This window comes from Salvia splendens, chromosome 7, assembly GCF_004379255.2.
Source record: "Salvia splendens isolate huo1 chromosome 7, SspV2, whole genome shotgun sequence".
NCBI lineage: Eukaryota > Viridiplantae > Streptophyta > Magnoliopsida > Lamiales > Lamiaceae > Salvia > Salvia splendens.
In genome coordinates, this window is record NC_056038.1 from 500,989 (window position 1) to 763,163 (window position 262,175).

At 37.7% G+C, this 262,175-nt stretch overlaps 35 protein-coding genes, 3 non-coding genes and 1 pseudogene across 75 annotated transcripts; 20 read left to right on the top strand and 19 right to left on the bottom strand.

The window, feature by feature from the left end:
- Positions 1 to 3,073: 3,073 nt before the first annotated feature.
- On the bottom strand, positions 3,074 to 3,993 carry LOC121811400 (dehydration-responsive element-binding protein 3-like). The gene has a single exon (XM_042212252.1). The coding sequence runs from the start codon at positions 3,804 to 3,806 to the stop codon at positions 3,222 to 3,224; it is 585 nt and encodes a 194-aa protein (XP_042068186.1). The 5' UTR covers positions 3,807 to 3,993; the 3' UTR covers positions 3,074 to 3,221.
- A 10,450-nt stretch (positions 3,994 to 14,443) lies between these two features.
- On the bottom strand, positions 14,444 to 16,313 carry LOC121741626 (annotated as a pseudogene).
- A 774-nt stretch (positions 16,314 to 17,087) lies between these two features.
- On the top strand, positions 17,088 to 20,475 carry LOC121811247 (protein NRT1/ PTR FAMILY 1.2-like). 3 transcript variants are annotated; one of them, XM_042212064.1, is made up of 5 exons: positions 17,147 to 17,166; positions 17,392 to 17,517; positions 18,278 to 18,495; positions 18,617 to 19,164; positions 19,247 to 20,475. In XM_042212064.1, the coding sequence occupies exons 2-5, from the start codon at positions 17,418 to 17,420 to the stop codon at positions 20,115 to 20,117; spliced, it is 1,737 nt and encodes a 578-aa protein (XP_042067998.1). In that variant the 5' UTR covers positions 17,147 to 17,166; positions 17,392 to 17,417; the 3' UTR covers positions 20,118 to 20,475. The 3 variants fall into 3 exon arrangements, with proteins under 3 accessions (XP_042067999.1, XP_042068000.1, XP_042067998.1); XM_042212065.1 differs by having other exon boundaries at positions 17,088 to 17,517; positions 18,217 to 18,495; XM_042212066.1 differs by having other exon boundaries at positions 17,088 to 17,517; positions 18,223 to 18,495.
- Positions 20,476 to 21,345: 870 nt separating this feature from the next.
- On the top strand, positions 21,346 to 22,845 carry LOC121741276. The gene is made up of 2 exons (XM_042133985.1): positions 21,346 to 22,006; positions 22,563 to 22,845. Exons 1-2 carry the CDS (start codon positions 21,401 to 21,403, stop codon positions 22,725 to 22,727), a joined length of 771 nt encoding a protein of 256 aa, XP_041989919.1. The 5' UTR covers positions 21,346 to 21,400; the 3' UTR covers positions 22,728 to 22,845.
- Positions 22,846 to 35,940: 13,095 nt separating this feature from the next.
- Positions 35,941 to 41,518, bottom strand: LOC121741256 (protein EMBRYONIC FLOWER 1-like). Its single transcript, XM_042133965.1, has 8 exons — positions 41,253 to 41,518; positions 40,145 to 40,322; positions 39,292 to 39,566; positions 39,101 to 39,205; positions 38,908 to 39,015; positions 37,806 to 38,821; positions 36,579 to 37,569; positions 35,941 to 36,482 (listed from the first exon to the last, which is right to left on the bottom strand). Exons 2-8 carry the CDS (start codon positions 40,309 to 40,311, stop codon positions 36,184 to 36,186), a joined length of 2,961 nt encoding a protein of 986 aa, XP_041989899.1. The 5' UTR covers positions 40,312 to 40,322; positions 41,253 to 41,518; the 3' UTR covers positions 35,941 to 36,183.
- Positions 41,519 to 43,754: 2,236 nt separating this feature from the next.
- Positions 43,755 to 43,950, top strand: LOC121742798. Its single transcript, XR_006038134.1, has one exon. It is a non-coding gene; the product is annotated as a U2 spliceosomal RNA (small nuclear RNA).
- Positions 43,951 to 48,035: 4,085 nt separating this feature from the next.
- Positions 48,036 to 50,213, bottom strand: LOC121811194 (protein PEROXIN-4-like). The gene is made up of 6 exons (XM_042212000.1): positions 50,043 to 50,213; positions 49,882 to 49,937; positions 49,683 to 49,802; positions 49,448 to 49,576; positions 48,496 to 48,625; positions 48,036 to 48,291 (listed from the first exon to the last, which is right to left on the bottom strand). Exons 2-6 carry the CDS (start codon positions 49,885 to 49,887, stop codon positions 48,203 to 48,205), a joined length of 474 nt encoding a protein of 157 aa, XP_042067934.1. The 5' UTR covers positions 49,888 to 49,937; positions 50,043 to 50,213; the 3' UTR covers positions 48,036 to 48,202.
- Positions 50,214 to 53,275: 3,062 nt separating this feature from the next.
- Positions 53,276 to 57,526, bottom strand: LOC121811179 (TOM1-like protein 9). 2 transcript variants are annotated; one of them, XM_042211979.1, is made up of 10 exons: positions 57,290 to 57,526; positions 56,413 to 56,491; positions 56,080 to 56,178; positions 55,879 to 55,992; positions 55,644 to 55,786; positions 55,133 to 55,229; positions 54,918 to 55,003; positions 54,635 to 54,826; positions 54,100 to 54,551; positions 53,276 to 53,992 (listed from the first exon to the last, which is right to left on the bottom strand). In XM_042211979.1, the coding sequence occupies exons 1-10, from the start codon at positions 57,388 to 57,390 to the stop codon at positions 53,448 to 53,450; spliced, it is 1,908 nt and encodes a 635-aa protein (XP_042067913.1). In that variant the 5' UTR covers positions 57,391 to 57,526; the 3' UTR covers positions 53,276 to 53,447. The 2 variants fall into 2 exon arrangements, with proteins under 2 accessions (XP_042067913.1, XP_042067914.1); XM_042211980.1 differs by having other exon boundaries at positions 55,133 to 55,214; positions 57,290 to 57,524.
- A 5,263-nt stretch (positions 57,527 to 62,789) lies between these two features.
- Positions 62,790 to 67,348, bottom strand: LOC121810261 (beta-adaptin-like protein A). Of its 2 annotated transcripts, none has more exons than XM_042211037.1 (11): positions 67,157 to 67,347; positions 66,224 to 66,740; positions 65,876 to 66,000; positions 65,595 to 65,793; positions 65,237 to 65,465; positions 64,959 to 65,125; positions 64,630 to 64,839; positions 64,257 to 64,367; positions 64,014 to 64,190; positions 63,453 to 63,896; positions 62,790 to 63,208 (listed from the first exon to the last, which is right to left on the bottom strand). In XM_042211037.1, exons 1-11 carry the CDS (start codon positions 67,207 to 67,209, stop codon positions 62,918 to 62,920), a joined length of 2,523 nt encoding a protein of 840 aa, XP_042066971.1. In that variant the 5' UTR covers positions 67,210 to 67,347; the 3' UTR covers positions 62,790 to 62,917. The 2 variants fall into 2 exon arrangements, with proteins under 2 accessions (XP_042066971.1, XP_042066972.1); XM_042211038.1 differs by lacking the exon at positions 62,790 to 63,208 and adding an exon at positions 63,213 to 63,351 and having other exon boundaries at positions 67,157 to 67,348.
- Positions 67,349 to 74,730: 7,382 nt separating this feature from the next.
- LOC121740897 (protein ALTERED PHOSPHATE STARVATION RESPONSE 1-like) lies at positions 74,731 to 78,325 on the top strand. Of its 4 annotated transcripts, XM_042133549.1 has the most exons (6): positions 74,731 to 74,794; positions 74,887 to 74,945; positions 75,228 to 76,296; positions 76,735 to 76,910; positions 77,038 to 77,261; positions 77,366 to 78,325. In XM_042133549.1, exons 3-6 carry the CDS (start codon positions 75,318 to 75,320, stop codon positions 78,171 to 78,173), a joined length of 2,187 nt encoding a protein of 728 aa, XP_041989483.1. In that variant the 5' UTR covers positions 74,731 to 74,794; positions 74,887 to 74,945; positions 75,228 to 75,317; the 3' UTR covers positions 78,174 to 78,325. The 4 variants fall into 4 exon arrangements, with proteins under 4 accessions (XP_041989483.1, XP_041989482.1, XP_041989485.1 ...); XM_042133548.1 differs by having other exon boundaries at positions 74,780 to 74,945; XM_042133551.1 differs by having other exon boundaries at positions 74,780 to 74,945; positions 75,283 to 76,296.
- Positions 78,326 to 78,931: 606 nt separating this feature from the next.
- On the top strand, positions 78,932 to 84,276 carry LOC121741462 (transcription factor MYB3R-1-like). The gene is made up of 12 exons (XM_042134222.1): positions 78,932 to 79,155; positions 79,636 to 79,843; positions 80,004 to 80,058; positions 80,171 to 80,228; positions 80,483 to 80,577; positions 80,686 to 80,789; positions 80,894 to 81,022; positions 81,145 to 82,810; positions 83,019 to 83,347; positions 83,423 to 83,540; positions 83,614 to 83,805; positions 83,974 to 84,276. Exons 2-12 carry the CDS (start codon positions 79,761 to 79,763, stop codon positions 84,091 to 84,093), a joined length of 2,949 nt encoding a protein of 982 aa, XP_041990156.1. The 5' UTR covers positions 78,932 to 79,155; positions 79,636 to 79,760; the 3' UTR covers positions 84,094 to 84,276.
- A 317-nt stretch (positions 84,277 to 84,593) lies between these two features.
- On the bottom strand, positions 84,594 to 88,658 carry LOC121741463 (aspartate aminotransferase, cytoplasmic-like). Its single transcript, XM_042134223.1, has 12 exons — positions 88,420 to 88,658; positions 87,914 to 87,985; positions 87,780 to 87,841; positions 87,616 to 87,699; positions 87,218 to 87,317; positions 87,005 to 87,125; positions 86,373 to 86,536; positions 86,151 to 86,288; positions 85,539 to 85,660; positions 85,292 to 85,386; positions 85,071 to 85,191; positions 84,594 to 84,848 (listed from the first exon to the last, which is right to left on the bottom strand). Exons 1-12 carry the CDS (start codon positions 88,606 to 88,608, stop codon positions 84,764 to 84,766), a joined length of 1,353 nt encoding a protein of 450 aa, XP_041990157.1. The 5' UTR covers positions 88,609 to 88,658; the 3' UTR covers positions 84,594 to 84,763.
- A 955-nt stretch (positions 88,659 to 89,613) lies between these two features.
- Positions 89,614 to 93,378, bottom strand: LOC121742108 (eukaryotic translation initiation factor 3 subunit L-like). The gene is made up of 8 exons (XM_042135147.1): positions 92,908 to 93,378; positions 91,974 to 92,132; positions 91,307 to 91,638; positions 90,706 to 91,045; positions 90,396 to 90,544; positions 90,208 to 90,301; positions 90,045 to 90,116; positions 89,614 to 89,923 (listed from the first exon to the last, which is right to left on the bottom strand). Exons 1-8 carry the CDS (start codon positions 93,268 to 93,270, stop codon positions 89,879 to 89,881), a joined length of 1,554 nt encoding a protein of 517 aa, XP_041991081.1. The 5' UTR covers positions 93,271 to 93,378; the 3' UTR covers positions 89,614 to 89,878.
- A 544-nt stretch (positions 93,379 to 93,922) lies between these two features.
- Positions 93,923 to 97,468, top strand: LOC121810863 (pentatricopeptide repeat-containing protein At5g25630-like). Of its 7 annotated transcripts, none has more exons than XM_042211584.1 (5): positions 93,923 to 94,060; positions 94,153 to 94,439; positions 95,150 to 95,313; positions 95,388 to 96,281; positions 96,363 to 97,468. In XM_042211584.1, the coding sequence occupies exons 3-5, from the start codon at positions 95,230 to 95,232 to the stop codon at positions 97,275 to 97,277; spliced, it is 1,893 nt and encodes a 630-aa protein (XP_042067518.1). In that variant the 5' UTR covers positions 93,923 to 94,060; positions 94,153 to 94,439; positions 95,150 to 95,229; the 3' UTR covers positions 97,278 to 97,468. The 7 variants fall into 7 exon arrangements, with proteins under 7 accessions (XP_042067518.1, XP_042067516.1, XP_042067522.1 ...); XM_042211588.1 differs by having other exon boundaries at positions 93,925 to 94,060; positions 95,150 to 95,253; XM_042211582.1 differs by having other exon boundaries at positions 94,153 to 95,313.
- Positions 97,469 to 97,600: 132 nt separating this feature from the next.
- On the bottom strand, positions 97,601 to 97,684 carry TRNAL-CAA. The gene has a single exon. It is a non-coding gene; the product is annotated as a tRNA-Leu (tRNA).
- Positions 97,685 to 97,821: 137 nt separating this feature from the next.
- LOC121741296 (probable E3 ubiquitin-protein ligase RZFP34) lies at positions 97,822 to 102,089 on the bottom strand. 5 transcript variants are annotated; one of them, XM_042134010.1, is made up of 12 exons: positions 101,755 to 102,089; positions 99,866 to 100,126; positions 99,694 to 99,781; positions 99,522 to 99,581; positions 99,334 to 99,366; positions 99,137 to 99,214; positions 98,989 to 99,032; positions 98,781 to 98,821; positions 98,612 to 98,694; positions 98,437 to 98,528; positions 98,248 to 98,359; positions 97,822 to 98,148 (listed from the first exon to the last, which is right to left on the bottom strand). In XM_042134010.1, the coding sequence occupies exons 2-12, from the start codon at positions 100,081 to 100,083 to the stop codon at positions 98,029 to 98,031; spliced, it is 969 nt and encodes a 322-aa protein (XP_041989944.1). In that variant the 5' UTR covers positions 100,084 to 100,126; positions 101,755 to 102,089; the 3' UTR covers positions 97,822 to 98,028. The 5 variants fall into 5 exon arrangements, with proteins under 5 accessions (XP_041989944.1, XP_041989943.1, XP_041989940.1 ...); XM_042134009.1 differs by having other exon boundaries at positions 99,866 to 100,320; positions 101,755 to 102,087; XM_042134006.1 differs by having other exon boundaries at positions 99,866 to 100,450; positions 101,755 to 102,087.
- Positions 102,090 to 104,790: 2,701 nt separating this feature from the next.
- Positions 104,791 to 108,175, top strand: LOC121740803 (neurofilament heavy polypeptide-like). 2 transcript variants are annotated; one of them, XM_042133430.1, is made up of 4 exons: positions 104,791 to 105,093; positions 105,216 to 105,663; positions 107,097 to 107,352; positions 107,504 to 108,175. In XM_042133430.1, exons 2-4 carry the CDS (start codon positions 105,352 to 105,354, stop codon positions 107,884 to 107,886), a joined length of 951 nt encoding a protein of 316 aa, XP_041989364.1. In that variant the 5' UTR covers positions 104,791 to 105,093; positions 105,216 to 105,351; the 3' UTR covers positions 107,887 to 108,175. The 2 variants fall into 2 exon arrangements, with proteins under 2 accessions (XP_041989364.1, XP_041989365.1); XM_042133431.1 differs by having other exon boundaries at positions 105,223 to 105,663.
- Positions 108,176 to 109,832: 1,657 nt separating this feature from the next.
- Positions 109,833 to 117,378, top strand: LOC121811368 (polyadenylate-binding protein-interacting protein 6-like). Its single transcript, XM_042212214.1, has 3 exons — positions 109,833 to 109,986; positions 116,092 to 116,524; positions 116,980 to 117,378. Exons 2-3 carry the CDS (start codon positions 116,102 to 116,104, stop codon positions 117,130 to 117,132), a joined length of 576 nt encoding a protein of 191 aa, XP_042068148.1. The 5' UTR covers positions 109,833 to 109,986; positions 116,092 to 116,101; the 3' UTR covers positions 117,133 to 117,378.
- Positions 117,379 to 117,906: 528 nt separating this feature from the next.
- LOC121740926 (dnaJ homolog subfamily B member 1-like) lies at positions 117,907 to 120,197 on the top strand. Its single transcript, XM_042133585.1, has 3 exons — positions 117,907 to 118,245; positions 118,743 to 119,023; positions 119,562 to 120,197. The coding sequence occupies exons 1-3, from the start codon at positions 118,081 to 118,083 to the stop codon at positions 119,998 to 120,000; spliced, it is 885 nt and encodes a 294-aa protein (XP_041989519.1). The 5' UTR covers positions 117,907 to 118,080; the 3' UTR covers positions 120,001 to 120,197.
- A 586-nt stretch (positions 120,198 to 120,783) lies between these two features.
- On the bottom strand, positions 120,784 to 124,355 carry LOC121741942 (E3 ubiquitin-protein ligase At1g63170-like). 2 transcript variants are annotated; one of them, XM_042134926.1, is made up of 5 exons: positions 124,229 to 124,355; positions 122,674 to 123,478; positions 122,158 to 122,283; positions 121,673 to 121,949; positions 120,784 to 121,246 (listed from the first exon to the last, which is right to left on the bottom strand). In XM_042134926.1, exons 2-5 carry the CDS (start codon positions 123,327 to 123,329, stop codon positions 121,043 to 121,045), a joined length of 1,263 nt encoding a protein of 420 aa, XP_041990860.1. In that variant the 5' UTR covers positions 123,330 to 123,478; positions 124,229 to 124,355; the 3' UTR covers positions 120,784 to 121,042. The 2 variants fall into 2 exon arrangements, with proteins under 2 accessions (XP_041990860.1, XP_041990858.1); XM_042134924.1 differs by having other exon boundaries at positions 124,149 to 124,315.
- A 2,062-nt stretch (positions 124,356 to 126,417) lies between these two features.
- On the top strand, positions 126,418 to 129,895 carry LOC121742576 (serine/threonine protein phosphatase 2A 57 kDa regulatory subunit B' kappa isoform-like). Its single transcript, XM_042135758.1, has 2 exons — positions 126,418 to 128,331; positions 129,256 to 129,895. The coding sequence occupies exons 1-2, from the start codon at positions 127,210 to 127,212 to the stop codon at positions 129,592 to 129,594; spliced, it is 1,461 nt and encodes a 486-aa protein (XP_041991692.1). The 5' UTR covers positions 126,418 to 127,209; the 3' UTR covers positions 129,595 to 129,895.
- A 1,108-nt stretch (positions 129,896 to 131,003) lies between these two features.
- LOC121810300 (T-complex protein 1 subunit eta-like) lies at positions 131,004 to 135,711 on the top strand. Its single transcript, XM_042211097.1, has 14 exons — positions 131,004 to 131,124; positions 131,862 to 132,122; positions 132,362 to 132,487; positions 132,580 to 132,783; positions 133,075 to 133,244; positions 133,336 to 133,471; positions 133,695 to 133,811; positions 134,016 to 134,135; positions 134,222 to 134,320; positions 134,409 to 134,498; positions 134,775 to 134,862; positions 135,007 to 135,095; positions 135,173 to 135,247; positions 135,355 to 135,711. The coding sequence occupies exons 1-14, from the start codon at positions 131,110 to 131,112 to the stop codon at positions 135,445 to 135,447; spliced, it is 1,683 nt and encodes a 560-aa protein (XP_042067031.1). The 5' UTR covers positions 131,004 to 131,109; the 3' UTR covers positions 135,448 to 135,711.
- A 2,720-nt stretch (positions 135,712 to 138,431) lies between these two features.
- LOC121810301 (probable indole-3-pyruvate monooxygenase YUCCA4) lies at positions 138,432 to 140,507 on the bottom strand. Its single transcript, XM_042211098.1, has 4 exons — positions 139,695 to 140,507; positions 139,326 to 139,574; positions 139,128 to 139,250; positions 138,432 to 138,722 (listed from the first exon to the last, which is right to left on the bottom strand). The coding sequence occupies exons 1-4, from the start codon at positions 140,334 to 140,336 to the stop codon at positions 138,516 to 138,518; spliced, it is 1,221 nt and encodes a 406-aa protein (XP_042067032.1). The 5' UTR covers positions 140,337 to 140,507; the 3' UTR covers positions 138,432 to 138,515.
- Positions 140,508 to 141,293: 786 nt separating this feature from the next.
- Positions 141,294 to 143,711, top strand: LOC121742499 (N-alpha-acetyltransferase 50-like). Of its 2 annotated transcripts, none has more exons than XM_042135652.1 (4): positions 141,294 to 141,406; positions 141,500 to 141,701; positions 142,752 to 142,874; positions 143,218 to 143,711. In XM_042135652.1, exons 2-4 carry the CDS (start codon positions 141,545 to 141,547, stop codon positions 143,433 to 143,435), a joined length of 498 nt encoding a protein of 165 aa, XP_041991586.1. In that variant the 5' UTR covers positions 141,294 to 141,406; positions 141,500 to 141,544; the 3' UTR covers positions 143,436 to 143,711. The 2 variants fall into 2 exon arrangements, with proteins under 2 accessions (XP_041991586.1, XP_041991585.1); XM_042135651.1 differs by having other exon boundaries at positions 141,295 to 141,429.
- Positions 143,712 to 143,925: 214 nt separating this feature from the next.
- LOC121810886 (probable histone H2A variant 3) lies at positions 143,926 to 146,010 on the bottom strand. Of its 4 annotated transcripts, none has more exons than XM_042211611.1 (2): positions 145,851 to 146,010; positions 143,926 to 144,414 (listed from the first exon to the last, which is right to left on the bottom strand). In XM_042211611.1, exons 1-2 carry the CDS (start codon positions 145,965 to 145,967, stop codon positions 144,118 to 144,120), a joined length of 414 nt encoding a protein of 137 aa, XP_042067545.1. In that variant the 5' UTR covers positions 145,968 to 146,010; the 3' UTR covers positions 143,926 to 144,117. The 4 variants fall into 4 exon arrangements, 3 of the variants coding, with proteins under 3 accessions (XP_042067545.1, XP_042067544.1, XP_042067543.1); XM_042211610.1 differs by having other exon boundaries at positions 145,638 to 146,010; XM_042211609.1 differs by having other exon boundaries at positions 145,614 to 146,010.
- Positions 146,011 to 146,981: 971 nt separating this feature from the next.
- Positions 146,982 to 152,567, top strand: LOC121742072 (probable 1-deoxy-D-xylulose-5-phosphate synthase, chloroplastic). Of its 5 annotated transcripts, none has more exons than XM_042135101.1 (11): positions 147,264 to 147,401; positions 148,447 to 148,517; positions 148,647 to 148,766; positions 148,870 to 149,031; positions 149,152 to 149,296; positions 149,423 to 149,691; positions 149,775 to 150,057; positions 150,220 to 150,512; positions 150,597 to 150,875; positions 150,981 to 151,265; positions 152,206 to 152,567. In XM_042135101.1, the coding sequence occupies exons 2-11, from the start codon at positions 148,464 to 148,466 to the stop codon at positions 152,353 to 152,355; spliced, it is 2,040 nt and encodes a 679-aa protein (XP_041991035.1). In that variant the 5' UTR covers positions 147,264 to 147,401; positions 148,447 to 148,463; the 3' UTR covers positions 152,356 to 152,567. The 5 variants fall into 5 exon arrangements, with proteins under 5 accessions (XP_041991034.1, XP_041991035.1, XP_041991038.1 ...); XM_042135102.1 differs by having other exon boundaries at positions 147,276 to 147,401; positions 148,407 to 148,517; XM_042135103.1 differs by having other exon boundaries at positions 147,324 to 147,401; positions 148,447 to 148,563.
- A 4,094-nt stretch (positions 152,568 to 156,661) lies between these two features.
- Positions 156,662 to 163,479, bottom strand: LOC121811265 (potassium channel AKT1-like). The gene is made up of 12 exons (XM_042212091.1): positions 163,185 to 163,479; positions 159,724 to 160,080; positions 159,591 to 159,648; positions 159,180 to 159,497; positions 158,846 to 159,091; positions 158,662 to 158,760; positions 158,534 to 158,566; positions 158,274 to 158,456; positions 157,989 to 158,183; positions 157,846 to 157,921; positions 157,190 to 157,780; positions 156,662 to 157,018 (listed from the first exon to the last, which is right to left on the bottom strand). The coding sequence occupies exons 1-12, from the start codon at positions 163,397 to 163,399 to the stop codon at positions 156,753 to 156,755; spliced, it is 2,637 nt and encodes an 878-aa protein (XP_042068025.1). The 5' UTR covers positions 163,400 to 163,479; the 3' UTR covers positions 156,662 to 156,752.
- A 2,282-nt stretch (positions 163,480 to 165,761) lies between these two features.
- Positions 165,762 to 167,880, top strand: LOC121811114 (cytochrome b-c1 complex subunit 7-like). Its single transcript, XM_042211910.1, has 4 exons — positions 165,762 to 166,001; positions 166,072 to 166,229; positions 166,778 to 166,825; positions 167,480 to 167,880. Exons 1-4 carry the CDS (start codon positions 165,905 to 165,907, stop codon positions 167,546 to 167,548), a joined length of 372 nt encoding a protein of 123 aa, XP_042067844.1. The 5' UTR covers positions 165,762 to 165,904; the 3' UTR covers positions 167,549 to 167,880.
- A 149-nt stretch (positions 167,881 to 168,029) lies between these two features.
- Positions 168,030 to 169,355, bottom strand: LOC121811113 (transcription factor PIF5-like). The gene is made up of 4 exons (XM_042211909.1): positions 169,251 to 169,355; positions 168,740 to 168,805; positions 168,538 to 168,603; positions 168,030 to 168,468 (listed from the first exon to the last, which is right to left on the bottom strand). The coding sequence occupies exons 2-4, from the start codon at positions 168,776 to 168,778 to the stop codon at positions 168,109 to 168,111; spliced, it is 465 nt and encodes a 154-aa protein (XP_042067843.1). The 5' UTR covers positions 168,779 to 168,805; positions 169,251 to 169,355; the 3' UTR covers positions 168,030 to 168,108.
- Positions 169,356 to 179,452: 10,097 nt separating this feature from the next.
- On the top strand, positions 179,453 to 181,593 carry LOC121742710 (GTP-binding nuclear protein Ran-3-like). Its single transcript, XM_042135944.1, has 8 exons — positions 179,453 to 179,591; positions 179,712 to 179,781; positions 180,311 to 180,367; positions 180,469 to 180,586; positions 180,676 to 180,765; positions 180,839 to 181,018; positions 181,105 to 181,182; positions 181,263 to 181,593. Exons 1-8 carry the CDS (start codon positions 179,589 to 179,591, stop codon positions 181,330 to 181,332), a joined length of 666 nt encoding a protein of 221 aa, XP_041991878.1. The 5' UTR covers positions 179,453 to 179,588; the 3' UTR covers positions 181,333 to 181,593.
- A 626-nt stretch (positions 181,594 to 182,219) lies between these two features.
- On the bottom strand, positions 182,220 to 186,122 carry LOC121742572. Of its 9 annotated transcripts, none has more exons than XR_006038077.1 (7): positions 185,933 to 186,116; positions 184,934 to 185,284; positions 184,280 to 184,585; positions 183,387 to 183,501; positions 182,830 to 182,960; positions 182,485 to 182,611; positions 182,220 to 182,397 (listed from the first exon to the last, which is right to left on the bottom strand). XR_006038077.1 is itself a non-coding variant. In XM_042135752.1 (4 exons), exons 2-4 carry the CDS (start codon positions 185,249 to 185,251, stop codon positions 183,487 to 183,489), a joined length of 639 nt encoding a protein of 212 aa, XP_041991686.1. In that variant the 5' UTR covers positions 185,252 to 185,284; positions 185,933 to 186,116; the 3' UTR covers positions 182,220 to 183,486. The 9 variants fall into 9 exon arrangements, 2 of the variants coding, with proteins under 2 accessions (XP_041991686.1, XP_041991685.1); XR_006038078.1 differs by having other exon boundaries at positions 182,220 to 182,403; XR_006038073.1 differs by having other exon boundaries at positions 182,220 to 182,611.
- A 7,978-nt stretch (positions 186,123 to 194,100) lies between these two features.
- Positions 194,101 to 201,171, top strand: LOC121741477 (peptidyl-prolyl cis-trans isomerase CYP95-like). 2 transcript variants are annotated; one of them, XM_042134239.1, is made up of 14 exons: positions 194,101 to 194,189; positions 194,986 to 195,089; positions 195,209 to 195,263; positions 195,576 to 195,664; positions 195,964 to 195,988; positions 196,072 to 196,110; positions 197,544 to 197,661; positions 197,969 to 198,096; positions 198,304 to 198,658; positions 198,965 to 199,062; positions 199,150 to 199,345; positions 199,429 to 200,205; positions 200,288 to 200,353; positions 200,640 to 201,171. In XM_042134239.1, exons 2-14 carry the CDS (start codon positions 195,015 to 195,017, stop codon positions 200,965 to 200,967), a joined length of 2,349 nt encoding a protein of 782 aa, XP_041990173.1. In that variant the 5' UTR covers positions 194,101 to 194,189; positions 194,986 to 195,014; the 3' UTR covers positions 200,968 to 201,171. The 2 variants fall into 2 exon arrangements, with proteins under 2 accessions (XP_041990173.1, XP_041990174.1); XM_042134240.1 differs by lacking the exons at positions 194,101 to 194,189; positions 194,986 to 195,089; positions 195,209 to 195,263; ... (1 more) ...; positions 195,964 to 195,988; positions 196,072 to 196,110 and adding an exon at positions 196,328 to 196,404.
- A 574-nt stretch (positions 201,172 to 201,745) lies between these two features.
- LOC121740874 (CRC domain-containing protein TSO1-like) lies at positions 201,746 to 207,604 on the top strand. Of its 2 annotated transcripts, none has more exons than XM_042133522.1 (13): positions 201,746 to 202,004; positions 203,090 to 203,226; positions 203,338 to 203,878; positions 203,956 to 204,024; positions 204,452 to 204,740; positions 204,838 to 205,057; positions 205,137 to 205,205; positions 205,286 to 205,475; positions 205,549 to 205,647; positions 205,746 to 205,812; positions 206,010 to 206,178; positions 206,291 to 206,883; positions 206,965 to 207,604. In XM_042133522.1, exons 1-12 carry the CDS (start codon positions 201,933 to 201,935, stop codon positions 206,865 to 206,867), a joined length of 2,499 nt encoding a protein of 832 aa, XP_041989456.1. In that variant the 5' UTR covers positions 201,746 to 201,932; the 3' UTR covers positions 206,868 to 206,883; positions 206,965 to 207,604. The 2 variants fall into 2 exon arrangements, with proteins under 2 accessions (XP_041989456.1, XP_041989457.1); XM_042133523.1 differs by having other exon boundaries at positions 203,341 to 203,878.
- A 1,599-nt stretch (positions 207,605 to 209,203) lies between these two features.
- On the top strand, positions 209,204 to 209,303 carry LOC121742791. The gene has a single exon (XR_006038127.1). It is a non-coding gene; the product is annotated as a U6 spliceosomal RNA (small nuclear RNA).
- A 9,421-nt stretch (positions 209,304 to 218,724) lies between these two features.
- Positions 218,725 to 219,753, top strand: LOC121741627 (F-box/FBD/LRR-repeat protein At3g52680-like). Its single transcript, XM_042134477.1, has 3 exons — positions 218,725 to 218,775; positions 218,855 to 219,489; positions 219,609 to 219,753. The coding sequence occupies exons 1-3, from the start codon at positions 218,725 to 218,727 to the stop codon at positions 219,751 to 219,753; spliced, it is 831 nt and encodes a 276-aa protein (XP_041990411.1).
- Positions 219,754 to 234,407: 14,654 nt separating this feature from the next.
- Positions 234,408 to 240,505, top strand: LOC121740969 (endoribonuclease Dicer homolog 3-like). The gene is made up of 19 exons (XM_042133640.1): positions 234,408 to 234,453; positions 234,564 to 234,716; positions 234,939 to 235,062; positions 235,129 to 235,231; positions 235,305 to 235,497; positions 235,579 to 235,736; positions 235,923 to 236,141; positions 236,221 to 236,564; positions 236,657 to 236,928; positions 237,019 to 237,524; positions 237,602 to 237,696; positions 237,798 to 238,027; positions 238,109 to 238,318; positions 238,411 to 238,887; positions 238,954 to 239,223; positions 239,299 to 239,625; positions 239,728 to 239,857; positions 239,965 to 240,076; positions 240,160 to 240,505. Exons 1-19 carry the CDS (start codon positions 234,445 to 234,447, stop codon positions 240,350 to 240,352), a joined length of 4,125 nt encoding a protein of 1,374 aa, XP_041989574.1. The 5' UTR covers positions 234,408 to 234,444; the 3' UTR covers positions 240,353 to 240,505.
- Positions 240,506 to 241,094: 589 nt separating this feature from the next.
- On the bottom strand, positions 241,095 to 244,522 carry LOC121811147 (3beta-hydroxysteroid-dehydrogenase/decarboxylase-like). The gene is made up of 10 exons (XM_042211948.1): positions 244,163 to 244,522; positions 243,831 to 243,920; positions 243,604 to 243,737; positions 243,206 to 243,376; positions 242,754 to 242,879; positions 242,560 to 242,639; positions 242,154 to 242,352; positions 241,979 to 242,057; positions 241,391 to 241,475; positions 241,095 to 241,269 (listed from the first exon to the last, which is right to left on the bottom strand). Exons 1-10 carry the CDS (start codon positions 244,392 to 244,394, stop codon positions 241,254 to 241,256), a joined length of 1,212 nt encoding a protein of 403 aa, XP_042067882.1. The 5' UTR covers positions 244,395 to 244,522; the 3' UTR covers positions 241,095 to 241,253.
- Positions 244,523 to 246,229: 1,707 nt separating this feature from the next.
- On the bottom strand, positions 246,230 to 248,423 carry LOC121811148 (39S ribosomal protein L41-A, mitochondrial-like). Its single transcript, XM_042211949.1, has 4 exons — positions 248,338 to 248,423; positions 248,074 to 248,250; positions 247,086 to 247,150; positions 246,230 to 246,471 (listed from the first exon to the last, which is right to left on the bottom strand). Exons 2-4 carry the CDS (start codon positions 248,216 to 248,218, stop codon positions 246,418 to 246,420), a joined length of 264 nt encoding a protein of 87 aa, XP_042067883.1. The 5' UTR covers positions 248,219 to 248,250; positions 248,338 to 248,423; the 3' UTR covers positions 246,230 to 246,417.
- Positions 248,424 to 251,621: 3,198 nt separating this feature from the next.
- Positions 251,622 to 252,815, bottom strand: LOC121741628 (putative F-box protein At3g16210). The gene is made up of 2 exons (XM_042134478.1): positions 251,961 to 252,815; positions 251,622 to 251,630 (listed from the first exon to the last, which is right to left on the bottom strand). Exons 1-2 carry the CDS (start codon positions 252,813 to 252,815, stop codon positions 251,622 to 251,624), a joined length of 864 nt encoding a protein of 287 aa, XP_041990412.1.
- Between the last annotated feature and the right edge of the window lie 9,360 nt (positions 252,816 to 262,175).

A 262,175-nucleotide genomic window follows, 5' to 3' on the forward strand; every position in this document is an offset into this window, starting at 1 on the left:
AATATGGACAATTGGAAGTAATTTTAGATTATTTTTATAATTATTTGGATTTGCTAGCCGACTCAATATATATATATATATATATATATATATAGTGTTGTTGCATAAACTTCGACATAAATTATCAGAACAACAAGTTAAATGTACATCTAATTAATTTTTACTTAATACTTTTGGCATCTAATTGTTCCATTATTAGTAAAGCGAATCTTAACTGAATCATTAGGGACATCTTAGCCATTTGATAATTCAATTGCTAATGTAGACATTTTGTTTTTATTCATTGATTAAAAATTATAGTACTAGTATATGTGTGTGTACGTAGTCCTTTTTGGGTTTGTGGTATCAATATAGTGGTATTTCTTACATTTTCGGTGTTTAAAAATAATAATTAATGAAAAATTTAAAATTAATTGTTGTTCAATTATGTAATTTCGAACATTCAAAATAAACTGAACTCGTTCTATATATGTGAAGCTAACGAGAGCGCAATATGTAGCATTAATTAGCATTATTTGAAATATAATATTAATTTTTTTCGAAGAGTAGTCTTTATGCATGTGAAACCTTTTTAAAAAATATAATAAATGTGCAGCTAATTATTAATTTATTTTATTTTCATAGATCGATAAATAGTTTATAAGCTGAAGCATGCTAGTACTAGTAGTATTAATTAACAAGTTTCACAACAAACTAAAAATATATTTATTCTTAAATTACACCTGTAATTATTTTATTGCAACTTGTGTTTTTTAATCACCTACTATTGCTAGAAATAACTTGCCGACTTCAGTATGCTTTCCAAAGTAGTATAGTAATACTTTTTTTATAATCTGTGGATCCTACTATTTTTATTATAACTTACTAATATTTATTTCTTTAATCTAATGAAGAGTAAGAAAAATAAAAAAAATAGGGAATATTCGAGCAAGTCTTATTCGTCATTCAATCAGATTTTAACGGATAATGATTAGTTAGAAAACCTAACCCTATCTATAAAAACCCCAATTAAAAAACTTTATGTAAACTCAATCTAGCATTACTATAATTTTTATTGTAGAAAGAATTATGACTAGCTAGTTAGTTAATCATGTCGATCGTCAAATAAGATCATTCAAATTGAGAAATTAATTAGATAAAATATCTAAGTAATATCAATTTAATTGACTGGAGACAAAATTTAAAAACTGGGAAATACAATATTTGATTTGGTTTGTCTTTTAGCTTTATTATTTGTGTGGTGTGTATTGGACTTGAAAATTATGTGTACACTAGCTAATTATTAATCACGAAGTTAAAGTTGATAAGAACTTTGATATTAGGGCGTTTTGCTTTATGTCCTTTTTCATATTTACATATTACAATCACAAGTTCGAAGTTTAGCTTAATTAACTATATATTAGACTTAATTATCATACTAATTATGATTAGATAGTTGGTTAGACTTTGTTTACATTTAGTAACTATCAAATCGTGCAGATAATAAATAACAATAATATTATTATTATACACAAAGTTACAAACCGTACTAAATTATGCAATATAACTTACAAATCGACTTATCAAATATTGATGAGATTCGAATCCGAGATAAGACATGAGTGGATAGAGTTCTATGCATAAACCCTAAATTATGATTCCTTTTTTATGTAAGTCGTTTTCAAGAGGTCATTAATCCACTGTCTTAATTATAACTTTAGTTAAAAAGATTGTCGGGTAGAATGATTAATTGGTTGATTTTGACTAATAAATTTTATTAGGAACGAATGTTGGAAAATGGTGCGACACAAGGAATTTCGCTAATTTGATTAACACCATGAATATAATTAAAAACATGTGATAATCCATATAATATAACGTACTTAGTTATCGATCTCACTATATTATTAGTACAATATATAGGAAAATAAACATATTCCATTGCTATGAATATACCCATTAAATCGAGATTGAATAAGTTTTTATTGAGTTATTAGTTTTATAAAATAAAATACATTTGTTGAATTGATCGGCAATCTGGCTGCATAATGAGACAACTCGCCAAATTTTATGTGAAAATTTTGCTCCTAAATATCAGAATTGATATAGTTTATGTGTAGTTAAAAAAATATCTTCGAGTTATCCTTTATTTAAAATAATATTAAAGCTCGTACAAAATCTCGAAATTGGACAATTATTTTGATAATAGAAATTATATATACAGTGAAAATTTTGGACGTTATAGATAGACGAATTCCAAGGTTGCAGTAGTAATGGAAGTAAATTGGTAAAATATACGTATGCATATTGCATCTATATATGTGGAGTATTCTTTTTAAAGTACTTTTTGGACCCTCAAAATGTATTTTGTCTGGAAAATAGATTTGATTCAACAATGTCGACCCATTGAGTTTATTTCTAAAAGGGTGGATCGATTCTTTTTTCATATTAGTGTCCTTTTTATTGTCGGAATGTCTTATTCTCGAATTTTACAATAATAATAATAATAGTACTATATGGTTGTAATAATAATAATAATAATAATCAGTATAATTGGAAATAGTATAACAAAAGAAAGAAAGAAATTACATGAGTTAAATTGATTATAAATACTACCAAAAGCTTACACACAATAATTATATTCCATGGACAAGTAATGTAAAATTAAATAATGATTGCATGTGCCAAGTAGCAAAATGTAACGTTCTTATTCATGATTGAGAATTCGACTTTCTTAGTTATCAAATGAACCACATCGACTCTATATGGCAGGTAAAAACAAGTAACATGGTTATTTACGATTGGGTTTCGAGTTTTGATGTTAATGAATAGACCATGGTCCCACCTTAAAATCAAACAATCATTTTAAAAAGAAAAATAATGAAACAATAGATTATAGAGAAGAATAATTGGCAGTCCCATATGGAGAAAGTTCACTATAGTACTCTAGCTTCGTAGATTCTCTATCACCTAATTAGACATAAGTCTTACCTAGGTCACTTCAATGTCATATGCCCTGCAAAGATGAAATCTTACTCTTGAGACTTTTTACATATTATTGTGGTTGCTCTAGCATTTTTTATTTAAAAAAGAGTAAGAGAGAATGTACAATAGGATTGATTTGAGACAGAAAGAGAAATAGAAGCCCTTGATTAAAAAATAAAAAGGGCTACAATTTCTCTAATTACAGAAAAAGAGAGTACTCCACAAAAGAAAAACTCATGTAAAATGCACAATTAAAATCAATAATTCCACAGCAAAGTTTCGAAGCAGCTCGAAATCACAGCATCCGCATCGCCGCCCCACAGCGGCGGCGCGTCGAACCACCCCTCTACCACCGCGTTCTCCACACACACAAACTCATTCCCCTCGAAACACGGCGGCCCCAAACTCGGCAGCTCCACGATCTCACTTAACTCCTCCTCCTCCGCCGATATGTCGAGGCACGACACCAGCGACGCCAGTGACGGCGGCGACGGAGAAACATCGAATTTGTCCATCGCCGCCGCCTTCGCGGCCGCCGCCTGGACGTCGCGCGGGCTGAGGGAGGCGGGGCGGGGGAGCGCCGCGGCGATTTCGGGGAAATTGAGGGCGGCGGAGGCGCCCTTGATGCTGAGCGCGGCGACGTCGTGAGCACGCGCCGCCATCTCGGGGGTGGGGAAGGTCCCCAGCCAAATCCGCGACTTCTTCCGCGGCTCCCGGATTTCAGACACCCATTTCCCCCAGCTCCGCATCCGGACGCCGCGGTAGACCGGGTGCTTGGTGTTGGCGGCGCGAGCTCGCTTGATCTTTCCCTGCGGCTGCGAGGAGTGTTGATCGGCATTCATGATTTTTTTAGATTTTTATTTTTTAATTTTTTTCAATGGAATGATTTTAGTGACAATTTAGTGTGAGAAAAATGTGCATGTGAGATTTTAAACCTTTCCTAACTAGGAAATAGGAATGCGTGGTAGAGACAGTGTGTATATATATATATATACACATACGTTATGCGAATATAGTTATCCTGAAATCTTTTTTTTTCTCTATAATTAGGCACTAGAAAAAGTTCGAATATTATAAGTTAGATTAAATTAAGAGAAAATTGACTGCATAAAGTTGAATTAATGATTTCAGATTTTATATACATTAAAGTTATATATCCCTCGACCTTCCCAGCAGTCGCCACTTGTATTATTCTTATTTCTCTCACAAAAGGTAACCTTCGTTTATTGTCTTGAGTTTTTTCTCGCATATTTTGGTTTATAAATTTTGAGCTTAAAATATTTTATTTAAAAATACTTCCCCATTAATAATTATACAGTAGTAGTAGTATTTTTTATTTTGAGTGATCTATGAGATTAGTTACGTTATCTTCAATTTTTATTAATATTCTAACTATTTTCCCTTTTATTTCTCTTCTACTGTTTCAATTCTATACTATTAAAGTTTTTATCGGTCATTATAAAATCATCGGTAGAAAACGATTGCATAGTATAAGCTAGTATAGTATTTAAAGTCTAGATTAAGTTCCATTTCCTTTAATCATATTTAACAAGTTAGGTCAGTGGCGAACGAAGAAATAAACGTAAGTAGGGGCTAATTTTTCAAAATTTTACTTCAAAATAGATTTTTATGTGATTTAGATTATTAATAGGGGCTTTTATATAATTATATGTGTAAAATATGAATAAATTTTAAAAGTTTATATAGAAAAAAATTAAAAAATCAATTCATTAGGGGCTAAAGCTCTCCCCAATACATCAATACATGTGGTTCCGCCTAGTGGTGGGTCGATACTATATATCGTATTGAAAACGTTGTATCGTGTATCGTATCGAAAATATCGGTATGAAAGAATTTTATATCGTTATCCTATCGAAAGTTTCGATATATCGAATTTCGATATGGATAATATCAATATCATTACCGTATCGATATTTCGATATATCGTACCGAAATTAGATATACCGATCAGAACGATATATCAAAGATCAATACTTCAATATCGTATCGAAATTTCAATATATTTCGATATATACCGTATATATCGATAATTCAATATGTATTGATTTTCAATATAATTCGTAATACTAAAAATATCGATATAGATCGTATATTCGATATAAAACGATATATCGCGGTATAAGGAAATTCATATCGTTATCGTATTGAAAACTTACGATACAGTATTGTATCATATCGAAAATTACGATATACCGAAAATTTGATAATTTTTCTATATTTTTCAATACGATACGAGCGATATATCATTTTTTCGGTATTTTTCCCCAGCCCCTAATTCTGCTAGTGATTCAGGTTATCTATATATTTTATTACTATAAGTAAGCGTAACTCTCTTGTTTTGGACATTTATCTATATTTAAAAAAAGAAATTGAGTTGATTAGGAAAAATGGGCTCCATTGACCAATTCAATTCGCCACGAAACCCAATCATTTAATTCTCCAGCTTCATTTCATCATTTCTTTTGGTTATATATTAATAAATAAATGACAACAAAATTTTCCAAAGGTTACTCGAGAGTATATTCGGGATAAATCCTATTATTATGTAACACGGTAAGTTTTTATTCTTGAATAATGAATAAATTAAGGACTGCATTTTTTAATAAATCATACATATAGCTAGTCAAATTGTAGCCTTAATTTGGAATATAAATATCGGCAGTACTTGTTTTTCCAGCATTATATATAGTCTTGGTTTTTCAATTTATATATGGATGACAAAATTTCATGAGATATTTAAAAGTATTTGCAACTTCTTTGAAAAAAAATATAGGTGTGCACACTTATTGCAAAAATCAAGTGAATTAAAAATTGTCGTTTCAATAAATATACGTGTATATTTTGAATATATACACGTATACAAATCAATATATACATGATATAAATAAAGACTACTACTAGTATATTAAGCCACCAAAATATTGCCAAGATTCAGTCGAATCTTTATATGATCAGCCACTAACGAAAGTCGCCACGGCTTTTATTTTTCAATAAATGTTACTACTATTATTATTATATACTCCATGTAGGGCTGATAACCCATTTCTAGGGTTTTCTTGTGTGGTCAGTGTCATAATTAAGTTCTTTTTTTCCACAAAGTTATGTTGGTGGGTTACATATCTATATAAATATTTATATGGTAATGGGATATGAGGTAGCTAATATCAGTATTATGATCATATATGGTATTTAGCCATCAACAATAAGACGTACCTATTTAAATTCTTGAAATTGAATATTTTGCTATATATTTTTGTGTTTGTTATTTTGAAACCACACCTCTCTTGTAGGTTAATGAATGGTTTGTAGGATTGTATAGAATGATGGTGTTTAGTTTACTAGATAAAATAGTGGCAAGATTTAATCCGATTAAGTTGTGAGATTATTTAGTAGAAGAGGGTTGACTGTGATTAATTATCACATGGCTATCCGTCTAGGATTAATTAGTCATGAGATTCAATCTCATGAATAAAATATAATACAAAATTTAATCATGAGATATAATATTGCAAACCGAACACCCGCAATGTGTACTCTTTTAATAATTTTGGATACAATAAATATTTTCGTTATTTTTTATATATTGTTTCTATTATAGAAGTATTAATTGATGATTAAAATGTACATTCAATGATTTTTTAGAAATCACACTAGAAATAAAAACTATTAATTGATGATTAAAATGTACATTAAATGATTTTTTAGAAATCACACTAGAAATAAAAATCGGCAATAATTTGAAGTACTTTTACAACGTGAATATGTCTCTGATAATATGTGGTCTACACGTAAACTTGGCCAAGCACGATATCTGCGTAAGGCCCACTTCAAAAATATTTGTATTAGTAAAACATATTTCTTGAATAAATAATTATTTATACGTGTATATTTCATGACAAGATGTTTTGTCTTTCATTGTAGCAAGAGAGAAACTAGTATATTGGTTGTGAAAAAAACAACTAAAATCAAGATATTTTGTTTGCTTAAAATAGCTCTGCATTGAAGCGGAATTTTAGTTTGGATTTTAATACTTACATGAAATAGCTCTGTATCGACGTTGACGTGATAAATATTTCAGTTGTTAAAAAATTCATGCTAGGTGAAATCTACTTACTTTTAATAGATTATAAAAGAGATTTTGGTCAAAAATTAGAGACCCACTTATTTAACTTGTATTATTAATTAATGCGGATGTATCAACGAAAGAAAATTATAGAACAGAATGATGTTAAATCCGACGTAGTTTAGGTCCCATTTTTGTAGTATTATAGTAGTATATTGCAAATTGCGTGTTATTAATCACGATTTGATACTAAATTCCTAATTATAATGCCTATGTGGGGTGCTATAATTAGGCATAGCTCTTTTATTTATCTAATGTATTTTGTTATAATTTTTAGTTTGTACCTGTAGGCTTATAAATCAACAATAGCGTTAATAAACACCATTAATATAGTTGAATGTCATGACTATAAATAGTGTGAATATAAGCCAGACGTGCTAGGTAGCTAGATTTTTAGCTGTCACAATTAAACAGAAATATCCTACTACTTCATAAATTCTATGAATTTAAGGTTTAAATTTTCTGACTTTAGAGATAGTCATATTTAATTACTTACATGGTTGTTATATACAGTTCATGCGACAATATGTATATAAATGTTCGTCCCTCTGTCCCAGATAATTTGTCTCACTTTGATCGGATACGAGTTTTAAGAAATGTATTGAAAAGTGTGTTGAAAAGTTAGTGGAATGTGAGTTATACTTTTATATATTAGTTTTATAATAAAATGTGAGTATGAATAAGTTAGTGGAATATAATGTCCACTAAAAAAAAATGGTAAAAAGTGAAATGAGACAAACTATGTGGACTAGATCGAAATGGAAAAATAGGACAAATTATCTGCGACGGAGGGAGTACTATAAATTAATTATCCTAACCGGTGTTATGTCGCCTCAAAGTACTTGTCAATTACTTAAAACAACATATATCAAAATGGTGTTTTATAAAGGAAAATAAGAGCTTAATTATGAAGAAAAATACAATTTACCAGAAAAGGACTAATATGTGGTCACTTAAATATTAAGATTTCGATAATGACTCTTTCTTATACTATTATATATGTATATCCCTTAATTATTGGGGTTCTAGTGTTATAATTAGATTCATTAATATTGGAAGAAAAACGTCTTTCGTTTCAAATCAGTTAGATGTGATGTATGCGTTTATCAAATCTGATAAAATCCTTCTTTAGTTATTGAGATCCCAATTTCAAGCAAACCTACATTACATCTAACTAAATATTTGTAATATTTTTGAGCCATGAAAAAATTCTTCAAAGGATTTCTGACAAGAGTATGTAAGAAAATAAAAAGAGACAATAGTAAAATGAAGGCATAGTTTGACCTGTGCCCTTTATTGGTAGCAGAATTTCAACCAATTTTTGTGTACAGTTTGTCACACATGTCAGTAAATAACCATAGATTTTACTGCAATAAATGTCCTCGTTATGGGTTTGCAGTAAAAGTAACAAAATGCATGTCTAGTTTACGATTTAATGATTTAGATAGAAGTTGAACGTATAATGGGTAATTAAATAGTACTTCCTCCGTCCCTCAAATTTTGTCATAGTTTGATCGGGCTCAAGTTTTAAGAAATGTAATAAAAAATGAGTTGAAAAAGTTGGTAACATGTGGGTGAGAATAAGTGAGTGAGAATAAGTTAGTGGAACGTGGGGTCCACTACAAAAAATGGTAATTAATGAAATGTGACAAATTTTATGGGACGATGAAAAAATGTGATAAAATTTCAAGGACGGAGGGAGTAATAATTTATTTTATGTACAACGTCACTGTATTAGTATATTGTTAATTATTGTTACGGTGATTTGAATTGTGGACTAGAGGGGAGTGTCCGATGTTCCATTTCTATTCATGAGTTTCATTGCATGTGGTGCATTGCTTTTTGAGATGCTATTCAATGGGTGTATTTTTTCCATGTGTTTGAATTGCAAGTTTGTTTTGTGATCTCGATGTGTATATGTGTGTTTGGATGTTATACTTTTTTTTTTATCGATATATATATGTAGTTTGGTGCTAGGTAAATGTTGTTAGTCAGGGGCGGAACTACCAGCGGCCAAGCCACCGCTCCAGCGATGGCTTGGCCGATCCCGAAACCTCCTTACCCATGATCGCCCTCCACCCCGGCGCCCCAGCGCCACGACACCGAATGCGAAATGTGTTCAAAGTTGAGAAGCTGCTTCGCCAGATTTGGGGAAGAAGATGAAGGAAAATGGGCTTGAACTCATGTTGGAGTATTAATTTTCTATTGGGCCTTAAATTTTATATAATATTTTTGGACTGTTTGTATTGAATATTATGATAATAAAACAAGTCCAAGTTTAAACAATTAAACACATAAACAAAAAACACAACAATTAAATCCCACATGCTATGCAACCGAGCATAAATTCTTTTTCACAATTTTGATTTCTTCTTTTAATTTACTTTTTTTTTCATCCCATTTTATTTTTCTTTTTAATCATGAGCGGGACACTTGTCACAAAATTGTCCAAATTTTAATTCTTAAAAGAATATAAAGTTTCACAAACTATATTTTCAATATCCTTACCTTTAATTTAAAATTTCATAGATAAATTATTTTGAGTACAAACATGATCTAATCATCAATTTCATAGACTTTGTAATTTGAATTATTTTAGTTATTTGAAAAAACATAAAATCCAATTAAAACATACCTAAATAAAATACATCTTAACTTAACTTTTTATTTTTAATATTTCTTTTGTACAGATACATTAGTTTTTATTCTAATATTCCTTTATAGATATATTTTGATTGTAATACATATTTTAACTTAACTTTTTACTACATGATCACTTGTTTTCGGATTTCAAATAAAATATTAGGTTTTCTAAATTTGATTGCATATTTTTTATTTTAAAAAAGAAATTGAATGAAACAATAAATCAAACGGTATAGTATATCAATAAATTAATTTTCAATATTATTATTATTTTAAATAATATTATTTTTTATTAAATTTTAGCACCTGCTAATTTATATTTTTGGTTCCGTCCCTGTTGTTAGTGCTTGTTTTGTATGATTGTTTTGTTTGTTCTCTTGAACGCTATTGCTCGTTATTATTTCGTGGCTTTGAGCATTTTAATCGATCTGAAAAAGTATACATATATTAATTGTATACAAATCAAATAGGTCAAATCTCATGTTGTTTTTTTGCTTTAAGTTGGAAACAATGGATAATGTGTCCAAATATTTACCCTAAATTCAATAGTTAGTCATTGTGAATGCCTCAATTCAAAGAATCAAAGTTCATGGTATATATAACGACGAATATGCCAGCTAATTAAATCTTTGTTTTCCAATTACAATAATTTTGATTAGATCAATAATCCTATTTTTCACTTTGATCGAAATCTGATTAGATAGTTCAATAGTCTTTATTACACAAAACCCTACTATCTTAAAGTGCCCTTTTACTTACAAGCATATATATCTATAATTGCAACTTCTGTACAATATTCATAAATGAGCCAAAGGTTGAGGAGGAAATAACACCAAACAATAATACAAATAAAAATATAGTGGTGGAATTGGAAGTCATTATTTTTCTGATATAGTAGTATAGGTTATACCTAACAATAATATCAAGTATTATTGCAATTACTATTATTTATCTTATATATATATATATACTACTATATTTTATACCCTAATAAAAGTTGGCTTGTTTGTCCTATTCTTTTGGTCATGAAAGCCTTTAATGCACCCCATCACTTTCTTGTTTCTCCATATTTACTGTACTGTCCAATTTTGGTAATAACAAATATCTGTATGTGGCCTACAATTTTCTAAGTACGTCCCGCGAATAATTTCACTGTTTCCATAAATAATAAAATTATTATTACCTAATGGCTAATGCATCATGTTTAAGATTTAACAAAAAAAAATGTACCATAATTTTGGAATAAATGTACCTCTATTTTTTCTATGAAGAAAAAAAGCTCAAACCACTAATAGTAGTGAGCTAAAGTTCCAACATAACATAACAAACAACAAAAGAATATAGCAAGAAATAAGGTTGGGGGACTTTGGGCACCGGCCGGCTTCTCATCCACGACCTAAGTAGGGGGCATTCCATTTTTTTTCTTTTCGAGCTCCCAGTTTACCTATAATCAATCGGTAAGTCATTTATTTCTGATATTTCAAATCGACCATGTAATGGCGTAAACTATAGAAATCCACACCCATTTTATGAAGAAGCATCATCAATAATAACGATTTCACAAATGAATAATCCGACTTATATATTTACAAACAACTGTAACATCTAAGTATCTTAAATTTGAGAAAAATGATTCACCAAAGTCTGCATTTAATGGCGTCACATGACCTAACTCTGATTCATAGACATGGATTTTAAATTTCAACATCAACTAACAGAACAGTAGGCCCCCATTTCAGTTCGATTTTTATTTTCTTGCTTGCTCTCTCAGAAACATATATTGATATTGTATAGTATATGATTTGAAATTGCATGCATGTGGAGTCCATGAAATCTAAATCTAATAATCGAAACATAATGATCTGTTATTCATGCAAATATGCAATAACATTATATAAAATAAATCATTCATTTATTAATTGATGAAATCGCTATAAATTTGTTACGGACTCAATTCCCACATCGGTTGTGAGAACAACTGATGTGGGGTATATAGACTAAATGAGTCCTCTCTTCTCAAATGCTAGTCATTTGGGATGAGTTCTCCTGTTTGGTCGGTATCAAAATTTCTTATTGGGAAGTCTCCCAACACACGGATATATATTTCAAGTTTATGGGTTTTACTCAAACTTGAGCGTCAGAGTCTCTTCCTAACCTTCGTGGCCGGAATCCTTACTCAGTGAAAGAAGATTTACTGTTACATCCACAAAGAACGCCTTGAACCTCACCATGACTTCTAGGATACTGAAGAGAATTCAAACTAGAGCTCTTCAATTATGATTTTAGTTGCTAAAGAAATAAATATAGATCTTTGAGATATGATATCTGTTCAAATTGGTGAAATACATTTGCCCAGCGAAAATCATAGTACTACTTATTTATATTTCTATTCTGATTTTATTCTGTATATAGACTACATGGTATTTAACATATCTAAAATTATTGTTTAACAATGCACGTGTATTTCCAACTAAATTAAAAATAGGCCTAACATGTTAGCCCAATTAAACATATTAAAATTGGACCACCTAGATCAAGGTAAGTGTATGTGGGCCCAATTGATAAATTCTTCAAAGCCCAAATATACTTTATTTTAATATGAAATTTAAGATATTCATTAAGAGCATCCGCAACGGTGGCGCTGCTCGCCACCGCCGTCCGCGCCGCTGGCACGGACGCCACCTGCCGCTGCTGCGCTCGCGCCGCTGGCACGACGTTGCTCGATGCATCGAGCAGCGCCGTGCCAGCGAGCAGCTGACGTGGCGCGCCCTCATTCGTCAACGACATAGACGTTGGGTTTAAATAATTTTTTTTTAAAAAAAATCGGTTTTTAATTTAAAAAACCGATAAAAAAATAAAAAAAAAAATTTCACTTCCCCAAAAAATTATATCCATTTATAACCGTTTTTTCCCACTTTTTAATTTTTTTTTAATTTTTTTTACCCCAAAAATACACACTTTCATCTATAAATACCCCAAATTTCACTTCCAAAAATTCACATCAAACTACACAATTCTCATCATCATTCTCTCATCTCCATTCTCATCTTCAATCTCTCATATCCATTTTCATCTTCATTCTCTCATATCCATTTTCATCTTCATTCTCTCATACCCTACAACATCACTATGTCCGGCCAAACAACATCACTATGTCCGGCCAAGGCGATAACCCTACGGGCTCCCACGGTTGGAACCTCGAATGGTTCGGTTCACAACCGTTTCCTAGTCCGGAAACGGAATATTCGGCCCCTCCTCAAACCCAAGATTCGGCCGTTCCGGGTGGCTACCGTCCATACCCAATTGACGACCAAGGTGCCTCCGAAGGACGATACGGGTGGACACCGGAGCCTAGGCCGACCGCCCCCTCCCAACCTCCGCAAGCTCCTACTCGCGGCAGCGGTGTCCGCACACTGTACACGCCGGCGGAGATGGATAAATTGTTCAAGGCGTACTTCGAAATCTCCGAAGATGCGGCGGTTGGCACGAACCAATCGGGCGATCACTTTTGGTGGCTCGTATCTCGCCGGTAAAATGCAAACCGGCCGTCGGGAACGATCGAGCACAACGAGAGTATGGTGCGCAACTGCATCGGCCGAGCCAATGACGAAATTGGCAAGTTCAATGGCTATTTCCTCCAGGAGTCGCGGAATGCCGGAAGCGGCCGGAGCAAGGTCGACATCATCGCTGCGGCGCTGAGCACATACCAATCCATGAACGGTAAGTCGTTCAAGTACCTCAACGTTTGGCAGGAAACGCGGTTCCACCCGAGGTATCTGGGAGGCGTAACATTCTCCTCTAGCGGCTCCTCCAAACGGTCAAGGTCGGTATCCCTATCAGACTCCGGCTCCGAAGAAGTGGCTAGCCAACTCGCCGGAGCTAACTTGGGTAGCCCCGACGCCGGACCAAGCGGTTCCCAACGCCGACCGCAAGGAAGGAAGAAGGCGGCGGCCGAGCGCCGGCGCTCCGCGACTCCATCGGCCCCCGCACCCTATGTTCCACCTCCACCCCCGAACAACTCGTTGTGGGCCCTTTTGGCCCAACTCAATATGGCCGATAGGTCAACTATGACCCCCACGCAACTTCAAACGCACGAGGGCATGATAGTGGGTCTCCAAAAATAATTGGGGTTGTTGCTGCCGGATGAGTAGTCTTCCTCGGGTAATATTAGCCAATAATTATGTAATTTTTAATTTTTAGTATTTTAATTATGTAATTTTTAATTTTTAGGATTTTAATTATGTCTTTTTTATTTTATTTGTGTTTTACAATATTTATTGTGATTTTTTAATGAATTTTAGTATTATGGAAATGTTTATGTTTAATTGAATATTAAATTAATTGTGCTCGTCCTTACGGAAAAGCACAGTTGTGGGTGTTGTGCTCTTGCCAGAGAGCAGGCATGAATAGTACCGCCCGAGCCCACAACCGTGCCGCTGGCAAGAGCACGGTTGTGGATGCTCTTAGGCACTCCCTCCGTCCGCCATTAGGAGTCCCGATTTACCATTTTAGTTCGTCCGCTATTAGGAGTCTCGGTTCACTTTTATTATAAATGGTAGGTACACCTCAATTTCCACTAACTCATTCCACTCACATTCTATTATAAAACTAATATAGTATAAAAATAGGCCGCACATTCCATTATCTTTTCTCATCTATTTTTCTTTACATTTCTTAAAACCCGTGCCGAACTCAAATGAGACTCGTAATGGCGAACGGAGTGAGTAACTGATTAGTGACCAACATGAAATGCTTCCTCACCTGCCGTACCCGGTGCTGCATTACGGCGTACCTCGTCTCCGAGATCGAGACGAGGATGTTCTTTAGGTTCGGGATGTCCCTCTCGAGGACAAACACCGCAAAGGCCTCCCAGTTCAGGACGCCGAAGAACGGGGGGACGAAGTTGTCTGAGACGATCACGGGAACGCAGCTGTAAAGGATCGCCTCGACCACCCTCGGGCTGTTCACCTCGTACCCCTTGGCGCACACGCAGTACTTGCTGTTCTGCATGTACCACGTGTACCCCTTCTGTAACGGCCCTGATATTTGCATATCCGGGTCCTTGTTCTCCCAGTGCTTGACCAAGATTGACCGGACGTCGCCGTGCATGTTGCCGGCGAAGAAGGCGAGGGTAGTCCGCTTGGGGCTGCCCCCGGTCACTCTCATTGGATTTTGAGGCGACTGGACGTTGGTTTCGGGCAGAACAACATCCTTTCCGAAGTGGAACCCTTCCTTGACGTCCGAATTGCATAGCGCGCGTATGCACTTGGACATGTGGTGCTTCGTCTCGTACGTTGCCTGAAAGTAGACATAAATTTTTGTTACAAATCTCTTCGAGAATAAACTCTTAGTACTTAGGCTAGTTTTGTCTACCTAAATTTTGTTTGCGGTACTAATTCAAGAATCTATTGTAGTGTGATTGAAGTTATTGAGGTTATAATCTTGTCACAAAATTCTCCAAAAATTAGATTATTGTACTAAAACTAGGTTAATCTACCTAAATTGTGTTTTTTTGTGTGTGTGTGTTAATGTAACAATTTATCCACTTAACAAAATCAAGAACTTTAGTGGTGTGATGAAGTATCCAAGCAAAACTTACCCAATCATGACAACCGGCGAGGAAATGATCTGCCCCGTCTGTTCTGTTCCAGAAAGGGTGCTGAGTCTTGATTGTGTCGACGTAGTTTTTCAAGAACGCAATTATGTGGTCGAAAGAATGAGAGTCTTTAACGTAGACGTAGTCCACGAGAAGCTGAGAGCTAAAAGGCAAGTAGAACAAATGAGCTTCATCCGGATTGCTAGTCACATACTGGCTACTCGCTTCCATGTGTTTCATGAACCATCCCTCGGAGGCGTATATGCCTCTCAGCCTCGGGTTATGGAACACAGGCCCCGTCCTTGTAGACGTAAACCTTGAGCTTCTGCTCCATGATTTCATAACTCCTGCACAACAAATCACCCAAGAGTCGAACCAGAGTTAAACTTATATCCAATCAAGTACAATCATTTTCAACCTAAATTTGTTAGACATGGCAACAATTGTAAGATTTCAACAGATTGGAAGGTTACTTCACAAATGTTGTAAGATTCCGATAAATTGGGGCGTATAGGGCCGGATGGTGGCTGATGATCGGTGCGTGCCCGATTTGGAGCCTTGCATCTAATAGGTCTTGATCAGCAGCTGAGGACCACAATGGAGTCTGCAATAAGTATTTTTATTTGCGTTATGTTTGTACAATCTTTGACATAGTTTGAAATAATGATTAATTCCCAATAATTTATCTATATAACTCAGAAAACGACGAAGCCCGGCTGCGAAGCAGCATCTCATTCATGTCTGATATGGTAGCTACAGAGGGATTCTCGGAGATCTTGGACTGTTCCACGGGAGGAGGAGGGCTGTTTACTGACGGGGGCTGCACGTTGCTCTCGTTCCTAGAGGCCCCGGGTTCAACACCTACATCACTTTCCGTAGAGAGGCTGATTCGGATGGAGCTGATACAGTAGATGACGAAACATCAGAGGCGATCGGGGTTGGAGCAATCCTTGCATCCGCGCCCATCACTAACACTGCACAGCTATTCGAGGTTGGGACACTAAACTTCTCGTGTATCGCCTTATAAGGTGGCGGTGCAACACTAGCCGTAGCACTAAATTTTGAAATTCGATTCGTTTTTTTTTTGTTTTAAAAATACAAAAATTTCAGTTTTTTCGGTTCAGTTTGGGCGAAAAAAAATAAAAAAATCGAAAAACCGAATTATATTTTAAATATAATATTATATATATCTATTATATTAATTTAATATATTATATCATATATATTCTTTTAATATATTTTATATAATATGTATTATATATATTCTATTAATTTTATATTATATATATTTATATTCTATATATATAAAATAAAATAAATTATATATATAATAAATATATACTCCATATTTTTTTCGGTTTTGTTCGGTTTTCGATTTTTTGGTTTCGGTTTTTCAGGTTCGGTTCAGTTTGAGTTTTGAACTAAATTCGGTTTTTTTGGTTTGGTTCGATTTTGACAAAAAATCGAACTGAAATCCGAATGCTCACCTCTATGACTTACTAGAGTAAAATTTATTTTTCTATTGATTATATTTTAATTAAATTTACTATAATATGATGGTAACTATATACATGATTTACTACATTGAAAATTAATAAAAATAGGAATGATTATATAAGTATAACCCTCCCTATGCCAAACAAAGGAAATTATTTTAGACTAAAGTAAAAATAGTACTACTATGAATGAAAAAATGTCGTCACCATTCTTAATTGCTATAGGCTATAGCATTTTTTTAAAGTCTTGATCGAACTTGCTAACAGCTGGGGGTTCTGGAAGCTCTGCCAAACTCAATCGCCAGATTTTCAAAGTGTCAAACGTCAATCCCAATCAGATAAACCTTTTACAATTGTTGAAATTCATAAAATTCATAAGAAATCGACAAAAAATGATGTTAACTTGTTGAACGTGGCCGACGTGAAACTCCCTCTATATTCCCGTCCCCATTTGCTTCATCATCTGGAGCTTTCCACCACTTCACACTTGTCTCTCACTCTCTGTGTGTGTGCTTATATATAATTTGCTTGTGTGTGTATTGTGACAGGGCATCAATTATCTAATCAATCATCAATGGAGGATGGGAGGAAGGAGAAAGAAATGGGGGTGGAAGAGCCTTTGTTGGAGAGTGCTCATGAAAAGGGGGGTTTTAGGACTTTGCCCTTCATAATTGGTAATCTGCGTTTCATCTCAATTTAGTTTTACACTCTTGAGTCAAATTTAATCCCCATGATTATTGAAGATTGATGTTAATGTTTTTTTCTTTCTTTTCTTTTCATCATGTTCTGTTTTTCTTGATTATTGATTATGGTCTTACATTATTGGATGGAAACCTCATGATTCTTAATTATGGATGGTATTGTGTTTTAGTACTTGATTCATTATTATGGTGAACAATGTATTTCTTGATGTCACATGCTTAATTTAAGGTATCTGGATTCTAGTTTCTGGTATTGTTTTTTCCCCTTTTGTTCATCTTGAAATGATTCTCTTTTTATTTATTCTTGATTATGGTAGTGTGTGTATAGTTTTCTTACTTTCTTGATTTAAGCTCCTTGGGGTTATTGATTATGGTCCTTACATTCTTAATTAAAAACCTCATGACTCTTGATTATGGTACTGTGTTTATTCTTGATTCTTGATTGTGGTACTATGTTTTTCTTGATTTTTGATCGTGGCGAACAGTGTATTTCTTGATCTCACATGCTCAATTTAAGCTATCTGTATTCTTGATTATTGAATGAGGTACCCTCTCTAATGATTTTTTGACACAAATTTCAATCTGGACATGCTTGAATCTCTCTTCGAAGTCAATAATGGTTGAATTTTAGGCAATTTATGAACTAGGCTTTTATACTTCTCTCTCTCAAAGTTGCAGTGTAAGCACACGTGTGGTATGTGTTTGGCTTTGATGAAACTAGAGGTTTGAACAGGGAACGAGGCACTGGAGAAGATGGCAACTTTCGGGCTGTCGCCAAACATGACTCTGTATTTGATTAACGAGTATCATATGCAGATGACAACCACTGCAAACGTGTTGTTTATGTGGTCGGCCGCAACAAATTTCATGCCACTTGTTGGAGCTGTGGTTGCTGATTCATACTTGGGAAAATTTCATACAATTGGATTTGGATCTATTGTCTGTCTCATGGTGATTCGAACTCCTTTTTGTCGTTGTCGTCTGAATTCTTCTACTTAATAGCCTCAAATTTGATCCGATGTGTGTGTTTTCTGTCCTAAATCGAACATGACAAGCTAACCTTTGATTCCAGGGGATTATTATCCTATGGTCGACAGCAGTGATCCCACAAGCGAGCCCTCCGCCATGTGATCAGTCGAGCAACGTTTGCATCTCTGCAACGACCTTCCAGATTATGTATCTATGCCTCTCGTTTGGACTAATTTCTATCGGGGCAGGAGGAATTAGGTCGTCTTCCTTAGCCTTTGGTGCGGATCAGTTGGAAAAGAAAGGATTCCACAAAAGCCCTGGTGTCAAACAGAGCTACTTCGGCTGGTACTACGCTTCTTACACGTTGTCTGTCCTTGTTGCCCTAACTTGTGTCGTATATATTCAAGAGAACTTGGGATGGGGAGTCGGTTTTGCAGTTCCCGGTGTGCTCATGCTAGTCTCTGTCACCTCTTTCTTTCTGGCATCCCCCTTTTATGTCAGATTCAAGATTAGCTCGAGTTTGATCACCGGCTTCGTTCAAGTGGTCGTAGCTGCTTTCAGAAACCGGCACCTCAAGTTGTTGGACAGCACGAGCGATGTATACCACTGCAAGAACGGCTCTGGCCTTGTGATCCCTAGTGAAAAGCTAAGGTACAGCGTACATTATGTGCTCGTTGTCTATGTTTTAGTCGTACAATATAGTAACGAAACACTAGTTTGTCGATGATGTTAGGTTTCTGAATAAGGCCTGCGTTGTAAGAGACGCTGAGACAGAGTTGACAACTGACGGGAGGGCCGCAAATCCATGCCGGCTTTGTACGGTTGAACGAGTCGAGGAGCTCAAGGCACTTCTGAGAGTCGTCCCGATATGGTCCTCAGGGATGATCATGTCGATAAACCTGAGCCAGAGCACTTTTCCGTTGCTCCAAGCAGTCTCAATGGACCGGCATATAACTTCGAGTTTTGAGATCCCGGCAGCCTCGTTTAGCGTGTTCATGATCGTGGCTGTTATCCTATGGGTCATTCTCTACGACCGCGTGTTTCTCCCCTTAGCATCCCGCATCAAGGGGAGACCCGTTCGTGTGAGTACTAGAGTGAGAATGGGGATAGGGATCTTCATCTCGTTCCTAGCCATGATCGTCTCGGCCACGGTGGAGGCCATCCGTCGATTCGTCGCCATCAAGAATGGAAAAGTTAACAACCCACAGTCCGTCGTGGCCATGTCAGCACTATGGCTCCTCCCACAGAACTTTCTCACGGGGTTTGCAGAGGCCTCCAACGCGATTGCACAGAACGAGTTCTACTTCTCCGAGCTACCGAGAAGCATGTCGAGCATAGCCTCCACGCTTCTTGGGATTGGGATGTGCCTAGCGAACATCCTCGCAAGCTCGATCATGAACATGGTCGACTACTTTTCGAAGCAAGGCGGGGGCCAGAGCTGGATCTCGAGCAACATCAACGAGGGCCGCTTTGATTACTACTACCTTGTTCTTGCTGGTTTGAGCATGGCTAACATGATGTATTTTCTCGGTTGTAGCGCCGCGTTCGGGCCATCGAGGGATGACGGAAAGCCGCCGGAGGAAGAGGATGAGTGTGACTTGTGAGTTTCTTATCTTTATGTGTCTATATTTACAATAAAAAGTGATGATATGAAGACTTGCAGAAGTTCTTGACATTAAGTACTCATATGTTTTAGGGTTTATGAGGTTATGTATGTACTTCTCACTATACATAGGTCAAGTTCCGAGATTTATTTGAATCTTGGAGTTTTGTTTTCTTGAGGCACCATCTTTGAATTTTTATGCCAAAATATGGTGCAAAATGTACTTTTATTTCACTATTAGGGTGGGTTATCATGTATCGAGAATATCGTTGTTTTTTGTGTAAATCTGACTTGTGAAGTTGTACGAGTTGTAATATAGAATGTGCAAATGAAAGTTTGTTCATTTGTTTATGTTTTAATCATATATTGTATTTCATCATGAAATGGTATATCGGCGTTTTTTTTGTGTATATCAACTTGTGAAACGCAAATTCATTCATTTGTTCATGTTTTGATTTCAGATTTGACTTGATCATGTAACGACAATATCATCAATTCTTTGTGTATGTTGAGTTGTAAATGAAAGTCCGTTCATTTGTTTATGTTACGATCTCGTATTTTATTTTAGCACGTAACGGGAATATCTGTTGTGGTTTATATCGAGTTGTAACATAATATGTGCAAATTAAAGTGGGCTCATTTGTTTATGTTTTGATCTGGTATTTTATAAAGTAGTGTAATAGGAATATTGTCGTTTGTTTATATATATTGAGTTGTGAAATATGAGCGGTGACAAATAATAGTACTCCTCTTACGTGTTTATCAACTCTTATAAGCTATTATTAATAAAATTAAAATTGAAATTGAAATTAAATGCTAAACTAATCAATAAACACAAACCGGTTATGCACCGCGATCGATCTACTTGGAGAAAGCGACCGGAAATTGATGAAAGGGATTCTCTGCTGGTGGGCCTTCAAATGGGCTCAAGTCGTTGATAGATTCTATTGAAATGCCCAAATTTTAGAAAAAGAAGCCCGTGTTTTGATAATTAAACTCAACTGAACCCGGCCCACTATTCACAGCCCGAAAATCTGTCAACACTTCAATGCTCAATCAAAAAAGTCCCCACCCAGTCCACTATACTGCACACACTCCCCCCTCTCTCTCTCTACATGCAAAATAAAAAACACTCGCTCACTCACTCAGTATCTCTCTTTCTCTGTACATGCAAAATAAAACACACATTCACACACAATATCTCTCTCTCCTGAGCCAGTCAGCCGCGACCATGAAAACAAACCTAGCGAAGCTCAAAACCACCACTCGTAGCCAGCTTTTTACATGCGGATTCTTCCGCCATTGCACTCAAACCGCCCTCAGCCCCACCAGCAGCTCCACCGCCCCTCCCTTCCCCCACCCCCGCCGCAGGCCGAATCCTCCTCCAACACCTCCCAAAGCTTCACCCAGTGGCGCTTCCCACTCTCCAACTCCCCCATGGCCCACCAACCCTACTCTCAACCCAAATCCGACCCCGAATCCGAACCCCTACCCGACCCGGAACCCGACACCCCTCCACTGACCGCCGCCGCCCTCGAGGAGCTCTTCCTGGCCGCGGAGATCCGGTTCGGGTCGGGTGGGAGCGGTCCACCTGCTGGAGCGGTCGCTGGTGTCGAACCCGCCGCGGTGGAAGGGTGCTGCTGCCCGGCGGCGGTGGTGGCGTGCCTCCGCGAGGGGGTGGCACGGAAGGCGGCGAGCAAGGTGCTGCTGGCGCTGTGCCTGGTGGAGGGGAACCGGCTCGCGGCGGTGGCGGCGGTGGTGGAGGCGCTGGCGGACGCGGAGAGCGCCTTGGCGGAGCGGTCGATGGCTGCGCTGGAGCTGCTGTGCACGACGGCGGAGGGGGCGGAGGAGGTTCGGGCCCACGCACTGGCCGTGCCGATGATGGTTCAGGTGAGGGATTGAAGGTCTATTAATAAATGACATTGTTTCGTTAATATAACCACATTATTATATTGGTAAAAACTAAAAACTAAAAAACATCAATAGGTAGGCGATTGGATTTGTTAGTGGTGGTCAACAATTAGTTAAAAACATTAATAACATACTGTATATGTAAACGTTTAGATTTTTGGATTTATTTGACGTTATTTAATTAAAAATATCAGTATACGGAGTACTAGACAATTGGGTTTTTGATAGATGTAAATAAAATTCATAGACTCACCAAAAATCTCGATTTTACAATTTTATTTGCCATATTCGTTACTATATTTATGCTGCATTTTCTTTGTAATAGGATGATTGTGAATAAATCAAATGATTATGGTCTCATTTACTGATTTTTAAATGGCTGAATGTACCAAATTCATGATTCTTTACTTTGCATTTTCTTTTCCTCGATTTATTTTATTTTTAATACAGTATAATAAGACTATACTAGTAATTCGGTTACAATTAAGTTTTATTCTATATATTCCGTATTTATTAATTTTGTGGTTGGTTGTAGTTGATGGGCGAGATGGAAGGCGGTCGGGGTAAGGAGCACGCGATCAGCATGTTGGCGGTGATCTACGGCGGGGCGGAGGAGGGAGCCGCGGCGGTAGAGGTGGCGCGTGCAGGGAGAGTGCAGCGCGGCTCAAGATTCTGCACGACAACGGACAGCTGGAGATGACTGACGAGGAGAGATGAACGGCCATGATTTTTCTCTTTCGATTAATGTTTCTTACAATTCCAATAATTACTGTGCCCCACGTGAATAATTTTTTTCTTTTTTCTCAATTTTGATGCCATGTCCCTTGATTATTGATGTATTTTTATTTTATTTATTTTCATGTTTTATTTTTTGTAAATAAAACTGGTTTGTGCCTTTGAAGTATTTAGAATTTTAGATTGTAATACACTAAAATATTCTGGTGAGACGGTTATCTAAAAGTAGTACGTCAATCATGAAATCATGCATGAACATCTAATGTGGAGTTCGAGTGTTAATAGTATGAGCTATAAATCCTCGCAATTTTATTCTTGAGGCAAAATCATGCATGAACATAGTGGTATCAGAGTCATGGTTCGGGCCAGACTCAGCTCTTGGTTTACTCAATTGCTTTGCACGTTTCCCAACATTTAAGCCCAAGCTAGATCAAGACATGTGATGGCTTGTGATATGTGTGGTCTTAATCTTGTGGTCTTGGTTTGAATAGAAGCTTGTTGGTGTTCAAACGATCACACAATAGAGAATTAGAATTTATATATTGGAAACCCCTACACTATTAGTATGAAGTGTCCCACAAACAAAATCCTAGAAACTTAGTCCAACGTTGATAATATTGTATTGATGTTGAGTTTAGGTGTGCATGTTTAAACCTTTACACGATTAATAGGAGTAAAAAACAAAAATGGGGTGTGATGTACAATTTTTTGTATTAATATGTGAATAGTTAGTTTGTTCAGAAAGAAGAAAGAAAACAGTGAGGCTAAACTATGGTTATTTCACAATTTATTTTTGATTTCTCAAGTTGGCTGACCACCTATGTTGAGTAGACTCTAGATTGCATACCAAACCCTAGTTTTGCTAAACTAGGGTGATTTTGAATAATATGGGACCTTATATAAATGCATAAATATGTATGCGTTGAAGTTTGAAGATGTTGAACGTGAAAAAGTAGTGATGAATGTAGGCGGGGTCGATTATATATAAAATCCCATCCCAACTATATATCATATTCGATGTCACAGTATATTCTCCGGTAAATTTCTCTTATAGAAACTTTAATGTTATCGTGTAGTTTAGTGTAGTGTGTTATGAGTACTATTGTTGACATGCTTAGTAAAAGAGTGGTGAGATTGCCATTAATTTGTCACGTCCATGATACTCTTCTGCATAGTCACAAATTCTATTTCCTAAATATGTTCATAATCAACCACTAACTCACTCACAAACGACAATCCCTCTTCCAACAACATCTCCTTAGCTTCATCCCAACAATACTAAAATTAGTATAGTTCTCTGTCATATCACACTAAAATAGGAGTAGTAAAAGTCAAGACGAAATCCTGGGATTTCCCTAAAAGGCTTCGGATAGTTTAATTTTAAAGCATACGAGGAAATTACCGTTGTACATGTCGGGTAGTTTATGCAACTTTAATTGCAGTAGGAAATTAGCAATAATATGTATGTATATTATCTATAAATATTTTTACAAGTGTATCTCGTGGTAATGTCCTTTAAAAGTGAGACATCATCATGCTAGAAAATTCCATTTTCCTCCTCTCAATTTGTAAAATGAATTGTAATAAAAATTCAGAAAATATCCAGGTACTAAAATATAGTCAGTGATGGATCCGCGAATTTCTGACGTTAGTAAATGCTGGTAGAGAATGAAGATTATGACACAAAGAAATTACGTGGTTCGATTTACTGAGGTAAATCTACGTCCACGGGAAGAAAAGGGGGCAGAGTTGTATTGCTTGATCTGTTTTCTACAGCTTACAAATACCAACTTGCTATTTGCTATATGGTCTTTTATCTCTAGAGAGCTTAACCCTCTTCTATCTGATCTAAGTTCTATTTATATCTTGAACTAAGATCGTGGCTTGCATCACCACCCTAAGTCGTGGATGTCGTGTAGGTCATGGCCTAAGATCGTGGATGTAGCGTAGGTCATGGCCTACGATCGTGGCCTGAGTTGACACCACGTGGTAGTGGGTGTGTTGGACATCCTGTATGGGTCCACTAACTCCTTGTTCGGTCGAATACTGAGACCGAACTGCTTTGGTTGCCGATCTGAGAGTAGAGCTTGATGCCGACCTGAGAGCAGAGCTTGATTGGATGGCTTTTACCGAGCTGTAGGCTGAGGCCGAACTTTTTGGTAATGCCGAACTCATACTCCTGCTTTGGTTGCCGATCTGAGAGCAGAGCTTGATAGGTTGGCTTTTACCGAGCTGTAGGCTGAGGCCGAACTCTTTGGTAATGCCGAACTCATACTCTTCCTTGGGCTTTGGGCTGATGGGCCGTCATTGCTGTTGGGCTTGTTTAGTACGCACCCCATCACTACCCCTCCCGAAAAGCGAAGTGAATCACTTCGGCGAAGCGAGTCACTTCGGCATTCTGGAAAAGGGTACGGGGGAGGCTGAAGTCAGGGGACGTGCCCTGCGCGTGACTGCATTAAATGCGGCATTAAATGCGACAGTAAAATCCGGCCGTCGAATCCTGAAAAGGTGGAATATGAAACGGTGCGATGATTTGAAATCTTTTCCAAATCTGATAAATACCGCCTTTCTTCATCATTTGAACACCTTTGCTATTGGCTTCTTCTGCACTCTCTATCTTTTGCGTGAAAAATTTCCTTCCGCTTTCAAAAATTTCCTCAGGATTTCTTCAAACTTTCAAAGAGTAAGAACCATGTCTGCTTCTTCTTCGTCTGAGTCTGGTAGCGGTAGAAAAGGGGGTAAGGGGTCTTCTAGCCGGAAAGAATCCGGGGAGAAGACCGTAGAGTATTTTCACAGTATCTTGAGTAAGGATACTGTGATATCCCTTTACGAAAAATACTCTTTTCCTGGGGGGAAGGCGGTGGTTCCCGACGATGATCATAGGGCTAACGACCCGCCGGAGGGTTATGCCACCGTTTACGAAGCCTGCTTAGAATGCGGGCTTCGTTTCCCTCTTCCCCCACCTTTTGTAGAGCTTCTTGATTTTTTTCAACTCCCTTTAGGTCAGGTGACTCCGAATTCTTGGAGGCACTTGTCGGCTTTTGCTGCCGAACTCCGTAGGTTAGATAAGGATCTGTCTCTGCGGGCAATCCTTAATTTTTTCCAATTTAAAAGGAAGGGATCTTGGTTTTACTTGATCCCTTTACAGCCTTTTAGGGCATTCTGCAAAACCAAGTGGCCGAAATGGCAAAACCGCTTCTTTTTTTATAATAGGACAGCGGCTCCGGGCTTCCCCTGGAGAGGGCCGAAGTCCGTGATTCCTCATCCTCGGTTAGAACCATTGGCCGAGCTCGATGGCGAGCTCAACAAGATTCCCATAGTTAGGAAACACTACACGGAGTCTGAGCTCGTCAAGGGCGACGTCGTGTTCGACATCTCGTCTTCGGACGAAGAGGCCGAGGGTGAGGAATTCTCTTTACCTTTATGTTCTACTGCTTTAACGAAGAAAACTAACCTTGCTTTCTTGCTTTTTGGCAGTGTACATGCTGAACAAGGCTACCCGAAAATCTTCGGAGTCCAAGGAGCCGGAGAGGCCGAAAACCACCAGCTCGGCGTCTGATGCCGAGAGGACTCCGAAAAGGCAAAAAACCTCTTCGGATCCGAAGAAGCCGGAGTCAACTTCGGCAAAGGGGAGGGGGAAGGCCCAGAAGCCCCCGAGAGCGCCAGAGAAAGACGTAGTCTTGGCGCCTCCTTCGGAACATATCTGTGAGCCGTTTTTATGGCCCACGGACTTCGCCGAGGTGAATTCTCTTCTTGATTTTCTGGCCTTGCTTTTTTCCTGTATTTGTTGTGGTCCCTTTGTTGACTTTTTTCTTTATTCATTTTCAGAGGAACGATATGCTCTCCAAGCTCGTCGCCGTCGAACTCTCCAAAGCGTCCAATGACTATGCTGAGATGCAGAGGAAGTTGGCGGCTGCTTGTCATCGGGCCGAACAGGCTGAGGCTAACTTTGAGAAGGCCAGAGCTGCTAGGATTTCGGCCCAGGATGAAGCTCAGTTTGCCAAAAACCAGCTCGTCATCCAGCGGGAGCAGACGAAACGGAGGGATGCTGCTGCCGTGGTTGCCCAAGGGGAGGCTCTCCGTGTTTACACGGAGAAACTCTTTTTGAGCAGCCAGTTCTCGGCCTTTGTCGGTAGTCTGGTAAGGCTAATTGCCGATAAGGGCGAGCAGGGGGCCGACGTCGTGCTGCCTCTGTACAGCCGAGAGATAGCGGCTCGGCTTCAGAATCTGCCGCTCCTTGAGGAGCTCGCTTCATCTTCGGTCCTGCTTTCTGCAGACCGAGTCCGGAGTTGTCGAGCTGATCGGGACGAGAACCTGGAGGCTATCTTTGCCTCCGTGGGACCCGTTTCACCCGCTTCGACTTACCACGGAGAGGGTGAGGCCGAGCCGCTGGAGCGGGAGGCCGAAGTCGATCAGGCCGGGCATCCGGAGAAGGAAGCCGATCAGGAGGCGGAGGCGAGGCCGGCAGGAGGCGAGGCTGAGGCTGAGGTAGCCCAGGAGAAAGAAGCTGTACCAGACCGAGGAGCCGGAGACGAAGCTGGCGGAGTATGATTTCGTCTCCCTTCTCTTAGTCTAGTTTCTTCCTTGTAAAATGGCCTTGAAGCCCTAGTGTAAAAAATTTTCCTTGTGAATGAAAAATTCTCTACACTTGTCTTCGTATAGCTTTTCGTACTCGCCTTTATTCCTGTTGTATTTTACTATCTGCTCGGTACAGCTGCCGAACTAATATAGCTGCTTTGTACCCAAGGAGATGGAGATACTTCACTGGAAACGGCTGTACTCTTCGGCTTTGGACGAAGCTGAGAGAAGAGCTATAGCCGATCAGACGAAGAATGACGAGCTTCTGGCTCGTTTAGTGAAGCTGGAGGCCGATATCAAGGACTTAGAGTCCGATAAGAAAGATCTGGAGGCCGAGCTGAATACGGCCATTGCTGAGAGGACTGCGTATGAGGATTACATCCGTGTGCGCGGGGGAATGACCATATCAGATGTTCAGAGTCGAGTTGACGAACTGTGGGAGGAATATCATGTACTCCGTATGAACAATGTGCTGGAGAGCCCGGCTTGCCAACAAGTTGTGACATCACTGCGGCGTTGGGCTTCTCGGTACAACATTGTTCTTTCTCGGCGCCCCTCCATAGAAAGATTCCTTCGGCATATCGCGCCAACAGATGCTCGCACTCCAGATCAAACCTCTGGTTCCCTTGTTCAAAATCCTACTCCCAGCCAACAACGAACTCCGGAACAGCCGGAAACGTCAAGACGAGAACGGGCTCAGGAGCAACCGGAATCGTCAAGACAGGGACGGACTGAAATTCGCCGAGGAGTTGTGACTATGAGCGAGCAAGATCAGCAGATGATTATTGCAGAGACTCTTCATCGCCGAGGTGTTAGGACTTCTCGGGCTCGGGGAAGAGGCGTTGGGTCGAGGATAGCATCTCGTCGACCTGCTTATTCTTCATCTGCTCGGAACAACCGAACTCGGCTTCCAGAGGATTTTGCAGATAGGTGGCTTAACTTCAGCAACCCTGGACAGTAGAATAGTCCTTTGTAATAGCGTAACGCCATTTTGTAGGGTAGCTGAGTTGTATGCCGAACAAGATTTGAAAAAATGAAATTTTGTTTTCGCTTCTAACACTGTATTTACAGCTTAGCGAAAAAATTTCATCGTACTTGTCCTCGGTCTTATGAAGTAAACTTCTTTGACCGGACTTGGTCCTTGGTCTTATGAAGTAAACATCTTTGACCGGACTCGTCTTTGGTCTGATGAAATAAACATCTTTGACCGGACTCGTCTTTGGTCTGATGAAATAAACATCTTTGACCGGACTCGTCTTTGGTATGATGAAATAAACATCTTTGACCGGACTCGTCTTTGGTCTGATGAAATAAACATCTTTGACCCGACTTGGTTTGTGTTCTAATTTGGCGATTTTTGTCGCCGGGATCGAACTTTCCCTTGTCCTAATTCGGCGAGTTTTATCGCGTGGATCGGACTTTCCCAGTTAACCGAAGTGGTCTTATGCAGTAAACCTCTTTGACCAGACATGGTCGTCCCCGGTCTTATGAGGTAAACTTCTTTGACCGAACTTGGTCGTCCTAATTCGGCGAGGTTTATCGCGTGGATCGGACTTTCCCTTATTGCAGTTCGTTTCAGACGAAGTGCTTGTTAAGCTGAATTGCGGTCTTGTATCCTCCTTGGAAGCTTGGACTCACAATCGTTGGCTTATTGCAGTTCGTTTCAGACGGACTGCTTGTTAAGCTGACTTGTGGTCTTATATCCTCCTTAGAAGCTTGGACTCACAATAGTCTTTAATAATCGATCTAAAAAGGGGATCAGTCTTTAAAGAACGATATACCTTGGTACCATTTGTAAGAGACGACAAGCACATAGAGACAAAACACATAGGGAAAAAATGAAAAAGACGAAAGAAAAAGACTTTAAACCTTTTATAAAACGACAAGTAAAAGGTACAAGTAAAAAAAACAAACAAATAAAAACACATACCCCTATGACCGAACTAGACACGAGACGGACTGACCGGACTTTTGTCTCTTACAAGTGGAACTTCTTGAGGTTGGAGACGTGCCATGTTCGGGGTACTTGTTCTCCTGACATGTGAGTCAATTTATAAGACCCTTTGCCGAGGACTTCTGACACCCGATATGGACCCTCCCATGTGGGTTCGAGTTTGCCCAGCTTTTCTGCTCGGCTTACTTCGTTGTTTCTCAAGACGAGATCTCCCACTTGAAATTGAAGCTTTTTTACCCTTTGGTTATAATACCGGGCTACTTGCTCCTTATACTTGGCTGCTTTTATGCACGCCAATTCTCTTCTTTCTTCGGCGAGATCTAGTTCTGCTCTCAGTCCGTCGTCATTCATTTCTGAGGAGAAATTTAGAGTTCGGGGACTGGGTACGCCGATCTCCACTGGAATTACGGCTTCAGTGCCGTACACCAGACTATACGGAGTTTCACCGTTGGAGGTTTTGGGTGTAGTTCGGTAGGACCATAGGACTTGAGGGAGATTTTCTACCCATTGTCCTTTGGCTTGTTCTAACCGAGCTTTTAACCCTTTCACCAGAATCCGGTTCGTTACTTCCGTTTGTCCGTTTGCTTGGGGATGGGAGACCGAAGTGAACCGCTGTTGAATGTTCAGCTCTTGGCACCAATTCTTGAACGTCTTGTCGGTGAACTGAGTCCCATTATCCGAGATGAGGATGTGGGGTATGCCAAATCGGCACACTATGTTCTTCCAGACGAAGTCCAATGCCTTTGAGCTCGTTATTGTAGCTAATGGTTCAGCCTCCACCCACTTCGTGAAGTAGTCCACGGCAACGATAAGGAATTTCATTTGCCGAGGAGCTTGAGGAAGTGGTCCCACTATGTCTATGCCCCATTGCATGAAAGGCCAAGGGCTTTGCATAGTGTATAGATCGGTCTGCGGCATCCTTGGGACATTTGCATGAATTTGGCACTTCGTACACTTCTTGACGAGCTGCACTGCCTCTTGTACCATGGTTGGCCAATAATATCCCCATCTCAGAACTTTTTTAGCTAAAGCTCTGGCTCCGATGTGGCTACCGCACGATCCTTCATGAACTTCCCTGAGGATGTAGTCCGTCTCTTCTGGTCCTACGCACCGCAATAACGGCTGGAGGTAAGACTTTCTAAAGAGGACTCCTTCATGAAGTTCGTACCGAAGTGCTCGGCACGTAATCTTCCGAGCTTCTCTCTTATCCTCGGGCAATTGTCCTTGATCCAGATACTGCAAGATCGGCGTCATCCAGTTCGGCGAGCTGGATACTGAATGTACCTCGGCTTCATCAATGCTTCGATGCATTAATTCTTCCGCCTTTGAGCTCGGATCTGAGGCCAACTTACTTAAGGTATCTGCTCGGCTATTTTCCGCTCTGGGAATACGGATTATCCGAAAATAGGAGAAACTTCGGCTGATGCTTTGCGCTTTGTCCAAATACTTCTTCATTCTCTCGTCACGGGCTTCACTTGTACCCAACATGTGATTTACTATGACTTGTGAATCACAATGGACTTTGAGAGATTTGACGAGCAGACTTTGCGCTAACTGGAGTCCGGCCAGGAGGGCTTCGTACTCGGCTTCATTATTAGTAGTGGGGAATAGGAACCGAAGTGAGTAGGTTACCTCGTGTCCGTCGGGAGCGACAAGTAAAATTCCAGCTCCACTTCCCATTTTGTTTGAAGCTCCATCTACGAATCCGCTCCAGCAGTCCGGCGGCTCTACTTCGGATTCCAAGGGCTGTGCTAGCTCGGCATTGGCAGAATTCTTCTGTTCGGCAATAACAGGAATTGCTTGATCGAACTTTGCTTCTGCAAGAAAATCTGCCAAGGCTTGTCCCTTGATGGCTTTCCGAGGTAGATATTCAATTGTGTGCTCTCCCAACTCTATAGCCCACTTGGCGATTCTGCCTGATGCTTCTGGTTTGGTCAACACTTGCCGAAGTGGCAGATCAGTTAAGACGCATACCTTGTGAGCATAGAAGTATGGCCGCAGTCTCCTTGCTGCATTTACTAATGCTAGAGCAATCTTTTCCAGAGGTTGATACCTGGTTTCTGGACCTCTTAATGCTCGGCTTGTAAAATAGATGGGAAGCTGCTTTAGGCCTTCTTCTCGTACAAGCACCGCGCTGATGGTTTGATCCGATGCCGCTAAGTATAAGAATATTACTTCGGCTTCGGTTGGAGCAGAGAGAATAGGAAGCTCGGCTAGATAACTTTTGAGCTCGTCAAAGGCCCTTTTCTGCTCGGCTCCCCACTCGAACTTTGGTGCCTTTTTCAACACCTTGAAGAACGGCAGTTGCTTTTCGGCTGCTTGGGAAAAGAATCGATTCAGTGCGGCTAGACATCCGGTTAGCCTTTGTACGTCATGTATGGACTTCGGCATTGCCATGTTCTGAACGACTTGAACTTTTGAGGGGTTTGCCTTGAGTCCATCCTTTGAAACCCAACAACCCAGAAACTTTCCCGAATCTACCAAAAAGGTACACTTTTGGGGATTAAGTTTGAGGTTGGCTTTCTTGAGCACGTTGAGAGTGGACTTGAGGTTGTGCTCGTACTCCGAGGTGCTTTTGCTCTTGACGACTATATCGTCAACATACACTTCGACCTCCTTTCCAATCAGGTGCCGAAAAAGCTTGTCTACCATCCTTTGATAAGTGGCTCCGGCATTCTTTAAACCGAATGGCATCTTTTTATAAGCGAAAATGCCGAAATCAGTAATGAAGGCCGTTTTTGAAGCGTCAATCTCATCCATTAAAACCTGATGGTATCCTTTGTATAGATCAAGAAAACAAAAAATTTCAAAGCCTATCAGAGCTTCTACTTTTTTATCTATGTTCGGAAGGGGATAGCAATCTTTGGGACAGTGCTTATTTAGATCGGTGAAATCTATGCACATCCGCCATCCTCCTTCCTTTTTCTTGATCATGACAGGATTGGCCACCCACGAAGGATACTTCACTTCGAATAACACATCCGCCTTCAATAATTGACGGACTTCGTCATGGATGACTTGACTTCGTTCTGCCGCAAAGAGTCTTTGCTTCTGTTTTATCGGCCGGACCGAAGGATCAATATTTAAACGATGAGTGATTACCTCGGGGGGCACTCCGGTCATGTCCAACGGAGACCACGCAAAGACGTCTTTGTACTCCTTGAGGAGCTGGATGGTTTTTTCCCGAAGTAGAGGCGTTCCCGCGAAGCCGATCTTAACCGTTCTGGATGGATCGTCTTCGTACAGCTGAACTGTCATCGAATTCGGCTCCGGTATGACTTCGGTCATTGCCTCTGACTCCGGCTGCTGTGATTGCTATGCTTGGTGGTGCCGATCTGACTGCTCGGCACTTCTAAGCGCAATTTGCAGACATTCCTTTGCTCTCTTTTGGTCACCTCGGATGACCGCTATCCCTCCCTTAGTAGGGATCTTGATGGTGAGGTGATAAGTGGAGCAAATGGCCCGAACTGTGTTGAGCCAGTCTCTTCCCAGGATGACGTTGTACGGGGACCGAGCTTTCACCACGAAAAACTCAATCATCGTACTGGAGCTAGTAGGCGCTTTCCCCACCGTGATCGGAAGGCTGATAATACCTTCAGGGCGGGTGTCCTCCTGGGCGAAGCTCTTCAGGGGAAGCGGAGCCGGGCTGAGCCGAGCTGGGTCCACTTCTAGTTTGTCGAAGCACTCTTTAAAAAGAATGCTGACTGACGCTCCTGTATCCACAAACACCCTGTGGATCAGTTTGTTTGCCACTCCGGCTTGGATGACAATGGCGTCTTGGTGAGGAGAGATGGCCGGGACGGGATCAGCATCCGAGAACGTAATCACTTCGTCCTGCTTCAGCCTTTTATGCGTTGGCTCTTCTCGATTGGAGCCTCTGCGCTCTGACTTCAGGGACGACTTGGTCTTCCCGGCAGGGAGAGCGTCAATAGTCAGGATTACTCCATCATATTGCGGCTCGTCATCGTCTTCGGGATCCGGCTGCCTTTTCGGATCCTGAGGAGCGCAGTTCGCACCTCTCTGCTTCTTATTCTTCTTTGACTGCTTGCTTTGGTATTTTTTCAATGTCCCTGCCCTCACAAGAACATCGATACCTGCAGCCAAGTTTCTGCACTCCTCGGTATCGTGACCGTGGTCTTGATGGTAGGAGCAGTAGTTATCCTGGGGTCGGCGCGCGGCAGATTTCGTCATCCGCTTTGGCTTTTCAAACAGGTCAGAGTGTAGTTCGAAAATTTCCGCTCTCGGCTTGTTCAGCGGTACGAACTGAGCGGGCGGCTTCTCGGGATTGAGACGGGGTCCCAATCTGTCTTGCACCGGAGTCCTTTGAATCCTTTCAAAAGGAGTTCGGCGAGGATGTCCCTGATCGCCAAAAGGAGTTCGGCGAGGATGTCCCTGATCGCTATGATCGGGCTTCCTCCTGTCTCCTCGGGACGATGAGCTGTCTAACGACCGTTTGCGACGGTCTGCCTCATCGGCCCGGGAGTACTGGTCCGCAATGTCCCACATTTCCTGAGCTGTCTGCGGACCGCACTCGACGAGCTTCCTGTAGAGAGCTCCGGGCAGGATTCCATTTTGGAATGCCGAGATGACAAGCAGATCGTTGAGATCGTCTACTTGCAGGCATTCCTTGTGGAATCTTGTCATAAAGTCGCTGATTTTTTCGTCGCGACCTTGACGAATGGAAAGCAGCTGAGCCGAAGTGATTCGGGCTTCCGCTTTCTGAAAGAACCTCCTGTGGAAGGCATCCATTAGATCTCGGTAAGATCTGATGCTGCCCTGGGGGAGGCTATCGAACCACCTTCTCGCGTTCCCGATGAGCAGCTCGGGAAACAGCTTGCACATGTGGACCTCGTTGAGACCCTGGTTCGCCATGTTATACTGATAGCGCCCCAAGAAATCGTGAGGGTCCACGAGCCCGTCGTAAGTCATCGACGGAGTTCGGTAGTTCTGTGGTAGGGGAGTTCGGGTGATGTCGTCCGAGAACGGAGTCTTCAGTGCTCCGTACACGGCGAATCCGATATCTCGTCGGTATGGAGGAGATTGAGTTCTCCTGTGATTCCGGTACCGAGGAAGAACAGGAATATGTCGGGGTTGAGGATTCTTCTTCCTGGAAGACACGGCACTACTGCGGTAGTGACTTTCATGTCTGGATGAGGAAGGAGAATCCTCCGCTTTCGTCTTCGGCTCTTGGCTCTTTTGCAGGAAGGCTAAGAACTCATCCTGCTTCTCAGCCAAGAACAGCTTGACAGCCTCATTCAAATCAGGCTGCTGGGAAGACTCAGTGGGACGATTTTTGGAGCGGCCTGTTCCTTCGCCATGAGAACTGGTGGTGGATTTATCCCTAGGCTGTTTTCCAGACCTATGGGATGGATTGGCTTCCTCCTGGTTCTCACGGGCAGGAATACGGGTACTCTGCGATCTGGTATGCATTTTTTGGGTGGAAAAAAATGGATCAAAAATTCGCTTTATCACAAATTTTGTTCTCTGTTTCCCACAGACGGCGCCAGTGATGGATCCGCGAATTTCTGACGTTAGTAAATGCTGGTAGAGAATGAAGATTATGACACAAAGAAATTACGTGGTTCGATTTACTGAGGTAAATCTACGTCCACGGGAAGAAAAGGGGGCAGAGTTGTATTGCTTGATCTGTTTTCTACAGCTTACAAATACCAACTTGCTATTTGCTATATGGTCTTTTATCTCTAGAGAGCTTAACCCTCTTCTATCTGATCTAAGTTCTATTTATATCTTGAACTAAGATCGTGGCTTGCATCACCACCCTAAGTCGTGGATGTCGTGTAGGTCATGGCCTAAGATCGTGGATGTAGCGTAGGTCATGGCCTACGATCGTGGCCTGAGTTGACACCACGTGGTAGTGGGTGTGTTGGACATCCTGTATGGGTCCACTAACTCCTTGTTCGGTCGAATACTGAGACCGAACTGCTTTGGTTGCCGATCTGAGAGTAGAGCTTGATGCCGACCTGAGAGCAGAGCTTGATTGGATGGCTTTTACCGAGCTGTAGGCTGAGGCCGAACTTTTTGGTAATGCCGAACTCATACTCCTGCTTTGGTTGCCGATCTGAGAGCAGAGCTTGATAGGTTGGCTTTTACCGAGCTGTAGGCTGAGGCCGAACTCTTTGGTAATGCCGAACTCATACTCTTCCTTGGGCTTTGGGCTGATGGGCCGTCATTGCTGTTGGGCTTGTTTAGTACGCACCCCATCAGTCAACCATCCACCCCAAGAAAAAAGAAGAATATGGTATTATGCTTAGGAAGAAAGGGGAGTAGTATATGCATATTCTATTCTAACAATGAATTTAAAGAATCTTAAACATATAATCATGTACTAGTTCTGTTAGTTTTGTAGTGTGTCCAAAACCAGATAAGTCCTACCAAAAACATACTAGTGTTTTACCGGCCGAAAACGACCAGCAGTATTAGTGGCGGATTCCCAGTGTACTTTTTTGAGTTTACGAGTGGATTTGTCCGTCGATAAAACGCACTTCTTTTAGTAGTGTAGGGAACTGCATAAGATAAAGAATCTAGAATGATACCTCCAACAAAAACAATCAAACAGGAGCATTTCTTGAGATATAAAACTATCTGTATATGCTTCAATGCCAATCTAACAAGACTCACAAAAAAATACACACACGGCGCTAACTTTGATGTTATTTATGCAAATTTTGGATATGGTCTGAATCTGAGTAACATGTTCTGAAAAAAACAAATCACCTAAAAGGAAACAAAACTAAAGAGATCATCCATCCCATAGAAAGAAAAGCATTAACTCTGTCTTACTTCACCAACTCGCGAAGCATAATTAACTTTTAACACAGGGAGGAGGAGCAGACGGGACGCAAGAACAATGCCATAACGTTGTCTCTAGCTATTCTCTTGAATACCCTCTACCGGGTGCATATTTTCTCGCTCTTCCTCTTTTCAACCCCTCCAAATTCAGGCCCCGAGATCTTTGCTTCAGAGAATTCCCTTTTTTTGCTTTCAAATCTTTATAAGATATAGTATACTCATTCTTTGCATCAGGAATGCTGAAATCAGCAGGGTTCCGGTTGAGACTGCAAATTTCCATTTCCATTTCCATGTTGCCTCTTGATGGTTGAGTTAGGGGATTATCCAAGCTGTCCGGGTTGAAGACATTACTGTTTCCTCGTGGTGGAGGTTTGTTTCCTAAAGAAATCATGGATCATTTTTTAGAAATAAATGTCAGTTAAAAGAAAACAAATGAAGTAATTACTATCAACTTCTGAGGCAAATGGTATTAACCTTGAGCATAGGTTTTTTTCCAGCTTGAGGTTTCACCAGGAAAACGGACACTATTGAGTAATGCAGGGAAGTCTTTATTACTGTGGCTACCTTGTGAGAAGAAAGATCTATTGAGGAACGAGTCGTTCTGCTTTTCACTTAAATTAATCCGTGGATGGTGGTTGCAGGGAGTGAAAGGTTTGTCAAGAAAACTATTTGAACCAACTTTGTACGTAGAGCCTGATTCAGTTCCATGATCCATCAAGGACAGTAACTGCATAGCTGGAATTGCATCATTTGTATAAGCATCCATAGATCCTGCAGACTTGGTGCTCGACCTGGTTATACCCTCTTTCTCTGCAGAAGCATCATGTGCAGCTCTTCTTGAATTATCCTTCATTTCACTAATAGTCTTCCCCTTGTAACTTTGGCTGGGGAATGACTGCATATCCATGCCATTATGCTGAACAGAGTGGTTCTGTCGAACATCAAGATGAAAAGGCACATTCTTCCTCCTTGGAGCCCATAATAGGTCAGTCCCTTCACTAGGTCTAGATCCTGGATAGAGAGAATTTGAGGCCGAATACTGTGCTTTCTTCAGGTAGCAAGGTTTAAATGAGCTAAAAAGGCTGAATTGGTTCTCCTCCATGCTGCCTCTGTCCAACTGACAATTTTTCACCTGCGGGAAACTCAAGCTTCCTTGGCCGGGCCCCGTCTTGCCACTTGTAATACTAATACCACTTCTTGCATTAGCTAGAGGAAAATTGATGATGCCCGGACGTCCATCGGTGTAGACGTGGGGAGACCCTCTAACGGAACTGTTGGTGGTAAAATCAAGGAGATGGTTCCTCGAATTTCCGAGTGTCCTTTCATGTTGATTCTTGGCCAAAAGCTCGACTATATCCATAGGTATATCATCTGAAGTCCCACCAGATTCTACATTGCTATGTCTGTTTTGGATGGCCTGTGTCTCAGACACTCTGAATTGTCCTTTTTCTTCTCCAGCCATATCCTGAAGATTCAAACAACTACTTGTTAATATCAAATGAAATTTCATACAAAATTACAACAGTAATTAGTATAACCACAAACATCAGAGATATTATACCCCAAGCAAGTAGAACAAAACAAAACTGTCAAGCTGGTTTACCCCAGAAAGACTAATAGCTGTCGAAATCTGAAGTGTAAAGGTTGAGTAACTTAATAAGAGAATAGTAATGCAATTTATCAAAACAAAACTTAGCATACCATGTACTCAGGTGAACACCTATTCTCAGAAGTTAACATCGGATTCCATTGAGTTGAAGATGATTTTTCCGTAAACGACTCGTTCAGATCCGGAATGGCCCTATGCTGCCTGTCAGACATTTGGTTGTTTGAGTTTTTTTCAGCATGAGCATAGCTGTTCAGTGAAAGCTCCAACACAACTTTCCCTTGAACGTTGCAATCTCCTGTAAAGCTATTTCTTGGAGGCACGAGAAGTCTATCAACTTCGCCTTCATGTCTCTTACTTGTGGACTTATCAGAGGTTCTATCCACTTCTTTTCCAGATATTGAATTATTCAAAAATGGTGCAATTTCTCGTCTTATGGCAGGAGGGACATTCTCCATATTACCACAACCAGTTTTTTCTGGATCACAATGCCTCTGTGTGTTTTCCAGGAACTTAGCATTTGTCACTGGCGTCAAGTCTCTTATCAGCATTTCGTTGTCACCATGAATATGATCCATCGTTCTTTTGATTCCAAGAGCTCTATTTCTTCTGGGCTTGTTCTGTTGAGTCTTTGCACTAAGTTGCAAATCCGACTGTGGAGAGCCATCTCCTTCCGACTCTGAATCAGATTGTAGAAGCATCCTGCGTTTTTTATCTGAACCTGGAATCGGACATTTGAATCTTTTAGCTTTACCAAGTGGATTAGTTACTTGAGGAGGTCCTCTGTCTTCTTCTGCAGCAATCTTTCTTCTCCTATGAGGACTTATAGTTACAGTTGCCATCTCTGCAGATGTCTCTAACTCAGAATGACGATGGGAATCATCTTCCTTATCCGTAGACGTGACCTGCTTCCCACTGGACAAAACAGACCTAACTTTAATGTGTTCCCTCAATGAATTATTTTCTTCCTTCATTATATCAGCCAGATAGCGCAGCTTCAGTTTTCTCCTACGTGGTAACACACCACCTGCAGCATCACTCGGGAACGATACATCATCTGGCTCATCAAGTCTGAATGAAGCATTCTCAGCAATTCTTTCATCAGACACATCTGAAACACAAAAACATGACCATTATATTATTCAAACACCTAGAGATAGCAAAAACTCGAAGATGGCAATTAATTCTGCCAGACACCTGCGTTGTTATTGTTTCTCTCCACAATCTGGATTGGATTAGCTTTTTTTATATGAGCATATGAAGCCCCATATTTGTCATTCCGGACATCTGTTTTCTCTTTGCTTCCTGCAGACATATTCTGGGCGTTAATAAAGGACTACATAGAATCTACAGGTTGGAAACTTGGTTAATATAATATATCAAATCTTACTTGTGCTAGCTTTATGATCCTTGCACTTTGAATCAGCATTTTTCATTTTGTTATGTGGATTGTTTTCTTCCCCATCTATAGACTTCCTTAAAACATGTGACTTGCCTGCAAAGCAGATTAGTAAACACAAAACAGATGTTAGAAGACTTTGCCAGACCGAATATTCCTAATTTGAGAGTACATGTATGTACCTATATTTCGTCTGCTATGAGAGAACAAAACTTCCTTTTCTCGATCAACATGCAGACAAGAACTTGTGCCAGCATCACTTCTGTCTGCAAGCACCATCTTTAGTCCAGTGCTCTCAGCAGAGAAGTCTGAGACACAGGCCGGACACTGCCACCATCTGAATTTGGGAACAGATAGTGGAGGTAGTAGATTATCGACCAAATCATCATTTACACCTTGTGAAGTAAAGGGAAAACACGTCTTCGGGTCTTTTTTCCGCATTCCAGCAACAAAGCCACTGTGCATCCACAGACTCAGTTACTGTTTGATGAATTCTACAATCTCTAACATATGTATACTGTATATTTTAGCTGTCAACTCAGCAAGTATAAGTCAATGAGAGTGTTAGTACACCCGTCTTTGTAATGAATATGAAGTACAGTGTTAGATCACATCTATAAAGAGCATTATAAAACTTCTAAAAGCTACTCCTATAATGTGAAACATCATGACTGTGCACGGAAAATTAGAAACACAAAAAATTTTATCCAGAAGCAAAGAAGCTCGAACAAATGTACACTTTACAGCACAAATCACTAATACTCTTACATGCTTGCTTGAAAGTTTTTAAGAAAATATGCTCTAACACCAATACATCACACATTCATAAAAGAAACAAGTTATATTTCCATCTATGTTTCAAATCACCACAAGAAGATACAACATCAATGAAATTAACTGCAGACAATATCATATTGCAGCATGCAGTTTATATCTCCCTTCACTTGCCACTTTCCGACAATAATGCGCAATGGAGAAATGATCAAGTATTGGCACGACTGTAAGCAGTTTAAGATATAGTGCAGAAAGACTTACCGTATTGAAAAATGCTCGTGCAACGGTGACTCGGTCTCTTCCATGGCACAACTGAGATCTATAGCTATAGAGTTAATCTGAACAAATGATCCTAAAGACTTTGATGCAGAAACCGGAGAATCATTTCTTTTGTGACTTTCTTCCATCGCCACAATACTATTATCCATTTCAAAATAACCTAAAAGCATCACACCAAAGAAGAACTGAAGATCAATGAACCACTCGCTTGCAATCGCAACTCGAGAGCTCAAAGCACAAATAATAAATCAGCATAAGGCATGCAACAGATAGGAATAGCAAGACTATGATCATATACTTATATCACATGCGATATAAAAACTAAAGTGAAGATCCGAAGTTCATTAGTGATGTAGAATCGATCCAAAACTAAGGTAAACAGTCACGATGCAAAGTCAATACAAAAGAAGAAACCAAATCTCAGCATCAAGCAACGGTAGCATGTAATGCTGCAACTATATGGAGAGTTAGAAACCCTAATTTCACAATCAAAGTAATCACATAGAGCTGAATCCAGTCAATGTTTAGTAGTCGAGACCGTTATATTTAACACAGCTGAACTTACCGAATAATAAGCAAAACGAGTAAGAAGATAAAAAAATAAAGGTAAAGGCAATTCTAGGGTTTTCTTTAGGGGGAAAAAGAGATGCTGATTTGATTGCTCACCACCACAGTGAAATCAAAGATGCATCGATCGACGGCTCACAAATTAGCTCGAAACCCACATAAACTCTGGCAACCGTAATCAAATAAAAACCCAAATAAATCTCATCTGACTACATAAAATTAGGGTTTATCGGAAAAACGAAGCGATGTCCTATCCACTACACTAGCTAAATCAGTAGAGATTCAGCTTAAAACCAGCATAAAATAACGATAATGTGAAGCGGAATTGAACCGGAAATAAAAAAAAGGAAATAAAATAAACCGACGCCATAGAAATAAATGGAAAGACCCACTTCAGATAAAGAGATATTTCAAAAAAACAAAATTAAAAAAAAACAGCTCGAAGTCAGCTAAGACCTAAGTACGGAGCAACGAAAAAAAAGGAGAAATTCAGCTGAAACAGTAGAAAATTCAAGGAACTCACCTTAATCGGAAATCGAAGGAGAATTTTTTTGTAAATCAGATCAAAAAAGCCACCGCTGATTTATTGACCCAGCAAAATCCTTCTGCGCCTCAGCGAGATCAAACAGTCTTCATTCGATCGATGAGAAGCTCGCGAATTCATCGCGATTGGGCGGGGATTGGACTTGGGAAGAAATGGAGGAGAGCTCGCTTTTTTTTAGGTCTGAAATTCGGAAGAAAGTTAGAGAGAGAGAGGAAATGAAATAAAAGAGAGAGAAAGTGCGCAAATTTTTTTAATGTCAGTTTACTGTCGACACATACGAAGTTTTCGTATTTATACTATTTTTTGTCGTAGAATGCATGTGTGAGGCCGTTTCTAGAGAGAGGAGTGAGATGGGAGAAGGGGTGGGGGCCGGCCAATGGGATTACGCCACGTAGCGCGGTGGTGGGATTGGTTTGCACTTTCTGAAAATGCCGTTTCAGGAAACCCTAGCCAGACGAGGGGTGGGGCGTGGGGTTGACGCGCCGCTTTTGGATGGCGGCTGGGGCGTCGTCGAACGTCCACGTAGTTCGGTGCGGTATCATTGGTGCGTGGGGGGAACGCGCGGGGTGGGAGGGTGGGGTTTTTTTGATGGAGAAATAAAAGAGAACCCTAAATTTTGTGTGGTAATAAAGAAGGGAGAAGGTAAAGGTGGGGATAACCCTAAAAGGGTGAGGCAATTTCAATTGGGGGAGTAATTAATTTACCTATGTTTATATTTGAATATTGAATGGAAATTAAATTTAGTTAGGTTTGAAAAGAGTTTTTTTAGGGTAGGTTTTTCTTAAAAATTTTATTTGGCTTGGGAATTTGTTAGTGAATGCATAAATGGGACCTTAATTCTTTCATATTTCGTATGAGAAAATGTTTTATGTTCTAAGTTAAACCCGATTTATATATTAAATGGAAGTGGGGATAATTTGATTCTCTTATCAAATATATATAAGAAATGTTTTTTTATTAGTTTAGTTTGAGTAAAGAACTGCATGCATTGATATGATGGGCCCCACGTAATGTGGATTCATGTAAATAATATTTTTTGCACATACCAAGATTTGAAGGAAAGTAAATATAAATTTTGAGTTCATTTCATGAATTTCGAAATCTCATGAGAGCGTAGGGCCATTTATAGATGTCACTAGATGAGGCTCTCTTATGTGAGGGTGTAAATTTAATTTCGTTTTTTAAACCATATAGTATTATTTATATGTATTTATTTTTTAGATAGACTATGAAAAACAATTTACATAATTTTATATACTAGTATTTTTTAGGGGCGAAGCAATATTTAATATACTATCACTACTATTGATTTATCTTTTTGGCTTTTTTGCTTCATAGATATGGCAGTGCGATTCATATGATAAGAATTGTACACCTAGTCTCCTAACATTTCTACACATTTAATTTTTTAAGTGGCTCTTTATAATTATTTGCAATAGGTATATTCATGTATATGTGGAAGACGACTTGAGAGAACCAATTCATACAATATTGAGAAAATATATATCAAGTAATCATATGGTATTGTTAGTTTAATAGTACATAAAAAGGAATGTAATTAACGATATTAATTAATTAAGAAAGATAGACAAAGATATTTAATTATATATGCCGTGTACATATAGAAGGGAAAAGTATGATTAATATCTCTTTAGCCATTCAAATCTCTATATATTGGCATGTACTAGTAAGTCAACACCGACTTATATTTACTAAGATAATATCTGGCGTTAGTTATTATAAAAAAAATTCCATGTTATCATGTGTATACAAAATAAATATAAATATACATATATAATGTGAGAGAAGGGTGCATTAATTGAATCTTATATTGCATATGTTCCACTATATGCCCCTACTTGCCATACGCATCAAAATTGTATTTAAATTATAAAAGTAAAATTACATTCCCTCAAAAGAATAAATAAAGTGAAATTACATATTCCTACTATTTTCCTACCAACATACCTTATTACAATAAAAATTGTTTTCAGTTTTCAACTAATATTATTAGAAGTAATATTAAGTAAAATAAGATCTGATGTGCAACTTATTATTAGGTAAGTGCATTATGTATAATTTTGGATAGGCTAGAGTTGACAAAAAAGTTTAGCATTATGTATAATTTTGGATGGGCTAGAGTCGACAAAAAAAATTAGATATCATCTCGTAGTTCATCTGTAATAATCAAAATAAGATAACATTGCAAGTATTCGAATCAAACTACCCTTCATAGGGCCTAATGAATGAAGAATATAGTGAGCAAGAATTGATGACAAGTGAAACTTCAGAGATAAAACCTGATTAATGCAGGTGAATTGTCTTCCTTCTTCTCTCGATTTGGTAGAGATATATAAAACTCAATGGATGCATGTGAATTATCTCATGTCTTATCTTATCTCGATTCGTACAACAACTGTTGGTACTATACTGGTTCGATGGAATTTGATATATCTGGATGAGAACGCCAACTTGAAGTCAATACCTTTCTCGGCCTTTTGGCTAAGATCAAGTATAGTATCTGTTCTTATCAGTTTAATATCTGATATGTGGACCATTGGTCCACACGATATTAAATTTATTTTTTGAGGGGGAAGACCTGTAAAAGTAGCTTGCTACTTGGGTCTTCAAGTGTCGCCTTTGTGTTGCACTATTGCATTGGCAAGGTACACCCTACAAAAAAACGCCAACTTGAAGTCACAAGCTTATTTTGGTTTTGGCATTATTGTTTCTACTTTTATTTGACTTTGAATTTATTTTGGTTTTGATTTTTTACTTTGTTTATGTTGTGAGTGTAGCCATGTTATTTCGTTGGATATTTGGTTTGTCATTTTAACGGTTTCAACGGTTTCTCTTTATTATAAAGAGAAAGTTAAAAATATTGTACGGTTTGTATACAGTATACCATCCAAAACACTATAGTAAAAGATACTAGTAATATTTTCAAAGTTGACATACACTCTTTATATACACTCATATTTGAAATGTTTTTTGAAATTAATACCACTGTAAAATTTAAAACCATTGTACATTTGCATGGTATTATAGGCTGCCTAAAGTTAGAGTAGAAAACAATAAATTATCGATTGAATGCTCATTTTCAGACAATGAAATTTCAACGGTTATATACATTACCCCATGGGTAAAATTGTGTTCTTAAAGTAGCTCTAAGAAATTGTACTCTTAAATCATATAAAGTCACGAAAACCCTATCCAGCTACATATGTAGTCTAAACTTAGAAAAGTTAAACTTTTTTATTTTATTATATTTTTTAAACTCAAAAATTCTACTTTGAATTTTGAACTATAAATTTTATAGAATTATTTTTTGTTTATAATTTTTCGAAATAAAACTAGAACTTTATTTCAGACGTGATCAAATTGACGTCTAAAACTTACACAAAATCAAGTGTTCTACGTACATATAATTAAATATTCGATGTCTGCAAGGAAGAAGTCTTCCCTAAAATTCTAAAATACAATTCTCGAAATTTTAAAATTACTAGTATAGTAGTATTACTCTAAATTTGTCCACGTAACACTTCTATAAGTGTTTCACTATTCTATAATGAAAATTTTGGAAATAGTCTATTTCCAGAAAAAGACCAGGAATATTTTAATATGATCATTATTATGTCCATGAGAATATCCATTCAATTTTGTACAACAGTAATAATAATATCTTCATCATAAGAATATTCAATTTTTCAAAAACTTTTCTCATCTCTTATATAATATAATATTCTCTATTTAGTTTCATTTTAATGTAATTTCCTTATTTATGAAGATTGAATAGTTACACGGTTTTGGAAAATGACATTTTCATAATTAATGTCTCTCTCTGTGTTTCCTTTCCTTATCTCCACTATATTACAACAGTAATTTAAACAATAATTAAAATTCTCTCTCTTCAAATCATAGTAGTACTATCTTTCTTAGAGAATGCAAAAAGAGAACCCACAAGATATACTAAGATTCCTCACCTTTTTTTATACTATGTAGGATATGTGTATAATGAATGATGATTTACCAATTAATATTATCAATTTGTTGTGATGATTTGCAAATTAGCATTAAATTAATTGTGAAATCTCAACAATTTCATTATACATATACATCTATAGAAAAAAAAATTACAGTATTTGAGTGAAAGCCATTTACAACATTGAGATATTATTGAGAATTTGGACATAGTGCTACTATATACTAGTACCAACTAAAGAAAAAATAAAGGAAACTAAAATAGGTCTAGATCTTTCAGCAGTAAGTGCTACATGCAAATTAATTTATCAAATTAAATCAATAAGTTGCAATTGGTCTTTAGTTTAACTTCACACGTTTATAAAACTAGGTTTTTTTACGTCCTCACATGCTATGCACCCGGTTAATGACTCAATTAGTAGTATAATTCAAAAACATAAAAATAGTAAAAAATATTACTCCTTGTTTTTCTCAGAAATTTTTGGTAACGAAATGCTGAAAATATTTATAACCAACACAAAACCAAAAAAGTACCATCACATAGCTATACTAAAACATCAAACAAATTTTACATGACATAGTTTCTATACTTATTTTAATAGTATATTTTAAAGAATACAAAAACTTAAATATTATACATATGATAGTTTTGTAATGAAACATACAAAAGATGACAATCAATTGAATCTAATACCATAAACTTCCATAACTATGCAACAAAATTAAACATTGTGAAATAAAATAAAAGGCAATGAAGTATAGTATTAGTATTTTTTAATGGAAATAACTATAAATTTATTTTCAAATATAAAAATCGCATAGTACAAAAATTTAGATTTATAACTCAAGTCCCAAAAATCTTTTGCAATTATTACCTTAGTGAATTTTATGTAAAGTTGTCGACTTGAAATAGGCGACATTTTAAAGTGATCATGACCCCATATCGATATACATTGATAAAATTGCGCTGATAAAATATATGTCTACGGTCATATTCATTTCCAATGACAATATAAATCGATGACCAAGTTCGATTTGGTAACAATTTAACTAAAAAACATAATTTCGTCGATTTGGTAACAATTTCACTAAATAAAACACAGTAGTATTTTTTTTCAAAACTCGACAAAAATAACTTCAGTTTATAGTACTATATGATCGATTAAGCTTAATTAGATCCAGAACTTATAAGAGCATATATATATATATATATGTGTGTGAAATCTTATTATATAGTCATATACTCCATTTTTTTGTACATCTGCAGTTACTATATAATACTCCTACATTTTTATCTGAAGTCACCTAATATTAATTTTATATTAGCCACGAATATTTTGTGGTTAGCTGAAGATAAATCCATGCATAAATCTTAACAAATATTTTCACACCCAACGTGAAAGTTGGATCCAAATTTAAATCTGAAGATAAAGAATTCAGATTTTTTGTTTTTTTTTCTTGGAGAGATGAACTATTTGTATTTCATTATCTTCATTTCTCTACATTCTTCTGAAACCATTAATTAACATGTACGTGGTCAAGATGTTTAATTTTTTTATTAATTGGCCATATATTAAAAACTTGTATTATGCATAATCCAAAACACAAAATTAGGCATATCCACAACATAAATACTTATTATTATATAACAAAAAAAGCATTGTTAATATGACACCATAAAAAGATTAAATAACCCTTTATTTTATTATGATTATACATGTAAGATGTTGTACTTGAAAATAATGGACTGTAAGAACCATTCTAATGAATTTGGATAGAAAAAAGCACAACACAACACACATAGACTGTAAATTTATATATCATCATTTATAATTTGATTTTTTTTCTGATATGAATTAAAAACCCATCATTAAATGAGCTAGGGTCATGATTGAAAGAGAAAGTTTTGTGTACCAACAGCCAGTGCAATGCTGTATTATTGTTGCATAAAAAGTTCAGTGGTCCCAAAATTATTTTTTGTTGAGAAAAGTTATAAAATTTAGGAGTTTGCTACATCAAAAATAGTATCTTTTGAAAGCTTGTCGAAATTTCTGGCATATTGCTGAAAATTTTTAAATTTTAACTCTTCAAATTGAATGTACGTGTATGTATAATGTATATATGCGCAGAAGAAATCCTATTTGTTCAATATATACAAATATAATTGTATTTATTCTTTTATTTCATTCCACCAATACATAATCTGGAGATGTTTTATAAATGAATTTTAGTGTAGCATGCACGACCTTTCAATTTGTAGCGATATAAATACGAGTAAGATGATGTGAAAGAAAATGTATCATGTCACTAGAGGTGAGTAGAATATTCATAGTCGAATAACCAAATCTAATCAAATTGAAATATCGAATTTTCGGATTGAATCGAATTTATTTTTATTCAAAATACAGATTTTCAAATTAATTTGGATTGGTTTTTAAAAAATAAAAGAAAAATCAAACATCAGAAATATATCTAATATGCATAAAATATCATTTCAATTAAATATCAACAATAATATTTATTTAAATATTCTTAACTTAATATATGTAGTAACAAATATACTAGTGAAAAACTATTTGCAATTTCTCAATTTAGGATTTAATAATTTTTCGGTACAGTTGGCATAAAAAGTTTAGAATTTTGGATTTGAATTTTCGAATATTTATAATTGTTCGGATTTTTATTATCTGAAATTTCAGATATTTCGATTGAGAAATCGGTATTAGGCGAAAAGAATTCCGAATTCAACCCACACTTCACCAGTGAAAGAATTGAAATCAATTACACAAAGCGTAATTTTATTCATAAAAAACAGTAGCTGGTGTCACTATTTTGGAAAGCAGGATCTTAACGTACAACCTAGATGCATGGAAGTACAACAGGTTACATATTTGTATCTGAAGAATAAATGAGTTTATTTCAAAGAAACAAATAGGAAGGAAGACTGATCACTGCTTCTTGGGCATGGCAGCAAGTCTTGTATACATCCTAGCCATCGACTGGTAGCCTCGGATATCGCCTGACCGGAGAAGGTTACCTTTGACAAAATGACAAAACGCATCAACCACAATAGCTATGGAATCGGAGAATGTAAAAACAATCTTAACGAAAGGAACAACGCGACTACACAGAGAATAAATCTGACTGCAAAAACTTGTGCACATCCGGATATATGGTGTATCCACTGTAAAACTGAATTGAGCAGATATGTAACGTATACGGGTATCACAAAGTTCGATACCTGAATCGCAGTTAAGTGGGCTGTCGGGCTCTGGATGACCCATCAACGCAATTATAGCCCTACAGACGGACTGCAATGTCCAGGCGGGGCTCCAAGCATTCTTCAAGATATCAAGGCAAATCTCACCTGTCTGCATAAAATAAAACGGAGAAAACAATATTATAAGTATGGGGATAAACTAAGACGTCTTCAGATTATAAAACCCAAGCATCACAAACTATGGAATCAACAGGCACAAAGAATCCAGCAGAGTGCATAGATGAGGAAAACTACACATCAACGGCATAGGAACTGTGTGTAAAGTCATTCCTTTGTCTTTCTAGCATCTATAGGGATGTCCTAGTCGTTTTTCATGCCGGGAGGCCAAATCAACCAGCAAAGGTATGGAAAAATAAAATTGGCTATCGACTATTTAAGTTATAACCAAGACATATAGTACCATCATACTGAAAACGAGGGATTCGTTTCACACTTAACCCCAAATCCAACCTCTAATTCGGCACTTTCATTCAAAATATACAAGTTAAGCCAACTACGTACAACTTCACAAAAACCAGTACACAAACAAACAAAAACTTGATTAGGAGCTCTGTCAAGTGCTCCATTTCAGCAGTTTCACTTCCATCATTAGTTAGAAACATCACTTCCACAACAAACTCTAATACTAACATTACTCTGTTAACAAAAGACTTTAAAAACTACAGAAATCATCACACATTTTGCTCTTCTTGTCATACAGCAATCGCACGACACAATAGCAAGAAATAGATCTCTCGAACTATCTAACGAAATCAGGACATCCTACAACAATCCAAGACTAATGCTAACATTACTCAATCAACAAAAGACTTTGTAACTACAGAAATCATCACACATTTTGCTCTCCTGCCATTCTACAATCACACGACACAATAGCAAGAAACACATCTCAATTCAAGACAGCATTAACCACCTTGAAATGCACATTTGGATGGAAAATCTTGGTCAGAAATCGAACTTGAGGCGGCTGCAGAGGATAATGCTCAGGCACAGTAAATGCAAGCTGGAAAACTCCACCTTCGTAAGGAGTTTCTGATGGCCCCTATGCACATTAACAAAATCGACAAAATTAATCCAAATAATCAAATCCCCAATGTTTTCCCCCAAACAAATCACACACGAGCTCAAAACGAGAAAATCTAAACCACCTTTACAAGAGCAGTCCATTTAAATATGTTGGAATCATCACAAACCAATTGAATATCAGGATCGGCCGCTTTCTCTCTCTGCACTTCTTTGTACTCCTTGAAAAGCCTAGCCCTAGACGCCTAAATCCCAAAAATTGATCAAATTCACCAAAACACAAATAAAATGAAATAGATTGAAGCTCAAGAGAGCGAAATTAACCTGCATTATAAGCCCTAATAATTGGAATGAATGCCGCCTCGATGACTGAATAAGAACTGCATCAAGTCGAGATTATCACATGTGAAGAAAAAATAAATAAGAAAAAAACTGAATAAGGAAAATTTTCAGAATATAAAGAGAGATTCCAGAAGCATTAATACCTAATCCTTGAGATTAGCAACAAATTGGTGGAAGGGATCAATAAACTCAAGGAATTTTCAAGAAATGGAGAAGTAAATCAGTTGCAGGATGAGGAATTAATAATCACGACGAAGTTTCCGATAAGAGAAATTGGTGTTGAATTCTAAGCTCATATTCATTTCTGTTTTTTAAAAGCACTTTCAATAATATTATTTTATTTTACTTCCGGTCAATAAAATCCTTCCTATATTTCTCTGTTTGTGATTTTCTCAATCCATTATCTGATTGTCACATCTCTAAATTATTCATGAATTTAACTTTTTATGTTTTGTCATTTATTTTATATTTTAATTTATTCATGTCAATTTAATTAAATAGTAGTATGAAATTTATCAATATTGTAATTAAATTGAATTTTGTTTTAATTAAAAATATAAAATATATCCAGGAAATAAATACTCACTACGCTTCACAGTCAACATTTTAATTAAATGGTGGGCTCGAAAAAAGGCAGCCCAATTCTAAGAAAAATACGCTGAACAGATTTGGGCCTTTTGTTTTATTTTACTTAAAATTATTATATTGATTACTGTTACATGTAACCATCATTATAGTCTGAACATTATGTAATTTCAAATAATCTTCAAATACGAATTAATTGAAATCAAATTGTGTATGCAATTAATCGAAAAAATCAATATTTTTATTGAATAAGGTAGTTCCTCCACCAATAACTCAAGGAGTTTTATAAATACAATTTGCAGCAATTTATTGCCATTTTTGGTAATTAATTTATGCAGAATTAATAATAACTAAATCAGTAAAAGTGATCAACATAAGTAATTTACAAGCCCTATAATAAGAAAGAAAATAAATTTATAAACTAAAATGAGATTGAGACTTCATCCTTCCTACCTAAAATTCTGAAAGAAAACTTAATATAGTAGTAACAATAATCCTAGCTGAACAACCAATTAATAATAGCTAACTTAAGTAAATTTACAAGTCCTGTGATAAGGAAAAAAAATGTATAAACTAAAACGAGATTACATTCTTCATACCTAAATTTCTCTTAAGCGAAAGAAAACTCAGAGTGAGAAGAACGGAGTTGATGTAGTAACAATCACTATCCATTTTACCAAACAAACCAGTTTCTCTAACAGTTCTCCTATTTTTAGAATAATATTGAAAGAGCTTCTCATCAAACAATAGCAACATGTCACCATTTCGGTAAACATTGATAGGCCGAAGACGTTTGAGTAAATCTGGACCAAAGATCATATCATCCACACGGACCCTTAAATATTCTCCTCGCCAGACGATGCAATCTACCTTGCACCAACATTTCTCAACTTGTTCGTATTCTTTCAACAACCAAAGTTGATTATCATGGGAAGATGGTTCTTCATCACAAAAACACAGACAATCCCCCCAAATATACAATATTCCACACAAACTTTTAACAGGTACACCAGAGAATGTGCTAAAACTTTCGGTCTCATGATCAAAACAACAAACGTGAGGAAACCAATGCTTGGTTGTAACTGACCAATGGAGATTGCCACTAACAAATACACCAGCTGAACTGAAGCAGCGACAAAATGAGGGGGCAGCAGCTTTAATGCGCCTCCACGAAGATCTAGTTCCAAGAGTGTATACATGACATTCACCGTACCTAGGGTCAAGATAGACAATCTTATGTTGTCCGCTTATTTTGCTCACTCCAAATCCATAACAATCTCCCATCGAGTAAGACGCTCAACAAATTCACGGGTGATCGGATTACATACATAAAGATGATCAAAAAAAGGATTTTTAAGAAGAAGCAATTCGTTGGCTGAACCCTCTATTCTTGATGCTTGTGGGAAATTAAACTTGGTGATTGGATCCTGTTTGTGCGTGTATTTGTGCTTGTCTTCCAATTTGAATCTGTAGCCGGCATCGAGATAACTAGGGCGGGAGCGGACATAGAAAGATGGGACTTAAGAAACGAGTCACTCTCGATCAGATAGAGCCATAATTTGCAAACGCATTTGCAAGTTGCAATGTTTTCGAGCGAGAGTCTCAATAGAATATCGGTAAAAATATCTGATGGAAGGTATCTGAACAAATCTTGGGATGGATTAATTTTAAGAGATCACTTACTAACTTCTAACATGCAGAATCACATAAAAATAAAATATATATACAAGCATACAAATATGAATAAAACTTTAACTAGTTGGATTATTATAAACTTCAACCAAATCCTTGCATACATAAAGATGATCAATAAAATGATTTTTTAGAAGAACCAAACCGTTGGCAGAACTTAGTGATTAGATCTTGCATGTGCTTGTGCTTGTCTTCCAATTTAAAAATGTTAAACCAATTTGAATCGTGTGAAATATGATTAGGGGAGAAAACAGTGATTTTATGTGTGAAATTCATATTGTTTTGAAATTTTCCCAATATGATTAGAAATTTTGAAAGTGAAAAACCTCAAAATCTCTATCTCTGAATCCCAATTCGCTTAGCCAACTGTCAAATTTTCGATTCATTTGACTGAAGTTGCATAATTTAGGGGAGAAAACAGTGATTTTTCGAGGTAATTATATGCAATGGAGGCGGAGCTCAAAGGTTTGCTGAGTGATCATCCCAGTTTGAAGGATTCTATGCCTGATCCTTCTCATAAAGATTTAATTGATAAGGTTGTTGAAATATATCGAGCTAGCTGGAAGTGTGATGAAGCCAAGAGCAGCTGACCGTTGGAAGATATTTTGAGTCAGTTAGTTAGTTTGATAGTTAGTTAGGAATGAGCTGGCACTTTTTCCCTCTTTTCTTCTTCTTAGCTGAACTATAAAAGGAAGCTGTAACCGTGTGTAAATCATTGATTGTCTCGTTTCATCTTTTCTCTCTTTAGTTCCTCTGTTTGTGTTCATATCGGTTGGTATTAGTTCATATTGTTCAAGTGTGGTTTGTGTGTTCAATCTGATTTCTCAGTCTCTGTATCCAGTTTCTCCATTTCTACAAAGGTAAAGTCCCTCTATATATGTATATGAATAGATATCTGTTGCTGGAACTGTTGTAGTAAATCATGTAGTAGTTTTTTTTTTAAAGCATGTTTCAATATAATACTATCTAAACAATATTTATTTTATTATTTTATAGAACGGTTACAGTTTTATCAATTATACTTTTGATCAAACAAAGTCCATTGATCTAAGAATTTGGGATGTAATAAAAGTAGTGGACACTTAAAAAATATATAGCCTTGCCCAAAAAGAATGGCCTCTTACCCTTTATTTTATGTGTGAGAGAGAAGGGTTATTTTTTGCGTATGAGAGCGAAGGTGTGAATGCAATGATACACAGTCCAAACAAACAAATTTACAAAAAATGCATATGGAATTAAGAGGTACCAACGCACAAGAAGCAACTCCCAATTCAACCTGCTCTTGCTTTGGCTGGTTTGAATTTGGTGATGTCAACCAGGTCACCGAAGAGCTTGTCCTCCGGTTTCGTCGGCTTTCCAGACGGCATGTACGACGGTACCGATGCTGAGTAAGAAGAAGATGCACCACCATCCCTCATTGACAAGCCAGACATATTCTGCTCGAGATACTGGGCGTTGTGCATTTGCTCCGGGCTGTAACCGTAGGCATAGCCATAGCCGGCCATTTGGTTGTTGTGCATATGCTGGGGATACGCATACCCCATCTGGTCGGCTTGCATTGGTTGATGATACGCGCCTATGGGTTGTTGCATAGCCCCCATCATCTGGTTGCTGAAGTGGCTTGGATACATATAGGGTCCTACCACCTCTCGGATGTTTGACTTAGTTTCGGGTTGTGGAATGTAAGCCCCACTTGGCGATGGCTGGAAGCCGTTGGCTGCTACTTGCGATTCTTGAGGTTGGCTAATGGCTGACATGCTGTTATCCAGCTGGGCTTCCCATGGGGGAGGAGGAAAAGCATTGCTACTTTCAGAACCTACCGATAAACAAGATTGCATCGATCAAAAAGTTTAGATCATGGGCCGTTAGATTCACACGATGGGATCTTCCAAAAGACGGAAGTTAAAAAAAAAGGAGACGTACCATAAGTTGGTGAGTCTGGCAGTTGTTGCTGGTTCGTCTGAACATTCCACAGGAAGGCAGGTTCTTGCAAGTAAGTCGACTGGTCATGTTGCGGTGCTATCAGGCTCGAAGCGATTCCGTTAGGGAGTAGAGATGGCTGTGGAGATTGACCATTACTTTGTTGCTGAATATGAGGTAATGAAGAATAGGCTTGCCCATTGGAATTTGAGGATTGAAGGTTACTCGGTGGATACATATCAACCAGAGCGAGAATATTCTGCTGGGATGCAGCTGGGCTCGTCGGCTGAGGATCCGACAAAGGAACAAGTGCCAGAGAGTTTGCTGCCGGCGAGTTGAAATCATCTCCGCTCAAAAGATCAACTTTTGCTGTGGTTGTCAGTTGTCCATTAGTTGCCGGAGGAGCAGCGGCCGTGAGTAGCAACTGTCCCTCTAAACTAGTTTCAGACGTCGATCTGAGAGTGATGTTGTACAGCCAATTCAAGCACAAACAAGTTGAGAAATATTGATATCAGTATATTTCATGAACAGGAATTACCCATTTTCTGATTGTGTATCACCAGTGTCAATGAGGGGAGCATCAATGTTGACCAAGGCTCGAGCAGGTTTGGATTTTTTGGTCTCGGGTTGAAGAACAGGGATAGAGCCGGAAGAAATTGATTCGTGTCTAGCCAAAATACGTTGCAATTCATCATTCAGAGCCAGTCCTTGACATAACAGTGATTCATCCCTACATCACATAAAAATGGAAAGGGCCACTTAACGGATAAAATGAAGAGTAGAGAATAGACATGAAACGCAGGATGGTGGCGAGCCCTTACGTCGTTGAGTTAACAAGATGTACCACTCTAAGCTTATACGCACTGCACTTTTTCACCAGATCAATAATGATATCTTGCTTTACTTCCTGCCACCAAGAAAACACAGTTTTAAAATAGTCTGGGTAGCGGCTAATCCCGAAAAGTATATACAGCCAATTTTAACTTAGGCTATGCCTTTAATGGATAGAAACTTCAACATTCTGTCATCGTAATACCTCTTTGTTATCAGGACCTATAGCATTCAGCATCTCGGCAAGGACATCCATAACACCACGTGCATTTTCCATTACTGTCGGGCTAACACAGAAAGATCTATCATCAAGGATCATTTCATTCTTAGTAAAGCATTGTTAACAAAATTTATTACCTTAGAATGTATCCGGTTTCAATTCTAAAGAAATCAAATAAAGCTACCGGGTATTTAATGATTAGTTAAAAGGGGTTGGTTCCAGTGAGAACTTTTTTAAATGATAACTTTGAGAACTGAAAATCATACGAGTTCTCTGATGCGTCACAAAACATATCAGGTCATGATATTGGGTCAGGAAAATCAACGAACTGATATTGAGTCAAAAAACTGGTGCGTATTGTGATGTCCACTGATATTCATGTATTTGCGGACTGATATAGTTTCATGTTCCGACTTTAAGAAAAGTATTGAAATGACCCATCTCCGTAGTTAATATGTACAATTCATAACATAGTGAGAACTTAAGAGAAATGCACCTCAATGTTGGAAATTCAGATTCAACGGATGAATCAGCAGGAGGCAGTCTAGACTCAGAATCACCGAGATTTTGTGGGTAAGATGGTGATGCTGAAACAGGTTTTGATGCCTCGGAAATTCGGGGGAAAGCTGCTCCAGCGCGCTGACAAAAATGCCACAGGAAGCAGAAATAAGCGACATCTAGATATGTTGAACATGAAAAAATGCAAACCAGCAAATAATGTATATACTAACCAGCAACTCCTGATAAGCTGCAAAGTATTGGGTATATCTTGCCCTTGGCCCTCCAAAGGCATCTTGCCAAGTATTTATCAATATTAATATCTTCTCTTTCACACGAATATCCGGCTGCAACGATAAAGTTTGCGTCGTTAGAAATTCAGGTAAATATTTGGAAACAGGATCTAATTGGTGCCACAATTGTGATTAGACTACCTTCTTCTTTGCAATTTTCACCATCTCACGCGGCAACTCCCTCTCAGCAACAAGCACGTGGACAATATCACCACAGTTCTTCACAATGGTCTCCAATAGCTAGAACACAAAACAAACCCTGATTTAACATTTCATGAGGTGCAGAAAATCGGTTACATTTCCTATGAAGGTCTTTAGTTGCGGACATTCGTCCAACGCTTCACGTTATAGAGTGGGAACTGCTAAATTTCATTAAAGGAACGCTGAATAGAAATCGAAATGTGAGTTGTTCGAATCAAGTTTATTGTTACTACAGGACCAGCAAAATGTTTATGCACAAAATATCACACTTACGGTCAGGGCAAGGAGCTGGACTTTGGGCCGTCTGCTACGTATGCGATTCTTTATACCTTTTACAACATCTTTTGCTTGTCTAATACAAACAAGAGAGACCATTAGCTCACAGAAGGTATGTGCTATGCTTTCTCGAGATAAACAACCATAATGCAGATACGAATTTCCAACATTCCGTATGAATGAAAGAAGCTAATTAGTCCGATTAACATGGAGATATAAATCATCCCATAGGTTACTCCTTCCAACAAAATTACCTCATACCTCAGTTTTCCTTACACACTTTGTGATACACAAACCACTAAAGGCATCATAAATTTTACTCCTTCTGTCGCCGAAAATAAGCCTCATTATTTCATTTTTGTCCATCTGCCAAAATTAGTTCTCTATTGTATCTTTTTTTTTTCTCTTTCACTTTCCTACTTTACCGATAGCACGTTAAAACCAGTGTCCTCAACAACTGAGACTATTTTTCTTGAACGAATTGAGTATAAACTTATCATTAAAAGGAAATATTGTCACTTAATCATCTATCCTCATCAATCTGATACAAAATAAACTGCTGCATAACATGATATTGTATGCTAATAAACAGTTAACAATATGTTCAAACTGCAGCTCAAGTCAGTGACATCCTAAAATTATCAACTAGATCGTCATGATCACAACATCAAAGCACTTCTTCAGCTCACCGACATTCCAAACTACCATTGATCATTCCAATCACAATAATCATTAACCAGTTAACTACATAAATAAAAAAAATAAAATCAAATGCAAACTAAAAAGCATAGTGTAAAAAAAGAGGAAATGCAAGCAATCATCAAACAAAATAAAAGATTAAAAAAAACTTGCAACTTGAGAGAGAATTAATTACGCGGGATCCGAGTTGCACATATCGCAGATCTCGATATTCCTCGCCCAATCTGGACCAATCAGCATATCGCTTGTAGCTCTTTGCACCATTGCATTCACCATTTTCGCTCTCTCGCCGGATAAAAATCAGTGATCGAAACCAGAGCCGCCGCAACGCCGCGGGGGAACCAATCAGGAAATTCCGGCGAGATTAGCTAAATTATTTCTTTTGTCGGGAGGAAAATAAGTAGTACTAGAATTTTTTTAATATATTTGTATATATAAAAGTGAAGCTTTTAATGTTTTCGCTGTGCTTTTATTATTTTCTGCAATGATTATTAATTAATAAACATTGCCAAATGGATAGTTGGATTGTTGAAATGTCGGTGTACTATTATAGTGTATGTTAATTTATTACCGAATTTATTATTGAAAACAACATTTCATGGTAATTAGAGATTATATTTCAATGCACAAATAGCATTCAAGTTAAAGGTGTCAAACGAGGGAAATTTTAATTATTTTTAATATTTGACATTATAATATAGTACTTTATTATATTTATTAGTACCAAATAAATATTATTATATTTATAATTAACTAAATTTAATTATAATGTACAACTAACTAAAATTTAAAATTTTAGTTTACATGTATCTTTAATAGTATATATTATATATTCCATAGAATTATAATGTAGTAATATTCTATGCATATTATAGTCGTATTTAATTTCTTTATCATTTATTATATTATAATTATATTTTATTTATAATACACAATGAATTATATCTATAATTTATTAGTATATTTTACTTATATTTTAAATTTTGTATATGATTGGTTCGATCATTTATACTGTTAACTAGGAGTAATAGATTTGTCAATTTACTTACCAGGCTGAATGTATAATGATGTCTAATCATTTAATCTTCGTAACTAAAAACACATTGTCATAGAAATATATCTATAAAAAGTATAAATATAAACCAAAGACAAGAAACAAAATACTAGATTCCATGATTTGATCATCAATTCATAATTTGATTTCTATGAGAAAACTAGTCAAACACTAAAAATTTAATAAAAACTCATGGTTATACTCAATTGTCCATTGTTGTCGGTCTCATCCGTGCGTACTGCTGCTTCTCTTGTGTTTTTAAGTAATTTTCATATTCGTAAAAAAGATCACAATTGCTTAATAATTTTTCGTTAAGAGATGGTTTAATTGTTAATGTCTCACCCAACTGATCGAAATTAGTCAACCAATCGGATAGAGGTTATTACATAAATCTGCAGATTATTTCATCAAATTGCATGGAATTTGGTAACAATCTCACGCAGCCGCATGAATGCTCATCACTCATCACACATCAAAATTTGCTCTTTCTTGTTACTACAATTTTGTCGTATTTATTTATAGTACGATCATACAAAATTAATTGACCTAAGATTTGGGGAAGAAAGCTTTTTTTCCCTACAGAAATATTACCATGTTTGGTGAATAACACAGCTGATTGAATTAACGGGAAAAGCATGCTTAGATTGTGGAAATGGTACCAGAATTGTTTAGCGATTCATCCAGGTGATCAGCTCCGGCTTCATTTGGGGGTTGGGCGATATTGCAGCTCAAGCAGTCACTCACTCCAACGCCATGCCGCAAAAGCACGTGCGTCGTCATTCTTATTGTTATTGTTCTGTTTTGATGATTTAAATTGCTCGTTTTCATTTGAATTTCGCCTGCATTTTCAGGATTTGTCAATCATGCTCTTTATGGTATGCTGCTGAAGCTTGAATTCGTACATTGTGAAATGCCTTTGCTAGTAATTTGATCGGATATGAATACATGTTCTTGTGCATCTCATGACAATTGATGATTCAGTATTTATGATGCTTGCAAGAATATATGTATTGTGATGGAATACTCCTCTTCATAAATGGCCTCTTTCTTCATAAATGGCCTCTTTCTTCCTATTGCTTCTAAAATACAATAGGTGGAGCAGCCTTGCGAATTCGGGTTTTTGTTTTATGTTTGATGATCCTTGCTCACTTCTCCAGGAAGAACATAAAGAGTTGGAGACGAGTAGCAACCACGACTATGTTTGGTCTTGGATTTGTTGGTCCCGTTGGCCACTATTGGTCGGTATCTTACCTTACCCATTTCTGTTCTAGGAAAATTGTGACCTAACTATTGCCATATTTGTTTCTATTGCATTCAAGTTCCAACTAGAGCGATGGTTGAAATCTAGGCTCTCTTTCAAGGAAGAAGGTCAAGGCGGCTGATTTCTTTCGTCCTTTATACAGCTTCTCCTCGAGCTTTCTACCAATGCACCATTTTTGTTGATGGAAATTGAGCATTAATCCAGTTAGAACAACACCTTTTAATGGCGGCTCGTGTATTTGAAGTGGGCATTCATAAAAAAGATTGTCCCCTCCAACATGAAGACGATGTCCAAGAGTTTAGTTCCCTGTCTATTCTTGTTATTTCATTTTTCTTTTATATTTTTTTCGTTTTTCCTCATAATTAATTGTTAAACATGGTAAGGAAAGATTTGGAATTGAGATGAATTCATGTTTTTTTTTTCCTTTCAATTTCCTGCTACATTATTTCCAGAAATGGGATTTACTTCATTTCAATCTCCTAAGTTGCTAGAAAAATGAAAAACTAACTCAGTCCAATAGCAAATTAGTTTTGTACACAAATCAAATTTTACAAGACAAAAAAAGAAACTAAAATGGTCGATTTAAAGCCTAAGCAGAACCGAATCGGAGAATGCCTGTGATGTTGCGTGGCCATCAATTTTGATCTTTAGTTGCACTTTACACGACGATGAGTTGATGACAGTCCACGAGATAAGCAAACGAACCCTCTGCCTCCTGTGCGAAGAAAAAAAAGTTGAAATTGGGGGGCTTGGTCGCCTGATGCTATGCAGTTGATGGAGTGGCCTTGCATATGCTGAGGGGGCGGCCTGGGGATTCGTCATTCCTGAACGAAATACAATGAAAGGGTGCCGTCTAAGATCCTCATGTCGTAAACACTGCAATCGGATATTATGAAGGAATGTAAGAAGAGAGGATGTTCATGAAATGCTCGTTTCAAACCCGTGATGAACATTACTTTTGCCGTGGCAGTCAGTAGTAAATTTGTATGCAATTAATCGAAAAAAATCAAAATTTTTAGAGTGAATGATACCTGATCTTTCACTTTCACACATAAATGGTACATGATCTTTATTATAGTAGTTATATTATTTTTGGTACCACAAGACAAAAATAACCTTAGGTACTAAACATGTTATTTTTTTGTTATAGAAGATATTTTTGGTAATTTCAATTAAATAGAATTAAATATGTGATTTTTTTTCTACCTTTCTTATTTCTTTTTTTCTTCTTTAGTTTATTCTTCTTTCTTTTTTCTTCATTGTCTTCTTTCTTTTTAGTAGTATTTTATAATTTTATCTTCACTTCTTCTTTCTTTTTTCTCCTTAGTTTACGTTTCCTCTTTTTTCTTTTCTCTTCTTTTTCTTCTTTCTTTTTTAGTGTTTTATACATACATCTAATTGCATTCATAATATAAATCAATAACAAAACACCTAATTAAATTAATTATTTAAAATAATTAAATCAATTGAATATTTTTAATTAAATTATTTATACTCATTTTAGGGTTGAAACACCTAACTAAAAATATTCTAACTCTTTATCATTATGAATACAATTCACAATTTTAAATTTTAATTAAGAGTATATAGATTAGTTATTAATTTGATATAAAATAATAATTAATATTTATTAATTACTACTACTTTTTTACTATTATAACAATAATATTATTATAATAATTAAATATAATTATAACTATAATTATGGTTAAGTATATTTAAATGATATTAAAAAATAAATTAATTATTAATCTATAACATCAAAATAATAATATTAATATTGATTAATAATAATAGTACAAAGAGTGAGTAGAATGAGAGAAAATACTATAATATCACTTTTGGTACTAGTTTTGTCAATGCTCAAAATATCCTTTATGACACAAATGGAAAAATGAATTTGTTTAGAGGGTATTTTGGGTGATAATTGCATCAGGTACCAAAAATGTGATTTACAGGTACCAAAAACGATATAAAATAAAGATCATGTACCATTTATGTGCGAAAATGAAAGATCAGGTACCATTTACGTACTTCACTCAAATTTTTAAGTAGTTCCTCCACCAATAACTCAACCAGTTTTATAAATACAATTTGCAGTAATTTATTGACATTTTTGGTAATTAATTTATGTAGACTAGCAGAATTAATAATAGCTAAATGTATAAAAGTAATCTAAACTCTAAAGTAAATAACAAGTCCTATAATAAAAAAGAAAATAAATTATAAACTAAAATAAGATTGAGACTTCATCCTTCCTACCTAAATTTCTGAAAGAAAACTTAGAGATATAGTAGTAACAATCATCATAGCTGAACAACCAATTAATAATAGCTACATAAGTAAATTTTCAAGTCCTGTGATAAGAAACAAAATACTCCCCAGGCCTAAAACACAGCAGTGCTGCAGTGTGATTTGGACAAAGAGATTAGGAAAGAAAAAGAGAAATTCCAACCCAAGTCTTCTTCTTCATCAAGCTCCATGGTTTCAAGGGTTTCATCAACATTTATCTTTGTTCTTAGTCTGATCATGTTAGGCTAAGAATATTTTGTTGCTAGGCTAAGAATATTTTGTTGCTCCAAACATGTTGTTAGACAAATTAATTTCATGATTTTTCCTATGTTCATTTCTATCTTGTGTTCATTGAATGAAATCATTACTTAAGATGCATCTTTAGTGATAATTCCTTAATCTTAATTTAATGCTTCTTTAGCTTGAATTAAGATAGATTTTGGTAGTAATGATTTATCAATTAGAATTGTTTTGATGACAAATTGATAATGGATGTTGGTCTTAATTGAAACCGTTCTTTGAATCCCACGCTTCCGTATGATTTTTAGAATTGTGGAAATTGATTCTAAGAATATGTGTTTTTTTAACAGTATGCGGCGCGATTTGGGGTTGGGAGACATGGCGAAGCGTGGCGACGAGGGGACTACCGGCGGGGACGACGAAGGTACTGGCGGCGAGGAATCCGAGGAGTGAGACCGCGGTTTTTTTAACTATGTAATTTTTTTTTAATAATTATGTATGTTTTTTTTGTACTATGCATATTTTTTTTAAATAAAGTGCTTGCAATTTCTCCATATTTATGTCGTAATTTTAATTCTGTAAATTGTTTAATTCTGTAAATTGTTTAATTTGGTGAATTTGTGAATTTTTATTATTGTGGGAAGTTCGTCGGGATGTCATTGGGATGTCCGCCACTGTGCAGTGGGATGTCCTTATGACGTGACAGTGCAGTGGGAAATTCTTATGACGTGGCAGGAGGTGTTTTTGGAAAGTCCGCAGGAATGTCCGCCGGGACATCCGCACCACTGCGGATGCCTAAAGTTATTGGAAAAAAAAAACTCAGTACAATAGCAAATTAGTGGAAGCAGAACAGACAATAAGACAACATTTTGTACACAAATCAAATTTTACAAGACTTTTTCCACTGTTCATCGATTTCCAGACAAAAATGAAACTAAAACCCGGCAATGTAAACTCTAAGCAGAGCCGAATTTAGACAGGGCAGACTGGAACAGCTCGGAGAACGCCTGTGATGTCGCCTGGTCATCGGTTTTGATCTTTAGTTGCACTTTACACGACGATGAGTTGATGACACACTCCACGAGATAAGCAGACGAACCCTCTGCCTTCTGTGCAAAGAAAAAGAACTTGAAATTGGGGGCTTGGCCGCCTGATGCTATGCAGTTGATGGAGTGGCCTTGCATATGCTGAGGGAGGGCATGAGGATTCGTCATTCCCGCCACTCCTTGTGGATCTATAGAGGTTTCCTGAACGAAATACAACAAAAGGGTGTCGTCTAAGATCCTCAAGTAGTAAAAACTGCAATTGGATATTCCGAAGGAATGTAACAAGAGAGGATGCTCATGGATTGCTCGTTTCAAGTCCGTGTTGAGCATTAATTGTGCCCGGGCTGTCAATTTTTGACTTAAACCTGTTAATAACCCACAACCAAACTTCTATACCCTAATCACAAGCTTATTAGTAAATAGGCAGCTATGGAAGTTCATAAACCTGGGATAAAGATACTGGTAGTTGGCGCCATTTCTGCTGAAATGCATTCGGGTCTATGGCAGCTTTGGCGTTAAGCAGCAACACAGGAGGAGCAGAACTGGGTGCGGCTGGCATTCCAAGACCGAGTAGATCGTCAATGGCAAAGCCAGAAGGTGGATGTAGTGTAGATGGTTGGTCTATCGATACGAGGTCAAAGTTGCCCTGAGAAGCACCAGCTGTTGTCGAGGCATCGTAAGAAGGGGCACTGTATGCAGAACCATTGTTTCCATAACCATGACTCTCTTCCTTCTCAGAAGTACCCAATAACAAGTCCTTGTCATTTGCCTCAACTCTCTGAGCCGCAACTGCACCATCTGAGGGCTCGGTGCCAATAGATAGAGTACCGAGTTCCTCTGAGAAAGCAAATGGGCCTCTGTGTTCCTTGTCAGTGAACATGTAGGATGGCTGAAAAATATGTCACTTCATTAGTTAATATGAACTGGCTCGATACATGCTACGTTTATGTGTATATACACAGATTGATAATGTAAGCATTTGGGCATCGACTCAAACCAGAAATACCTTTTGGTACACAACAGATAGACTGTTGAATTCATCGAAGATGCGATCTTTCATTTCACTACTCTGTGTATCTGCAAAGACTGAAACAGCTTGTTTTGGAGGGTTTACAATGCGCTCAGCAACAGAAACATCATACTTTAGAAGCCTATAGTACAATAGAGCTCGATCGTGAACATCCTGCAGTTAACGAGGATTTAGCAAGCATTCTAGCATCAACAAAAGGATCGTAAGCTTGAGTTAAACCTGATGAAAATCAGCAACACCAGCTGCTAGAGCATCCCCTAGTGCCTTTTGAGTCTCTGGTGCTCTTCTCAAGAAGCACTTCATTACTGCTGTAAGAAGATGTAGACGAACCTGCGTATATCGTATAAAAGTTAATTACTAGAACATAAGCTAAGAACTATGAATTCACCCATTACCGCCAAGCAAATTAATCTATAATTGCATTTAGATTTTTTCTTAGTTTTGTCCTAAAAGCATAAAATTTTCAGGATGACATCTGTAATTACAGTTTATACTAGAAATAAGAACCTAAAAGCAACGTTTGAAGCAGGCAATATTTAGGAACTAAATGAAAAATGACGACAAAAGCAGAAAGAAAGTGATTTCCAGTAACCTCGGCAGAGTTCTCCTCGTCCCAGTTCTCAACAAGGCCCTCCAGAATATAAGGACTATCTTGCATATCTTGAGCATATTCTCCGAGCATCCAAATGAGAGCAGCTTTGGCTTTTGGTTCCTGAACATTTTTACTACTGATATTCCCAACAACTGCTATGCAGTCATGGCTCCACTGCGGATATTTTCTAAGCAGGTCTTTAACAAGAACCTAGAAACAGAACATGTTTACCACAAGCTTCTCCATGGTGACATAATTCAAGGAATTGGCTACGGTACATCTCAAGATCGGCACACCGGTGTAGCCTAGAAAAGAAACTAGATACTTACAAGAGTTTCAGCAGTCACATGCTCCTTTTCCATTTCCAAGAACTGGAGCAGTCGGTCAACTATGGCATTCACATCATATTGTTGCAAAGCAATTTTACCCACAGCTCGAATTGATTCCCTTGCCATTGGAATATCAACATTGGCAACATATTCACAAAGTTCGGTCACTGGAATAGAACCAAAGATTGGCGATGAGCAGTGACTAGAGTATATAGGGAAAACCGACTATGTTAAATTTCATAGCAAAGGCTTATGCATGCATACAGAATGAAATTCACCTATCTCATACGTATTGCTCTCATTTGCCACAGCAGTTAACATATCAAGCTTTAACTTTTTGACATAAAACGGCTCATTATACTGGCAGTAGAAGTGCTTGTAGTCCGAAGAGAAAATGTATGGCGCACGCATCACAAGTAAATGAAGGTGGCTAAGGACTGCATACGATTGTTCGGGACTTCCTGAGCTTACCAAAGTGAGCAGAGGAGCTTTAATTCGCTCATAGACCTGCAGGATGTATCAGCAGTTTTGTATCAGACGATATTAATAAAACTTTACATATGAGGTACTAAAAGTCATGCTAATGTTCACCAATATTCATGAAGCTATGGATAATAATATATATCGATAAAGTACCTGTTGGTGAACATCGGTCATGGATAGCGTCATATGTAAAAAGACCTTAATAGTGGCCAAGACGACTGCACCATTTGCATGTTGAAGTCTATCTTCAAGAAGATTCATTATATCAAAGATTTCTTCACTATCCACAGGGACATACTTAGAAACCAACTCTAAGACAATACACTGTGCCCATTCACTGAACTCTTTCATCCTGAATACGTAGGAAGCCAAGTTAGGGCGTTTTACAAGATAGATAAATGATTTCAAGATAGAAAACTTTGCAAACTCGATACCTATTTAAAAAGTAATATACAACTGGCTTGCTAAGCAACATTTCTCTCTCTCTTGCTGCTTCCTCGGATGTGCTTGCTTCGAGACTCCAGATCTCTTGCAGCGAAGTTAAACAGTTTGCAACAACCTGTTTAAACAAGTTCAAAATTAGAGGTAGATGACTGAAATCGTCAGTCCGATGACTTGTACTAGCCAGCATCCGAGCCAAGCTCAACTTTTGTGTAAGAAGTCATACATTTTGTTATGTCATGAAATCAACAATCTTTATAATGAGATGTGATATTTTAAGATTAAAGGTTACATCTATAACTAAGGATCAAGGTAATGGAATTAAGGGTGCATAGCCTGACCTGTGCATCTTTGTCTTTGAGCATTAATTGCTTCAACAGAGGCGGAAAATCAGCATCCAAGCATGTTGACGCCGATAGGTGGTACAGCTTGAGCACACCGACAGCTGCAACCATCCTCACGTAGCTATTCCCGTCTTTTAGCCCATTACCCAATGGCCCCACCAAGTACTCCACCAAATTCGCCACACCAAGTGAGCACAAACTCCTCAGAGCCAACCCCCGAATCATGGGGTCCTCATCCTTGCAATCTCTTTGAAGAAAGTTAATAGTCAAAAGCGCAAGATCCGGATTGTGCTTTGCGTAGTTTCCAACATACAAATAACACATCTTTTTCAGCACAATGTCAGAGGTAGCCGAGCACATAACCATTTCACTAAAAACTGAAGATACATCGATCCCAATAGTCATGTACGATATAACCTTCTTGAACAACTCTCTCTTCGTGTCATCGGTTCCAGGAGCTCGGCTACCTGCCAACTGCCGTAGCTGCGTTTTAAGATCCGAAACCTCACCCTTTCTGATAAAAGCAGATAACAAGAATCAGATGAACTGCAATTTACTCTTCAATATAATCCAGCAAAAGACTATTTCCCTTCATTTCAATTCAGCAAAAATTAATTCCCCAAGAATCACAATTTCCTCCCTAAACACACACACACACACAAGAGCCACATAAGACCTCTAGAAAAAGTGGCGCTAAATCTAGCTGTGAGCATGACCCATTCTCATTAAATGATACAGCAATCAAGCATCTTAAATTCACCGATAGTCAGAAAAAAATAACTCATTAGTTTTTCACTTCACTTCTTTTTCAAAACGAATGGATCAAAATGAAGCATTTTTCATATAAATACTCAGACCATTCCCCAAGAACAATTATCAACACACTAATTCACTCTCTCAACACTATAAATTATGGAATCAGGAGATTACCCGGACGGCTGCGATGGAGAAGGGGATCGATGAGATTGAACTGGAGGTGCCATGGATGATTCTGATTTCTTCAAATTCACGTCGCAATTCGCCCTAATCTGAGATTTAGGTAAGACTCACTGCGATTTGAGTAGAAAAACTAGATCTTGTTGAATCAGAAGAAGATAGTTTGATCTCTGTGTCTTCCTATTTTTATTTATTTATTTATTTATTTATTTATTTTCGATAGACGGGCGGAGTGTTCCAAAATTCTTTAAATCCGTCATAAAAAAATACTTTAGTCTATGTCTTCAAATTTCTACTATAAGATTAATAATGCATAAATGAGTCTCATTATTCACAAATCCAATCTTAAAGATCGAACTAGAGGCCAAATTAGGGCCTTCAGATTTAGTTTTTAATGAATGAGATGAGATGATGTAGTGAAAATTTCCGTCTTCATTAGGTAGCCAAATTACTCCAACCGAGAATATTTTTGTCAAATTACATTTATAGTGTATTACTTCATTCCAATAGTTAATTACTTTATTCCAGTAGATTATTACTTCATTCCACTTTGAATTTGAATTTATTTAACATTTTTACAAAATTTAAAGTTAATAGACTGTGTGAAGTGTTTTCAAAATGAAGTATTTATTATTTATTATGATGTATGTCAATGTTGATGAAGTTATAACCTCATTTAATAAGGTAATGGTCTGAAGTAATAGCCCAATTGAAGTTCAACGAAGTAAAATCCTATTATGATGAAGTGGTATACTTGTTGAATGAAGTAAATGCAAATATGAATGAAGTAGTGATCACTCTTCCTCATATGCTCAATAATCCCTTGAAGTAATAACCTAGTCGAATGAAGTGATAAAACTATTTGAATGAAGTAATAAAATAGAATAAAATGAAGTAGTGATCTAGTCAAATAAAGTAATATAGATAGTTAAGTAATGAAGTAGTAATAATCTAGGTGAATGAAGTAATAATGTAACTGAATGAAGTAATAGTCTAGTTGAATGAAGTAATATAGAAATCTAAATAACGATGATTTTTATACTTTTTCTTCTCAAAATTCGTAGCCAATAACAATACAAATTGAATAAAATAAAAAAAAGGAGAGTGTGCTTAGTTGCTTAGACCATCAGCAGTGGGGCGCCCTAAGGCGCGCCCTATGCCGCGCCACGTCAGCATTTTTATCCTCCTCCTTTTCCACCTGCAGTGGGGCGCCCTAAGGCGCGCCACATCATCAATTTTGTAATATTTACAAAATACATACGAATTAAAAAAAACTAAAATACATTTAAAATACGAATTTTAAAAACTTCATTCATTTAATAAAAATTAATACATTACAATGCGAAATAATAAAAAACGCAAACTCAGCGACGGCGGTTACGAGCCCACACTTCTTCAATCATGTCGCTCATGAGCTGCGCATGCTCCTGTTGGTTGCGCATTGAGGCCTGCCTAGATAAAACCTCATCGAAACCTAACGGTAACCCTCTATCGGGTGTCTCGGTCGATGTGCCAGCAGAGCTAGATGCACGGTCGTCGTCATTCCAATCGGTGATGCTTCCGCCTTCACTCTCGACTATCATGTTGTGCATGATTATGCACGCATATATGACATCGACGATGACTTCCTTGTACCAGAAACGAGCAGGCCCTTTCACAATTGCCCAGCGTGATTGGAGCACCCCAAATGCCCACTCTACATCCTTCCGCGCCACCTCTTGCTTTTGCGCAAATAAAACCCTCTTCTCGCCAATCGGGCAGCTGACCGTCTTTAGGAAAACTGGCCACCGTGGGTAGATGTCGTCGGCCAAGTAGTACCCCATATGGTATTGGCGTCTGTTGGCAGTGAACTCTATGGCCGGGCCGTTGCCGTTACATTGGTCGGTGAAGAGGGTGGATGAGTTGAGGACGTTGATGTCGTTGTTCGACCCGGCTACGCCGAAGGTAGCATGCCAGATCCAAAGCCGATAGTCAGCGACGGCTTCGAGGATCATCGTCGGGTGGCTGCCCTTGTATCCACTTGTGAATTGGCCTCTCCACGCCGTCGGACAGTTCTTCCACTGCCAGTGCATACAGTCGATGCTCCCGAGCATCCCAAGAAACCCGTGCGCCCTCTCGTGCATCTGCATCAGACCCTGGCAATCAGTGGCTGTCGGCTTGCGCAAATATGTGTCGCCATAGGCCTCTACTATCCCCCGACAAAAGTACTTCAGACACTCTCGGCCTGTAGTCTCCCTACAGTGGAGGTACTCGTCAAAAAGGTCCGCCGTGGTGCCGTATGCCAACTGACGAATAGCAGTCGTGCACTTTTGCAATGGTGTAAGGCCGGGTTTCCCGATGCCGTCATCCCGAAACGTGAAGTAATCTTCACGTGAAGACAATGTACGAACAATGCTGAGAAAAAGGTACCTCGACATTCGAAACCGGCGGCGGAACACAGTCGGGCCCCAACGTGGTTGATCGGCAAAATAGTCTTCAACCAGACGCCTGTGAGCTTCCTCGTGGTTGCGTCGGACATACGTCCTATGTCGAATAGGACGATGGACTTGCTCAGCCGCCGCCTTCTCGCGCTGCATTTGTGAATAGCATGCCGCCATGGCTTTTCAACGGCTGCATCTAATGCTTCGTCAATCGAACGACCGGAATCAGACGAACTAGAACTATTGGTGTCTTCGCCGGGATTCATTTTCGTTGGATGTTGAGAGAGAATATGTTGAGAGATAGTCGATATGTTCGTATGCACAGCTGAATGAGAAACGAGATTTATATAAAAAAACGAAACCGCGTGCCATCGTCCGCGGTTTAAGTCGCGCCCGAAGCATAGGCCGCGACTATCGTCCGCAGCCTATGCCACACACCCACAGTGGGGGCGGACGATGCGCGCCATCGGGCGTGCCATCGTCCGCCCATTGCGGATGGCCTTATAGATTCAAATTACCAAACAGAGGATCCCACACGCTCAACTTCAACTTCTAATATCAATTTCAATATTATAATGGCCACTGATGCCTTACAACACCATAAAAAAAACACAATTTACACGTAGAGTCATATCTAATACAAACCTACAAGAATTACTATTCATCTCCACGCAGAAGCTGTAGCTATATTCTCCGAGCTCCGCATCATCGCCGAGCTCCGCAGTTCTGTAATTGGAGCTATATTCTCTCAACATGTCCCTCACCGGCCATCTTCAGTCGCATCATCCACTTACCGAACACCTCGTGCCTTTCCACCCTCTCAACCCCCTCACAGGCTATTATGTTGACGCTGTCTGTCGTCCCTTCAGGTCCAGCCGCCGTCGAGACTCATGCTACGCTTTGTCACACGCCACCAGCGTCGTAGCACTGCCGGACGTCGTTCGCCGTGATGCAGCGCTGCTGTTCGCCTCTATCCCGCAGCCGTCTGCTGTTGTCCGCCGAGCCATTCGTCACTCCCACCGCTCGGGCATCCCTCCATCGCTAGCTGTCAGCAGCCGTCGCTGCACCGGCATGGGGCGAGATGAGAGTTTGGAGTCGTTCTCGCTGTGGCTGGGGAAGAGCTCATGAACAAAATGAATTTTTCCAATTTTACCATTTTTATATGAATCAAGCAATGAAATTTGGTAATTTTTGGATGAATTATTATGACCAAAAGATTATAAAAATGTATCTATCATCTCTAGTTCGTCTTTAAAATTGGTTCGACATTGATCATAACTCAAATTTATTAATTATTTAGATATTCATGATATCTCCATAATAAGTACTTCGTCTAACTCAAGTTAATGGCTTTGTATTCTATTTTCTTGGCGGCCGAATCAATTGATTCATTCATTTTTTGAATAATATAATTATTACTATATTTTACTTTGGTATTTCTTATCTCATAGTAATACTTTATTTTATCTTATAATATTCATTTTATTTTATTTTTTCTTATCTTTTCTTCTTTAATCGATCCTCTATATTATTGTAATCTCATTTAACTTAATAGACATTTTTTTATTAATTCATATGCCATGTGAAACATCTCTGATAAATCAGGATAAACAGTGGCGTATCCAGGATATTTGATTCGGGAGTGCGGAATACATGACCAATAATTATGTAACTCATTAAATTAAGATAAAGAAAGAGAAATGGAACATAAAAAAATAAATAATGAACCAAAACTTGAGAGTGGTAGGACTTGATATTTGGCCTACCAAGTGAAAATGTTTTTGCTCTGCCCCTGATCTCTTGCAATTTTAGTTACTTATACCTCAATGCTAGTGTTAAGTACGAAGTTTTTGGGTTACAACTGTACCCCCAAATTACCCCCTGTATACGCCACTGAGGATAAAGAAAGTGGAGTATAAAATTATCTAAATAGTACGCTCGATTATTATATTTTTATCATTTGTGTTTGGATATATATTTACAATAAGCCATTTCCTGAAAATTATGATAATAATATTAAAATTATTTCCTTTCAGTCCAAAGTCATGGTTTTTTAGTTGACCATTTTATTTTGATAATTATTAGTGTGTTTTATTTTTGTTTCATTAATATTTAATTATTTAAACTAGGAGATTTTAAATTACACAAAAGGCCCATAAATATTCGAACCCCATTCCAAATGGGCTAAATCAATTGGGCCTATCTGAATTTAATTCAACATCTCCCCTAAAAACAATTAAATTACCAATTCCATTACGTAACTCAAAAATATCATTCCCATAATCACATAATGATACATTTATTTTCAATCTTGCACGTCATTCCACTTTGGCAAATCTTTATAATCTATTGTATAATCTCTCAGTGTGTCTGTGTGTGATAAAATTCCCATAATCCTCTCAACATCTTTAAATTACCATAATCTAACTAAAAAAATAATTCCCACATCATTTCACTTTGGCAAATCTATTATAATCCCTAAATGTGTGTGATTAAAAGTGCAAAAAATAAAAAATAAAGAATAAAGAATTGATGCATTGAAAAAAAAGGCAATAATTCTATAACCAGCCATTACATATGTGTTAGCTAAAATGAGATGAACAACACAACGCATGACTATATCTTAATGGCAATTTGTCGGAAGAATCATTAAATTTGGTTAAATATTAGTAAGTCATGCGAGTTTTAATAATAGTTGATTATATCATAACTTTCACAATGTTGTTAATCGTCTCATGTCAAATGTATCAGACATTCCCGTTTCTTATTTTTATGACTTGGCGATGATGTGCATTACAAACATGATGCGACATCGTCTACTTGGTAATTACATATCCCAAAAAAATGTTTTCATGCAGAAAATATAACGTGTTGACCTGATTATCTGTTTGTAATTTAGGGGGTTTAACTTCTTTTTCCTTCACACAAAGAACTGCACTCTTCTCGAAAAAAACTACTCACTCCTCCGTTCCGCGGTAGTTGAGTCATTTCATTTTCTACACTCGTTTTAAAAAAATTATAATAAATAGTTAAAATGGAGAGAAAGTAAATTAAGTGACAAAATAAGATAGATAAGAGTCTTATCTACATTAGGCCATCCGCAACGCTATCTCTTACCCGTCTCTTAACCGTCTCATCTCTTAACTATTTATGGCCCCACTGTACTTTCCACTCCATCTCTTAACTAAGAGATAGCACCTGCAACCCTCCATCTCTTACCCGTCTCTTAACCATCTCATCCATTAACTATTCATTCAATTTCATTTTTTATTTTTATTTCCAACAAATTCAATTAATAAAAACACACTTCATTAAATAAAATAAAATTACAACTTAAAATCCTTAAAAAAAATACATAATTAAAAATACTCCGCCGGCGAATCATCCCCCGAAGGCGGTGGCGGTGCACCGAATGGAGGCGGAATACCAACTTGTCCCGCCAGATACACAATGCCGGCATGGTGGGCTTGATATTGGGCGGGCGTCATCCAGGAAGTGTCCGCCATCGTGGCGGTGAAGTACATGGACATTAGGGATGAGGGCGGCCCTTGGGAACCCCGCTAGCCCACCTTTCGACGTCTTTGACGGCCTCCCAAACATCGACATGTTTGAATTCTTTGCTGTTGTCGTCGAAATAGACTCGCAAAGACGATCTCAGAATGCCGGCTCTAGTGGCTCCGCCTTGGTAATGAACCGCTTCATTCTTGTAGATGATGCAGAATTTTTTGACCTCTCTGTCGACTCGGTCAAAATGACTTCGGAGCATCTTCAATGTGCGGCGGCGGGACCCCTTCGGCTTAATCTCGTTGTAGGCCTCGGTGACCTTTTCCAAAAAGCACTTCCCGGATTGTTGATTCCCGACGATGGGATCGTACGAGACGTTGATCCAGGCATTGTACATAGCCATCGTGTCCTTGCGGCTGTACGGATGACGACCTACATCCTCCTCCTCGGCCGCCTCTTCCTCCACGGCGCCGAATGCCTTGGAGCTTCCACCGCCTCGTCCTCCTTCCAGATTGGGTTCATCCGGATAATTCTCCCTAATTTGGAATAATCCCTGCGAATACCTCGGGGCGGAGGGACGAGCGTATGCATCCACATCAAAATGGGGTGGTTGGTACCCCATTGTACATCCCCCCCGGTCGCCAAACGCGTTGATGTCAAACCCGTCGGAGCCGCCAGAGTTTCCGCCGCCGGATATTTTGTGATGAAAATTGGAGAGGAAATAGATATGATTTGGAAAGAATAGATGTGTGGTGTGTGTATAATGAGGATGAAATATGAGTATTTATAGAGTAAAAAAAAAGAGAAAAAAAGATCGAAAACGGTAACATTACCGTTTGAATTTTTAATTTTGTTATTAAATTTGAATTTTTTATAAAAAATGATTTATTGCGTTAGCGTGACGAAGCCCACTCGAGGGCCGGCGAGTGGGCGTCACGCCTAGCGCCAGCGCGCGCCAGCCGTCTCGGTGGGACGGGCGTCTCGGCGAGACCGGGAAGAGACGGGACGCTGAAACGCATCTCGTTGCCGTCTCGTCTCAGAGGGAAACGAGACACCCGCGCGACGCGTTGCGGTTGCTCTTATTCTCTCTCTTAGTTTACTTTTTTCCACTTTAACTATTTATTATCATTTTTCTAAAACGAGTGCAGAAAATAAAATGACTCAACTACCGCGGAACGGAGGGAGTACTATATTTTCTTAATGACATACACAATTTGCTCTTAATTCAACAATTGAACAAATTGTGAAACTTATAACTAAAACACAACTATTGTTGAAAGTTGCAAAATTGGCAAAAATTAGACTAAATTTAATACTCCTATTTTCTGGCAATTTGCTTTATTTTATAAACCATGTGCAGCATTAATTATTACGTACGCCCACAATACAAAATTATAGAACAAAGAAATTGGGAAATGGGGGTGGAAATAAATATTTTCCCAAAAAGCCCAATACGACGCCGCACCACCTCGATTGTTGTGACCGTTACTCCTTCCCTCTTTTTTGAAAACCGTAGTAGCTATCGCACCCACACTCACTCTCAATAAATCGTGTAATCAACAAAACTCGAACCTTTAAATCGCTAGTCCATCTTTTTCAAAAAGCACGCGACTGCAGGAAACCAAACCGGAGACCATCCGGCCCATCTATCTCTCTGTGGCGCTTTGTACCTCTCTGGTGCAGTGTTGGCTCTCTGCAGAGAAATTTTGTCCGTTTCTCCTTTCTTTTCACATCACCGCAAAATAAAAAAGGAGAATTTTTTAATCATTCCTGTTTATGAATACATATTTTCTTTTGTAGTGAGGAAATTTTCAATAATTTATGCTCGAATCTCGCTGGAGCTGCTGATTTATACGCAGGTGAGGTGGTGCTTTGCATTTTGTGTGTGTGTTCCTTTCAGACCCTTTTTTGGAACCCTTTTGCTTCGAGCGCTTTTTCGGAAAAAGTAGAAATCATGCTAGATTCATCTGTTTTTAGGAAAATGGAAGCATGTTCTGTGTGATTCATGCTGTGATACGTGTGTGAGCATTTCCAATTGATGAATCTGTATATGTGGTGAAGTCACTGAAAAATTGTGTTTTTTTTCAGAAAAAAGAACTGATTTTTTTTTTCTGTTTTGTTAATTTGTTTCTTGTGTGTAGGTGTGATTTTAGTTTGAAATCCAGCTCGTAATTTTGTTATTCGGTAAATGTGAAGGCTCGAAAAATCCCTAATTCGATTGAAGATCGAAAATGGGGTGTGCGCAATCGAAAATCGACAATGAGGAATCGGTTTCTAGGTGTAAGGAGAGGAGGAATTTGATGAAGGAGGCTGTTGTTGCGAGGAATGCTTTTGCCTCGGCGCATTCCGGCTACTCCGTCTCTCTTAAAGACACCGGCGCCGCCCTGAGCGACTTCGCCGGCGGAGAGGTCCCGCCGCCGCCGCTGGAAGCGACGGCGGCGGATCCCCCGGTTGTGGACCTGCCCCCGCCTCCCCCTCCGTCGGCGATGGGGTCGAACCTCCCGCCGCCTCCCCCACCGCTGCCGAGCTTCTCGCCCATGCCGACGCCGCTGCTCCAACGGGCGGTGACCATGCCGGCATTGTCGGAGTCGGTTAGGAAGGGGAAGATGAAAGGGGTGGCCGTTCATGAGGATGATATCTACGAGGAGGACGAGGTGGAGGAAGAGGAGGATGGGGAGGATAGGTTTCGTAGGAGGAAGAAAGGGGTTGAGGAGACGGAGGTCGAGACTCCGATAAGGCCGCCTCCTAACCCCTCCACGACTCCCTCAGAGATTAGAGGGATGGCGTGGGATTACTTCTTCATGGACAACACACCCCACTCGAATTTGGATGAGGCCGTGGAAGGGGTCGATGGTGGCTATGGCGAGGAAATGAATGGGAATCTCGACCAGGCGTTTGAGAATGTGGCCGGAAATGATGAGTTCAAGACTCCAGAGAAGCAAGCGGGGTTCGAGGAGTTCAAGACGCCTGAGGAGACGCCAGCGTCCATGCCAGCCCCAAAGTTTATGCACTCCAACACCGCGCCTCCTGCGGTGAGCAGAATCGTTATGGGTGGTAATGCGGCAGGAAATGATAATGGTGTGGATTTGTTGAAGGTTTTGAGTGAGATCGACGATCATTTCCTTAAAGCTTCCCAAAGCTCGCAAGCCGTATCAAAGATGCTCGAGGCCACGAGGTTGCATTACCACTCGAATTTCGCTGATAATCGAGGTGATCATCTTTCTTAAATATGCCTACAATGTGATTTGTTACCATATTTTGATTTGGAACAGTCAATTACTTGAATTTTTGCATTTAACTATGAAAAATCATGGAGAGAATATAGTAATTCTTGTAGCTGTTTGGTAATCTAATTTAAATGAAAACTATGCTAATTCTGTTTGAAATTTGAACGTATTTAATGTTCGAATTAACTACACGATAGTTATCAGTATGTTCGATTTGTTTTATGATTATCGTATTTAACTATGCGTATGTCTGCTTTAAACTGCGATATTCAGTGTATTGAAGTAGGCTCTAGTAAAAATTAAAACTAAGTGTCAAGCTGGGAATAATTTGTTGTTTGGCATCTCATCTTTTCATATTATGTCGTTTCTTTTCTGATTTTAGATACGGTTGTGTGCTTGTGGCTTTCTTTTTCGTTTCTAGGACACATTGACCATGCAGCTCGAGTCATGCAAGTTATTACTTGGAACAAATCCTTTAAGGGTGTGCCTAATGGCGAGGCAGCGAATGATAGCTTTGATCCAGATGATTACGAGACGCATGCCACTGTTTTGGACAAGTTGCTAGCATGGGAGAAAAAGCTATACGAAGAAATAAAGGTCTGGCTTCATTCAAGAATCGAACCCCTTCCCCTTTCACTTGTGGATTATGAGAAATCTAAATGGTTCGTATTTCGTTGTTTGGTATTATTAGTCTTGAATTTCTGTTGTGTCTTGGCTTGGGCAGGCTGGCGAACTTATGAAACGTGAATATCAACGAAAAGTTGGCGTGCTGAATAAGCTAAAGAAACGCAATGCTAGTGCCGAGCAAGTAGAGAAGGCGAAAGCTGCTGTTAGCCATTTGCATACGCGATATATAGTTGACATGCAATCCTTGGATTCGACCGTCTCAGAAGTCAATGATATACGTGACAAGCAGTTGTTTCCGAAGCTCGTGGTGCTCGTTCAAGGGTGAGTCCTGGTGGTACCTGGTATCTTCTGTTTTTTAATATGTGCCCTACTTGTTTTAAGTGATGTGGCGTCTCACGGTTGCATGATATATTGATTTCTTGAAGGATGACAACGATGTGGGAGTCTATGTGCATACATCATAACAGCCAGCTCGAGATTGTCACGGGCCTCAAATCCCTCGACATCTCGGGCGTCCTGATCGAGACGACCAAGCACCATCACGACCGGACGAAGCAGCTCGCGACCGTCCTCGAGCAATGGCACTCGCAGTTCGATAAGCTTGTGACGGGCCAGAGGCAGTACATCGGCGCGCTCAGCAGCTGGCTGAAGCTGAATCTCATCCCTATCGAGAGCAGCTTGAAGGAGAAAGTCTCGTCACCACCAAGAGCTCCGAACCCTCCGATCCAGCCGCTGCTCCGGGCGTGGCACGACTACCTCGAGAAGCTCCCTGACGAGGTGGCGAAGAGCGCCATCGCGTCGTTCGCCGCCGTGATCAAGACCATCATCCTCCACCAGGAAGAGGAGATGAAGCTGAAGGACAAGTACGATGAGACGAGACGGGAGTACATCCGGAAGAAGCAAGCCTTTGAGGAGTGGGTGCACAAGTACAGGAACCGCAGGACGCCCCCGGACGAGGGCGACCCCGAGAAGACTGGGGAGAGTGGGACGAAGGACCCGGTGACGGAGAGGCAGTTCGTGGTCGAGAGTTTGAAGAAGCGGATGGACGAGGAGATGGAGGAGCATCAGAAGCATTGCGTTCAGGTGCGGGAGAAGTCACTCGGAAGCCTCAAGATCCGGCTTCCGGAGATCTTCCGAGCTCTCTCGGACTACGCCAATGCATGCTATGAGGCGTACGAGCAGCTGAGATTGCTCACAGCATCACAACATCCTAATCCAAATGCAGGAGCCTAATCTGTCTTTGTTTAACAAGAATGTTTACTGTAGAATCAGCCATGTTAAGGTGGATTTGATGTTTCTTTTGAGTTTTTTTTTGCCTTTGGTTTTTTTTGGGGAAGTGAACTTGTATACTTTCACCCCATTAATGCTAAGAGTTCTTTTCATCACATTTTGGGGGATGGAGTCTTGGGGAGACAAAAAGTTTGTGATATATCGGGTCGGAGAAGGGGAACCACTCATTCTTAACACCAACGATCGTAAGGCCAAAGAGTCAAGCGTAAAAAAGGGGTTCCCGTTCCCGGTCTCTTACAGCCGGAACATCCAAAATCTCAAAAATACTTAGTTCAAACATGATTCCAACTCAACACTCTTTCCTTTGGTGACCCTTCGGATCAAGAATTGAGGCCTCACAATTTCTAGCCAATAAACTCTCTCTCATGTCATTCTCCGTTCATGCTTCGATATTCTGGTATCCTAAGCGTAGAGGAATCACACCAATCGTCCGATCTAGCGAGTTATGATCTTATTAGTCTTTTGATGTATCAATTGATCTGAGTTGCGTTTTATCATCATCTATTTTGTGTTAATTGCCATCAATATATAGTATATACCAAACACTACCGTTGTGCTTAAATATTTGAACAACATACAAAACCATCGATCAAGATTGCGCCACATGGCTGAACCCTAGACGTTGATGGAAAAAGTTGCTCGAATCAGTGTAAGAAAAACGCTTTCATACTTTCTGATTTTGAATTATTTGGACCGTTTTTTAATTTCACTCTCTCAAACACACACTTCACGCACTCGTAATCGAAGAAAACACACTGGGCTGACTTCATTCTCTCCCTCTCTCTCTCCTTTTCCCAATTTTCACCGAGAATAAGCAGATACTTTGTGTGCTTCTGGATTTATTGGATGCGTATGAAGCATCCGTTGGATCCGCGAGTGATCGGTTGGAATTTCGGTGTTTCTGCTGTTGGATTGAAATTCGTCGGTGAGTATTCAAATTTCATTTTCCGTTGTATGTTGCTTTTTGAATTAAATCAAGCTGGAGGACTTCTTAGAGTTCTTTGTTTTTCTGGATTTAGTTTCGGTATTGGTATGAGGAATACTGGAATAGCATGATTTTAGAACCCTAGCTATTTTCACTTTGAATCCTGTTTTGCTTCAGATTTTACGTTCTGGTAGTATTTTTTTATTTGAGTAGTTTCGCATCAATAACGAAATCAGATGTGGTGTTCGGAATTAGAGGATTCCAGCTTCAATGCAACCAAATATTTCAAAATTTCATTTCTGAGAGCTGAGAATTGGTTATTTTTCCGATGAACAGTTCCATTCCATCACAGGAAATGTAATTTCGTTTCAATTGTATACTTCTCACAGCTAGTTAGCTCAGCTAATATTTAGAAGGTGTAACAATTTCTTAATTATTACACATTCTGATTTCTCTCTTTTCATCCTTCAATGTTCTTAGCTATTCCATCCTGGATTCAAGCAGCTCCTACCTTGCTGTAAGGTAGCTTATAATGATTTGTGGAAAAATATCTGAAGAAAATTTCCAACGAGTTGGAGGCATCTACGTATATTTATCAGCCAAATATGGAAAGTGATAGAACAGGAAGCAATAATAACCCTTCAGACGCTGCAAAAAATGGTCTGCAACGATCTCGGCCTTCACATGGGTACTTATTCTATATTTTCTTAATTTCTTTATGATTTGTATGTGCAACCAGTTTCTGTTTCGGAGAAGTTGTGTGATCTGTAAACAAATTCTGGTGGCTTGTACACAAGTACATAATAGTCTTTCGATGTATATGAGCTTTTTCCGTGTTGTTTATACAGGAGAACGAGTGGCCCAACACGACGTTCGACGAAGGGACAATGGACTGCAGAAGAGGTTAATAGGAATCTCCTGTAGTTGTATTTATTCAAGTCTATATGCACAGCAATATAACAGATTGAATAGGAATGTGTTGGGCAAAAGGCTGATATTTCAGTTTGTATTGCAGGATGAGGTATTGCGAATGGCTGTTCAACGCTTCAAAGGGAAAAATTGGAAAAAGATAGGTAAGAAAATGGGTTTAGGCCTTTGTGTAGTGTCACTGGAAGTGGGTACTATAGATCTAACCTCATAATCATACCTGCCATTTTCTTCTTAGTTTTTGCATTTTAGGAGTTATGTACTATAGATTGAACATGTTACATGAAGTTGGAATGATTTCTTCTAATGTCCCGATTGTGGATATGTTTAGATTTCTTAGAATAAATATTGTTGGCCAATTATTCAATATACTTTCTGTAAAATGCTATGATATATCCAGCGGAGTGTTTCAAGGACCGAACAGATGTTCAGTGCCTACATAGGTGGCAGAAAGTTCTTAATCCAGAGCTAGTTAAAGGTCCCTGGTCGAAAGAGGTTAGCTACTCTTGTAGTCGCCAATGGCTTTGATGTCTCACTCTCATGGTTTATTTCTGATATATGGTTTACAGAACCCATTTAATTTTAATTTTGGCACATGATTAGGAGGATGAAGTAATAACTGAGTTGGTTAACAAATATGGTCCCAAAAAGTGGTCTACGATCGCAAATCATCTTCCTGGGCGTATAGGGAAGCAGTGTCGTGAAAGGTAACCTGCAGGAGCTTCTTTTATTTTTGTGGTCTATATAGCAATGAATTCTGCATTTTGTGTTATTGGCATGCTTTATATGTTGGTGTTACTAATTTTTTCAGGTGGCACAATCATCTTAATCCCAATATAAACAAGGAAGCTTGGACACAGGATGAGGAATTAACATTGATCCGCGCTCATCAAATTTATGGAAACAAATGGGCTGAGTTAACTAAGTTATTGCCTGGGAGGTACCTGAACTTTTATTTGCTCCGTGAGCTTTGATTAGCTCATTCACACACCAGTATATTCTTTGTAAATTCTCTTGTCTGTTACTAATTTTGAGTGTTTTTGTTGTTGTGTCTGCCACCAGAACCGACAACTCTATCAAAAACCATTGGAATAGTTCTGTCAAGAAGAAATTGGACATGTATTTAGCTTCAGGGTTACTTTCACAATTCCAAGATCAACCTCTTGTGATTCCTCCTAATCAGTCAGAAGCTTCCTCCTCTTCAAAGGCACAACAATGCAGTGAAGAAGACAATAGTGTTGTTAGAGGCAGAACAGAAGCAGAGGAAGCTTCTGAATGCAGTCAAGGTTCTAACATTGCTAGTATGTCTCGACCAATTAGCAACACAGCTGTACATCCCATAGGGGACTGCAGAATAACTGAAGAATCAAATTCAAGTCAGTATTCTGAAGATTATCGTCCTGCATTTCAAGAAGAAGCGTTTCCTATACCAGAAGCACCTTGTGAACTGAGCGACAAGTTTCTTGAGCATGATTTCTCTCTAGATTGGAGTTCCTTAGCGGGGAAAGATTGGCAACTAAATCCTAATGAACTACCAGACATGTCTTTACTAGATGTGGGGCAAGAGTCACCTGGAATGTTCGCCTTAACATCTTCAAGTGGCCAGAATACTAATCATGAAGAAGTATCCTTTCAGCAAGAGTCTCATATGCCATTAGGGAGTTTTACTTCCTTGGTAAACATGGCTGTAGATGCTGATACCCCAAATATGATCGCGACTTCAGATTGCAGGATGGTATACACACATCCCTCTGAAGTTTTGAACTACATAGATACATTGCTCAATCATTCGTCAACGCTTCAGTTTCCTGAAAATGAGTTGGTTGCTCCACAATCTTGTTATGCGCCTTCTGATATGCTGGGCGCTTCATTTTCTCAGTCTGTCCCCTTCCCTATGCAAGTTCCTGCATCTGATGGTCAGCACATGTTTGATACTGATCCAAATCAGTACAGTAGTTCACATGCAGATCAGGAACCAAATCCACCAAGTACACATGATGATTTTATATATACCTCGGAGTCCAGTCACTTGCAATGTGAAGATAATTCCGTTGAGGTAAAGGAAACACCGAAGCTAGTTTCAGCTAATGATTTTGGCTCAACATCATCAAATGATTCTCAGAGTTGTCCTCTAGTGGAAAATGATTCTGGAGCTTTATTCTACGAGCCCCCACGTTTTCCAAGCTTGGATATACCATTCTTCAGTTGTGATCTCATAAAATCAGGTAGCGACATGCATCAAGAGTACAGCCCACTTGGCATCCGCCAACTGATGATATCTAACATGACCCCATTCAAACTGTGGGATTCACCATCTAGAGATGATAGCCCTGACGCAATTCTCAAAAGTGCCGCCAAAACTTTTACAGGCACGCCATCAATATTGAAGAAAAGACATCGTGACTTGGTGTCTCCTTTGTCTGAAAAGAGAGGTGAAAAGAAGCTTGAAGGTCTTAGAAACCAAGAAGCATTTTCAAATATGACCAATGGTTTTCCCAGGTTAGAGTTTATGTTTGATGAATGCATAGACAAAAAAGGACAGCTGGTTTCACTATCGCCAAACAGAAGAAACTTTGAAGTGTCTTGTATGGAAAAAGAAAACGCAGCTTCTGCTTCTGAACTGGAGCCAAATGACCGCAACGGCAGTGATTGTTTGAACAGTATGACTGCAATGATAGCTTCCACTGATCTCAGAGCTAAGAATTCAGAAAGGGACTCGACTGAATCGGTGGGTAGCATATTTTGTCTCCACTGGCATTATCAGGCTTCTTTTTGTACTACTGGCTTACTAAAATTTAGTCATTTTCTCTACCGCATTGCTTTAGCCATCATGAGCATGATTATTCTCTGTGGATGTACTAATTATAGCACTGCACGAGAATTTATCATAGGTTCCTTTTTGCGATTCTGATGTGTCATGATTTTGTTTCTGGCAGGCAAATGAGCCTTCTGGAGTCCTTCTTGAACACGATGTGAATGACCTGCTATTCTTTTCTCCGGAGCGTTATATACTCAAGAATGATAGAACAGTTGGTATAAGTGCTAGAACTCTCGCAAAACAGTCTTCACGAAGATTAGATGCTGAGTCTAAACATGGCGCCATTTTAACATCCTCGGACGCATGCTTTTCTTTCATTTGTTCTCCTCGGCTGGGTTCAAAGGACAGGACCAATTTGTTTATAACTACATCTCTGCAATCCTTGAGTCCTTCAGCAAAGAAAGTCGAGAGTTCTGGCAAAGGTTTAGCCAGTGAAAACAATAACATGTAAGAATATTATTATCAGTCCTGGTGTTCTTTGACATTTCTGACCCACTCGTATTCTCGATCCTTTGGTTGCAGATTTGTTGAGTCAACACCGTATAAGAGGAGCATGGATTCTCCTTCGGCTTGGAAGTCCCCTTGGTTTATCAACGGCTTTGATCCAGGCCCAAGAGTTGATACAGATATAACTATTGAGGTATTTGAAACATATCGTTATTTTTGTTTGCTTTATTTGTTGCATTTTATCTCATAGTGTGTGATTTTGGTAGGACATTGGCTATTTCTTGAGCTCCCCGGGGGACGGAGGCTACGATGCCATAGGGTTAATGAAGCAACTAGGGGAGCAGACAGCCGGTGCGTTTGCTGACGCCCAGAAGGTTCTTGGAGATGAAACTCCGGAAACCATAATGAAGGGAAAATGTGTCACAAACCTCAACCCAAGCGGTGCTTCAAGTTCCATGGTATGTGTTCAGTCATTCTTGAGTCTCTTTTCCCACACCAAAAATCGTCATTTTGGCCTCTAGTCGAGTGTAGTCCGCATAGCTGTAAACGAGAAGATGCACTTTCTCTTAACTTTCTGCACATGCTCTCTAACCCTTACACTGGTGGTATAATCAATCCCATTGCAGACGGAGAGGCGTACGCTCGATTTCAGCGAATGCGGAACACCAGGAAAAGAATCTGCGAGATTTTCAAGCAGCACCAGTTTCTCAAGCCCATCTTCCTATCTGTTGAAGAGTTGCAGGTAGAAGAAGAGGCAAAGGCGTATTCATGCTTAGAAACAGAGCAATCCTACTGTAATATAGAAGTGTCGTATAATTTATGTTTTCATTTTTTATATTCTTGGACACCATATATAACAAATGCCATATGTTAATGTAAACTGTGAGAATTTATACACTAATATAAATGATCTGACTTTATCCGTTTGAGTTTGAGACTATTATTCGAAATTGTCAAGACCTTGAATAATTCCGGAAATTATGTACCATAACACCATCGTTCAGCACTTGTACTCTTCATTCATTTAAGAACATACATATTAATATGCACCAACACATAATCAGCAACATTTTCATACACAACAATGACAAGACCTACGAATCACAGGTACAACTCGAATGAGCAAGGCTCGTACCAAGCACATTTTTTCAACAATGTCACGAGGCCAATTTTTCTGCATCCGAATGTCTACATGGCCATTTATCTGAACGAGAGAAGGAGCGGATGCTGCTCACCTCAACCGCAATGAAATAGAAGAAACATTTCTAATAGATAAATGAATAATATATATGATCTTGACACAACACACGAACTTCATGGCAAAGGAAGTTACTATCCATGTATTTTATTGTTTACATCACCGTTGAAATGAGAGGAAAGAAGTTGAGATACAATCAAATATCCAGACACCGAAGATCAAGCTGCTTTTGTTACAGCAGCATGTATTGCATCTGCGAGGTGTGGTACTGTCCTTGAACTCAGACCAGCCATGCTTATTCGACTGCACGATTTTACAACAGAAATAAGCACTGTTGTTCAATATTCCTTTTGACTCGCCTAGAGCTCAAACCGAGCCCCAAGTTAAGATGATTGATAACCATGTGTTTTCTAGTTAAGACCACTAACTTGCACCTCATATTTCTTTCTGGGGACGTTTTTTAATCACAAGGGGATATACGTATAATTTGGAAGTTTTAAGTTGATGAGAAATAATAGGAGTTACCCATCAGATGTTAGGTAGATGTGGTATTCTTTGGTCATGAAGGCTACTTGCGCTGAGTTGAGTCCGGTGAAAGTGAACATCCCGATCTGCTTGATAATGTGACTCCAATCACCCGGTGTACCTGCCAATGTGAGATGTACAGTTGCTCAAAGCTAAGTAACCACGACTATAGAAGATGTAGCAACCTGGCATAGGGAAGAAGACTCGAAAATTTGAAGTACCTCTACTACGTAATGCATCAAACAGTTGCTTGCGCATGCTGATGATACGGTCAGCCATGGCCTTCAGTTCAACTTCCCATTCTTGGAACATAGCTCTGCATGGATATGTTGATTCATAAAGGTCATAAATATGCTTATTTTTCTCTAGGTATTCTTTCTGAAGTTATGTTTTCTTCCTGTGATATGTTCATTATTTTTCTAGAAGAAACATAGCGTATTTCATGCACTACAAAGAAGTACTCAACACCTGTCCTTGAGGATTGTTGCCACAATTGACGCTCCATGAATCGGAGGGTTAGAATACATTGGCCTAATAACTAACTTCAACTGGCTCTCTACCCTGCTTGCCACATCAGCAGACCTGCACACCTGTAAATTCAGAAAAACTTGAGCATTTCAACAATTCAATCTACAATGTGTCCATGTACCTAAATAATATCTATAGTGAACCCACCGAATATGCGGAATAAAAGATTTAAGAAAACAGCATAGCTGCTGAGGTTCTAAATATTAGCATACTGAAAACAGAGATTGACTGTTCATCTTTGACAAAGAATGACAAGTAACGAAGTTGACCCAACATCAACCTAGGTTTATTCTTTTCTATTCTGACTAACGAAGTTGACCCAATTTCAATATATAGCATAGAGAAACACAAAGATCAAATCCCCATTTTTCTACCATAGACCAGCGAGTAGGTTGAGATAAGATTGGCCAAGCATAAAGAAACACAAAGATCAAATCCCCATTTTTCTACCATAGACCAGCGAATAGGTTGAGATAAGATTGGCCAAACATGGCACGTGTTGAGGAAGTGGAGTAATCCTTCTCTAACATTAACTTTATTTTCTCAACTTACCATGCTCAAGGCACCAACGCGCTCCCCATAGAGCCCCATGTTTTTGGCGTAACTTTGAGCCACAAGACATTCCCCCCCATCTTTTACAAACATTCGGATTGACTGTGCATCTGCATCCAGGTTTCCACTAGCAAAACCCTAAAATAAGAAATGATCTCTGAATCATTACATACCCATTTGATATTTTTAGAAGCCAAAGATTGCGGGCTACTGTTCAATTACCTGATAGGCGCTATCAAAGAAGGGCAACAATGCCTTCGATCTCATTAACTGTCTTATCTGCTCCCATTCTTGAGCAGTAGGGTCAACCCCAGTTGGGTTATGAGCACACGCATGGAGAAGCACAATTGCTCCAAAAGGAGCAGACCCAAGATCTTCCAACAAGCCTTGTTTTTGCAAAAAAAACAATGCATTAAAGCTTTTAGTTAATTTTAGGGGGTATTAAAGCTTTTCGTAGAAAGTCAAGATGGACTTGTAACTTTTTACATTTGAACGTAAAGCAAGTATTTCCTCCATCTTTCTGCCACCATTGATATACGATAACTAGAATGCACAAGGACAAATATACAAAAAAATTGGCTTGTATGTTGGTGTGCTGAATGATCTGCGATTACTAGTGCTTCAATATAACACTAAAACATGTACGTTGTAAATTATTGTTGGCATGACTTTTTACTTAAAGCAAAATATTATCAGAGTGGTCTCAAAAGAAATTGCATCATACAAAAGTGAACTCGAAATGCGACTGCCTTAAGTACACCTAGTTTAAGAATATTTAGCATTGATGATAGAAATAATAGACCCTTCCTTTAACAAAACCTAGATCCCAAGCTTATACAGAACAAAGAACTAACCTCTGAAATTGAGTCCACGAGTAGCTGGATCATAGTAGCGGTATGTCTTTACTGCTAACCCAGCTAAACCAAATATTTTTACGTGGTTTCCCCATGTAGGCTGGGGGATATAAATAGTAAGCTGCAACACCAAATACAAACGTTTGTAACTGAATATTCACGCGAATACTGATGAAGAGGATAGAAAGATAGAAGCACGAGATCCCGACTCACTTGATGATAATGCCTAGACAAAAATTCAGCTCCTACCCTCAGTGAGCCTGTACCGGACAAACACTGAACAGTAGTAACCCTGTTGTCTTGGATCGCAGGACTAAAAGTGAAAACAGAATTATAAATCAATCTTGTGCAGGTAAAACACAATAGAATGAATAATGATAAAAGGCAAAGCTATAAAATCAAAATGTTTGCTGTAAGAAACCTATACTGCAAGAGTTTGGTGAAATAAAGTTCGATAATGCAGCTTATCAAATACGTTGATCAGGAAAAACTGGAGAAGATAAATTGTGTTTCTAACTGTTTCATGTCTTCTCGAATATTCAGCAGGCCAGCAATAAATCAGTTAGAGCTTCGCTTTTACAAGATCGGCAGTAATGAACAGCAAGCATTACCTGTCAGCACCAAGTATGAGCTTAGCACTCAATTTATTGAAGTCTGCCAATCCAACAATTGGAAGATACTCCTTCACTCGAGATCTGCAAATTAATCAGTGAAAAATAGTAAAACCAATAGACCTCAATTTCCAAACACATCAGTAACGAGATAGGATGTGTACCTGTCATTCACTAGAATTTGCTCTGCTTTTCTCACAACATTTAAAACAAGAGGTTTTCCTTCCTGTAGTCCAGAAGATTCAAAATTCAGCCGATAATGCTAATTTTACTTATGCCAAAGCACCAGATTTTTTACCTCTGTCCTATATGCCCCGACTCCCAAATTCAACTTAACTGGGCTTGGATCTTTGTTGTAAGCAACAGTCACCTATTATCCATGAAAAGAGCTGATAAAATAAGATAACGGTTTCGAATTAAAACTCAAAGACAGTGAAATGAAAAGGAAATGAACCATAGAGTGCTACAAGCTATAAAGAATCTAAAATTGATGACTAATGTTAACATGCAAATACAAACGCATACGAGAAAACAATACCGACATCAATCAGATATCAATCCTCCCGATCACTCGTTACTCAACAAACGTATCAGCATAGAGAGAGGGCTAAGGTTTAATTCAGTTTCCTCAAGCTCAACTAATCACTTCTCATACTAAAAATACCTAACGCTTTCCCCAAATTCACCAAATCATGTTAATTTTAAACACCGAACAGAGAACTCGATCACCACCTACTAACGAATTTGACAGCAGCTGAAAATCATAAATATGACAGCACAGAGAGAGAGAGAGCTAGAAATTACGCCGAGAATGGGGTCTTCTGGCGCCCGAACAACATGATCGAAGACGGAGATCCGAGCAGCCGCAGTCGGCGCGACGGCGAGGCAGGGATCGGCGGCGTCGAGCGGCGATCCTTGCAGGTGGCGGACGAGAGCGCTGATCCTCCGGTCAGCGGGCGACGGCGACGAGTGTGAATCATTCCCCCCGTGCATTTTAGCAGGTTTTGTTAACGTGTTCGTTTTTTCTTACTTAAGTTACGCGGGGATTGAAGCCAACGTCTTCGTTTTTATATTTGCGATCGTATGAGCTGTGATACGGTGCGGCGCGGGTGCATATTAAGGAATGAAAATGGGCCGATCAACAATTTGTTTGGCACGACAATCTAGGAGATAAGTAATTACACGGAAATTATTTTTATGATTTTGTTACTATCTGAGAAAGGTCAAGATTAGTTTTGTGATAAGAAATGTTAAGACTCATAAATTAAGATTAATCGTTCTTTGAAATTAGTTTGATATAGGAAATGTCAAGATTTATAAATTACTACTAAGATTAATTAGATGATGAAGTACTCAGAACTTCAATTCACCGTGAAATAGATAGAGAAGTAGTACAATTACTTTATCTGTCTTAACGGGAATAACTCACTTTTCTTTTTCAATTTGTTTCAATCAAAAATCATAATCTTGCTTGTTAAAAATGAAAATGAGAGCTTAGAAAAATAATATTTGCAAAAGTGAGATGATGGTTTTTTCAAAATATAGTAATCGTGAGATTAATTCTCTTGAATTATTCAATCTATTTTGGGTAGATATTGACGTAGTAGTTGGCAAATTGGCACGCAAATTAAGAAGTTTATCATTATTTTTTTCTTACAAGGAACGGTAGAATTCTCTATTTTCGTTTTCCAGTAGTATTTCAAATTACAGAAGCTTTCTTTTTATGCGTCTGTTGACTTCAGGCAAAATATTTTCATACCTTATGAAATCTAAGAAATAAAAATTCTAAGGCTAATAAAAATAAAATAATAGTAGCAGTACTATTTTTTTAGTAGAATAACAATAACAATACTTCATTCAAGAATGCATGATGAAGAAAGCTCCCTTAATGTACATCAGTAACATTAAACACAAACCATTCGAAGAAATAAAACAATATTTAACAATTAAAAAATAGTTCCTAAATGCAAGAAAAAGCCCGAAAAATAACACACCAAATTAATTTCGAGTGCAAACTGATATTATATCAAATATTAGCAGAAAAAGCAACCTTGTATCCTATAATGATAAATTAGAGTTCTAATACTCGAGAAAAAAGTTTAGTATCTCTTCATTACAACATTTTTCTTAGCACAGATCAAAGGAAGTCATATTTAACTTGCAACACAATATCGAAAGATCAACAATGATCCAATAAAACTGCCCCGGTTCTGCTCTTCCAAAATACAGAAAAAGGGCAAATCATAGATCAAGACTACGATTCTTACTCGAGCTTTACTCTGTCGATATCAGTCATTATCCCTTCAAGCTGCAAGACAAGTTTGTTAGGGAACGAATCTATGTTTAGCCTCTCGGTACTAGTACTATTATAAGCATGCCGTGCAAAGAAAGTACTATCATAAATGAATGTTTAGCCTCTCCGTATGTACCTTGACAATTTGGCGCATAAAGTAATCACCATATTTCTTTGGTGCTTTGGATTCAACGACGTGGACCATGTCCTGAAATTAAAACGAAGATCAAAATGAATCCAAGTTCGTGTATGACTTAAGAAAACACAATAGATGGACAGTCTTGATTTATTAAACTCACGTCGTCAATGTAGAAATTGGTATCCATATTGGAGACAATTTTCCCATCTGAATCGACTGAATGCATCTTGTGCTTGAATGTCATCAAAATGGTCCTGTGAATGGATGATGAAATACTGCTTATGCAACATCCTTCTATGAATTAAGTAAAGCAGGACGTCAAGTTGGGATTACAGTGTATCACATTACCTCAAAGTATGTTCATCAACTTCCATATACGAGGCCAGCTTTGCAATGGAGATCGTAGAGTATACATTTAAGAAGGTCCGAATGCCTGATAGTAGTTGCTGCTGCTTTACTTCATAAAGAAACAACTTCAATTGTAGTCTATAAGCATCCTGAAAAGATTAGATTTGAAAAGCTTATGAGATTATGAAAACAAATTAGATCGGGCATGCCAACTGCCCCCAAATACAAATACAAAACCAAAGACATGTGCAATTCACACAAGGATAGACAAATCCCTTAACCAGAGTTCACTCCGATGATATATTCACACCTGGTTGTAATTTACAAGAGGCTCATCATAGCTTGGGGCAGATGGAGTGATGAACTTTGGGCACGCATAAGAGAATAGCTCGTCATATAGAGCAAATGCCTCATCATCAAATCTCTGCATCCTCAACATTTTTTCACCATACTTCTCCCGCAGCTGAGAGTTCACGGTCTCCTCAACAAGCTTTAATTGAGGACAGAGGGAAAGAGTAACTGCAAGCAAAGCATACATTTGCTCATTCTTTTTCAGTATCTGTTCATATTGAGGAGACTTCTGGTGATACTGCTTAGTCTTGAATATGTAAAGAAGTATTTTATTGAATTCTCGAATTGCCTCTGTATACCTGTACAGATTTCAATGACAATGCATTAAAAACATCATTCATCATCTCTCCAAACAAGTAAGCAGTTAGTCACATCAAGCTACTCTAAAGTCTAAACATGGTTTAATTATGTGTATGGTATATCATGCCATACCTACACTGGGCAGTGATCAACTCAACACAAAAACCAACTAATAAGACATTTAAATGATAAATTAAGAAACTTGGAAATGTAGGTAGGTCCATAGAGTTTTGGGTAGGGAGAAAAAAAGTTTAATGCACCTGCGAAGCATGAGATTTGCAAATCCATAGTGGTATATTGTGGTTATGTGGCTCCCAATGACACTAGTGTAGACGCCTTGTTGAGTTATGTCAATTGGAAGTATGCACTTCAGGCCAGTGTGATAATCACCCAATAAACAGTGAACTCTAAGCAGGCCTATCATGCTGAAGTAACCCAAGACCTTCAACACATTGCTTCCACCACTGTAATCATATCCATCTGTAGCAGTGAACTGCTCAAGACCTTCCTTCTCCTGTTCCAGGATTTGAATGATCGAAGACTTCTCCACAAGTGCTTGTAGATAATTAAGGACACCATATACGTTCCATGCCTGAGACACAAAATTATAATTAGAAACAATCATTTCTATAAAAAGCAAGGTGCCAAGAACAACATAAAATGTGCACAAAGGAAATTCAACAAATTGATGGAAAAAACATGGAGAAGTGCATCTGTGAAATAAGGAGAAAATCAGTAGCAGGTTTGGTTTCCTCATGAGGCCTCCATATTATTTTCCTTCCACTATTCTTATATGAAGTTCACACGGGCAATGAAAATCATAGATAACATAATAACAGAACATCATTAGAACATTACTCTAAAAGAAAAGCGCATAAGCACACAAATATTTATCGAAAACTACTCATCCATTTCTCACTTACAAACCTGATCATACTGGCGCAGAAGAGCAATCTCCTGCTCGGTTTTGCTCTTCATCTTGGCACGATACTGACAGAAAGACTGGAACTGGTACACAAATTCATCAACCATGTCCCATAGCCACTGATTTGGCAGTTGCATGTTCACTACTCCATGCAATACAACCTGTACATAATATTTCATGTTCAGCATGCACAATTATCCATCAGAACAAGCAAAGTCCATCTCATCAAAATTAAGTGGAGTATATAGTTTATGCAATCAGCATGAATTCCGAAAATCATCATCCTAACTATAAGAATCAGCAGCATCTTGTGATCCATTGTAGTTGAAACTAATCCTCATTTCCTTTATTTCAATTAACGCAAACCAGCATTACTATAAGCAACAACTATTCAAGGCTAGCTAAAAGAAATACCATTTGATACATAGTTGTTCTAATCTCAAACTGCCAATAATCAATATTTTAAGCCACCTTAACCAAGCACAAAATAGAAGTCCAGATACAATACTACAAGAAGAAAATGTATTTTACAGTCAACCAACCCTTTCAATCCTCACAATACTTCTTCAATAAAAACACATTCCTCTTCTCCAGATATGTTTCAGTTTATATGTTTTCTCTCACATTCCTCACTCAATAGCAAGACGGAATCAATATCATACCACATATTTGGATAGATTTTCATTTACGATTCACATTCAACAATTATCAACTTAACAGTAATATAAAATGAACCTAGCTTCAATTTCCTCCGTATAAACTTCCACACATAAAACAGTATAGGAATTTATCAACACTCGATGAACTAATAAATTTAGTGATACATTAGTTTTACACAGTCTATACATCATTGAGATCTCGATGGTTTAATTCACTGATAATTCAGGTTAAACACTGTCGAGACAACACTGAATTCCACACAAAATTAGTCCTAACCTGAAACAGATTGCAATAATTATCCCACGAATCAATCCGCTGCTTAAGCGTTGGCGAGAGACGCGCGTAGAGGTGGCGGAACCACATCTCGCGGTAGAGCAAGCAGAAGACGTGGTCATTGTCGACGTAGGTGGCGACGGCGTCGACGGACGGCCACGGCGCGTCCTTGAAGAACCTATCGCTGATGCTCTGGAACGACGTCTCGTACATCTGGTGGATCTCGTAGACGTTCTTCTCCCGTATCTGGCGGTACATGTGCACCACAAACGACTTCACTGAGTCCGGTACGTAGTTTGGGTCGTATCCAGAGGCGGAATCGCCATGTGCGGATTGCTCGGAATCGTATGGCGCCGCGCCGGCCATGGTGTCGGTTATGGTGGCGAAATATTCCGGATTGGAGCTCAAATTTGCGTCTCCGGTGAGTGACTGTGTGCGTTAGAGAGAGAGAGATTGGGTATTTTTGCCCTAATGAAAATGAAGGAAGAAATGGGCGTATTTTGCACTCATGGGCCGTAGTTGGGTCTTAGTATTGGGCCTAATTTTTTTCGAACTACTACTAGTTGTAGTGTATAATTAATTATTCGATTTTTAAATAAGAATTAAATTGATATGAATGTTTTTATGAACTCAAATGTAAGCCAACAATCCAGTTTTGTATAATGAAATAATATAATAATTACAAATTTAATTTAGTTTCCACCTCGTTTTAACAAGCTAAAATAAAGTAAAACATGAAAGTTAAAAGTCATTTAAAGTCTAGGGAATTTGGATTATAAATTATACTCCGTTAATTCGCTATAACAATATGTGTAACAAATCTTTTGTATTTATACATGAGAATAAACGTCATTAATTTTTTGTAGTAAAATGTTAAATGGAGTACTATGCAATACCAATACCACTAAATAAATAGAAATTGGAAAAAGAAATAAAATTGTGGAGTAGTAAATTTGTAATGATGGAAATTGCAATATCCTAATTTCACATGCGTCAGCCCCATCTCAAATTCCAGTGATAATATGTGGATAATATTTATTTTATTTATTTATTATTCTCGCAAGAATGTTGGAATTGACACGCTATAAATTCATACTTTTGTCCACTGATTCATAATCTCGTTGAACATTTTCCATGGAACAATAGCCAGAATGAGGTACGGGTTGCTATTACTCTTCAATACCATCAAGTTTCATTGTCTTGTCATAATCCCATTTCTTGAAATAGTAGTATTCGAGTTTTTCTCAGGTTTTTGGAGTGTGGAGATGAGAAATGTCAGGATCTTGATGATGGTTCTTGAGCTTTTTAAAATTAAGCAAAAGGGGGATTTTTTTTGTTGTTGGTGGTGACGGTAGTGGTGTGATTGTGTGTGTGTGTGTGTGTGAGAGAGAGAGAGAGTAGCTAAGCCGAGTAAATTGGAGTGTGTGTGTTTGTGTGTTCCTTGCTTATTTTGTGTAAATGGCTGAAGGTGAAAAACATAGGATTTTGTTAGATTCTTGATTACTCAATCAAATTGCTACAATGAGATGAGAAAGGTCAGGATTTTGATGAGTTCTTCATCTTTTTGTAAATTAAGCAAATGGTTTTTTTGTTGGTGTGTGTGTGTGGCAGAGTGAAGCATTCAGTGTGTGTGACATTTAAGAATGTGGTTAGTTTCTTGATTGCTCAATCAGAATGTATTTAGAATTGAAATCAACTACTACAAGAATTAGAATTGTTTGAAATGTCAATTATATGGTTTGAAGTCAAATGTAGTCACAAATTCATCTTCTTCGATAGATCACACTTTCTTGTTGTTTTCTTGAAACAATGAAGAAATTTGAAGGCAATAGTATCATGCTATGTTGTACTCCCACTACTCACTATCCCATGAGCTTCTACTAGTGCATTTCATGTTATGATTCGTGTTTTGCTAGCCCGTCTTCGTCTCACTTATTAGCTATGATCCCATAATGAGCTTTGGAGATGCAAAAATCCTTATTTGTTTCATTTTGCCTCTCTGCATTGTTCAAATGGTGTAATCTATCTTGCTCATGTCTCGATATCCAGTCATACTTGAATTGTTGAATTTGGCTTAAATTGCATCCAAGTAGTACCTATTCGAACCCTGAAGAGTTAGTTCTCGTGTGTTCGCTATCAACTTCCCGTCATCAACGGTTCTTTAGTTCTCATGCGCTTGTTACCAACTTGTTGTCCTTCATTGGAAAATGATATTGGTTGTGCTGTTGTCGATTTGATTTTGCAGGAAAACTGGAATCTTTGTGCTGTTACCGATTTTGTGAATGTGTGACGAGAAAGGATTAACTTCCTAAACATCGAGAAACCATGGGTTACGTTGAGAAGTTTGAGGTAGGCAGCACAAAACAAGGCAGCAATTTAGACAAACAAGTTGAAGAGCTTCCCATAAATGTAATCTTTTTGTAAAGATTCTTCAAAAGTTGTGATAGAAAAATATCGTTGTTTTTTGTTTCTTTGAATTGCAGGATAGGGCTCTTGACGAGAAACTGCAGCTGCGGCCAATGCCAGGATCGACTCCTTGCACCATCTGCTCGAGTGGGGAGAGCTGTAAGATTGTCCGTTCGAGGACCAAATTGATGAACATCTTGTTGGAACGAGGGAAGCCGCAGGAAGTCCAGTCGATCTTCAACAATTTGATTCAGAGAGGGCATAAGCCGTCTCTAGTGACCTACACCGCGCTCCTAACCTCGTTGACTGTTCAGAAACGCTTTGGTAACATACATTCAGTAATCTCCGAGGTGCAGAGGAATGGGATGGAGCCGGACCCGGTGTTCTTCAACGCTGTGGTCAATGCATTCTCTGAATCCGGGGACATGGATGGAGCTATGAGAACGTTGTCGAAGATGAAGGAACGCGGGATCAAGCCAACAACGAGCACGTACAATACGCTGATCAAAGGGTACGGGATTGCAGGGAAACCCGATGAATCTTTAAAGATAATGGAGCTCATGTCGAGGGAAGCAAACACGAAGCCCAACGTGAGGACTTATAACGTCCTTGTTAGGGCGTGGTGCAACAGGAACAACGTGGAGGAGGCTTGGGGTGTAGTGTCGAAGATGGTGGCTTCGGGTGTACAGCCCGATGCAGTGACTTACAACACGTTGGTGAAGGGCTATGTTCAGAACAAGCAAACGGGTAAGGCGGAAGACGTGATCATGGAGATGCAGAGGAATAATGTGCAGCCGAATGATAGAACTTGCGGCATCATAATATCCGGTTATTGCAAAGAGGGACGAGTGAACGAGGCGCTGAGATTCGTGTACAAGATGAAGGGCTTTGGTGTACGCCCTAACCTCATCGTTTTCAACTCGCTGATCAAAGGGTTCCTCGACATATCGGATAGGAACAGTGTGGATGAGGTGGGGTGGCTTAACGGCCTTTGCATTTGTTCGTTTTTGTGCTATTGAACTTATAAAGAACTTGATTCTTGATTTTGTTAGGTTCTGACGTTGATGGAGGAGTTCGGAGTGAAGCCGGACGTGATCACGTTTAGCACAATCATGAACGCGTGGAGTGCTGCGGGCTACATGATCAAGTGCAGGGAGATTTTCGACGACATGGTGGAAGCTGGGATCAAACCCGACGCCCACGCTTACAGCATTCTTGCTAAAGGCTACGTACGGGCCAAGGAGCCGGAGAAGGCCGAGGAGCTCTTGGACGCCATGAAAACATCTGGTGTTCGTCCGAACGTAGTCATATTCACCACTGTCATCAGCGGGTGGTGCAGCAGTGGCTCGATGGACTCTGCGAAGAGGGTGCACGGGAAGATGATCGAGTCTGGGATCCCTCCAAATTTGAAGACTTTCGAGACCCTAATAGGCGGATATGCCGAGAACAAGAAGCCGTGGAAGGCCGAGCAGGTGCTCGGCCTCATGGAGGAGGGATTCAACGTTCGTCCCGAGAGAAGCACTGTCCAGCTCGTGGCTGAGGCGTGGCGCTCCATTGGGCTCTCCAAGGAGGCTAACAGTGTGAGAGCGTCATCGAGGAAGACGACCGCGACCACAACCTCAACGTCGCATCCACCACCACCACCACCACCACCACTACCGCGAGCGGAACAAGAGACGCCATCCACGGCTCAAGAGAGCTTGGAGTGGTTCTGTCAGAAAGAAGAAGCTCCGAACTCCTCCGTGGCAAGGCTGCAGATACCGAGCGTGGTTCTGGGCGATCAGAAGGGCCCGACCAAGCAGAGCCGGATGGTGCTGAGAGAAACCGAGCCCTCCTTGTCCGAGGCGAGGGCTGTGAGTCTTACTTGTAGATATGGAGAACGAGGCGCTCCCATGGCCAGCCAGAGGCGGCAGGTGTTTGCGTACGGGCAGTTTGCTCCGGCGTGCACGCTCCTCCTGCTGAACTGAATGACGACGACTTCGGTTCAAGCGGAGGAGGCGCTGCTCCGGCTGAAGATGGATGCATAGGCAAGTTTTAACTGACTATTGTACATAACAAAGGGGGTGGCATTTGATGATCTTTTTGTTAACAAATGGTTTGTATTGGTTGTGAAGCAAACACTAAGCTTCTTCATTTTTTGAAAGTTGTGGAAAAATTATCTGACGTGTCAAATATTATAAAGTGTTGCTAATTACTGTCGAATTTAATTAGTACTACTCCCTTTTTACCATAAAATAAAATGTGATATTGTATTTTCATCAATTAAAATATTTAAAAAATCACAAAATATTGTCAGAAGTGGGATTTGAACCCACGCCCTCGTAAGAGGACCAGAACTTGAGTCTGGCGCCTTAGACCACTCGGCCATCCTGACTTCTGTTAAATAGTTTTTATTTATATAGTGTTTTGACTGTTTCTTTAGCAACGTTATAAACTTAAAATCATAGGAATTCGATAAACTACAAATAAATGACTACAGTATTGGGATACAGTATAAATTACCAAAAATAATTGTGCATAAACATTCCATTTCATTCCTTGAAAGAAAGAGATTATGATATTTACAAAGACAATACAAAATATAACAAAAGATGAGATTACAAAATATTAACATACAGCAAATAAAATCTATGAAGAATAAAAGCTGAAACGATATCTCAGCGTCCTCCCGGCAACGCCAATTGCCTTCATTGCACGCGGGCCGCAGCCCCGGCTGATCTATCTCCCGAGCCCTCTCGTCTGGCGCGTGTTGTATGACTTGCAGTGGGGGCATTTGTGCGCCACGACGTGATACTTCACCTCAGAGTTGCGCCCACAGTCGTTGCACAGAATCCATACCTGCAATCAGAAAGCAGAATCAACAGCCGTCGTACGTAAACAGGATCCGAATGAATGAACGACCGACGGCATATGCAGGCGGGGTTGGTGGAGAGTTACCATCTTGTTTTCACAATATGGTGGCATGGGTGTGGCTGCGATCTCTAAGTCGAACTTCTCCCACACTTTCGACATGTCGCACACAGACTTCGAGCAAATCGGGCAAGCGTACCTGCTCGGAAGATAAGGTCTAGTTAAGTTCAATGTTGAATGTGTAGAGAACGAGAGAGAGAGAGAGAGGGGGGTTACTGATAGTGCTCCTGCATCTCTTCTAAACACGCCTTGTGAATGGTATGCCCGCATGGCAGAGCAATGACGTCGTTTCTCGACTCAAACAGATACTGCATGCGAGGGATGCTTGGGTTCAGTCGGGGCTGGACCGAAAAAAAAAAGACAACAACAAGAGAGGGACATGTGTTCTAACCTCGAAGCAAACGGGACAATCCTGGTGCATTGCCCTCTCCACGCATGGATGGCTGGTTTTCAGAAGCGCGGAGTAACAGCAACCTGCATACGAGAGAGAGCGAGATGAGAAACGAGAAAGCAATCGTTGATCGGATCCAATCAAGGGTGCTAAAGAAGTAAAGACTAACCGCATTTGTTGCAGTGGAAGAAATTCTTGGAGCCCCCAATCCTGCAACAACAAGAAATATCAGCAAGCATTATTAGCTAAAATGTACATATTGAAATGTGTTACAATTCATCTTATTGATATCATCTTATATTCTTATTGATATAGATATACGAGGATTGCTCGGGCCGTATAAATCCTGTTGTTAATACAAGAAGGCTAGGGCATACCTGCAAATGCCGCAACCATTGCAATGGTACTGCTCTTTAGAAGTCTGCAAATGGGAAAGAAACGATCAGCCATCTAATTTCAAGATTTCAAAATCATCAAATCTTTCATAAAGTTGTTTACAACAAAATGTCGTGCATTAATACTTACATCATCATCAAAGAGCTTACAAACTCCACAGAAGTATCTTCCCATGCATACACCACAGTTTTTACAAACTTGTTGAACCTGAGAAATACCGCCAAAGCAACCATATTAGAGGATATTGGGAGCATAATAAGTCATTGAGAACGATGAGACTACATATATTTATATAAATCAATTTTGAAATTTGTATAGACACTAACCTCTTGTTCAGTGTCACAAAGTGAACATATGACCTGAAAATCACAATAAAATGCATCTTTTCAGAAAATAAGCGCACAAGAATCAGAAGGCTCTGACCAAAATAAGGAAAGCTAATCCTTTAGTGGAAATATAGCAACAGATATAGTCAGATACGCGGGAACTGAAAAGGATCCAAGAAGCATCCTACCTTCTCAACGGAGTGGCGAGGGATATCATGTCTGAGCTTCTGTTCGATGCTAATACTGTTCTGTTTACAGAGAAATGGAAAAGTCCGGATTTATTTCGCAAATCCATGGTAGTTGGCCTCAAACAAATAACTTGAAAAGCATTCTTATAGATGAATGAATGCCTCAAATTACCTTTGCATCATTATGACAGTGACGACAACTGAAGATCTCATTACAGCATGGAGCTCTAATGCGACACCTCCGACGATAGTGAGGACATCTGTCAACCAAGAGTCAAGTGTTAGCACGAAATCGTACTACATAGTATATCACCTACCAATGCTAGCATACAAAGCTTCCATACCCGTATTGCATGTACCCTTTATCTAATCTTTCAGTACCAGCAACCTTTCCTGGGGTCATCAACTCTCTATCCAAACCATGTTCTTCGTGGGAACACTGCAGCTCCGACTCGTGAACCTTTTTCCTGAACCTAGTTCCATTCTCTTCAGCCGCTGCATTTTCTGAGAGTTTTGGTTCGGTACATGCTGTGCCGCAATATTCAACGGCCACAGACGCCATTCTATTGTATAACTAACTAGCAGCTGATAAATGAATAAAGCACCTGCATTCAAAGAAAGATTTAAGAGCCTAAGCCTACTTAGCCTATCTAATCTAGTCGCCCGCCAGACGGGCGAAAACCTCAAGATCATGCAGCTTCTGTTGCACGTTTGCGCCATAGCAACATAATCAGCAACAATAAAATCCAACTAAGGTCGAACAGCTCCAATCATGAAACCTCGCAGGGAGGAGAAATTCCTGAAAACAAGTATGTTTACAAAACAAATATCATGCAGCATTCTGGAACTTCAAATCTTCGAGCTCAGTCTAGTGTCAGTTTGTGGAAATTTCCATCCTAACAGAGAGTGCAATGACGGATCGCTCAAACCTATTGTCAAAGCAGTAGAAAAATGAATCATGCCCCTTTTAAAGTCAAAAGAAGAAAAAGGTTCAAGTCTGAGAGATTGCAGGGATGAGTGTGTTATCATTGCCCTCGAGAGGACAGACCCACCTCCACTGGGTTCGTGATACTTCTCCTCCCAAACATGTTGATATTTTGTCGACTACTACACTTGTAAATAGCACTAAATGCAAAACTATCCCCATAAGTCGGAAAATTACCATCTAACCTATTCAAAGAGATGCAGCGCTCCAAGTAGGTAAACATTAGCTCCAGTCAGTCACACGTAACTGTTAAGAAACTTAGGGACTTTATGGATGGGTTCCAGAGATGCGTGTAATTTCCATTTCCAAGCAATAGATAAAAAAAGTGGCTAATCACTAAAAGGATTTCATCTGTAAAACGACATAAGTATAATACAATGGTGACAGCAGCAACGAGATGCAGCTCGAACGGAAGTAAATCTCAACCCGAATAGTAATGGAAACCCCTATACACTCTGTTACCTTGTGCTAACACCCTGGTGGAGGCATCCTACGCGTTTCTTTCCTAGTACTATAATCAAATACCCCGAGATCTAAATCAAGCTAAAACCACCCTCTGCCAGACTAATTGCTATAGAAGTTCCAATGTTATACCATAATTTCCAGTAACTGCATAATTCGAGTAATATAACATCAAAGTGATATAAATTTCCATATAACCTCATCCCCTCAAGGAAGTGGTGGTAACAAAACTGTCTAAACTCTCTTATATGGACAAAATTGAGAGAAAACTAATTCCTCCCCAACATTACACAAAAGAACAAGGGGCAATCTAGACGATCCATCAACATGCTAATTCTCTAATCTTCCATCAGCACAACACAAAGATACCAATGATCAAAGAGCAAGGATGGTCTCATACCAGAAAGCAAAGCAAAAACATCCCAAAGCATCATCTATTGAAGATCTAAAGCCAGTGTTTCACATTCACATACTAATTTGCAACTAAAAATGCACACATATCAAGGCTTAAAGCACAATATCTTAAATCCACAGTGATCACAAAGTGCCAAACTAACACCAATTCTAAATTTCTAACACAAACACCATTTCACTTTCTCCTATCCGTAACCATCACATAATCATAAAAACCATACATATGCATACATTATACATACTATAAAGAGTAATTGAAACAAACACACACAAACCAATATCATGCTTCATCATACCTATAATAAGCTGATCAAGCGCAGAAAAAAACTACACCATAACAACACTTTAAAACAAACTTTCTGAAACAACGACCTCAAAATTCGCGATCTACTTCGCAATCAGCTCGTCGTGATCAGATCGATCTCCCTTCAACTTCAAATGCGCACCGCCAGCAGCATATACCTAACGATATACGAGAGAGAAAAAAAAAAGCAGAGTAGAGCGAGAAACACACAAATCAACGATGTATGGATTCAATCCTGAAAAAAATCAGATTTTATTGATAAAATAAATGATTGGGATGAGGGTTTGAAGGTTGCGTGGCGTTCATACAATGAATGGAGACAAATAAATGGGTGATTGGATTGAAAGCGCCACCACGCACAGTCATAGACAGCTGAAAGAAAAGTTGAAAAATAAAATGTTGAAAAATAAAAGGTTGCTTTCTGAATTTTCTCTCTTTCATTTTTCTAGATAGTTCGGTTTAGGAAGATGAAATGAAACTGCAAAGTCCCCTAAAAACGCGTGGTCATGAAATTTCAATATGTGATCAATGATTTAAGTAATTAATATTATTAATTAATATTTTAAATATAACAGGAGAACACTTAATTGGTCAAATATTTTAATTAAATACTTTAATTCTTATTTAAAGTATAAATAATACAATAGTGTAAGACGAGTCAAAGCAAAAAAAAATGAAGATATTGGAATCTAATTTTTATGAATTAATATTCAAAATGGACCTTGTACATTTGTTAAAAGGAGATTTGATTCTACATATGACATGTTTTTTTTGTTCCATATAGTAGTATATTTTAATTTATATTAACGAGTTTATAAAAAAATAATGGTCAAACTGTATTAAGTTCGGCCGAAAGTTTTTAAGATTTTTTCAAAGAAATTTGTATTATGAAATGCAATTTTGTTTACTAAGTACTACTAGTATATAGAGTAACGAATATTTTTATTCCACGGTCTCCAATTATTAGATCAATGGTTGGATTAGACATGAGAAATGAGGAGTGATTATTGTGATTCATTTTATTGGAAACAAAAAATATCCTATTTTAGTTTGATTTCATTGCAAGGTTACACAAATTCTATCCACTTAAGGGGTGTTAGTTGGAGAAGATTAAATCTCTTGATTAAATATGTATCATGTTTGGTTCATAAAATTGAACCCTTCAACTTAATCCTAGATGCATAGTCTCATAATATTTAGTTATAGTCTCCCCTCCAACTAAAATAATCCTACAACTTAATCCTATATGGATAGTCTCATAATATTAGTCACGGTAATCGAACGCCACCTAAATTAACACATGCGTGCATGAAATTTGACTCTATTTTGGTTGGGCCACGTGTGTCACAAAGCGAGCACTGGGCTCAATTCATGTGTCATTGGTAGTGAGTCATCATTTATTTGATTGAATCCAAAATAATGGAAATCCAACTTAATGTCATAAACGAATGAAGCTTTTCAGAGTCAATAATTTTTTATCTATGAAGAAGAAAGGAAAACAATAAACAATGCTTTAGTTTTACTAGGATGAATTAAGTTTTTAAGCTAATGTAAAGTGTCAGTGATGTGTTTTTCTTTTGTATTTGAGGGGCAAACTTAAAATTATATGCATATTAATACTAGTTCTTTGTTTTGTAGTATATTTTTTTATTACTTTATTATATCAATTAATGATAATATTAAATAGTTATTAAATTAATGATTAATAAACCACCGATTTAAGTATAAAACAAAATATTAAAATAGTTGGAATTTCCAACTAATTTGAGTCTCGTGAATAGTTGGAATTGATTCTTTGAATTGTTGTTCATTAATTAAGAGATTGCTCTTAGTATAATGTACTGTCATGGATGCTCTAAGTGGCTTCATATTTGATGGGGTCATGATAGAATAGGATCGCCTAAATGTGTAGAGTTAGGTTACACATAATATAAAATTTACTATCTCCGTCCTATAAGAATATACTCCATCCGTCAGCAAATAGGAGTCTCGTTTTTCATTTTAGTCCATCCGCAAATAGGAGTCTCGTTCATTTTTTTTTTATCATAAATGGTAATAGGGTTCTACTTTCCACTAACTCATTTCACTCACATTTCATTTAAAACTAATATATACAAGTTGGACCCCTATTCCACTTACTTTTTTCACCCACTTTTTTTAACATTTCTTAAAACTCATGCCGCCAAGAAATGAGACTCCTAATGGTGGATGGAGGGAGTATTGTATTTTCGATTGGATACATGTTTTCATGTATAATTGGTAAAGTAAGAGATAAATGGAAAAAAGTAATTAAAGTATTGTTAGTGGATAATGATTCTCACCTTATTAGTGAGAAATAAGTCTCTATATTATTGTGGGATGGACTAAAAATAAAAGAGTGTATATTCTTATGGGACGGAGAGAATATGATATTTTGATATTTTTAAATTTTCAATATTTGGGTATTCGATTGATACTGAGTATTCGAATTAAAAATGGATTAATTATTGAATACTACTACATAGTACTTTTAGGGGTGTTCGGTTTGTAAGATTGTATTTCGAGATTAAATTAGTAGTGTGTTTTGTTCATAAGATTTAGTCCTCCAACTCATTGGATAATCATGGGATAATTAGTCATAGCTAACCTCCTATGACTAAAATAATCTCACAACTCAATCTTATATTATATCTTGGTATTATTTTATCTAGGAAACCGAACACCACCTTAGAATATTTTGGGATCAAATACCTAATTTTTCAGATCGGGTATCTACATAAATCAGATTGGACAAACTATTCACTATTGGCATCAATCTTAATCTATTCCTCCATGAAAACCCTTGAAACAAAAAATATTAAAATAAAAAACTACTATTAACATTTAATCGGTTTAGTTAATAAAATAAAAGCTCAAAGGTCGATTTTTCCATTTTCTGTGTGGTGTTTACTTAAAAATGTTAGAACTCGTCATTTTAATTTTAAACATATCAAACGATTAAATAAAATTGACAATTTACCTTTAAAATAGATGAAAAACATAAACTCAGTGGGCCAAATTGGAAATAATGAAAACTACAGGGACCGGTTTCTAGTAAAGCACAATAACACTGCGTGGCATCCTCACACTCTTCGTCTCCATTTCTGAAACCACTCTCTCTAAAACATACACATTATATATATAACATTCTTGTGTTTATCGCTGCACCTACACACACATTAACACACACACACACACACACACACACACATCGATAGGATATATACAGATACGGAACCCTATCTATTATACCTCTCATTTCGTTTTTTTTGTTGTTGTTTTTGTTGTCAATTCGGAACCCTGATTCTGTGTTAGCTCAGCCTTTTCTGGAATTGCATTTGAGAATCTGTTGGAAGCTTTGGATAAAGGAAGTTGAGAATCGACACAAGGTCTTTCTAAATCTGAAATCTAATTATTTGATTCGAGTTTCGTCGATTAATTTGGAGATTGTCTTATTTGTTTATTGTTGATGTTTGAATCTACTCTCTTGTGATTGTGTTTTTTTCGTTAGTGAGCAGTATTTTTGTAGCTTTTGAAGCTCTAGTATTCCCGGTATTCATCGGCGATTGCTGCATCCGAGCTCAGGATTTGGATCAAATTCGAGAAATTGTGTTTCGTCGGGTTTTTAACAATTCGTGCGACTGGAAATGGTTGGGGGTGGGAATAGAAGGGATGACTCGTCGTTTACTGTGAGCAACACCAATGTATTTGCGGCTCTGGAGAGTTTGAGGAAGAAGAAGAAGTCTGACAAAGAGAAGGGGGGAAGGGCCACGTCGAAAGCTGCTGGGGCGGAGAAGCCGGTGTTCTGGGCTCCGGCACCTTTGACGGCGAAGTCGTGGGCGGATGTCGACGATGAGGATGATGACGACTACTACGCCACCACTGCTCCTCCCCAAGCAGTGTGGGGTGGTTCGGGTTTGAATGTGCCTGAAGAGAGTCATAAATCTGATGTTGTGGAGGTATACATAGTGAAGATTATGCTGCATCATGCATTCATGTGTTATTTTTTGGATTTATCTTAGTATTGATAGCTAGAAGGTCCCTAGTTCTCTAGTGCTTGATTTATCTTATTTGGACATGCTTGTGACTGATTGTGAGCATGTATGAATTATGATGATAGTGGATTCATCAATTTTTAATTATTGCTTTGGAGATTCCATGTCCATGGAGATGAAAGTGTTTAGCACACATGCTTTGTTACACTATCTATTTGTTATGGAGTTCTCTTTTAAGTCATGATTTGCATCGTATGCAATATCCGTCGGGAATGTAAGTACATTTTAGTTGACTAGACTTTGTTATGTCTTGCTAAGTGTAGCTAAATTAATTCCTAGCCCCGTTTCTCGTCATTTATGTGAAACAGCTGTCAGTGTAATTTGATGTAATCCTTTGTCATATATGGTTTGGTTGAATTGCTTGTAGAAACAATCATTGAAATGCAGCTCAGAGTGTGTAATTTGGGTGTTAATGTGGCATGTTATTTATTTGTATGAATGACAAGATGCGAGCTTCCACTTGTTATTTAATGTTGCTACAACTGGAAATTTGTGTTTTGTCATGGATCTAAAGTATGACGTCTGTACTGCAGAATCAATAATCTAGTTTTCTGGTGATTGTGCTTTCATTCTCAAAACAAAAAGAAAGTTTTCCAAATGTTTGATCAAAATATAGAAGTTCATGGCTCAAAATGTTATGTGCTTTGCTGAACCATTGAACTTCTGAAATTGGGGTTTTGGAATCAAATACATAATTCCAGAGGCATCATGCATCTGATCTCGAATGTGTGTATGCTCTTAGCATCATACATAATTACAGAGGCATTAGTTGCTGCTAGAGTTTGTCGCTTACCTCCATGTTTATATACCTATTGTTGAGTCCATTGACTGTTTGAGTTTGCTGTGCTGTTCATTGATAGACATATATTCCTCTAATTAATGTAATGTTTTTGCTTTTGTTCATGGATCCGGGGTTTGTTGGAGAAGGTGCAGACCGTGCAATACTATATGCATTGTTACAATAGTGAAATTGAACAATAGCTAGTGTACTTATCTTGATTGTAACCCTTCTTCAGGATGTTCTTATGATCTTCCTTTCCAGTTTCCACTATCACCGGCCAAGTATTTGATTGAACCTGTTTAAGTGACTCTACATATCTGTCTCTCTCCCCTCCCCATGATTGATAGGACAGTTCTTAGTTCTTACACAACATCTTTTTCTGCCCTGACCAATAGAGATTCTGATGGTTTATGACTCATGCTGAAATAATACATCTGAGAATGGAATCATTGTGAAGATTCCTTGCTGCTAATGAATTAACACATTTATAAATCTTGTGCATTGGAAATGAGTGAATTGCATATTTTACACATAATAGCTAATTCACCTATTGCAGGAAAGTGAAAGTGAGGATGAACTTCTTGACGAAGGTGATGATGATGTGGAAGATGGGCATGACCAGGAATCAGAGATTGAAGAACAGCCTGAGCCACTGGTTATGAAGCCTGCAGAAACTTCATCAGCACCTAAAGAGACTGAAAGACAGCTTTCTAAAAAAGAGAGAAGGAAAATGGAGCTAGCTGAGCTAGAGGCGATTTTAGCTGATTTTGGTGTGAACCCCAAAGAGAAAGCTGAAGATGAGGCACCATCTGGTAACTTTCTCTCTTGAGAATCAATCGTTCTATTATAATTTTTTGGAAAGTCAGAGAAAAAAGCAGTTTTGATTATTTTCTTGTTTTGTTGACGTCCTTTTCTTGTGCTATTGATAAGAAGGATAAAAATATCAGTGCTTTTATTGTGCAGATGTTACGAAAGAGCAGAAAGAAGAACAATCAAACGGGAAGGCTGATAAGAAGGATAATCCCCCTGCCGAGTCCAAAACTGCAAAGAAGAAGAAAAAGAAGGCCACCAAAGAGGTGAAGGAGCCTCAGGACCAGTCCAATAGCTCGGAGGTTCCCAACGGACAAGAGGAGACTGCTGGAACCGAGCAGGTGGAAGAAGACACCTCTGCTGTTGACGTGAAAGAGAGGCTGAAGAGGGTAGCCTCTTCCAAGAAAAAGAAATCAAATAAGGAGATGGATGCTGCAGCAAGAGCCGCTGCTGTGGAAGCTACTGCTAGGAGTAAAAGACTAGCTGCTGCCAAGAAGAAAGAGAAGAACCATTACAACCAGCAGCCAATCCGGTAAGATATATAAATAGATCATTGAATCTACATAGAGATGGAAATGCGATTTTATTGCTCACGAATAAACTTGGAGCCCCTCCCTCCCCCTGAGTCCTCTTGTTTCATGATCGAAGAACTTTGATATGACGTTTACATGACCCCAGATATGATGATTTTGGTTATTAAACTCAGTTTCATGTATCCTTTTTAGGCCTTGTTTCATAATCAATCCATTTTGCTATGAACAAAATATGACAAATTCTGAAATGGGATTTGGGCAATATAAGATACTGGTTCCTATAGTTTTAAAATCTGATTCATCACATTTCTCTCTTATCATTTATTTCATTTATTAGTGATCCATTTTTTATTTTGATTTCATTTTTCTTATGATTAATATATCAATAAAATTAGATTTATTTTACAAAGCTTTATATACATTATTGTATATAGACAATCGTGTAATGCGATAATATATATAGATATATGGTTGAGTGTTATATTGCTAACTAAATACTTAATTACTACTTACAATTAAATAATAGCCATTAGATATTCAAATTAAGGTCCTACATCAGCCACGGAATATCAATATCATCAACAAAAACATCAATAAGGGCATTAAGGTCAATTTACAACAAATTAGTTGTAATTAACTTTTGAAAAAAATCTAATAACTTTAAAATAAATATAACTTTCTCGATTTAAATTATTTTTTCGCACAAAATATATCAAATTAAAGATAATTCATAAGGATTCTAACGAGATCTCACTTGCATATGTTCTGATGTCAAAAAATTTGAATTTTTTTGTTCAAAAAATTCATAAATTTCATAAACGACTTTATATCAGTACACGACATATAATATGTCAATACAATGTCAATATGAAATTGTATTAACATTGTCATGTCTCTGTGTTGATGTATTTCATACATTTGATTGACATTGTGTTTCTAAACCCTAAATTTGATAGTTGCTATTATTTTTTAATATTAAAAAATAAAAAACGAAATTACATGATAAATTGTAGACCACGAGATTTCTAAAATCGTATGATCTTAAATTAGTTGTAGTTAGCAATTAAATGATAGATATATATATTATTGCTATAAATTAAATATTGTATCCAATATATTATATCTATACACTAAAATAAAATTTATTTTAAATTAAGAAAGTATTGTGCATATATAAATACATAATAATAACAAGTAAATAGATATAATATTGCATTAGATGATTATCCATGAATAACAAGAGTATATAAATTTTGGAAAAATAAGGCAATTTTTTTGATATAATAATGTTAAGAAAAAATAAATTCAAATGCATTGCATAAATAATAGTAAGAGAAAATTAAGATAAATCAATAAATAAAAATTAAAGAGGAGAGAATGAGAAGAAGTTAAAGTAAGTGAGATGAGAGATGAATAGATTATGTAAATGTGTTAAAATAATTCTTCATGAAAGAAATGTTCGAAAATAGTAACAACACACCTCAAACACGATTGTGTCTTGTAATATTTCACTAACAAATATCGAAAATATACAAACACCATTATTCATAGACTATTTTTTGGTAGTTCACTCCCTCAATATATTATTCTCTTTCAATTAGTCATTAGCATTAATATATCAAAATATTTCAATTAGTCACTAGCATTAATATATTAATATATCAAAATATTTTAGTTTTATTACTGTGATCAATCACCATCTTCACTCATAATTCGTTTTTAATTATCATTATTACTATTTATAAGAAAATTATACTACCAATTACTTTAATTAACACTCGTATTATAAATACATCACAAGTCATATTTTTAATCCTTGTGTAAATTGAAATCATAAAAAAAAGACAAGTGACTTCATAAACGGAAAACGTCAAATTCTACTACTTTCGAATAGAATTAAATACTAAAATAATAATATTATTATAAAGTAAAATAAATCCTCCGTCTTATTTTAATTTTCTATTTCTTCGATCCTTCTCCACTCTGATTCCAGAATTCTCACTTTAATTCTTCCCCAATTTGTTGCTATTACTTTCGATTTTCCGATTCAACTTCAGGTGATCACCGATCGTAGCAGTTCGTTCCCCGCGCTCTCAACCTAAGGTGAGAATTCTTCTCCATTCGTCGCATGCGAGCTCGTGATTGCATACTGTAGTTATTGTTTCAAGCTGTGAATCATGAATCTTTTGTTTCGTTATCTTATTCATCTCAATTTTTTTAAGCGTATGATCATGCAGTTTCTTGCCTGAATCCTGCTTTGTCGCATCGTCGACGTGATGTGTAAATGGATGGATTGAATTTGGCGTTTATTTTCTGCTGAGAAGCGATGGAAATGCGAAATTAAGAGAGAGTAATGAATTCAGCGCGTTATTTAATAAGTTGCATGCTAATCTTGGGGACTGGTTTTGCTGTTGCTTAAATTATTGATCAACAAATGAATTGATTGTAATTTGATTAGATGATTGTGGAATCTATGTTATCCAGCTGCTTAAGGTGAATGCTTGTGAAGTTTCTTCTTATGAGAGAGTCATAAATATTATTGAAGCAATTTTACTTCTGCTTTTCATAATTACAATTTTTCATTTGTATTTTCTAGTTTTTTATTTCAAATAGGAAACAGTTTTCTTTTGTACTTCTGTTTATGCATCCAATCTCTTTTATTTTTGTATTGGTTTTGTGCGCAAAGAGTGAGAACTGATGTGAGAATAAATGAAAATGTTTCCAATTGTCTTTCTTGCTTTGGTCAGTGTTTTAGGGAACTGTTGGGAGAGTAAGTGCTTTGTTTCTCAGTGCTACTCATGATTATTAAAACCAGAAAGTATTGGATATGTATTTCTGGTTTAGATTTGATAACAATTGAGGAACGATTTGAGTATCAAGATCAATCGGTTGAAGATTGGAATGAAATTGTAAAGGAAATTTTATTCACTGGAATGAGAAAAAACGAGAGCGAGAAGATGAGCTACAGTATATCAAACTAACTACTGAAAAAAGCTATTTAACAGAAACTAAAACTAACGGCTAGTTTCAATCCTACGGCTAGGATTAAAACTTGACTAACAAACAGATCTAACGGCTGCCGGAAACGAGTTGTCATAACAGCCGAACTGCCGAGCTGCCGAGCTTGACGAGCTTGACGAGCTTGCCGATCTTGACGAGCTTGCCGAACTTGCCGAGCTTGATGAGCTTACCGAATTTGGCGAACTTGAACGAGCTTGCCGAACTTGCCGAGCTTGGCGAGCCCGAACTTGCCGAACTTGAACGAGCTTGCCGAACTTGGTGCTTGAGCCATCACAATCTACCAACAAACTCCACCTTGATTGCTCAATCACCAACCAAACTCTTCCTTTCCAGTCCCACTAGTTTCAAACATAGCAGAAACTTTTCCTTAGGCAATGGTTTAGTTAACATGTCTGCCGGGTTCTCTGAAGTATGAACTTTGAAGACTTTCACATTGCCTCTTTCAATCTCCTCCCTGATGAAGTGATACCGCACATCAATGTGCTTTGATCTCTCGTGATAAGCTTGATGCTTGGCCAGAAATAGGGCACTATTATTGTCACAGCCAACTGCTATCGCCCCTTGCTCAATCCCAAGATCAGACAACATTCCTTTCAACCAGAAACTCTCTTTGATTGCAGCAGCAAGTGAGATAAATTCTGCTTCCGTTGTGGAAAGTGCCACCACACTTTGGAGACTTGATTTCCAGCTAATAGCAGACCCAAACATTGTGAATATGTATGCCGACTGAGACTTTCTGTTGTCTAAGTTACCAGCAAAGTCCGAGTCACAATATCCCACAATAGCATCAGCTCCACCTCCATCATTCACTCCATATAGAATGCCTACATTCCCAGCACCCCTTAGATATCTCATCAACCATTTGAGAGCAATCCAATGTTCTCTTCCATGATTTGCCATAAACCGGCTGACAACACTTGTGGCTTGTGCTATATCTGCTCTGGTGCTGATCATAGCATACATAATGCTCCCTACTATATTAGCATAGGGTATCTTCATCATTTCTCTGGACTCAGCCTCACTGTTGGGCCTCTGATCAGCCTTGAGCTTGAAGTGCATTGCTAGTGGAGTAGCCACTGCCTTCATATTCTCCACCTTGAACCTTCTCAGCAACTTTGATATATAATCAGATTGTGTGAGCCATAATTGCCTTTTAGCTCTATCTCTGATAATGTTCATGCCTAAGATTCTTCTTGCTGGCCCGAGGTCTTTCATTTCAAACGCAGCATTGAGTTCATCCTTCACTTCTTGCACTGCCTTCTTGCTAGCTCCAGCAACAAGCATGTCATCTACATAAAGTAGAAGATATGTAGGTTGTATGCCCCTTTTTCTGACATATACACAGGAGTCATAACTTGATCTCTGAAAACCAATCTTGATCATATAATCATCAAAAGTCTTATTCCACTGTCTACTAGCCTGCTTCAAACCATATATACTTCTTTTCAGCAAGCATACTTTATTTTCATTCCCTGGTTTGATGAAGCCTTCAGGCTGGGCCATGTAGATTGTTTCCTCTAGTCCTCCATGTAAGAAGGCCGTTTTCACATCAAGCTGCTCCAATTCCAGATCCAACTTAGCAACCAAAGCCAGCAACATTCGAATTGAAGAATGCTTTACAACCGGTGAGAAGACCTCATTGAAATCAACTCCATGCTCTTGAGTGAATCCTCTAGCCACTAACCGGGCTTTAAATCTGATCTGATCACCCTCAGCACCTTCCAGCTTCTTTTTGAATATCCATTTACAGCTGATAACCTTCCTTCCATCAGGTTTCTCAACCAATATCCAAGTGCCATTTTTCAGTAGAGAATCAATTTCATCCACCATTGCTTTCATCCACTTTTCCCATTCTTTGCTCTCCATTGCTTCCTTATATGAGGATGGCTCTATATACTCAACATCTTCAGCCACACATAATGCATAAAATAGCATCTCAGAATCATCAAATCTTGATGGCAGCTTGATCTTTCTTCTGACTCGATCCCTAGCCAGCTGGTAGTTTTCCAGATTATCTGGAGGCTGTGTTTGTGTCTCATTCTGAGCACTCTGAGGCTCAGTGACTTCTTCACTCTCCCCATGTTTCTCATGCCTCCCATGCTCCACCTCAAAGTCAGCTTTACCAACAGAATCAGTCACAGAATCAGGCTTCTCAACTATCACTCTGTTCTTATCCAGAAAAGGCATTTCAGTTTCAGAGAATACAACATCTCTACTAATCACAATCTTGTGATTCCCTGGCTCTACACACCACAAACGATATCCCTTCACCCCAGGTTGATATCCCAATATCACACACCTAATAGCCCGAGCATCCAACTTCCCTTGTTTGAGATGAGCATATGCCTTGCAGCCAAACACTCTCAATGTGGTGTAATCTCCATGGCTGCCATACCATCTAAAATCAGGTGTGTCTCCCTCTATACTTGATGAGGGACATTTGTTGATAAGTTTCACAGCCGTGGATGCAGCCTCAGCCCAAAACTTCTTCTCAAGTCCAGATGAGAGGAGCATACACCTCACCCTCTCTAATATGGTTCTATTTGCCCTTTCTGCTATGCCATTCTGCTGAGGATTCAGAGGTACAGTCCGGTGCCTTTTAATTCCCCTCTCCTTACAAAAGTTATCAAACTCTTTGGAGAGATACTCCAAGCCGTTATCAGTCCTCAAACATTTAAGAACCACTGACTTCTCCTTTTCCACTTCCAGGCACCATTGCTTGAACTTACTAAAAGCCTCTGATTTCTCTTTCAAAATGTATATCCACATTTTTCTAGAGTAGTCATCTATGATACTCATATAATACTTCCCTCCACCTACTGACACCACAGATGCAGGACCCCACAAGTCACTATGGGCATAATCAAGAGTGGATGTGGAAGTGTGCTTGCCTTTGGGATAGGGCTGTTTCTTGGACTTACCCAAAATGCATTCCTCACATGGAGTAGTGTCCATCTGCCCAGAACTTTGTATAATCCCCTTCTTGGCCAGCTCCTTAATGCTTCCCTCAGCTGCATGAGCAAGCCGCATATGCCAGATTTTGAAGTCATCAGCCTTCACAATATTTGCCTGTGCAGTAGGGATCTCAACACTAGCCAGTAGATAGTACAAGCTTCCCCTCCTTTCAGCTTCCATCACCACTCTTTGATCCTTGGAAACTGTCATTTTTCCCCCAGTAGAGCAGAATGTATATCCCTTGCGTTCAAGAAGCCCAAGTGAAATGAGATTCCTCTTGATGTCAGGTATATATCTCACTTCACTTATAATCTTCACAGATCCATCTTGCATTCTCAGCCTGATCTTGCCTATACCTTGGATGGTACAAACCTGGTTGTTGCCCAATATAACCGATCCAGTCATCTCTTGGATCTCCTCAAACCAGCCAAGATTCGGACTCATATGCAGACTACACCCCGAGTCCATGATCCAAGATCCTCCCAGACCACCCTCCATCACATTCAGAATTTCTGGCACATCAGTTTCCTCAACACAGTCAGTGGATGGAACACGGTTTCCACCACCATTTGCTTGCCTTCTTTTCCATGCGAAGCAATCCTTTTTGAGGTGACCCGGCTTCTTGCACCAATGACATGAGCGGGTTTCCTTTTGATTATTTGATGGAGTTTTCTGATTTTCTTGGCTCGGCTTCTGAAACCTCTTGACTCCCTTGAACTTCTTGACATTTAGGCTCTCAGCCATAGCCTCTGGATTCTTAGAACCTGACTTCTGAATTTCCTTTGCTCTTATGGCCGACTGAACTTCAACAAGGGTGATAGTACCCTCTCGGCCATACAATATGGCATCTCGTAGCTGATCAAATGACTTCGGCAGAGCATTCAAAAGTAATATTGCCTTATCTTCATCCCCTATCGAGGCGTCGATATTTTCAAGATCATCGACCGCCTTATTGAAGTCTTCAAGTTGCTCCAATATCCCTTTATCATCCAAGAATCGATAGGAGTATAACCGCTGCTTCATGAGCAGCCTATTGGCCAAGGACTTAGCCATGTACAAGTCTTCGAGCTTCGCGATTATTCCGGCTGCAGTCTTTTCTTTTGCAACCTCTCGAAGAACTTTATCCCCGAGGCATAGCACAATTGCACTATGAGCTTTCGCCTCGATCTCAGCTCGTTTAAGGATCTCCTTTTCGTCAAGATCCATCTTCTCCCCTTTCTCCGACTTGTCCTCCTTTCCGCCCGCCTCCAACGCCGAAGCCAGGCCTTGATGAATCAGCATAGCCCGCATTTTCATCCGCCATAAGCCGAAATCATTCCTACCCGTGAATTTCTCGGCCTCAAACCTAGAAGCCATAACACCCTCCAATCTTACCACCGAAAGAACAAATCAGAAATCAATCGCGCCTCCCGATTCCCACAGACGGCGCCAATTTGATAACAATTGAGGAACGATTTGAGTATCAAGATCAATCGGTTGAAGATTGGAATGAAATTGTAAAGGAAATTTTATTCACTGGAATGAGAAAAAACGAGAGCGAGAAGATGAGCTACAGTATATCAAACTAACTACTGAAAAAAGCTATTTAACAGAAACTAAAACTAACGGCTAGTTTCAATCCTACGGCTAGGATTAAAACTTGACTAACAAACAGATCTAACGGCTGCCGGAAACGAGTTGTCATAACAGCCGAACTGCCGAGCTGCCGAGCTTGACGAGCTTGACGAGCTTGCCGATCTTGACGAGCTTGCCGAACTTGCCGAGCTTGATGAGCTTACCGAATTTGGCGAACTTGAACGAGCTTGCCGAACTTGCCGAGCTTGGCGAGCCCGAACTTGCCGAACTTGAACGAGCTTGCCGAACTTGGTGCTTGAGCCATCACAATCTACCAACAAGATTTATGGGAATAAATTCAAGTATATTTTTTCTACAATCGCTCAGTATGTGCAGGATCAAGCTTGTTGTTTGTAGATCAGAACTTGGTTGGCGTTATTGAACTCATTTTCTTGAATATGTTCACATAATGCTCCTCATGAATCCGCTTAGCCTTGAGCAAACGCGCCATGGTGTAAAAATAGTTGTATTGAGACCATCATAGCTTCTTGTTAGTTGTTATGTCTGCATTTTGCTACATAATGGTTGTGTTTAGAGATATTACCATGCTTATATAGTTAAATGTTTATTCGTAATGCTAGAATACTTTCACCATTCTCACAATTCTCACTATCTCAGAGTTGCAGCAATGAAGACAGGATCTTCTTTAAATCCTAACGCAGCAGCCTACGTGCCACTCTTTAAAAGAGGTGCTGCTGATGTAAACAAAGAATTCGGTTCACATCAAGAGTTTAACAGTGAGGATGAGGTTGGCCAATTTGGCTATCGTCATGTAAATACACAGCACCAAAATGTTATTCAACGTCATTCCCAGATTGCTGGTGCTCCCCAAATTGCTGAATATCCGAAATGGAAAGATAATTACCGTAATGGATTTGTTGCTTCAACGTCACAATACCCGGAGAAGCCAAGCATTGATGAAGACTCTGACATCGACCTGACGTACATGCAAATGAACTTTCCTGAAATATCATTGGAGTCTCTTTCTGACGTCTATCAAGCCAGCGGATGTGATTTATATTCTGCAATCGACATGCTACACCATCTTGAGGTATTATTGCCAGAATTTTCAGTTTACTATTTAAGCTTTGAAACGTTTTTTCCACTTTCTGAGAATTCTATTTCCCTATCGAAATGAGGTTTCATGTGCATTTTTTATTGTATTCTTCATTATCATGCTGCAAAATGGCTGATTGGGTTTTATATTCGGATGCAAAACAACTTCTAAGATGCATCCACATCCCTTTTCTTATCATTTTGTCGTACAATTAGGCTGAAATCTTATGCCTGGTCTTGCTCAATATCACTGAAGTTTCCATATTCATGTCAAGTTTTTCAATTGACTCTGTATGGTTGGTACTGTGACTAGGATGCATCTCCCTTTTTTACGTGTTTTGGATTCTCACAACATTTGCATTCGATCACGTTAGCTCCATTGATGTTAAGATTTTGGATTTGATAATTTAAAGGGGCTGATCATTTTGGATTTTGTTTTGCATTTTACAGATGTTTCCTGATGATTCATCAGATAAGCTTCCTGATACACTGGACATAGGCGACATACCTGACTCTGCACCGGTCAAAGCACCACTGGAAGCAAAGAATGCAGCAAGTGGAGCTTCAACATCTGCCTCGTCCGACATTCCTGCTAAGAGCTAATCTGCACACATATTCTGAATTTAGCAGTTTTATGGGCCTTTTTTTTATCTTTTTCTATTTTGGAATGTGGCTATGAATTTCTGAATCGGCAAATATCCATTTTTCTTCTTTTTCTAAGCTGGGATTTTGTGTGTGCATACGTCGTGTTTGTACAAATTGACTACGTTGTTTCTGTTTTGGATCTGGGAACGCAAATTGTATCATAGAAACATCGATTGTTCTTGTTCAAACAGATTTTGTTTCTGATGAGGTTTGAATCCATGTTTTTAGTCCAAGGCTTTGGCCCTTACGCAAAAATTTGTGTCATGCTGTCTCACGGGTCTTGCAAACACGACATGTTCAAGTCGTGTTTACATTATATGTCAGACAGTTTGACACAAGACTACCCCTTTGGTGTGGAAGTTTAGGAAATAAATTTATCTTTTTTTCTTAGTAATAGATATATTAATGATAGTAACAATAGCGACTTTTGGCTTGAATTGAAAGTCACCAACACATCTATTTTGTCACGCATATTTGATAATAAAACATGCTTTCTTAGTTTCTTGTCTCTGCCACAAATTAGTACGGAATAAAATGACAAATTAGAACACATATTTATGGATATGTGGGATCTTAATGCCAAATTATTGGAGCTTCCTTCAAATGCGGCGGTACATGACAAAATATTGTTTATTATCTTTTTTTTATTCATTTTCATCCATTTAGTACATTTACACATCTGATATAACCATAATAACTAACAAATCACCTCAACCCCCTCAAGAAAAAAAACAGAGGGGGATTCCATTTTTTGCAATTCTGAAAACTTGTCTGTCCTATTCATAATCCAGAATTTGCAAGTTTTCTTGTTTGTAGAATTCATTGAACCCTTTCTTGAAGATTCAAGAAATTTGCATGAAATAATATAAGAACAAACATAATCAAGAGAGAGAGAGAGAGGGAGAAATGGGGTTGGATTATTATGAAATTCTGACATTGGAGAGGGGGGCAACAGAGGATGATCTGAAGAAGGCCTACAGAAAACTGGCTATGAGATGGCATCCAGACAAGAATCCCAACGACAAAGACGAAGCCGAGGCCATGTTCAAGCAAATCTCTGAAGCCTACGAAGTCTCTCTCTCTCTCAGTTTGGTCAAATTTTGGCTGAATTTTCAATTTTTCTCATTTCTAAAACCACATTGTTTCATTAAAATAAGTAAAAATTTTCTTTCTATTCCTTTATTTTCTTTTCCAGTTCTCATCTTCATAAACCAATGTTGTTTGAAAATCACCAAAATATACATCGTTTTGTACATGGATGAGAGAAGACTAAGGAAAACTAAAATTTGGTTAATGAAATGGGAAATGAATTTATTTGATCAAAATATCAAGATTTAGTGCTACTACTACTATCATCACATCTAAAAAACCATATACATATACATTTTCAGGTGTTGAGTGATCTCTTTGAGTTACAACCAAAAGTTGAATTTTCATTCATACACCATAATGCCTCAGGAGAAGTGGAAAGATGTTAATGAAATGGGAAATAAGTTGATTTGATCAAAAAGATCAAGATTTAGTTCTACTATCATCATATCTAAAAGCCATATACATGTATTTTTCAGGTGTTGAGTGATCCTGAGAAAAGGCAAGTGTATGATCAGTACGGCGAAGAGTGCCTCAAGGATGGGCGGGCGCCCGGGTCAGCCGGGGACCCGGACAAGTTCAATCCCAGAAATGCTGAGGACATATTTGCAGAGTTCTTTGGAAGCAGCCCCTTTGGGTACGGAGATGGGCTCAAGAAACCACCACCTGTGGAGAGCCTGTTGCCGTGCGACCTTCAAGAGCTCTACACTGGATCTACTCGGAAGATGAAGATCTCTAGACAAGTCGTTGATCCCAACGGGTAAGCATTTTTACCTATGGATCATTTTTAGGCCTACAACTGCTGTTTGGGATCATTTCTTGGCCCAATGCAACTAGTTTTGATAATTTCTTGGTCTTACCTCATAAGCTATAGTTTTGGATCATTCCCTGGCCTATTGCAATTGCAACCACTTTTGATCATCTCTTGTCTTAATTGAACTAACTTCTTTGACTAATGCATCTAGTTTTGTAGTATCATTTCATGTCTTAATGCAACTAGTTTTGAATCATTTCTTGAGCTGTGCTTGGGTCATTTTGAGGAATAATAATGCAGCTAGTTTTGGATCATTTCTTGGAAACTAGTTTTTATAGTTTTGATCATTCCTTGGCTTAATGCAACTATGTTTTTGAATCCCATCTTGATCTAATGCAACTAGGTTTGAATCATTTCTTGTCTCAATGCATCAATCTTTGATAGTTTTGATCATTTCTTGGCCTAATGCAACATATTTGAATCATCAATTTTGGAACATTTCTTGTCCTAATAAACAATTTGGATCTGTTCTTGGACAATTTAGGCGAATGAGGACAGAAACAGAGATACTGACCATTGAGGTTCAGCCAGGTTGGAGGAAAGGAACAAAGATCACATTTCCAGACAAAGGCAACCAGCAGATGAACCAGCTGCCCGCGGACCTCGTCTTCGTGATCGACGAGAAGCCCCACGACGTCTTCAGCCGTGACGGCAACGACCTGATGATAGGCCACTGCGTCACCCTGGCCGAGGCCATTGGGGGGACCACAGTGGTGCTGACCACCGTGGACGGCCGGACCCTGTCCGTCCCGGTGGCCTGCATCGTCAGCCCCGGATACGAGCACGTGGTGGAGGGAGAGGGCATGCCCATAGCTCGGGATCCGAGCATCAGGGGTGATCTCAAGATCAAGTTCGAGGTCAAGTTTCCTGCCAAGTTGTCGACCGAGCAACGGGAGGCGCTAAAGCGCGTGCTTGGAGGATGATCGCAGTTTGTAAATTCGTGTAACAGTGAAATTTAGTGCTTTTCATCATTTTATTATATATACACAGAAATTTTTAAAGATTGCGTTGATCACACTATTAATAGGCCAACACACGCACATAATGTTTATGTTAATCGCGGGTTGATGTATATGTAAATTCGTGTGACTGTAATTTAGTGTTTTTGTCTTTGATTTCAGTTTATTTGGAGATGAGCAAACAAGAAAGTAAGATGTTTGTTTTGAACTTGAAAAAGGTGCATATAAAATCGAATGAAGTATGGAAAAAGTTTGAATTATCTACAATTTAGAAATAGGTACTAATACTCATTCAAATCACGAAATTTGATCAATTCTTTAACTATCCAAAAATTGACCTTACTACCAAGTTCCATCCACAGCCACATAAATTTCATTTACTACCCTTTATTTTATTAAAAATACTAAGTTTTTTCTTAACAAATTAAATTTTCACCTTTTTTGCTATTTTCTTCTAATTGTTGGGAGAATAAATCTTTGCATTTACCAAATAACAATCAATATGTCAATAATATTTTATTCAAAAGTGCCAAACAAATAACAAATAGTAGTATATTCAAACTAATGTGATAGTACGAAGAAGATTAATCTATTATACTCCAATTTGAGCCTATATATATTAACCACCATGTAATTTATTGAGTTTCGTAAAATATAGACACTTTATATATTCAAAATTCGATTAAATTCCGAAGCTCTAAAGGATTAAAAGAAATGAAATGCAGTGTTAATGTAACTCAGCTCGGCTAGATAAAACTTATTCGAACTCTGATTCTATTGATATTCTAACAAGCTTAAAATAATCTTTTAAGGCTCTCTAAACAATATTCTAACAAGCTTAAAAATAATTTTTTAAGGCTCTCTAAACAATATTCTAACAAGCTTAAAAATAAACTCTGTCTTTCTATTACATAGCCATCATTTTCTTTGAATCTTTTATCCATACACACTGCTTAAATGAGGGATCCAAAAAATAATTCTGGATATCATCATACCTGCAGTTTTTTTATAGAGTGTTGCCGTTTCGCAGGTTGGCAGTCGTGTCGGTCAGGGTGGTCAAAACAGTCTCACCAACTTCGGCTTTGCAAAGTGGGCATGATGCGTTGATCTTGAGCCATTTATCCACGCAGTCTTTGTGGAACAGGTGGGAACAGGGCAACTCGCGGAGTTCATCATTGTTTACGTACTTGGCTAAGCAAATGCAGCAGGACTGGATAGCAGAATAACATGTTAGATTCTGAACGAGACGATCCATGTTTACCAATCATGGAAGAGGTAAAATAAGGTAACAAGCATCTAGCAAAACCATGTTTTCTCAAGATGGCAACTGATAATCAGATTTGGAACAGAAAAGAAAAAAAGTAGCTCAAGAATTGATATCGAATACAGTTGTACTCTCTTTGTCCCAAGGTAAGTGATTCGTATTCCTGACTGGGACGTCCCAAGTTAAGTGATACATTTCATCTTTTGGCAAAAATTGACCATTTAATCTCTCCTACTTTATTTTAACTCAACTTAACTCACTGAACATCAATTTCGTAATTCACAAGCCCAAAGAGATGCATGAATTTAATTGGGAGGGAAGTAGTAATAAACAACCGACTTTGCTAGTTTAGAAGAGATGAGTGAGGCTTACTGCATCTTCTCCAGATACTGCTCGCTCTTTCTCTGTTCCAGCAGCCACAATCCCACCTTCACTCTCTTTGTCATTGCCATTCTTAACTTTCTTTACTTTGAACTTATAAACCGGGAGAGAATTTATCGAATCTTGAGTGGCTCCTCTATTATGCAAAAAATCTTCTCTGAAGCCTAGGACTGATATTATACAAGGGAGGCAGCAGCAGATTGTAGTGCACAAAATAAAAGGCATTGCATATCCAATACAGCTAAAGGCTAGGAATACTATACACAACCTGTAAATAAAGTTATAGGGAAAAATATGTAACTATACACAAGTTGTGTAAAAGCTAATGTTAACTAATTTAACACTGCTGTGGAAGTGTGTGGACAGAAAAGTGAGCGACCGGATTATATCAATCACCATGCATGGAAAGAAGAAGATTCGAATAGATTGAGCAAATTATGATTCAAAAGCTATAGGCAGGTGGAATTTTGCATTACCTGTACAAATTGGTGGCTTCAGCAGACGATGAGTGCCCTCCAAAAATCCATACATTTCCAACAACAAACCAAACAGCAAAAAAGCAATCCAAACTCATCTTGAAATACTCAACAAATACCTTAAGCCTGCAAGGAGAAAAAAACCAGACTCTTTATACATTGCACGTATAATGACTGATGGCCGAATGATAATTAACTATTTCTACTTCATCAACCTTACTATAATACTATATCAATACACATGCATACAATGCATGACTCCTACATAAAGACCTAGCATTCACTGACAACATCCACGACTAATGGTAATTCTTGGTCAACCAAAAGCAAATTCTCCAGTAGTAAATTACAACATGACTATGAAAAGTTGCAAATATATCCACTACCTTCGAAATTCGAACAGAGACCTTGCAATACCATTCACACCTCAACGATTAAGCTACAGAGTTAATCAAACTCTAATCTCCTTACATCTAGAACGAATCAGAGCTTAAGTAGAAAAGACAGTGTCAGTACCTTGGATTTGGTACCCCGTTACTCTGGCTGCCTCTGGTTGTTGTACTAGTTGTACGTCGGTCCTCCCCTTCCACGGCTCTCCTACTCGTCGAACCAGCATTATTGTTTCCCTGAGAAGGATCCACACGACTCTGAGATGCATCTAGTTCAGAAACCTGGTTTCGATATCTAAATCGCCAATATAGAAGGGGAAGTATTGAAACACATCCAGATGCATAACCAATAATCCATGCTCTCAAAGGAGCATGGGGCTTCTCATGCTTTGATAAAGCTAAGACAATTATAGCAGCGATAATTTGGCTGAGTGTCAACACTAACTCCACCGATATCCATAGGCCAGAATTTAGTGGACTTCTTTGGCGGCCTCGACTATTTCCTCTCCGGATGAGAGACGAGTTTCTTGAAATTGGTCCACCAGAGAAGAGCTGAGGTTGTTGATTTACAGGAACTCTTGAACTAGTAGATGGCTGATCTTCACTTTGATGCCGCTCCAAGCCACTCGACTGCCTTTCATGTGATAAACTGGACGAAGCATTGCTGGTACTAGCAATATCTATAACATGTTCACTACCATTACGTGTATCTGCACGCTCCATCAACAAAGGGACTTTGCTTGTTTGGCTCTTACGATGAAGTCCCTGAATGGGAAAAGCCATCCGATTCCACTGACCAGACACCACACAGAGAACACATGGGACGAGAGACTAGTATTCAGGCTCCCCCAAAAATGCAGATAGTGCAGTAGGCTTAAATCCTAATCCTCCCAAGTTTCACAACTTCAACCAGATTACACAATCCCAGCATCCTGTTGAAGGTACGTAAAGCAAGAACGTCATAACCAGCTTACTCGTTTTCTCACATTTAAAAAATCATGCATGTTTAACCAAACACGAGATTGATAACCAAAATACTAAAAATCTCAGCATTCACATTCCATCCTCATCCAATTTAAGGCTAATAACTAACCCCTAATATGCGACTCTAACATCGGTTCATGTCCTCGGAAATCAATACTCCCACACTGTTTTAAAGCCCCAACAAAAGCTCACTGACCAGCACAAAAACTCTCCAAACAACACATTTAGCAAATAACATAGCAAAACCTTAATTTAACTTGCAAATGAAATCATAGACAGAACAAACACATACAACACAATTTTTCTATAACAACTAAAAAGAAGTTAAATCATATCACCAATTCTATCCACATATCACTGCAGAAACATACACTATATCAGAATGATTGACGAATAAAAAATGATTATAGTCAAACAACAAAAACCTAATTAATTCTCGACCCCTGAAATACAATTCCATCAGCTCTAGATCGTTGACCATCTCCCAAAACAATTTCGCAATTTTCCCCCCACCGAAAAAAAAATTAAAAACCAACAAAATTATTCTACTACTTGTCCTCGCCAAACCAAAATTGCACGCGATTGGGATGAGGAAAAAATTTAAAAAAAAACAACTACCTAAAATAAATCGTGAATTTCCGCAGCTAAAATGGTAATTTATCTGAACAAATCAAAATGAAAAAAGGAAAATTGCTGACCGAATAACGAATGACTGAGGGAAAGGGTAATCAAATGAAGTTTTCTGCGGATGAAAGCTTTGAATCGTTTTGTTTTTTTATTCACTTTTTTTTCAAAATATTTTATTAACTCTTTTTTCCCTCTTTATATATACATTTATATTTTTTTTCGTGGATAATGACGTGAACAAGAATGGTAGACTGGGCTTCGAATATTCCATATATACGATTACAAATTTACAATAATATAATCTCGATTTAAATGTTTTGATATAGTTCCATTTTTCTCGGAATATCTCCATATATGATTATTCATTATTGTACAAATTATCTCTAAAAATCATAATATGTTAGCTCTATTTTAAAAAGAGTAAATATAATCAACTTCATATTTGAATTGTTGTTATAATATCACAATTTTTTATTTGTTGTACTAACACTAATATTCCCAAGATTTATTTGTTTTTTTTAATGTTAAATGTTAAAACTATGCAGGCAAATCCAAAGCTATATTTAAGAAAGCAGCCGGCATTTTTTATACTTCAGTGTTCTATAGTCCAAATGGAACAATACCATCTTAGAATAAATTAAGAAAATACACACTTTTATGTTGAAAGAATCTGTAATTAAATATAAATGATATCTTAATGCAGATCTAAATCAAATACAGTGACTAGATATGAATGATAGCTTAATGCATGTCTAAATCAAATGTTGATGTGTGTCTTAGATGACTTAGAATACAATGTTTTGGTATTAAATAACACAATAAAATTAATAATTGTTCTTAATAATTCTTTTACTATAAGATGCTATTAAATAATCACACTAATTCAATTAAGAGTATTTGAAAATGATACTCTATTTCGAGTAAACTACAACTTTAAAACAAACGATATTTGCAAAATTAAGACATTGCTTCTAACACATTGGGATATCAAATTATGGATAATCTATCGATTAATTTGAAGATTATGATGAATGTGTTATGTTTTTTACTGCAAAAGTTCTAAGCATACCTATAGATTCTAACTCGTAGTTAATAATTCGTTATCAATCTCAATTAGACAACCATACATATGCACAATGATCATTAATCTACATATAATCCACCAACAATATGTTTTCATTCATTGTTCTTACGATAAACAAGCCGAAATCATAAATTTATCGTCTAATTTATAAGCCCGAGAAGTATATTAAAGCTAAAAGTGTTTATGAACTACGAATGTCTATCCTAACAATATAATAAAACATGCATCAAAATAAATAAAACATGATTTTATAACAAACATTCCATAATTTCATCCATACATAGCATCAATAGCAATTGAAGCCAACTACACTAAGAAAAAAATTACACCAACCGAAACTTAAACCATCGATGTTTCCACCAACTTTGATGGTCACTCGTCTCCACATTGATGGATTTTGATGTTCCATCACTTTCTCCCTCTTCCTTTCCTTATTCATCGGTGTTTTTTTCCGGAGATTCGGGTGTGAGAGCTGCATGGGTCGTACATTGGGTGTGACGAGGGGGAAGGCTGCATCCACACGGACCATGACTTGGGTGATTGAATCACACAGTACGTGTGGTTTCTCAAGTCTTCTTTCTTGTCTTCTAATTCCAGACGTTAATCAATCTTCATTTCAATCTCGATTCACAATATACGAGGGATAACTACACAATTGTATAAACTAATGAAAAGCATAGTGACAATCATGCTTGTAACAACACTATGATTGCAATATTAATCAGATACGATCAACATCACATAATAATTGAATTTAACAAATTATAACCACCAAAGATAACTACGTCCTTCAATACAAAACACAACACTTCTAACTCCAATTCAAATTTACAATTTTTATCTCGACTCACTCTACCACTAGGTCATACTCCCTCCGTTCCGGACTACTTGCACTTATTTCCTTTCTGGGCGTCCCAAGTTATTTGCACTATTTCCATTTTTAGTAAAAATTATCACCTACAGCCGTAATATTTAACTTTGTCTATCACTCATTCCTTAATCTCCGTGCCGAAAAGGAAACGTTCGAGTAGTCCGGGACGGAGAGAGTACTATTAACTTTTCACCGACAAAAAAACCAAAAAAAAAAAAAAGAAAACAACAATTGATGATCTCATTCCCATGTTGCTGCTTTTCCATACAAAGAAACAAACAAATAAAACAAGCTCAGTAGAAATAATTGAGTTCATAATTCATCCCCTTTTCCTTTTCCCCCCAAATTCTACCCATCATCAATGGCAGTTTCTCATAATTAAGCCTGACAATCACACACACTGTCACACACACGCACGCACCATTTCCCTCTTTCTCTCTCTACAAGTACATATACTCACGGGTTCAAACCTCACCATCCGCTGAAAACTTTCGGCCTTAATCCGCAAGCTCAGTCGAGCAGGATTAATCAGATTCCGCCGAAGGCGGATTCGGAATACATGGGTCCAAACCAAAAAAAAAACCCATAATTTTTCACTGTAACCTGCATGTGTGTGAGAGTGTGTTGATTTCCCCATCCCTAATTGGAGAATCCTAGGTGTTTTATTTATTTATTTATTTATTTAAATTTAAATAGTGCTGTGAATGCACATTCACTCAGTGAGACAACACACCTATTCATGTGCAAGCACATTGCGCATTATTGCTGGAAGCTCAATTTTTGGTATCTGATGTAGGAGTCGATGGTGTAGTTCTAGATTCGGTTTGTTTGTGTTATCTATTTTGAAAATTCATGCTGCGATTCGGTTTACTTTTGTTGTTTGGAGATCTCGTCTCTGTACATTTTGTGATAATTTGTAGGGCACATTGTTGATCAGGTGTGATTTTCATCAGATCCGCAGTTTTATTTATCGTACAACACTACTACTGTTTGAAAGTTTGAAAATACTTGAGTTTCACCTTTTTCTCTCCGTCTAATTTGGTCGATTTAATTATCTGAGGATAAAAAAATAGTGAGAGAAATTCGAAAAGGGTAGAATGTGGAAGCAATTTCTGAAAAAGCTCCCGCGGAAATCCCTGAAATCTGATAGAGATTCGGCCAGAAACCCTAATTCGGGTTCAGGTCCGGGCCGGGCCTGCTCAGGCGGCTCCGCTGCGAAGCGGGCTTCGGCTGCGGTGTTTCCAGCCAGTGTGATTGCAGGAATCGAGCCATTGCTTGCGTTTAAAGATGCTTCAAACTCGGAGAAAATGAATCTGTTCATTAGTAAGTTGAGTCTTTGCTGTGTTGTGTTTGATTTCACTGATCCTACCAAAAATGTTCAAGAGAATGAGCTTAAACGAGCCACATTGGTCGAGCTAGTTGATTTTGTATCCGAAAACCCCCCAAAGTTCTCAGAGCCCACCATCTTAGCTTCTTGCAAGATGTGTTCCATTAATTTGTTCCGTGTTTTCCCACCCAAATGTCGGTCAAGAAGCACGGGCTCGGGTGAAAATGAGAACGATGATGAGCCCACGTTTGATCCTGCGTGGTCACACTTGCAGCTGGTGTACGAGTTCTTGCTCAAGTTTGTGACCTCGTCTTCTTTGGAAGCCAAGGCGGCTAAGAAGTATGTGAACAATGACTTCATATCTAGGATCATTGATTTGTTGGAGTCGGATGATCCAAGAGAGAGGGATTGCTTGAAGGCGATTCTGCATAGGATCTACGGGAAGTTTATGATTCATAGGCCGTTTATCAGAAAGTGCATAAGCAATGTGTTCTATAGATTCGTATTTGAGGTGGAGAAGCACAATGGTATTGCAGAACTGCTGGAGATTTTCGGGAGTGTAATAACGGGATTTGCTTTTCCTTTGAAGGAAGAACATAAAGTATTCTTTTGGAGGGTGTTGATTCCCCTGCATAAGCCCAAGTCGATAGGGGTTTACTTTCAGCAGCTCTCGTATTGTGTGAATCAGTACGTTGAGAAGGAGCCGAAGCTAGCTAGCCACTTGATTCAGGGACTGCTGAAGTATTGGCCGGTTACAAATAGCCAGAAGGAGGTGATGTTTTTGGGCGAGGTGGAGGAGATTCTCGAAGTAATCAGCATGAACGAGTTCCAAAAAGTGATGGTTCCATTATTTTGTCGCATCAGGCACTGCATAAATAGCTACCATTTTCAGGTAAATCCTTCCATTTTTGATCTTCTGCATCTGTTTGTTAGCTCAAGCTGTTCAGTTATTCATTATGATGGCATGTGCAATATTTGTGTGAATATTATAGTTATCTATGTTTATGATGAAGTAAAGGATTATGATAGCACTGAAGAGGCGTTTGATTTCGCTTATCTTCCTTATCTGTTAGTACTGTTATTAATCACTGATTTGGCATGTTTGGATTCTGTCAATGCAATTCTTTTGCCCTTGTTCATTATGCTGACTATTTACCTTGAATTCTACTTCGAATTAGTACTATTTTACGATCCAGAAGCAGGCCATCTGACGACTGCATCACCATATTATGAGAACTTATCTGTGAAAAATAAACAGTATATGAGGGCATAAGTTTACTTAGTAAATCCTTTAAATAGATGATATATGAAAAGAGACATTACCACTAAAAAGGGTTGCAAAACTAGCTTCACTATTTGAGTTCATTTATGAGCTTTTATAGGAGGATCCTTTTCATGAGATCTCTGAAAGAAATGAGGAGAAATAATTGGAATTTAGCTACTAGACTTTCACACCTACCAAAAGCTGAATTCAAACTCAAGAAAAGGGAAGTAGATTGAAAATAGATTCAGTGTGTAGAATCTGTAGATACTTGGGAATTTCCTCGTTATCGAATTCATGATGCTTGAGTTCTACTTTCGACCCAATTTCCTTACATAATCATTCTATACCAATATGATTGTATAAGGAAACTTAAAAGATTTGGTAGTTTTCACTTTTCACACCACTAAAGTTTTCTGGCTAAGCTAAACACAGTTTTTATGGCTTATGTATTAGGACCTCAAAACTTGGTCTAGCAGAAAACTTCAACTGTGTGAAAATCGGTGACAAGTTTCACACAATGACTTAACTTTTACTCTCCCGTTTGCACTGCAGGTAGCCGAAAGGGCTCTGTTCCTCTGGAACAACGATCAGATCCTTAGTCTGGTTGCTCACAATCGGCAAGTTATACTGCCGATAGTATTCCCTGCTCTGGAAGCCAATGCTCAAAACCACTGGAACCAGGCTATCCTAAACCTAACCATGAACGTAAGAAAGGTGCTGACAGAAATGGACGACGCCATAGCATCAGCCTGCATCTCCAGCAACCAGGAGCAGCAAGAGAAAGCGAGCACCTCAGTCGAGAAACGGAAGCAAGTCTGGGAGCACCTGGAGAACGCGGCCAGTCTCCATCCGATGATGGCCAGGGACACTGCTGTCCTGGTAACTCATTAAAACAACCTCCATCTTGTTTATAGTCTTCCGTCTCCATTTCAGGTGAAGTCTGTCGTTCTTGTGGCTATGGGCCGGGGTGATCGGGATGGCATCGATCGTGTTGTTACAGAATCTCTCATCTCCCATCATAGTGTAAACTAACATCTTTTGTCAGCGTCTTGCTGTTGACATTGTATCTTTGAAATTAGTTTTTGGTAATCTATATTCTCACTCTTCCCTTTGTGTCTGTTTGTATGAAAATATAATAGGGAAATGCTTGGGATTATCTGCAATTCATCTCAATCTCTTTTTTCTTTCTTTTTCCTTTTATGCCAACTTTTTTATTGAGTTTAAATTGAAAAAAACTCAGTAAAAAAAATACTACTATTATGTTATAGTATTTCATAGTTTATCTTCTTTTTTGTCTTGAGTTTAATTGCACTTTTTTTGCCTTTTAGTTGCCAATCTTTATTCGACAATTTTAATATTTTACGTGTTTGGTTTGCATATTTGTGTAAATTAAATACTAATTAATGATAAACACTCGTAAATTTTTTTCTATAAGTTAAGGGAGTAAATTATAAATGCAATATAACTAATAATATGATGACATAAAATTTAGTTGATCCATAATTCCATACAACATCATTTTGATTTTTGATCGACAAGTGCAAGGTTATCTTTTTTTTTTGGATGAATGCAAGATTCGAATTACGATAGACGATTTTTTTAGAAATAAAATACCATAGTAATTTTAAGCATAAGTATTTACTAAGAGCAACTCCAGTGGTCGGCGGGCCAGCAATAACCCAGCCATAGCCCAGCCACGCCACATCAACAGCACTAAATTCCTTCTGCCACATAACAAGCAACTGGACAAGCAATAGCCCAGCCATAGCTTTGCCACATCATCAGCACTAAAAACAAATAATTAAACAATCATACAAAACACATAATTAAATTTACGACACATATACGGGAAAATTCTCTAATAATATTAAAATTTTAAAAATACATTAATTAAAAAAAAAAGTAAAAAAAAATTACATTACATAAAAAAATCCTAATCCAGGCACGGCCCCACCCCTTTCGGCGCCGCCTTACTCCTCGCCGTCGTCGCCGCTATCCAGGACCCCCAAATTCTCTAATAATATTAAATTTTTAAAAATTGGCTCGCCGGTTCCTCACCGATCGGGAGGCTGCAATAGCGGCGAGCCGATCGTCGAGAGAATCGGCGAGCGCCCGGGAATCGGCGTGTCATCGCCGAAATTCTCACCGATTTGGCGCTCGCCGGCTGCAATAGTTCGGCGAGCGCCAAAAATCGGCGAGCCGCTCGCTCGCCGACCACTAGAGATGCTCTAATACAATTTTTTTTTTATCAAAAACCCAAAAAACGCTCTTAAGTTTAAAAAAATTACGTTTCAAAAACAAGCACTCATTAGATACACTCCGAAGGCCTTGCATTTAAACCCTAGAACACTCCCTCACTCCAACTTCTCGCTCTACAGTCTTCGCACAGAAACTCAAATCTTCACAATGGCATCTATGATGGTGAGCTCGAGCTGTCTCTCTCTATATCTCTGTGTGAAATCATTGCATTTTTGTTTCTGTATGTAGAAATCTCATCTTTCTAGATGTATGCTTATTCGCGATTCTGTACTCTCGGTGCATCGACTTTTGATTTTTGTCGATGTTCTAGTTTATGACGGATGCTGGATTTCGTTTTCGACTTTTTCATTTCCGAGAAAATGTTACTCGGATAGTACTTTATTACTCAGCTTTGTTTGCGCTCAGTGGATGAATGAAATCTTATTTACTTGTTGATAGCCTTTGTTTTCTTCTTCAGCTATAAGCAATAAACATAGTGCAATATCTGGCACTGGAAGGAATTGATCGAACCTCACTTTTTATTTTGATTCCGGGATTTTGAGTTGGGGGAGGTTTTAATTTCCAGGCCTTCATACTTGCTTTTGATGTGCTTGAAGACAATATATAGACATACAAACATGATCTACCCAGTTAGGTTTATGCAATAGATCCTTCTAAAATTTGAGTAGATATTATATGGCAAAATAAGATGATTGATGCATGAAGCCTTTAACTTACTTAGAAACTGTGTGTGCTAATACTGGGTGATATTGTGAATCCAATACAGTTCCACTGAGGCTAACAAAGGATTAGCATAGACAGATTATACATGATTTGTTGGTATTTTTAATTTTTAGTCTTGTATGAATACATTGTTCTCTTTGCACTAAAATCTGCTATGTTGGGTGATAAAACAACAGCAACCACAAATTATATTGCTCAAGGAAGGCACTGATACATCTCAAGGAAAACCACAATTAATAAGCAATATAAATGCATGTGTTGCTGTGGCGGATGTTGTGCGAACTACCCTTGGTCCAAGGGGCATGGATAAATTGATCCATGATGATAAGGGGAATACCACCATCTCTAATGATGGTGCCACCATTATGAAGCTTCTTGACATTGTTCATCCTGCTGCCAAGATCCTTGTTGACATTGCAAAGTCTCAAGATTCTGAGGTATTATTTCATTTTAATTTTGCTACTGGTTACTATTTATTTATTTTTTTAATTTAATTGATAACTTCCGGTGTACATTCTTAGCCATCCATTCAAGATGAGTTGAGTAATCCAGCTTAAGTAACCGTTTATTTAAAGTTTCACATGCTGCTGCATTTGTTTAAACTGATTTTGTTCCAATACTCCCCTCTAGTTAAAATGCCCAGCTTAAGTGTAGTGTTATTCTATTTATATCACAGGTTGGTGATGGGACCACTACAGTTGTTCTGCTTGCAGGAGAGTTCCTAAAGGAAGCAAAGCCTTTTATCGAAGATGGTGTTCATCCTCAAAACCTTATAAGAAGTTATCGCACAGGTTCTTCTTTGGTAAGATTTGAGGCTACTTTTGTCAGTTCAAATTATGTATAGGTCTAACATCAAAGCCTCTTGAATATCCTGTGTTTCTTTTACTCTACTAGGCAATGGAGAAGATCAAAGAGTTAGCTGTAAGCATAGAAGGTAAAAGCTTGGAAGAAAAGAAAAGTTTATTGGCAAAATGTGCTGCTACAACACTATCTTCGAAGCTTATTGGGGGTGAAAAGGAATTTTTTGCAACTATGGCTGTGGATGCAGTTCTTGCTATTGGAGCTGAAGATAGGTTAAACATGATAGGGATGAAAAAGGTGCAAGAATTTTACATTTACTTTGCTTCCCATTTATTCTCATGCCTGTTTAGGGCCTGCCATATTTTGGTTATCTGCTGTTTGTTTATGCAACAAGCCAACAAGGTGTTTTCTACTGTTTGCTTATGCAACATAGTTATGTGTTGTGTCTGAAAGCTTCAGTCTCTGTATAATGTGTGTATTATAGTTCCACAAATTCCTGTAGAATGTTTGGGTTTCTGAGTTTTGAATCGCAGTAAACATGTTTAGTTGTTTACCATAATATATTTTCATGCTAATTTACTTTTGTAGGTTCCTGGAGGTACGATGAGGGATTCTTTTCTTGTGAATGGTGTAGCCTTTAAAAAGACATTCTCTTATGCTGGTTTTGAGCAGCAACCAAAAAAGTTTCTAAATCCTAAGATACTTCTTCTTAACATTGAACTAGAGCTAAAATCAGAGAAAGAAAACGCAGAGATCAGGTTTGAATGTCCTACATCTTTGGAGTTACCTCATGTCCTGCAAAGTGGCTTCCCATTTTCTCTAAATTTCTTATTTTGGGTGTTTCGATAGGTTGTCAGACCCATTGCAGTACCAGTCAATTGTAGATGCAGAATGGAATATCATTTATGATAAACTGGATAAATGTGTGAAGAGTGGAGCTAAAGTTGTTCTGTCACGGCTTGCTATTGGTGATCTGGCAACTCAGGTACTAGACTTAAGCATTTTTATCTTGAATACACATGGCCATTTTAAGGAATTCCTAACATGTTTGCTTATTATGGCTTAAACTTCACTAAAGTCAAGTATCTGGATTTTACTTGTCAATTATTTCAAGAATAGTGTGGCTGTAAATTTCACTCACGACAATGGAAAGAAAGGAAGGTTTTTGGTAAACAACTAAACATTGTAAAATTACTGTCTATGTGCAGTATTTTGCAGACCGTGACATCTTTTGTGCTGGTCGGGTCGCTGAGGAAGATCTACATCGGGTTGCAGCAGCTGCTGGTGGAACGGTTCAGACAACTGTGAACAACGTTATTGATGAGGTATTCTCTAGCTTTTCTCTCTTTTTCTTCCCTTGATGATAATAATAAAACAAATTGAGATCCCATTAACATCGCTCAGACTCAGTTTTCATGCTCTGCTACACATTGTTACAAATGCAGATTTGTTTTTGGCTAATGTTTTTGAAGTAAACTGTTAATTTTCTTCCTGCTGACTCCATGGCTTCTCGTTCTTCTATTTGAAAGGTCCTTGGTACTTGTGACGTATTTGAAGAGAAGCAAGTTGGAAATGAGCGGTTTAATATATTTAGTGGATGTCCATCTGGCAGGACTGCGACAATTGTTCTCCGTGGTGGTGCAGATCAGGTTCGGTGTTTATCATCCTTGTGCTATCCTCTCCTAACACATGTTTATGTAGTCTCACATCTGATCACTATCTTTGATTACCATAGTTTATTGAGGAGGCAGAACGGAGTTTGCATGATGCTATTATGATTGTCAGAAGGGCTCTGAAGAACTCAAGTGTAGTTGCAGGTGGTGGTGCTATTGATGTACGATCTATCTTCTGCTTGAAGCCATGTTTTTTTCCTTTCAAAGGTCATTGTAGTTGCAGTTTTGATGTTTAATTTGCATCTGTAGATGGAGATTAGCAGGTACTTGAGGCAGCATGCACGCACCATAGCTGGGAAGTCGCAGCTCTTTATAAACTCCTATGCAAAAGCCCTTGAGGTAATTTTACTAGGAATTAATATGTTTTAATAATTTGGAGGGATATTTTCATATTCATTGATGAAAATGCATGGGAGGTAGGGATATGTGCAAGCATATGCTTCGCTTATGCTATATAAATATAAAATTTTAAATTGAACGGTTGATATTCTTGACTATTTCTGTTGGAATACTAATTGGATTACAGAGAAAGCTCGAACAACATAATTTTGTCCTCTGTGCTATGAGTCTATGACTGCTATCTGATTCAGAGTTTGCCATTGTGTTATGCCGCAGGTAATCCCACGACAATTGTGTGATAATGCTGGTTTTGATGCAACTGATGTGCTCAACAAACTGAGACAAAAACATGCCCTTCCATCTGGTGAGGTTCTTTTCATTGAGTACTACTAAATGTGGTAGGCCTATTTGTGCATTCTTGCTAGGTGGAGATGATTAGTTCCAACTCCGAGATGTCTACCATTCTTCTCCAACAACCTCTTACTAACGAAATTTGGATTATAAACAGGAGAGGGTGCACCTTACGGTGTAGACATCAATACTGGTGGAATTGCAGATTCATTCGCCAACTTTGTGTGGGAACCTGCAGTTATCAAGGTACATCTCATCCTTTTAGTTACTTGTACCTGTCGGTTATTCTGTCATTACACTCGTGACACACTTTCCATCCACAGCTAAATGCCATAAACGCAGCTACTGAAGCTGCTTGCCTTGTCTTAAGTGTCGATGAAACTGTCAAAAACCCCAAGGTAATTCGAAAATTTGGATTGATGACAGAGAACTTAGACGATCCTGTCACATTTTTCTCTTCAGTATGACTTTCATTGCACGACGATGACACTTGTTATTGTTGCAGTCTGAGAGCGCTCAAGGTGATGCCGCTGCTATGGGAGGAGGTAGAGGTCGAGGAAGAGGTGGCTACGGTGGTCGTGGAATGAGGAGGCGATAAACGCTCGAATGTGCTTTTCTCATTTGGAGGTATTTTGGTTTGTTTCAATGTATTCTGACGAATACGTGCTGCTACTTCTTCGGTCTCCATTTTTCTACATTTGCAGTGTGTGGTTTTGTCAATTTTGAATTAACTGATAATTTATCTTTGAACTTTTTTTGTAGTTTTTTAAATTGGATTAACAAATGAACTCTTTTTTGTAGATTCATAGGAATATAAATTGTTGCTATTTATTCATATTTTTTGTTCCTCGGAATTTAATTATGGATTATTCGTGTCATTCTCAATTTAATTAAGGTTGATAATTTGCTTTGGTGGCTTGTCTCGGATTGCTTAATCGAAATCCATTTAACTCAACTTGTAACACGGTAGGGTAATTTCTTTTCTGTTTACTAACTTCTAAATATATCTTGAAAATAAGAAAAATAATTCATCTTGAATATAATCATTATGTACAAATAAATATTCTCTCTGTTATGCGATTTGTTATCTGATAGTATGAATAATTGTTTCATTTACCTTTTAATATTAATTTTTTTTGACAAATGAGTCTCATATTCTACTAATTTATTCCACTAACATTTTATTATAAAATTAATATGTAAAAATAAAATTTATATATTTCATTACTTTTTCTGTATACACTTTTTTTTTCATTTTTTAAAATCCAATGTATCAAAAGAATACAATTAATCTATGATAGGTGAAGTATTTGTTAACTTTGTCCTTATCATAGTCATTATCAATGAACAAACCAACATTCCAAGAAAATAATTTTAGGAATCATATGTGCTGGGAGAGGAGGTGTCCATCCTAAATCTTGTCTCATTGCTAGGAGAGAGAAACATTAAAAGTAGCATGTGTCGGTCTGGCGGTAGAGTGATTGAACCATAGGCGGACACACATATAGAGTGGACAAGGGACTTGAGCTTTTACAAAGCTTTTTTTTCTTCTTCATTTTTTTCTTTGAATGTCCAAAGTTAATCAAATTTTGTATAATTGTTAGGAAAAAGCTCGTATCAAGATTTGAATTGCTTAAAAATGTATTTTTAAAGAGAGATATAGTCCTAACCCCCCGTGTTTAGTCTAATGTAGCGATGGTAAATTTTTCGTGATATAGTACATAAATCAAATGTCTCATAAGTGTAGCCGGTATTGTCTTATTAAGATATGAAATATAGTTGAATTCAGTAGTCAATTATTTGCAGCTTTAAAAGCAACATGCCACTGAGCTTAAACAGGTAAAAAAAAAGTGGACCCTAACTCACGCAATCCTCATTGAGACAAAGAGAATTTCTTGTGGACCTTAATCAATAATAGCTGCTACACACATATAATAAACAAAAACTAATATTTTTATTCTTAATGTGTGTGAAGAGAGAGGTCCATTCCTATGCAAAAATCCCACAAATGAAGAAACATTTCAAAAATTTGTTTTTTAGATGATCTAGTGAGAGTGTGTATTCACAATGCGAAGTTTTTTACCTTGATTTTTCAAGTGTAAAAGGCCGATATATATAAAAGTAAACAAGTTGGAATTGGGTTAAAGCAGACGATATCTACAACGCGGACTTGTAGATAATGGACATCGTATAGTGTGTAGATTTCTCAAATTGTAAGTGTAGTGTGTGGAGAATGATAAAAAAAAGTCTGACGAGGATGACCTACTGATGAAATAGGTATTCACGAGGTCAAATGTCTTGAGTTTGAACATAAGCATTGATCGACGGAGGTGGGGTTATGCGAGCCCTACACCCGAAAATACTACCCCATTAAATTCGATCTTTCATTTCAATCCCACAAGTTCGGTTTCCTGGATCTGTCACTGCATAAGAAGATAAAGGGGCCCAAAATAATTGATAGGAGCAGAATGGAAAATGAATAGAAGTGGAAGATATGCAGGATAAAAAGATAGGAAATGGAAAGAGTGGGAAAAACGATTTGTCGTGTAAAAATGGCATGCATGCCAAAATGTAAGACTTTTGTCAAATTATGATCACTACTTATGCATGCCATGTCATGCCAATTTATACTTGTTTACCCTATTCTAGACTTAACCTACATGCATGGCCATGCCTCACGTCACGTGGAAATTATAAATATAAATATATATAATTATAATATATATGCTCGCGGATCCAAGATTTCATATTTGTAGGTGCGGCGGACAATTACAATGACATGAAGTCTCGGAGTACGAGAAATGGTGCGTAACGAGGCAGCAACTGAAGTCTTATAGCTATCGACTTTCTTTCTTTGAAAAATTACAATGACTTGAAATTTCGAAATCCAAGTAGTCGTTGGCGGAAAATAAGGCAGCAATGGAAATCTTATAGCTATCGACTTTTTCATTTTTCGGATTACAACGACTTGAAGATCTCGAAGTCCGAGTAGTTGCTTGCGGTAACAAGGCAGCGGCTAGAGTCTTATATATGAATGCTAATTGGACTTAACTTAAGATGTCGACCAAAGCTGAAATGATGATAAAATTACGAAATAATTGAGTCGGGTATAAAAATTGTTTTTTTTATTAGTTTTAGGAGTGCTAAAATCATGTGTATGTATAAAGTGGTAAATTTTAGAAAAATATACTTGGACTTGTGGAAAGTAAAAAAAATCAATGTGGAGGATTATATATAGCAAGATGTTTCCAATATTGATTAAATCTAGTGTTGGGGAAATTGGATGTCTAGTGTAAAAAATATACTCCATCATGTATTTTTTTATAAAATAGGTGGATAAGTCATGAATGTTAAAGAAATTGAAATTGGTTTAATGTTATTGTTAACTATGGATTAATTAGGTAATAAGTTATGATATTACAGGAGTAATTAAAATAAGTAGTATTAATTTGAGATTAATTAGGTGCATCATTTTTCTCAAAGTCTTCCAAAGAGCATATAATTCACACTAATACTAAACATTAATAAGAACGTGAAATTAGAACCAAACAAAAAAAATCTTGAATATTTATAGGTCGACTATTATATTTATAAGAAAACCATAAACATCAAAAGCTTTACATAACTTTTGTTCTTTGCAGAAAAAAAAAACACAATAATTAGATCTTAGTATCTTGATTTCCTCGTACTACTTCTGCAGCCTTTCATAATCCTAAGTTTGTGAGCAATATCTGCAGCAATCTTTAGTGCATCCGATGATGTTCCAAGAATCCCTTGCCTCGTAAAACCGACCACGTATAACCCGTCGTTTCCCATCCAACCATTAGGAAACGAGGCCTTCGGCATTCCATCTTCCGTGAAAAAATCACTTCCCTGTGCCCCAAATCACCATGCTATCAACTTTTTATTTTACGACTAATGGGTTGAGTCGTGTGATCGTGCAACAGTATAGATTCCGTAATTTCTTTAGGACATATTGTAATTTTGAAAATATAAAAGAGTTGGGAATATTATTCAAATGTAATGCCTAACATTCACTAAAAATGTCCATTTTCGAACCTAAAAAACCTACCATTTTAGAGCATTTTGAACTAAGATTCTTTCATCTAGATAAAGAGATTGTAGGTACTAATGCTTTATCCAAATGTAGGCTCAATTTAAATAACAAAAAGAACATATATTATAATGACACATCATCAAAACCCCACTAAAAATAAATATTTGAATTATCCATACATAAAAAGTTTTTAAAAAATATTTACAAATGCAATAATATACCTTGAGCCAACTAGCCACATTGCTCTTATATCCAGTTGCCAATATTATGGAATCAAATTCTTTTTCTTGACCATCCATAAATTTGGCTCCCCTTTTTGTTATCTCTCTCACACCTTTCATCACCTAAAAAAATATAATTATTACCCTATCAAAATCATAAGTAAAGACATAGATTTTACAATCATATTTCATGTTTACCTTAATCTTGCCCGATTTAATCAGAGCGAACGCTCCAACGTCTAGCACCGGAGTCTTCCCGGTGGCATTCTTGAGCCCGATCGGCCCGATTTTTGGCCGAGGCAGCCCGAAACCCTCAGTCTGACCTAATGTCAATGTGGCCATCACAAGTAGAAATTTGTCCACTAATCTCAAAGGCAACCATTTGAGAAGTGCCATAGCTAATGCAAATGTGGAAATTCCAAACACATCCCTAGGCAAAATATGTACCTATATATCATACAAAGAGAAAACATCAATTTTCACCTCAATTGAAGAAAAAAAAATTGTACTTTTTTCCCCATAGCAAAAAAAATAAAATAAAACTATATTAGGGTGAAAAATAATTACTGAATTTCTGACCACCATGAGAGGAATTGCATTATATCTGCAAAGATCTAAGCTAACTTCCATGCCACTATTCCCACACCCCAAAACCAAAACCCTCTGGCCCCGAAACCCGAGGCCCGATTTATACGCGCACGTATGGATCACGGGCCCTGGGAACGCATCGAGCCCCGTGATCTCGGGGATCACGGGCTCCGCATTTTCCCCACTAGCGACCACCAGGAAGCTAGTGAGGTAAATGCAGTCCTGGCTCTGGACCCTCCAGAGCCCGGCTGCCGGGTCGAATTCCGCCCGGACCACGGTCTGGCCGAACCGCGGCCTGATCGAGAAGTGCCGGGCGTAGGACTCCACGTACGCGACGAACTGGTCTCTCGTCGGGTACGTGGGGAAATTTGGCGGGAAATTGAGGAACGGAAGATGACAGAAGTGCTTCGGGAGGTGGAGCTTGAGGCGGTCGTAGGTCCGGTCCTGCCACAGCGAGGCGAGGCAGGAGCTCCGCTCGAGGATGAGGGACGAGACGTTGTTTATCTTGAGGCAGGCCGCCACGGCTAGGCCAGAGGGCCCCGCGCCCACGATCACTGGCCCGGGCACGAGCATGCAGCTGGCCCGGGCCGTGTCGTCGGCTTCGTTGGTGGGAGGAGGCATTTGGAGGATAGAAGGAAAAGGAGAAAGGTGGTTTTAGTTAGTGTGTGTGTGTGTGTTTTAAGGTATGGACTCTGTTTTTTGGAGCAGGGGAAGTGTGGGGGTTTTAAAGAGTGATAAATCACTGTGTTTTTAGTGTGTGTTTTCAGTTGGATTCTGCAAAACGGTTTTTTGTATTGGATGGGTAGAGTGTGTTGTGATAATATTTGATACTTATGTAAATATTATTAATTGGAATGGAGTTTGGTTTGAGTTTTGAAACATACTAGTTTATTGGGTTTTGCTCATTTTTTATCTCCTAAACAGAAACATGTTAGAGGCTTTTTGATTACTAAAATAATACTATCATGAATTCATGATAGTAGTATATTTTTGGTTTACAAGAATGAATTGTTTTTTTTAATCTATTACTATATGGACAAAAATCACGTCATAGTATCGTATATGGAGTGATATTTAAGGGGTCTATAACTAAGAATATGAATTGACTCATCCTCACATGGGAAAGTTTATCATAATAAAATTAAATTAGTTCTCTTAATTAAGTGAACTATTCTTTGCTGGGCCCATTCTCATTTGTGCAGCCCAATTAGTTCAAAATTTCTAAAAGCCCCAAAATCATGAATATTTTATTTCTAGAAATAGTTAAGGCCCATTGTTTATATTTCTGTCAATTTTCATTTCAAACATTGATATTTAATACTACTGTTCTTGTATGTCGAAATAAATTAGTATCAGTTTTAGTGACCTAATCGTAACGGAGTACAAATTTTTCTGATTCAATTATGTGACATCGTGATTAATTCCCAAATAATCCTCCCAAATTAAGAAAAAAAGGAATTTTATAAAATTGAAAAGTGGGTGTAATTTTATTTGAAAATTATACATTTTCTTTTTTAAAAAGCCTCGAAAAGTCAAAATTGAATGAAGGAAATTTTAAGGGAGTGGCAAAATCGTCAACAACAATAGTGGAGGGGTTGGCAGCAAAACGCCGTCGTATATGTTTTCATCCCCATTTCTCTACAGCCGCCTCTTCTGCTACTTCTCGAAGTTTCGACGTTTCTTTCCACAGTGTGAACATCTCTCTCATAAATCTGTTAGTTGCAATCGCCTATTACCTCTGCTTGTTCTTCAACCAATTTTGATTTGTGATTCGCTAATTGCAGATAGATAGGTGTAATTGAGAATCGAAATTGGGTTGAAGTAGGAAAATGGGGAGTGCAGGGAGAGAACTCACAATTTCTCTGGATGGTGTGAGGGACAAGAATTTGATGCAGCTGAAAAAGCTCAACATCGCGTTGTTTCCAGTTCGCTACAACGATAAATACTACACAGATGCTCTCGCCTCCGGTGAATTTACTAAATTAGGTCCGTTCTCACTACCAGGAATGTGTTTATTTTTCTGAGATTTTTCTTGATTTCATGATTAATTCGCATGTTAATTTCTTAAGTAGTTGAGAATTGTTGCTTTGAGGCGACAATTGGGGAAGTGGATTGGGAATTTTATTGGTTGGATCGAAGTTAATGATCTGTTTTGACTATGTTGAAGGAATTGGTTCTGTTTTTACAGATTAGGTTACAAAATTAGGCTGATTAATGGGAGAATGCTGGCTTTTTTGTTATTGTTTGTGTGGTATTATTTGAAATGTTGATTTTTTGCTATATGTAGGAGAGAATTCAGTAGTACTCGTTACTAGTAAGTAAAAATATGATTTCCCAAAATCATCTTACTTTAGGAGTTTAACATTTCAACAGAACATATCCAATATTCCCATACTCGAACAAAAGGCACCTGAATTCTTAACATGTTGGAGTTTCAGTAATTGCATTTGTTGGAAAGCCATTATCAGGAAAAAAAATAGTTGGTCTTGTTTTAACTGCAGAAAAGTAACAGTAACCTTATTGTATGTTAGTGGTAGGCCGTAGGCATTGAGTTTATAACTCTTACACGATATTGTTCTGTACCTTTTGCGTTGCCTACACAACTGAAAGGAGAAGGGATGGTGTTCCCGTGTAATAGCAATAAATTGTTGGCATACATAACTCACCTAACTCAGATTCCAGTAATAAGGGGATTACACTTAGTTGCCTTCGCAATTTGCATGAATTTGTCCACGGTTACCTTGATTCAAAATGAAAGAAAATTTCAGTATATTTCTGTCCTCTTAGTGAAAACTGAGATGGAAATGATGAATGTAGGTGCTTTTGTAGTCGGGAGATGTGTTATGTTTTACTAGAATAACTGCTTGGAAAGGACAATCAAGGAAATGTAACAGGAAAAAGTATGCTGGTGGAATTTGTAATACTAGAAGATAGCATGATTTGGAAACAACACGGAAAGGCATGATAGAGCCTTACTATATTTATGTTTCTAGGATATTATGTGCGCATTCGAATTCTGAAATTTCATCTTTTCAGCCTACTATTGTGACATTTGTGTCGGGTCTATCGCCTGCCGTCTTGAGAAGAAGGAAAATGGCGGTGTGCGTGTATACATAATGACATTGGGTGTTTTGGCTCCATATCGCGGGTTAGGCATTGGTAAGCCTTATTGTCTCTTACTTCTCTTGGAAATTGTTATGAACTAAGATTTTGGTTTTGTAAGCAAAATTGAGGAACTCAAGAGCCTTAAAAATTGATGATCATGTCACTTGCGAAGTTAACTGAATATTTTATCAGCAAATCGTTTTTTGAGTGCTCAGAGTTATGGAACCAGTCTTGGTTTCCCACTGTAAAGGGTGTATCTATATGTAGTTGATTGCAATCAACAGTATGAGTGTCTCAAGATACTATCATAGCTGCCCTCGATTACGAATTTCAGCAAAGTCTTCTAGTAGAGAATTTCTAGCTGTTGATTAAAACTCTGTTCCATGATGTTTTGTAGGTACAAAGCTGTTGAATCATATTCTTGATCTCTGCACAAAGCAGAACATTGTTGAGGTCTACTTACATGTGCAGACAAACAATGATGATGCCATCAAGTTCTACAAGAAATTCGGGTTTGAAATCACAGACACTATCCACAACTATTACACAAACATCACGCCACCAGATTGCTTCGTCGTCACAAAGTTCATCACCGAGCACCAGTCGGCGAAATGATACACTTGAAGAGAGTTTCTTGAACACTCACAGTGTTGCTCTCAGGAAACATTTTAAACCAGTTTTGGGATCTGGAGAGTGTTGAGTTCAATCATTCATTGTTCGTCGGCAAAACGACTAAAGTGAGTCGAGATTTCTTTTTCTGGAATGTGTCAAGATCTATTATTTCATTGTACAAGGAAAAAAAAGTGGGTGTTGGATTTAGGTGTGTTATGTCAGATTTTGCTTCAAATTTTTGCATTTTGGAAATGAATCGACTCTTGATTACTACTACTATTTATTATAAGCAGGCAGCTTATCATATAACTTGATTTTAAACCTTTTCATTTAGAAGGTTAGTAATTTGGGTTGAAATATTTTTACCTGAAATGAATATATAATTGATTCTCTCTCCCTCTCTCTCTCTCCATGTTTTTTTTTCTTTCAGAAAACTATATTAAAAATAACTTAAATTAAGGACATATATAAGCCACACCAAAACAAGAGAAGATTTCACAGAAAACTCTCGAAACAGATAACAATGAACACCATTCTTGTCTACAAACATTGTAGCAAAATACTCGGACAAAAAATGTACACAGACTAAGCTTTTAGCCCTAATACCTTAAAAACCACCTCCACGATCAGCCGGTCGACCGCCGTTGCAATTTGTGGAGCCCCAAAAAAGGACATCTAGCAACACTCACTCCTTGGACGACTTGTTGATTAGGGACTTGTGGATGTGTGGGATCACACCACCACCAGCTATGGTTCCTTTGATAAGGGTGTCGAGCTCCTCGTCTCCACGTATGGCCAGCTGCAGATGCCGTGGTGTGATACGCTTCACTTTCAGATCCTTGCTCGCGTTCCCAGCCAGCTCCAACACTTCAGCAGTTAAGTACTCTAGAATGGCGGCTGAGTAGACTGCAGCTGTTGCACCCACCCTGCCATGGGCCGTCGCTCGAGCCTTCAGAAGCCGGTGAATACGCCCAACCGGGAACTACAGAGAGAGAGAGATGATGCAGATGAGAGAGAGAGAGAGAGAGAGAGAGAGAGAGAGAGAGATGAAGATATAGCAAATTGCAGATGATAGGTAAAATGAAATAATATATCTTGCCACATTCCAATAGTCGTATTTCGTCTATGACATTACAGGATCCAGACAAGAGACAACCGATAGTCTTGTATCACGCTATAACTATCTACTTCAATGGAAAGAACTAAACGATATGAAATCATAAATCAGGAAAACAGTCCAAGTTAGAATATCATGACTTCGATTTCCATCCTTAAGCTCAAGATAACCTCGTTCCAAACCTTTTCCTTGACCTCATCCAAACACAGTGCCAAGAAATCAACTAAATGAGATAAAAGCCAAAAAACAATTCAAGTACGAAGATCTCAGGTTTGATTTCCATCCCTGAGCTCAAAATCAACCTATTATAGTTCAAAATAACCTCATTCCAAACCTTAGCCTCGACCTCATCCAAACAGGATGCCAAGAAATCTTAGAGAAACTCAATCCAAATATGTTCCTAATGTGATCAAACTAACTCTTTGCTTACGAGAATCGAACCTCAAGCATCAAACCTCCTTTACATAATATTATCACATGGCTAAAAGTTATCAAGACCCCAATTTCCTAGACTTAAGCTACGTAGATTCTTGAACGTATTTTCAGTAGCAAGTTTACCTTAAGAGAAAACACAACCCAGAGAAAAGAACAACTCTGATTCAGTTTCATCATTGATAGTATGAAAAAACACTCCATCTCAAAATGTATTCTTTTTTATAGCCCCGACCTTATCCTCGAACATCAACATAAACCTAAACAAGGAATTCTACAAAAATGGGATTCATCACATGATCATGAAATTCATTAAACTATACAAATGAGCAAGTGAGCATTTTTTTAATAATTCAGTGTTACTGACATTAGTGATACTACTCTCCTCTCAAATCTCCCAATCAGTTGTTTTCCTAAATTCTGAGCAAGTTCTTTCCTTCTTCAAGTTTCTAGGGTTCTTATTTTCCATTTCCCTTTGTATGTGTGAGATCATAAGCTATCGATGGAAGCAACTCATTTCAATTACATGAAACTCTCAAAACACTTCAATCTAAGCAAGAAAAAAAATAGGAACTCCCCATGAGCAGTAGAGAATTACGAAAGCCACAAAAAAGCCCAAATCAGAGTACTACTTTATTTTCAAATTGGCGACCCACGTCAGTGCTGAGCTCACAAAAACGCAATTCAACACAAATTGAGCAGAGAAATTGAAGCGTTAGGTAGAATTGAAAGGCGAAAACGAAATTGGCGACCCACGTCAGTGCTGAGCTCACAAACACGCAATTCAACCGAAATTGAGCTGAGAAAGTGAAGCGATGGGTAGAATTGAAGTGTGATAGGTGAAAATGAGCTAGAGAGAGAAGGGAAGCCTGAAGACCAGCGCGGGAGGAGCGAGTGATAGGCTTCTTCTTGTCCTTGTCCTTATCTTTGTCCTTTGAAGCTGGGGTTTTACCCGTCAGCAATCCCTTGGCTCCCTTCCCCGACATTCTCTCTCTCTGCGAAATGCAACAGACTTTTTAGGAAATTTGATTGAATTGAAAATTAATTGTTGAGTATTGCATTTTGCCCCATGATTTATGGGAATACTGTAGATTCCCCCTAGTAATTTATTGAATTAGATTTAACTCCACATATATATTCATTCAAAAAGGAGACAAAGTTACTAATTACTCCATCCGTCCCACAAGAACATACACTTTTTCCTTTTTATTCCGTCTCACAAGAATATGCATTTTTTAATTTTAAAAACTCTTTTCTTTTTAATGAGGTGTGACTCATTCCCCACTAACAATAGTTTAATTACTTTTTCTATGTACATTTCTCTTACCTTACCAATTTTGCATTAAAATCATACTAAACTCAAAGTGCATATTCTTTTGGGACGGGGCTAATAAAGAGTATAAGATTATACTACTATAAAATAGTAGTATAAGATTATACTATTAAATAGAAAAATGTAATTCTACATATTTTACATTTTATGTGAATTTCTTCGGTAAGCACCAATCTCATTTAGTTCGTATCAATCTAAAATAATCAAAACTTGAGTTATTTTCAAAATCATAGAGAAATTAGATAGTTTTGGGCATCAATTTTTATATAATCTGTAAAATTACTATAATTATACTCCTAAAGAATTTTTAAAGTATAAAAATTAAATTAATAAATTAAAAACACTAATATTAATGTTGACTAAATGAGAACGAAACTTACAATATTTCTCTATACAAAGTATATACTTCTCCCTATGTCCCACGAGAAAAAAACATGATTTTAAAAACATAATTTTATTATTTTTTTGAAAAAATATTACATGCTTGAATCCAGTGATCATATTAAAATATGATTAACATATAAAATTTCTCCATTGGGCCCACAAAATTGCTCAAATTAGAATCATTTATGGATGGTTTAAGTAATAGGAAAATCAAATACTCCTACTAATTTTTGACAATCAATATTTTTACCAATTTAATTTATGAACACCCAAAGATATTTCGAAATAGCCCCCATACGCTTTCATCTGCAAACTCCATTTGACACATCACAGCATCATTACATCACTCGTTGCCAGAATTCAAGACTTTGTCATTTTGCTTTACATCCTTTTGTTCATATTCACCAACAAAGCCGTAAAAACTTGAGATTGATTCTTTCTCCAGAACTTTCTGGGGCTTTCTTTTTAAGGATGATCGTCTAATTTTTTTTACTGAAATTTTTTATCTTGATTTTGTTGGGGTTGCAAAATTCTTGCTTCTTGCTCAATGGCTGCTGCTCCCTGTCGAAACCCTTTTGGGATTAGTGCTAATCTTGATGGGAATTCAAGATTTTTGTCTCGGAAACTTGAATTCTCAGCTGTTAATTTCCCTCCGAATGTCGAATTTTCAAGACTCGGTTTTTACCCAAGTTTGATGTGTAAGGTGAAATTCCTTGCTTCTGTTGTTGTGTTTTGAGATATGAATTGCGTTTTGAGATATGAATTGTTTTTTGTTCATGGATGGATCATAGCTATGCTGTTTCAATTGATACTTTTGTTTACTTTTATTGATGTTAAACAGCTCTTTTATGTGTGTGTGTTTTAATTTTGGGTTTTTTCATGTACCTGAATTATCATTCACCTGTACTTTGATGTGTGTGTGTGTGTAAGTTTTGGGTTTTCATGTATCTGAATTGTCATACACCTCTACTTTTGCATTATGTGTGTGTGTGTGATAATTTTGGGTTTTTATGTATATGGACTATGGAGTATCATTCACCTCTAATTTTGTGTGTGTTGGTTTTCTTTGATTGAGATGATTAAGTAAGAGTAATGAGCTCCAGATTTTGTTTTTTGTTAGTTTTAAATTTCCATTTGATGCATGTTTGGGTACTTGGCTTCGAAATGATTTCTATATATAGATGAATTTCGATAGATTTTGAAGGTAGGAATGCAGCCAATGCTAATGGATCAAATTTGAGGATAATCAATTAATCACGTTCCCTTGTTAAGCATTGTAGATTTGTAGTTCCCTACTTGAATAGTTGGTATTAGGGTTGAGAACTCGTAGCGTTCTCTCATTAGGGAGGATGACGTTGAATGATGCAAAACAAGTTTGTTTTAGTAGTTATGAATAACAAGATTGTTGGAAGATTGCTTGTAACAATATGCTGTAGTATTTCCCTATATTGTGCAGCAATTATGTGCAAGTGTTTTTCAGATCTATACGAGTTGTTAGGTTTTGTCGGTAGAGTAGTTAGTATTAGGGTTGAGAACTCGCGGCGTTCTCATATTAGGGAGGATGACGTTGTATGATGCAGAACGAGTTTGTTTTTAGTTGTTATGAATAACAAGATCATTCGAAGATTGCTTATTGTTATATGTTGTGTTTCCTTAAGTTGTGCAGCATTTATGATGCAAGTGTTTTCATTTATGTACGATTTTCTAGGTTTTGATGTTAACGTGGAGCTAATAAAGTTATTCTCCAGGAATTAAAACAGACTCTATGTTTTTTCGTTTGAGCTTCCACGTGGCTGTGTTTGCTATCAGACTCTACAAAGTTAATGAAATTGTCTTATTTTAGATACGACATATGGCATTTATTGGCACGGGAGTACCCTCGCTGTTTTGGTTACATAGTTTCTTTTTTTGAAATTCTCGTCACTGAATATGACATTTATTGATGTAGGAGCATGGAGGTCTTGTGCATTGCTCATCGAACGCAGATGGTCCAACGAACGAGGAGGTCCTCACACCGGTTCTTGATATGATCGACAATCCCATGAATTTGAAAAATTTGTCTTTGAAGGTTTGCCCATCTTTTTTTAAGATATATTTTCATGTATAAACTCTTGAATTTTGAATCTTGAATCTTGAATCTTGAATCGACATGCCTCTGAAATTGTGTGCAGGAGCTGAAGCAGCTGGCAGATGATATTCGAACGGAACTATCCATCATGTCAAAAACTAACAAATCTTTTCGACCTAGCTTGTCCGCCGTAGAGCTAACAGTTGCTATTCATCATGTTTTTAACGCCCCGGTGGACAAGATAGCCTGGGATATCGAAGACCAAGTAAAGATCCAATTTTTACCTATGTATTTGTGTATAAACATCAATTCATCACTTATTTATTGCGTAATTAGTGTGTACAGCGTCACTTCATTCACTCTCCTCTGCTATTGGCTTCAACAGACATATCCTCACCAGCTTCTCACCGGGAGAAGGACTCGCTTAAATAAATTGGGGCAGGCTAACAATCTTTCCAGCTATGCGTGTTGTAATGAGTATGACCCGTTTGGAACCGGGCATGGATGTAGCAGCATATCTTCCGGACTTGGTAACCCAGTCGAAGTTGCATTTATTTCGTTTGCTTTTTTAGATATCTAATAACGCCTTTCTTTACTAGGTGTTGTTATATCATAGATTGGGCGTTTAAACTCGAACTTCGTGTTTTTTTATCCAGGAATGGCTGTTGCACGAGATATTAAGGGGAAAAAGGATCGCATAGTTTCAGTAATCAGCAATGAAACGACCATGGCCGGACAGGTGTATGAGGCCATGAGCAATGCTGGTTATTTAGATTCGAATTTGGTAGTGATATTAAATGACCGCCATCACGCCTCAAACCCTAAGCTCGATCAAGCCCCGAAGGCTTCGATCAATGCTGTGTCTAGTACTCTGAGCAAGCTGCAATCTAGCCAATTCTTCCGCAAATTTAGAGAAGTCGCCAAGGTATCCATGATCCTCCATTAACGACAAAAACAGTATTAACATGAGGAGATCTCTGCATCTTAACACTTGCTCCGTTATTTCAGGTTCTTACCAAGAGAATCGGCCGTGGGATGCACGAGTGGGCTGCCAAGATCGACGAGTACGCACGAGGGATGGTGGGGCCTACGGGGTCAACTCTGTTCGAGGAGCTTGGGTTATATTATATTGGCCCCGTTGACGGACACAACATTGAAGACCTACTTTGTGTTCTGCACGAAGTGGCTTCGTTGGATTCGATGGGACCGGTTCTTGTTCATGTCGTGACAAAGGAAGAGTATGCCGTCGATGATAACCAGACGGGTAAAGTATCGGAAGACGTTATTGAAGGTTCGCTCCATTTCCGGTAGTTCCTGTTAGTAGTTTGGTTCTCTATGATTGCTTTTGCTCGAATAGCGAGTCTCGTTCTCTGTTTCTGTAATGCTCCTGTCAATGGTCATATTACCTTTCAATCTTTAATTCCTTTCCTCTTCTTGTGATGCTGCCAATCAGGTCCGTGTACCATTGAATCGGGGCCCATCAGGTCTCGACCCCGAACCTATAGCGACCACTTTGTGAAGGCTTTGATCAGAGAGTCTGAGATAGACGACGATATTGTGGTGGTCCATGCAGGAATGGGGATGGAGACGCCATTTCGAGCATTAAAAGAGAAATTGGGTGACAGATTTTTCGACGTTGGTATGGCCGAGCAGCACGCAGTTACTTTCTCTGCCGGACTTTCTTGTGGTGGATTGAAGCCTTTCTGTGTGATCCCCGCGTCGTTCCTGCAGAGAGCGTACGATCAGGTTTTCTAACTTCCCTGCCTGAGCTTTGATCTTGAATTCGGATTTCGAATACATTTATTTTGATTCCGCTTTTGATTTGATCAGGTAGTTCACGATGTAGACAGGCAGAAGATCCCGGTGCGTTTCGTCCTCACGAGTGCGGGACTAGTCGGATCCGATGGTGCCGCGCACTCAGGAGCCTTTGATATCACATTCATGTCATGTTTGCCTAACATGATTGTGATGGCACCGTCCGACGAGATCGAGCTTGCTCGTATGGTGTGCACGGCTGCCGACATCGAGGACCGGCCGGTTTGCTTACGCTACCCTCGGGGTGCCATTGCTAGTCTGGACCCTTACTTGTATCTTCGAGAGCCAATCGAGGTAGTATCACCGTTTCGACTGCCTCGTGTATTTTGATCCGTTATTTAATTCGTACAATCTTGCTTTATACGGAAGTTTCTAATACATTCGATCGTATACGATTAGGTTGGTAGAGGAAGGCTACTCTTAGAGGGTAAAGATATCGCTCTACTCGGCTTTGGTTCGATGGTACACAATTGTCTCCGGGCGCATGCTGTGCTCGCGCAAATGGGTATAGACATCACTGTTGCCGATGCGAGGTTTTGCAAGCCGCTCGACATGAAGCTCGTGAGGATGTTGTGCAAGAACCACAAGTTCCTCATCACGGTCGAGGAAGGTTCGATTGGAGGTTTTGGAGCCCACGTTGCTCAGTTCATTTCTCTCGACGGCCTTCTAGATGCCGGAATCAAGGTAAATGTTTCCATACTCTACGCCACTAATGGAATAAACGTGCTTATGATCGTTTTATATGTCGAGAGTCGACTATGATGAGATTTCTTGGCCGTATGAGAATTCAGTAACACGGAATTGGGGCTGTGGAATTGGAATTGAAGGATTCAATTCCAAATCCGATGTTCGGTACCGCAAATTATATGGTCCTTCAATTCCAAATCCGATGTTCGGTACCGCAAATTATATGGATTTGGAATTTAATTACAAATCCAATTCCTCTCAATTCCACGATTTCAATTCTACATCAAAAGTATATAAAATTGGAATTCCAAATAAATATAAAATTGAACACTTTCACACACTACATGAACACACAACACACAACACACTGTCGCTCGCGCGCGCACACGCACGCACTCTCTCTCTCTCTCTCTCTCTCTCTCTCTCTCATACACACGCACTCAGGCACACACTGTCGCGCGCGCGCACACACACACACACACGCACTCTCATACACACGCACAGAGTCACACACTGGCACACACTCGCACGCAGTCACACACACACACACACACACACACACACACAAACACACGCAGTCAACCATCTTCCAATTCAATTCAATTCCATTACGAAAATGTCGAAAGGTCGTGTACCGAACGGACCCTGAGAGTTTTCTAAAAAATGTCCCGATCTTCGATAAAATCACAACTTAATATCTGACCTTCAAACATCTTCCATTACGAAAATACCGAAAGGTCGTGTATTAAATTGTATTTTATTTGAACTTTGTGACATTCTTGAAAAATGCCCCTATTATTTATGAAAATGTTGAAAGTTCGTGCATCAACCAATATTTTATCAAATGTTGTGGCATTATTGGAAAAACGCTCGGTCCATGTAGTGTCTAACCCACATGCTTCTTTTCCGTGTTTTCTTTCCTTTGTATTTGTTGCAGTGGCGCCCGATCACGCTGCCCGACAACTATATTGAGGCGGCACAGCCTAACGAGCAGCTTGCAGCCGCGGGGCTGACCGGGAACCACATTGCTGCGACTGCGTTGAATCTGCTCGGCCGCACCCGCGACGCTCTTCTGTTGATGTGCTAGTGTATGTACCGTCGACAAGTAAATAAAAAAAATGGATTTAGGGTTAGCATGGACAAAGAAACATGTATAGAGTCTTTGTGCAGAGGTCAGAAAAAACGTCGACGAATCTTTGAAATTTGTCGATTTTATCTTGATCTTTAACAATTGTATCAATTTTATCACAATCTTTTGTGAATTATCAATTCAATGATAAAATTTTCAACTTGTATCAATTTAGTTATCAGACCTCAAATAACTTTGTTATATTTCTACAAAGTTTTTAAAAAGGACTGAGCAAGAAAAAAACACTATATTTGCCCCAAATCCCCAAAATTAATGCCATGAATAGAAAGTGAAGATAGCATTTATCATTTTCCTATTTTTATTTTCAGAATAGTGTTATCTTTTTTTTAAAGGTGATTGTCGGAATAGTGTTATCTTAACTTTCTATCCAATGCATTGATTTTGATCATTTAAATGTTTTCTTCAGCGAAAAAATCCCAAATTTATTTTCACAATTAAATGATAAATATCAAGTCTACTCACAAATTCAGTTTTTCTAATGATATGTTTTACTGAAAAATTATTTTCAATACTGAAAAATATTCTTAGCTACAAACTTAAATGACTTATTTTTCTGTCCAAAAATATCTCTTACCATTTTTCCTCAAAAATAAATAAATTAAAACAGTAACCTATATTTGGAAAGGCTGTTAATACGTACATGCTTTAATTTTTTTTAAAAAAAAAACTCTTTAAATTTTTATTAAAAATAAAAAATTACGATTTAGGTAAAAAATTTAACTGGAAATCAAAAGTAGGTATTTGACCGAGCATTTTATTCAGTAACACTATCGCCGCTTTCTACGATTCAAGTAAATTTTTTTTAAGAAAAATAGAAACATCAATTCTTGCGTTGAATCAATGCATGCAATCTTCACTTTCTCTTTCTCTTTCTCTGTAATCTGAATCTTTCTCTCTCTAAATACAAACCTTCATGCATCAGCATCACTGCATTTCTCATGCATCAGAAAGAGGAGGTGTGTTATTTTCGAGTGACATTTGGCTCGAAACTATGTTGATGCATGAAGGTCCAAAATCTTTTCCACGCGAGGTCCAACATAGGAAAAGATTTAGAGAGAGAAAGATTCAGATTACAGAGAAAGTCCTAAAAAATGTATGCTGATGCATGAAGGTCCAAATCTTAATTCTTGCTCGAACAATCTCCTATGCACACGAGGAGTGTTGCAGTCCTCAAAAAGCAGGTGGGAACGCATTTTGTTGAATTTGAACCCATTTGTTTAATTACTAAAAACGCATTCTCGAATCTGCAGGAGATGCAGAAGAAAATGATGAAGCGCGCAAAGGAAGGGATGAGGCAAAACGCGAGCCAGTTGGATATATACGGAAGAATGCATGCTGTGTTCGTTGATTTTGTAGTGTTTGGATTATAATTAGTCTTAGTCAGTCATATATTTGTCATGTTTCTGCAGCACGCTGCACATAAAGATTTGGCAAATTTGGAAGAAGCTGTGATGGAAACACGACACGATGGTCAAGATCGTGATGAAAAATTTGATCCCGACAAGTGTCTTCATCTCCACTTGCCAATCCGAGTGAACGAGCAGAGGGTGAGCAACTTGCTGCAGCCCGTGCTTGTTGGGATCGCCCTGTGCGCCATGCCCGTGATCAAGATGATACCAGCCTCTGTCTTGTGGGGGTACTTCGCCTACATGGCCATCGAGAGCCTTTCCCGGTAACCAGTTCTGGGAGAGGCTGCTGCTGCTGTTCGTCCCTCCACGTCGTCCTTTCAAGTAACAATCCCCTGATGGAAACGACGTTTTTAGACAGTGACACTGAAGATGAAGGATTCTCCCCTGATGTAAGCGATGCGGAGATTTGAGACAACATGATAACTCACAGGGGGAGGGGGGAGATCAGGCACCGCGAGGTCAGTGAAGAAAGGAAATAGGGTGTGAGTTGGTTATGATTCTTGTGATGCATTGTGTTGTTGTTGTTGTTGTTGCTGCAGGTTGGAGGATCGTCGAGGCAACGAGATGTCTCTTTTTTGTCGTGGATCTTCTTCTTCTTCCTCCTTCTTCTTCTTAGATGCCAACATCATTTTTCTTGAAATAAAAATGATTTTACTGAGATACAAGGTGTGTTTTTGTAGGTTATTTTTCAACGTCATAGTTCGACCTAGAAATTGTAAGTTAGGTTAATTTTACAATTTTTATAAAATATTTTAGGACATTTTTTGCATTTAATTATTTTTTTGGTTAATTCGCAACATTCATGAATTTCGGGATATTTTTTTGCATTTTCTAAACTTCGGGCTTTTTAAAAAGAAGAAACATCTTTTTTAGTACATCGACTATCCTAAATGAGCAAATTTGGTCCGTAACATTTCATAATATCTTTTGAGGTCCATCAACTATAAGTTAATATCAATTCAAATATTTTTTTATTATTTCCAATATTTTCATGACCAAAGTATCCTTAGGCTATGAAGGGCAATTCAATCTATTTACCCTCTCATTTTCATTAAAGTATGTAATTTATTTTTCTTTCTTTATTCATCCACTTTCTTCTTTCTCAAAATTTAAGTTAATCATAATATATAATATATACTACATTGAAATAAAAATTTAATAAAGTTGAAAAATATGATTCACGAACAGTCAAGGGAATAGATATGAGAACTATGAATGGTTTTCATGATGTTGTTGTAAATGACCTAATGATAATATTAAGACGCTACATTGTGATATTAAACAATTAATAGCAACTATTAATTTTTTATTTAATTAAACAATCATAGATTTAAATTAATCATATATTCGACTAAGGAATGCTATTGTCTTTTTTATTAAATTGATTATTGATAATTTCAACTAATTTTTTAGACTACAATTACTACATAAGAGTAGATAAAATAAAACTTAGGACTTTTGAATTATTTAAGATTTTGTGTATGTTAATGAATTTTAATTTATTTTTAATTGTCAATTTTGTATGGCTCTTAAAAATAACATATTCTTCTATGTATAGCCTTAAGATTGAAAAATTAATATTCCATCTAATAAATTGAACTACTTTTATATACAAATATTGTATAGTACAATGATTTAAAATATTACAAATAAGTAAAACTAAATGTAAATAATTTATAGTAATAGAATATTAATATCATTAAGATATTTTTATTTTGAAATTTAAATTAGTGGGAACATCTTTTTTGATACATCAATTATCCCAAATTATATACTTTAATGAAAATGAGAGGATAGATAGATTGAATTGCCCTCATGGCCTTAAGGGTACTTTGGTCATGGAAATATTGAAAATAGCCAAAATGTACTTGAATTGATATTAACTTATAGTTGATGGACCTCAAAAGATATTATGAAACGTTACAGACTAAATTTGCTCATTTAAGATAGTTGATGTACTAAAAAAGATGTTCCATCTTTTAAAAAAGAGTGAACTACAAATAAATAATCATATTTTGGAGTAGCTTTTTTATGTCGAAATTGTCTTTTTTGTCGTCTTGTTTCTTTCTTTATCTCTTCTTTTTTATTTATTTTGATCCAAAGGTCGGAATAAACTAAGAGCATGCACATCAGTGCTCTTAGCTAAGAGCAGGCGCCATGTCGGTGGGTACCCTGCTCGCTGCTATGCTCTTGCCGACGGCACGACCCTGCTCTTAGCCAAGAGCACCACCGTGCCAACGGCAAGAGCACGAGCAGCCGACATGGCATGCTCTGATTGGTCGTTGGTTTATCATTTTTTTTATTTTTGAAATTCAAAAAAAATCTGAAAAATTCAGATTTAATAAAAAAAAATATTTTTCCACTTCCCAATAAAATATATCCATTTTTTCCACACTTTTAATTTACTTTTTCATTATTTTTATCCCAAAATTCACACTTTCATCTATAAATACTTCATTTCAAGACAAAAAATCTCACTACACCAAACAACTCTCTCAACCTCAATTTTTAAGATTTTAATTATCTAATTTTTCATTTTTAGGATTTGAAGTATGTAATTTTCAATTTTTATGATTTTAATTATGTAATTTTTATTTTTTTTTTGTAATTTGTAATAATGGTTCGGGTATTTTTAATGCATTTTAATATTGTGAAAATATTTTTATTTAAATTGAATAATAGAAATGTGGGATCCATGAGCATGCTCTTGCGGAAGAGCATGGATGTGCGTGTTGTGCTCTTGCAAAAGAGTATGGAGTAAAAAAATGAATAAAAGTAGATCCGGGCCCACATCCATGCTTTTTGGCAAGAGCATGGATGCAGGTGCTCTAATTAACTCATCTGTTTGTTGCATTTTAAAAAAAGAAGAGATTAAACCTATAGTCACATTACAAAAATGTTGCTACAAACATAATACTACATTTCTTAAGACGACTCCTCACTAGCCAAAAACAGATGATCACCATCTCTTATTACAGCCAAGTCTTCAATCAAGGCTCCATCTTCTGTAAGAATTCTTGTAGGAAGGAACCCAAACTTCTGATAGCCCCATTCCATGAGCTCACTGAGAGATCCCGGCAAAATCACGACGACACCTTCAGCGTCGTCTCCGCTCCCTGCACGCCTCACAAACACTCTGATTTGTTTGGAAGGCGAGGAGAGAAGCGGAGGAGTCGTGAGGATCATTCCTCCTGCATGATACCGAGACATCATCAGTGACTTGTATTCTCTTCGTCCCATTCAAATGAAGCATTTCTTTTCCAGTACGGGATTTTATGCAGTGTTGTTTAGGAACATCCCGAACAGGAAACATGCCATTTTTAATGGGACGGAGGGCGTAGTGATTAATCTCACAAACTTACCATGACTAGGTGTACCGCCACTCGTTATGATCCCTGCCAGCGACTTCTGGAAGTCGCTGACACTGTATCTTGGGAGCGACGAGGAGGTTACTGTCTGAGGCGAGGAGCTCCTGTCTTCGTCGTCCATGACCCGAGCCAGCGAGGATTCACTTGCATGCTTCTTAAAGTAGGGTGCCTCCTCTCTGTTAAGAGGAGGAAGAGACGTGGTCTTCTTAAGGTGTTGGAAGGTATCAAACAAGGCCACAATCTCCTGGCGGCCTTTGTCATGAGCCAAGGTGCGCGGCGTCCATCCGTGGGAGTCGGGGATATCTATGTCCGCGCCTTGCTCAATCAGGAACTTGACGGTGTCAAGCTTGTTCTGGTCTATCGCGGTGTGCAGGGCCGTGGTGCCACTGCCGCTGAGGGACATCACATCCCCATTGAACTTGGTGATCTCTTTTAGTAGCTCTATGTCGCCTATCTTGGCAGCGTAGCAAGCGAACTCGCCTACATCGCCCGAGTCGAGTTTCGCCCCATTGTCAACGAGCACATTGATCACACCCTCATGCTTCCCCAAGATTGCATCCATCAGAGGTACTTTCCCTTCAGAATCTGCAGAAACACATCAGTTTGGTTTTCAAGTGTTATTTTTAGCAAAATATAGAGCAGAAACTTACCTCTTTTGTTAGGATCTGCTCCATTATCCAAAAGAAGAACCACACACTCTTTGCCTCCATTTGAGGCTGCAAGATGCTGCATACACCAGCAATGAATGAGTTCTATCTTTACAACACATGATGCTATAAAATGCGCGTCTTACCAAAGCGTTGTGTCCTTCTCTGTCAAGCTCATTCGGGTCCAAGCCTCGTTTGAGCAAACGTTGCAGCAATAGGTCGTCCTGCCTTGCTGCTGCAAAACATAAGGTGAGAGGCATGTCCACTTTACCTTGAGCTAGCATGTGCTCCATGTCGGCCAAGATCTCTTGCATCACCGGATCATTCTGCTGTTTCAGATGCTACACGCGATGATATACAACCCATACGGATCAGCAAGAATTGCATCATCTGATCTGATCAGATGAAGATGAACCAAAAAATGACCAAACCTCAACAAGATTGTTCATGATTATAGTCCCGTCTTCAAGGTTGGCTTGAAGCATATTGATGAGTGAAGAACGGCTCAAGCGGAGAAGCTGGCTCAGCCGTTTCGTTTGTACAGTGCAGACATGAGGCCGGTAGCAGAGAACGCCTACTTCGCCATAAATTTCCCCTTTTTGCTCTTCAATCACCTTGTGTTGTGACATAAATCAACATCAAACCTTATCATAATAAAGGGTGGAATTTCATCAGAAATAGACTGACTTACCACTTTACCTCCATTTCTGTCTTTGATAAGCTCCTGTAACCAAAGGAACAGCATCAGAACACACACACACGCGCACGCACGCGCACGCACGCACACAGGGGCGAGAGAGAGAGAGTGTGTGTGTGTACCACTGCACCAGTAACCATAATGTACATATCAGTAGGTGCCTCATTCTGCAATATTATATCTTCTCGGGGAGGAAAATACTCGCCCTTCATCTCAGAGACCTTTGCAAGATTGAATCATCACCTTAGATCAAGAACATGAAAATCTAGCTAAAAATGAAATGAGGCAATCAATCAGAAACATTACCAGCTGAAAGAGAAGATCTTTTGACACCCCTTGAAACAGATACACCTTTTCAACAAGGTGGTAAAACAGAAAATGCAAAATGCTCGAGCGTATTGCCTTTGGGAGAGCCTCAAGAGTTTCTTGCTGCTGCAGCCCTTCTGAATCAGTTCTATACGTCAAGCTCAGGTGCGCTAGCATCTGTTCCTGCAAGCGTTCGGGCAGTCGGTTCCTCCTTGCGAAGCTTGAGGCCGTCTCAATCGACTCTCTCTAGAAACACACAAATCCATATTCACTTTGAAGCACACAAGCTAACAAATCCATAACACAAAAGCAAAATTTCAAATGTAATACTCACAAACTTCCCAGTTTTAAACGTTGCTTGAACAATCAAGTTGGTCATGTTTCCTATGATGTATGAGTTCATCCCAATGTTGAGAAACACATAGAAAATGGCGAAGATCATCTCCTCTTTGTTCACAGGATGATAATCACCGTAGCCAGTGGTGGTGGCAGTGATGCTCGACCAGTACACTGCTATCACATACCGATGAAACAAAGAATACTGCGCGAAATCTGCATTCACGGCTCCAATCCACGTCTTTGTTGGATCAGGGTGTCTATCAGCAAGAAGATAGAAGAAGCAACCAGCAGCATGAATCTCAAAGAGAACTACCTACAATGGAAAGCATGGCTAGCTCTAAAATGTGAAATCCAAATCCTCATATCACCACAAATACATAAACCATAATATCCCCGAAACACTCACGCATGTAAGCTTTGCAATCCGAACAACGTAGTAGTTACGGTTCCTGTCTTTCTCCCATCTGCGTCAGATCACACACCAATGCATCAGTAAACCAAATAATTCAAAAAAAGCTCAGTGAAGCTTATTTCTTCACCTCTGAAACATGGCACTGGCTCTTCTGAGACGCCAGAGGCGAAGTATACTAACATAGCTATATGCATTAGGCATGATTTTCTGAGCAAGCTGCGAGGGCATTGTGGAGATCACGTCAAAGATGAGCCATGTTTTGGCATATCTCAATGCAATCATCTTATGATCATCGACTAGGAGGTACGTTGACTTGTCAAGGTAGGCCACGAAGAATGTTAAAACGATGTCAATGGCGAAGAATCCATTGACAACGTTGTCTGCGATGCCCAAAGACCCATTGTGCTCTATAGTGAAACTGAATTCGAAAGGGGACACCCATGCTGTGTAGAAAACTAGTAAGATCAGAAATCTCTCCCAATATCTGCAACCATCATTCACAAATTTTCAAGTCATCAGAAAAGAAGTTGACAAAGCACATTAAAATATGGACAAACCATAAGCAAGGAAACAAATCAAGCTAAGAGAATTTCAACTCATCAACAAAGAAATTGACAAAGCACAATCAAATCTGGCCAAATCACGAGTAAGGAAACAAATCTAGCTAAGAGCATCCACAATGGCGGCGAGTCCACCGGCTAGCCGATCCCTGGCGCTCGCCGGTCCGCTCGCCGAACCATTGCAGCCGGCGAGCGCCAAATCAGCGAGAAAAACGGCGAGCGCACGCCGATTCCCGAGCGCTGGCCGATGCGCTGGCCGATCGGCTGGCCGCCATTGCAGGCTCCCGATCGGCGAGCGATCGGCAAGCGGATTTTTTTTTATTTTTCGAAACACTATATATACGCGATTTGCACGTCATTTTCATTTGCACCACTTGTTTTAACGAGTATTCTCTCTATCTTCATTTCTGTTGGAAATCGAGATCGGAGCAAAAACGAAATGGAACAACAAGAACACGAGGATATACGTGGTTCGGCGTAAGCCTACGTCCACAGGAGAATAACGATTCGATTTACTTCAATCACGATCAAGAACTACAATCATACAACAAGATCACACACTCAAGAACAAGCTACTATCTCTTCGCATATGAACTCATATCACACCGAAGACTATACAAGCTAATTCCTCACAAAGATAGTGTGTATCTCTCACTCTAGCTATTGATTGTTGTTATGATCTCTCAGCTGATTTCTCTCTCTCGTTTCTTCTCAAATGAACTCTTTGGATTGCAGCAATATTTATAGGGATTGTATCATGCAGTTGAAACTGCCATGAATGTGTAACAGCTTTAATAGCCGTTGCATAGCAGAGTTTTGAACTCAAACTTCTTGACCATGTGTCGCACACTCCACGCTCGGTTCCGATGCACCCTCACTCGTTGTTATCATCACAAAACTCCTAACAATTTCTGTACAAGAGCAACAACGTGAAATGGAGCACAGCAACGAGCCTACTCCAGGGACGAGCGGGTCTCAAACTCCCACGGTACCCGTGGGAGGTGGATGGGGTTCGATGGCCGGGTACTACAACATGTACCCTTGGCAGCAGATGATGCCCGGGATGGCATCCGGGGGTGGTATGCCGGGATGGCAGGGGATGCCGGGTGGGCCGGCGATGCCGGGCGGGCAGGGGGTACCGGGGATGCAACCCGGGATGCATATGATGCCGGGGTGGGCACTCGGGATGCAGATGATGCCGGGGTACCCGGGGATGCAGGGGACGCCGGGGGGGGGGGGGGGGACAACGTCTATCGCCCCAGTTTTGATTTTATTACTGCTTCGCACACATCGACCCCAGCGGAGACGCAGTTCACTGGGTTTAACACATTCTCCTTAGAGGAGTTGGGGATAGATCTCGGGGATGCAGACACTCCCGTTCAAAAGGGGGGAGTAGGGCGGGGTCGGGGCGCGCCAAAGAAGAAGAAGGGGAAGAGGGTGGTTGGCGAGTCATCGCAGCCGACTGGTGACGACAGCCAGGCACGGAGGAAGTGGACGGACGTGGAGAACGTCGCGCTGTCCAAGGCGTGGGTGAGTGTTTGCGATGATCCCCTCGCCTCGAACAATAAGAGGATCGTCAACTTGTGGGCTAAAATAGCAGCAGCCTACAAAGCATTTTGCCCGGAGGGGAGGCCACGCAGCGGGGAGGAGTGCCGGAAGGGGTGGGACCGAATCCGGGCTGGGGTCTCCCGATTTTCTGGCTTGTACACCAACGCCCTCCGAATGCAGACCAGTGGCCAAACTGACGAGGACAGCAGGAGGATAGCGGAGAAAGCCTTTCCCCAGCCCGGGCTTTACAAGGAGTTCACCTACTGGAACTGCTATGAGGTGTTGATGGATTCCGAGAAGTTTCGGGCAGGTGTAGATGCTGGCTGGCCGAAGAAGCAGCGTCTGAACTATACCGGTGCTTACAGTGGCGGCAGCATCGGCGGTTCCCACGACCCCCCGAGGAGGTACAGGACACCCCGTCCCCTCCCGCGTTTGCTCGCCGCACTCGCCCGGTTGGTCAAAGGCGGGCGCAACGGGCTCACCAGACCTCCCAGGAGGTCGGCATCCCCCTGTTGGCGGGTCGACATTCGAGCTCCTCTTTTTCGCGCGTCAACAGGCGCGAAGTCAGATGGTCAAGATCTTAGCTGAATGGAGGGCGGCAACTGACCCCGAGGAGAAGAGTTTTCTTCACGCAATGCTCGTGAGTATGCAAGCCGATTTGAATCCCGCCGCGGCACAGGTGGGGGGCTAAGACGCGGGCTCAGATGCCGCAGATTTGGGGGTCCCGGATAGCGGCGACAACGGCGGCGGCGACAACGGCTAGGAGTGAGGCCGAGATGGGGGCTCGTGTGTGGAGGACGAGTTTTTTTTTAGATTTCTATAATTTTTTTTAATTAATGTACCTTTTTTAATTAATGTACTTTTTTAAATTTTAATATTATTATTGAGTTTTCTCGTATCTTAGTCGTAAATTTAATTGCGTATTTTGTGTGATTGTTAATTATTTGTTTTTTATAATTTTATTTATTATGGCTAGGCTATTGCTTGTCCAGTTCCTTGTCCTGATGATGTGGAAGGAGTAGTTTTAGTGCTGATGATGTGGCCGGAGGAGTTTGTGGCTAGACTATGGCTGGGCTATGGCTGAGCTATTCTTATTGTGGATGCTCACAGGAGAACTAATCTCAACAACACCACTTCAAGTCATTGAGCCTCTCAATGAGAGCACCGATATTACAAACCAAACACGAAAACTCATCCCAGAAGAATTGTCTATCAAAGACAGTCCAAAGAAATTGACAAAGCATTATCCAAATCATGATCAAGGAAACAGAGCTAAGACATCGACAATGCACTATCAAATATCGCCAAATCATGAGCAATGAAAACAGAAAAAAAAAAGTCACTTCCCGAACAGTATAACTCATCTTTCACAAAAAAACACACCAATTGAGAGCATTAAATCAACATAAGCAATCCGAATTAGGGAATTAGGTCAAACCACGAGCTAGCAAAAACAAAACCGAGATGAAATTAAGCGAACCTATAGCGCCGATCGAGCGAGGAGATGACGAAGGAGCGGAGCGTGGGATTCCATGGGGCATTGACGCCGAGGGCGGGGAGGATGTCGCTGGTGACGCTGTGGTAGCTCCGATCATCGGCGGAAGCTCTCTCGATTTCGCTCTCTATCTCTGCGATTTTGCTCATCGAGCCCATCCCCGCTTCCCAGCTGTTTTTGCGATGCTTTTGCCGCCCCATCTCGCGTCCCCCCTCTCTCTCTCTCTCAGATTATTCTTTTGCGAATTCTGCACCTAATTTCGCTATGAAAAGAAACGGTGCATGCAGGAAAGCAGAAAGAAGCTACGTACCATTCATTTCTGTTTCCATTTTTGGGTATTTATAGTTTTCCTAGGGATGTCAATCGGGCCGGCCCGTCGGGTTTCAGGCCAACCCTACTCGGGTTGCGGGTCAACCGGGTGCGGGCTAATCGGGTTGTGATTTCTTTCAGGTTATAAAAGGTAGCCCTTAACCCTAAAAGCTCAGGTTTCGGACTAGGCCAGCGGGTTAATCGGATTGCTGCCGATAATATTAACATTCGATCAATCCAATAAATAATGATTAAAATTACTAATATTCATACAATGTAAAACATTTAATTATGATATATTTGATATATATGCTTAAACGCAATCATAAACATGATCAAATATTAATATTTAAGACATTTCGTGGAATTTTAATGCATGTTTTAGAAATTTAAATATTTTTTTAGTGAATTTGAAGTTTTTAATTTATTTATCAATTATTATATTAATAAAAATTCAATATATAATTTATATATTTAATTATAAAATTGAAAGTTATTTTTTAGTTAAAATTAATTAATGAAGTGTCGAATTAGGAGTAAAAAAATAGAGTAATAAAATTTTATCGGGTTTTCGGGCCAGCCCATCGGGTTTTCAGGTTTGGTCCTGACGGGTTGCGGGTTAATCGGGTTTTGATTTTATCGGGCTAAAATTTTCCAGCCCTGACTCTATAAATTTGGCGGACTATTCGAGTCAGTCCACGGGTTACAGGCTACATTGATATCCCTAGTTTTCCATTTTGAAACAGAGATAGAAGAGAAACTTTTTTTTGTCAAGATTAGTAAACGAATTAGGGTTTTGTTTATAGGTGAATGAATTTAATTTTTGATTGCGTGATTTGAACCCGAGACCTTTGACCTCAAACCTTATCACTTTATTACTCCCATCGTCCCAGTTTAGGAGTGCAATTTAGTTAGAGCACGAGTTTTAAGAAATTATTGGAGTGTGTAATAATTGAAGTGAGGTGGTGGTTGTTGGAGTGTGTGATAATTAAAGTGAGGTAGTGGAAAGTGAGACCCTTTTGACTTTTTGTATGTTTAAGATTTTGTTTTGTTTTATTTTTATGAAAGTAATAACATTTGAGTGTAAATTTCATCAACAACGAGGTTAAATTTTATGTCCAAATATGGTAAATTCTAAATGAGACTTTTAAACTGGGACGGATGGAAATGACAAAACATGACTCTTAAATGGAATGAAATGACAGTTTCTTTACATTTTCTTTGTAATTAAATTTCATTTTTTTTTCATTCTATCGTATTAAGCAAACGAATAAAATAGAAATATGAATTACATTTTATTCCATTATATACCTAAAATGGTCTTTATATTTTGTTTTTTGAAATGATTAAACACTATTTTGAAATTTTCTAAAGTAAGTAGTGAGTACTAGTATTTTTTAATTACAATTCGCACACATTATCGAGCCCACACACTGGACTCCAGCCACGATTCAAACCACTCAGCACTAGCAGGCTCGGTCATAGGCCCACGCAGCATCAGACTCATTGCAATCGCCTTCCTCTCTCTGCCCAAGCGCAACATTAGACGGTCCATGCATCTTCTGGATTACTCTTGATTCGCATATCTTATTAAATCGGAATAATTAAACTGATGTAGTCGAATCGAGTTATTATAAGCTTATATTTTAGTTTAAACACTTGTATCTCTCACGTATCTTGGTTTTTAGGAAACTATTTAAATACTTGTATCTCTCGTCTTTTACGAATATAAGAAAAATTGATTGATAAGCTTTCCACACTTATATCATCTCTGTCTCTCCTTTCTTTCTCCGACCCTAAACTCAACACGGAAACACTTCTAGTCAACTGCTCATCGACGCACTCTCCAATACCACCCCAAAGCGTATGAGTATATAGCACACCTCATATCATCTGAAGTCCCAATTATTTGTTAGAACTAAAATAACTTATAAAATGAATTACGCTTTGTTGTCAAAATATTTTATCGTACAATATATGGATTAGTACATGCTTGATCAATAAATATAGGTTTATCTGAAAAATAATAAATTCGTCAATATCCATTGAAATATATTTTATCGTACAATATATGGATTAGTACATGCTTGATCAATAAATATAGGTTTATCTGAAAAATAATACATTCGTCAATATCCATTGAAATAAGTAGTGATTAATTAGCTGAAATTATTTTTATTAAGAATGACTATTTTTTTTTTGGTTAAACTGTGGAATATATTTATACGCATTCACTTCTCTTCAGTTCGAGTTTGTCCGGTTGTGTACAATTTCATACAGTAGCATGCCTTCCACATCACCTCGCTGAAAAGTCGCCAAATTCCGTTCACAAATTATCAAAAGCTCAAAACTCAGGACGCACAAAGCAAAAACATAACAAAGAGAGAGAGGCAAAAATGGCGTCGACCTTGTCCAAATGGCTTGTAGATCCGAAGCGCAACCCCCTAGCTGCACTGCACATGAAAACCATAAAAACTCGCCTGAGCAGATACGGTACCAATTCATTGTTTATGCACATGTGATGCGTGTTTTTTTGTTGATGAGATTCTGATGTGGAAATTAGGGCTACGGTATGACGATTTGCACGATCCAATGTACGACCTGGATATAAAGGAGGCGCTGAATCGGCTCCCGAAGCAGGTCGTGGACGCGAGAAATCAACGCCTCAAGCGCGCTATGGATCTCTCCATGAAGCACGAGTATCTCCTCGAAGATCTTCAGGTGAATATTTTTTATTGGATTGAGCTTTTTCATATCTGTTTTCATGATTTCGTGATAATATAGGGGCCTGAATATTGTGTCGGTATGTATATCTATGTGTATCTGTGTGCATTATTTGAGCTGAATATATGAATTATGGTTGTCAATCTCTTGTATGTGCATTCCTGTTATTAGCAATTATTAGGTGTCTGGAAATATATGTACAATGCTACGGAAACAGAATTGTTTACTTTTCATTTTCGAAATTGTGATGTTTTAGCCATATAATCTTCAGCCTTCTTTGTTGATATTCATGTGCGCTTTCGCCTTTTCGATTGGGTATGTGGTTTGTGTTATCCTCTTTCCGGAATCCCGACCTACAATCAAATTCTGCCCCCATTAAGCATGATTCTCTGATATTACTTCATGAGTTTTTTATAGAACTATCACGTGGTAACATTGCTCTAGCAGTTGCTTGTCAATTTGCTTGATACTCATGGTATTTTGCATCAAAGAAAGGAAGTGTGACGAGCTTATGCTTGATTAACTTTTCTTTTTTCCATTCACAGGCTATGCAAACTCCATTTAGGCCCTATCTACAGGAGATGCTAGCTCTTGTAAGTGCCTCTTGTGACTTATATTCTCTCTACCGCATGAAATGCTCCTACTTATGCTAATTTTGGGTGGTTTTCTGATTTCTACAATACTGCTTTTCACTCTTCGTGTGGTTAATATTGCGGTTTTACTTCTATATATATAGACTATATTATGTTCTACCGTCTGTAAGGTTTCTGATTGCTATGAAAAATTGTTTCCCAAATCCATTGCACAGCTCAGCTATACTATCATTTTAGTTTTGCTTCAATCATGTTGTTCCTTGTTTATGCATTCTAGTTTTGGAATCTGTTGTTGTTCATCTTACTTCTCGTTTGTATCTTTCTGAACATGGCTGGACTTGCTAGAGATAATTTTGTGAATGGTCCTAAAAATTCTTATGTTATCCGACCGAAAATAGATGATATTAAGGCAGGAACTGCCTTGTCAAAGTTTCACAATTGATTTGGATTCCCTTTTATGTTTTCTTGGAAAATCTAATAGTTGAAGTTAAACGGAGAGAGATATCACAGTACATGAGTACAGTATAAATCATGGCCATTTGTGTCTCTGATTTTTTATATTCTTGTTTCCATTTACTTCTTATACTACTATCAGTTATATGGGTTTTCCTACAGGAAGTATTGATTAACCCTTCACTCTTGGTGACTCTACAGGTTCAGAGAGAGAGAGCTGAGCGCGAAGCACTTGGTGCCTTGCCTCTCTATCAACGCACACTCCCCTGAGTTCATATCTCACCTTCCCCGGGGCGGCCTGCGACTGAACAACACACTTACTTTGATTCAATAAGGACCAGTCGTCCCAGTCCTTTTCTGGGAATGACAGACCTATGATGATTTGAACAGATTCTGCTTTCAATTGATACCCAGTGAGCAATAATAAACTCCTTCATTTTGAAAGTTTTGGTTCACATTTGCAGTTTAATTTATGCAAACAAGAATTAGCATTTGTGTTTTTTCTGTCCAATTTCTGGGAATTCACATATTCAATCCTCTCTTTGTGTTGAATTTAGTATTTGTCATAAATTGATGAAATGAAAATGCATAAATGTTCCTAAGTTTGTCTGTCCCCTTTGTTTCATTTGCTTAGTGGAAAACATAGAGCTATATTAATAAAACTGACATTAAATATTCTCTGGCTATGTTTGGATGGTTCTTCTCATACATATATTCATGTTCTTGAGTATAGTCTCTATCATATCTATCCCCCTAGCAGCCGCCACGCCATTGGAAAATAACATTACCGACCCTTCTTCCTCGGTAGAACGGAACTTGCTTGTGGCCCTTTATGACGATGGGCTCGATCCATGAGAGTCTAAGCCGGTGGGACACAACGGCGTTGTGTTCGCCGCAGAAGTGAAGTCCAATGGATGGCTAGTGGGGCACAATGGCGTTACGATCCCCATTGGAGAACTGAAGTCCAATGGGCTTTGAATTGTTGAGTATCCATCCGGTGGAGGCAGTCCAGACACTGGCAGGAGATATGGATCGGGAAATCCGGCCAGAAACTCCGATGTCCCCATTTTCGTCTCATTCTCGTGTAGTGTTTCAGTCCCGGGAGGGCAGGTTTGTGGGATTAGTGCAGGGCTTGAAACCATGGTTTGTGGAGAATTCATTGTGGAGTAGCCTCCTTCAATTGCCATTACCTAAACAAGAACATGTCGGAGAACCTTAGACACACACACACACACAGAGAGAGACACAGACAGAGTTACCTTAATTTGATTTTGTAGTGTCTTTATGTATTTTATAGCATCGTCGAATGTGGACTGTTTGTCTCTCTTGAAAAATGAGATTAGTATCAGAACATGTCAACTAAATTAAGTAAATCGAATACACACACACACACAATTAAGTAATTCAAATCATATAAACACACACTGTGTGTGTGTGTGTGTGTGTGTGTGTCAATTCTACCTTACTGCAATAGGGAATGAGTTCTTGAAGAGTCTTCATCTTAAGCTTGAGTCTCTCCCTTCTCAACTGTTCATATGCACAACGTAAAAAGTAAAAACCAAATAATCAAGTTTCTCTAAATTCAATAGTATTTTAAATCAAATAACCACTATTTGCAAGGATATTCTTATTAGTAGTTTTTTAAAATATTGGAAATCAAACTGATACACATATTAGTAACATAAATACCCTTAACACATAATAGTATCATAAACACCCTTTAAAACATAATTGTATCATTTTAATTCTCATCAACCATTCTCTAACTAAATACAGTAATTTTTTTGTACTCATTTATGACATTCTAATACTATATGTTTGACTTCAAACAACACACGATCTCTAACCAAACTAAAAATCACACACTATTAAAGACAACTACAAGTCTACAACATATATTAAGATTAACACATCCAGTCAGAAATTAGATGAAATATACTACAAATATTAAAACCAACAAAATAACACTCACCCTTTCACTGTGGCTATGAGACTGAGTGGAACGAGTCTTCTTCTGTCTCTTAATTTTATCACTGATTTCAGAATCCCCCTTCACATCATCTTCCTCCAACTGAAATTCAACAATAAAATAAAATGGTCAAAAAATGAAACTACAACACTATATTATCAAATAAATTGTAGCACGCCTCTCCATGTGATGCTTCCTCTCTCTCATGGAAACTTCTAGAAATGGTATCTCCATTGCCTTCAAACTTGCAATGATTGGAATCTCCTCCCTTGTAAACTATTGGAGAAGTTGGTGTGTTTTGATGCCATGATTTTTGCTCTTCATTGCTCATTTCTTCGAAATAAAAGAAAATCACTCTCAAACTTAGTGTGTAGTGTGTGTGGGGGGAATTTTATTTGCTTCGAAATAGAGTCGACTGAAGGCGGTTTTGGATCCCTAGTAAATGTTATGTATAGTCTATAGTGTATGTGTGGAATTTGATTTATTGTAAATAAATATCATAAGCCTTATGGCCCATTTGGTGAAGTGATGCTAAGATGGCCAATTTTTTTTGTAAATAACTGTTAAAAGCAGATAATAAAATAAAAAAATTATTAGGAATTTTTTTATGAAAAAAAGTTAAATAGTTGAAAAAAAAAAAGGTGGACCATGGGCTCTGCTTCAGTAAACACGTAGCAAAATGTTCAACTATATAGTGTGTTAATTAAGTACATTACATCTTATTTTGTGCATGTTGTTAGAATCATTGAATTTAAAAAAGAGATTGAGTCAGTTCATCTCTATACTCTAAATAGATTGTTCGAGATGGCAGTGTGCGAATTTGTACGTCAAATTGCTTTTAAAATTTTATTTTTATTTTTGCAAATTGAATATATCAGGTATCAGCCCTAGCTAGTTTTCTTAAAGTTGCGTGAAAAATAATATACTACTCAGAATTGTGGCTTTTATCTCCCTGACAATTTGGCCCCTAGATTTGCACAAAGTTTTTGCCATGGAGCTACAAAATATTTATAGGGACAAATATATCTTGTTGTTTATCACTAATTTAGGAAAGTGGGCTACAAATACAATATATATTAATCATAGTAGTACTAGTTTGATGGAGTAATATATTTTAGAATTCTTTAAAAATAATTTTCTTTTTTAACTTAAACTAGGTTATACCTCATCGTAATCAATTATTTAAATAAGTGATTCATAGTTTAATTATTTTTTAATTGAACCGCTTCGCAATTCGGTGTTTTAATTGCAACAGTTATTTAAATTCTAGAATTCTAGACTTCGCTAGAATGTTACTACCAATTACCAAAAATCCAAAATTTGCAGTTGGAATTCTTTTTTACTTTCGACGATATTTATTATTTTGACCCCTGAGAATTCTAAATATTATGTTCCATTTTTTATCCCCGACTGTAGAGTAAGATTATTCTAAATTAGAGGTTTGTGACCATTTGTTTGTTTGTTTGTTTTTTTGTTTAGGGTATCCATCTCATGATAATTTGTGTTCTTCACGTAAATGACGTAAGATTAATAATTAAAAGTGTATCAGAATATTGAGCCTAGATTCTTGCTTTAGTTTATACTACTAGTTATTTCTGGGATTACAACTGATTGTTAAAAATTGATTAAACCAATTTAATTTGATGAAATTATATATACATATTATTTTTAAATTCATTGCTCATATATTCTTAAATGAATTCTTTTCATCCTATCTCACAAGTTTTCCTATTAAAACTATTTCTGAATATTATTTTCTCACAAGATTTTCTATAAATAGTTAAAAACATGAATATTATTAGTACATGATATTCAGTCGATGAACTATTTATTGTACAAAATTGCGGCTGTGGAAAAATTGGGAAAGGCTGGAGACGACACGTATCGCAATTTGCAGCCCAACAAATCATCAAGGCGGTGATTGCTGTAACAAGTGGGCTGTTGTAGCAAGTTCCAAGTGGAAAATTGGAACATTCGGCTTTTCCTCAAAATACATAAATATCCTACTATTATATATATTCACCCATAATATAGATATAATTGAATTTAAATTTTTTTGGTCCTTGCTAAAGAATGTCCGACCATCAAAATAGTCGATATGTAAGTAAAATTAAGTACTATGTATATAAGAAACACTTACTCTTCCTCTTTCTCGAATATAACTATTTATTATTCTTCGTGTCTCAAAAAAGTTGAATCATTTCTTTTTTATACTCGTTTTGAAAAAATTGCAATAAATAATTAGAGTGGATAAATAATAACGTAAAAGTGAGAATAATGTAGAGAAGCATCTAATCTACATAATTTTTGCTTTTACTTTACTATTTATCTACTCTAACTATTTATTACAATTTTACAAAACGAGTGAAAAAAAAGTGACTCGACTTTTTTGGGACAGAGAGAGTATTATTTTATGAAAACGAATGCATAAAATGAAACACCCTATTAACATGGAACAGAAAGAGCAATGCTTTCGGAGCACCAAAGTATTCGTTATTTTCATACTTAGGTTTGAAGGTGCTCGATATTTTTTGGTTGAAGTTGAAACTATGTGTCTGCGTATGGGTACTCGATAAAGCCTATTTTTATAAGGTCTTCTAAAATTCCAATTAATTGATATTAGTGTGATGTATATCCGTATATGTGATAGGTATTTGAATTTTATTTATATTAGAATAAGTGAATATCTCAATATAAATCTTAGAATAAGTGAAACTCATACGAAGGGGGCTCAACTATAGAAAAATTGATGATACTACTATAATTTGTTAATAAAGGTGAAAAATTGCCATATTGATATAAAATATCACAATACACTAGTAAATCTGAAAATGTACTTGTCACGCCCGCCCACCCCAGGGGTGTTACAAACGAGGCGATCGTGACCAAGTGACAAACATTAAGAATAGCATTTAAGGATAACAGTTCATAAGAAAGACTCAATTAGCTTAAAAGAAATATATATATCAGAGTGTATGATACACAGAGTGCAAACTCGACTTTAGCTCCAAACAAATGGGAAAAACTTGAATAAAATCAGAGTGTCTTTTCAACAATCAGCAACTCGAGATAAAATTATCTCAACAATACTTGGCGGAAGCATTCGAGAGTAGAATACTATTACGTATGAAGACATAATATATTCAGAAAGTTTTATTTACAATCTTCTTCACTTTCATGCTCAACACCCACCGCGCTCGTCACCGCTCAACCTGCACATAGAGAAAACATATGCATGGCTGAGTACTTGGTGTACTCAGTGGACACGTGCCGAAAATATATTTATAAAAACAGATTTTGTCAAGCCACTCTTTGAGTGAACTCGGAGTTTTAGGAAAAGTCCGAGAACACTAAACATTTTTCTTTTCCTTTTTCAAAAGCGATCTTTCGATCTATTTTCCTGGAACATATGTCGTATCTGACAAACCCGATTTCACTATCTCTTGTTCATTCATCATTCATCGTTCCTTTCATCATTCATCATTCATCATTCATCATTCCTTTCATCATTCATCATATCTTAACATTCAAGTGTCGGGGAAGTGGTTACCTCCCACGGTCTCCCATCAATCCATTCCATTCATCGTTGTAGTCAGATAGGCATAGTTCCAAAACAAAATATGGCTTGACATAATCTTTTCAACTTTATTTTCCTCAGAACGTTTTTGAAACATAAATCATTTTTTTGTTCCGTCAAGATCGAGCATCATCTCATATCACATCAACAAGTCGAGCAAATCACAAATCACTCGATAAATCAACATATATATCACATAACATCACTTTCACCTTAATTATTTCACTTTAAGCACATAATCACATCAACATCGAATAAAAATTAATAATACTCGCAATCTCAGTTAAAAGAAATTTCGTCTGATATGAGATGATGCTCGATCTTGACGGAGAAAAATGATTTATGTTTCACAAACGTTTTGAGGAAAATAAAGTTGAAAAGATTATGTCAAGCCATATTTTGTTTTGGAACTATGCCTATCTGACTGCAACAATGAATGGAATGGATTGATGGGAGACCGTGGGAGGTAACCACTTCCCCGGCACTTGAATGTTAAGATATGATGAATGATGATAGGAATGATGAATGATGAAAGGAACGATGAATGATGAATGGACTGATGAATGAACAAGAGATAGTGAAATCGGGTTTGTCAGATACGGCATATGTTCCAGGAAAATAGATCGAAAGATCGCTTTTGAAAAAGGAAAAGAAAAATGTTTAGTGTTCTCGGACTTTTCCTAAAATCCCGAGTTCACTCAAAGAGTGGCTTGACAAAATCTGTTTTTATAAAATATATTTTGGCACGTGTCCACTGAGTGCACCAAGTACTCAGCCCTGCATATGTTTTTTCTATGTGCAGGTTGAGCGGTGACGAGCGCGGTGGGTGTTGAGCATGAAAGTGAAGAAGATTGTAAATAAAACTTTCTGAATATATTATGTCTTCATACATAATAGTATTCTACTCTCGAATGCTTCCGCCAAGTATTGTTGAGATAATTTTATCTCGAGTTGCTGATTGTTGAAAAGACACTCTGATTTTATTCGAGTTTTTCCCATTTGTTTGGAGCTAAAGTCGAGTTTGCACTCTGTGTATCATACACTCTGATATATATATTTCTTTTAAGCTAATTGAGCCTTTCTTATGAACTGTTATCCTTAAATGCTATTCTTAATGTTTGTCCCTTGGTCACGATCGCCTCGTTTGTAACACCCTTGGGGTGGGCGGGCGTGACAGAAGAAAAGATTATGTCAAGCCATATTTTGTTTTGGAACTATGCCTATCTGACTGCAACGATGAATGGAATGGATTGATGGGAGACCGTGGGAGGTAACCACTTCCCCGACACTTGAATGTTAAGATATGATGAATGATGAAAAAAATGATGAATGATGAAAGGAACGATGAATGATGAATGGATTGATGAATGAACAAGAGATAGTGTAATCGGGTTTGTCAGATACGGCATATGTTCCAGGAAAATAGATCGAAAGATCACTTTTGAAAAAGGAAAAGAAAAATGTTTAGTGTTCTCGGACTTTTCCTAAAACTCCGAGTTCACTCAAAGAGTGGCTTGACAAAATCTGTTTTTATAAATATATTTTCGGCACGTGTCCACTGAGTACACCAAGTACTCAGCCCTGCATATGTTTTCTCTATGTGCAGGTTGAGCGGTGACGAGCGCGGTGGGTGTTGAGCATGAAAATGAAGAAGATTGTAAATAAAACTTTCTGAATATATTATGTCTTCATACATAATAGTATTCTACTCTCGAATGCTTCCGCCAAGTATTGTTAAAATAATTTTATCTCGAGTTGCTGATTGTTGAAAAGACACTCTGATTTTATTCGAGTTTTTCCCATTTGTTTGGAGCTAAAGTCGAGTTTGCACTCTGTGTATCATACACTCTGATATATATATTTCTTTTAAGCTAATTGAGCCTTTCTTATGAACTGTTATCCTTAAATGCTATTCTTAATGTTTGTCCCTTGGTCACGATCGTCTTGTTTGTAACACCCCTGGGATGGGCGGGCGTGACAGTACTGTCACGCGAGTACAGGGACAATTAATGAATCAATGTTCACCTGAAATAATATTTTTTTAGTTCCAATTCACATATTCTATTATCCAAAAAAAGTAATCTTATCAAAGAAACTATAATAGTATATTTATTGATTATTGTATAATATGAATTAAAAATATATATAAATTTAGATGACAATTATGCCCATCCCCAAAACTGGTGTCGGCCATTCCTTGATAGCCAATATATATTGGTATAGGTGCATTGAATCAATTCATTGATTTACATAAACTATATAATAAATTTATGTGTCACATACAAACTATATTGATGAATTTAATATTAAGCACATATAATATACTCAACATGTGAAAATACAAAATTACACAAAACAAAATCAACTTCCTACATTGGCTCATTGGGCCTAATTCTGTTGTGGCCCATTGGAGCAGCTTAATTCAACTTGAATGTAATTATATACTCCTATCATGTGTTATTTTATATATTTAACTTTTGAAATATTTTGAAAATACATGTGACGTAATTATTTGAGCTAAGTGTCATGTTTTATTATGTTTTACTTCACTATTTTAACTCGGAAAATACACACGCACACACTTTTCTATTACACGCATACAACAATAACGGCAATAATAATATCTATTACTACTGGTAAGTGGCTCATGTTCTGAATAATGCAAGAAAACGACCGTTTTCATTCTGTGTCTGAACCGCTATACCTGCATTAATTATCACACTTTAGAATTAACTTCACACCTAATATCTCTTAAACAATTAAAACAAAAAGAAATTGTTAATTATCTACCATTCACTAGATTCAGAGCAGCTTTGATCCTCATCAACAACGACTTGATCATAAAGCGGTGGAACGATCCGAGTTGGCAACACTCTAGCCGTTGATCTTCCACTAATCGGATGCGATTGATTCAATATCTTCAACATCGATCAACTTCTAATGTGAATAACTTGTACCATAAGAAAAACAAAGTGATAAAGAAAACCACCTGATTATAATAAAGAGGAGGTTGTGATGGCAAGATAGATGGATCATAGGGTAATCCCATGGGGAAATTGGCGGAGGAGAACACGTTTACGGGCGTTCTCATCCCAATCTCGTATTTCATTTCACCAGTACCTTGCGACAAGGGCATCGTTGCACCCGGAGGCCGTAATGTGGACCAAATTGCCCTCATTGACATCATCTATGAGTAATAGAGGGAAAAATCAAACCCTCACAACAAATAATTTAATTAATTACATTGAAATTAAATACGAGAATTAGTAGAATGTACCATTTGAAGTTGGTATCTTAGGTTATTTATGTAGCTGATGGCATCATCGAGGATTGATGCTTGGCCTCTCTTGATACATATGGAGATGAATTCATTAATAAGATATGTACACAATATTATTTAGTTTTATAAATTAATTTGGAATTAAATAAAAATCAGAAAATGGAGATTAAATGATTAATTAACATACCTCACTGCAGTTGGGGATTAATTCCTGGAGAGCCTTCAATTTTCCATTAATTTTTTGCCTCGATAACCGTCGACAAACCTATTCAATATTACAGTAAAAATGTTAACTTATTTTATAGTTATAATAATTAAGAGATGAAGAATTGTTTTTTTTAATCTCACTTTCATTACATTTTTTGGTGGCAAAAGCTTTCATTTTCCTTGTTATTTGTAAGATAAATAGAAGGTGAATTAGTATATCAAATTCAGTGCTATTTTTGGAACAATGATCTATTCATATAAATATTTTATGTGTGATCTATATTTGTTATAAATAAATACTTATAATAAAACAAAATAAGCATAGTCATTAAACCAATAAAACCCTCAAAATATTTTTATATTCTAAATACAATATATATCCCATCTCATTTCATCAATTTTTTTTATATGAGTGTATAAAATTTTAGTCGGAACATTTAAAATTTAGCAGGTTATTCGAGCCCATCGAACCGACGTCATCAGTGACACATGAACAATCGTCACAGCAAGTAAATTCTGATGCTGCGACTGTATGCAGCACCGAATATTCTCACGCACTCATTCTTGATATATAGTAGTATGATATTCAATTTAATTTAATTTAATTTGCATGTGACCAGGTAAATCTTTAATATTATAATATATATGATCAAAATAGCTACATACAGTATATAATTATATATAACTAGATTCCAAATAACCTATATGGAGTATTAAATAAAAATAAATAAACTCACCCTTCGTGCTTGAATACTACGTTTTCCTTTTGATTGTTTGCTTGTCTCTGGTTTCTCTCTTTGTCCAGCTTCCTGCAGGCAAAATTATCAAATAAATTCAGGTTCGATTTATTTATTTTTTTCGAAATAAATTTCATACTACTTCTGTATATATTGCAACTCGGAAGAATTCAATTAGGTTTTTTATTATAAAATATTTGGAGTCTTACTCAATTAACTATCAAGAAATGAAAGAATTCAAGCATTTAATTTGGAGGTTATTTGCGTTTCGTTAAGAGGTTATTTCAGGAATAAAAGTGTTAATTAAGAAATACTACTATATATTACTACCAATTAACCATTATGAAATGAAAGAATTCAAGAATTTAATTTGCATCCTGAGCACTAAATAGGTTATTAGTTAAATAAATTTCATACTACTATATCAATTTATTTCTTGTTTGTCTAAATCTATATACAGAGTCTAGATAAGAATTCAAATTAAATAGTTGATTTATTAAGAAATATTAATACTTAATTAAGTACTATTAATTAACTGATCATCTTGTGGTATTACTCTTAAAGAAGGGAAATGAAACAATTTCAAGAATTTAATATGGATCATGAGCACAAAAAGGTGATTTATTTGCGTTATCGTCGTCGAAAAACATGAGATTATCATGAATATAACATATTCAATAAATGAGAGAATTCAAGAGTTTATTGGAATTACTTTAATTTGTATTATGAACACAAAATAGTAGAAATGAAAATTGAATAGTACTTGCATCTTTTCTTGAAGCATGCATGCTTGGTCGCTTGGAATCTTGATAGTATCTTGATATTATATTTCTTGAAATATCTGAAATCAAATCTTGACAAATTTGAGAATCTTTGGGAGATGTGATGCTTGAATTTTTTATAGCTACGAAGTCTATATATATACATATATTGTAAATAGTGAATTATTTTTTACATTGAATTTGGTCATTCCACTAGCTTTTGTACATAAAAATATTTTTAAATTGGTGCATGTATGTAAATCGATTATCCGATGCACACTGTTATGCTTGTAATCTTGTGTAAAGCACAACTCCTTTTGTTCTATTTAGAGAGAAATACTCCTATTTCTTTTTCAAATACATGATTATTTAATATGCGTATGTTAAATAGAGAGAAAATAAAGTTAAAATATTTCGAGCGACCGTCAAACAATGCACATTTGATAAACTCGAATGGCTTGCATTTTGTGTGAATAGTTACGACAAACTTATTGTCTATCAAAGAAAAACAGAGAAATGGACTCGAGATTTACTTAGTTGATAGATCTAGAAAACAAAAGCCGTGAGGTCGAAGTTATGTGTAAAGTCGGCGGTGACTTAAAAAAAAATTAATATAATTTCTCGTTACATGATGGACTAATGGTGGGGTCGACCGATCCTGTGCGATGCCAGCTATTTCCGCCGCTGAGTTCAATATATATCAAGGATTTATGGGGAATGTAGCTTTGGACTCAACTGCTTTTTTCCCTCACTCCCTCACTTTTGTCGTTAACGTTGTTTTAGTGTAGAAGATTTCTAATTGGTGGAGTGGGACTATGAATGTGGTGACAATTTTGTCTAATTCTTGAAATAAAGTTGTGGTTTGGTCGGGTAATTTGACACATAACATAAAATGATACTCCATGGAATCGTTAGCTCTAATAAACACATAGATATATATATATATCTATCGAATAAAAAACCCATATGTATCTAATATTGTTCATGTACAATGCCAAAATAAAGAAACCAAATACTCATATATATTACCATCCCATTTTCAAATTTTATCTCGAATTATAATTTTTATTCCATAAATATATAAATTTCGCAATTTTGATGTTGGAAAAGTGTATATATCTATCATCTATTCGAGTGTGGTGTCAATGAAAAAAATGAATCTATCCATGAAAACGGCGATCTAACAAGAAGTTCGAGGGTGAAGGCGTGGAGCTAAGTGAATGCAAGCAACATAGCAATATGATGAGGTTACTTGAATATTAGTAATTCTCACATATAATTAACTTATTTTCCTATCATTTTAATGTAAAATTAATACACAAACTAAACTTAAATTATACTAGAATCTTCTATCGATTTTATATCAGATACTTAAAACTCAAGCCGTTATAAATAAGCAGGGCAATCGCATATAAAGAATGTACTAATAGTTGGAGATTTGAGTCATTATTATTGAGATAGATAGTAAACAATTACTCCATTATTATTTTTAAACAAAAATATAGATTTCAAATTAAAATCGATTTCCTCTTGAGACGCACGTGTTCCATCACCGGCTTTTGATCCAACGGCCCAGATCATCGCGTTAGCTCAGAGCTAGTTCAAATTCAAAGACCCTTCACTACTAAACCTACGCCTCCAAGCTCCAGTATATATATTCACACATAAACTAATTCACTCAGCGCTAACTAATTTCAGCATCAATCTCGATCATCTCTCTAGCTTGCGCCATCGGCCGTTGCTTTCTCGCCTCTCTCCAAAGGATCAGCCGGCGATCGAATGGTAATCGTCTATTTGTTTGTGTTTTTCGTTTGGAGGTGGTGGATTTACGTTTGTGTTGGTGTGAATTACTCGATTTTCTTACGGTTTGTTGATGTTCTGAATTTCTTGTTGCGATTTTAGGCGTTGCCGAATCAGCAGACTGTGGATTACCCTAGCTTCAAGCTTGTCATTGTTGGAGATGGCGGAACCGGTAATTTGTTGCGTTAGATTAACGCGCACCTGGCATTTCGAATCGCATTTTCATTATATCATCTGATCTCGTTGAAAATTATTGTTTACATTAGATTTTGGCTGCGTCGGTCAATGCAGCTTGTCATATTGTTAACTGAGGTTATGAGATTAGAGTTGAAATGAACTACTGATTTATATGAAAATTTATGACGCTTTGGATGGAGAATTTTCGTTTTGTGTGTTTTGGAGTTTGGAGTGTATATTATGCGAATGCATTAGTGATAATATGAAAACTTATGAAGTTTTGGATTATATATTGTGCGTCTATCTTTAGGAGTAATAAATTCTACTACATCAAAGGAACATGTGTTGAATAATTTTTATTTTAGGGTTTACTTTGTGATATTGAACATTGTTTTGTATCTAACTTAGTACAGGTTTGAGCTAAGATTTAGCTCACAATTTCCAAGTTCTGGATTGAGGAAATATGCAACTGGCTTGTTTTATTTGTCTAATTTAATTTGATGTTTTCTTCCATGATAATACAGGAAAAACTACATTTGTGAAGAGGCATCTCACTGGCGAATTCGAGAAGAAATATGAACGTAAGATTAATTATCATTGGCTGTCATGATCATCTGCAAAAAAAGTCTACTTGCTTTTTTTAAGTCAATGGTTTATCTTAGTGAATTTTTCCCTTTAACAGCAACTATTGGTGTTGAGGTTCATCCATTGGATTTCTTCACCAACTGTGGGAAAATCCGTTTCTATTGCTGGGACACTGCCGGCCAAGAGAAATTTGGTGGGCTTAGGGATGGATATTAGTAAGTGAATTGATTCTATCAGTTTATTGTTTGTATTATTAACAAAGCACTAGATGTACCAATATTTAGACTTGTTCAAACTGCTTCAGCATCCATGGACAATGCGCCATCATTATGTTTGACGTGACAGCTCGGTTGACCTACAAGAATGTTCCAACGTGGCACCGTGATCTCTGCCGGTATGTGCTGCTGTGTTTTCTGCCATTTTTGCTGAAGCTCATGTAACATAGATTTGCTTCTTTCCGATTTCAGTGTCTGTGAAAATATCCCGATCGTGCTGTGTGGGAACAAAGTTGATGTCAAGAACAGGCAGGTCAAAGCAAAGCAAGTTACATTCCACAGGAAGAAGAATTTGCAGTACTATGAAATCTCAGCAAAGAGTAACTACAACTTCGAGAAGCCTTTCTTGTACCTTGCCCGGAAGCTCGCTGGGTATGTGAAAACGAAATAGTACTTGTCTATTTTGTCGAAGTTCCTCGTATATTGTATTCCAAATTGACATTTTTCCCTGGCTGCAGTGATCTTACCCTGCACTTTGTCGAGTCCCCGGCCCTGGCTCCTCCTGAAGTTCAAATTGATTTGATTGCACAGAAACAGTACGTCTTCTATCCATCGGATAATGTTCAACTACACATGAATCTTCTCCATTTGTAATTAATCACTCTTTTCTTTGTAGGCATGAAGATGAGCTTAATCAGGCAGCCACCCTTCCTCTTCCCGATGATGATGATGATGCATTTGACTAAGGAGTGCTCGCGTCCCAGTTTTCCATGTGCGCTGGTTGCGGTTTTTTGTTGACGGGTTCTAATGCTAGCCGATTTGTTGATTTCATATGGTTGCAGGGAGAATGGTCTTTAATCTTCTGAAATATGTGAGATGGTATTATTTTGTATCAACTTAGCTTTATATGAAGAATTGATATAAATATTTGCCAGTGTTGTTTCCTCTGTTTTTGTTTAATGTTAATTATTTCAACGGAATAAATTGTGTGGTGAAATTGGAAAATATTATTGTGATCTATCTAAGTGAAATTTGAGTAATTTATGATATTTCTGATCAAAATTATGCCACACAAAATAATGAAAATATGGTTGCTGCGAAAGTTTCAAAGTTCTAAATTAGCGATCGGTTTATCATGTGATCTATTTTGTTAAAGTTAGTATGAACTTTATTTATATAATCAATGACATTATGGTATTAAAAAACACATTTCCCTTATAAACTCACTCATCGTTTTTTATCTTTATATTAAGGCTAATTTTGGTATAAAAAAAATACTTTTTATTAATGTGTCCAATAATCTAGAAACAGAAGAGAATAATAAATATGAAAATAAATAATAGAGAGTATACTATATTGATAATATTATTTAATTCTTAAAAAATTTCGTTATTATTCATTTATTTTAATGAGATGACAACTTGGCTCAAATAAGAGTATAATAATTTATTAAAAGATTATATTTTATTGAGATCATTCCATATTAGATCAGTAGTAAATATATTAATTATTATTCGAACTGGAGGTATGACAAGTCATTTTGAGTAAATATCAGACAATAAAATACATAAAGTATTTTCACAGTAAAGGGCTTTGGGCTGTTGAATATGGTCAAAAGAAAGAGTACATGGCATGATAAAAAAAGATCCAAATCTATTAACAAGATGACATATAACAATAGTAGTATTCACAATATTTACATGCCAAAATGCTACCCACAACATTATTACTGCTTTCTCTCAGCTTCCTCAACTGTTTCCTTAGTTGAATCAAGTTTTGCCAGCTGGCGTCTTAGGACCGATGACATGTGTCTGTTGCTAGAAGGCCAAAAACAAGTCACTATGCACAAGGGTTTCTGATACATATCAAGTAACAAATCATTAGCAACAAATGATCACCTCTCCAATCTGCATCCAGTCTGAACACTATAATTTCTCATAATCTCTACAGCTGCATCTCCAACTCTTTTCATCTTCTCAAGAATGTTTTCAAGGCTCATTCTCAATCATCGAATCTTACCACCATCTGTTAATCGAATAAAGCATGACTTTATGCAATGTTCTATTGACATTAAAATTTTCAATATGGTTAAGATGTAATTTGAATTAGTGCTAAAGAAAATACAGCTTTGGTACAAACAACCCTCTTAACATTTACCATCCTCTGGTAAATACATCCTATAATATCGAGTTAAAGGGGGGAGAAAAGGAGATAAAACGGAAGTGGCATAAACCATGTGATACCAGGGAGTGGCCATAATCGTAGCATATCTATGAAAGTAGGCAACTGAATCACCCAAAGTTCAATGCCAAGAGAACCCTGGCATCATCTTTGCACCATTGGAAGCAAATGATGCATGCTTCAAACTGTAGCCCTGGAAAATAAGTACAGGATTCAAGTATGATCAATACAGCCTTAGAAAAATACATGTGCAGAGTACAAGAGCAGCCAAATCGAATGGAGGAAATCATACTTACATAAGTAAAATCATCAATGCCATTGCACACAGAATTTCACTAATAAGCAGCAATCAAACTATATAGTAGTCGACAGTGACCAAATTAGTCACTCTGTAGAGTAGAGCCAAAAATGCAGTTTTGATTAAGTTTCAGACATGAAGAACTAGCAATACATTGCAGGCCAAAGTCAACTGTACACTTCAAGATTCAATTTCTCATGAACATCTCATCAAAAGCTAAGTAGTCAAAATACTAGAAATCTGCAATGCTGTTATGCAGGGCACAATATTTAAAGCTAAGGGACATCTGACACCAAATGGTGCAAATAGAAGGTCTCTTACTTGATCGGATACAACAATAGTTGGCATCTCTTGATCATCAGATGACATATTTGGCTGGTACACCCAATTTTTTGGCATGAGCGCTTGAGCTTTGCTCCACTCATTTCAAAAAGAACTAGAAGCAATAGAAGACATAACAGATCATTAACAAAAATGGATACAGTAAAAGCCTTGGAAAAATGCACTACATTGATGATAAATTAAGAATTGACACACATATCTTAGTTACAAAATGTCAATCTGTCTGCAAAGAAATATGGAGAAGATACAACTTTGCATTCACGTTTCTTCTTACAATGTTGACAAAAGATCAATTTCTACAATGCTGTAAAACAGAGCAATGCTATACGAACATTTTGTACAATCATCTAACAGTAATTTGCAGTTTTAGTGGAAATTAGGTGTTTCAGCTCCTTCAAATGTTCATCATTTGAAATGTGGAGCATAATACGAAGATTAGTCAATAATGCTTCCTGATCCCAACTTAAGGGACCAGAAGCATACAAAGCTTCCAGAGTGCTGCGGTAAGCATGCAACTCTAAGCTATGTATACTGACCTCAACCTCCTCATTTGAGGGGAGAGAGGAACTCTCCCTCTCAGAGCCTGGACGATGATACAACTCTGCATCACTAAGGGTGTCTGTCTCTTGGCAATGCACAGGCATAAAACGATTATAATAGTTTTTAAGACACAGGTTAGTAACGCTACAACTACCAACTGAGCTAGCATCATTGTCAGAACTATTTAATTCAGAATTTCTGAACCCAGAATACCCAAGAGCGTCATTTAGTTTTTCCCTGTCCATTTGATCATATCCGTTTGTTATAGCGTTACAGGAAGCATGCATGTATCTTTCACCCAAAGTTTCGTTTGGGTAAGCAACAGCATGTACCTTGTCAAGTACCCGGTCAGCAACCACTCGCTGCTTCCGGCCTTCTTTCTCAGCGGTTTGAAACTTTTGTACATATCCGTCATTGGCTTCAATAACAGATGAAACATATGGGGACATCCTCTTCAGGGATCTTGAGGAGATCACAGCAGATTCCCTTGGTGCAGCTTCATCTTTGAAGTTTCCAAAATCTTCTCCAGGTTGATATTTAACTCTAGAATTGAACGCTGGACCCTGGGAGTTCATCTTCAGACAAAAATTTGACTTTGATGGTTTGCTCACTATTAAATCATCACCTACTTGAGGAATCTGCAAACAGAAATGAGGAGATCAGTTGATTCAAATTCGGAATATTTAAGATCTTAAGAACATATATGCAGTAAAAAATTCCATAATTTTTTGGAAAACAAATTTATCAAACAAGTTCAACGAAGAAGTTTGCCCACAAAGTTCAGCAGATATCATGATTGTACAAGTAAATATAAGAAGCACTTAACAGAGAGGACACTAGTATGCAAGAAGAAATCCACAAAGGATGAGAAGAAGCATACATATAGCTAGAAACAAGACAACTGAATACCATTGGAACCTCCATGTAGATATAATTCTAAGGTGGAAAAGATTTAAGTTGTCTCAGAAAGTAGAAACCAAAAATACCTTTGTCGATTGAACCCATTTTCCATCATGCCATGTCTGTCTCATCCTGATCTTCGTTCTATCAATAGCAACTTCCTTTGAGTACCCAACTAGTCTCACTAAATATTGATTCTTGCATGTCGAAACCTTGGGATGGATATTCTTATTTCTACTTTCTTTTTTGCTTCCTAGAACATTCACGACCACAGCAATCTTCCAAGAATATTGATGGAAGACCTCAACAACGTCTCCAGTTACGAAACACTCTGCACCTTGTGGAGAAGAAGGGCAAGGTATCAATAACTTCCTTGAAACCACCTCCCTAGTTCTGAATCTCATTGCGGTCTATCTTCTTTAACAAATATTAAAAGCCTGTGAAATAAAGAGTATATGTAATTTAAAAACCAGAATTAAAGGATTAATCGATCACAGTAGAAAAACATAACATTAACAGCATAATTAACCAAAACTGGATCGTATTACAGGTGTGACAAATCCTTAAAGATCATAAATCAGAATTGCACTATAAAATTCCCCCAAAACTGTAACTTATTCATCGTTTTACATTTTTCAAAGCACTCCAACAGAATCCACATAAAAGAAGCCTAGATTATTCATCGATGCTGAAAAATAGTAAACCGTTGAGGATCAGTTCTTCCTCATGCCTATTCCTTAAGAATCACCGACTTGTTTTTTTTAACAAAAACAAATGAAAATATTACCTAAAACAAACAAACTCTATGCCAATTTCCGAATACCGAACCACCACCCGATAATCGAAAAACAGGTAAATTCACAAGTCATCCATATTATTAAAGTGATTTCACTAACAACGACAAAATAATACGCGACACCGAATCGGCAACAAAATGTCGCAACAGGAAACAACAAAAAACGGAATCAGAAAGATCACTTGCAGTTAACGATAAATTCGACAAAACCCCCAAATCAAAGGGCTAAAATTCGATCGATTTGGGGTTGAGACAGCAGACATGAAACCTCGAAGAGAAGATCACTAACCTTTTGGAGAAATTGGACAGGTAGTAACGATCAGCGCAGCCTGAATTAGGGGGTTCAAATCTCAGATGCTCTCCGAGAAACAGATTATTGTTCCTCAGTTTTACGGCCTAGGGCTTGTTTTCGCGTGCTTTGAAGAACAAATTTCAGCTCTTCAATATTGGTAACTTAGAAGAGAGAGAAAAAAAATTGAATATCATAAAAGAGTTATATTTGTAAAATTAATTGAAATCGGCTATTCCTTCTTCCCTTAAATTTTGTCATGTTTTCCATTTTCATCTGTTCCATAAATTTTATCACATTTTTCTTTTTACTATTTTTTTAATAAGCCTCGTGTTCCATTGACTCATTGCAACTCACATTTTATTATAAAACTAATATATAAAATTACTACGCGGCCTCTACTAATTTTTTCAACTCACTTTCTATTAGAGCATCTCCAGTAGGCGGATGTCCCACTCGGACATCCACTAGGACATCTCAAAAACACCTCATGCCACGTCACTAGGTCTTCCCATCCCACTGCCACGTCACTAGGACATCCCCTACATAATCCGCCCTTCCCATCGCCCTTCCCACTAGAGTTTTTTTTAAAAAATTAATTACCGGACGTCCGACCCGGACATCCGACCCACTCCACAATGGCGGACGTCCGCCCGCCCGTCGCCCGCACGTCCGAGGACACCCGACGTCCTCACGGGACGTCCGTATCCGACCTTCGACACCACAATGGCGGACGTCCCGGTCGCCCGTCGCGGACGTCCGACCGGACGTCCGCCATTGGAGATGCTCTTAAAGTGTCCAAAGTGGTAGACAACAGTTACGCCACAGTCACATAAACACTTCCACAATCATAACAACTTGTCCAGCCTAATAGATAGACATGGCAACCACAAATCACATTATTTTATCAATTGTTGGTATACTTTAATTAGACTATAACAAAATTAATTGGGCAAAAATATATAGAATGGAATGGAGTGAAAAAAATGAACTGGGAATATATATTTTATAGAAATAAATTCAGGAAAAAAATTACACCTTCGGGTCCGACGCGCAGGTCGCCACCACTGCCCCTACCACGCCGCGTTTGCGGCTCCACCACCCCCACCCTCTGCCGCGGCACAACGTTTCCAGCCGACGGCGGCGACACCACTATGGGCACTCTTACATTTTTAAAAAGTCGTGCCCAATAGAGTGTGACAAAATGAAGGGAGAAATGAGTAATTTTATGGGACATCAAAATACAAAGAGAAACTAGAAAACAAATTTTGAATATGAAAATGTTAGTCGAGACTACCTAATTTTACGGTTTGCATATGTGTATTATTATTACTCCCTATTATTATTAATTGCACTGTCATATGAGTATTTATATTTTAAATCATAATAAAGTATAATATTCACTGTCAAGCTTTAATTGTTTTTAAGAACGGTGTAAAATTCATAAATGTCAATAATATTTTTAATGTATTAGAATCAAACTAAATATGTAAAACGAAATAAACAATATTAAATATACATCATACAAATATAATACTCACATAAAAGTATAGAACAACACTGTGTCAAATGTAGAAAGGAGGGAGTAATGACAAGCCATAGTGGTATAAAATGTAAATAAATTGATGTGTATGAATAAGTACATCCACAGTGGGGCGGACGATAGGTCGCCCGATGCTTCAGGCGCGTCATCGTCCTCCAATATGGGTGCGCGGACGATGGACGATGCGTCGTCCTCGCCCTAAGCTTAGTCCGCAGACGAAGCGCGGACAATAGGGCATCGTCCGCGCCATCGACCGCCCACTGTGGGCGACGCGGACGATAGCGCGGACGATGCAACACGTTTTTGTTGTTGTTTTTTTTTTTAATTCGGAAATTTTATTTATATAAATACCTCATACCCCACATTTCATTTATAACCTTTCATTTGAAAACATTTAAATTAATTAACAAAACAATAGTAAAACCTATAGGGAGCCCCCTGCAAGTAGAAAGGTAAGAGGATAAAATGCTGACGTGGCGGTGCATAGAGCGGACTTTAGGGCGCCCCACTGCTGAATGCTGATGCCTTAATGAGTTGGAGACAACCGTTCATATATAATTTTAATATAACGACGAAAATAGAAACTACACCAATTTTGCGATCTTGGTTTAATCAACTCATTAATTATTCCAACTATTTAGTTATAGGTTCATCTGAATCAAGTATTACCGGTAAGTATGATTTACTGTCCAAAGTTCAATATTAATGATTTTATTGATTAATCCTGTTAATTATTCTCATGTATCGATACTCATATCACAAATTTTATATAAAAAAAACACGCCAAATCTTGGTCAACATTTAACAGCATATACCAAGTTTCTATTCTGGGGCCATTAAGTTATGGAGTACAGATCCTTCCTTTTATGTGTCTTTAATTTTCATAAAGGTTAGCTCTAGGCGTATATTTTTTCATAATTATCACTCCTACAAACAAATTTGTACTATTATTCATAGATTTATGTAAAAATTGGTTCCAATATTCTTTTTGCCACTAACTACTTAAATGATTTACATTATTGATATTTATAGATATTTTATATTGCTAACTACACCTTCATAGTAATACTAATATGTATAATTATTAGATCATTAGATCTCTAAAAATCTTATGATCCTAAATTAGTTAACAATTGACCACACCTCTATAGAAATACTAATGTGTATAATTATTTATTAAACTAAGTATTATTGAATATAAAAAGTATATTATCATAAAATTATTATTCCATATGTGTTAAGAATTTTATTCAGCGTAAGATCAGAGCAAAGTGAGTTATGCACAGTAAACGAAAAAAAACTACTTAGTATGAGTATATAACATCAAAATAATATCAGTAATACACATCAACCAAATCATAGCCAATAGGTTAAATAGAAGCTCAAGAATAATCAGAGCAAAATGGCTTATGAACAATTAACAATAAAAAAACTATTACTATATAACATCAAAATAGTATTAGTGATACACATAAATCAAAGTACAGCCAATAGGTTAAATAGTAGCTCAATAATAATTAAAGCCAAACGAGTTATGAACTGTATAACAAATAAAAAAACTACTACGAGCATCTCCAATGCACGGATGTCCCACTCGGACATCCACTAGGACTTCCCAAAAACACCTCCTGCCACGTCACTAGGACTTCCCATCCCACTGCCACGTCATTAGGACTTCCCCTGCACAATCCGCCCTTCCCATCGCCCTTCCCACTAGGACTTCCCGCAATAAAAAAAATCGCAAATTCACAAATAAAGCAATTTACGGAAATAAAATTTCAACACGAATACGAACGGAAAAAAAATTTAATACCGGACGTCCGACCCAAGCCACAATGGCAGACGTCCGCCCGTCCGTCGCCCGGACATCCGAGGACATCCGACGTCCTTACGGGACGTCCGTATCCGAGTTGCTTCGTTACAATGGCGGACGTCCCGGTCGCCCGTCGCGGATGTCCGACCGGACGTCCGCCATTGGAGATGCTCTAACATCAAAATAGTACTGTATTAGTGATGCACATCAATCAAACTGCTCAGGAAAAGGTTCTTTGTTATACATTAACCACAACCAAGCCTAATTATATTGTTGATAAGGTATCAGTAAGTATATCAAAATAAATAGTCATGCTAAACACATCCTTCCATTTATATTGATCTCCATTTAATGACACTATCAAATTAATCACAGACTACTTGGTATCCTTTGGCGGATAGCGTCAAATTAAACATGGAAACACTTCGCCTCGTGGGAAAGAACATGCTACAAATCCGGGACGGGGGCTCTCCAGACACAACTACTTGGTACTCACGCATGGCACTGGCGGCGCTCGTGATGGCATTGATAGCATCCCAGAACCTCGTGAATCCACCCGGCGCCAAGAGGCAGGAGGACACGCCATTTCACAAGGCAGGTGATGTTGTGATCGCATCTACTCTCCCAGATATATACAAATATTTGATGCTAACTAACATGGTAGCACTTAGTTCCGCCCTCCTCACAGTCTTCCTGATCGCCATTGGATGGCCAACCAGAAACATTCGTCGTCTAAGGTGGATGGCCAAGTCTGCTATGTGGGTGTCGTTGATAGCTATAGCAATGAGTTATGTAGGACCGACAATGGCGATTGCTCCCAATACGAAAATAAAACCAGTCAAGCCTGTTGTTCGGATAGCAGTAATGCTTGTGTCCATTGGCATCACTCTGGCCATATCGGCCTTTCATACTCGTGTAAAAGAGCTCACGAATCCACACCGCGGTAGTGTGTATCAGTAGTGTTTTATTATGCAACATTGTTTCATTTCAGACATTGATATATATTGTAGTATGTGCTTTCTTATGTATTAAGGCTGCATATTCTATGTATAACAAGATTTGATATCATGAGATAGGTACCAACTCTACAAGCATATTATAAGAATATAGCACACTAAATTGCTTGCAGAGGAATTCTCTTTTGTGTGTCAAAATGGTTTTCTAGCAACATAGTGATCATCTTTTCATATGTATCACATGTATTTTGGGAGTGACCCAAAAACAAATCCGTGCGGGCTTGACCCAAAGCGGACAATATCAAACTAATGTTGCAGTCGACGATCCTAACAAGTGGTATCAAAGCCCAGGTGGCTATGGGTTGTGCCTGGATAAGCCCCGGTTATGGTCGGGTCCTGAAGGACTCGGGTTAGAGTCGGGCCCAGGATGACCCAGGGGCCAGGGCTGGAACGACCCATGTTCGTGTCGACTGCGTTCCCGATGTGGTCTCGGTTTGAGGGGAGGTTTGTTGGGGTACAAACCCATCCCACATCGGATGAGTAGGGGAAGTTGGAAGGTGTATATAATTCCTGTCCAACCCCTAGTTTGAGGCCTTTTGGGAGTGACCCAAAAACAAATCCGTGCGGGCTTGACCCAAAGCGGACAATATCAAACTAATGTTGCAGTCGACGATCCTAACAATGTATTCAAAAAGAAACAAGATTACAAAATGAACAGAGGGCTGCAACACAACATGTATGTATGGAACGAACGTACAATCCACATATCACAGGAAAAACTTGTAATTAAACACGCAAACAAGCAAGCTCACCGATCCACCAATGCCACTGTAGAATTCGAGTAAACGCCATGCCATGGCTTCTGTGTCTCTCTGCTTCACCCTCTCCATTGATTTTGGAATAGAGTGTGAACAGAATCTCTCTATTTTGTATTTTCAATATCGAATTGTATCCGCAATGTGAAAACTCAAAAGCAAAGTTAGGGCTTGACCCAAAGCGGACAATATCAAACTAATGTTGCAGTCGACGATCCTAACAATGTATTCAAAAAGAAACAAGATTACAAAATGAACAGAGGGCTGCAACACAACATGTATGTATGGAACGAACGTACAATCCACATATCACAGGAAAAACTTGTAATTAAACACGCAAACAAGCAAGCTCACCGATCCACCAATGCCACTGTAGAATTCGAGTAAACGCCATGCCATGGCTTCTGTGTCTCTCTGCTTCACCCTCTCCATTGATTTTGGAATAGAGTGTGAACAGAATCTCTCTATTTTGTATTTTCAATATCGAATTGTATCCGCAATGTGAAAACTCAAAAGCAAAGTTATGGCCGGACCGTTTCAATATCCTCTTTTTTGGGAATATGACGGGATGTTATATATGTAGAACTAATTCCTAGATCGAACCAATCATTATTAAATAATATCAAGTTCATTTTAAGATCGTTTTAATTCATTCTTTATCAAATGAATTAACACGGTCTAAAAATGAACTCAACATAAAATGAACTAAAGCGAATTAAAAATAATTTTGTACTCCTTCCGTCCCCCATTAAATGTCCCATTTTTTCTTTTTCGTCCGTCCGCCATGAATGTCTCATTTCACTTTTACTCTATTTGATAAGTGGACCCTACATTCCACTAATTCATTTCACTCACATTTTATTATAAAATCAATATATAAAAGGATGACCTACATTACACTAACTTTTCTACCCACTTTCCTATATAAAGTCAAACAATTTCTTAAAACATGTGCTGGTCAAATATGGGACATTTAATCACAAACGGAGGGAGTAATATCTAACAATGTTATAAAATGAACTCAAACGAACTAAAAATGAAGGGTTACCCGACCCAATATGTCTTTTAGGTACCTAAATATCCGTCACGGGTATCCAAACCCTAGGTATCCGAATACCCAACTCTTTACATATATTAGCAATTAATAAAAAAAAATTAAGAAAGAAAAATATATTCAATTTTTTAAAGCTAAATTCTCTTTATTCAATGAGGATATTTTATTTTATTTTTATTTTGTATGCTATTTATGTTTTTTATGAATTTTAAAATATCAACTATATTGCCAAGGGAGGTCAATGACTAATTGAGAGGCGACGTCAAAGAGTTTGTAGGATACAACGTAATAGATACAGAGACAAGAAGAAAAAAAGAGAGGGAATAAGAGCAGGTCACTTTAATGAAGAGCCGGGTGATTGACTTATTTATAAATATTAGAAAAATTACCCTAATTAATTATAATTAAATAAATAATTCATCTCATGCACAACAAACCCATATGGCTAAACCTAATTAAAAATTACCTCGAACAGTAAATTTCCCCAATTGCAATAACTATTTTTTGGCTCATTGTTAGAATAAAAATACTAAGGGATATTGACACCTAATATCATGAAATTTTGAAATTGACAAATAATATCACGAACTTTACCCTGAGTTTGTTATTTTCCACCAATGAAAAAATTCCGGAAAATATAATATCATTTTTTTCGTAATTTCTCGACAACAATTTGAGAGTTTTAAGATTTTTAATCTTTGAGAATAGTTTTTCTTAAAGCACACCCTCCAAATTTGTTCTTCAATCTATTAATATAGCCGAAAATTTTTCATTGGTGGAAAGTAACAAACTCGAGGTAAAGTTCGTGATATTATTTGTCAATTTCAAAGTTCATGGTAAAAACCCAACTTTTTGAAAGTTACATGATATTAGGTGTCAATATCCCAAATACTAATACTAATAATAACGTAAACATACTACTCCATCCGTTCCTTCATAGTTGAGTCATTTTTCCATTTCGGGAAGTTACTTCATAGTTGAGTCATTTTCTTGGTAACTTTTTTCTCTTTCTTACTTTACTTTATTCTTTATACTTTATTCACTTTATGCTTTATTCTATCTACCTTTTCCTTTCTCTTACTTTTTTATCTATTTATTTAACCCACCCAACATTCCTTTCTAAAATTCCATGCTGAAAAGTTTCGCTTCAACTATGAAGAAACGGAGGGAGGGAGTATCTATCTATCTAGCTGAAATATGACATTAGCATTTGGTAGTGTGTGCGTGAAATGAATATTTATTATGGGCCGATTTAATTATCCTATTGGGCCTTCAGCAACAATATCAATTACCCAAAGCTAAAATGATACAGTATTTATTAATTTTATAAGATAAATTGGTCATTAGTAGATTAATTTTCACTAATTTGTAATTTTAACAAAAATAAACATTGTCATTTGACATCAATGCATAAATTAGTACTTAAATACTCCGAGATTAATTTGGTTCGCAAAATTATATCCCGAGATTAAGTATATAGTGTGTTTGGTTCATGAGATTCAATATCACAACACAATCATAGATATATAATCACGGGATAATTAATCTTAACTAACCCCACAACTATAATAATCTCAAAACTCAATCATAGATTATATCTTAATATAATTTTATTTAGGAAACCGAACACCACCATAGACTATAGCCACAATTTGTTAAATATAATAGAATAATCTTCTTCATGTAAATTAATTTGAATGCATTTGTTTTTTTTTGGCACGAATATAATATTACTAATATATTTATTGTTATTATTTGGTAAATGCAGGGATATTATTCCCAACAATGAAAAAATCGAGTAACAAAAATGTGAGAATTGATTAAAAAAGCCTCAACAGTTTTTTTTTAAAGAGTTTTTTTGGTATTTTAGACCTTCTTCGTACGATCAAATTACTTGGTCGTTTTTTTTGGGCACTTTCGAATATTACTGTATTGTAGTACTATTTATTCTCCCAACAATTAAAAAAATAACAGGTAAGCAATATTACTAGTATTCGTCAAAATAAAGACACAGTCTCTCACACACACAGTCACATTTTCTGTGGAGAGGAGCAGCTCACTCAGCTGCACCGTTTGGTAAGGGCTCAAAACCCTAGCACAGATTCTACTCGAATCTCCTCGTTCTTCTCTCGACGCTCCGAAATCATGCTGTAGTCTAATTTTTGCTGTTTGCGTCTTATTTTGGCTATCCGTTTTGGGTTTCTGAGTCTGAATTGATATTTTTGTTGCAAATGTCTTCTGCTTTCTCGCGAATCTAGATTGCTGGTGTTGTCGTCATGTATAGGGTTGATTTTGAAGTAATTCGTTTTCCGGTGTTTAATTAAGCTAAATAGCTCTTCTTAGGGTTTAGGGTTTCAGTAAGTTTATGGATTTGTTATTGTGCGTTTGCCTGCTTGTCGATGAAATTTGATTTGATATTTTCTTGCTTTGTGGTTTGTCGCATTGTCATCTGCGTGTAGTTGATTATTATGTTTTTACTTGAAATATTTGTAGGATGGTTCACTTGGTTAGAAATTTCCGTCAGACTGTGATGTAAGCTGTTACTTCATGAAAATCCTAACAATGTTGTAGGATTTTGGATCTGAGTTGCTGTAGGATTTCCGTTGACTATTATGTCAAGGAAAATGTTCTTTACGTTAACTATTTACTTGAAATATTTGTAGGATGGTACACCTGTTAGGAATTTCTGGTACGATCGTGATGGAAGCTATTATGTCATGAAAATCCTAATAATGTTGTAGTATTTTGGATCTGAGTGGCTGTAGGATTTTTGTTAAATATATTGTCAAGGAAAGTGATATTCGTGTTTGTGATGCGTACCTTTGTAAGTTGCGTGCTTTGATCTGAGATTTGTTTGTGCTATTGAAATCAGTGGGAGCTGGTGAATCCAGAGTGTGTAAAATGAGCAAGGGGAAAGTGTTAGTGTTCTTGGATGTCTCAATTGACGGAGATCCTTATGAGAGGATGGTTTTTGAGGTATTATGTTCTTTTACCTTTGGATGAATTTATTTGTGGAAACTCGGTGAATTCACATTATGTTTCCCCATATAAACTGATGTTTTGATCCCATGTCATTGTTCACTGATGTAATGCAGCTCTTCACTGATCTTGCTCCCAAGACTTGTGAAAATTTCCGTGCACTTTGCACTGGTAATTTCTCCATTTTCCATATGCATTGCATATCATGCCTCTGTACTCATAAACTTGAACATGCACGAGTCCTGATTTTTCTTTACCATATGTAACTTCCTATATATTTCCTTAAACCATTGACCTTTAATGATTGATTGTTTTAGTGAAGTCGCGACGCAGCTATCACTGGATTGTCAAATACTAATGTGTTAATAAGTTTCCTTGAAATGTCCCATTTTTTATCCTCCATCCATTCATCAATCCTTTGTTCAGCGTGGTATATTTGTTGTTCTTATTCTTTACCTCATTTTTGTTTTCGCATTTCTGCAGGAGAAAAAGGTGTTAGTGTTAAAACTGGAAAACCACTACACTATAAAGGAACATTTTTCCATCGTATTATCGGAGGATATGTGGCTCAGGTATGTTATCTGCTTTCTGTATATTTTTTAAAAAATGCTTAAAGATCCGAGCTCTATATGATGTATTTGCTCTGGCCATTATATTGGTTTAGCATAAATGAGAAGTGACTTGTGTTTTAGTTAGTTATCCTTGTTTATCCTGTGACAGGGCTGATGGTCATGACTGCATTTCTTGTGATATAGTTTTAAGGTTGTACTTATTGAATTGTCCATTTTTATGATTTACTAAAGCATGCTTAAAAAGCACCCAATGCACTGTCTTTGTAGTTACGTTTTGACAGCCTCTAATTATTTTGCAGGGAGGGGACTTTCTTCGGAAAGATGGTAAGTTATATGTGAGCATTGGTGTTATGCATGCCATCATTCTCTATAAAGGTTCTTGAGCTGAAATTATTTCAACTTTGCAGGTAAACATGGGGAAAGTATATATGATGGAAAGTTTCCAGGTATGAAACTTTCTTGGTTTCATATTTTGTTTTTCTAGTTTATCATTTGGGGAGAACTGGTAATACTTGGAATAAGACATGTATATCTGACATTTAAAAACCTATATTTGCATCTCCTAGTTCAGAGAGATAGGCATATCATTTCCATATGTTTTTCTTTTATCAACTTCTTTTTCTCTTGAGAACAAGTGGATTTCCTTTCTATTGCCTGTGAAGGTAGGGGATGACTTTGACCTTATTCTCGCTGCATTGGAGCTTCAGTTCACATGAGAAAATTTGTTTTCTCTTAATATGGTAGGGAATGTAAATGTTATTGCCTGCATTGTTTGGCATATATTTTGAATCTTATAGAACATACGACTTGGTTTACAAGTGTCCAGACACTGTTCCTAAGTTGTGTTGATCCCTTTTAAGCTTTATCATACATCAACCTTTAGATTATACTTCAGCACGCATGATTCCTGTTCAGCAGCATACGAAGTGATATGACAAGCCAATGCAAAAATGATTATTAGAGTTGCCGAGCCTTGGTTTGGTGCTTGTCCTTGCATACTAGGCTACTAGCCGTTTACTTCAAACTCTAGATGATGTAGAATCTAATTTGTTCGGTGAAAATAAAAACTTCTGTGGGTTATGTGATATTGAAATTTGAAGCCAGATCAAAGCATTGACCTTGTGTTAGTGTCTTTGAAAGCTGATTAAATTGGATCAGATTATTGACCTGAAATCCAGCACATAGAACTGTATTTTTGTGTTTTAACTGCGAAATATGTTGGTATGCTTGGACCATGATACTTAACACTACTTGCCCTTTACTGCAAACTCTAGATGATGTAGAATATAATTTGTTTGGCGACCATAACAACTTCAGTGGGTTATGTGATATTGAAATTTGAAGCCAGATCATAGCATTGACCTTGTGTTAGTGTCTTTGAAAGCTGATTAAATTGGATCAGATTATTGACCTGAAATCCAGCACATAGAACTGTATTTTTGTGTTTTAACTGCGAAATATGTTGGTATGCTTGGACCATGATACTTAACACTACTTGCCCTTTACTGCAAACTCTAGATGATGTAGAATATAATTTGTTTGGCGACCATAACAACTTCAGTGGGTTATGTGATATTGAAATTTGAAGCCAGATCATAGCATTGACCTTGTGTTAGTGTCTTTGAAAGCTGACCAAATTGTATCAGATTATTGACCTGAATAGTGATCCAACATAAAACTGTACTTTCGTGTTTTAACTGCAAAATTTGTTGATATGCGTGGAACAAGACACTTAACACTACGGGTATGGTTAATAGCCTGCATGGTTTTTTATTTCTGTACATCATTTTTCATGTGGTGCATTTGTATAAAACTTCTTGTTGAGTTACTTTCCAGTATTAAACATAAATCGCTTATACAACTGTTTTCTGTTTTCCAGATGAGTCTACGAAACTGAGACATGATGGGCCTGGTTTGTTATCTATGGCCGTTGCTGATCGCGACGAGCGAGGCTCTCTCTTCAGTATCACCTTTAAGGCCGATCATCACCTTGATAGGTTCTTATTCCTTTATTTCAAATGCTGGACTGGTTTTTCTGGGCTGAGAATCTGATAGCTCACATGTATCTCTTTGTACTACATATCTTTGTTCAGAAAATAGATTTATTTTATTTAAATCCAAATCCTTATGAAACTTGTGAAATATATGTATCCTTCCATAAAAAATTTTGTGATTACGCTTTGCGATTGACGAGAACTCATAAAGACAACCATATATGCCATGTAGTGATGCTTTTCTAGCTGTGTGGCATGACTGTTTTTTTCATGTTTTACCGTAGTTGAGCGTTGTTTGTATGATCGACAGGAAAAATTATGTCTTCGGCAAACTTGTGAAAGGCCATGAAGTGCTGAAGAAGATGGAAAATGTTGAAGATGAGGAGGGAAAACCTACTGTGACTGTGAAAATTGTCAATTCTGGAGAACTACACGATGGTAGGAAGTTAACCCTGTTTCATGTTTATGTATAAATTTATAATTATCAATTGTTAATGGGAATGTTATCGTGATATGAGCTGTAGCTAGGTGCTCTGCTACGTAGCATCGATATATGTTTTTGACTCGTCTTTCTAGTTCTTGTTGGACATCTTTTTCATTGTCTTACTGCTCTACTTATGCTAAACTGATTCTTGGAGTATATAGATAAAAAGAAGGGGAATAAGTTGAAAACGGGAAAGGATGTGGCTGAGGAAAATAATCAAGAGGCAAAACACAAGGGGAAGCACAAGAAGTCATCAAAGAGGAGGAGGAAAAGAAGGAAATATTACAGTTCTGAATCTGAGAGCTCAACAGAAAGCGATATGGATTCTTCAGAACCTGATACTGAGTCTGATTCGGATGATTCCTCCTTAAGTGACTCTAGCTCTTCAAGTGATGATAGGCACAAGAAACGAAAGAGATATAAGAGGGACAAACATAGGCGTGGCAAGAAAAAGGATAGGCGACATGAAAAGCGACGCAGGAGGCGCGATAGAAAGTCAAAACGTAAATCTAAAAGGTTAGCAATATGATTTTGTTACACCTTAGATGCCGTGCTCTTTCATATTCTAGACGTTTATGCATGGCTCCCTAGTTACACAACCTTAGCTCTCCAAATTGGAGATGAAATTCCTGCCTGTCAGTACATTGGTAGTATCTAAATTTTGACCTCCTTAGTGATATCATTTCAAAGTCCAAAGTACAAATTTTGCTATGCATACCCCAAAATCTTAGTAGCTGTTATGAGTCCCAATCCGTTAGTGGTCGAGGGAACTGGTTGGTGGTCTCTGTCTAATTATTTTTTATCTTTTGCAATATGTTATAGGGGTAGTGTTTCTGATAGTGAGAGCGAGAGTAAATCTGGAAGTAGCTCTCAAGATGATACTGCAGTTGGTGCTTCTGATGGGAAGCATAAACCCTCTGGTAAGATATTAACCATCCTCTTAGGAGGTCTTTTTTCTTTCCGCTTGTACTCATGCTTAATGTTTTAATGTTCCATCTTTCCTGAAGGAAATCAACTGCTCGAGCGAGAGAACGCAAAACTTAATCATAAGAAAGGGGAGGCAGACATTTCTGACAAGGAAGAGGGTGAGTTCCCAAGGGAAAATGGAGACCATCAAAGTAATGGAAATGGAGTAGGAATTGGATCTGACCGAGCTGCTGATAGACACCCTGATGTATTGGATGATCTCCCAAGCAAATCTAGGTCTGCACCCCTATAATTCATGTTCATGTATATTTGTGCTTATTCTCTAAAAACTGGTGATTTAATGGATCTCTAATCGGCAGGAGTCGAAGCTTGAGTCCTAGAAGATCCATGAGTAAAAGCATGAGCCTCAGTCCGAGAAATGCTGGCAAAAGTCCTAGTGCCGGTGCAAAAAAAAGCAGGAGTCGGAGTCCTAGTGGCAGGAGAAGCCCACAGTATTATGGCAGAAGCAGGAGCAATTCTCCTGCTAGAAGTAGTCGCAGCAGGAGTCCTGCAAGGAGCAACAGGAGAGGGAGTCCCAGCATGAGCCCACCAGCTAGGTCTCGTTCTCAACAAAGTCGTAGTAGAAGTAGAAGTGCCACCGGATCTCCTCAAAGGGGAAGAGTGGTTCAGAGCCCAGTAAGGACCTCATCCAGAAGATCACCATTGAAACCAGTCAGTCGTAGTCCCGTGAGATCTTCTCGGCAAAGTCCAAGCAGGAGCTCGGGCAGACCTTCTCGAAGGAGCATAAGCAGGAGCAGGAGCAGGAGCCCAGTTCGATTGACCCATCGAAGTGTCAGCAGAAGCTCTGGTAGGGTCCCTGTTAGGAGAAGCCCTAGTCCAAGTCCAGTGAGGGCGCCTAGAAGGACCAATCGACGCAGCTTCTCAAGGAGTCCAATAAGCACAGGCCACCGGGGTAGGTCACCTGTCTCTGATCGTCGTAGGAGCTCGTCGAGAAGTCCTTCAGCTGATGGATCACCCAAACGCATTAGAAGAGGAAGGGGATTCAGTGACCGATACTCATTTGTCCGGCGTTACAGGAGTCGCTCTGCTGAACGGTCTCCTATTAGGCCATATCGCTATGGTGGTAACCGTGACCGGTGAGGAACACTTTCTACTTGTAATTCCTAAACCCATGAATATTATTCCTTGCTTAATGTTTCTTTTATTATATTCTGTCAGATACTCTAATTACCGAAGGTCCCCTAGGCGTTATCGGACACCACCTCGAGCGAGAACACCCCCAAGGTTTGCCTTTCTTTACGTAATTTAAAAAATTTCTACTCCCTACATCCCGAGTTAATAGACCTTTTTGGGATGCCTCAAGCTAAATGAGTCATTTTCTCTTTTGGCCAAAATTCAACCAGCTTACTTCATTCTCCCCTTTTTTTTTCTTCTCTTCACTTAACTCACTAAACACCATTTTTTTCTTAAATCTCATGCAGAAAGAAATATCTCTATTAACTTGGACAAAGTGAGTAGTATTTTTGTTCATTTTATACGTAAGTCTCATGTTCCTGCTGAAACTGTGCAGATATAGGGGCAGGAGAAGTAGGACCCGCAGTCCGAGCGTCTCTCGCAGTCCAGTACGCTACCGTGGCCGTCGCTATAGCCGCAGCCGCAGCCCTGTTCGTAGCCGGTCCCCTTACCGTAGCTCACCTCCAGCACGTCCTGAAAGGCGGAGGTCACCTTCCCCAAGCAGGAGCCCCAGCCCATCCGCATCACGATCACAATCACCACGTGGTTCAGAATCCCCAAAGCGCTCGGATAAAGGTCGTTCGAGGTCTTCCTCCGGTAGCCCCCCTCGCAAGACAGGCCTGGTCTCCTACGGCGATGGCTCACCCGATTCGGACCGCGATTGATTTTGCGCTATGCTGTGTGATCTCGAGTTTTACTTATACGAGTAGTTTGTCGAAATATTCGGAACCCGGAGCGATACTTAACGAAGGCTAGCGTCTTGTGTGTATGGAACAATGTTGTTTTTAGACTTGAGCTGAAATGTTGGGCTTGCAATCTCTTTCGCTACGTGGAAACTATATTTTTACCCAATGATTAATTTCTCGACATTCCAGTTTTTTTTAGTTCTATGCCAAATTTTATCGAATTTTCTTATACTTGTTGAAGGGCGACTTAAAAAGCTCAATTTGCTTCATTCTTCTACATGGTTATTAGTGTTTAGTTTTGCTACAATAAGTGTGATGATGATATATATATGTTATGCGAGCGTTAAATTTGGTCCAATCCTCTCGTTTAGGTCATATTAGTAATATTTATTTATATGTTTTCTACGTTTTGTTTTTAAATATAAGGTTAATTGTTTATAAAATAATAAAAATTAAGTTATTTTTTTATTTATTATGCTCCTGTTAAAATTTCAATTGCAAACTAGAAGTTTATAAAATTCTTAGTTTTTCGTTGTACTAAATTTGTTTTGTTTTAATTTTAATTGCTTACACCGAAAAATGATTAAATTATTAATTTTATAAATGATTACAAATGAAACCCACAACTTTGAATAGGTTAGATTAATGGGCCCATTACGAATGTAGCCCAATTCTGAGCCCAAATCTAAAAAGAACACTCGACAGTTTCCCGCCCAAACATCTCTCTTCTATCCATTTCGTTTTGGATTAGCTCATACAGATACAGTAAACGGCTTAAGCAGAAAGAAAAGGAAAAATTGAAAACAATATCCTTTTTTGTAGATCAAATTGACCTAGGCTTTTGAACATCACTGCAATGAAATCGGAAAAAAAGGATTATAAGAGAGATAGGGAGAGTAGGTGAGAAATGCAGAGGCTGAGCATTAGGTATGTGATTAGGGTTTATGAAAATGGACTCTCCTGAATCTTCGTTACCTGCTTCCACCTCCAACGCTTGTGATACTGCCACTTTTCAAGTACATTCACTTACTCTTCGGTTTGTACCTGGAATATGTTGTTTAATCGGTTTGTATTATGAATTTGTTGTGCTGTGGGTTTTGAATTTAGACTAGAAGTAGGTTTTAGAGTAGCGAGAAACGGGAAATGCGTTTTTACTTGTTGATAATATGAGCTGGTTATGTGGGGTTCGGTTTGGTAGATTTTTGTTTGCTTATTGTGTTTTGAGTGATGATATATGCTATATATGCATGGGAATGGGCAGTCCGGCAAATTTACTGAAATGTGCGGAATTATGTTTTATCAGCTAGTGAATTGTGAGGGTGCATGAGAACTTGTGAAATTGATCAGAATGGGAATCAGTTGAAATTGTTCATGGAGATTCCACTTGTTCTGGGCTTTCTAGAGGTTTATAGGCTTAGCTATTGTCGCATGCTATGGCTGTTTGATGGGCTTCGAAGTGAATTTTGGATGGACCGGTTGTCAAGATGATGTATAAGGGCTAAATCAAGTATTTGCGTGTTAATATTGACTAATTGAGGTTCAATAGTAATAAGACAGGAGATGGTGAACATTTTTGTGGAGAAAATTTGACGAAGAAGAAGATAAAGTATGTGAGCTATGAGGAAATTATGCATCAGTGTGGTGTTTATATTTTAGTTCAGTCTTTGTACAGGGATGGAACTAAGATTTTGTTTTATTTTGGTGAGGCAAGCATCCTTATTAGTCATGTAAGCAAGGGAAGTTGGAGTCGGCATTTAAATCATTTTTCATTTGTAAAGTTATAGAATAAAATTCCAGTTACTACTATCATTGCTAGGTTTCTGGCTCCTGTTTCCTGACCCTCTATATGGTCCATTATGTTGCTTAGATTTTGCTTTACGAAGCATTTTCTTGCTTGCATGTAAATTTTGATATTTTAGGTGGATGTAAGTTATCTTTAATTTTTACTTTGAAGCATTCACATGGTTGCAATAATATCCTTCCTGTGTACCTGTATTACAAAATATATCATGCCAGCAATCTGGATATCATAGACTAAGTTGTTCTTCAACAGATGGTATTTCCATGGTTTAACCTCAATTTGTTGTTTGATGTGCTTTAGGACTCGCCTGTCTTTAGTTACATTTGCAACCTTTCACCTATACAGCCAGTCAAAGCATCATCAGTTACACAGGGTTTCCCTGGGCTCAATTCTCCTCCCCTCGTCTTTACATCTCCTCAACTCATTCCCCACAAAAGGTTATACATTTTTTGAGTTCATCAATTTCCGCTTAAGATTATTAATATCAAATGCATGGTATTTTAAGAAAATAGAGGAGTATTTTAATAATTTATGATGTAAATATGTAGCAGGGCTCAGTTCCCCAGAGCTTCTTTTCCCAAATTACACGAACTGTTAGAAGAGAGCAAGAATAATGGCTCTACGGTCAAGGGGAATGGGGAACAAGATATTCAGCTCAGCACCAGTGTAGTAGCTTCCACCGAAAAAGCTTCAGATAGCAGCAATTCTGTAGATGAGCTAATCCAAAGTCCCTCAGGATCCCGCGAACAGTTCTTGAAAGATATTGTGAATGTTGATTCTCCCGACCCTGACTTTTCCTTTGATTCAACTATCAAAAAAACTGAACACAATGATCAACTAGCAAATGCTCCAACATGCTCTAAGGATATTGTAGTAAACCTTCGGCACGAACTTAATTCTGGAATAAATGGAGAATTGGCTGTAACGCATCCTTCTATCTGCAAGGAAACTGAAGATGCACAAACTGAACATATATTGATTAATGCCAGTGCATCAGAAAAGGATGAAGTTTCTGTTAATTGTTCAACGGTTGGGACTGAGTTGCCTGCAGACAGTGTCAATCGCGGTGAAGACAATTTCACGACCGAGGTAAGTGATAGTTTCAATCAGTGCATTATTTTTTATTAGAAAATTGTTTTGTCATAATGATTTTCTTCATAATTCAGTCACAGAATGCAAAAGCTGGACAGGCTGCCCCCTTGGACCAATCTTCTCATCTGCCCACAGGATCAAAGGTAAATGGAAAATATACTGAACATGTTGTTGTGACCACTGGGGCAACCCTCCACTATAAAGGAAATGTAAAATAATTTAAGGAATGGGTTAAACATGCTATACATTAACTTGAAAAATTGATATTACATATTCTACAATGCCGTGGTTCAGTGGAGCTGTTTATTGTCTTCTGAAATTCGTGCTTCTTTTACTAATGTCATTTTGATTCTAAGTTCTCCAAATCTTTGCTTACTGGCTACTGCTCAAGTCTGCGCATCCTACATTTGAGTTATGTTTAAAAAGTAACTATGCTTTCGATGTAAGAACATTCTGTCTGCAATGATGTCTTGACACAATTTTAAGCTTATTTAGACCCCATATCTATTCATTATACCGCAGCTTTAAGTTTTTTTGGTGAATGGGCTTTAAATTTGCTAAATTAATCAGGCTTTTCAAAACCGTGGGGTACGTAGGCGTTGTCTCCTGTTTGAAAATGCTCAACATAGTATAATTTCAAGTAGAGAAGCTCAAGATACTTCAGATGGTGAGAGACCAAAGACACAAATCTTAGAGACACCATTGACACCCATTGATGGGAAACTGTACCCTCAAAATACGTTGAACTCGTCAATCAAGCTTCCCAAGCCTTCTGGTTTTGGCTTACACCTGAATAGTATTCTCAATACTGTGCGAGCTGGATCTGCTGCAACAATAAATGTGAAAGCAGCTCAGTGGGGTGAGTTTAGCATTCTTGGGGATATAGATTTACATTTATGATCAACTCTTATTATCTATCTGATTGCTTGACTGAGTCTTCTTATTTTCTCTGCCAGATTGTTTGTCAGCAACAACTGATGGAAACAAGCTTGAAACTCATGACTGTGCATCAGATGGTTCATCTTTGCCATTGGCCACAAATGGTGTTAAACCTGCTAATGATTTGGTCACCTTTAATTCAAATGCAAACCAGTCAATTTTAGGCAATAAGAGGGAAACTACTGAAAAAGATAGTGAACTGAAGGGGATCAACGATTTAAGCCCTAAAAAGAAAAGGCAAGCCTATGAGCGTCGATAGCATATAATCATATCATGTGATGCTATTCTAAGAACCAAATTCTTTGTGTCTTTCCAGGATGAATGCAACTGAGAGTGGTGATGGTCGTAAGCGTTGCAACTGTAAGAGGTCCAAATGTCTGAAGCTGTAAGTAGTTGCAACATTCTTCTTATTAGTTGTGTTTTGCATCTTCTGATTTACCTCTTTTGGCATTTGTTTCTCTACAGTTATTGTGATTGCTTTGCTGCTGGGACCTATTGTGCTGATGCTTGTTCTTGTCAAGAGTGCTTTAACAGACCTAATTATGAGGAGAAAGTTATGGTGACAAAGCAAAAAATTGAATCTCGGGACCCATTTGCATTTGCTCCTAGAGTTGTACAACACATCATTGAGCAGTCCCCTAATATAAGTTGTGGGGTATTCTTCTGAACAGAAACTGTTGTTGATGGGGATATAAGCAGGTCACTAATTCAACTTTGACTGCATGCAGGAAGATAGATCCAATTTCACACCTGCCTCAGCAAGACATAAAAAAGGCTGCAAGTGCAAAAAATCGATGTGTCTTAAAAAGTATTGTGAATGCTATCAGGTATATTGTCTTATGAGTGTGCATATCTTGCATTTTCCTTCATAGAGTACTATTTTTCAGTTTTTTCTTTGATATCTTTTGTTTTTCTCTTTGTGTAGGCAAATGTTGGATGTTCAGATGGATGCCGCTGTGAAGGATGCAAGAATGTCTTTGGCCAAAAGGGAGGTATGATTGTCTCTAAAATACTTTTCCCGGAATAGATACACCACTATCAGAGAATATTGGGGCAGAAAGATTGAAGATCAGTAGCTTCATTTTGGACAAGATAACAGTTTGATATAATTTTTCCCGCTTTTGATTTGCTTAATGTGTTAAACCTACGTTTTCGTCTAATCGAGATTCTTTTCTCTATTTCCCACCAGAATATGGAATGGCTAAGGTTTACTTGGCTGGAGAAGATTCCCAAGAAACAACCGACGACTTGTTTGTACAAAAATGTGAGATAGATGCATCCGGGAGTCATACAAGCCATACCGACTTTGCCAATCCGAATAATTTGACTCCTCTCACACCAGCATTCCAATTCTCAAAGTAGGATTTAACTCTTCTTACACTGATCCCGCTGTACTTGACATATAATGAAATTTTAATGGTTATTATGGGTGTTTAACATGCTTTTTCTTGTTCAATTCTCTATTAACAGTCATGGAACTGATGGATCAGTGGCGTGTTTCCCTTCTGGAAAGTACTTCCAGTCGCCCGAATCTGGTTTATCGTATGCAACACCATACACGATGTCCTCAGCGTCTCACAATATTTCAGCTAATAATGCTGTAATTCCTGAAAGTTCGAAGGAATCTCGTCATGGTAATGGCAAGACAGTGGATGAATTCTCAGCAGCATGTTCCAGGAGTTCCCTTGTCTGGCGCGGATCACCAATTACCCCGATGGCTGAGTTTAGTGGGAGTAAAGTTCTGCAAGAGGATGAATTTGAGTTTGGATTATCTAACACCGTGCAAGATGATACACCAGAAATACTGAAGGATAGTCCGACGCCCCTCAACACTGTGAAAGCTAACTCACCAAATAAGAAAAGAGTGTCCCCACCTCATGGCCGACCACACGAGTACACTTCAAGTTTATCAGTAGACCTTCGAACTGCACGCAAGTTCGTACTTAAAGCTGTTCCCTCTTTCCCACCTCTCACACCATGCATTGATTCCAAAACCCTGGGCGTGCAGCAGGATAGCTCTCCTGAAAATCGCAGTGCCAACAAGTAGACGAAGCTGTTAGATGGTAACACTTGAACTCAGTTGACAACCTGTGATTAACATCTAACTATATGAACTGAACCACAATTTTCATATTTCTATACAGGTAGCTTTCATCCATGGACATTGTGAGCAATCTTCATTAATCACGTCCCGCCATCCAATAAGCAGATATGCATTCGACTCTCGGGATGTATACTTTTTGAAGATCAAATGGCCCAAACACCATGTTTGAATATTCAAGAATGTCATCATCACCATTACCATCAACATCACCATCATCAAGACTGTGAGGTCTCCATATCTTCTCCCATCTCAAACTGCACCTCTTGCATATTAAGACTGAGGTCTCTGCTGTCACGAGACGCAAAATCTAGCTCACAACCATCGACCATGGTACGCAAGGTCTAGCTCAAAAAAGCTGTTGATGCATACTGGATAGTGTGGTTCTCTACCTTCTTTCAATGCTTTCTATATTAGCAAAGGTAGAAAATATAATAGGAAGTAAATATGGTGTTTGCCTTTGCTCTTTTGAAGAGGCTTTCAATTTCTCAAACCACAAAAATTGATTTTCGAATTTCTTTCCCACTGCAAAGATTTGCTCATTTTGCTTTAATTTGCTGCACAGAAATTATGTGTAATTATTGCATTAAATACTACATTCAACCAAAAGTATAGCATTGATTTTTCGGATGTTGATAATATTACTAATGCATTTTTCTCTAATATAGCATCGAATTTTCGGATGTCTGTTATTGTAAAGGGTGTGGTATTTGTTTTGATTTTGAAAGTAATTTTACGTTAGATTTATTGTCATTTAAATTATGATCTTTTGTCAAATTCTGATCATTCTCATAATCTTTGAAATCGGAAGTCATATTTAAACCAAATTTCGCCATCGCCTGTTAGCATACAGATTACAATGTAAATTAACCTTGATTAACAAAATTTATAATGTTTATTCCTATATTTACTGGAACAAAATGTGCATATCAATAAAAATAGAAGTATAGTTCGTAATGTGTTTAATACCATTGGAAACTTTGTTCTAGTCTTTAAATCTTTCTGAGAACTATGTATAGTATCTGGCTAGCAATCATATACACTACTATATTTTCCTTGTGATCATATTTTAAAATTAATAAATATACAACAAACTAATTTAAACTAATAGGAATACTAACTAATTAAGTCAAGCCCAGTATTCTCAACACATATACATCAAAAAAAATTATTGATGGTGAAATAACATACGATGCAACGACTGATCATTGGCATAAGAATGAAAATGTTAAATTGCGACATATATCTCATCCAATCGATGTGACGTATAAATCTGAAAGCAATGCATTTCAATAAATAAAAAATCTCACTCTGCTTATGAGTAGAGTTGTCAAATGGGCTGGGCCCGTTGAGGCCCGCCTATATTGAGGCCCAACCCGGCCCAGGCTCATGTCTGAGGCAGGCTTAGCTGGGCCGGGCTTTTTCTAATTTGGTAATCCAGGCCCACTTGCCATGCATGTGGCCCCTGGCCAGCTTTGTTTAAATTTTTTGTTGTTGTATTTTAAATATATCATAATGGGTTTGTGTTAAAATGACAACACCTCTTAAAGTGACACCGTGACACCACATATCCAGCAATATTATAAACGCTACACAACAATATTAGAAACGCTACACAGCAGTCTATAGATTGCTGTATAGCTTGTTGGATATTGCTGGCCGAAAAAATTGTTATATACATGTTGTATATTGCTGGCCGAGATTTTTACACTTGAGCATTTTTTTATTGCCACATGACAGCTTATTATTCGTCCACGTGTACAAATGATTGGCTAGGAATGGTGGTATGGTGTTATTTTAAGAGCTGTTGTCATTTTAACGCACCTCTATCATAATGTATTATATGCAAAAATAAAAGGTATAACTTATATTTATATCTCATTAACTAAATCTATATTTAAATAATTTGTTTAAATCCATTTATTGACTTTGAATTAAGAATATTTTGGATGTTTTTTATTCTATTTAAAAGTAAGTACTAGCATATAATTAAAGGAATAACCAATAATGTTAGTTTAGTTAGTAGATGATGACATATATGGGTTGATGTTGTATTTTTTAAAACTACAAGTATATGAACTAACTAACAAATTTAAAGAATTCTATAATTATTCATCAAATATTAAGGTTTAAATATATAATATTCTTAAAGGTAAACTTCAGAACATCTTTTTACATCTTGGATTAAAAATATAAGAAAAAAGTTAGATGTAGGCATAATTGAATGTTGCATTCATGATTTAGTTGAAAACTTATATTGATACTAAACTATTATTGTTAGAGTCCGTTCGGAGACATTCGAAAATTGGAATGATATAGACAAAATTAACATGTCTCTTGCACAAGATGACATGCATAAATAGAGAAATATACTACTATTAGTGATTAATCACCTAATTATATTTAAAAAATGGTTATTTGCATGTAAATACACGAACTTTCAACATTTTCTGCTGTATCCCCTGAACTTTTATTTTTGCATGTAAATACATGAACTTTGAATTTTTTTGATTTTTCCCCCATAAAATTTTTTTAGCAAAATTAGAAGTGATGTGGAGTACACTTAGGATATTACCATCTACGAGGCAAGAGGTGGCAAATCAATATAACATGTTATTAGCATGTAAATAGACCAACTTTCGATATTTTCTGTTTTTCCCCAAATATTTCCTTTTTCTAATTTAAATGTATGAATATTGAGAATTCTAATTTTTTTAACAATGAATAATTTCAATCAAAATAATACTTACTAATAATTTTACCCTTTTCCTAAATTGCAACTTTAGTTGTTTTAGACGATAAATTAATTTAATTATATTCAACTGTCTAATGTCTTGAAATTTGTATTTCAAATTGCATTTGATTAGAATGATGATTGTTTTCATTTTTATATACTAATGCTTTATTTTCATAATTTAAATGATTATGTAATAATTTACATCTATTCATATTTAATTTTTATTATATAATTTTTATTTAAATGATTATTTAAAAAATGTTATTGGAATGGAGTATTACTTAAAAAAATTCACTCTCCGTAAATTTTGATATATATTATAAATTAATATTCACACCTAAATTTAAAACGCGTTGGGCATTAAATAATTTAGAACAACTTTATTGTTCGGGAAAAAATTATAAATTTTCAATGTTTAAGGGAAATTCTAGAAAATCTTAAAGTTTGGGGGAAATTTTAGTAAAAAATTAAAGTTTGTGTATTTTTGAGCTTCAATACTCGTCGCTTTTTGCCACGTTGGCACATCCGACGTACACGTCAGCTTCAATTTATAGAAAGATTATGCTTTGAGGAAAAATCAGAAAAATTGAAAGTTAATGTATTTAGATTCAAAAATAAAAGTTCGGGAAAAAAGCAGAAAATGTTGAAAGTTCTTGTATTTACAGGCAAATAACTCTTAAAAAAACTAATTATAGAAGGTGGGTCTCTGATGGGCCCGGGGGCCTGGGCTTTAGATGGTCATGGGCTAGGGCCAGGGCCCGGCTTGAGTTTACAAAATGACCCAATAGGAGCCCATCTCAACTAATGAGCCCCGCCCATGCCAGCTTCGTTTCACTGGTGGGCCGGCCCTTGGCCGACCTATACCGGGCTTGGGTCGAGCTGGCCCGGCCCAGTTGACAACTCTACTTATGAGTGAGGACAACCTGAAAGCGTTTCAAGCTCAATTATCTCTACAAGTTCAATTCCAGTTTCTACATATTCGTAGCTTACGAAATAGTACTAAATCATTTTTCTGTAATGTACTCCCTCCGTCCCCAAATTTTGTCCCAGTTTGACCGGACATATGTTTAAAAAAGTGTAATAGAAAGTGGGTTGAAAAAGTTGGTAGCTTGTGGGTCCTATTTTTAAAGTACTAGTATTAACACCCGTGCTATGCACGAGACATAAAAATTTCAAATAATGAATACAAAATGTAATAAATACATAAAAAAAAGAATTAAAGACAATGTGAAGATTTAAAAAAACAAAAATTACATATCTTGTCTCATTCTAAATGAAGAATTTACTACTCCCTAGTAAATGAAGAATTTACCGCTCTAAGATTTGAACTTTTTTCTATTGCATGCATATCAATTGGTGTTAACTTGGTGGTGTTTTCACAACATCTTGTTCTATTGAAATCTTCTATTGTAAGCCTTATATCAAGACATTCTAAAATTGAAAAATGTTTGTCTGCATGCAGCTGTAAAGGCTCTCTCCCCAAGTATTGGAAATTGGTTCAGTGTCTTTATTAGCTCTCTTTTACAGGCTATCTTTTCTTATAAATTCTTTAACCAATAAATTTGTCCTTATAATTAACGTGGATCGAGAGGGATACTTGCAGTACATGCGATATAAATTGCAGGCTTGCACTTTGTTTAAGACACAATGCTCAATATGGACCTATATTAATTAGTTGTATTTCTCTGATTATGTCTTTAAGTAGTATTAGTAGTTCAGTCAGATTTTAATTACTCGTATAAATTAGGTCTTGAATATTATTAGTGGGGTCAAATTTAAATTAAAGTTAGTAATGTTTGATATTTCTGTTTACACTTAAGTCCCATTGTTTTAATTAATTAATTTTTTATGAGTCTCATTTAAATTGGGTGAAGATTATTACTATTGGGGTCAGATTTAAATTAAAGTTACTAATCTTTGAGTTCAGATTAATTTATTACACATGTACTAATTCCATAATCCATTCCCTGAATATTATTTGTTTTTTAAAAATGATATTAAAGTCAGATTACTCACTTTAGTTATAAGTACTTTGATGAAATATACCACTCTTTCCAATCTATTTTAATTCGACTTCTGAAATATAGATTCCGATGATGAACGGTACCAAGAAGCAGTAGATCTGGAGTTCCAAAACCTGGTTGCAGCGGTGCAAGATGAAGCTGACGAGGCGGAGGCGGTGGCAGTCCCTCGGCCGTTCTATCATCGGCGGTATATCGACCGTGACCATGCACAGCGGTTCAAGTGCTTCAACTTGCGATATGATGCCACCGGCCGACCCGGCTTGTCGACATATCAGAAGTGTACGGTGGCAATTAGGCAGCTTGCCTATGCCGGGCCCGCTGACATGTTCGATGAATACCTACAGATGGACGAAACGACTGCCCTACAGACGTTGAGACAGTTTTGTAGGGGCATTAAGGATATCTTCAAAGGGGAGTATCTACGGAAGCCAACGACCGATGATTGCCAGAGACTTATTGATATGCACGGGACTATACATCATTTTCCAGGGATGTTGGGGAGCGTCGATTGCATGCACTGGGAGTGGAGGAACTGCCCGGTGGCTTGGAAGGGGCAGTTCACTTCTGGTTTCAAAGGCCGACATCACACGATAATCCTGGAAGCCATTGCTGTGCTGACTACCGCTTGCGAATCTGGCATGCCTATTTTGGGGGCAGCTGGGTCGAACAACGACATCAACGTTCTACGATCGTCCCACCTATTCAATGACGAGAGCCGCGGTGAGGGTCCGCAAGTTAGATTCATGGCCAACGGCACGCAGTACAACATGGGATACTATTTGGCCGATGGGATATACTCTCGCTGGCCCGTGTTTGTGAAGTCGATCCGACAACCCGTTAGGCCGAAGCAAACCTACTTCGCGAAAAAATAAGAGGGTGCTAGGAAGGATGTTGAGAGAGCTTTTGGTGTCCTCCAAGCGCGATGGGCCATTATACGGTGCCCGGTTCGACAATGGCACGAAAATGATGTCTCAGACATCATGACTGCATGTATCATATTGCACAATATGATAAGAGCTGACGAAGGATTTGCTGCAGAGCGATGAACACCGGAAGATGGTGCTAGTTCGAGCTCGGGTATTGCAATGGAGCCCCTGCAGATGGGTGTACCACGTACTAATGAATACTTGATCCAGCGGTACACTGATATGCGGAGCCAAATATCGCATACATCACTGCAGACTGATATGGTTGAAGAGGTGTGGAACCGTAGAAGGATCGCTACAGAGTGATATGGGTTTTCGGGTTGTTGTTTTTAAAGTCGAAAACTCTCGTTGTATAATTTTCCTATTTTATTAATATAATACAACGAAGTTCTTGTTACACTTTTTTTTGGTTATGTTGTGATTTTTTTTATTTACAATCTAAATTATTTTATTTTAATTAAAATTATAAATATCATAAATTCTAGTCTAATAAAATTTATTGTAGTTAAATTAAAAATATCATTAAAAAAGCAAACATTTTTTTTTGAGAGGGCCACATTTCGTGGCCCTTGTTATTTATGTGTTTTACCAATGTGGAGGGCCATGGAGAGCCACATTTGGTGGCCGGGCCAACTTTGGTGGCCTTCAAGGGCCACCATTGTGGACACTCTCAGCCTCCGATATTCAGGATCCGATACTGAATTAGGATGGTAATGGAGATCAATATGATTTTTAAAACTTTTTTAAGTTTTTCCGTTAGATCTAACGGTAGTTCTTTTCTTAAACCACCTTTTCAGTCTTTGATATCCGATATTGAATTAGGATGTTATTCAGCCTCCGATATTCAGTCTCCTGATCCAGGATGATATTGGAGATCAATATTATTTTTATTTTTTTTTAAAGTTTTTCTGTTAGATCTAACGGTAATTTTTTGAATTAAAATGTAATTATATTATTTTTTTGAATTTTTATAGATATTTGTATTCGATAATATTTAAAAAGATTTTTTTTTAATTTTTGTTTTGGTGTTGGGAAAGATTTTTACTTTAAATTTGTTTTTATTTATGTTTTTGTGTTGTGAACTGCTTAGAGCCGTCGGTTCTAAGATTTTTACTTTAAATTTGTTTTTATCTGAGATCAATATTGATCCTACGGTCCTCTCAGTAGATGGGAGGTACCTATCTGCCATAGTGACTGGGATAAGCAGTATTAGTTGTCCGATCTAGGATCAATGTTGATCATACGATCTTTAGTTGCCGTGAGAATCATTGAATTCCTATTGGCGGATATGATGTTACCGGATTATCAATATTTGCCGTAGGATTTGTGTTTCTTTTCATCAACCACATCCCCTGGACTCACCCTCAGGCTCTGCAGCTAGCTGTTGGAATTTGTATCATGTTGTTAGGACCCAACAACAAGGGCAGTAAGCAGACCTGATTTGTGATAAACTCCAATTTTGGTTGTTGATTTGTTAAATGATTCTTTTTTACAGTGTTGGCTGAATTCTTACATCTTCCATCTATGATAAACTGCAATTTTGGTTGTTGATTTGTTAAACGACTTCTTTTAGCAGTGTTGTGCTGAATTGTTTCATCTTCAATCTATGATTAAATGCAATTTTGGTTGCTGATTTGTAAAAACGAAGTGTTGTGCTGATTTCTTACAACTACTGACCTTATTTCTGTACTGTGACTGTGCTTCTTGCCATGCTCTTTTTGTTGTTTGTCTTTTGTGGGGAAAAATAAGACACTCTTTATTTCTCAAATTCTCTCAACTTCTCAACTTTTCAACTTGTGAAAATGGTATAACTATGCCATATTTATAGACATTCATTCTCTATTCTAGAATTCTCTACTAGATTCTTTAATATTTTATATCCAGATTTTTCTCCATAAAAATCTAGATATTTTAATACATTCTAGGGAATTCTACTAAAAATATCTGGATATTTCTCTTACTTAATTCTTTTATATTTTAAATATCTATATTCTAAGAATTCTATCTGTGGTTAATTCTACCAAAATATTTAGATATTTTCACTCTCAAATCTAGATCTTAAACATGTAGTAATACGGAGTAATAGTTTTTTTATTTATTGGAAATAGTGAAATTATTAGTTTTTTTATTTATTGGAAATAGTGAAATTATTCGTGGGACGTACTTAGAAAATTGTAGGACACATACAGATATTTCTTATTACCAAAATTGGACAGCACAGTAAATATGGAGAAACAAGAAAAACTTTTATTAGGGTATAAAAATACTATATATATATATATATAAGATGAATAATAGTAATAGAAATAATACTTGATAGTATTGTTAGGTATAACCTATAGTATATCAGAAAAATTCTAGATATATATGCTTGCAAGTAAAAGGGAACTTTAAGATAGTAGGGTTTGTGTAATAAAGACAATTGAACAAAATATTCAAGTCAGATTTCGATCAAAGTGAAAAATAGGATTATTGATCTAATCAAAATTATTGTAATTGGAAAACAAAGATTTAATTAGCTGGCATATTCGTCGTTATATATACCATGAACTTTGATTCTTTGAATTGAGGCATTCACAATGACTAACTATTGAATTTAGGGTAAATATTTGGACACATTATCCATTGTTTCCAACTTATAGCAAAAAAACAATATGAGATTTGACCTATTTGATTTGTATACAATTAAGATATGTATACTTTTTCAGATCGATTAAAATGCTCAAAGCAACAAAATAATAACGAGCAATAGCGTTCAAGAGAACAAACAAAACAATCATACACAACAAGCACTAACAACATTTACCTAGCACCAAACTACATACATATATATATATATATACATATATATATATATATATATAGGATTGTGATCAAGATAGAACCATTCTTAAACGTAGAACAAATGTCAAACGGAGGTCGTTAGATCTTTTAATCCAATGGTGTTGATTTGCACAACAACTTTCCATTACAACCAAAACTATTATTAATGGGTGAATGCAGATAAGTGAAAAAATAAAGCATGCATGGACTCTTCTTCGTTTCATTCATTCTTCCATCAACATGTGAGTTTTTTCACATGTTGAGTCCGGAATGTCGTGAAAATATAGTCTAATATGTATGATTTTTAATCTTGACCGTCATTTTTTCCTCATCCAATGAATAAAATATGTAGAGTTCTAGGTTCTACACTTAAGAATGGTTCTATCTTTAACGCAACCCTATATATATATATATATATATATATCGATAAAAAAAGTACAACATCCAAACACACATATACTCATCGAGATCACAAAACAAACTTGCAATTCAAACACATGGAAAAAATACACCCATTGAATAGCATCTCAAAAGGCAATGCACCACATGCAATGAAACTCATGAATAGAAATGGAACATTGTACAAGACTGCCCTCTAGTCCACAATTCAAATCACCGTAACAATAATTAACAGTGGCGCTGTACATAAAATAAATTATTACTCAATATACTAATAGTGGCGTTGTACATAAAATAAATTATTACTCTCTCTGTCCCTGAAATTTTATCACATTTTCTCATTTCCGCCAGTCCCATAAAATTTGTCACATTTCACTTATTACCATTTTTTGTAGTGGACCTCACATTCCACTAATTTATTCTCACCCACATGCTACCAACTTTTTCAACTCACTTTCTAATACATTTCTTAAACCCGAGCTCGATAAACTGTGACTATATATTGGTTGTTTGTTCATGTTGTAATAGCTATATATGTCAGTTTAGTTAAGTTCGTCCTTTTCATTATTCTTTGTTTTTGTAACTATATATGTTGAGAATTTTTTGGGTGTAAACGATGAATAAGATGTTTATAGTAAAAGGGAAGAGGAGAAAAATGGATAAAGTAAGAGAAAAATGGAAAGATTGCACAAGAGTGTCCACAATAGAGTGACATAGTCATGATTCCGTCAAGACGCAGTCACAAAAACTTGTCCAACCCAATGGTGGTCACGCCACAACCATAAATCACATTATTTTATTAATTATTGGTATATTTTAATTGGACTGGAACTAAATTAATTGGACAAAAATGAATAGAATGGAAAGGAATGAAAAAAATGATTTGGGAATATATTATTTCTAAATAAAGATTTTAAAAATAAAAATAAAAAACAAAAAATCAAGAGGCGGTCGCCGCGCCTATGACCCCACAACCCCTTCTTTGCCGCAAATGCAGCTATCGCCTTTCCCCACCACCCCGCCGCGGCTCCCTCTTCCCCAGCTATAGCGAGCCGCGACCCTCTATTGGAGTCACTCTAAGTATATTTTTTGGAATCCCAAGAACAGTTTCAGTGCTTGTAATAATCCGACCTGGTGCTCGCTATCCACAAATAAAATTAATTTATTTAAAACTAAAATGTATTGCGTACATTTATAGTGATAAAATTGTTGAATAATTGCATAAAGATTTTTTTTTTGTTCGGATAAATAAGTGAAAAATGAGAATGTATTGAAGATATTTTGTCATTTATAGTGACAAAATTGTTGAATAATAATTGCACAAGTATTTTTTCTATGCCGAGCACATTTTTAGTGCTCGTTATTAGCGAATTACTAAAATTGCATAAGGCCGAGATCCGGATATTATTGAATAACTTTTTTTGTATGCCGAGCACATAAGTGGGTGGTTGCTATTTTCCGAGCACATTTTTAGTGCTCACTATTAGCGAATTGCCACGTTAAAATCTCATAAGGCCGAGATTGGTATATTGTTGAATAATTATTTTGAACTATTGGTGAAAATATTTCACAAGGCCGACCACTTTCGTTGCGCCATAGTTCCATAACTAAATTCTCAAGCCGAGCACCTTGGCCGTGCTTTTAATGCTGGCAAGTTAATGTAACAGTTGCTGATATTGCCAAGCACCGTTTGTTGTGCTCGGTATTGTGCTGAGCACAGTTGAATGTGCTCGCTATTTTACGAGCACAATTAGATGTGCTCGTTATGTTTGCTAGGTAAACGATTTATTTGTAGTGAGTATTGAATGTTCACAATCTATTTGTAGTGAGTATTGAATGTTCACTATCGATCAAAAGGAGTCTTAATTTATGGATCAAAGTATTAATTGTCAGATTTTATGAAAATAATTTAAATCTAAGAAATAAAGCTTAGTGGGCTTAACTTAAAGCCTCTGTGTGCTTAAATTAAGGGGAAAAAATTACAGTATTAGAAAGAGAAGAGGGAGTGACTTTTCAAATTATTTCAAAAGAATAAATCCAATTCTAACAATATATGAAAATAATAACCGAAAAATCAAATTAAACCCTAGCAAAAGATATTATGAAATATTAATAGAGATATTCTAAATTGTAGAGAAAATTAGATGAAACAGTAGAAACTCTTTCCATTTTGTTCTATTTCTAAAAAATAAAAAAATTTCCTTTTAAAAAAAGAGTATTAGTATTTTTTTTACCTAGTATATGAGTGTGTTATTTTAGGGTGATTATATTTATTCAGGAGTATATTGATCTATTTCTAAAAAATAAAAAAAATTCCTTTTAAAAAAAAGAGTATTAGTATTTTTTTTTACCTAGTATATGAATGTGTTATTTTAGGGTGATTATATTTATTCTTTCGATTATACTCCTATATAAGGTGCACAATACGTAACTCCCAAATATCAAATCAATAATACCATCTCTGCCGCCGGAAAAAATTCAAATTCATCTCCTCCGCCTCGGATTTCTGGTGCGCCTCCATTTTTTTTTAATCATGTTTATTGTTTGATTTGCTGATTTGGCCAATGCTGTTAATTTTGCTTCGTTGTTTCCGTAGTAACTAGCATCCTAGTTATGTTGAATTGACACAGCTAGATAGTGTGCTGCTTATATTTGTATAGTTGAATCGTCTTCATTATTCAATTTGACGGAGTAGTATAGTTGTATAATTGATGTCGTCTTCATTATTCAATTTGGTAGATGCTAAAATTGTTGTTATCGTCTTCGTTATTCAATTTGCTACTGTAATATCACCGATCACAATTCATTAGTCAAGCTTATTTTTACAAGTCTGCTCTCAGTTTAAACCAAAACTGTAACAATCGCGTTCTCGCATTTAGTTTTTTCAGATACACATGTTCGGAGGGGCAGATTTGCAAGAATGTACAAAGAAGCAAAAGAAAGAGGTTAGCCTTTTGTAACTCGAAATAAAAAATATTCATGATTAGGTGTTTGATTAATTAACGTGTTTGTTTGCATGTTTAGGGTTTAGGGTTTGGGCATGACAGGATAAGTGAGCTACCTGATGACGTCATCATCAATATTCTCTCATTCCTACCCTTGAGAGATGCTGTTTCCACTGGCCTTCTTTCATCCCGATGGTTGGATTTGTGGAAGCACACTCCTTATCTCGACTTTTTCGACACCGATGATATCTATCGAACAAAGTGTGATACAGAGCATGGTTCGTGGGATGTGGGGACGTGCAAGCATGTGAAGATGGTGAATTCGGTTCTTGAATCGCATCATGCCCTCTTCCTGAAACGGTTCAGGCTTCATTTCTACGCAAACAAGTCAGCACAAAGCGTAGTCACCAAATGGCTCGGATTTGTGTGGTCGAGACAAGTCGAGAGCTTGGATTTGAACTTCCGGTGTGACATGCAAAATTATCAAGTTGTGTTAGAAGATTTGTTGGGAGAGATGAGACCAATGAAATATCTCCAGAATTTGTCACTAATGATGATGAAAGTAAGGGGTGAAGACATCTCCTTGTTCCTAAAAAATTGCCCTTTCCTGAGGAAATTGAGAATCGAAGAATCATTTTTGACGTCTGATGTTCATATCTCCGGGGCAACCCTCGCGTTGGAGGATCTTCAGATAGAAGGATGCGTCTATTCAGAGTCCGTTATAATTAATATTTCTGCTCCAAATGTTTGTATAGTTAGTGTTGATGCAAGACCGGGCCAACTACGGTTCAAGAATGTTCCAAGACTTGCTGACGCATGTTTTTTAATGGGAGGTCCAAGCTATACAATGCAACATTTTACTTCTACCTTATCCTGCTTGACTTCCCAACTCCTCAAACTTACATTGTGGGGTCCCGTCGACAAGCTTTTGGGGAAAGGGTTTCCTCGACTGCCAAATCTCAAAGAATTGTTCCTTGATGAGCATACCTGTCTTTTGCCATTCACTTATGTGATATCGGCATGTCCTCGTCTTCAGTACTTCAGTATCAGGGTTGGTATATACTTATCTTCTCAATGTCATATTCTTTTACATATGGATATATTTATATAAATGTGTGTGTGTGTGTGCAGTGTGTTGACTATGCCAAAGATGAAACACATAGCGAAATAGCTAGATTCAAAGAGCTAACTTTTAAAGGATCTTGTGTGGCAAATATCATCCAATCACTTACGTATATAGAAGAAAGCGTTGCATTTCAAAAAATAAAAAATCCCAAGGACGACAGCCTGAAACAATTTGAAGCCCAATTATCTCTACAAATTCAACTCCAGTTTCAAGTTGAACTAGGGTTTCAACTTTATAGCCACTACCTAGGTTATATACAATAGTTCTAATGTAGTATTTTCGAATTTCTTTCCCACTGCAAAGATGGGTTTTTTGGTTTTTTTTTAAAAACATTTTTCTCTTCTTTTTCTTCACAAAATATATGGATGGATCAAACTATCCCACTAAGATTTAAACACCCCAATTATGATTCGCCTCTCATATTTGATAAAATTCTGACTTGAGCCCCATTTTTATTTGTTGCTTTGTAAATTTTAAATAAACTATGCTTTTGACCAGTTCAGTTTTAATATACTATGTTATTCAATTGTTAGAATCCTTCCTTATCCCAAGAATTAGAGGTTAAGGGAAATTTAGTTCAGCAAAAATTAAATTAGAGCAACGTGCAATGAAAAAAATAAAAATTAAGTTGAATTATGCACTATTTCACATGTAGATAGATTGAATAGTTATGAATGTAGCACTATTATACCTTCTTGTACAAATTAAGTAATTTGTACTCATGAATCTCAATACCTTCTTGAAGAGTCGTATACTTTGAATCAAACATCATATACCTTAGTGACGAGTCATATATGTATCTCTAAATACCATTGTAATCTCCACCATTTCATTCATTCAAAACGTAGCACTATTATTGATTCCCATATCCAACACATATCTCGTGATCGACATTAGATCACCAGACTGTTGTTTGATCTCAGTTCTTCAATGTATCCAACTCCAATTCAGGATTTCCCCCCATATTATTTCTGAAAACACTGTAAATAAATGAACATAAAAATGTACTTACAACATAGTTGACGGTACACTGGATTATGTAGCATCCCTGTAGCATTACATGGATAAGGTAATTAGTAATTTTAATTGAAGAGTTTCGGATATAATTAATAACTATAGTAACTACTTTTTACATGGATAAGGTAATTAGTAATTTTAATTGAAGAGTTTCGGATATAATTAATAACTATAGTAACTACTTTTTACATGGATAAGGTAATTAGTAATTTTAATTGAAGAGTTTCGGATATAATTAATAACTATAGTAACTACTTTTTATTAGTAAAACTTAAGGATGTCACCCTTTTCCTTATTTTCTTAATTAATGAAAAAAATCTGGAATTCTCATAATTTAGTCCACAGCAGAGTGAGAAATTGCCGCTGCTTTATTACAAACAAAATCTTTCTGAAAATTTTCAGCTTTGCCATGAACTAGTCAAGAATAAATCAATATAGTAGAGTTGTCAAGTGGGCCGGGCCCGCCGAGGCCCGCCTATATTGAGGCCCAGCCCGGCCCACGCATATGTTTGAGGCGGACTGGACTGGGCCGGGCTTTTTCTATTTTTGCTAATCCAGGCCCAGCCCGACCCGCTTGCTATGTGGGCCCTGGCCCGGTTTTGTTTAAATTTTTTCTTTTTGTATTTTAAATATATCATAATGTGTTATATGCAAAAATATAACTTATATTTATATCTCATTAACTAAATCTAAATTTAAATAATTTGTTTAAGTCCATTTATTGACTTTGAATTAAAAATATTTTGGATGTTTTTTATTCTATTTAAAAGAAAGTACTAGCATATAATTAAAGGAATAACCAATAATGTTAGTTTAGTCAGTTGATGATGATATATGGGTTGATGTTGTATTTTTTAAAACTACAAGTATATGAACTAACTAACAAATTTAAAGAATTCGATAATTATTCATCAAATATTAAGGTTTAAATACGTAATATTCTTAAAGGTAAACTTCAGAACATCTTGGATAAAAAAATATAAGAAAAAAATTAGATGTAGTCAAGATTGAATGTTGCATTCATGATTTAGTTGGAAACTTGTATTGATATTAAACTATTATTCTTTGAGTCCATTCAGAGACATCCGAAAATTGGAATGATATAGACAAAATTAACATGTCTCGTGCACAAAATAACATGCATAAATACAAAAATATAAAAATATACTACTATTAGTGATTAATCACCTAATTATATTTTAAAAAAGGGTTATTTGCCTGTAAATACACGAACTTTCAACATTTTATACTTTATCCCATGATCTTTTATTTTTGAATATAAATACATGAACTTTGAATTTTTTGATTTTTCCCCCATCAAAAACTTTTAGCAAAATTAAAGGTGATGTGGAGTACACTTAGGATATTACCATCTATGAGGCAAAAGGTGGCAAATCAATATAACATGTTATTAGCATGTAAATACACCAATTTCGATATTTTATGTTTTTCCCCCAAACATTTCCTTTTTCTAATTTAAATGTATGAATATTGAGAATTCTAATTTTTTTTACAATAAACAATTTCAATCAAAATAATACTTACTAATAATTTTACCATTTTCCTAAATTGTAACTTTAGTTGTTTTAGACGATAAATTAATCAAATTATATTTAACTGTCTAATGTCTTGAAATTTGTATTTCAAATTGCATTTATTAGAATGATGATTGTTTTCATTTTTATATACTAATTCTTATTTTCATAATTTAAACGATTATGTAAAAATTTACATCTATTCATATTTTATTTTTATTATATAATTTTTATTTAAATGGTGTGATTTTAAAAATGTTATTGGAATGGAGTATTATTTAAAAATTTTCACTCTCCATAAATTTTGATATATATTATAAATTAATATTCACACCTAAATTTAAAAAGTGTTGGGCATTAAATAATTTAGAACAAATTTATTGTTGGGGAAAAAATTATAAATTTTCAATGTTGGAAATTCTAGAAAATCTCAAAGTTTGGGAGAAATTTTAGTAAAAAAATGAAAGTTTGCGTATTTTTGAGCTTCAATACTCACTGGTTTTTGCCACGTTGGCACATCCGACGTACACGTCAGCTTCAATTTATAGAAAGATTATGTTTTGAGGAAAAATCAGAAATTAAAAGTTCGGGGAAAAAAGCAGAAAATGTTGAAAGTTCTTGTATTTATAGGGAAATAACCCTAAAAAAACTAATTATAGAAGATGGGTCTCTGATGGGCCCCGGCCTAGGCTTCAGATGGTCATGGGTCTGGGCCGGGCCTGAGTTTACAAAATGGCCTAATAGGAGCCCAGCTCAACTAACGAGCCCAGCTCAGGCCCGCTTCATTCCACTGGTGGGCCGACCCTGTGCCGACCCATACCGGGCTTGGGCCGAGCTGGTCCGGACTGGCCCGGCCCAATTGACAATTCTACTTATGAGTGAGGACAGCCTGAAAGCGTTTCAAGCCCGGCCCAGTTGACAACTCTACTTATGAGTGAGGACAACCTAAAAGCGTTTCAAGCTCAATTATCCCTACAAGTTCAACTTCAGTTTCAAGTTCAATTCCAGTTTCTACATATTCATAGGTTACGAAATAGTACTAAAGCATTTTTCTGTAATGTAGTAAGTAAAAATATATAGCGTTGAATTTTCGGATTTTTGTTCATATATAGGATGTGATATTTGTTTTGATTTTCAATTAGAGTAATTTTATACTTATATATCAAATTCTAGTCAATTTATCTTAATATTTGAAGGGTTGGTTATCAATTTAATTATAATTGTCAATTACTATAATTTATATCATCCGTCCCAAAAAATACATGCTATGGATCGACATGAGAACTAATGTACAATTGATAAAATAAAAGAGATGTGGAGACTCTAACATAATCTAAAGGGTCAGTTTGGTGAAAAGGCATTGCCTTTTTGGATGGAAAATGAGAAGTTATTTTGTTTACCATTTTGGTTATTTTGAGAAATGACAACCATTGGATAGAAAAAAGACAGATATTATTGGACAAAAAATTGGTCTAATGAAACAGTGTCTTCTCAAACAAGATAAAACACCCATACATACACACACCTTTAATTGAATCTGCATTTTGATTGATTGATTTATTGATAATTTTATTTTTGATTGCGGCATAGCAGGAATCTTGGAATCCGGCGGCAGCTCTGACGATGGGTGACGAAGGCGGCAAAGCTGATGGAGGCGGGGCAGTGGCGGTAAGGCGGCGACTGGCTACGAGAAAGTGACGGATCCGGGGCAAGAGAGGAGAGAGATAGGGGAAATATAAAAAGCTGCATATGGACGAGATAAAGCTTTTGTTTCGGAGATCTTGTTTGATCTCTGTAACTACCTCATGCCCAATTACAATCCTATCTCTTGGTGCAACAAGGATAGCTCTCACGCAAATCTCTAATTATTGCATTTAATACCACATTCAACCAAAAGTTGGGTGACATTAAATTTGTTAGAATATGCAAATATAATTAATTACCCTAAATTTGTTCATATGATTACAACATCGCTATACAGTTTTAATTCGTTGAAAAAAATCCGTGGAGTGTTTCGAAAACAAACGTTACTTCTCACCGAAATTTACATAAAAATCTATTCTTTTTTTTTCTCTATACGAATCTTCACAGTGAAAATCTGATCTTTATTTGTTCTACTAGTTTTAACCCACGTGCGATACACGACGAAATATTTTTTTACCATACGATTTTAAATTGTTAATTAATTAACACAAGATCAAGTTTTGATTCCGAAAACAAATTGGTAGTATTGCAAGTTTTAAAATTGGACGATAGCTTTTCAAACATCAAAACGGTTTTAAAATTGTATTTTGAAGTATAAAAGCGCCGACGCAAAATAATATTGTCACAAAATTGTATGTAATCTTTTTTGTATTCTGTACCCATTTAAATTAGTACTATACTTTATCATAGTCGAGCTTCATTACATTGCAATATAGTGACCCTAATACGCTAAAAACCTAAACCTTGAAACCTAAATCATAAACTCTTAACGTTAAAATATAATCATCATGACCAACAAATGAGCCAAACTTTAAATAATAGAAAAAAATAAAAAGAATATCATAACTTCATGTTAAACAATATGAAGAGTATTGGAAAATATGGAGGGAGTGAAAAACGAGATGAAAAAAAAATATGTGAGTGGATAAATCACCAAATGTCATATATTTATAGTCCAAAAAATAGAAGATAACTCCTCAAAACTTTTTCACTTTCTTCACCTATTATTAAAAAATTTAAAACCTTTTAATTTCCTAAAATTAAAAACTAAGCGTTACATAAATGTTAGTATCAAATTTTAAAATGTAATAAGTATTAACTTTATAAAATATTTAAATTTTCTAACTATTGATTTAATAATATCCAAAAATATATATACGTAAAGCATTACCAATATTCTAAAATTCTGCAAAATAATATACATAAACTATTTTAATACAACAAGAATCTGTCGTACGATATTTTCCATTTTCTCAAGATATATATGAATGTATAACACTTTCTCATAGTGGACAACTAAAACTATATTATGCCTGCAACCAAAGTAACTTAAAAAATATATTAAACAAAAAATATAAACAAAATGATGATTCAATACTCATTGTGAATCAACAATTTTAATATCGATGAACCGAGAATTAGATTGTGAGATAACCTTGTCGAGGTCGACGACAACGCCAATTATATCTACAAAAATAGACACCGAGACAAGGTTAATAAGCAAATAATATTAATAACAATAGTAATAATAGAAATAATAATAATTATAATAGTAGTAATAATAATAATATTAAAAATTTACCATAAAGTGCCTATCCAACAACATTTTCAATCTACATTTGATAACATATAATGGTTTTAGACAAATTAACTAAAAAACGTAATAAGATAAGAAACAGCATCATACATACGTTCATGAAAAATACATTCCAAGTTAATGGCATTTGATTTGTCACCAGATTTAGTCATTTAAAAAATACGCACACACCGGACTCGGATAACTGATTTGGTATTGGTAGGCGTTAGATCACGAAGGAATGTGAATTCCATGGTTTAGAAAACTCTTCTTTCTCCAGAGGATTTGTGATAAAATGAGAGAAGATAAAGAGGAAGTGAACCTTAAGCTAGAAAATGATGAATATTTATAGGAAAAAAACATAAAAAGCTATTCTAAACCCTAAACCCACCGTACATCACAAAATAAAAAGGTCTAATTTATCTAGCTAATAATGGAAATTAAAATAAATAATTGTACTTCCATTTCAATTGAATAATCATTAATGATTATTTAGTGAAATTAGTGCTTATGGTTTAAAAAAAACGCCAAAAGAAGTTTATTACTCTTTCAAAATAATAAATGACATAATTAAATTGCTTTCTTTGCTTTTAATTGGTTAGCCATTTCAATTGAATAACGATTATTTTATTGCTCATTATTTAGTAAATTTAGGCGATGGTTACAAAAAACGCATAGAGAAGTTTTCTGATATTTTTCATATAATCAATGGAAATATAACGTTTAGTATAACACCAAATATAATGGTCTTGAGAATTTGTTAAATGCTCATTATTTCATTAAAAGAATTGTAACAACACGACTACTCATTATAATGCCCGTCAAAAGTTTTTATAGATATATTTAGATAAATATTATATAATAGTTTTTATTCTTAAATGTCTAGATTATAATATTTAAATTATATATTTAAGCTTAAATGATAATTCCATAAATACCCCAAAACTCACACTCTATATATGTATTGATTCGAATATTCACTGTAAAAATCTGATCTTTTTTTCTCGCGACTCGCATAGTTGCATTTGTCTTGCGTCCCCTTTTCTGGATTGCTTCCCCTTTTTTTTTCTTTTCTGATTGATTGCTTGAACATGAAGGAATTTTATCACAAAGCTCCAGTAAAACCGATGATTTTTGGGATGACTGCTTCTCCTGTGGTTGGAAAAGGTAGTCCTTAGTTTTCCATCCTTGTTTTGACACGTTTTCTTGGGATGAAAGCCTCCTTTTTATCGTTTTGATAATTCGAAGTACTGAATGTTTGCTTGTTTTCTCATTTTATAAAATCATTTTGCACACAAATCTTATGAGGCCGTGTTTATCAGGAACCTTATCCTTTAACGACTCGACTCAGCAAATGGGGGAGCTTGAAAGTTTATTAGTGATGGGGTACGTACTAAACAAGCCCAATAGCAGTGACGGCCCATCAGCCCAAAGCCCAAGGAAGAGTAAGAGTTCGGCCCCGGCCGCATTACCAAAGAGTTCGGCCCCAGCCTACAGCTCGGTAAAAGCCGACCAATCAGTTCGGCATTACCACAGAGATTCGGCCCCAGCCTACAGCTCGGTAAAAGCCGACCAATCAGTTCGGCATTACCAAAGAGTTCGGCCCCAGCCTACAGCTCGGTAAAAGCCGACCAATCAAGCTCTACTCTCAGATCGGCAAAAGCTGCTCGGTCATAGTTCAGAAGTTCGGTCTCAGTATTCGACCGAACTGGGAGATAGTGGACTCATGAAGAACCTCCACGACCTCCACTACACGATCTATTTAGTGGTGTCAACTCATGCAGGATCTCATGCAGGATAGCGGACCAAACAAAGAGATAGTGGACCCATGCAGGATCTTATGACCTCCACGACATCCACTACCTAGTTAGTGGTGATGCAAGCCACGACCTAGTTAGTGGTGATGCAAGCCACGATCTTAGTTCAATGTATAAATAGAACTTAGATCAGATAGAAAAGGGCTCTCTCTAGACATCAAATATCATATAGCAAGTCTGTATTTGTAAGCTGGTACACCAGATCAAACAATACAATCTTGCCCTCCTTTCTTCCCGTGGACGTAGATTTACCTCAGTAAATCGAATCACGTAATTCCTTGTGTCGTGATCTGTATTCATTACCTGCATTTACTACCATCAAAAATTCGCCCAACCATCACTGGCGCCGTCTGTGGGAAACAGAGAACCAAATTTGTGATAAAGCGAGTTTTTGATCCTCTTCCACCAAAAAAATGCATACCAGATCACGTAACACCCATAATACCGTTCGTGATAACCATGAGGAAGCTAGTCCAGCCCGCAGGTCTGGAAAACAGCCTCGGGAGAAATCTACTTCCAGTTCTCACGGAGAAGGAACAAGCCGCTCAAAGACTCATCGCACCGAGTCTTCCCAGCAGCCCAATTTGAACGAGGCTGTCAAGTTGTTTTTGGCCGAGAAGCAGGAAGAGTTCTTAATTTTCCTGCAAAAGGGCCAAAAGCCGGAGACGAAAACGGTGGATTCTCCCTCCTCATCCAGACATAAAAGTCACTACCGCAGTAGTGCCGTGTCTTCCAGGAAGAAGAATCCTCAACCCCGACATGTTCCTGTTCCTCCTCGGTACCGGAATCACAGGAGAACTCCATCTCCTCCATACCGAAGAGATGTCGGGTTCGCCATGTACGGAGCATTGAAGACTCCGTTCTCGGACGATATCACCCGAACTCCCTTACCACAGAACTACCGAACTCCGTCAATGACTTATGACGGGTTAGTGAATCCTCATGACTTCCTGGGACGCTATCAGTATAACATGGTGAACCAGGGTCTCAATGAGGTCCATATGTGCAAGCTGTTTCCCGAGCTGCTTATCGGGAACGCAAGAAGGTGGTTCGATAGCCTCCCCCAAGGCAGCCTTAGATCTTACCGAGATCTAATGGATGCTTTCCACAGGAGGTTCTTTCAGAAAGCGGAAGCCCGAATCACTTCGGCTCAGCTGCTTTCTACACGTCAAGGTCGCGACGAAAAGATCAGCGACTTTATGACGAGGTTCCACAAGGAATGCCTACAAGTAGATGATCTCAATGATCTACTTATCATTTCGGCATTCCAAAATGGAATCCTGCCCGGAGCTCTCTACAGAAAGCTCGTGGAATGCAGTCCGCAAACAGCTCAAGAGATGTGGGACATTGCGGACCAGTTCTCCCGTGCCGATGAGGCAGACCGTCGAAAACGGTCTTTAGACAGCTCATCTAGAGAAGACAAAAAGAAGCCCGATCATAGCGATCAGAGGCTTCCTCGCCGAACTCCTTCCCCACTAAAGGAGGGATAACGGTCATCCGAGGTGATAAAAAAAGAGCGAGTGTTTGCAGATTGCGCTTAAAAGTGCCGAGCAATCAGATCGGCACCATCAAGCATAGCAATCACAGCAGCCGGAGTCAGAGGCAGGCGAAATGACCGAAGTCACACCGGAGCCGAACTCGATGGTGTACGGCACTGAAGCCGTGATTCCGGTTGAGATCGGCGTACCCAGTCCCCGAACTCTAAATTTCTCCTCAGAAATGAATGGTGACGGACTGAGAGCCGAACTAGATCTTGCCGAAGAAAGAAGAGAATTGGCCTGCATAAAAGCAGCCAAGTACAAGGAGCAAGTAGCCCGGTATTATAACCAAATGGTGAAAAAGCTGCAATTTCAAGTGGGAGATCTCGTCTTGAGAAACAACGAAGTAAGCCGAGCAGAAAAGCTGGGCAAACTCGAACCCACATGGGAAGGTCCATATCGGGTGTCAGAAGTCCTCGGCAAAGGGTCTTATAAATTGACTCACATGTCAGGAGAACAAGTACCCCGAACATGGTACATTTCCAACCTCATGAAGTTCCATTTGTAAGAGACAGTCCGGTCAGTCAGTCTTGTGTCTAGTTCGGTCCTAGGGGTATGTGCTTTCTTTGTTTTTTACTTGTGTTTCATGTTTGTCTATGTGCGTTTTGTCTGTCTATGTGCGTGTCGTCTCTTACAAATGTTACTGAGGTATCTTGTTCTTCGAAGGCTGATCCCCTTTTTAGAACATATATAAGCCAACGATTGTGAGTCCAAGCTTCTAAGGAGGATACAAGACCACAATTCAGCTTAAGAAACAAGCAGTTCGTCTGAAACGAACTGCAACAAAGGGAAAGTCCGATCCACGCGATAAAACTCGCCGAATTAGGACAAGGGAAAGTCCGATCCACGCGATAAAACTCGCCAAATTAGGACACAAGCTTAGTCCGGTCAAAGAAATTTACTTCATAAGACCAAAGACGAGTCCGGTCAAAGAAGTTTACTTCATAAGACCAAAGACGAGTCCGGTCAAAGAAGTTTATTTCATAAGACCGAGGACCAAGTCCGGTCAAAGAAGTTTACTTCATAAGACCAAAGACGAGTCCGGTCAAAGAAGCTTACTTCATAAGACCGAGGACGAGTCCGGTCAAAGAAGTTTACTTCATAAGACCGAGGACGAGCACGATGAAATTTTTTCGCTGAGCTGTAAATACGCAGTGATAGAAGCGAAATGAAGATTTCATTTATTAAATCTTGTTCGGCATACAACTCCGCTGCCCTACGAGAAGGCGTTACGCTATTACAAAGGACTATTCTACTGTCCCTGGTTGCTAAAGTTGAGCCATCTATTCACAAAATCCTCGTGAAGCCGAGTTCGGGCGTTCTCGGCAGCTGAAGAATAAGCAGGTCGACGAGATGCTCTGATCGACCTACCGCCTCTTCCTTGAGCCCGGGAAGCTCTAGCACCTCGGCGGCGAAGAGTCTCTTCACGAAGCATTTGTTGATCTTGCTCACTCATAATCACAGCTCCTCTACGAACTTCAGTCCGTCCTTGTCTTGACGTTTCCGGTTGCTCCTGAGTCCGTTCTCGTCTTGACGTTTCCGGCTGTTCCTGAGTTCGTTGCTGACTTGGAGTAGGGTTTTGAGCAAGTGAATCAGGGGTTTGAGCTGGAGTGTGACCATCTGTTGGCAGGAAATGCCTAAGGAATCTCTCGATTGAGGGACGCCGGGAAAGAATGATGTCGTACCGAGAAGCCCAGCGCCGCAATGATTTCACGACTTGTTGGCAAGCCGAGCTCTCCAGCGCATTGTTCCTCCGGAGTACATGATATTCCTCCCACAGTTCGTCAACTCGTTCCTGAACTTCAGAGATGGTCATTCCCCCGCGCCTGCAGATGAAATCCTCATACGCAGTCCTCTCAGCGACGGCAGTGTTCAGCTCGGCCTCCAGATCTTTCTTTTCGGACTCTAAGTCCTTATTGTCGGCCTCCAGCTTCACTAAACAAGCCAAGAGTTCGTCATTCTTCATCTGGTCAGCTATGGCTTTTTTCTCAGCTTCGTCTAAAGCGGAAGAGTACAGCCGCTTCCAGTGAAGTACCTCCAGCTCCTTAAGAGTTAAGAATACAAAGCAGCCTATGTCAGTTCGGCATTTCAGTTTACTGAGCAGGTAGTAAACCACAACAGGAGTAAAAGAGAGTACGAAAAGCTATACGAAGACACAAGTGCAGAAAGAAGAATTTTTTCATTCATAAGAAAAAATTTTTACATGAGGGCTTCAAGGCCATTTTACAACAAGGAAGAAACTAAACTAAGAGAAGGGAGACGAAATCATACTCCGCCAGCTTCGTCTCCGGCTCCTCGGTGAAGTTCAGCTTCCTTCTCCTTGTCTGCCTCAGCTTCAGCCTCGGCCTCCTTGCTCCCCCCAGCCTGCTCGGTGCCCCCATCACCGATCAGCAGCACCTCTTGCTCGGCCTGCCTGTCTCCGGTCTGCAGATCAAGCTGCTCGGTCTCACCCTCTCCGTGGAAAATTGGAGCGGGTGAAACTGGCCCTAAGGAGGCAAAGATAGCCTCCATATTCTCGTCCCGGTCAGCTCGGCAACTACGAACTCGGTCAGCAGAAAGCAGGACCGAGGACGAAGCAAGCTCCTCAAGGAGCGGCAGACTCTGGAGACGAGCTGCTATCTCTCGGCCGTACAGCGGCAGGACGACTTCGGGCCCCTGCTCGGCATTATCGGTCATCAGTTTCAGCAGATCACCGACAAAGGCCGAAAATTGATTGCTCAGAAAAAGTTTCTCCGCGAAAGCACGGAGAACCTCCCCTTGGGCAACCACGGCGGCAGCATCCCTCCGTTTCGTCTGCTCTCGCTGGATGACGAGCTGGTTTTTGGCAAACTGGGCTTCATCCTGGGCCGAGATCCTAGCAGCTCTGGCCTTCTCAAAGTCTGCCTTAGCCTGTTCGGCCTGGTGACGAGCAGCCGCCAACTTCCTCTGCATCTCAGCATAATCGTTGGACGCTTTGGAGAGTTCAACGGCGACGAGCTTGGAGAGCATATCGTTCCTCTGAAAATGGAAAAAGGAAAAAGTCAACCGAGGGGCCACAAAAAATACAGGAAAAAAGCAAGGCCAGAAAATCAAGAAGAGAATTCACCTCGGCGAAGTCCGTGGGCCATAAAAAGGGCTCACAGATATGTTCCGAAGGAGGCGCCAAGACCACGTCTTTCTCCGGCGCTCTTGGGGGCTTCTGGGTATTCCCCTTCCTACTTGCCGAAGTCGACTCCGGCTTCTTTGGATCCGAAGAGGTCTTTTGCCTCTTCGGATTCTTCTCGGCATCAGACGCCGAGCTGCTGGTTTTCGGCCTCTCCGGTTCCTTAGATTCGGAGGATTTGCGACCGAACTTGTTTAGCAAGTTCACTGCCGAAAAGCAAGAAAACAAGGTTAGTTCTCGTCGTCAAGGCAGTAATGCATAAAAAAGAAATCCTCACCCTCAGTCTCTTCGTCCGAAGACGAGGAGTCGAACAAGAAGTCGCCCTTGACGAGCTCAGACTCCGAGTACTGCTTCCTAATCATGGGAATCTTATTGAGCTCGGCCTCGAGCTCGTCCAACGGTTCTACCCGAGGATGAGGAATAACGGACTTCGGCCCTCTCCAGGAAAAGTCCGAAGCCGAAGTCCTATTATAAAAAAAGAAGCGATTTTGCCATTTCGGCCATTTGGTTTTACAAAAGGCTCTAAAGGGCTGTAAAGGGATCAAGTAAAACCAAGATCCCTTCCTCTTAAACTGGAAGAAATTAAGGATTGCCCTCAGAGACAGATCCTTGTCTAGCCTACGCAGTTCGGCAGCAAAGGCCGATAAGTGCCTCCAAGAGTTCGGAGTCACCTGACCTAAAGGGAGTTGAAAAAAATCTAGCAGCTCTACAAAGGCAGGGGGAAGAGGGAAACGAAGCCCGCATTCCAAGCCGGCTTCATAAACGGTGGCGTAACCCTCCGGCGGCGAGTCAACCCTATGAAGGTCGTCGGGAATCGCAACCTTCCCCCCAGGAAAAAAATATTTTTCGTGTAAGGATATCACAGTATCCTTACTCAAGATGCTGTGAAAATACTCTACGGTCTTCTCCCCGGATTCTTTCCGGCTAGAAGACCCCTTACCCCCTTTCCTACCGCTACCTGACTCAGAAGAAGAAGAAGAAGACATGGTTCTTACTCTTTGAAAGTCTGAAGAAATTCTGAAGAAATTCTTGAAAGTGGAAGGAAATTTTTGCGCAAAAGAGAGAGAAGGCAGAAGAAGCAATAGCAAAAGTGTTCAAATGATGAAGAAAGGACGTATTTATCAGATTCGGAGAAGATTTCAAAATCATCGCACCGTTTCGAATCCCACCTTTTCAGGATTCAACGGCCGGATTTTACTGTCGCATTTAATGCAGTCACGCGCAAGGCACGTCCCCTGACGTCAGCCTCCCCCGTACCTTTATCCAGAATGCCGAAGTGACTCGCTTCGCCGAAGTGATTCACTTCGCTTTTCGGGGGGGTAGTGATGGGGTACGTACTAAACAAGCCCAATAGCAGTGACGGCCCATCAGCCCAAAGCCCAAGGAAGAGTAAGAGTTCGGCCCCGGCCGCATTACCAAAGAGTTCGGCCCCAGCCTACAGCTCGGTAAAAGCCGACCAATCAAGCTCTACTCTCAGATCGGCAAAAGCTGCTCGGTCATAGTTCAGAAGTTCGGTCTCAGTATTCGACCGAACTGGGAGATAGTGGACTCATGAAGAACCTCCACGACCTCCACTACACGATCTATTTAGTGGTGTCAACTCATGCAGGATCTCATGCAGGATAGCGGACCAAACAAAGAGATAGTGGACCCATGCAGGATCTTATGACCTCCACGACATCCACTACCTAGTTAGTGGTGATGCAAGCCACGACCTAGTTAGTGGTGATGCAAGCCACGATCTTAGTTCAATGTATAAATAGAACTTAGATCAGATAGAAAAGGGCTCTCTCTAGACATCAAATATCATATAGCAAGTCTGTATTTGTAAGCTGGTACACCAGATCAAGCAATACAATCTTGCCCTCCTTTCTTCCCGTGGACGTAGATTTACCTCAGTAAATCGAACCACGTAATTCCTTGTGTCGTGATCTGTATTCATTACCTGCATTTACTACCATCAAAAATTCGCCCAACCATCAGTTAGATTCCCAGGTATTGTTGGTAAATTGCACGGGTGGAGCTGAGAAATCATATGTTAATGGTGGCAAACATAATTCATTCATTGATTTTATGTATGGAATTCAGGTTTTTACATTGGATGGCAGGGTAGAAGTAGAACTCGAGCAATACGTTTCCTCAGCCAAGTCAGTGTGCAGATTTTATGATCCGTCACCTATTGATTTGTATATCAAAGGGAAATTAGAATCTGCAATGTCGAAGGTGAATTTTACCAAGCGAAGTATCGGTTTTTGAAGTTAACAATTATGCACCAACGTTCTGTTTACCGTTCATATCACACCCTTATCAGTTATCACAATTTTCCGTGACAGTTCAATGCTGTTTTGCTCGGACTCGAAAAGTCCCTGCCAAGTCAACACACAGAAATAGACAATGAATGGAAGATGTTAAAGGATAGAATGGCCAACAATCATTCAAATATCACATTTTGCTTCGAAAATCTGGGCCTGCTGTGCACTTATGAGGTAGATATACATTCTATATATGCTTAAAGATATTATTGCCATTTATTCTACCTTTATCGTCTCATTGACTCGCGAGTCTATTGAGGTAATAAGCACTAAACCTATATTGCTAATACAACTATTGCCTTGAAGAGCAATAAGGGAGAGCTAAGGTCATTTTGTCGATATGAAGCCATTGATCTTCATCGTCTTCTTTTCAGTATGTCAACTTGTCATATGTAGGCTGTAAAAGTATGTATGGAGAGTTCTCCCATGGTTCAAGAAGAATGTGATGTTTTCAAGGAAAGTTTCAGTCAACATGAAAGATTTCTTTCGGAGGTTCTTTCAATAATCGAAGGAGCTTTAGGTGAGTTTTCTAAAAAAAATTTGTTTTAGAGATTTGAATCTTATTTATACCATTCTCACTTTGCAGAACATAAAGATCCTCAAAATGTGAAGGGTGGATTGGGATCACTAGCTACAGGCCAAATATCTCCAAAACTGCTAGAGCTACTGGAAATATTTAGATCGTTTGGGTAAGTAACGAGCTTAGAGTTTTGTTGTTTATGTGCAATTTGTTTTCTCACTATGGCTCTGATGTGGCTGCAGGAAAGATACAGAGCTCGTCTGTATCATATTTGTGGAAAGAATAATTGCTGCTAAAGTAATTGAACGAGTGTTGAAGAAAACAGACGGTTTCTCTCATCTTAACATATCATATTTGACAGGAAGTAGCTCCAGTGTTGGCAGTCTTTCATCTAAAGGACAGTTGGATGTTATTGAATCGTTTAGCGACGCGAAGGTAAGACCTTTATTTATTTTATAAATAACAAAAAAAAACTTCAATTTTCCAAGTTCCATGATTGATGAGTGAAATTACTAGGTAAATCTTCTGTTTTTGACGGACCTGGAGGAGGGAATTGATGTAGCCAAATGTTCCTGCGTAATTCGCTTCGATCTACCAAAGACTGTTCATAGTCACATTCAGTCACGAGGACAAGCTCACCACAAGGATTCTCATTACATCACCATGCTTGAGAGGTGACAACACTTAAATTCATGTTCCCTAGTGTTAGTAGTCCGAATATATTTCCATTTACGGGCGAGAAAATGATCCGTAATCCAAAAAATCCGAACAGACCAAGATATTGAATGAGAATGACCGTCAGTTTTACTTACCGGGTAGTGATATCGAGGTGAAAGTCTAATGATTTGCTCTTATTTCAGAGGAAACACCAAGCAATTAGATGATATGCTTTCCATTGCAAGAAGTGAATCTTCAGGGATAGATACGGCCATTAAACGAGAATCTACTGATTCTCCACTTAAAGCTTGCAATACAAAAGAAGATGCTTCATATGTTGTTGAATCGACCGGGGCATCGGTCAATGCAGATTCCAGCATCAGCCTCGTACATCGATACTGTCAAACGCTACCTCTACTTAAGTAAGAAAAAATATTTTCTCATCCTTCTGTTTAATTAATAGGGAGATTCATGATTTTTAATCTTATGTTCTCACTGTAGTTCCGTCTCCCCAAAGCCGACCTTTGAATTCTCAACGGAGGGAAATCTGCATCGATGCAAGCTGACTCTGCCACCCGATGCATCTTTCCAGACTTTAACCGGACCTGCAGCGGGCACTCCCAATGCATCAAAGAAGCTTGCTTGCTTGGATGCGTGTAAGAAGCTGCATCTGATGGGAGGTCTCAATGATCGTTTACTTCCTTTAAAGAGAGGATCGTTTCCTACGAAGGATTCCACCTTGATAAGTGTACTTCCTTCAAAGAAAGTGCCGTTGTCTGAGAAGGATTCCACCTTGAAAAGTGAAACGAAGCCGACAAAAGCCAAAGGAGTAACTCCAGGGGCAGGTAAATGAAATCTGAACTAGTCGAGTTATGTTCAACGTTCTTCTTACTTCGATGGTTTTGACAATGTCAGTGTCTGTTCCATTGCTCGATAGGGACAACGAAGAGAAAGGAATTACATGGTTCAGTTCGCACCCGTCTTTTATCTGGAACTTGGGGGGATAAACTCGGCGATGTCACTTTTCACGCATACAAAATGGACTTTGATTGTAATATCGTCGATCAAAAATATTCAAGTTTCGTGCTTTTGCTGGAGGGCGAGCTAGCCGATGATGTGGGGAACATGGAAGTGGATTTGTACTTGTTGTCCAAATTCGTTAAGGCTTCCGTTTCTTCTTTGGGCCAAATACCTCTCGATTCACAACAGGTTGATCCTAATGTCACATGCCACCTTCTTTATTAGTTTAACTTTACGTTTTTGGTACTCTTACAACTATGTATATTCGCTCCCTGACAGGTGGCGAAAGCTAAATGCTTCCAACAGCTGATATTTAACGGTTTATATGGGAAGTTGTTTGTCAAATCATCGGAATCAAGAAAGTTCATATTCGAACCGGATGAGCTGTCGTGGGATCCATCACAAATGTATCTACTTTTGCCCTTGGAGTCGGAGGATATAGATACTGTGCGGCCGGTGATCGATTGGACAGGAATTCATTCCGCTGTTTCAACAATCGAGTTTATGAAAAAAAATGCTCTGTTGAATCTTCAGCAACGTGAAACAGTTGCTGAAGATACGTTGCTTCATATGTGCGAAGATGGGAGTGAAGTGAATAGCGATACCATTTACTTGGGCGACAGATCTGCAACTATAGATGGGCTGAAGGAGATGGTGGTGGTAGCCGTCCACACCAGCAGAATATATTCGATTGTGGATATTGTCGAGGGTACGTCTGGTTTCACCCCTTTTGAAGGGGGCTGTGATGCCAGTTATTCGTCCTTCGCTGATTATTACCACAAAAAGTACGTCTTAAAGGATCACTATTTCTGTTTCGTAGTTCAAACTTATTTTTCCGATTATTTATTTTTCGTATTTCCAGATATGGTATTGTTCTGAAGCATCCACAACAGCCCTTGTTGCTTCTGAAGCAAAGCCATAATTCACATAATCTTCTCGTGGACTTCCGAAAAGAAGGTTAGTCGAAGTTTTTTTTGTTACACAAGTTGGGGAGATGCATCGGATAAGCCATATTCCGATCCATTGTTCTAAATATTTTGTGCTTTTTGTGTTGAAAGAGCGTGATTCGTCGGAGAAAGATGGCTATGGGGCTGTCGAGACAAAGCCACAGCAACGTGTGCACATCCCACCAGAACTTTTAGTTGGCACTGATATCTCGACGTATATCTTGAAGCCGTTCTACTTGTTTCCATCGGTAATGCAGCGGCTGGAGACACTAATGCTGGCCAGCCAGCTTAGGGAAGAAATCTCGAATCGGGCAGGCTGTTGCAGTATACCCAGCTCGTTGGTATGTGTCTTCGCATAATACAATTCACATCATTAACTTTGTTTGTTTTATTTGTTAACGGACCTTTTTCTTGTATGTTAGATTCTAGAAGCTCTCACGACACAGACATGTAACGAGAGTTTCTCGATGGAGCGACTAGAGTTGCTCGGGGACTCATTGCTGAAGTATGCCGTCAGCTGCCACCTCTTTCTGAAGCATCCAGAGATGTGCGAGGGGCAATTGACTTTCAATCGTAAACTGATTATCTCCAACTCAGCTCTCCATAAATTTGGAACAGATCGCAAGCTGCAGGTAATTTTCCGCTGTCCCCTCCTCGAGGCTTAGGTCGCTCGGCCTTAATCTCGATTAAGGCATCTAACTGAATTTTTTTTCTCTTCTCAAAGGAATACATACGAGATTTCTCATTTGAGCCACGCCGTTGGACTGCTCCAGGACAGCATTCGATATGGCCATCTCCGTGCGACCATCAGTTGGATACGAGGGAAGTTCCTCTCGATAACAGATACTTTACCGAAGAAACCACCATTAAGCTTGGAAAGACTTGTGATAGAGGTCACCGTTGGCTTGCTTCAAAGACTGTATCTGATTGCGTTGAAGCTCTCATCGGGGCATACTATGTCGGTGGTGGTCTGGCTGCTGCCGTTAGTGTTATGAAGTGGCTCGGCATAGAGGCCGACTTTGATCATTCTTTAGTAGAGGACGCGATCAGAACCGCTTCTCTCTATTGTCATGCCCCAAAAGCAGAGGATATCGCTACCCTAGAGTCGAAGCTCGGGTATAACTTCTCCACCAAAGGTTTATTGCTGGAGGCAATAACGCATGCTGCCCAAACGGAAGGAGGCGTTCACTATTCCTATGAGGTACGAAACCAACTTCGATAAAAATGAGATCTCTCGTTTGTTTTGTAATGTTTCTGCCTGCTGCAGCGCCTCGAGTTTCTTGGTGATGCTGTGCTGGACATACTTGTTACACGTCATCTGTACGAGAGCCACAGCAAAGTCGATCCCGGGCTGCTCACAGACATGCGTTCTGCATCGGTGAATAATGACAATTTCGCCCTTTCTGCCGTGAGACGGAACCTTCATCCACATCTTCAGCGCGTCTCCTCGTTGCTCAAGGATCAAATTTTGGAGTTTGTCAGTCTTGTATCCTCCATGAGCACCTCAGCATTGACACCAGATATCAAAGGTGCTAAGGTGAGTTGGTCGTGTGTTTTTCTCCCTGGTTTCTGCTAATCGTCGTCGTCTTTATTGCATTTCGTTCGTGTGTAGGTGCTTGGGGACTTGGTGGAGAGTATCGCTGGTGCAGTGCTTATCGATTCTAAGCTCAATCTGGATGAAGTTTGGAGAGTCTTCAAACCCATACTATCGCCTCTCGTGACTCCTGAGAAACTCGAACTGGCCCCTTCGCGCGAGCTGACTGAGATGTGCGACTCTCTCGGTTACTTCATCAAAGAGCATTACTTCACGCAAAGTGATCTTGTGCACGCGAGACTGAATTTGCAGCTCGAAACCGTGCTCTTAAATGGACACGGTTCCGGACCTACCTCAAAAGCTGCAAAGGGAATGGCAGCTCTTCAGCTATTACAGAAATTAGAGGTTTTCCTTTTTTTTACTTGATTCTTCACAAAGCTTTGCTCCTCTTAACTTTGAATACGAGTCGTTTGATGATCTCGATGATTGCTTCGTTCTCGATTACAGTCGAGGGGAATAAGATCATCCAAGCGACCAAAGCATGACTCCGATTCAGAGCCCCTTCCGCTTCCACAGCAAGAGAGGAACGAAGATTCATCCTGGACAGAGTGCTCATCTCAAAAGGCAGACGTTCCAGGTATTTTCACTACGGGTGATGGATTAAATTGGCAATACATATGATTGAGAATTTGAACGATTACATGATCGAACACCAATGGTGATGATATCTGCCTTTTTCAACAGTGATTCCTCAGATCGAGACGAAGAAAGGGGGGCCTCGGAACTCACTCTACGCCCTATGCAAGAAACTGCAGTGGCCAATGCCTAGTTTCGATACAACAGAGACAAAATCAAGGTTAGCGCATTGCATTCTTTGCCTCGTTCTCGTTTTGTGTTGCTTACGAAGTAGGTTAACGAGCTTCATCGTGTGTTGGACAGAACGGCCTTAACGTTTGGAGACATGACGAGCTTCTGCAGCTTCGAGTCACGAATCAGCTTGACCATACCTGATTCTGGCAAACTGGTGCTCAGCGGCGAGGCCAGAGGCGATAAGAAGAGTTCGTACGACACTGCTGCAATCGCGATGCTGCGTGAACTCGAGAGACGGGGGAGGATCAGAATAGGTGAATGACCGGTGAAGACGAGCAACGGGGCGAGTAGAAGAGTGTACATTGGTAAGGAAAATGTATACTAGTACTATTATTATTTTTAAAAAGTAATATGTATAGATATATTTTGAAAAATTAGAATTATGACGACTTCTCATTAGAGTTGATGCTCTAAATCTCTAATAATCGTTCAATTGTGAGATGAAATAGCATAAATTAACGTCTAAAATGTAGTAGAATAAAATAAGATATTAATTGTATGAAAAATAGCGTAATTATCTAGAATATGATATCAATAATGGAAATAATTTATCAAAAACAGTAGTGACAAATAATTTATCAAAAAAATATACCCCTCAATCCAAAAAAATAGTTCATCTTGCCATTTTTGATATCCAACAAAAATGGTTTAATTTCAAGAATGAAAACCCTATCGTACTTTATCCACTTTTTTCTTCTCTCACTTATCTCTTTCCTTCTTCTACTTTATTTATTTTTTTCTTTCTCTCTTACTTTATTAATATCTTTTTAAAATACGTGCTGTTAATAAATAAGACTATTTTTTATGGACGAAGAGAGTATAGAATTCTCTAGATATAGATCGCCCGCCGATGTGGTAATCAAAACACGTGGACTTTTGAATTTAATTAGATGCCGTCATTTTGCCTAATGCCGCACGTATAAAAAACTGTGACACTTCAGCTTGTAATTTCACATTTTAAAAAGTTCAACAGAAATGAAATAAACTAAAAAAAGCAAACAAACTAAAAGAAAATTGGTAGAAGAATACAATAACAAAATCAATTAATGTTGGTAAACAACGTTCTCATTCTAGTTAAACTCAGAAGCAAATAAACACCGAAACAATACAAGGAAGCTGCCAAGCGATGAATATAAATCCAACAATTTTCGTCGATTCGATCATCAGAAGTGAGCCGGCCTGAAAACACAAGGAGATTTTCCATAATACTGAGATTTCAAATCATTTGAATGCATTTAAGAGAAGTTCGACTACTAAGAAGTAGAAATTTCAATAGAAAAGAGAAGGCCGGATTGCTCACGTTTTGTTGGATACTTTGCCCCATACAAAGAAGAAGTAATATGCAGCTATGATCAGCACTACAGCCAGAACTTGCTTGTTATTACCTGTGGGTGCAGCCATTTTCATTTAGTGAAATCAAATCCGTACCAAATAAAGTATAATTATCTCAAGAAACAAAACAGAAATCCAACATTACACGAAGATCACCTAAGGTTGCTAGGCTTATGGTGATGGTGTGTGGTTTGTACTGCTCGGTCTCTTTTATCCAAACAAAACTTTAGACAGAAGACGACAACCTACTACATTGATAAGTTGCCTATTATAACAGAATGCATGTCAGGCGGTATCTTGTTACCCGAGCAAAAAAATGGCCTAATGCTAATTGCTCCTTGCGTGTTCGACATTTCATAGGTTATAATAAGTCCCCCATGTGATTTGTGGGTGCAAAAATAATCTATATCCTCCAACTACAATGATAGTCCATCAGAATGATGCATTGCCTATAAGAAACTCATGATACATGAACATCTATATTATTTAGAAAAGAAACTTTTTATGGCAGAATAATAAAAATAAACGATTCTTCCACTGGAGATGAGCAATTTACCTTTCGATGTTCCATCCATTTTTGTTTTAGCATCGGCCCTCAAATGCGGGTATGCTTCAATTGTTCTTCTGAGTCCCTCCTGCGATAGTATCATCACATCAAAATGGTAAACATCAACTTTTAAAATTGTGTTTTTAGATATACGAAATAAGAAGACTGAGGAGCATGTTTAGACCTGGAGAGTTACAATAGGCATATAGCCAAGACGATCATTTGCTTTTGTACAATCAAAAGTTCTGCTGCGGGATAAGAGCCTGATTCTTGATGGTGTCAACTGTGGAACCTTCATTCCATAAGGGGCTAAGATTTTATAAATTAACTCCACCATATGTCCAATGGGCATCACAACAGCTGCTGGAAGCTTAATGTTTGGCCTGCATACTACAAAAGGTCAGAGATAATGACACATTTGTTGTTTACGTCTAAAAGCAAACTCTACCCCTATTGAAGGGATTGAGACCATTACGTTTAAGCAAATTGATGCAGGTACACAGGTAGGTCTCATTCACGCTCTGATAACTAGGAAAGTTTTGGGTTGGTGAAACCATGATACATAAGGCTTCTAAATATTGAAGAAGTACCTGTCATAACCTAAACCTTCAAGGATGAAAGACATGAACGCCCAAAATTTAATTCGTTCCATATTAGTAATGAAGTATGCCTGCAAGTGAGATATTCAAGAGAAACTCGGTTAATCATCCACTAATCCAGGTCAGGCAATTTCAACCTGCAAAATTATACAACTATTCAAGTGTTGCAATAAAATAACTCCTACCTGTCCACCAGCCTTTTCTGCTATACACTTTTCCGATGCCAAAGCTTGGTCAGCACAAATGTGAGCGTGTGCCACATTCTCAACATAAGTGAAATCATATATGTTGCTTCCATCTCCGATGATGAACTGTCACTCAAAATTAGCAATCAGGGAAAAATTAATCAAAATTTTCCAAATATACAATTTTTAAAGGCAATTCTGATTTTGCAGCTTCATGGGAAAATACTAAAATTAAAACAAGCATGAAATCGATGTTACAAACTCTGCTTAGTCAAGGAAAATTACAAGAATAAAAGAGGTCAACAAACATAGTCCATGCGAAGCCCCATGTCACGGGAGATCTAGGAAGTTACTTATATCCTTTCTTTTGAAGGACAAAGCCACATTAGAATTCACTTGAAACAAAGCAACTTTTTGTTACAAGATAGGTTGAGCAAAGTTAAAGTAACTACCTTAGATTTTCCAGCCCTTGCTGCAGCAATTAAAGATGGGACAAGCAACTTATCACCAGGGCCAAAGATGCTGCTTGGTCGAATGCAGCACGTTAGTAGTCCATTCGTCCCATTTGACTTCAAAACCAGGCACTCTCCTTCAGCTTTTGTGGCTGAGTACGAATCATTGTGCTTAAAAATTAATGGACGAAAAGAGTTAGATAAAGAAGGTTATGATGAATTAGCTAAAAGGAACACTAAGAACCTAGGTCTCAGGTACGAAAGAAGTACAATCATACTAACAAATCCTATCTCCCAAATCAACAAAATGAATGAGGAAATAGAGAGAAAATCAGGATTTCAAATTTGGTGAAACAGAGATCCAATCCAAATACAATGAAACCAAACCACATCAATACCTTCGAAGAATAAGGTAATGATTCATCTCCATGAATTATTTCGTGAACTCCATCGAAAACTACGCTTGGGGAGCTTGTATATATAAGTCGTTTCACTTTCTGCTCAATACATGCATCAATCACGTTCTTGGTTCCTGTAGATCGCAGTTATACTCTATCAAAGAACATAAACGCAAACACAATCCACTCACACACTCTTATCAGATCTAGTTGCCCTAAAACTTAACCTTGTACATTCACAGAATACTGCAGCTGATAGTTATTGATCGATGAATCGGGAGCAGCCATGTGAAACACAACCTCAGCTCCATCCAAGGCTGCCATTCACCGTCACAATCATGAAAAATTGCTAAATCAGCTCCAAAATCACCAAAGGAAAACAAAAAAAAAAGAAGTCAAATCAAATCATTACCGTCTCTACCAACCAGTGGAGCTGGAATAACTATCTCACTAACTGACGTTTACTACACTTTACAATTTGCAGCATTCAACACATACATATTTCGAAAAATTGAAGCTCAATAACTCAATTACGGCATCGAATCGGAGAAAATCGAACCTGCGAGCACTTGAGATTTGTCGCGGAGATCTGCGGCGACATAGTGAGCGCGGCCGGAGCTGAGAGCGCTTCCGAGAACGCCGCTCTCCTCGTCGGCGTCGAGCGCGATGGCAGGCCCCAAATCGGAAATGCGCACGGAATAACCGCCGCAATTGAGGAGCATGACCACCAGGTGCCTCGCCGCGAAGCCTCTCCCGCCGGTCACCACGCACCACCTCTCTCCGGCGACCATCGTTTGTTCGTGTGCGGGTGTGCGCTTAGCTCCGATTTTAATCTGTTTCAGTGATCGAATACTGAAACAGGAAAATGTGAGTTGCAGATTAGTGATGGAAATTCTTTCGTGGCAAATCACAATAATCACATGCATTTTAGAATTAGAATGCTACTTTAATTTTATATTTTCGATCATTTCTATGATGCTTACAAGTACTATTAATTTTACTTATATATATATAATCTTTACCTATATAAAAGCGAATTTTGAACTTAATTTTAATAATTTATAAGTTTTGAACATGAATTTGAATATCTTTAAATTTCAATATTGAATACTACATCCGTCCCACGTTACTTGAGGCGTTTCTTTTCGGCACGGGAATTAAGAAAGTTGTGTTTAGTAAAATAGAGTAGAAGAGAAAATAAAATAAAAGAGAAAAGGACTAAAGTAAAAGAAAGAATAAAGTAAGTATGATTAGATGTTCTATTTTTAGCTAAAAAAAGAAATGACTCAAGTAATTTGGGACAACTCAAAATGGAATATGACTCAAGCACTTTCTATTTTTGGAAACATATCCCAATTTACTATCCCTATACATCAACTTATTTACAACTTATACCACCATTAAAGACTACTAATAATGTGAGTTTTTTTTTTCCTCCGGACATACATATTTAGGAGTTCGAGATACATTCGGCAAGCTAACCAGCCCTTCCCTAGCCCCTCGTGGTTCGTAGACAGGTCGCCAACCAGCCAGGCACCTCCGGCGGGTCTACGCCCGTGAACAGCCGCAATCTGAGACGGCGCCACGCGAGACAGGTCTACTCCCGTGAACGGCCGCCACCCGAGACGGGTTCCAGGCCCATCAGCTTACCAAGCCCCAAGGCAACCAGCCTTGTAAAGGCCAACAGCCAACCAGCCGGGCACCTCCGGCGGGTCTACGCCCGTGAACAGCCTCCATCTGAGACGGCGCCACCCGAGACAGGTCTACGCCCGTGAACAACCGCCACCCGAGACGGGTTCCAGGCTCATCAGCTTACCAACTTATACCACCATTAAAGACTACTAATAATGTGAGTTTTTTTTTCCTCCGGACATACATATTTAGGAGTTCGAGATACATTCGGCAAGCTAACCAACTCTTCCCTAGCCCCTCGTGGTTCGTAGACAGGTCGCCAACCAGCCGGGCACCTCCGGCGGGTCTACGCCCGTGAACAGCCGCCATCTGAGACGGCGCCACCCGAGACGGGTCTACGCCCGTGAACAGCCGCCACCCGAGACGGGTTCCAGGCCCATCAGCTTACCAAGCCCCAAGGCAACCAGCCTTGTAAAGGCTCACAGGGGAAATTAATCCCAAGTTGGGGCATCCAGGATTCGAACTCAAGAGTTCCTGGATGGTGCGAAATCCTTGCCACCCTCCTCAACCACTTGAGCTAGGGGTCTTGGATCTACTAATAATGTGAGTTCTACCTACTATTTTTATCAATTTTATCTTAATTCATGTGTCTTATCAATTGCTCATATTTTTATTTGACGGAGGGAATAAAAATTCAACCATAGCCAAAAAAATAATAATTTAACCGCATGTAAATTTATACTACTATTTGAATGTGGATATCAGTTACGAAACATCACCCAAATATATACTCCATAATTCAGCGTATGGCATATACAAAACATGCTATGATTCAACCATGGTTAAAGGATGTCTGGCAGTTACACTAATTTTATCAAATAATGATTTAATTATAAATTAATAGTCATTTTAATTGTTATTATTAGTAAAATAAATGCTTTAAACCATGGTTAAAGGATGTATGGTGGGGTTTTAAAATTGTTGAGATCTTTAATTTTTGTATATAAATATATGTTCTTTTCATTATGGAATTATCTTTTCAATACAAACATTGATAAATTTCATTACTGTTTCCTCGAAGAATTCGAGTAAAACATAAAAAAATTTTCTTTCAGTTATGAGTTTAAACATATCAGTCTGAGCAGCAGCAGCAGCGGCGGAAAGAGACGAAGCCAGGCGTGTTCATTTAGATGACCCGGAAGCTTCTACAGCGCACTGAGATACGTATGGCTTTAGCTGAGAACAAGAGGAAAACAGGCACATGAGAAAAAATAAACTACTAGTATATGCTAATTCAAAGTTGGACCAAACTAAACGATGAGACTAAGCACAAACATGATAGCTACTTTTGGCATATGCTACAAGAATACATTTCTATATCAGAGCTTAAATTCGAAGAAGACACAACCTTATGGTTTGCTGACTATTTTCTCTAGTTCTACATAGTTCAGGCAACTAAAAGTTGAAGTGCGATCAATCGATCATTTTCAAGAACCTAATCTCACCAATACTACATGTAATTTACTATCTTTTCAATTATTTCTATGTTGAATGTATATAGCTTTGTACAGGTATATGTACCTTGCTAGTTTGGCAACTAAACTAATTACTAGATGAAATCACCTGGATTAATCTACCTGAATTTCAGGAAACAATAGTCTACGTTCGGGTAATTTACATATGAATGGATAGAGCTATTGCCCCATCATTTGCAGGTAGCTCATAAAATTACAAGTTATCAAATACAGTCACCTCAAATTAGACTAAGCACAACTTAAAAGGATTAGTGCATGTGAGTTGCAATCACACAATTTTTATATTTTGGATAAACCATAAATCGACTTCTTTACCTTGAATCCCGTCAAATCTGGCACCACATAGTTTGGCAACTTTTCAGGAACCACAACATAACCACCTGCATACAAATACCAAGCCAGATTTTTTGCTCAGACTCAGATAGGCTCTTGAAGCTTTAACTCGACAAGAAACAGAGCCCAGAGAGTCTTAACATTTATTGTACTTTTGAATGTAATCTGGTTAAGAATACAAGTTCACTGCATGTCGAATAACTGTTGCTCTAAAGATGAAATACCCATTTCCTAATTCCCATAGTTACTAAACTATCCATACATTACAAGCACATCCTAAGACCCGAATACTGTTAGATTTTTATATCTTCAGAACCCTCTCAGTTCATGACCAATCAAACAGTCTCAACTCTTCATTATGTATAATATGAAAGTAACCAGCATAGCTAGTCCCACCAGTTACTTTAGCTTAACACGAAATCTGGTCATTCGGCATAAGCCTAGGATGTCCTATGCATCTGGCTACATGTCGAATCAGCTAAAAAATATACAAATGCTACTTTTATGTTTGGAGAAATCAGGAATCAAATTTTCACATATATACATTGAGCCTGAGTTCAGCTTTCAGCAAGCACACATGAACAAGAAGCTATAAGATTAACAGCTTACCAATCCCATCCAAATAAAACACAATTACACACAATCAATCCATTTGCAGTTTCACACAATTACACACAATCACACACACATGAACAAGAAGCCATAACCATAACAGCTTACCAATCCCATCCAAATCAAACACAATCACAACACCAAAAACAAGGCATTGATATCGCCATACATTCCCAATTTCACACAATCTCACACATTTTCACATAAGCAAATGCAGCCAGTGTCCCAGTGTATTCTCCAAGCCCTAGAAATTAGGCATAATCTACCAAACACTGTTACCAGTGTGATTCTCTACATACATTCAACTACAAACTCGGAATTCAGCCTTAGAAAATATGAAATCCTCAAAGAAGCTTACCTTTTCGAGTGTGGAAACCAGTAGGCTTGCAATTTTTGCCCTTGTAATAGCCTTTGGGGCTCCTCTTCGACGTCAAAATATCGAGCGACGATGCTCGCTTCTTCCTGAACGCCCTCCCAATCCCCAATATTAACCCTAGCGCCATTTTTCAATTTTCAGATTCCTCCCGTCGAATTTCTGCATCAGTAAACAAAATTTGAATAACAACTACAGATTACGGAACATTAACTAAGAATTGCAGTGAGAATCTGAGATAAATTTTACTCTGAGCTCAAAGACGACAACGCCACAGTCCACACCACTACTGTGAGCTGAGAAATAAATGTATGCGTATTGGGCCCATGGGCTTTTATCACTTCACCTATGCTTATTGGGCCTTGATTTTCATACTCCATTTAATTAGCAAACACACTTACAGATATTGACCAACAGGTGAAGAAGAAACAGTGAGTGAAGAAGACAACGAAAACACCCAAAAAAAGTGAAAATAAAGAACAGCTCAATTTATGGCTGCGGCGGCGACATGAAGAAAATACCATCTGAATTAGCTCTTCAAGAACTTCTTGCCTCTGAAAACGACAGAAAAATCCATCATTTGAAGCCCCTCTAATTCCTATCCATGGACCAAACCGAAGTTTCAAGATCTCATTTTTATCTTGTTTTTTAATATACTTACTTTATTTCATGTTGTAATTTTGTTTGATCTGATGAAATTTGAATTTAAATGCCAGTAACCAGAATGTAGTGATAAGAAGACTAAGCATTTTGATATGATATGAAGTAACCAGAATGTATTTTGTTTCATTTTGGTATCTTAAATTACATCATTCTGGTATCTTAAAAAAGATACCAAATTTCAAATGGCCATCCCTGTAACTATAGATTTGAAAAACACTTCTCAATTCAACCATATTGAGTTGAACGAGCTCCGACCATCCTTCCCCCGTCAACATCAAAGAGCCACTTGACTGCTTCAAGACCACGCTAAATCTCCTACCTTTATCGTCCACGGTCGGAACGGAAAGACCCTCTTTATCCACCGCTGCTTGGTCCCCGAGCCATAGCAATTTTCTCAAAACTTCGTCACACTTGGACTCGAGCCTGTAGGATTTCTTTGAAATGGGAGGACTTTTAGAGCTGTATGCAGGTTTCCATCGAAGTGCAGTCCACTTTTTTATAATTTCAGTGACGCGCCTAGCATCGTCCTCCACTTCTTTCTTGGTGGGCTTCCTCACCATCATGGCGGCGGTTTCCACAGCCCCCTTCTCCTTTACCTTTCCTTTATTTCTTTCTTGCATCTCCGACACTTCTGCATTACCAATTCTCAGCGACGCATTGCTCCTCGGCTGCAGTTTCTTGGTGGGATTCCTCACCTCCACGCCAGCGGTTTCCACAGCCTCCTCCTTTCCCTTTCCTTCATTTCGTTCTTGCATCTCCGATATTCTCAGCGACCTCCTCGGCTGCAGTTTCTTGGTGGGATTCCTCACCTCTGTGCCAGCGGTTTCCACAGCCTCCTTCTCCTTTCTTTCTTGCATCTCCAATATTCTCAGCGCCTCATTGATCCCACTCCGCCGTTTCTTGATCGGCAGCAACGACTCCTTATTCGTGGACGCAGATACACTACGCCGTTTCTTGGTCGACCAAGTCTTGTTCATGGCTTGTGCATTCCCTATGCTACCGCTTCCTTGATCAGAGGATTTTTCGACCGGATTCTTCATTGGCGTACATGCAGAAAGGATCGACTCCTTAATGGCTGGTGATGGTGGGGTTTTATCTTGATGAGGATCGATGTGTTTTTTGATCTTGACGTTGGGTTTCCGATTTCTATTCCCTTTTATAGAGTAGATCAGTAGAAGACTAACAATTGACGGTGGGTTTCCAATCCAATTAATTATCTCACTATAATAAACATTATATCCATTACTCCACTTTGAAATAAAATTAATCTCAAATTTAGATTTTCTAATGGGAGCTTTTTTTTTTCAATTTTGGTAAAATCCCAGTTCCTAAAACTCAGGCTTTAAACTCGAATATTACCAAACTAGACTTTATACTCGAGTTTATCAAACTTTTGGTAGTAATGTGTGTGGGATATAGTTTGTGGACCTATTGCTATTGGGCTCCACATAAGGGCTCGGTCATATGAATTAACATGTCTGGCCCAGATGCATGGTGTTGGCCCAAGTCCGGATCAATCCATTACTTACCTGGGGTGAGACGATGGCAATCCACAAGAATCCTGAATGAGAGTCGTCCAATTGAGGCTATGTTCGTGTTCTGTGAGGGTTAAGTAAACCGTCTCTCTCACTCTCTTATTCCAATCATTCACTCTCTTTCTCTCTCTATGCCATTAGGGATTGGTGCTACTCCGTCTCTCTAGAGCCTTCTCTGTCTTCTGAAATAGATTCTGATCTTCTTCTTGGATCGTTCTTTCTCTTTTTTGTGAGATTTGAACTGAGATTCTCTAACAATGGCATCACCTTGTGACTTTTGGTTGGTTTAGATTGAGGAGGTTCTTAGCCCGGTGCAGTTGTCATTGCGACCTAAGCCACATATCCTTCAAACCTTGTTTTCTTTAATCTCTACCGTATTTTTTCATATCCTCTAAGGATCTTGTCTTTGATTACTAATTATCTTACTTGAGTTGTGCAGGTGATACTTCGTTGATCGTTTGGAGTCTGAATCGATCATTCTAACTAGTGTTAGTGTTCTTATTTGTATCTTGCTTGTACTCATCAAGGATTTGTGTAATTGGTTTGTTAGATTGGGAGATTGACCATCTCTCATCAATAATACAAAAGAGGTCTTAATAATTGGTGTAATTAGTGAATCTACCGTGAGTATATTTTATGTTTATCTTGTAAGAATGTATAAACGTGTATTTAATATTTAGAGGGGGTTTAGTCTGATATATGCGATACATAATTGTTATGAAAGAAATATGATTAATTTATTTAGAATATGATTAGAAAATTTGGAATTCTTTTTTATAATCATGCAAAATTAATGCGCAAGTTATGAAAAAATAGTATTCCTCTGTCCTATAAAAATATGTGCACTTTCCATTTTCGTTTGTCCCACAAAAATATATGCGTTCCATTTTGGAAAGTTATCCCACTTTATTACCATTATACATCAATCTATTTACAACTTATACCACCATTAAACACTACTAATAATGTGGGGTCCCATTATCCACTAACACTATTTTAACTATCATTCTACTTCTTTTTCTTACGTGACCAATTTTGTCTTAATTCTCGTGTCATATCAATTGCCCATATTTTTATGAGACCGATGGAGTACATGTAAATTTCAAATGTTAAATTTGAATTCGGAAAATACAAATAAATTTAGGTCAATTATGCTTTTAAGAGTTCAAGGATAAAATAGGAAAGAAAAAGTTAAGAATGACCTGAAATGTGATTAGTAATTTTCCAGAGACATGGTGATATTTTTTCGAATTCAATGACCTAAAATATGCAACACCATTTTCTAATGATTTAATTTGAAGTTTACTCAATTAAAAACAGTTTACATAAGTAAATTCAAGCTCCCTGTGATAAAGAAAAAAGTACAAACTAAAATGAGATCACATTCTTCATTCCCAAGTTTCTTTTGAGTGAGAGAAAACTTGGAGTGAAGAGAATGGAGTTGATATAGTAACAATCATCATCCACTTTACCAAACAAACCAATTGTTTTCAAAGCACTCCTCTTTTTGGAGTAGTATAGGAAAATCTTCCTTTCCCATAACATCAACAAGTCACCATTTCTGTAAATTTTGATAGGCTGAAGACGTTTGCGATGGTAATATCGACCCGCATAAACACCTTGAAGGTAGGCATCATTATGATAAGGTCCTCTTTGCATGATGCGAAAATGTACCTGGCACCAACATTTATCAACTGTTTCGTATTCATTCAACAACCAGACCACATAAACACCATCATGGTCGAATGGATCATCATCACAAAAGCACAGGCGACCCCCCAAAGTATACAACTTTCCCTTCCAAGCATACAAACCTCTCTCAAAATTTTCGACGGGCGCAGAGAAGGTGCTAAAACATTCTGTCTCAATATCAAAACAACAAATATAAGGAGGCTCCCTCCATAGATTTGAAACTAACCAATGGAGATTACCACTAACAAATGCACCATTGGAGTTGTGGCAACAATCAAACGAGGGTGAAGCGACTTCAACGCATCTCCACGAAGATCCTGCTTCAAGAGTGTATACATGACATCCGTCATACTTAGGGTTAAAATAGACAATCTTATGTTGTCCGCTTATTCTACTCACTCCAAATCCATAACAATCTGCCCGAGGACGAGTAAGACGCCCACTGAGCTCGACGAATTCACGGGTAGTCGGATTACATACATAAAGATGACTACGAAAAGGATTTTTCAAAAGAAGCAAACCGTTGACAGAACCTTGTATTGTTGATGCTTGAGGGAAATTAAACTTGATAATTGGATCCTTCTTGTGCTTATGCTTGGGCTCATGCTCGTCCTCCAATTTGAAAACATTGAACCAATTTGAATCTGTCCCCACAATGGAGACGGCTAGGGCGGGGGAGAATTTAGAAAGATTGGACTTTAGAAAAGCATCGCTCTCAATCAGATTGAGCCATGGTTTGCAGACACATTTGCAAGTTGAAATATTTTCAAGAGAGAGTCTCAGTAGGATATCAATGAAGATTTCTGATGGAAGGTATCTGAACAGATCTTGCTTCATTTTTGGATAAACTTAATATTTAGAGATCACTTTCTAACTTCTAACCTACAATCACATAAAGAATATATAAATATTAAAGAATAAACTATAGTACATAAATCTTTGCACCATATAGATAAGCATGTCATAGATTACACACAAAAAACATGCGGTTTATTTCTCCATGATTTTTTCTAATAACACTAGATGTAAATTTGTTTATCTGTATGAAATTTTACCGTGATGAACTAAACCGATGAGTCTTGCACACTACCTCTCTCTTTCTTCTCTCCGCCAAATTTCGACTCTTATTTGGAGAAGATGTCATATTTATAGGATTTATGAGCTAAGCTAAGATTCCTATCAGGATTAGGAGAAAATCCCCAATATAATAAAGTATTTTATTAGTTCATTTTATTGTAGAATTAATTAATGATCTCAAAAAATTAGAAACCCTAATATCCAAAAACAACGTCTCAAATCAGAGATATTGTGACATAAAAAATTCTGACAGAAAACATAATTAAAATAACAATCAAGCCTTTCTCTAAATCAAGATCAGAAATAAGATATTCAAGCGTATAATTGTATCGTAAAAACTGGATGCAAACGTATGGAAATTAATAAACGTACCTACAAGAGTCGAAATTTGGGAGGGAGAGAAGAGAGAGACGAGCGGCGACCGAAATATATAGTAGATGGTAAAATAATGTTCTTTCCCATGATTTTTTTATATTTTCTTTTGTCTTCTATAGTTTATATGTTTTAAAAATAATAAAACATACTACATCCGTCCCACAATGAGTGTCACATCTCGATCCATCCCACAATAAGAGTCACATAAATGATAAGTAGACACACATAATTCAACCAACCAATTCTACTCACATTTTATTATAAAACTAATAATAAAACTAATATATATAAATGAGATTCATAATATACTAACTTATTCAACCCACAATTTTTTTACATTTCTTAAAACTCGTGCTCACATTTAATGTGGGACGGAGGTAGTAATAATTTCTTTTAATTTTCTCTTTGACCTCTATGTATGTATGACGAGCTTCATCATGCATCAGATGATATATAACCGTAATTAAGTAAAATCAATCTTAATTGATAAACAATTTGGTTTGTTGATTCGATTGTAGCCAATATTGTTAGTTGTCTAGTACGTACAGTGACGGAACCAGCGTAGTCACTAGTACCACCGGCAATTGTAACGGCGCCGCCCAGTTGCAGAATCTGTTGAGGGCTTAAGGAAGAAGATGAAGTTACAGATTTAGGTTTTGATGTTGGGCTGGAATGTGTAATAAAATTAATTGGCCCATTAGTATTTACGAAACAATTTAAAAATACTCCTCTTTAATTAATGACTGTATATTTCTCAGTATAGATATATCGCCTAGGGTATGTGGCTGCATTTTTTTTTATAATTGACAGGTAATGACTCATTTATTGGCAATTATCATTAATCCCCAAGAATTAATACTATGATTGAATATTTGATCAAATCGATAGTCATTATTTCTATAATTCTTACTCATGTAATGATTTCTTTTTTCTGCCTACAAAATTTTGTCATTAATCCCCAAGAATTAATACTATGATTGATCAAATCGATTGTCATTATTTTTTCATATAATAATTTCTTTTTTCCGCCTACAAAATTTTACTATCAATTTATAAATTCTAATTCATGTATCAATTTGTGTGGTGCATGAATTTAGTTCCTCATATCACTAAATTATGTTGCTATTATTTGTATTACTCTATATTAGATGGTGTCACGGCCGCCCTTACTAAGGATAGCAAAGACGAGGAAATCGTGACCAGGGAAGGGACAAAGGAGCGGGGAAGAAAAAAGGGAAAACAATGAAAGACAACATCTTAAACAAAGCTTCAAAAGAAAAGTTTTAATCGATTAAACAATTAAGCACCGGGTTAATATCTCAAGGTAATTAATGTCATAAAGTAGTGTAGAGCAAAACGAAATACTTTATCAAGAACGATTCGAAACAAGGCAGCGGGAAAACAAGTATCTAGGGAGAGTAAAAGTTCATCGAGCGAGGTGTGTAGTGTGTGCGTTCTAATGTTATAAGTCGAGCTACTAACTCCAATGAATTCACCAGATCACTAGGTCTAGGAACTCAAGGGAATATAGAAGACTCAGCCGTTGGACACACAAAACTCGTGTTTCAAAGATCCCTCAACCCGTTATACTATAGACTAGTATAGAGAAGCAGGGGTCGATCCCACGAAGATGGACACGTAAGAAAGCATCTAAAGACTTTGGTTTAGAAAGCGGCTGCTGCCACACAAATTAGGTTGAGGTTAACTACTATTAGACCTAGGCACAAAATCGAACACTAGACCTAGGAACTGTAAACATCACGCTGGCAACGAACATCAAAATAACCAACTAACTTCCTAGAATGAGCAAACAACTTCCTAATATAACCAAAAAGAAAACGAGTAACAATGGGGACCATATTCCAGAAATAACAAGTAGGGAAGAAAAAAAGCTGCAACTAACTAACTAACTACGGATTTAACTAACAGCAACATGCATCTCATCGACTGAATCAAATACGAATATGAAGAAAACAGAGCACATACCCAGATTCGAACAGAATATAGAAGTTCGGACGTCGGAAACTTGCGACTAGCTGGAAATAAAATTGATCTGCATATACTAGACGGAATGAAATGAACACACGAAAACTAGGCATAAATCACGATCACTCTGTTTCAGCTTCAACGCCGGATGCTTAATCCACTCCGGATCCAAGCAATCTGATCCCAACAACAACCAAAATCAACTCCATAATTCCCGATTCAACAAATCTGCTCCGATCAACACTAGATTCCAGTGAGTCTACTCAAACTCAGCGACCAACACGAAAATCAAACATCCAATTCAGCAATCACGACTAGCTCAAGATAAATGACATCCATAATCGAAATTAACAGCAGCTCAAATATGGAAAACAAAAATTTCATAAACAGCGGAAATTCAACAGCAAACAGGGCCGAGCTTCAAACGGCGAAGCTCGGTGAAATTCATGACAGTAAAGTAAAATGAAAGCGATTAAATTGTTTCTTCGCCCTCTGCAAGGACGGTGTTACCCAACTACTAACTAGCAAAATAAACCAGAGAATACCCCACAATTTCCCGATGAAACCCAAAAGTATGTAGAAGTTAGTGAGCTAGAGCTACAATCTAGTCATAAGGCTTCCACCGAGAAGGTCCCCTCTGATTGCATGCTTTCTTCTTTATATAGGTGCAGACATAATCTTCTAGAAGCCTTCGTAGAAATCTCCATTCTACCCTTCAGCTCCTTGATTTCCTCTGTCTTGTAGTTTTTCTTCAAATTGCTCACTTATTCGCCAGTTTTCTTGGACCATGCAATTGTCCTTTTCTTTTCCTGGATATGGCGAAAATCTTCTACACACCTGGCTTAAAACATGTGTTTGACCCCGCAAATACAAGAATTTTACCCTATAACCTATGCATGGAATTAGCCTTTTCAGAGAGTCATAGGACGACGCCTATGTATGATGACACGACGCATCCGGAATTTCTTAAGGCTCGACTCAACATCCCCGCAACATCACCGCTCAACCTGCACATAAAGAAAACATATGCAGGGCTTAGTACTTGACATACTCAGTGGACATCCGCCAAAATATTTGATAAGAGTAATGTCATCCATACCATAGTGAACTCGAGTTTTAACATTTTAGAAAAGAATATCATCGAGTATCACAAAACGTTTTCATAGACTGGCCAGTCAAAACAATCTCCCCACTTTCTCCACAATCAATCAATCACATCCTCCTACCATAGTGCGACGAAAGTGTGGCCACACTATTCGCCCACAAGACCGGCCGACTAGCAAGGACTAGGGCTGGCAAAATATACCGAAATACCGCACTTACCGTACCGAAAAAATACCAAAAATACCGCATTTTCGGTATACCGCATTTTTCGGTACGGTATGATACCTTACCGTTAGATTAAGGTACGGCAAAGGTATGAATTTTGCATATACCGCGGTATACCGCATCATACCGTAATTACGGTATATACCGTAATTTTGCGGTATATACCGTTAATAATTATATATATTTAATATATTTATTATTTATAATATTGTAATATTTAATATATTTATTATTTATAAATCAAACAAGTATGATTTGCGGTATACCGCAATGTCGGTAAGGTAAAGGTTTTCAAATATTGACATATTGCGGTATACCGAAAAATTCGGTAAGGTATATGTATGACATTTTCTCATACCGCAATTTGCGGTACGGTATGCGGTATGACATTTTCGGTGCGGTATACCGTACTGTGCCACCCCTAGCAAGGACGACTCCCGTTCCCACCTATGTACACAGCCTGATAGGGTTTGCGGCCCTACTCAGACCCGAATTCGTTTCACACATAGCCCTATAGCCTAACGGAGTAAACTCAACGAACTTGGCATCAGGCACAATCTCAACATAGCCCTATAGCCTAACGGAGCAAGCTCAAATGAACTAGGCATCAGACAACAATCTCAACATCAAAACAAACATGGCATGACATAACACTTTAAACCACCCTTATAACACCATATCATACTTTTGAAAGCATAAAAGAGTTTAGTAAAAGAAAGCCCAACTCGTTTGCTTACAAACACGGTTCACAACTTTATTGAAATCCTTGCTATTCGTACCCACGTACGCACAACAACCCTTATCAACATCATAACCACATAATACAACACAATCAGTTTTCTATCAACACGTTACTCATGCATGCCCTATCGTTCCTTTCATCGTTTTCTTATATTGCCCATCCCAACGTTCACCATCATAAACGAAACGAACCCTTTGGCATACATCAACGTGCAACACATAATCACATCATATGATAAGTTCTTACTCACACATGTATCATGTATTTCATTCAAAACTTGCCAACAAGACTATTTGAACAAAACCAGAATCTGGCAGAACAGCGCTGTCTTTTTGTAAAAATCATTAAAATTCCGTCCGATATCATATGAAGCTAAAATTTGGTCACCACACAGTAGACACATCAAGGTTCATCCAGTTAAAAATCCACACCAAATCACATCTTTAGGTCGATCAAAACAAAAACGAAACTCACTGGACGAGAATACAAATTCTGATAGGACTGCGCAATTCAATTGAAAAATTCGTTAAAACTTCATCTTTCGTCAAAAGAGGTTGAAATTTTGACACAACACAGAAGACACTTAAAATTTCCCTCAGTTAAAAATTCGTGCCAAAATAAGATCGTTTGGGTGGCCAAATACTCGTCGGAACCTACTGTCCGAACACCATAGTTTTCATGCTCAACATTTACAAACTAGGGTTTGTCTATCATTCATCCACACATACATATTCGTACTTTCAACACATATTCACGCTTCAAAAACGACATCACAACCATGTTCCCCTATTTACACATAGCATTCACCAATGAATCACCCACAAACTCACACACACACATACATACACGCACATACACATACTTTCTCATGCACGCATCCTTCCCAACCGATTAATTTTTAGATCTACGATTCCTACATTCACTATATGCATGAGGGGATCAAGAAACATGGATTCAATGGTAAGAAGGAGAAAGATGAATCAAAGTATACCTTTCTCTTGAAAAAACAATCGGTAGGAATGACGAATGATGCGATTCTTCGATGAATCTTGAATTTTCAACTCCACAATGATGCAAGAAGAAGGAATTGGTGAAGGATTGGTGGAGAAGGGAAAAAACGTGTGAGATGAGAGAAGAGGGAGACGAAAATATGAGGGCTAGGGTTAGGGCTCTTTTAATTTATAGTCTAGGATAAATCCCACAATTAAATAAAGCAATTAAAATTGTGGAAGAATAAAATAGAGGTCAATGAATAAATCCCACAATTAAAAGGAAAATAGGTGTGTGATAGTGGGATGTAAACAAGGAAAATATATTTAAATCCTCAAATTAAATAGGAATAAGATTTAAATTTGGTAATTTCGTGTAGGAAAAAACTCCCACAAAATAGGTAACAAATAAATTAATCCCACAAGTAATTGAAATGCATAAGGGGCGAAAATAATGAGGTCTCAAAGAAGGAAAGAGTCAAATCCTAATTAAAATAGGATATGGAAAGATTTGGCAAGATATGGTAAAATTTAATTGGATTTTAATTCAAGGAAAGAGATAAACAAGATACCAATTAAATCTACAAAAATAATTCATTCTCCTAATTAATAGGAGATTTCAAAAATCTCAAGGGATGGCCAAGGGGTCGAAAATCATGTAGAATAGCATAGAGATAATTTGGTTTGTATTTAATTTAGATAAATATCCCAAAGCAATTAATTAAATCCAAGAAAGAAAGTATTATTTCCAATAAATAGGAGGGCCAAAAATTTCAAATAAAATGGCTAGAACAATATGCATGATCTCATTTAATTAAATTCCCACATTGGAAAATATATCACATTATTCCACATAACTCATGACAACTAATTTCACATAATTAACTCAATTACATAGAAATTAAATTTCATAATTGAATTTCCCAATCAACATCCTCATTAATAAAATAAAATAAGTCACAAATTTTCGGGATGCTACAGATGGTGTTCTCTTTATTTTTTTCATTTGTTTACTTTATTTTTTATATTAATTGCTTATGAGAGTAAGAGTTTAGGCCATATAGTTTCATACGAGAAAATGGTAATATTTTAAAAATGTATAATCTTTAGTAGGAGTATAATTTTATGGTGAATAATTATATAAAATTTTTGTCTTCAAAGTGTCTTAGAATTTTGGTGTCTTAGAATTTTGGTGTATAGTTTCACTTGAGAAAATGTTGTTCTCTTTAACTTTTGTAAAAAGGTTATAAGGAAATTAAATATTCTAATACTATTATTTAAAATATATATAAAAAAATTTATATTTCAGTACCGGCTTGTTTATATTTCTGGTTCCGTCACTTGAGTACGTACGTTATCAATTGGGATCCACTATATATACGTATGCTATTATGAGACCATGTACTAACAAGTTTAGCTAGCTTTACCTTCCTACATAATAATAAAACATCCAATTAAAACTACGACCATTTACACGGATCGACAAAAGCTCAATATGCAATGAAACTTTTTCAATTTTTTATTATCAAAAAGTCTCAAACCACTAAAGTGGTGAGCAATGACAGACACAGGAAAAATAAATCGTAAGGTTAGATACAATACATAAACAATAATAATTATATAATATTAAGATCACTATTTTAAAACATTAATATTATTAATAATATCTATAATAAATAGAAGTACTTTTTAAAACCCATTTATCACTACTAGAAAAATGGACTATCCTAACATTCAAGCAACCTCATATAGCCAAAACCCAAAAAAGCCATCATACATCAACACCTATGCAATTGAATGTCCTAAGTTTGATTTCTTGAATCGTTTCAAAAAATATGTGTGGTCAACAATATTATGAGATATTTGACTCTTCTTTATAAAACCGTAAAAAAGATGGAATTGTGTTACATTCATCAATGTTCCGAGATGTTGAACTTTTTTCAATAAAACTGCAACAAAAAAGGAATTGTGTTATTTATAAATCGTTTTAATTTCAAATCCATAGTAATTGTGTCATATGCTCTTTGTCAGTAGATTTGACCACTAATCGGGCGTAGACGATGCATCGGGCATCGTCTGCATACCCACAGTGGCGGACGATGGCGCGCCCGAGGTATCGGGCGGCCTATCGTCCGCCCCATTGCGGATGCCCTAATGTTAGTTAAATTGAGAAATGAAGACATACCAGCACGTGGCAAACACGGGTAGAGGGCCGTCACATGGTCCTGTGTCGCCACGTGGACAAATTATATCCACCTGGTCGGTGAAAAACTGTAAATGCACAAGGTCGCTTCTTTTGTAGTGAAAAACTATCGTTGGTTAAAAACGCATTCTCAATGAAGAAAAAGCAAAGGTAAATAAATTCATAACAAAATTAATAGTAGCACAGTTTAAATAGACTAAAAAAATATACTCTTATATAATACTATTACAAAACAGTGTTTGGTGTAGGCTGATTACAAAAATACATAGACAGAGAGAAAATGTCATTTTATTGACGGGTTTGAGGAATTAAACTTGTAGGATAGATCATACAAATATTAATGAATATAATATCTAGATAATTATTTTTAAAAATATAGTTGTATTTTAATTTAAATAGTCTATTTTCTAACTTAAATATGGATTTTTAAAAAATCACTTTCATGTTATCAATTATCTAGAAAAAATAATAAAAAAAATATGAAATTATCGTAAATAAAATAAAATATAAAGATAATTATCTTTAATTAACATGTAACAAAGTAGTCCCAAGTATTTAGATAATTTCATGAACAAATTTGTTGAATATAGATTTAGAACACGTTTGCCTCTTTCTTTCCATCTCTAGTCTATTCGTCCCTTTGATAATCTGTATCTTCCATTTTAGCGGCGTGGGCTCTCGAAGGTCCGTGAATTAAGTTTTTTGGCATCACTCATCAAATCATGGGCCTATCCTTTCATTTTGTCCTTATAATCACTATTTGTTTTGTTTTATATTTTATTGACATCATTAATTATACCAATTAATTAAGAAATTAGGAAATAAATTAATAAAATAAGAAATCAAACTTTTGTTGTATTGCCTATAACAAAAGAATATTGTGAAATTTAAACTCTATGGAATCACTGATAATGATCAGCATCACTACTCCTGCACCAGACTATTGCAAGTGTGATCTCTCGAATCGTTGCGTGAAATTCAAAACATTCTTGAATATTGGACTTTATCACATAAAACTGCAATAAATATGGAATTGCGTTACATTTTTAAATCGTTTAATATTTACAATCCAAAGTAAGGTTGTTATGGGCAGTGATAATCGTACATAATTGTACGTACATAATCAAACTTTTTTTTTTAACATTTTACATTGAAAATCGATTTATAAATATTAATGGATTTAAAATAAATTTCATACTAATCATTTTGTAACACTTTGAAAAATAATTGAAATTTTAACTTAAATATTTATATATTTAAGTAAAAGCTTATTTTCTTTACTAAATATTATATAATTAATTCAAATCAAGTTTAAAATGATTTTACATTTTGACATAAAATTTTTTATTTGGGCCACTAATGAATAAAGCAAGAGATTCAAAAACATTGCCAACAAGGCATGGAGAGGGACGTGTGTTCTCACACACACGTGGCAATCACCGGCAACATGTTCCTGGGCGCCACGTGAAAAAATTCAAACCCACAATTGGCCGGTG

Excerpts from the sequence above, each read along its gene's own strand:
- LOC121811114 (XM_042211910.1), top strand. The coding sequence starts at position 165,905 with ATGGCGTCGACCTTGTCCAAATGGCTTGTAGATCCGAAGCGCAACCCC. Across the intron at positions 166,002-166,071 it reads AACTCGCCTGAGCAGATACG|GGCTACGGTATGACGATTTG; the intron begins GTACCAATTCAT and ends TGTGGAAATTAG. Across the intron at positions 166,230-166,777 it reads ATCTCCTCGAAGATCTTCAG|GCTATGCAAACTCCATTTAG; the intron begins GTGAATATTTTT and ends TTCCATTCACAG.
- LOC121740926 (XM_042133585.1), top strand. The coding sequence starts at position 118,081 with ATGGGGTTGGATTATTATGAAATTCTGACATTGGAGAGGGGGGCAACA. Across the intron at positions 118,246-118,742 it reads AAATCTCTGAAGCCTACGAA|GTGTTGAGTGATCCTGAGAA; the intron begins GTCTCTCTCTCT and ends TGTATTTTTCAG. Across the intron at positions 119,024-119,561 it reads CAAGTCGTTGATCCCAACGG|GCGAATGAGGACAGAAACAG; the intron begins GTAAGCATTTTT and ends TGGACAATTTAG.
- LOC121740969 (XM_042133640.1), top strand. Across the intron at positions 236,565-236,656 it reads AGGAGTAACTCCAGGGGCAG|GGACAACGAAGAGAAAGGAA; the intron begins GTAAATGAAATC and ends ATTGCTCGATAG. Across the intron at positions 236,929-237,018 it reads TACCTCTCGATTCACAACAG|GTGGCGAAAGCTAAATGCTT; the intron begins GTTGATCCTAAT and ends GCTCCCTGACAG.
- LOC121741477 (XM_042134239.1), top strand. The coding sequence starts at position 195,015 with ATGAGCAAGGGGAAAGTGTTAGTGTTCTTGGATGTCTCAATTGACGGA. Across the intron at positions 197,662-197,968 it reads GCCGATCATCACCTTGATAG|GAAAAATTATGTCTTCGGCA; the intron begins GTTCTTATTCCT and ends TATGATCGACAG. Across the intron at positions 198,659-198,964 it reads TCAAAACGTAAATCTAAAAG|GGGTAGTGTTTCTGATAGTG; the intron begins GTTAGCAATATG and ends AATATGTTATAG.
- LOC121741628 (XM_042134478.1), bottom strand. The coding sequence starts at position 252,815 with ATGAAGCAAGATCTGTTCAGATACCTTCCATCAGAAATCTTCATTGAT.
- LOC121742572 (XM_042135751.1), bottom strand. The coding sequence starts at position 185,251 with ATGAGATTCAGAACTAGGGAGGTGGTTTCAAGGAAGTTATTGATACCT. Across the intron at positions 184,586-184,933 it reads AATGGGTTCAATCGACAAAG|ATTCCTCAAGTAGGTGATGA; the intron begins GTATTTTTGGTT and ends TTCTGTTTGCAG.
- LOC121742499 (XM_042135652.1), top strand. The coding sequence starts at position 141,545 with ATGGGGAGTGCAGGGAGAGAACTCACAATTTCTCTGGATGGTGTGAGG. Across the intron at positions 141,702-142,751 it reads CGGTGAATTTACTAAATTAG|CCTACTATTGTGACATTTGT; the intron begins GTCCGTTCTCAC and ends TCATCTTTTCAG. Across the intron at positions 142,875-143,217 it reads ATATCGCGGGTTAGGCATTG|GTACAAAGCTGTTGAATCAT; the intron begins GTAAGCCTTATT and ends GATGTTTTGTAG.
- LOC121810300 (XM_042211097.1), top strand. Across the intron at positions 134,136-134,221 it reads TCCGTGGTGGTGCAGATCAG|TTTATTGAGGAGGCAGAACG; the intron begins GTTCGGTGTTTA and ends TGATTACCATAG. Across the intron at positions 134,499-134,774 it reads CCTATGCAAAAGCCCTTGAG|GTAATCCCACGACAATTGTG; the intron begins GTAATTTTACTA and ends GTTATGCCGCAG.
- LOC121811194 (XM_042212000.1), bottom strand. Across the intron at positions 48,626-49,447 it reads ATCCAAATGTGCATTTCAAG|ACAGGTGAGATTTGCCTTGA; the intron begins GTGGTTAATGCT and ends TATTTTATGCAG. Across the intron at positions 48,292-48,495 it reads CCCACTTAACTGCGATTCAG|GTAACCTTCTCCGGTCAGGC; the intron begins GTATCGAACTTT and ends ATTTTGTCAAAG.
- LOC121811247 (XM_042212064.1), top strand. The coding sequence starts at position 17,418 with ATGGAGGATGGGAGGAAGGAGAAAGAAATGGGGGTGGAAGAGCCTTTG. Across the intron at positions 18,496-18,616 it reads GATCTATTGTCTGTCTCATG|GGGATTATTATCCTATGGTC; the intron begins GTGATTCGAACT and ends CTTTGATTCCAG. Across the intron at positions 19,165-19,246 it reads ATCCCTAGTGAAAAGCTAAG|GTTTCTGAATAAGGCCTGCG; the intron begins GTACAGCGTACA and ends CGATGATGTTAG.
- LOC121811148 (XM_042211949.1), bottom strand. The coding sequence starts at position 248,218 with ATGGCGCTAGGGTTAATATTGGGGATTGGGAGGGCGTTCAGGAAGAAG. Across the intron at positions 247,151-248,073 it reads TGGTTTCCACACTCGAAAAG|GTGGTTATGTTGTGGTTCCT; the intron begins GTAAGCTTCTTT and ends ATTTGTATGCAG. Across the intron at positions 246,472-247,085 it reads CAGATTTGACGGGATTCAAG|CTAAAGCCATACGTATCTCA; the intron begins GTAAAGAAGTCG and ends TCTTGTTCTCAG.
- LOC121810261 (XM_042211037.1), bottom strand. The coding sequence starts at position 67,209 with ATGGCACCTCCAGTTCAATCTCATCGATCCCCTTCTCCATCGCAGCCG. Across the intron at positions 66,001-66,223 it reads TCAAAGACAAAGATGCACAG|GTTGTTGCAAACTGTTTAAC; the intron begins GTCAGGCTATGC and ends TTGTTTAAACAG. Across the intron at positions 65,126-65,236 it reads GAGCAATACGTATGAGATAG|TGACCGAACTTTGTGAATAT; the intron begins GTGAATTTCATT and ends GTTCTATTCCAG.
- LOC121740897 (XM_042133549.1), top strand. The coding sequence starts at position 75,318 with ATGGGGTGTGCGCAATCGAAAATCGACAATGAGGAATCGGTTTCTAGG. Across the intron at positions 76,911-77,037 it reads AGCTATACGAAGAAATAAAG|GCTGGCGAACTTATGAAACG; the intron begins GTCTGGCTTCAT and ends TGGCTTGGGCAG. Across the intron at positions 77,262-77,365 it reads CTCGTGGTGCTCGTTCAAGG|GATGACAACGATGTGGGAGT; the intron begins GTGAGTCCTGGT and ends GATTTCTTGAAG.
- LOC121741462 (XM_042134222.1), top strand. The coding sequence starts at position 79,761 with ATGGAAAGTGATAGAACAGGAAGCAATAATAACCCTTCAGACGCTGCA. Across the intron at positions 80,790-80,893 it reads GGGAAGCAGTGTCGTGAAAG|GTGGCACAATCATCTTAATC; the intron begins GTAACCTGCAGG and ends TAATTTTTTCAG. Across the intron at positions 83,348-83,422 it reads GCCAGTGAAAACAATAACAT|ATTTGTTGAGTCAACACCGT; the intron begins GTAAGAATATTA and ends CTTTGGTTGCAG.
- LOC121811368 (XM_042212214.1), top strand. The coding sequence starts at position 116,102 with ATGAAGACAGGATCTTCTTTAAATCCTAACGCAGCAGCCTACGTGCCA. Across the intron at positions 116,525-116,979 it reads ACATGCTACACCATCTTGAG|ATGTTTCCTGATGATTCATC; the intron begins GTATTATTGCCA and ends TGCATTTTACAG.
- LOC121810886 (XM_042211609.1), bottom strand. The coding sequence starts at position 145,967 with ATGTCGGGGAAGGGAGCCAAGGGATTGCTGACGGGTAAAACCCCAGCT. Across the intron at positions 144,415-145,613 it reads GTCGCCAATTTGAAAATAAA|TTCCCGGTTGGGCGTATTCA; the intron begins GTAGTACTCTGA and ends CTCTCTCTGTAG.
- LOC121811400 (XM_042212252.1), bottom strand. The coding sequence starts at position 3,806 with ATGAATGCCGATCAACACTCCTCGCAGCCGCAGGGAAAGATCAAGCGA.
- LOC121742072 (XM_042135100.1), top strand. The coding sequence starts at position 147,246 with ATGGCTGCTGCTCCCTGTCGAAACCCTTTTGGGATTAGTGCTAATCTT. Across the intron at positions 147,402-148,646 it reads ACCCAAGTTTGATGTGTAAG|GAGCATGGAGGTCTTGTGCA; the intron begins GTGAAATTCCTT and ends TTATTGATGTAG. Across the intron at positions 150,513-150,596 it reads TGCAGAGAGCGTACGATCAG|GTAGTTCACGATGTAGACAG; the intron begins GTTTTCTAACTT and ends TGATTTGATCAG.
- LOC121740803 (XM_042133430.1), top strand. The coding sequence starts at position 105,352 with ATGGTTGGGGGTGGGAATAGAAGGGATGACTCGTCGTTTACTGTGAGC. Across the intron at positions 105,664-107,096 it reads ATAAATCTGATGTTGTGGAG|GAAAGTGAAAGTGAGGATGA; the intron begins GTATACATAGTG and ends CACCTATTGCAG. Across the intron at positions 107,353-107,503 it reads TGAAGATGAGGCACCATCTG|ATGTTACGAAAGAGCAGAAA; the intron begins GTAACTTTCTCT and ends TTTATTGTGCAG.
- LOC121811179 (XM_042211979.1), bottom strand. The coding sequence starts at position 57,390 with ATGGTGAATGCAATGGTGCAAAGAGCTACAAGCGATATGCTGATTGGT. Across the intron at positions 55,787-55,878 it reads CAGCTTATCAGGAGTTGCTG|CGCGCTGGAGCAGCTTTCCC; the intron begins GTTAGTATATAC and ends CATTTTTGTCAG. Across the intron at positions 55,230-55,643 it reads TCTGAATTTCCAACATTGAG|ATCTTTCTGTGTTAGCCCGA; the intron begins GTGCATTTCTCT and ends CCTTGATGATAG.
- LOC121742710 (XM_042135944.1), top strand. Across the intron at positions 181,019-181,104 it reads CTTGCCCGGAAGCTCGCTGG|TGATCTTACCCTGCACTTTG; the intron begins GTATGTGAAAAC and ends CCCTGGCTGCAG. Across the intron at positions 181,183-181,262 it reads GATTTGATTGCACAGAAACA|GCATGAAGATGAGCTTAATC; the intron begins GTACGTCTTCTA and ends TTTTCTTTGTAG.
- LOC121810863 (XM_042211582.1), top strand. The coding sequence starts at position 95,230 with ATGGGTTACGTTGAGAAGTTTGAGGTAGGCAGCACAAAACAAGGCAGC. Across the intron at positions 95,314-95,387 it reads TTGAAGAGCTTCCCATAAAT|GATAGGGCTCTTGACGAGAA; the intron begins GTAATCTTTTTG and ends TTTGAATTGCAG. Across the intron at positions 96,282-96,362 it reads ATAGGAACAGTGTGGATGAG|GTTCTGACGTTGATGGAGGA; the intron begins GTGGGGTGGCTT and ends TGATTTTGTTAG.
- LOC121741296 (XM_042134010.1), bottom strand. The coding sequence starts at position 100,083 with ATGGCGTCTGTGGCCGTTGAATATTGCGGCACAGCATGTACCGAACCA. Across the intron at positions 99,782-99,865 it reads AAAGGGTACATGCAATACGG|ATGTCCTCACTATCGTCGGA; the intron begins GTATGGAAGCTT and ends CTTGGTTGACAG. Across the intron at positions 98,695-98,780 it reads CTTCCACTGCAACAAATGCG|GTTGCTGTTACTCCGCGCTT; the intron begins GTTAGTCTTTAC and ends TCTCGTATGCAG.
- LOC121741627 (XM_042134477.1), top strand. The coding sequence starts at position 218,725 with ATGTTCGGAGGGGCAGATTTGCAAGAATGTACAAAGAAGCAAAAGAAA. Across the intron at positions 218,776-218,854 it reads CAAAGAAGCAAAAGAAAGAG|GGTTTAGGGTTTGGGCATGA; the intron begins GTTAGCCTTTTG and ends TTGCATGTTTAG. Across the intron at positions 219,490-219,608 it reads GAAGGATGCGTCTATTCAGA|GTCCAAGCTATACAATGCAA; the intron begins GTCCGTTATAAT and ends TTTTAATGGGAG.
- LOC121741463 (XM_042134223.1), bottom strand. The coding sequence starts at position 88,608 with ATGCACGGGGGGAATGATTCACACTCGTCGCCGTCGCCCGCTGACCGG. Across the intron at positions 87,842-87,913 it reads TCGGGGCATATAGGACAGAG|GAAGGAAAACCTCTTGTTTT; the intron begins GTAAAAAATCTG and ends TCTGGACTACAG. Across the intron at positions 84,849-85,070 it reads ATCTACCTAACATCTGATGG|TCGAATAAGCATGGCTGGTC; the intron begins GTAACTCCTATT and ends AAAATCGTGCAG.
- LOC121811265 (XM_042212091.1), bottom strand. The coding sequence starts at position 163,399 with ATGGGGCGGCAAAAGCATCGCAAAAACAGCTGGGAAGCGGGGATGGGC. Across the intron at positions 158,761-158,845 it reads AAGATCTTCTCTTTCAGCTG|GTCTCTGAGATGAAGGGCGA; the intron begins GTAATGTTTCTG and ends AATCTTGCAAAG. Across the intron at positions 157,922-157,988 it reads GAGAAGGACACAACGCTTTG|CATCTTGCAGCCTCAAATGG; the intron begins GTAAGACGCGCA and ends TGGTGTATGCAG.
- LOC121740874 (XM_042133522.1), top strand. The coding sequence starts at position 201,933 with ATGAAAATGGACTCTCCTGAATCTTCGTTACCTGCTTCCACCTCCAAC. Across the intron at positions 203,879-203,955 it reads AAGACAATTTCACGACCGAG|TCACAGAATGCAAAAGCTGG; the intron begins GTAAGTGATAGT and ends TTCATAATTCAG. Across the intron at positions 204,025-204,451 it reads ATCTGCCCACAGGATCAAAG|GCTTTTCAAAACCGTGGGGT; the intron begins GTAAATGGAAAA and ends TAAATTAATCAG.
- LOC121811147 (XM_042211948.1), bottom strand. The coding sequence starts at position 244,394 with ATGGTCGCCGGAGAGAGGTGGTGCGTGGTGACCGGCGGGAGAGGCTTC. Across the intron at positions 243,921-244,162 it reads CAAATCTCAAGTGCTCGCAG|CCTTGGATGGAGCTGAGGTT; the intron begins GTTCGATTTTCT and ends GGTGAATGGCAG. Across the intron at positions 243,377-243,603 it reads CATTACCTTATTCTTCGAAG|CACAATGATTCGTACTCAGC; the intron begins GTATTGATGTGG and ends TTAATTTTTAAG.
- LOC121741276 (XM_042133985.1), top strand. The coding sequence starts at position 21,401 with ATGCGGATTCTTCCGCCATTGCACTCAAACCGCCCTCAGCCCCACCAG. Across the intron at positions 22,007-22,562 it reads CCGTGCCGATGATGGTTCAG|TTGATGGGCGAGATGGAAGG; the intron begins GTGAGGGATTGA and ends GGTTGGTTGTAG.
- LOC121741256 (XM_042133965.1), bottom strand. The coding sequence starts at position 40,311 with ATGGATAATAGTATTGTGGCGATGGAAGAAAGTCACAAAAGAAATGAT. Across the intron at positions 39,567-40,144 it reads CACGAGCATTTTTCAATACG|TGGCTTTGTTGCTGGAATGC; the intron begins GTAAGTCTTTCT and ends GTGGATGCACAG. Across the intron at positions 36,483-36,578 it reads GAAAAAAACCTATGCTCAAG|GAAACAAACCTCCACCACGA; the intron begins GTTAATACCATT and ends TGATTTCTTTAG.
- LOC121742576 (XM_042135758.1), top strand. The coding sequence starts at position 127,210 with ATGTGGAAGCAATTTCTGAAAAAGCTCCCGCGGAAATCCCTGAAATCT. Across the intron at positions 128,332-129,255 it reads TAAATAGCTACCATTTTCAG|GTAGCCGAAAGGGCTCTGTT; the intron begins GTAAATCCTTCC and ends TTTGCACTGCAG.
- LOC121811113 (XM_042211909.1), bottom strand. The coding sequence starts at position 168,778 with ATGAAGACTCTTCAAGAACTCATTCCCTATTGCAGTAAG. Across the intron at positions 168,604-168,739 it reads TCATTCCCTATTGCAGTAAG|AGAGACAAACAGTCCACATT; the intron begins GTAGAATTGACA and ends TCATTTTTCAAG. Across the intron at positions 168,469-168,537 it reads CACTACAAAATCAAATTAAG|GTAATGGCAATTGAAGGAGG; the intron begins GTAACTCTGTCT and ends GTTCTTGTTTAG.
- LOC121810301 (XM_042211098.1), bottom strand. The coding sequence starts at position 140,336 with ATGCCTCCTCCCACCAACGAAGCCGACGACACGGCCCGGGCCAGCTGC. Across the intron at positions 139,251-139,325 it reads TTAAATCGGGCAAGATTAAG|GTGATGAAAGGTGTGAGAGA; the intron begins GTAAACATGAAA and ends ATATTTTTTTAG. Across the intron at positions 138,723-139,127 it reads ATGTGGCTAGTTGGCTCAAG|GGAAGTGATTTTTTCACGGA; the intron begins GTATATTATTGC and ends TTTGGGGCACAG.
- LOC121742108 (XM_042135147.1), bottom strand. The coding sequence starts at position 93,270 with ATGGCCGGCGCGGCGCCATACGATTCCGAGCAATCCGCACATGGCGAT. Across the intron at positions 92,133-92,907 it reads ATTATTGCAATCTGTTTCAG|GTTGTATTGCATGGAGTAGT; the intron begins GTTAGGACTAAT and ends TATTATGTACAG. Across the intron at positions 90,545-90,705 it reads CTCTTGTAAATTACAACCAG|GATGCTTATAGACTACAATT; the intron begins GTGTGAATATAT and ends TAATCTTTTCAG.
- LOC121741942 (XM_042134926.1), bottom strand. The coding sequence starts at position 123,329 with ATGGCTTTTCCCATTCAGGGACTTCATCGTAAGAGCCAAACAAGCAAA. Across the intron at positions 121,950-122,157 it reads GAAGCCACCAATTTGTACAG|GTTGTGTATAGTATTCCTAG; the intron begins GTAATGCAAAAT and ends CTTTATTTACAG. Across the intron at positions 121,247-121,672 it reads CAGTATCTGGAGAAGATGCA|TCCTGCTGCATTTGCTTAGC; the intron begins GTAAGCCTCACT and ends TCTGCTATCCAG.